This window comes from Dipteris shenzhenensis, chromosome 24 (assembly GCF_047967505.1).
Source record: "Dipteris shenzhenensis isolate YYH24624 ecotype China chromosome 24, Dip_SZ_1.0, whole genome shotgun sequence".
In the NCBI taxonomy this organism is placed as follows: Eukaryota; Viridiplantae; Streptophyta; class Polypodiopsida; order Gleicheniales; family Dipteridaceae; genus Dipteris; species Dipteris shenzhenensis.
The window spans coordinates 51030527-51318884 of record NC_141619.1 but is presented as its reverse complement, the minus strand read 5'-3'; the positions used below and the strand labels follow the sequence as shown (position 1 = coordinate 51318884).

Here is a 288358-nt window from a genome sequence, read left to right as displayed (position 1 = left end):
TACACATCTAAGAAGCCCAAAATGCACTCCATCAATAATCATTCTTCATATGACGATGGATATAGCTCTGAAACCAAAATACCTTTCAAAGGAAAATAGCAATGTTTCAAAGGAGGAGCTCACAATTGGGTCTGCACCATGGAAGGTAATCTGGATAATCCTATAGCACAAGCTCTTGTACATATATACATGCTCGATTAGTATTTCCTTAACACCCTATTGTTCTGAAATCTTTAACTCTATCCTTCCAAAAGTACAAAAATATATTTTGAATTTACCTGGCATTTTGCCCAGTTTAGTGTTGAACATCAACACTAAGCATCCTTTTTTAAAAAGCTTGAATTTAATATTTCTATTGATCCAGGCTGCTCTTCTTCTCTAGATAATGTCAGCTGTATGGGAGCTAGCCAATCTATCTTCATCCAATTGTAAAAGTTGCTCCAACCTAGCATTAATGGAGTCTTCTTGTGAAAGTTTGTTGTCAATTGCTACTCTGAGACTACCTACAACAAACTCCATGGGTACCACTGCTTCACAACCATACACCAGCCTAAAAGGTGTTAACCCTGTGGCCACCTTGTGTGCTATGACCATGGTTTTTTTCTCCTCATTGGTTGTATCAACACCTAGCTACCTTTCAATGCCAGTAACCATCTGCATTACCTCTACAAATGATATGTAGGCTATAGGTCAACAAGAAACAACTGTCACCTCGATGTTAAGGTCTTCTACTTTATGAGTTACAAACCGTTTCGCATTGGGATGCCCTAGGTAACTTACCGCCATGGATGATTTGTGAAAAAGCACTGAACTGTAAATGATTCGTGAAAGAGAACTAACTTGCAAATGGGTGAGAAGAAATTGAGAGAACTAGCTTAGGGGAGAAACTCCTCGGTTCATGAAAGAGCTTTGAACATGCTAATAGGTATAATGCAAGGGAAAACTAGTTTAGGAGAGAAAGCAAAAAAACAGTTTAGAAAAGCAAGAACATTTGAACCCTTGATTCGTGAAAGAGAATTGAACATGCCAATGGTTGAAAATCAAGCGAAAAAAAGGAAACCTCATTTGAGTCCTTGATCTCTTTTAAAGATGACATTGTTAGGTTTAGGATCTTGTAAGATCATTTCATTTACTATTTACAATTGTATATCCATAAACTATTGTTTGTTTGTGTAATTATGTTGGCCCTCTTGTGATTGGTGGAGAGGGATTTTTCATTTTGGCCAAAAGGCCCCAGAATAATAAGTTTTCTTTTTCCTAATGAACAAGGACAAGTGTTGCATCCCATTCAAGCTCCATTGGAGCATGCAAGCTGACAAGGTTAGAGGTGCTCTACGAAGGTCTATACTCACAGTTTGTTGCCAAGTGGCCCCCTTCTATTCTCACACACTTTCTTTTTTTAAGAAAACTCTCTCTCTCTCTCTCTCTCTCTCTCTCTCTCTCTCGCATAGACACATAGAATTTGCAAATGTCTTTGTATTTGCAAGCGGTTGCATCATCCATTCATCTTGACAATCTTTTGCATCTCGCAGAACCTAAGGCAGTGCTTGTACTCGCTTGTTGAGGATCGTGTTCAGAGCAAGTGTGTGGTCTATGAGAACTATTGTGCTTTTACTTACTTGCGTTTGACTGTGCAATGCTTCGGTGAGCGGGGATGGCACCCTCTGTTGCAAATGTCGAGGCGTTGGACGGGAATGACTTCCAAATATGGAAGTGGATAATGCAGATGCACCTAAAGGAGAGTGGGCTCTGGGAGGTTACAATAGGCGAGGTCAAGTTGCCACAGATGGTCATGCAAATGAAAAGACGACAATGAAACAAGAACGATTTGAGTGAAGAAGGTCGCAAGATACTTGAGAAAGATGGCAAGGCTAGGTCGAACATTTACAGACCTGATCTTGCAAATATGCCACTCAAATGTGGAGGAAGCTGAATGCTATGTTTGAGCAAAGACAACGAAAAATGCAGTTAGATACTGTCACGATGCGTTAAGAAAAACCAGCAATCAAACATTTAGACCATGCTCGTTCAGTTATTAATGAATCAACAGCCATAGGAGCTCCGTTGAAAGCAACAGCTTGGCGCCTGAATATGAGACGCTGGTTGTGACGCTTTGGGAAGGTGAATAAACACAGGGGTAGTCACGCTTGATGATGTGATAGCGAGAGTGCTTGAAGAACTCAGGAAGGAAAAACAGAGAGCCGATAATGATTTGTTCTATTACTCGGGTGGGAGCAAAATCAAGAAATTAAGTCTAGAATGTAGGAAGACAGACATGAGTATAGTAAGATGCTATGAATGTGGCAAACTTCAACATATAGCACTAGATTGCAATAAGTGAAGAAAATCAACAGATACTAAGGGTAAAGATAACGGGATGACAGCAGATGATGCCTGTAATGTAGATGCCAACTTCAACTCTACAAGGTGGTTTCTGAACCCCAGCAACACATCATGTCGCCTCATTTTGATCAACAGATAAGATATGTGCCATTTGATCAACCCAGAACTCTCAAGATAAGTGATTCAGATATTCAATTCAGCATAGGCACTGGTCATGTTCACATAGCCGTTGAACAAAGTCAACACGTGACTCTGCAACATGTAATGTATGTGCCAGGTATGAAATGCAGTTTGAGATGCAAATGGTGAACTCATAGTTGACCCCAGACAGAATTTGTACGAGCTAATTACCGAATATCAAACAGCTCCCATCTATGTGGAAGGAGTGAATCAAAGAAAACAGGTTGGTGAATTATGGCATAGAAGGCTAGGTCACACGTACCTGAAAAAGATAATAGGATTTGCAGAGGCATGGACTTGCTACGGCATACTGGAGAAATATATACTCATCATCAAACATGCGAGTTTGGGGAATCAATTTCGCCATCCAGTCAAGACAGTCACTTATCAGGTGAAAAGATACGCTACCCTCCGACAGGGGAGTACTGTTCTAGTGCTTTCATTGAATTCTGTCAGGCTGGAGGGATTCAGAAACAAATTACAAATGCACACACCCCACAAAGAAGACAGTAGCAGAAATGGATTTACAAGGTAAAAGATGGAACACAATGCGCACTAAAGCTCAATTGGTGGCATGTGGATTCAATCAGAGAGAAGGTATAGTTATATTGATACTTTTGCTCCAGTTGCCAGACTTACATCAGTTTGGATTATGTTAGCATTGGCAGTAGCTAAAAGGTGGCACATACATCACATGGATGTTAGATTAACTTTCTTATATGGTGAGCTGAATGAGAATGTGTACTTGGAGCAGCCCATACCATTGGATCCATTAACATGGCCAAGAGCATCTAGTTTGCAAACTGCATAAAGCAATGTATGGACTGAAACAATCATCACAAATGTGGTACAAAAAGATTGATGAGTTCTTTCTTCAACGAGGGTTAGTTCAGAGTTCTGCTGATCCAAGTGTTTATTTTGGAAGTGATCATGGGATACTGTTAGTAATCGCTCTCTATTTTGCTGGCATGTCAAGATAGCAATCAATTACTATGTGCAAACAAACCATTCATCAACACATTTCAAGACGAAGGATTTGGATTTAGTGAACATCTTCTCGGTATAAAAGTTCGATATGCATCAAGTTCAGTTCTATTCAGGAGATATACCTTAGACGGTTGCTGCCAAAGTGGGAGTGATATATATCGACTGCAATCCCCCCACTACTCCCATGAGAAGTCTGCCTAGCCTCTTGCGCATATTCCTGCTGCTGTGTTAATTTTGGCCTCTCTACAATTGTTCTGCTGATCCAAGTGTTTATTTTGGAAGTGATCATGGGATACTGTTAGTAATCGCTCTCTATGCTGATGACATTTTGCTGGCATGTTAAGATAGCAATCAATTACTATGTGCAAACAAACCATTCATCAAAACATTTCAAGACAAAGGATTTGGATTTAGTGAACATCTTCTCGGTATAAAAGTTTGTTATGCATCAAGTTCAGTTTTATTCAGGAGATATACCTTAGACGGTTGCTGCCAAAGTGGGAGTGATATGTATCAACTGCAATGCCCCCACTACTCCCATGGGAAGTCTGCCTAGCCTCTTGCGCATATTCCTGCTGCTGTGTTAATTTCGGCCTCTCTACAATTGTTTTTCTCTACAGACATTGACCATACCACCCAAGGACTTTCTCATTCAATCTTAAAGAGAAACTCCTCATACACACACTCCATTGTCCATGTCGCTCTCAAGCCTCGTCGGTGTGGCCAACATCCCTTACTCAAGAGTGTTTATCACAACAGAGTGGGCTTTGCTTGTCGCTTCCGATGAGATGCAGGATCTTCCTGATTCTATTTAGAGCCCCCTCTGATCAGTGTAGCAGCCCATTCTTCTCAATTGGAGATGAGCTCCCATAGACCTTGTTCTCGTAGTACAGCTCCTTTTTATGACCCAATTCCTCTCCTTTGAATTTATAGGGCACAATTCACAGCTAGGCTCTCTGCACAGGAAGCAATCCCTCAAACAATATCATGCAATTAACCAGAGAGTCCTTTCACGTGAAGATTGGTTGCACACCTATTTATTGAACCCAGCTTAAGTATATCTCCACTTGCAACCCTCTAGATGCAGGCTTAATCTTCAAATGACAGACCTCTTAGCATACAAGACATGAAAGTTTGCGGAGTCCTTTGCATTATCAGGAAGAACCAAGGGAGAGTACAGGATCTAACCCTATCGCTGACCTAGAATCTCGTCCTCAATCCAACCAGCATCATAGCACAAGCGCCTCGATCCTCCCAACCACCCCCAGGCATGTGGGCTACAGATCGACTCATCCATAGACCCGTATCTAACCCAAGTGTCCCATACCACCTGAGCTCGTCTAGAGGACCTTCGATACACCACCTATGATATACCATGTAGATGGCCAGAGTCCCGGCCTGGGTCCAAGCCCCATCCATCAGTTGAGGAGCACTCAACTGATCTACACAATAGCACTAGCCCTCCCTCTATATAGAAGGAAACCCGCTATAGATAGCACAATGCTATGAATAGCTCCCTCCATATAAAGCGAGCACTATATATGAATCAATCTCTATATATAGCAATCTCGGCTAAAAATAGCCATCCAGCCCTATGCTATCCAGTAACCTACTATCCAACCCTAGGTACACCATGCACATGACATATGATACCAAATGACACGACCCCGCAGGATCTAACCCTATCGCTGACCTAGAATCTCATCCTCAATCCAAACCAAAATCATAACGCAAGCGCCTCGATCCGCCCAACCACCCCCGAGCATGTGGGCTACAGCTCGACTCATCCATAGGCCCATATCTAACCTAGGTCTCCCATACCACCTGAGCCCATCCAAAGGATACACCACCTATGATCTACCATGTAGATGGCCAGAGTCCTGGCCTAGGTCCAAGCCCCAACCATCAGTTGAGGAGCGCTGAATTGATCTACACAATAGCACTGGCCCTCCCTCTATATAGGAGGGAACCCGCTATAGATAGCACAATGCTATGAATATCTCCCTCCATATATAGTGAGCACTATATATGAATCAATCTCTATATATAGCAATCTCGGCTAAAAATAGCCATCCAACCCTATGCTATCCCATAACCCACTTTCACCTGCTATCCAACCCTAGGTACACCATGCACATGACATACAACCACAACACATGGGTCATTACATGTGTCATTCTTTATAGACCCTTCGGCTGAGGGCTAGGCGAGGAAGTTCTCATCTAAGGTTGCGAGGAGGTTGTACGAAGACAGAACTAATCAGGAGGTTGAACGAAGACAGAACTAATCAAGCTTGTATTTGAGCATTGGCAGTCCTAATACAACTGTGATGTTCAAAAATCTGTTAGGATCCCACTCAGGAGCACCAGCAAAGAGGTCCTGCCTCAAAATATAAAGAGGGTGCATAACTTTGTTTTAGTGGCAGGGTAGGGCCCTACCACAGCCAGAGGCAAAAATGCACAGGCATGGCAGGTAGTGTACATACGGATGTCCCTTTTGGGGGATGGCCATATAATGTTATGGAAATTAGTTGCTGCCAACAGGTCAAAACCTGGGTTTGTGGTAGAACATTGGGACTGTATACACCTGCTTGGGTTCAAATCCTTAGCATCCATACATCAAAAGGACATGGGAGGAATGGGGACTTGGTTTTCATTCAAAGCTAGAATTTTCCGGTCGTTGTCTGGCAGGCTGGTTGGGTCCTATCACCTGTCCCCATCAGAACAAATCAAGTTTCCCACCCTAGGGATACCTTTGCCCAGATGTCCTTGGAATTGACTTCCTAGCATTGGAGCCATAACAGGTCCTAATGCACATATGAAAATTCCACATACAAACTGTATATCCAATCACTTGCCGACCTATTTCTTGTACCATTGGCTTCTTTACCCATTGCCGTCGCATGGAAAAGGCCTTCAAATTGAACTGTGTTACTCTTTTCACAACCTCACGCGAGTATTGTACTTACACACTTTGTATTCAGGGAGCCTCTTCCAAGGCCTCGCTGTGTGGCTCATAAGATGACCACAATGGCGATGGAAAGGTGAAGATCTTCATGAGAAACCATATTTCTTAATAAATTGGTCCCATACCATTGAGTAAAATTGTTCTGCAAATATACAATCACTTCCCAAAGGCTAGAAAGCATGTGGAAGTGACTACTCCTGGAAATGATCCATTGTGTAAAGGTTTAAGGGAGATTAGTCTAGCTCGAGCTGCTTTAATTGGAGACTCCATGACAGGTCTCACAAATTCACCCACATATCCAAAGAGTCTCCTCACAAAGCAAGGTGGTTGTTCACCATCTGCAATCAATACAGAAAGGGCTCACAAGTAGCACCAAAATGAAGGCTTGTATGAATGAAAAGATTGACGAGAGCTGCAAATGGTATATGTGCTGAAACCAAATCACAGAAGACAAAGGGTGGAAAAACACACAATATTCAATTAATACAGAAAGGGCTCACAAGTTGCACCCAAAGAAGGCTGCTATGAAAATTGGCAAGGGATGAGCTGCAAATGACAGGTATGGTAAAACCAGAGCAAAAAGGACACAAACACACAACTTAAACATGTCTTGGCCCTCACTGTACTCTTCACTGAGGAGCCAGCCAACAGTTGCCACATATCTAGAGATGTGTTTTGGAGTTGCTCATATACAAATACCTTATGCCAGGTTCCAGTCTCTACGAGGTTGTCTTTGTTTGACAAGCTGTACAATATTTCCAGGCTTTCTCAAATAAGCAAGAAGTCATGTAATGGACATCCACACGTGCAGATTGAAAAGCTTCGTCTTTGTTGACAAGCTGTACAAAATTTCCAGGCTATTTCCAAGCTTTCCCAAATAAACAATAAGTCTGGTATGGACATCTGTGCATGAATATTGAAATCTATCTCAAGCACACAAGCACATATACTGAAGGGATACAGCATAGCACATACAAAATATGCTTATAGGGGCAAGCATTGTTTCACAACAAACAAAGCATTTTGAAAATCCCTGCTATGCTTATAAAGAACAGGGAGATTACATAATCCTGAGCACAATGCTGCATAAAAGGCTGTTAGAGTGGACCTAATAACATATGCATCTTGTAACTTGTTAAGACTTTTGATATATAACTAAGGTCTAAGTTTTTTTTTTTTTTTTTGTTGACACCGAAACTCTGCATCACCATCAGTCATCAAGCTCAATAGCAGAGAGCTCCTGCGAGCTTCCCGCCCCCCCATCGCTATCGCTACCTCCACTCCCTAGCCCCCCCCCCCCGCCGCGACCACCCCCGCCCCCTGTCTCTCCGCCCTCGCCTCCCGCTCGCTCTCCCCCTCACCCGCCGCCTCGCTCACCCGCCTCCCATCCCCCCGCCTTGCTCGCCCGCCTCCCATCCCCCGCCCCCTGCCTCTCCGCCCTCGCCCCCCGCCCGCCCTCGCTCACCCGCCCCCCTCGCTCACCCCACCCGACCCCCTCGCTCTCCCGCCTTCCATCCCGCTCCCCCCGTCCCCCGCGCCTTCACCCGCCACTCCGCCCATTCCGCCATTCCGCCCCCCCTCGCCTCCATTCCGCTCCCCCCCGCTTCCTTTCTGCTCCACTCGCCCATTCCGCCCCCCCCCGCCTCCACTCCGCTCCCCCGCCCTCCGTTTCACCCCTCCGCCCCCGCCACACCAACCCCGCCCCCCCCGCCCTCCCGCGCCACCCGCCTGCCCTGTACCCTTCACCCCGCCTCGCCCCGACCCCCCTCCCGCTCACTCACTTCGCTTCGCCCGCCCTTCTGCTTCACTTCTCCACCCCGCCTCCACCCTCCGCCTCCGCCACCATCCCTTCCACACCCAGGCGCCACCCTCCCGCTTCGTCTCCCCTTTTGGGGTGGCAGCCTGTTCTTCATCGGAAGCTTGCAGTTAGTCTTGGCGGTATGGCGGCCCCCTGCTCGGATCCGGAGGCCCAGTCGGACCCTCCCTCTCCAGATGCCTACCGCGTTATCCTGACAGAGCAACAATCATCTCGTGTGCAGGAGGTTGCCACTGACTTTGCCCGTACCTCTGTTTACGGTAGAGTCATTGGACACTCTCCCTCCAGAGCAGCCATCAGGGACTGGCTCCAGTCCACTCTCCTGCTAGAGGATGGCCATATTGAGGAGGTGGCCCTTATGGGAAGGGGCATCTTCTGGCTCAAACTCTCCAATGAGAAAGCTGCGAGCAACCTGATTGCCGGTTCCCCCACATCGGTGGATGGAAAGATTATCATGATAGTCCCGTGGTACCATGGATTCAGCGCAGCAGATTTTGATGTTCGGTTCCGTATACCTCGCCACCCAGTGACACTAGTTTTTCCATGGCTTGCTGCTGAGCTGCGGCCGATTGTCAGGGACTTGGGCTCCCATTTTGGATGGGTAATGCACGACACTTTCGCCGATGCGGTGACCACGGCAGGAGCCCCCCGAGTCCGAGTGGCTGTGGCAGACCCTGCGACCCTCCCTGCAGTGATCGAGATTGTGACAGATGCCGACAGCATCACCCAGAGCATGATAGTCACCGGACAGCCAGGTCAGTGCCTGAGGTGCCACGGCTTTGGGCACTTGGCGGCTGCGTGCCCATGCTTCGCCAGCTCATCTCGACCCCCCCCGCCCCCGCCCCCCCCGGACAGTCACGTCAGGAGGAGCCGAGGCAGGCGGAGCCCGGTCCAGAGTTAGTGGGTGGTTGGACCGAGGTTAGAAGGAAAAGAGGAAAGAACAAGAAGATCTCGGATAAAGGCAAGGAGGCAGAGGTTACCCTTCCGGCAGCAGCACCCCAGAGACCTGACAGGCAGCCGCCCCAGGGACCTGGGAGAGCTTCTTCGTCGACGGCAGCCCGCCCTTCACAGCCTCAGATCCCCCTCTCTCCTGCTCCCCCGCCCCTTTCCACTCAGTCCCAGTCCCTTCCCCAGTTTCCCCTCCCTTCGCCCGACCCGCAGCCTCAGCCCCCGTCTCTTCCTCCTCAGTCTCCTCCTCCTCCCTCTCAGCCCCAGCTCCAGAGGCGTCCCCATCCCCCCCCTCCCTTCGCTCCCCTCGACTCCTCTACAGTGTTAGCTGCACCTTCGGCTTCCCAGCCGAGGGCAGCCCCCGCTCCGCCTCCTCCACTTGCTCCGCCAGTCGCCTCCGTGGAGCTCGAGTCGCCTACCCCTCAGCCTCCTCCCCCTCCCCCCCGCTGGCAGGACACCCGGAGTCTACACCACCACTGGAGCAGGCTTCCATGGCCGCTAGCCCCTCAGTGGCAGACTCTGATTGGTCTCAGCTTCAGGAGAGAGCGCTTCCTCGAGACTTTTACAGATCTGGCCCCTGGGACTACTTGGACGTGGCCGACCTTGGGACCTTCCCGGCTTATCTCGACATCAGCATCTTCCTGCTCCGCAAAGGGGCGGATGGGAAGATTGTCGCCTTGGCCCCTAGGGATGGCCCTAGCTTCGCCTTCACGTTCCTCAGCGATGGCATCGAGACCTGGACAGACGACTCGGTTTGGGAGGCGCTCAGAGAGCAGACACACGCCCAGGTCTGTTCCTGGATAGGCCCGTCCGGTGGGCAGCTTCTCGAGACTCAGTGGTCCGAGGGCGATGTGCGCCTGCGGTGGCGTTGCGCCGCCAAACGCTTCCGACTGATTGTGATCCTCAGACCTACCCTGTCATGGCCTCTCCCCCAGGATGTCAGAGCTTGGTCCCATCAGAAACTCCGAACCTTCTATGGGATGACCACTTCAGAGATCTCGAGCTGGCTCGAGAAAGCATTTGTTCATGGCACCAAAGGCCTCTCGCCTTTGTTGAAGGTGTTGAAGGACGAGCAGGACGATCCCGTCTCCCCCTCCAAACCTTCTCATAAGCGGCAGCGCCTCCATTCCGACATGTCTGATTCTTCATCAACTTCGACCGCGAGCAGACAGTTGTTCGCAGCTCCCCATCCCTCTCCATGAGCCTACACCTCGTATCCTGGAATGTGAACGGGTTTCACTCTTCCGGCACCCGTGGTCCCAGGAAGCTCATTTTGCGACAGGAACTTCAGCCTGCAGTGATTGGTCGTTTGGATGTACTTCTGCTCCAGGAGCACAAGCTCTCTGCGGCTCATTCCCGTAGCTGCGGGAAGGTTCTCCCTGGACGTTCCTACACTTACTGGGAGCCCTCGATCGGCGCACAGGGGAGGAGTGGGGGTGTCTGTACCTCCGTGTGCGAGCAGTTAGCCCAGGGAGTTTTCGGTCATGGCACGTTGATCCCAGGCCGAGCCCTTTGGGTAGGCCTGGATTTGGAGGGATCCAAAATTGGAATACTCAACATTTACGCTCCTACAGACCTCCGATGCAGAGCCACTTTCTGGAGGACACTTACAGGGATTCTTCTAGACATGGATTCCTGGATTGTTGGAGGTGACTTCAACAATCTGGAGACATTGGAGGACCAGCAGGGCAGAGGTCCGGAGTTCACAGGTATGGCTCAGGCAGAGCAGTCAGCTTGGGACTCCTTCATCTTCGCGACAGGAGGTAGGGACAGTTGGAGAGACCCGTCCTTCCGGCGTTGGCACGGGAGCCTGGACTTCTCTTGGGGCTTCCGCAGGGAAGGAGGCAGACTCCTGGAGAGGCTTGATAGATTCTATGTCAGTGATTGGGCCATCAGTAGAGGCGGTCAGGCGGGTATAGTTCCAGGGACGACACTTTCCGACCATGCGCCGGTACTCCTCTCATTAGATTCGGCAGCCCAGACCCTTCCCCCCCGGTCATGCAGGATTCCCGATTCCATTTTCTCGAGGGAGGACGTGCGTAGCAGTATTTGCAGTCTTTGGGACAGAGATTGGGGGGAGTGCACGGATTTGGTGGACTCAGTCGCGCAGGCTCTGCAGGAGTCCAGCCAGATCTGCCAGCTAGCAACCCTACAGGTTCGACAGGATTGGTGGAGTAGAGAGAGAGCTCTTCGGAGGGACCTCGCCTCCATTCAGCGACTCCAGCAGGCTTCCCCGGGCTCGGAGGAGCTTCGGATCCAGGCCCTTCGAGCCAGAGCCCTCCTGGAGGAGACACTCCAGCGCCGCTCAGAGTTTTCCTATCACGCCTCTCTCTCCTTCTGGGCCCGGAAGGGTGACCGGATGTGCAGGGAGTTTTTCAGGACGCATGGCCAGAGAGCTGCAGGTGATCAGCTTCGGAGTCTCAGGACAGCGGATGGTCACATCGTTACGGATCCGGGGGAGGTCCTGGGGTTGGCCACTGACTTCTACAGGACCCTCTTCCAGCAGGAGCCGCTTGCCCCTCGTGCTAGTCGTGCCCGTGAGGAGGTGTGGAGGCACATTCCATCCCTGGTCCAGCCTAGCATGCAGGCGATGTTGTTGGCGCCGTTTACCTCGGATGAGATGCTGGAGGCCTTGATGGCTATCGACATACAGAAATGCCCAGGAGAGGATGGGCTTCCCCGAGCATTCTTCACCTCCTTCTGGGACCAGATCCATCAGCCCCTCCTTGCAGCTCTGCAGGGGATTTTCAGCAGCGGTTTGATGCCAGAGAGCCTCTCTTCGGGACTGATTTGCCTCATCCCGAAGGGAGGAGATAGACAGGAGATCCGCCAGTGGCGTCCGATCACTCTCCTTACTACCGCCTACAAAATCCTCGCCAAGATGATCAGTGCCAGAGTTCGGCCTCTACTCCCAGACCTCATTCATGACACTCAGACAGGGTTTGTCCAGGATCGCAGTATCCTGGATAATGTCTTCACCTTTTCAGAGGCGGCGGAGTGGGCTCAGCACAGTGGATCACACCTTGCCATTCTACTTCTCGACTTTGAGAAGGCCTACGATCGCGTGGACTGGTCCTTTTTGGAGGGGACTCTGGAGCGGCTAGGTTTCCCGGCAGGTTGGATTCAGGGTATCTCAGCTTTGTACAGGACAGCGTCTAGCAGGGTCATCATTGGAGGCAGGATGGGTGAGCGCTTTAGCTTGGAGAGATCAGTGCGTCAGGGTTGCCCCCTTGCTCCTTACCTGTTTCTTTTCTTCGCCGAGGCCATGACTTACTACCTTCGGGCGAGGTCTACCGGGATCCGGGGGGTTCGCCTTCCACTTCGGGAGGACACGGAGCATCTGGACTCGGAGTACGCAGATGATACAGCCCTTTATGTCCAGGACGATGAGAGGATGCTAGAGAGGGTGCGGATGGCCCTGGAGGTCTTCTGCTCGGCCGCTGGTGCGAAAATCAACTGGAACAAGTCAGTTGGTTTTCTCACAGACCCTGGGGCGTGTTCTCAGTGGGGGCGATTTCTGGGTTTCAGATGGATTCCACGGGGACAGACAGCTAGATACCTTGGCTTCCAGGTTGGCCTAGACATCACGCCAGCTCAGCAGTTTCTCCCGGTGCTAGACTCCATCCGACGGAAGCTGGCTTTCTGGAGCACTGCTAAGCTGTCTCTTGCAGGTCGTGCCCTGGTAGTTAACCAGGTCCTAGCCACGGCTTGGTATGTGGCTTCCTGCTGGTGCTTCTCGAGATCCCGCGTGGCACAGCTCAGGAGGTTGGTTCGGAACTTCCTTTGGTCTGGGGAGGATGGTCTTAGAGATACCAGAGCCAAGGTTGCTTGGCAGACAGTCATTCTTCCGCAGGCTGAGGGTGGCCTGGGGGTTATCGATCCAGAGCTTCAGAGTCAGGCCTTGTTAGGCAAGCTTGTCATCCGCGGTTTGACCCCGGGGGGGCAGACGTGAAAGATGTTACTTCAGCAGGGAGTAGGCTCTTGTGTCCCGCGCCGATGTGGAGAGTGGCTACCGTCCCTCAGGTGGATCTTCACTTCTGCCCCGCTCACTCAGCCCCGTTCCCCACTCGTTCGTAGCCTCCTCATGGTTTGGAGGCGGCTCCGTCTCAGTCTCATTCAGTCCCAGCCCAACTGTCAGGAGGAGATCGATCGCCAGCCGCTCGTCTGGAATGGGCAGGTCAGAGACGCCGAGGGCCTTCAGTTGGGGGAGAGATCACATATCAGGTGGGACGGCTGGATGAGGGGGCCAACCCGGTCCCTTCGAGTTTGGAGGGATACGTACAGACATCTGGAGATGACTGATCTTGCAGACGCAGCTGGAGGTGCACGCGGAGTCCAGGCGAGACGCACGGAGATCGACGGAGCGATCCCAGCCGCTTGGTTGGCTCCACCTGAGCCTCAGGTCCTCATGCCTGGAGACACCCGCTGGCTGGGACAGTTCACCCCCCGTGGCATCCCACTGGTGGTCGCAGGACGTTTGGATGACTCCTCTATCGCCTTCTTCGCGGTTTCAGGGGATGGACGACTCAGGAGAGAGGATGCGCTCATCGACCCCCTACTCCCGTGGCAGAGGGTTAGGGTCGTAGGCCTTCTGGGGAAGGTCTGGCGTACCGACCCTAGTATCGAGCAGGACCAGTTGCAGCTTTGGCGTCTTTGGCTCTGGGAGGGGCGGGCCTTGTCAGAGCTTGAGTGGGACCCAGGAGAGTGGTGGTGGCCAGAGATTGTGACAGGACAGGGGCCGACTTCCTTCTTCGCTTACAGCACGACTCTGGGCAGGCGAGTTCTCGGGAGGATGCAGAGCCGCCCCCCCACCCAGCGACCTAGCTGGTACGCACAGGGTATTTCCAGGTTCTTTTTGCAGGCATTCTGGAAGGCCTTGTGGGAGAGCTGGCAGCCGCGGAAGATCTCATACTTCCTGTGGCTTCTTGCCCACAAAGGTCTTCCAGTGGGGAGCTGGTTGAGGCAGATAGGCCAGGACGGTTGCTGTCAGATTTGCCATGCGGATGAGGAGTCACCAAAACACTGCCTGTGGAGCTGCACGCGCACCCAGGAAGTGTGGAGGTGGACCTTCGGGCTTCTTACTCGCGCAGCACCAGAGCTAGGAGTGATCACTTGGGGCGCGTTCTGTTGGTGCAGCACCGCACCTGGTCTTCATCACTTGTTCGAGGCATGCCAGCAGGACCCCACTTTCCTTATCACATAGGGGACGTGGGGGCCGCTCGAGGGTATCCCACAGCACCTAGCAGAGGCTGATACAGGAGTTCGGGAGAGGCAGCCAGTCTGGGAGATTATCAGCAGCATTACAGGATGGCACATCTGGACCTCGCGCTGCGCGCAGATCCTCGGTGGCACCTCCTTATCGACTGCCCAGATCATGGCGGAGATTTGGAGTGAGATTATTCATACCCTCAGAGGCCAGTGGGACCAGATTCAGGGAGACTCCCGGGCTGGTCAGGAGAAGCGGAGACGCTTCCTCCAGGCTTGGGACACACAGAGCCTCTTCTTCGAGCAGACTACGCAGGGCCTTCGGTGGCACTACTCACCACCCCGATGGCTGTTCATTCACACTCAGCATATCCCTCCATGAGAGTCTGATTTATTATGCTACCTTTTAGGGCTGCGTCCGGTTTGTGAACGCAGCCCGTCAGCTATAAGCTGACCTCTTGTATTTTGTTCTCGAAGTAATATAATTAGCACTGTTTTTTCGGCAGGTCTAAGTTTTTGGTCTAACATATTAGATTATGCTTCATTTGGGTAATCAGAAAACTTATGGCCCAGAACTTTAGCTTGATTGATTTTTGTACACATTGTGAGCTTTTTCTTGCACTTTACAATACAAAAATGGCACTGCTCTCACAGGTATTTTGAACATGAGCAAAAATATGTCACTTCTGCAGAATATTTGATATGATACAACAGCCTATATAGGCCAATTATAGGATGGCATGACATCGGAAGAGACCACATCATCTTGTCACTTCATTCTTTTGAAAGAGTACCGATTTCATGAGTCTGGATGCAAATGCTTACGAGTTGATCCTCTGGCCCTATTTCATCTGCGTGGATGGAAGTGCTTTCCCCTTCAGCTTGAGTTACAGTCCCTGGATAACTTTGGGACACCACAAGCTTCTCAAAACTTGGAAACCCACAAATCCTGCTGTTCTGAACAAATGTCCCTTGATTCACCAGAGTTGGAAGAAAACAGCATGCAGGATTGACTCATAGAATACAGCCTTGTTCGAATAAAAAACTGTACAAGTGAATATCTAAAGCTATTCGTGCCCCTTAACCTTGCAGGCATTTCACAACTATAAAGTACAAATTTCAGCTCTTTATCCGCAAAAAACAGTCGTCGATTATCATCCTCCAGTGACTATACACCAACGGTAATGAGCTTCCAAATTAATAGATATATGGCAAGTCTTGAACCTCTGCAATATCGCATCTGTTCTCAGTTGAAATTAAAAAGAATGGGGGCTGAATGAACTCAGCTGGCTAAATTTTCTTTTTTAACTCGCACTTTATAGTGGATTCCCTATTAGTACAAAAGATTTCTGGTAGCATGATGCGCCATGTTTCCTCAGGGGTGTGACCACCTGTAAACAACAGATCCATTACACAGCAGTTAGGCAGACACTCGATAGACTTACAAATGCTTATTTATTTCATCTGGCAGCCTTGATAACAGATAACGACTTACAGTGAATATTTATATTCAAGGCATGACTTTGATGATGTATCCAATCCACAAAGCCAGGGCAAGGATCTTCTTCATCAGTGTTTGCTCCTTTCAAGCCCGGCGTTCTCAAAATGGACACAGACGAAGCAGCCATTTATGCTGAGCTGCAATATAGAGCAGGTCAAAACTGAATCTGTGTCATCTATGGCACATACCTTGGCAGAAGGATAAAGGTCATAGGCTTGATTCTCCAGATTCTGGCGATTGTAACTCCAGACATTTTGCAACCACCATGTAAAGCTGCTCTTCTTCAAAAGGCTTTGAAACATAGCCATTCATCCCACACCTCTGGCATTCATCAGGTGTAGCCTGAATGACATCAGCCGTCATGGCAAAAATCGGCACATGCCACTTTCCTACCGTATTTACGTTCTCTTTCCCACAGGCAGCCTGCCGAAATGCCAGCTCTTCAATCCTTCGTATTTGTCTCGTAGCCTCAAACCTGAAAAGTCAAAACAAAATCTATCAAGAATGTTTTATCAAATCCTTAAGCAACGTCTGGCAAAGAAGAAACCTTCATAGGCTTCTCAAGAGCTTTGTTTCTTCGCAATTCCTAGCAATAATAGTAAACATTCCTTCACACTTTCAAGCATAAGAAAGCATCACAAGAAGGAAGTTCTCAGTATAATTCTGCACATACCCATCCATTTCTGGCATTTGAATATCCATGAAGCAAGCATCAAACTTGTGAGGTGGCTGAAGCAATGCAATAGCAGCATTTCCACTATCACAACACTCAACACTGGCGCCATATTTCTTTAAGGCACCTGCAGCCACTCTGCGATTAACTTTATTGTCGTCAACAACTAAAATATGTTTTCCATGCAAAAGATTACGCAGGTTTGCAGGTTCTTCAGAAAGGCCTCTCCCCTGTGGTCCCTTGCTTCCCAAACCGAGAGCTTGCTGAAGGCAGGCAGCTATCATACTTGCCCGCAACGGTTTCATTATGACAGTGTCAACATAACCTAGGGCTTTCGCCTTCTCTGATTCTAGAGTTGTAATGGAAGTTGCAAGAAGAATCATCTTTGGTCCTTTCTTCAACTTCCATGCTAGGGTACCACCTAACTTTGGTCTTGCTTCGCAGAGAAGGGCTGGAAAAGTTAGACCTGTAGATATACCCCAGGCGTCTTTATCCACAAGGACCATGTCCAAAGTTCCAATTGCACTGCAATAAGGAAAGACCATATTAGTGCACAAAAACTACTTCTACTATCTAAAACATCAGAAGACCACTGAGAACAAAGCAGCAAACCTGCCATCTTCATCAATCATGCCTTCAGGTCCTCCTGAAAGCAATCGAGTGGCTGATCGGCAGTCATGAAGTATTTTAACTTGCACACCTAGTCTTTGTAAATGGTATCTGGTCACCTCTGATCGAACAGGCCTTCCATCGATCACAAGAGCTGTCATGCCTTTGAATCTCGTTGGGAGAGTATCACTGAGAGGTCTTCTTTTCGCATCTAGCAATTTTGTCGAGCCCCTTTTCAAGGTAAGAGTGCACGTAAAAGTGGTTCCAACATCTTCATCGCTCTCAAACCTCATCTCGCCATTCATTAGCTCAACAAGGCACCTACTAATACTCAGTCCAATTCCTGTTCCTCCATAGGTGCGAGAAGTAGAGCTGTCTGCTTGCATAAATGGCATGAAGATTCTCTGTTGTGCCTGTAAAGGAATACCCACTCCTGTATCCTCAACACTGACAAAAAGTTTTACAATATCCCCTACCTCAAAAGATTCTCTGTTTTCATTCATAATTGGCTTGCAGCTTTCACTGCCAAGAAGAAGTTTGAATGTCTCCCAACTGCTGCGCCCATCAGCAGCTGCAAAGCCACTTAGAGTATTACATGGGATCATCGTACAATTTTTTGGTCTGCCTTCTGTCGATTCTTTTGAAAATGCTTCAGAACTGGCTATCTCTACTGACTCAATATCCTCCCAGAGGTGTACACATACAAAAATGTGGCCCTTGTCGGTGAACTACAGGATAGTAAGGTAAATAGTATCAGCAACACATGTAAAGACAACCATCTGTAGTGAGGAAGAGCAACTGCTTTCCCAAATTTCAAGGGCGAGAGGGTGAGACTAATTACTTTCACCGAGTTTCCAACCAGGTTAGTGATAATCTGCCGAAACCGTCCAGGATCACCAATAAGGATGTGAGGTACTTTTTGCGAGACGAACACAGCAAGCTTCCCCACATGCAATAGAAGCAAGTACAGAAACTTTTTCATGTTAAAGTCACAGGAATAGAACACTGTATGATTGCACACTACGACACACTCAAGTAAAATGCAATTGAAATGGACACAGATAGTATACTGCAACCAAAACACCAAAACTAGAATGTTTTATCAGAAGGCCTTTACCTCAATGCCCTTATCACGCGTTTTCCCAGAAAAAAGTGACAAAACATCATCAAGGATGGCTCGTAGATCGAATGGCACTGCCTCCAGCTCGATGCGTCCAGATTCTATTTTAGCTTGATCAAGGACCTCGTTTATCAATGTAATCAAAGCTTTCCCACTAGCTTGAGCTGTTCGAGCAAAGTCTTGTTGTGTTGTGTCCAGTTCTGTGTCCATAAGCATTTGTAACATCCCTGTATTTTGGCTGAGTGGTATGAGGTGAGGAATAATTCTTATAGCATTTAAGATATTCACTGCACCACAAGTCTAGCATGATAGCAGGAATGCAAGAAATGCACATTGCCAAGAGGCACTCAAAATTTCCCTGTAGCTAGCAAAATTTCCCTGTAGCTAGTGGAAGAAAGATGTTATTCAAAGGGAAAAAATTCTAGAGTTATCAGCAGACTAAAGTTTTGCAACGTGCAGAGACATTGACCATGCCAGAAAAAGAAAACTCAACAAACCATAATATCTCAGAAATTGTATGTACGAAGTAAATGACAGTTAATGACCTACTCAAAAGACTACAAAGGCAAGTAGTATTACCCAGTACACCATTCATAGGAGTCCGAATTTCATGAGAGACTGTTGCCAAAAACTGAAACCCACATCAAGTCTATCAGCATCCCTTGAAGCTACTATAAAACTACAAGAAGGCAAGTAAGATGCCCCATACAGAAGGCCCATGTCAGGACTACTATGACAGAACGTAATTGCACTGTTGCACTGACAGTAATTTACAGGAGCATCAGAGAACAACAGAATTTCAAATCAGAAAGAACGAAATAATTAAGTTGGTCTCAACTGTCCAACCTGAGACTTTGCAATATCAGCTGCTTCTGCATGGACTTTGAGCTCCTCCATTTTCCGATAGTCTTCTTCTACCTTTTTCACATGAGTATGTGCATTGTAGACCATTGAACATATAAGTGCCACAAGTGCCAATACTCCACTTGCAAACCCAATAGCTAGTCTTGCAAGTGGCGGTTTTCGTGCCAACCTGTAACATCACATTGTATTGACAAGAAAGGCTGTAGTGGCACACTTGATTCTAACTAAGTCGTGTGCAGAAAAGATATAGATCTAAATATATTGATAGAATGCTGAGAAATTTTGCAAGGCATATCAGACACTAGCATAACTAATACCTGCATCTCATCTCATGTTTCCGGAAAGGGTCACCAAAATCCAAGGAACTAACATGAGATAAGCTAGTGTCAGAGAAATCATCCGGTCCATACATCGTTAGAGGCCGTGAAGAATTTGTGATGTCATAAACGTTCACAATGATGGCTTCCTTCTTTGCAAGTTGTTGTAACAGATTCTGAACGAGTGATTCTACATCAAAAGCCCCACCCAAGTATCTGCAATACCCAGACCAAAACAGATCACCCACCCAGTCAACACAAAAACAAAGCTTTAAATGTGTGCACGTATATCTTTCTTCACATTTCAGGTCTGAAATTTTTCAACAGGAAGTTCTCTTGGGGAATACATTAAGTTACAGGAACTTCAACAGGAGATCCTCCAAGCAAGGGGACCGTGTTAATGCCACAGTAAGATCATTTATATTTCTTAACTGTACTCCTCAGGTGATTAATTACATGAAGCACATGACAGTGGCCAAAAGTATATTGGAGCATTTGACGTGCGTGTATAACCGAATCTCTCCCATGAAGAGGGTCTCACTGGAGGTCCAAATGAGGTGGTTGGATCATCGATGCGGGAACACATTAAGTTACGAGAACTTCAACAAGAGATCCTCCAAGCAAGGAAGCAGATTTCATCAACGAACATGGCCATTACTCTAGTCTCCCATCATCCTATCAGTACGGGGCCTTCTATTCATCCTTGATCACCAGTGGAAGGGTGAATGGGTTGACCTGGGAGTAAATGGTCCCCATGGTGCTTGACCAGGAGCACTTTATCGATCATACCTACGACAGTCAACCTATGGCTTTGACAGCTGATCAACAAGGAAGAAAGCAATTGAAAGCTAAGGAACAAGAAGCTCTAAAGGCATCCCGAACGTGTAACCGATGTGGCCAAAAAGGTCATTATTGGCGTCAGTGTCCCCAAAGGAACGCAGAGGGGTCCAGTAACCAAGTGGCCAATAGTCTGACTACTGCGACCATGCTTACTCTAGCCTTTTAGTAGCACTTGGCAGGAGCTGCCAACAGGCTTTCTGGATACAGATGGAGCATTGCTTGCTTGTTTGTGGCAGCTGGGCCTGCCGATCAGGTATATTGAGCAAGGAGTCATTTCTCGAGGCAAGCTTTCGAGCAAGATCTCAAGCCTCGCAAAGTTATTCCCGCTGGCTCAGGTGACAGTTTATTGCCAGTTTCTATTATGTTTGGACGTTATGACTTGGCAGATCCAAAGGGGGTCTCCTACAGTTCTGTTGTAGCTATTGTCTGATGCTGCTGGAGATCCGGGGGTCAGTAGATTGCTAGTGCGGGACCCCAAACAATTGATTGATCCTTGTGAGCTGTTATATGCCCGTTGACATTGGAACACTGAAGTTCATCAATATGGCAACAGTCTACTAGTTTGGACTTGAGAGGGGGCTTCAGAGGGGACTATCTAGCTCTAAGATACATGCACCGGAGGCAGTATCAATTGGATTTTTGTTCCAAGATCCTCTGCTAGAGACATGTACCAATACTAGTAGTTGGATTGTTGTACCAATTGACCTAATGTACCAGTACTAGACCAGAGGAGTGTACCTAGCACCAGTGGCTTGGAAGCAACAGTACCTACCGAGGTGGCTAGAGCCACAAAGGGAACTTCTTCGACAGATACGAAGCTTGGCCTTGAAAGAAGCCAAGCGTTTTTCGTTTGAGTCCTTGGATGAATATGCTACAGCTATGTATTTAAAGTGTGGCGCAAAAAGTTGGATGACAAAGCCAACAACTGCATTTTTGTTTGACTACAATGAGCAGAGAAGGATATCGCTTGTATTATGTTGATACAAAGAAGATAATAATCAGCAGAGTTGTCCTTTTTCAAGAGAATGAATCATTCTTTCAAACCAACAATATGCCACAGCTATATGATGCAATAACAGCTCACCCAAGTCAGATGATGATGCAAACAAAAATGCAACGACAACTCTGAAGCACCATCATTTGCAACCATCTACTTCCATGAAGAGTACCAAAATAGTACTTGCAGGCTCTCAAGGATTCAGGTAACATAAATATGCCTGATGAAGGACAAATTGATGTAATGGGATCATACCTAGGGTCATAAGGTCTATGGTTGTGAGTGTGTAAACACATGGTGTGTGTAGGTGTGCCTGAGTTAGGTGTGACTGATGATGCCCTCATAAGTTTGAGGCAGTCAAGCACAATCATTGGAAGCAAGACGTGGAACGAGAAATGGATGCCATCAAATGCAATGACACCTGGATTTTGGTTGATTTACCACCTGGACAGAATGTCAGTGGATGCAAATGGGTCTACAAGAAGAAAATTAAGGCAGATGTCAATGTGGAAAATTCAAGGCTCAATTAGTAGCCAAGGTTCACTCACAAGAAGAGGGGTGGACTTCAATGAAACATTTGTACTTGCTGCTAAAGCCAGCACTGTGAGAACCTTAAAATTGGCATTTCTAAATGGTGACCCTGAGGAGGAGGTTTACATGGAGCAGCCAGCTGGTTATGCTATGAAAGGTCAAGAGACCACAATTTGTAAACTCAAAAAGTCATTGTATGGTCTCAAACAAGCTCCACAGTCTTGGTACACAAAGATTGATGCCTTTTTCAGAGACCAGCAACTCAAGAAAGTACAACTGATCTCAATCTTTATGTGTTTCACACTGAGAACAGCATTGTCATAGTGGTTTTGTATGTCGATGACATGATCTCAGTATTACTCGCAGTGATTGAGAAGATCAAGGCAGCACTAGGGAGAGAATGACAGACTTGGAGCAGCTTACATACTTTCTCGGCTTTCAGGTTTCGCCAACAGGCACTTGGCCTCTTTCTTGGGCAAACCAAATATGCAAGGAGCTACTGGAACGGTTCAACATGCAAGCTTGTAAACGAATTTCAACTCCTATAGAGAAAGGCACGAAATTGGACCCTATGCTTGATAAACCTAACATTGATGGTACATTGTACAGGACATTATTAGGCAAGCTTATCTACATGCTTACCACACTACCTATTTTGTCATATGCAGTCAGTACAATGAGTCAATTTATGGAAACCCCTAAGGCATTTCATTGGAAGCAGAGTTACGGGAAACGGGGAAACAGAAACGGGAAACGAAAACGGAAACCAAAACGTTTCGGGATTTTTGAGAGGGGGTGAAACAGGAAACGCCACATCATCAAGGGGGTTTAGAGTAATGCATACACACATTTAGAGTGCTCTACCTTCAAAAAAAGTACACAATAAGCTATAGCTCTACCTAGTACCATTAATATTGATTGTAACTTTGAACTTTGAAGATTCAAGTTTCATTGTTCAACCAATCACACAATGCAAATTTCAATTACGCAAGGTGGGGTAATTTATAAATCCTATAACAAGTTACAAAAATCATGATTCATGATATTTAAGAAACCAATCATGATTCATAAATGGTAATTCAGCTTTCAAAGCCCAAATGTCATAGTAACAAAAAGAAAGCTGAAACCCAAAAAAGGCTACATCGAGGATGATATAATCAAATAATAAGCTCGTCCTCATCCTGAGACTCAACCTCTGCCTCCTCCTCCTCATCGTCATTCTCCTCTACTAACAAATCATCATCATCAGGTGAGTGGGCATCATCTGGGCTATGAAATCCAATATATTTATCATGCGTATACTCGTGTCTCATCTTGTTAAGCAAACGCAAGTTTGCATTAACAAAGACAAGATCATTGGCCCGTTGCGTTCGCAGACGATTTCTCTTCTCAAACGCTCACAAGAAGAGGAAGTGCAAGCTTGGCTTAGAATGCGGATGGCAAGCTTTTGCAACTCGGGGGAATCAGCTCCATAATCCTCCCACCATGTAACAGCCCCAACTCGAAATCTGAAATTCCAAAACTCATAAATTTTGGATTTCTAATTTTGTATTAAATAACAAATTACAAGTTCCTAAAATCTGAAATTAAAATGAGTTAATATTACCTATCATGCTGTGCATCTGGCCATCCATACATGCCTTCCTTATTGCGATAATTGGCAAGCGGGTCTTTTATCCTCCGCCGTCCATCAGGAGTTGGCACCATCTTATGAAGAGTGAGGTTCCAACCACAAACAACCTCTGCATCACTCTGTTGTGCACTTGCCTTGTGTTGAAACTCCAGGTCCAACACAAAGGCAGATGCATGCATGGGAGAGTAATATTGATTCCATCTGCTCACAGCCAACTCTTCCAATTCTCTCAACCTTTGGGGATCCTTTTCTATTTCTTTGATATTCTCAATCATCCGATCCATCCCCTCATACACCTTACCAAGAAAAGGCATATCTCCATCAACTCGGTTAAGCAGCTTCACAATAGGCACACATAGATCAACAATGTGAGATGCATCAGCCCAAAATTCATCACTGCCTATGCACAAGTCGTAACAATAAATTCCAAGAGCCTGCCTAGAAGTGGGCCATGCATCCCACTCTGGGCTTGCCACAACTTGTTTCAATGTAGGTCTCATTTCAAGGAGCCTGCGAAGCATCAAAAAGTTATATGCAAATCTTGTCTCTGCATACTTCAAAGCTCCTTGTTGGCAAATTTACGATGCAAAGCAAGAGAAAAATTATGTCGTGTGATGAAGTTAACCACCTCTTTTCCATTGTCAATAACATTCTTGACCCAATCCAATTTGCCAATGTCTTTCAATAAATTATTCAAGCAATGTGCTACACAAGCACTCCTCTAGGTATGAGGATACTTTTGTTCCAATAATGCACCTACTGCCTTATTGGTATTTTCCCCATCTGAAACAAGTTGCAAAACATTAGACGGCCCCACATAGTCCACTGCATCTGCCCACATTTGCATCAATATAGGTGCTGTTTTTTGTTGCACTCCACAGTCTATAGAGTGTATGTAGAGTGCAGATCCCCTACAATATGCAAGGATACCCTCTAGTGAGTGACTTCGCCCATCACTCCATCCATCTCTAACCAAACTTACCCCATACTTTACCCATTTCTCTTTCACAGGTTCAATAGCTTGCTTAGCTACCACCACCTCATCCTCTAGAAGCTTGCCCCTCAAAGCATCAAATGTGGGAGGGGTATATGTGGATCCAAATGTTTTGATTTTTGACACCATCTCTTTGAAGTAGGGTGATCTAGCAACATTGAAGCTAATCCCATTGGAGTAAAAAAATCGGGCCACAGCTGCATCTACTCGTGCCTTCCTGTGCGAATGCCATGATGTGTAAAGACTGCCCTGCCTATGTGAAGTAGACCGAAATGTAGCAGGAATATCAACAGGAGCTCCATGTGCACTCGCAGAAGAAGAAGCCGTAGTAGCAGAGGGAAGAGGACTCCGAAATGCAGTGGCCTCCTGCGTGCTACATGAGCACCTGAAGAAGCTCCTACACCAGTGGAAGCCATTGTCTTTGCCCTTTTTGTAGTGGGCAATACTTCAACCTCTCTTTGCAACCTTTCTTTCTCTTGTGGTGAGATTACGGAGCATAGCCCAATCCCCCCATCCTTAATGCCAAGAAGATGACATTTGACCCTATCAGGGTTCCCTCCTCGCTCCAATCCACACCATCTGCATCTAAACTTGCGAGCTCCTCCTTTCTTGGAGTCATACTTGCCTACCAAATCAACTTGGCTCCACCAATAATCCCATTGGGTGAACTTCTTCTCTTGTTGAGGGACAACGCTTTGTGAAGCCATATCCATGAGCAAAAAGAGCACTTGTACAAGCTGCAATAGATCAAATTTCAAAGGAAAAAGCCAAGAATCAATGGTTGCAGCCAAAAAACAGCAAGATGTTTGTGGCAAGAGAAGCATAGAGAAAGAAAATGTGCTCACCAAAGCCGGGTGTCCAAAAGAGCAGCCACTCATAGGGCTGGGACTCCAGAGAGAACCAGGCGGGCCAAGAAATCGTGGGGGAGAGCAGTAGGCAAGCGAGCATAAAAACACGACGAGGCGTGCAGCGTTTTTTTAATGTTCTGTTCCTATTTTTAGGTCACGCCCGAAACGGCATCAAAAACGACGCGTTTTGGGTCTGAAATGGCATTTCAGATGCCGTTTTGGCGTTTTGGATCACCATTTCGAGCCGCATTTCACGTTTTGATGCCGTTTCGCGTTTTAGGGGGTTTGGCAAGAGAAAAACGCCGTTTCAGGTCTAAATAGCGCCGTTTTGGCGTTTCGGCGTAACTATGATTGGAAGGCGTCCAAGCAAATTTTACACTGTGAAACATACCCTCCACTGGGGTGCTTCCTTTGGACATGCAGATCAGTAGCCTTCAAGGCAGTTGTGCTAGCAATTGGGTAGGGAACATGATAAGAGAAGCACCACAGGATATGCCCTTTTCACTGGGCAATGGCACGATAAGTTGGATTGGTAAGAAGCAGCCACTGTTGCTTTATCTTCAACAGAAGCTGAATATATAGCTGCTACGCAAGGAGTGTAGCAAGGAGTGTATGAAGCAATACAGCTTTGGTGGCTACTTGCAGAGCTTGGCCTAGCACAAGCACTTCCCACTGAGATTGGTTGTGATAACCAATCATGCATTGCTTTGGCTAAAAATTCAATGGAACATCAGAGAACCAAGCTCAGATATCCCTCACTTGTGAGAAGGTGGAATCTAGTGAGGTCATGATGGTCTACTGTCTTACTGAAGACAACCATGCAGATATCTTTTTTGAGGCACCTACCAAGTGTCTTCATCTTGTGGTCTTATGATGACCTAATCTGAAGAGGAGGATTCATGCCGCTGCTACAGCATCTCAAGATTAAGTGTATTTTTTGTTTCTTTCTGGTCAAGACAACCATGTCAAAAAAGGGGGAATTGTAGGATGAAATCCTCATGGTTGTAATGACATGCAGGACCATGTAATGTATCATCCCGTATCGCACTAGGCATTAGTCATAATTTTATTATGTACTTAGTTAAGCACCTCAACCACATATGCTCTAAACGTTTGTGAGGTCTCCTAGATTTCAGGTGCCACGTCATCAACATTAGGTCAAGGGTTTCATACTTATGTTGTCCTTTCACACTTTTGTGTGCATTGTCGAATCTATTCCTTTGATCTTACTCCATTTCTTGCTTTCACAAACCCAAAGTGTTTCTTCTCTGCTCAATAGAAGGATCATTTACCCAAGAATACACACATACTTATGCATAGCTTGCACATTGTGAAGCAGCCTCTCAATCGACCCTCATTGCACAAGTTTTATTGAGTCCCATATCGATTGTCTGGCTGATTTTCACAAGAGCTGTTGGGACACTGTAGAAGGAACAGCACAGATCGCAGTGTAGATGCAAGCAATGCATTAGCCTTTCAATAAAAACTTTTTTGATTCCCTTAAGTATACTTTTAAAGTGGCTTCAAATGGGCTGGCAAGCCAGGAAAACACCAATCTGAAACTGTCAGAAATAGAAGAATTAGATGGATATTAATCATTTATTATTTACATGCTGGATAACTTCCTCAGAAGCAAACCAAGAAGGTCTTGCACGTTTGCATGCAAATTTTTGGGAGCATAGTTGCAGATGTCCTAAGAAGGCAGAAGACAGAACATGGTCAGCCCCAACCAATTCTGAGCCTTTGGCACTTGAGTTTTTCATCAGGAATGGATGCCAAACTACACACAAACGAGAACACAAGTCCACATAGGCTAAGGGCAGCATACTAAATTTTATTAGTGGGAGACATTTCTAAGCATCAAAGCACTCAGATATATTACATTTCAGGCCAGTCTGCCAAAACCAGCTGGTGTTGAAACAGAAAGGGATACCAAAACTCCCATGTGGAATCAAAAATGGGTGGGTGAAGAGAAGTAACGATAATAGTTCTCGGACTATTTCTTATTGAACTACTTATGATGAGACTGTCTAGATTAAAAATTTATGAGCCGAAATTAATGCGGAACTATTCAGAACCTGTCTTGTTACCTTGAAATTACAGAGGTATGAAGACAAGCACCACCTTAAAAGGGCTTGGTTCTATGAAATTTATCCCGTCTTGGAATTTTCTGGTTAGGACGTGCTTTTCAAGAAAACGGGGAAGAACAACGCACCCTGCTGCTGCTTCAATCCTCTCCTCAGTTGTTGCATCTGAAGGGACGTCCCTTTTGTATACAGCGAAAGTCAAAACGACTCCAAGATGGTTGGATTCCAAAAGTCTAAAAGGACTGGTCAGGACTCCCTTTCCAGATGCTCTAGCTCTTAGTATATTCTCACGGTCTTCCTGCAAGCAATTACCACAAGGTCTGAGGAAAATCACAGCTTCCCTACTAAGCAAAAGCATTATCAAGAACTATCAAGGAGCTGAAAAAGGAATCTTACTTCTCCAGACATCATGTCAAGAGAAACAAGATACCCTAAAGTCTCTTGTGAAAAGACAGTCGGAGCATATTCATCTTGTAGCGGACTTTGCTCTTTTGTATGCATGTTTTTAATTGTCCAGCCTTGCTTGCTCTCAAAGGCCACTCTTTCCGAGTGCAAGACCCTCTGTGCATATGCTACTCCAGTCATCAGGGGCCTTTCAAAGGCAGTTCGTGCAGTATATTCTGCAAAAGTGTCCTGCAGTAAAACCCATCGCGGAACACCATTACGTGAGACAGATACATGTCACAGCCCTTACAGACAACCCTACTTTATTAAGTCATATAAACGTATATTTGTATGTGCTGACACTGACTAGGAGTTCATTATTGGTCACAGTATCTGCAGCTCGAAAACTTTCGAGGAAAAATATAGAGTTCACAAGAAAAGGAAAAAGGAAGAGAACAGATAATTTAAAAGATCCAATGTTTAATCATGACAAGTTTCATGGCATTCCCTTAAAACTGCATAGAAGGTAGGATAAGTTATCTTTGCCATATTCAAGAAGGCTTAAAGATGAACAAAAAGCTTGCAATTTAATCATCTAAACGAGCATCAGCACTATCCAAATATGAGAAACCAATGGTGCAAGGGAGAATGGAACATAATAGAACACGTTGGCCAGCTCCAAATTACAAGTTTTGGTCTGGTTGATAACTTAAATGGAGCAAGCATGACCTTCATGATGCTGTGGGCATTCATTGCCCATATAATCAGTTCATTTACCTGGTCAAGAGCTGTTGGGTGCTTCCATAAATGGAAGGTGGAGACCAAGATTGCCAAGGCATGCACATGATTCATGCTCACAGCAAACTGCTGTTGCAGCATCCTTGCCCGCTCATCGCACATGTTGACGAGCATGTCCTCAAAATGCTTGTAGTGTTCCCTGCTGAACAAGTGATACACAATACATGCAACTATCAAACCTGCCACTGCAAGAAGCCACACTAGGGTCATCATATTCCACGTGTGCCAACATTTAGCTTTCTGAGGAGGTAGTGGTGCCGAACTTGTGAAGTTGACTGAACGTCCCCACCATTTTACTGCTAGTCTCCCAGGTCCTCCATAGTGGATAGGATTCCTTACAGTGCCATTGAGTTGGGTCGTTTTGGATTTCACTAACTTCCCATCCAAAGGGCGCTTCATACTTGTACACTTTGAAAGAAATTATCAAGTACAGAAATGGGCTGCTACATAGTCTTCAAATAGAAAACCACCCCCAGAAGCTCTATACGTTTTGAGACAAATTGATCTTCTTGAGAATCAGTAGAAACGTCGAGGAAGAAAAGCAATGCCAGCTGCCCCTGGTTTTGAGAAAGTGTAAATGAGGGCTTCCATTTTTATGAGCGGCTGCCCTCAAGGCTATCCGACATGGAAGACGGCCCACCTGCAAAAAATTCATCAGTAATGAACTGTTAAATGCAGCCAGAGATTTTGGACCAAAATCTGGTTCACCGGGACACCGGCAGGATCTTTTAACAAAAAATGCTGAGATTGCAGCCTCCGAAGACTGACAATATTTGATCTCTTAGTTACTGGTCTCAAGCGTGTAGTTATTTCGGTAATGATTGACTTTATTTCCGACCCCTGAAGGTTTTGAATGGCAGCAAGACGCAGAGCAAATATGCAATTGAAGCGGTAGGAGTTATAGACCGGCCTAAAAGGTCTCAGTTCCTCAGAGCTATATGTAGTTTAAGATGCGATTATAACTCTGCGATATTTTTACACGGTGGTGTCAAATGCAGGGTTCTTTCAAGTCAGGGAGAAAGACAAATGCCCACTTTTTGTAACTTGACTTGCATAATCGAAAGCCCAGGGTGGACTCATCGTAAAACTTGGTTTGGATGGTCAAATTTCTAGGTGCTTACAGCAAGACGAAAGGTTTCTCAAATCCGCAAGAAGTTCTTGAAGAAAAATGTCCGCGCGTGAAGAAAAACGACGGCTGATTGTTTACTAGCCGCCCATATCCAAACGTGCCAGACGTCTACCGTGACATCCGTGAATTTAAATCCCAGGGCGTCATTAACAACTACGTAAGCTTACAGACTTACAGCAATGCCGTGCGTATCGCCATGTTTAAATCAGGAGAGGTTCCGGATCGTGCCCTGACCAAGAGCTCTTTCGCATTTCATGTTCGGGGGCTACTTTACCGGAGAAGGGGAAGGCCCGTCAGCTACGCTCTGAAGGGACAGTCAATGCAGTGATTGCACAGGAAACTCAAAGAATTGACTCGGCATCCATTCCTCACTTTTGGAGCATGCAGCTCAAATGATCTGAAGCTCGCTAGAGAATAGAGCAAGCCACAGTCACTGAGAAGGTACGGCGTCGACTACGCACAATGAGCGTCATAGTTGTGAAAGGTCAATGAGCAAAGGGCAATGGAGGTCGCCCTTTTTATTCGAGACGAAGCTGAGCCGCTGTCGATGAAAGAAACCACGTAGCTTCAACGAAGATCCATGTCTGCGCGGGGATACCACAAGCCCATCCACTTTGAAGCCCGATAACACATCTCTGTCGACTTTGAAGCCCAAATGATGCGCAGCCTCAAGCTAAGGAGCCGGAAAAGCTACAGATTGTTGGTGGTGGCTTGCAGAACATGGTGGCGAGTCGCATTCACCACTAGTAGCTATCAGGTTGAGACAGGGACCCGTCAAGCAGCAAGAACTGAAATTGGGCTCCTCTCTTTCTCTCTGTATCTCTCTCTCTCTCTCTCTCTCTCTCTCTCCGGCTCAAGGGGGATACACGCGAAGCAAACCCATCTGAGGGACGTCAACGTTAAGGGGACAGGGGAGGTACACTCGCACTGAGGTGATGGTGTCAGGGGAAATGGGAATACACAGCAAGGGGGGAAGTGAAGGGAGTAACAACGGTTTGAAGGGAAATAATGAGTGGGAGCATGTGAGAGAGGGAGGGGGAGGAGGAGGAGGAGGAGGCCATAAGAATGGGATGTGCGGAATTGTGCAGGGAACAGGAAGCAAAACAGGGTGGGAAAACTGGCTGATGATATGAAGAAAGTGCCAAAAATGGGGCTCAGCAGAAGCGGTTGCGGACAGAATCTGTCTGAGTGACAGCAACAGAAGGGGCCTTTCATTGGGGACCCAGTCCAATGGTGAATGAGCATTGCCAATTTGGGCTGTGGTGTTTCTTCCATATATATTTGGTCTCACCTCTCATCTTCAATTTAGTTCTTTGCTTCTGATTAGGTTGTGATTATGATGATTCTTCTCAGAATGAGATGAGATGATGGTTCTTCTTGTTCCCAGCAACCAACCAAAAAAAGCAAACTTAGGTTGTGATGATGATTCTTCTTATTAGGATGAGATGATTCTTCTTCTTCTACTTCGTAGCAACCAACCACAAAAAAGCAAACTTGGTCGTTGCTGGTGTGGACCCTGTTTGTTGTGGTGCTGCTTTTTGTTGTTGTGAGAAATTCCATCTCGTCCGGCTGATTCGAGGGAATTCTGAAGGGGTTGGGCGTTTTCCCTCTTTGATTGGGAGCAATAAGGGCCAAGTGGCAGGAGAAGGGACGAGATGTGATGGGAGAGATGGGATGGGAGGGGATGGCATGGAATGGGTCCAATGCTCTTCAGTGGGGACCTGAAGGGAAAGCGCCCACTTTTGCGTCAGCGCACACTTGCCCCACAATCGTACACAGGCTTGCTGTAAGAGGTCGTATATGGTCGTATATGAAGCAGTGCAAGGCACGGGGAAAGATTCAAGAAGGAAGGTAGTAATAATAGTTTATTTCACCCATTATTATAGTTGCACGACTTAGTAGTAGTAGTCCTTGGAATAGGGGATGTTCTAATAGCCATTGTAAATTTGGAGGTTTGTCTTATCTGGTAAACTTTGCACATGGCACAGGTCAAAAGGACGGTCCAAATCTACCATTTGTAACATGGCAGTTGACTGTGTTATTGTCATGGAAACATGGTCACAATTGCCAACCTGAGCAGCAGTGAGCACCCACACTCATATACACACATGATACATCCATCAGTTCAAACCACTTCTCATTTTATGTCCGACCCAAATTCTGAGCACACATGATACATACTCCTTATTTTATGTTAAGCTCATGAGCTGACAACCCAAATTCTGAGCGCTCCCTCACACATCAGTTTATTAGGGTACTTGTTTGATGTTAAGCTAATGAGTTGACGAACCAACAACACACACACATGATACATCCATCAGTTTAGGCCGCCACTCTTTACTTATTACTTATTTTATGTTAAGCAGATGAGTTGACGACCCAAATTCGTTGTCGGCTCAGTCAACCTTCCTGCATCTTCTCACTGCGCAGGCAGCTTCCCCCCAAACAAGTTCGAACTTCGTCCAGGCCCCGCACACAGTCACAAAAGCCTCTCAGCAGCAGTAGCACTGTAGGCTGTAGCAGCTTGTTGTTGTCTAGCAAACATGCGTTACTACCAAAGATGGACCCGCAATCTAACTACTGTATCAAACTATTGCCATCGTTTCTGTGGCTGCCATTCTCACATGCTGCACTCACGAGTTTTTCCTAGGAAGCAGCGAGAACCCCAACCCCATACGCACGCCTGATCTCAAGTGACGACTGCGCACATGGTAGCGCATCAAGTTCAGGCATATCACAGCATATTGCCCACACGGGAAGGACACCATGAACCTTCCCAAACTAGCCTCCCTGCTCTTTTTTTGAGCTAGCCTCTCTCTGCTCTTTGAGCATCCAGCTAGCGCTCTGCCACCCTGCCATCACATTCGCACCTCGCACTGCCTAGTGACCGGCTACCAAAACATGCAGCTGTGAGCGCCGGCAGGCAAGGCGCGCTTTAGCACTGTTATAGCAGCACAAGCCCCTCCTTTGCGCAAATAAAATACACCCATCACAGTACAGTAAAGCCACAAACCACATTGCCAATTTGCCCAGGACTAGCCTTATCATAGCCCTCAGCCCCGGTGCGTGTACCAAGTCACCAAGCAACCGCTCGTGACTCCATCCTCGCAGCAGCCGTGAATCTTTCCTCGACTGCCGTTGATCTCTTGTCTCTATAAATTCTGTTTTGTGGCACGTCTTTTCTCGCTCCAATCCTCGCACAGGAAGCCATGCCTGGAAAAATGATATACCCACTTCCCATCATTTCTCCTTATTAAAGGAACTACGTCTGCCACACCCTACGAGAAGGCCTACTCATGTCGTTCGGCATCCCGTCCCCGCCTTCTAGCCTGATGAGAAACTTTTCGGGAAGATGACGAACACCTTTCTAAAAGATGCTCATTGCTAGCAATTCACTTGCATCCCCATCATCCTCTACCAGGCTACCACCTCCAAACCAGCCAGTTTGCGAATCCTCAGAGGAGTCAGGACTCTGAGCCACCATCCCTCTTCGACTAAAATCCACAGCCCACTCCAACGAAAGCAAAATGCAAGGCCGGGTGCCAAATAAATCACTGTCCAATCAGCTAGCAACTCATCACTGATCTGTACTCGCGAGACCTTTTCATTTGGGCAATTAATCCAGGGCTTAAAGCCGCATTCGCCCAACTGAAAATGGTCTGAAAGCAGGACGGTAATAGTGCAGCGCGAGTACCATCTTCATGATCACAGAGCACGTCTGTTTTCAATTCTCAATTTCTTTTTCAATTCTCAATTTCTCAAGTTGGCAATTTTCCCCACCTCAAGCGTGCATTATCGGCCTCCTTGATGCGAAAGCTCGTTAACACTTTATCATGAATGCATGATGTGATGAGCTTCATTAACTTTAAGCAGCCACCCTGCATTGTTTAGTTCGGGATTGTTTAAGCATATGCAAGTGTTTCATTTTATTTGGTTGCCTTGCCTTGTTGAAAGCACACACAACATCCTTTCCTAGTCTATGTGACCCTCATTACATATCCGCCTCCTTGATGCTAAAGATCGTTAACATTAACTCTCACTTTATCATGAATGCATGGTGTAATGACCTTCATTACCTTTAAGCAGCCACCCTTGTAAATAAATGTTACAATTGTGCCAACTCTCTCTCTCTCTCCCACCCCCAAAAAAAAAAAATTTGTATATAGTGTTATATTAAAAGAGACCACCCATAGTATTGTATATACTTATACATAAAAATTCTTTTGTATATATCGTTGTTTTAAAAAAAGGCCCCCATTGTACATGCTTTTTTATTTTTCCCGATAAAATGCCTACTGCATAGAAGGGTGGTCAGCGCTTGCAAACAAAAAAGGACCATGGCCTTTGAAGGGACAGGAAACTTGGCCCACGATGCAAGCAGCAAACTCTATAGACCCTACGCAAAAGGGAGGTTGACCTCAACCATATAGAGGGCATGCCTGACAAACGTGTCATCCCTATCTATCTCTACCATAATCTCGTAGCTTGAAGACCTTAACCACGGCTATAATAGCCGAAAGTATAAACCCTAATTGTATCTTATGGGGAAAGATATTCTTAAATACCCAGCAGCACATCGGCCCTTAGGTACAACCAACTAGCTACTAGCGAGCTACTAGCGTGGATGGCAAATTAGAGGTGTCACCCACAGTAGCAAAATTCTCCATTGGAACCCAATACTAAACCGAGCCATCAACCCTGACTAGCATACAGCCAACTCCAGGTTGTGCCAGACCTCACATACTACCAGGCATTTCCATAAAAGGTGCCTCACCTTTTATGGAAAGGTCTTCTATGGCCTTGCTACACAGGCATCCTAGATTCACTTGCACCCTCTTAGCTAGCTTCGTCTTCACTGGTAACCACTGATTAATAGTCTTCTAGAGGAACAATTTTGCCTTACCTACTGCACACCCCTTCCAGATCTCCTTCAGCCTTACCTCCACCATGCCATATGGCATCTCAATCTCTATTTCTTGTTCAAGGAGCTCACTACACCTTAGGCATCAACCAACGGTTTGTAAATCAGCTTGGCCGAGAGTTATCTCAAGGGAATCCTTCCTAGGGTCCATTGCACAACTATTCCCTCCCTCGATGATGCACAGTTGGACGGCCATCTGTCAGAAATCCTCTCCAAAACCTGCCTTTAGAAGATTTGTCTCCCTGTCCGTAAGGCGATGAACTCTTCTGCTAATCTCCAATCTGCACTCTTCATGAAAATTTTTTTTGTTTTATTTTAAAAGAGACCCCCATTGTTTTTACATTCATAATAATTATTTGCTAGATTATAGAGAGAGTTTCCATTTCCAAGAAGTGACTAGGGAAGCCACGTAGGTAATTACTTAGGATGTGACATCTTAGAAGGTCAAAGCAAGTTTATGGAAAAGGTGACTATGTACAAGAAGAACCATGCTCTTTTTTTCTAAGCTATGAAAGCACCTAACTTTGGGAAGGGAGAGGTTTCTCACATGTGGGGCCTATTATTTCGCTAGTCTTCTAAGACCAAGCAACTCTCCTAGCCCATACCTTTTCTTTCAAGGTCATTGTTGCTTCATGTTTCCACGATTATGTATGCTTCATGTTACCGAAATGCCTGTGCTATTCCTCATATTAAGCATTGAATTCTTATAATGTTAATCTCCTGAGTCACTATACTACACCATCATAAATCTAAAAGGTACATAGCAATTATCTTTCTCGAGCAAGATTTTCTTACATTACATTCCCTCCTGACACCCAACACGCTTCATAAAAACTAACCCAAGTTGACGACAAGTTCTAAAAAGGACGTGGTAAAAAGTGCCCTTTCTTGAAGTTCAAATGTAAGGACATCAAAAGCTGCATGCCCATTGAATTATGTGGTAAATAATGACACTTGAAACATGAAAACTATACTATTTTAACATGAAAAGAATTGCACCACATCACATCAAATACGACCTCTGAGACAATGGTATATATTCTACCATAATTTCGCACATTGATATCTTACAATTTAAGATGGCTATTTTTTAGCACTTTTAAATTTCAATTTTCCATGCATACATAATTTTGAGCATTAAAAATGTAGATATGTGGATAAAATCTTGGTATCATGTTTCTTTTCATTGTGAAAGGTATGTCAATAGCTAATTTATGCCTAATGGGAACCGCACAATATGTACTATAGCTCTTTTATAATGAAAATATGCATACGGCCTCAAAAACCACTCTCAAGGCCTTACTTGAACCACTAATATAAAGGTATCCCACATTCTCATTGACTTTATAGAAATTGCATAAACTATTCCAATCATTGCTTGCAATTTAAAGGTACTAACATCACACGTGAAATTCAATAATTAAGCTTTAATGTGCGCGAGCTATGTGTAGACCTACAATGTACAAGATCCACACACATAACAAATGCATTCTTCCCCGAACTAATAGGTGGACCAAAAGTTAGCTTCCTCTTTTAGTTGCACTCACTTCAAGAGTAATTTGCATTATTTTCAAAAGCAGTTGTAACATTGAATTTAACGAATGGTCTCCAACTATTCCGATGTGGATAGGGCATAACTAGTAATATATGTTCTATGTTAGAAATTGAGATCATACTTCTTTTGTTTAAGACCTATGTAAGACTAAAGAACAAGTTCTTCAAATGGGAAGAATAAAACTATTAGGTATCACATTTTATAAAGTGCATGTTTTCATTCTCTTTGTTCGCAGACTTTGGTGAAAAGTTGCTAATGATGATGTTTATGAATGATCTAGGATCAAGGGTGCAAGGGTGATTGAGTGGCTTGACATCCATGCCCAAATAGAATTCAGGTACATAAAATTATAGCACGTCATGTATATCAAGCTAGAGCTCTTGAAGCATTCTCTTCATGTACAGAATCTTAGGCAGTATTTTAGGTATCTTTATTATAAGTGTGATGAAAAAGCTCAATATTACTTCCACCCAATGTAGCTTAAACATGCTGGAGTAGATTACATAAACTTTTTCAAATATTGTCATCATTAAAAATATATAGAGATTTCATAAAATGATGGTGTTTCTAAGAGTAGGGGTGGAAGCATGATGAATTGGTCTTATTTGCTAACCTTTATGTGTAAAAAAAGGATCAAGCTAGAGCTCTTGAAGTGTTCTCTTCATATCGCGAATCTCAAAAATATTTGACGCATACCTTTCATGGATACATGTTTGCAAGGGGGCTCATTTTGGTGTTTGACAATAAACTTTCACTTCCACTCAATAAGTATTAAGGATCCCAAGTAGATTGGGCATTCTTTGTTTCGACCATCATCCTTAAATCTTACAAACATTTTAGGGAAGATGGCCTATTATCTCATAGTATCATCCATATTTCCATTGACATTCTGACTTCGTTAAATGACTTTTGAGTAGCATAGCTTGAAGGTAAGAGATTATATATAAAGTTTGAGATAAAGAAGATATAAAGATATAAAGCTTTGAGTAAATATCTTAGAAACAAGGAAGGTATAAAGGTCTGAGTAGCACAACTTAGAGACTTAGGAAGATATAAATTTCTATTCGTCATGTTATTTTAGCCTTATTGAACCTTGTCCATTGGAAGACCCTTGCTAATTTTACACGATATGTCTAATTTTCCTTTGGATTTTGAACATTGTCCCTTGTATAATGCCCTATTATTATTTATCTACCATGTTCTCCATTGAGAATAGAAGTAAAAGGTTGAACATATATGAAGTTCTTAACTTGTAAAGTGTCTACATATCAGCAAAGATAGAAAGCCCTCTCCATGATAGAATAGTTAAGAAGTATTAACATCTAGGGTTTCATCTTTAGCCATTTCCATCATGCCAAATAATTATATCTCTAATTCTATCGCTAGCTCACCTATATCATCAAGACCTGTACTATCCCTATATCATCAGGATCTGTACTAGCTAAAACCTCCTCTAATGGTGATGATGATGTTGTAGATGCATTAGAAGATGTGCTAGCTATGGTTCCCTTGAAGGATGATTAATCGTGATCCCCACCTTCTTTTCCAACATTTGATGCATAACCTAGTACCAATGGCATCTCTATATCAAATCTCTGTCTTTGGAAGTCTTTTTACTTTGGGACTTGGGCAGCAACTTGGACTACATGCACCATCTAGAACATGCATGTTGCAAATGAAAGGCCACCTATATTCAACAGTAAAATGGAATTCTTAATCAGGGTTCTTATAAACATATGAGAAATGTTGCAAATAGCTCATGAGCTTAAAATATATGTACGTGCATGTTCACATTGTTTAGGAACAAGAAAATATCACATTGCATTTTTCCAAATTTTGATATACACTCTAGCAAAAAAGCAAATATACCTTTCGTCAATATGTGCCCCCATTTGAAATAAATGAATCATTCATTCATAGTGTTTTTTTATTTAAAAAATGACAGAGCTGGATATATTAGAAAAGGGGTGGGTCAAGCTGCGAGCAAAATCAGACCCTTACAAAATTGGCCGAGACAAAAAGGGCAAATAGCCCTAGGCTTGTAACACCCCCAATTCAATGAGGCAGGTGCCCACTAGATCATCTTTATTGCTCACCAACACCTCCATGTCTCTTAGAGAAGCCACAATAACAAGTATTATATCTTCCTTCATTGAACCTGTCATCTTGCAATGAGACATGGCCACTGTATTTCTAAAGTGCCATATTGCAAGACCCACTCCAACAACACATATGGCCAATAGGCTGCTCACGTGGAGGGGAGCCCTTATTGGTCCTCCCCCCAGCAAACATAGCCTTCCATCTAGATCTGATAGAGAAAAGTGCCATAATTCCCAACTTTCTAATGGCCCCCAATACTCCAAACCACACACTCTGAGATATAGGACAAAAGCCCAGAACAAATGTCTGATGTCCTCCATGGCTATATTGCAAAGAGGACAGATTGGATTAACATCAACCCTCCTTTAAGAGTCTTCCTCAGCTGGTAAACATCCCATAAGCATTTTCCAAAGTAAGAACCTTGCTTCACCAATTTTGGATCCCGCTAGTATCCTTAATTCTATCAGGCCACCATTTATCTCTCCTCCTCAACCCCCATTTATTACTCAACCTAAGTGCTAGTGGCATCGTCTCACTCAACCCTTGATAAATGATCTTTCAAGAGATCTTCCTTAGGAATGTTTTACGAAATGAACATTGATTGATCAACTAGTTGTTTGAGAAAATTACATTAGAAGGCCAGCTTTCAGGAATTTGGCTAAAAACATTGACTAGCAAGGCGGCTTCAGTATTCTTCAATTTAAATATTATGCTCAATTCCTCCACGGACTTCCACTTAAGCCTCCATCGGACTCCATACATTAATCTATCTCCTTATATCTTTCCTATGAAGACCCCTTGCCCAAATAAGATCTAGCCAAGCAAGGGGTTGACCTCCATGCTGAATAGGTAGATCCTACCAGATACCCTCTCCTAAACTCCCATCCCCTCTAAGGCCACACTGCCCTTTCCAATTAACTTTCCCACAACATTCTTTCCAAGCTGATACTAAGCCTGCAATCAAGTCCAACCCTTTAATTTTGATAGGAGACCCTGAGAAAAGCTTGTCATCCAACAAACATCATTCCATCTGGACTGCTCCAAGAACCAAGGCATTATCTGTACTCACAGAATACTATACTAGAAAAGCTTAGGCATCCACTTACCAACCAAGGAAAGATTCTTCATGCCAATATCTGGCAAACCAAGACCACCTCTGCTTGTTGGAATCTTAAGGAGATTCCATGAAATATAGTGAAGCTTCCTTTTACCCTGCTCCTAAACCCATAGGAAAGACTTGAAAAGGTTTTCTATTTTTGCCCAATAACACCATATTAGGAAATTTGGTAATTTTCACATAGTTTGGGAAATCCCAATATGGTTAAGATTTGGTCAAATATTAACCCATTACTTGAAAGTAGAATCCATCGTAAACCTCATATTAGGGAATACTCCCAAGTCCCATGTTCAAATATGGGTTCACTTTTTGGCCACATTGTCAAATATTCATCGCTTACTTGAAAGTGGGACTTGGGAGATTCTCAAATTCTCCAATATAGCATTCAATTACTTTTTCTAAAACACCAAATGGAAGCCAAAAGTTTGTAGTAGTGGTGGCTGATAGTATATGCTTCAGAATTAAAAGTCATGCATTCCAACCCAAGGGAATCCCACTCAATATCTTTGGACCATTTAAACCTTTGATGTAGTGTTAGGCCAAAACCCAAAGGAGCACCTAAATACCTCATAATTTCACCTCTCTTCACCCAATGCAGGTCATACTGCTTAGCCCATCCCGGCAACTCATCCCAAGCCTTTTGAGAGCAAATGTATTTGCCCAACTGCAAATGGAACTCGAAGCAAGAAAAAAGGCATTCAATGACTCAAATAGGTGAGAAACACTGTCTTTATCTTCTAGAGAGATTGCCATCATATCATCAGCAACAAATAGTTGCATGCGAAGCTGATTACCCAAGGCTAGTTTTAGCCCTTGAATTCAACCTTGCTATATCCCTTTTTATCACAGTTACTAACGAAACCAATGACAATGGAAAATAATAGCGGGCTAGGGGGCAGCCTTGTCTCACTGACCTTTTTAGGTCATACTTCCCCACAATCCCGCTATTAAGGCATATGATTGCTAAAGCATTGATAAATAGCATAGACGCCATCTCAACAATCTCATTGCCAAACCCAAGACATTTCAACACCTCTAGAATGTAATCCCAATGAGCTCTATCATAAGCTTTGTCCAAATCAATACCAAATAATACACATATATGCCTCCAAGAGCAAGCAACACTAGTGCAGTAGAAATGTTTGTTATTCTGAAACATATCTGGGGATTTAGTGAACCCTGCCTATTCTCTGTCCATGATTCCATTATAAATGTGCTCAATTCTCATTGCTAATAATTTTTCTAGAATCTTATACGAAGTGTTTAGCATTGAAATCGGGCACCAATCCCCAACAACGAGCCTTGCTTGTGTTTTAGGGAAGAGTTTCAAAAGGCTGGAATTAACATCCTCAGAAAAACATTAGCCACATCAAGCACATTTTATTTCAACAAGTCCCAAAAATGCATATAGAACTCAGCCTATGAAGTCGTCCGAGCCAAGGGATTGTTCCTTTTCCATAGTTGATAATGGATCCCAGAACTCCTCAATGGAGAAGGGACGGGCCAATAGCATGTGCTGATCCTCAAAGACTCTTGGTTCTAAATTTGATACCATTAATTTCAGATTATCCCGTCAAGCCTCATCCCTGATGCCTTCTTGGCCAACAATTCTACTAAGCTCTGTCAAAAACATCTCTACAATATGCCAATATTTGATGACTAGATCACCATTATTGTCCTCCACTCTACCAACAGTTTCTCTCATATATTTCCTACCATTAAACTGGAAAAATAGTTTGGTGGGGCAATCCCCCATAGCTAGTCAAAGTTGTCTACTTTTCAACTGTGATATCTCAACGTCCTGCACTTCAAGTTGTTGCATGGCATTCTTTGTCTCCATCACTAGTGTAGCCACAAATGGTGTTCTTCTAATGTAGACCTCAATGATGTCCAAGATTACCCTTTAGTGCTTGTCTCTTATATCTATCAGTTATACTCCATCTCTTACCTTTGACAATATTGCCTTGATAGCAAAATCCCATTTTTTACATGGGTCATCAATTCCCACTATGGTTTTCATCTAGGTTTGAAGGACCATTTTGTAGAACCCCTTACTCTTTACGTACCAATTGTCGAATTTGAAATGGAAATCATAGGATCAAGATGATGTCCCAGGAGATCACCCTGTTGGTTTCCACTAGACAATTTCATCATAACGTGTATCGCTAAGCCATTATACCTCAAAAATGGTGGCTATTATTAAGGTTAGACAGGGGCCCAAGGCCATTGTAAGAGCCTTTTGATCCTAGAAGGACCAAAAGAGAACAAGAGAAAGAAGAAAATTAGTACCATTTAGAGGACTTAAGAAAATAAAAAATATGTGCACATTTCATGATATGATCAGACATCAATTTAAGGATGTAGATAAACAACATTCCAAATGATAGCTAAGGATATAAAGGTAGCTATGGTAATCTACAAGTAACATGCTATAGATGAAATGAAAAACAAAGTATGCTTGATACAAACTAATACTTTTTACCATGCTTATTCCATAGTCTCATGATTATAATTAATACAATTATTTTAATATGCTTCTCATAATCTAATAAGTAGATTGGAAACTTATTTACTTTCTTGACTATCTTTGAAGTTTGCATCCTCCAACCTGTACGTGACAAAGTTAGCCATGTCTCTACAATCAAATGTGGTCCTCTTTGAATATACAAAATATTAGCCATATGACCACAATGCACTATAATTTTTCTACTACGATGGAAAAGCATTGAAGCAATGAGGATACACATTATGGTGATGTTGGATATGGCCCTTAAGCAAATTAAAAGCAAGGGTAAAATTAGGAAGTAAAAACCTTACATGTTAATGAAATCCCCTTACAAACTCTCTCTCTCACTCAATTTCTCCTATTGCCTTAGGCATTGCAAAGAGATTCTTGTAGTGGATGGCATGACATGTCATTGTGAGGGAATCCTATGTCTTATCAAGATCTATTCCTTATTTTGGCATATTCATATATGTGAATTCACATTTGCATGTCATTGCCATCAAAGATTTTAAAAATTATTTACCTTATCCCTAAAAAACTCAATCATCTTTCTTATAATACCTTTTCCTTGACCAATGTCAACCACCACATAATCATCATCATTATTATGCCAAAGGGGTGGCATACCATGATGCATGCAAGGAACTATGTGATTTATACCAAGGACTCTTTCACCAGTCGATTATCTTTCATGATTTCCTTAGGCCTTGTCCTTTGGCTCACAAATCCCTTCAAATTTTTCATAATAGTTTTGAGGAACAACATCCACCGTTGACTATAAATATTCTTAAACTAGCTACCTCTCTTGTAAGTGTACAAATAGTTTTGCCTTAACTATCACAATGCTTGAGAGAAAATACTTCTCAAGCAATAACACAACTTTAATCAAATGAAGATCATGAACTGCATAGGAGCCATATAAGAAATGTCATGCATAGAACCCACAAATCAAGTTGCATCACATGAGCCATGATGGATAGGCCACACCTCAACAATGTAGCAATTGTTTTGGCAATAGTAAGACTTAGACTACCAGAGGCATTGGGTAGCATATACACACATTTTTAAGAGCAAAGTAGAGTAGAAGGCATGGAATCTACTGCAAATACTACAACAAAACTCATCCATGTAGCTGTTTAGAGTAGAGAAATGCAGAAGAATAACAAAGCATAGATGGACTCACAAAGTAGGCTAATTGGAGTAGTAGCAAGGCAGTGCACAAATTAAGTACCAAAGAATCCAACAAGGATGCTCTTGCAACAAAAAATACTCGGGGTGCACACATGAATGATCACAAGAGCAATCTAAAGTGTGCATGGATCCAACGGGTATGTTGTTGCAATAAAAAATACTCGAGGTGCACACATGAATACAGTGCAAGAGAAATCTAAAGGGTGCATTCGTGAGAAGATCATCGTGGATCACCAAGCATGGCATGTGGCAGATGCCAAAACTTGTATACACAAGGCAATGCAAGGATGGGGATGTATGTTGTGAGAGAAGTTGCAATGTTGCACATGGCAAGAGTTCATGGATACCACACATGACTGAAGATAATTGACTAATTTTCAATAGAGAAGGAGCTTCAATGCTACTGCAAAGCACAAGGTAGGCTACATGTGTCACGATGGGTGCCATAGAGTACTAGAGGTAGCAGGCAAAGCACACACATAGGTGCCATAGAGTACTAGAGATAGTATGCAAAGCACACACATAGGTGCCATAGAGTACTAGAGGTAGTAGGCGAAGCACACACATAGGTGCCATAGAGTCCTAGAGGTAGTAGGCGAAGCACACATAAGTTCCATAGAGTACTAGAGGTAGTAGGCAAAGCACACATAAGTGCAAGGGAAAATTGGACAAAAGCGTTTAAAGACACTACAAATAAAGGTGGTAGAACTGTAATAGAACACAGTCATACACTTGCATAGAAGTAAAGAAATGAAGCAAAGAAACAAAGCACAAGCAAAGGATGATTGGCAACACATAGAATGAGTACTAAAGGAGCTAGCAAAGATATAGTGATGAGAGAACTCTAACACCATAGCATGGTAGAGCAACAAGAGGTTAGAACTCAACAACGAGTAACAATGTAGCTAACCAAGCTAGTAGACATAGATAGGTCAAAAATCTAGGGAGAGGAAATGCAGCTAGCATAGCTAGGAGATAGGGCACAAAACTTGATGGCTATTGTTTGTGATTTTAATGGGAGACCAAGTGACTGACCTAGCAAATTGAAGGAGTGACTGACTTGATAAATTGATACAGAAGATGTGTAGAGAAAGAGGGGGTTGTTGCAAAAGCAAACTCAAGGCACAAATGAGAACATAGCACATGAGCAATATAAGAGGTGGACATGCAATAATATTGTGGTAGAGCACCAAGCATTGACATGGGACAAAAGGAAGAACCCATATATGGAAGGCGGCACAGGTATGGCAATGTGTGTCAAGATGATAGAAGTTGCAATGCAACATATGGCATACCTTACCCACAACATTCAAGGGTAGCTTACATATATCGTGTACACCATCCAAGACAATATGGGTTGAGGAGGGGTGTTGAAGTGGGTAATTGAGGAAGAAACCATGTGGTGGCATGAGGAGAAATGAGTCCCATATACTAGATCCATTCTGGGAGGCTGGGGTCTCCTATGAGGGGCTAGGTAGTGGGATTTGGATGCCACATGTGGCCATCGACATGTGTCATTCATTGACTCATTTCCCCCCCTCTATTCATGCATATCACAAATGAGTCTTGAGGCAAGGGTTGAGATCATTACTTAGTTTTCACTAGATAGCTAGCTGTGGCACAAAATGCTATGCGTCAATGATGGTGCATCAACAACTGTCCATTTCTCAAACACCTATTGAGGCATCCTTAATTTCTCCATGAATCCCGTCGCATGAAGCACAAGAGTATGACTAGGACCTATGGGGATGGTTGCTAGCAAAAGTAGGATGACATCATCTCTCCCATGTGTTTGAGATGATAACTAGTTTTTTATGTGTAACCTATTTGTGGAGTGGCCATCCTTACCTATACATTGAGAGGGAGAGATCTACCCCACCGAGCACCCCAATATCATCTAGCATACCCTAGAATCAAAAGACGGGTTTTTCTTACCTTAGGAATGGTAGCAATGATTGCTTAAAATTGTATTTGTAAGTATACTTACTACTTAGGTTTTTAATGGTTGTTGCATTTGGTTTAATGTTCTTTTTGCTTAATATTTATGCATGTCTTTCATGAAAAAGACTTGGTGATTATAAACATTTTGCCAATCGCTGTGGAGTGCAACAAAGTTTTTGGGGCATATTGCCCAAATCCTCTTTAACTCAAGAACAATGCTTTTAGGCATAAAGCCTAGCCTCTCTTTGGAAATCTTAAGTAAGAGGAAGTGCATCTCAACTAGTGCGTAGTTATACATGAGGCAAGTCTCCCACTCTTGCTTGACCTAGATTGTTTTAACTTACAAAATGTTGCTTTACATAAGGTGTTTTTTCAACTACACGTATCTATCTTGTTTGCTACCAATGTAGAGGGTGAGGGATGAGCTACAGGCAAGGGTAAGGGTGAGGGAGAGAGCTAAACTTAAATGGCCATCCCTCATCCTCCATACATATTGTAGTGTATTTCACAATTTCGTAATTTCCTTTTTTTTGCATGATTCTTGTAATATATCTCCTAAGATTGTTTTGTATTAATGGGTCCTTTACATCTCGCATTAAGCTTTCAGAGGTTTGTATACATTGTAGTACCCTAGCCAGGTGCATTGTAATTACTATGATATTAAACTAGAGTAGGGGTTCTTTTACAATACATCATCTTGTGGTATGCTTTCATAAGTTTGTATACCTTGTAGTGCCCTACTTAGGTGCACTATAATTTACCTTATGTTTTACTTTTGGTGGAATAGAATGGGGTACAAAAAGAGCCCCATTCTATTCCACAAATTCAATATCATTATACCAATATTAAAGTCACATATGTGTCGATTGTTGACATTATTACAGATAAACACACTAACATGAGTTTTTATAAAGAGAACTACATTTTATACTACTCCTTGAATGCACATTGTATGCTAGTTGTTTCTACTAGTGCACTCCCTAGGACAACACGGATGCACGCGCGTGTGCACACACACACACACACACTTGCCCAACTATGAATTTTTCTTTTATGTACCCCCCATGAAATCTCCCCTTTACAGTCTCTTTTTAACCACCCCACACACCAAGCACACTAATCCTCCTATACCTCCTCTAATCCTTCTCAACCCATACACTCATTCGCTTCTTACTCCACTTGTGACTTAATTTCTTTTTAATTATATAAGATTCCATATGGTTGTCTATATTCCTAGGTAAAGCAATAACAAGCTGAGGAAAATAGGCATTACCTATCTACCCAAACGTAACTATGATGTTCTAACACCTAGTTTGTTTGGATGGTGGTAGGTAAGTGGATCCTGACCTCGGAACCTGGACTACTTGAGGATTTAGCATTTTTTATTATTATTGTGTTTGTCAAACTCAATATTATTACAAATTCTTAATTTTGGTGGAAATTTTTGCAAACTCTAGTTGTTGCATTTTTCAACTTAGATGTCTCAAATATTTTTTCCTTATGTTTCCCTTTTTTTACTTTTTATACAGTTAATGGAATTAATTGTATGGCTCAATTATTGATGGGACTTTTTTATCTCAACACACACTTTGATTTTCCAACTAACCTTTGGTCCGGGCTAGTGCCATATAGTTAATTTACATCCATTGGATGATTCTTTAGCATGGATAATCCCTAGTCTTTTTGTGATCTGCCTTATTTTTTACTAACTTTTATATCTATTTTGTAGAAGTTCTTTACACATTTACTATTGGCATCATTTTTTCATTTTGACACTTATCATACAGATCCAGCCCAACGTAAGTTCCACATGGTGGGCTTACTCCCCACCATGTGCTCTTACCCTATGGGTTGGGGGTGGGCCACACACACACGCACACACACACACACACACAATAAGTTTGATTAGTAAATGTGTCTCACACACACAGACAATTAATTTTTTTTTTCTAAAAAGGGTGTGGACTACGCCCTTTAAACAATGTTTAAAATTTTCTCATCTGATGGAGTTTTTTCTCCTGGTCTATTTTTAATGATGTTTGTATCTAATGTATGCAAACTAACCGCCTTTTTTTTTGTAATCACACATTATATGTGGATTTGTTGCTCTAATTTAGAATTTCCCATTCAAGCAATTTAATTACATTTTATTTCTCTAACCTATTTTTCAACCTTGAACAAAAATATTTTTTTAATCTTAAATTGATCTAGTTGATTGTTCTTAGGTAAGGCGATAACAAGCCAAGGAATACATGCATTACCTGTCTACCCAAACTCAACTTTATTGTTCTAACAAATGGTTGGTTTGGATGGTGGCAGGTAAGTGGACCCTAACCTCGGAGCTTGGACTACCTAACGGATTCGACATTTTTGTACTAATTCTAGTCAGCAAACTCAATATAACAAAAAATTCTTTTGCCAGCTCGCCTAATTTCTTTTTTATAAAAGTTTTGGATTCATGGATGATTTTTTCAAGTTAGTTTCGTGAAGAAGCTAAACTTTTAGATTGGCTTTGAAAGTTTGTATGCTCTAATATAAATAAATGTTTAAAACATTCGCCAGGATTTGAAACTTTCATGAAAAAAAACTTAAAGTTTCGCCAGGATTTATATTTTTTCCTTCAGTTATTTATATCTTCCAACCAGTGCTTTTTTATCCAAATGATTGAATTAATTGTATGGTTCATTTATTGATGGGATTATTAAATCTCAACACACACACACACACACTTCCCCAACTATGAATTATTCTTTTATGTAACCCCCCCGTGTGATATCTCCCCTTTACACTCTCTTTTAACCACCCCACACACCAAGCACACTAATCCTCCCATACCTGCTCTTATCCCTTCTCAACCGTTGCACTCATTCAATTCTTACTCCACTTGTGACTTAATTTTCTTTTAATTATCTAAGATTCCATATGGTTGTCTATATTCCTAGGTAAAGCAATAACAAGCTGGGGAAAAGAGGCATTACCTGTCTACCCAAACATAATATGATGTTCTAGCACCTAATTTGTTTAGATGATGGCAGGTAAGTCCACTACCTACACTACTTAGTAGCCAACCACTCCCTACACTACGCTCAGGTTTGCTTCCACTGAGAGCACAACAAAACTAACCACCAAATCTAATCTGTTGAGAAGCCTCCCAAAGTCCCGGAGATAAAGTTTCACCACTGCTAAAATGGCTGTGGGTCTGAATCCGCGTTGGAGCCTCTGTCAAAAGACATTACATAATCTTGGGCATTGGGAGGTCCACAACGGGGGGGCCCTATTCGCATTCATTCTCCCTCCTATTAATTAATTAATCACTCATACTCCTTTCACTTAATTAACCTAAGAATTCCACCACATTATGAATCCTCGCTCTCCCATCTATAGCGGCTCTTAGCCCCTCCCCCTCCATTGTCCTCCCTTTCCCTCTCCTCTCATGCTGTCCTCCCTCTCCCTCTCCTCTCCCCTTCCTCCCTCTCCTCTCCCGCTCCCTCTCCCTCTCCCTCTCCTCTCCCCCTCCCTCCTCTTCCTCCTCACCCCCATCGCTGCAACAACCATTGCTAATGTAGATCATGGCCATTGGCGGAGGAGGAAACTCTGTCGAGAATATCTCAGATAGGTGCAGAAATTCAGATCACCGCAACAAAGAGCCCATTTGGATGTGTGTTTGGCGATTTGGATTCTGGAAGGTTGGATTTGCGGTGTGGGCTTGATGGCGGAGGTCAGATCTAAGCACCCAAACACAATCTATTTATAGATCCATCGGCTGGCTGCTAGAGAGTTTTGTCTCCATCTAGTAGCTTCTGGAGAGTTCTTTCGACCCATCGCGCCATATGTTAATTGCCCATAGCGCCTTAAAGCTAATTGTCCAATTGCCCCTGCGTGCCAAACAAATAATGGACGTGGAAGTTGGGGGCCCTAATTTGCAAGGGTGGAGATCGTGAGAAGGGCACTTGGGCTAATAGTCAGAGGCGGGCGGGGCCCGGCATAGGTATTTGTGTCGGAAGATTTATCCTTGAGCAGTGTGCGAGGCTGGCTGTGTGTGCGCCACGTGGGCGGGCCAAACTCGGTTATTATTTGTGGGGGACAATAAAGTCGGCGGCCCGCACATGGCCCCCCTGACTCGACTGCCAGCTCCGCCCTTACAACAGCTGGCCCACATGCCGTTTCATGCTTCCACGTCCTCATTCCCGTCGCACCCCTCCATAACCATGTCTTGTCTTTCGTTTTCCTAACACACCTTCCCCATGCCATTCCGTGCCATTCCGTGCCCAAGTACCCTTGTCTTGTCAACCCCTTCTCACCTACGGACCAGGTTCCCACTCCAAGCTTTTTCGCCTCTCAAGTTATGATCTTCATGGCTCCACGTCATCTATTCTAGTATTTTGTAACATCAAGTGTGAAACAAGCCTCAAAAACCACCATACAAAACGTACCATGAATGCATTTTGAGGGCTCATGAAAAAGGGAGGAGAGGATAGGGTTGAAAAGGGAGGGGCAATAAGGGGGACCCCACACATTAATTTCTAATGGGGGAGTGCATCCCCATGTCACATTTTACTTAAAAACCACCCTCTTAAATCCAACCTTAATCAACATGATCCCACAATACCTTAGTAAGGGCCGGGTTACTTCTTTGTCTTTCAACGCTTCCCACACTTTCACTGGGATAAAGCCAAATTTCTTCTCTGGAAATTGCTTTTTCAGTGGCTACTTGTCAGAGGGAAGCTTGCCAAGCGGATCCTAGTTAACCCCATGTGTACAATATACGGGAAGTTTGTTGAATTCGTGCGGTACCTTTTTTGGCTCTGTCTAGTAGTTTGGGAGGTGTGGCGAAAGGTGGAGGCAATAATCCACAAGCTGGTCTCATGTCTAAGTTTTGTATTGGTAAGCAATGGCGGATCCCATTGTTGGGAGATCTTTCTGGTTTACCATCGACTTTAGCCACCTGTTGGCCTCTTGTTAGAGCGGTGGTTTGTTTGGCAGTTTGGGTTGTGCGCAACCATTTGATCTTTGAGCAGAGTATCTCTTTGGTGAGCAGAAAGCCAACCATGTTGGCAGAACTTAAAGCTAACCTGAGAGACTTCAGTTGGTTAGTTTGGCCCAAGGATGATCTTATCAGTAGTAGTCTTTTAAAACTAGGGAGTTTTAGGTCTAGGGCCCCATGCCCACTATTGACCACCTTTTGTATTCTGGGCGTTTTGCTTATCTGAGACCTTGCCCCCCTTCGTAATATATTCGGCCTTTTATTTTTATTTTAAAAAAACAAAAGAAATGCTTCCCACACTTACATATTGTCATGCTAGCATCCATGGATAACGTTTAGAGAAAGCCTTGAAAGAAACACAAATTAAAGAAATTCTTCAAAGAAGCATCTAGAGACACTCTCTAAAGAAACATTTAAAGCCATTCTATGAAACTTCTGTACTTTCATGTTTGCTCCCATTGATAACCCTTGGAAAAAGATTGCAACGTTTAAGAAATTTCAACTCTTAGTGTTTTTCTATTATCAAGCTTGCCAATATACATTTTAAAAAAACCCACGAAAGCTTTAATAACCTAAAGTTAGCCTTAATCACTAACCATATTAGCACTAACCTAAAGCATTAACCATGTTCGACCTTAACCATACCATTGCACTTCGTCCATGGCTTTCCCCACTTAAAGAGATACTATGAAATTTGCATACTATCATCTTTGGACCAATCGATAGGCTCCTAAGAAATCCTTTAAAGAAACATTTAAAGACGTATTATGAAACTTGTGTACTTTCATGTATGCTCCTATTGATAGCTCTTGGAGGAAGACTTTAAAGCAACATTTATGAAACTTTGTCCTCATTATCACAAGCTTTCCACCATAGATTTAATAAAAACCCATAAAAGCTTTGGACAAGTTAACCTTCATCACTATAAAATAATCAACCATATTACCACTATCCAAAGAATTAACCATATATATCCTTAAGGGGCTATATCCCTCTAAACAAAGTCATTTGACATAACCCCTCACTCTCTTAGTTGGGCCAAATTACATTTCTTGGTCTTCCATGGATTCCCCACATAAAGACACGCTATGAAGCTTGCATGTCATATTTGCACAAACAATAACTTCTAGAGAGTTTCTAGAGAAACTTTTAAAGCCATACCATGTTTTGTTTCTTGAAAAAGAAACATCTCTATGAAAATCCGACCCATAGTGTCCTTGTTTGTTACCACGAACTTTAAAAAATATATATATAAAGCCACAAATTTTCCACCATACGTAAGCAAAAGAAGTCTTGTAAAGTGAATTTTCCCATTTAATACCCATTGCTACCATATTAAGAGGGAACCCAATCCTTTGGAGAGATCTTTGCGATTGGATGAATGGACAAAATGATCACCCCTAAGAAGGTGCCCTTTGAGGTACTAGAACCCCCCACTAAGGAGTCAAATCTTCTCAAGGTCTCGATCAATAAGCTAGGCCAGTACTTTGAAAGTGATGATACCAATGCTGTATTCCCTATCACCAATGAGGACAAGGATGCCACCGCATTCTTGGATGGAGGCGTGAGGGTGTGCACACTCACCAAACTATGCTAGGCCAAGTGGGGACAGTGCAAGATGAAAAGTACCAATCTTGTTGTCAAGCTAGCTGATGGAGCAATGGCCCAACCGGTAGGAGTGCTGAGAGAGATTAAAATCTAGACTTTCAAGCTCACCTATCATGTATGGTTTGTGGTTAAGGATTTCCATGACCAATGGGATGCTTACAATGTTATACTGGGAAGACCCTTCGTGTGCATGGCAGGATTGGAAAGACCCTTCGTGTGCATGGCAGTTTTGGTCCTCATATTGAATATATATCTGCAAGGATTAGCACATCATGAGGCTTGATCTTCAAAGTTAAAAAGTCCATCCCATTTCCGATAACCTATTTATAGTAGCCAAGTCTAATACTACTCAATGGACTATCTCCGTGAATATGTTCCAGGACTGTAATGAAAAGGATGAAGGAGAGGATCAGGATGAACATTTGTATGCTCTAATGCTAGAACCCGAGTTCTCTTGGAACTGAATGCACATCCTCGTGACCATAGACTCACTCGCTTGAGAAGAACACAGATGGCAGCTTATGGCTCTAAGGTGCTAGGGGCTATAGTAACCTTGAGCACGATTAAAATATTAAGGGCATCTAATGAAAGAACGGGAGTAAGGAAGGTTAAGATCAACCTCCACTGGTGAAAGTATGTCGGCACTATTATGGCACGCCACGAGTTTTCCTCCATTTTGGAAGCCAAGCTAGACAAGCTGAAGCCCCCATTAGGGTCTATGAAAGCAGAAGAGGTTCCTCCACAAAAGGCTAAGGCCTCACCCACCAGAAGCCCCACTCATGGATAAGGTCCTAAGGGTAAAAAGCAAAAAGACTCCTCTTAAGGAGAAGTAGCTTGATTGAAGGGGCTTGGAGTATGACAAAGAAGAAGAGGTCAAATTAGGGTATGCCACGTGTAAGGACCACTACCATGTATTAGAGAGAACCACATAAAAAGAAGCCTATTGCTTTCTTGATAGATTCTTTGGGTACAACCAGGTATCCATAGATCTAATGGATCAGCATAAAACGGCAATCACCATAGAATGGGGAGTCTATGCTTGCAGGATGATGCTTTTTGGGATCACTAATGCTCTTGCCACATTCCAAAGGTTGAAAATCATGGCCTTTAAGGAGTATTTGAGAGATTTCCTAAAGTATTCCTCTATGATCTATGAGTACATTTGGCATGGGATGACCACCTCAAATATGTCATATTAGTCTTTGAGAGGTATCACCTCTATAGGATTTCCCTCAGCCCTCTTAAATGCCACTTCTGGGTTAAACATGGGATGATCTTAGGGCATGTTGTATCAAAAAATGGAATTTCTATAGATTACAACATAATCAAGCTCATCTTAGAGCTACCAACCCCTAAAATGCAAAGGGTTTGCATAGCGATGCACTAGAAGCTAGATAACTACACATGGAAATACCAAAGGGAGACCATTCTTGTACTTCAAGACAAATGGGAGTATGTCGATGGGTCTACACCTAGACCATTGGATGATCCAGCCGAGTAGTAGCTCTACTCCATTTGTTGCCACATCACTAGTAGTAGGATCTATACTGGAATCTACAGCTAACACCAATAGTGATCACACCTATAGTAGTAGATCTTGCCATTGCCTACGAGCACATATATAATGGGACAAAAAAGACAAATATGCATATCATTTGATCAAGCAGAATGTGCAAGATGTCATGCTAGGATAGCTCAACACAGTGAAGACATCAAAAGAAGCATGGGATATACTCGCAACTCTTTATGAGTCCAAGAACACTTCCAGGATTCTCGCACTGAGAAACCAGATCAACCACAGTTTCGGCAACAACAATGAAATCGATCATGCTTACATACTTAGGATCAAGGATTACAACAATCAATTCGCATCAACAGAAGAGACTATGAATCTAGTAGAAATGGTTCAAGTCATCTTGAATGGACTGGGAGAGGGATACGAGAATCTAGTCCAGAGTAATTCCATCCAATGGCAAATTCCAACACTGGAAGAGATCCAATCAATTTTACTTGGTGAAGAACTCAAGATAAGAGCCATTCACGTATGCAAAGGTCATTCCAATGATCAAGTATTCACATCTTCATATAGAAGCAGAGGCAGAAATAGAGGCAAAGGTAGATCATTCGAGCAAAGTGGTCATCATGAGCAACAAAGTCAATATTAGCATCATCCTCAGCAAAGAGGAAATCATTCCAACTGAGGAAGATTCCAAGGATTGCATCCACCAACGTGTCAAACATTTAGTGCAGTGGCCGCATTCAGCTTGCGGTAGTCGACACAAATCCGTAATTTCTTATTCTTCTTTGGCACAATGACCATCGAGGAAATCCACTATGGATTCTCGATCGGTGCGATGAATCTCACTCACAGCAAGCACTCCGACTCTTCTCGCACTTGCTTGGCCACATGCGGATTCATATCGCTGTATCTTTGTTAGAGTCACATCTGGTTTGAGGTTGACTCGATGCTTGTAAAGTTTTGGATTTAGACCTTTCATATATGCATAATCCCATGCGACCACATCAAAAAAATCCCTCAAGAGGGCTATCAGTTCACTGCGGAATTTAATGATAAGGAATATGCTAATTTTGATTGGTTTAAATGCCCCATGCTCTCCTAGATATACCATATCTAGGGCATCTTCTTACACTCACATGACTCGGCTCATGCATTCCTCGAACTCTCTCTCCTGCTAAAGGAGATCCTGTAGATCCATATCCGCTGTTGCTTGCTGGGGCTCAGTCACCTCCTATGGAATTGTGCTGGTTGAACCCGATAGAAGACTTTGATGCATGTAACTTTCCGTAATGCCCTCCACATCGATGGTGAAGATTGGAACTAACTCCGGATTTGAAAGGCTTCCTCCTCCTCATCCTCCAATCCATCTGCCATGTTAACCGTCTCGACCAACACGGGTCGTACTGCATCCGCCAAGGTGCCCCCACTCCCATTGTTACCTGCACTTTCTTCTTCCCTCTCCACACTGAAATGATGTTCTGCTCCCAATTTTGCTTGACCTTTGCTTGTCGCAACCAAGGCCTGCCCAAGAGGATGCTATACTCTGGTGTTGCAGCTTCCATGTTGAGCACCATGAATGAGACCATGAACGAGATGCCCACCACCTCCAAAACAACGGCCCTTAAGATTCTGAGTGGTTGAACTCGACGTTGATTAGCCATGCGGACTAAAAATGGCCCTGGTTCCCAAGACATCCATCCCATTTCTTGGCAGGTTTTCAACGTGACAATGTTGACCCTCGAACCTCCATCTACTAGCACTTGAGAAAAAGTCCATCCTTGTGCCTTTGCGGATATCACCAAAATTCTCAAGTCTGTCAGAGGGATTGCCGATACTAGGAAGGAATCAGCTTGGCATAGATCCACCTCTTTTGGTTTGGACTCCGTGTGAAGAGAGTGCAACAATTGCTGGTGGAATCCCGAAACCAGGTTAAGTAATCTTCTAGATTGTTGCTCCAGAATGCATTCCAACCTTGGGTCCCTTTGCGACAGAGAATTTGCTTGCCTCTTGGCTTGGTTTGCTAACAATGGAGTTGCTTTGATTGCCTTCGGACCATTCCCTAGTAAGTGAAGTTTGAACATGGCTTGTGCCTCTGAATCAGGTTGGACAACCGGTTCCGCGAACTGTGCCTCACGTGCTCCAATGGTCATCGTTGTGGACTCTACCAATTGTATCAATGGTGGCTCGTGCATCACCAAGTCATGGTCTTGGCATCGTACATGCTCTTGGGCTAGCCAATTCAGTAGCTTGTCGTCTTTCCTTGTAGCTTGGTACCAACACGGGTGATTATGCTAATCTCTGGGCACACCAGCGGATCGTCATCAACAATGTGTACCATCGAAGTGCTGGGCATTTTCCCTGTCATCTTTTGCCACTCCGCATGTTGCCGATCCCATTCCTCAGCATCCAAGCATTTGTTCCACCAATGGCCTTTGCCCAAGCAAAACATACAGGTTTTTGATCGATTTTGCCATGACCTCCACCTCCGTGGCCCCCACCACCCCCGCCTTGTTGGAACAATTGTGGTGGTTGGAACGATTGTTGCTGCGGTTGAAACGATTGCTGTGGTTGCTCTTCTTGCACAAAAGATGCACCCACATCCTGCTGTTGACCAATCACTCCCTAGCTATGCCCATTATAGCAACATCCCACTGTGTTGTGTGTATTAGTCAAGCAAATCGTGCACCAATTCGCATTAAGCGCACACTTGACTGCAGAGTGACCAAGATTGCGGCAGTGAGTGCACCAGAAACCTTTCAAACCTTTAGGTATTGATCCTTCTCTGGAAGCCACTAGAGCGCCCTTGCCCCCTTTAGAGGCTCGCCGAGTCTTGGTCTCCGCTTCCGAGTCGGATTCCTCTGAACTAGTACCTTCAGAGGTTTCTTCAGAGTTAGTCATGTTCGAATCTTCATTGATATCATCCAACTTCTTAGATTTTGGCAATTTCTTCTTGATTTTACTTTTCATGAATTCGCGGTTCTTGGATGTCCTCCCATGCAGTGACTCCCCTGCTTGCACAGCTTGTGCCATGACCGCCGTGAGCATTGTCTATATCTGATCCACTGTGGCCAATGCCATCTGCAGATCCCGTGATAGCCTTGAAATGAAGTAGTTGTTGAGTACCTCCTGAGTAGGCCATTCCCCAGTTGGCACACGATGCATGAGTAAGTTGAATTTGGACACAATTTTCCACATCTTGATCTCCCTGATCCAAGCCTCGCAATCTATCTAGAGTTTGCAAAATCATATTTTCCTGATGAAACCAGCGTTTTAAGAATGCTTCGCGGACTCCATCATATGTGGTGAAGTAATCCATGGCATACTCTGCCAACCACCGTGTAGCCTTGCCTACTAAAATTAACTCAAAAACCACCTCCTGTCGGAGTGGTACCAAGGGTGGCGGATTGTTGATCTCATACACCTTCTCAAACTGCCAGACATGAGCATCCGGGTCATCCGACTTTCTCCTTGCAAACTTGGCATACTTGACTTGGCCAACCATCGCTGCGCCTCCAATTTTTGGTCCTCCTCCTCCTCCTCCAGAATGCATGGATCAGAGGGGTGTCAGCTCTCTACAGGTCAGCCCATAGCCAAGTTCTCATTGGTGGAGTTAGGGGAGACAGATTTTCAGATTACATGATCAGTCCATCAGGGATGGCCTTTAGCCACCTTTCTCTTTTTATTTGTGGCCGAAGCTATGAGCTACTACCTTAGAGATCAAGCTGACATTATAGGGCCGAGTCTTCCATTGAGGCAGGAGGATGACCTTTTGGATAGCGAGTTGGCAGATGATACGGCTATTTTTTTGGTTGCCACACCACATACACTCACCTCTTTCAGGATGGATTTGTTTGGCACTGCAGCAGGGGCTCATATTAATTGGAACAAGTCCAATGGCTTTTGGATTAGTTATGAGGACACTCCATACTGGGGGATTGACATAGATTTTGCTTGGATTCAGAGGGGTGTTTCCATCAGATACTTAGGATGCCAAGTTGGGTTGGGCATCTCTCCAACACATTAGTTTGCTCCCGTGCTGGAGAGCATCAGGAGGAAACTCATTTTTTGAAATTCTGCCAGACTTGACCTTGCATCCAGAGTAGTGGTTGTGAACTAGGTATTATTGGCTATTGCTTGGTTCGTTTGCTCTTGTTGGTGCAAATCTAGAGGTTGTATATCTAAGCTCATGAGACCTATCAAGAACTTTCTTTGGAGTGGGTTATATGGCACCTCAGATGTTTTAGCTAGGGTGGCTTGGGAGACCCTCATTCTCCCCATTGGGAAAGAAGGTCTCAATATTATTGATCCGAATTTGCAGTGTATGGCCCTGCTCTGCAAATTTGTAGTGAGAGAATTGATGACTAGAAAGAAGCCTTGGAAGGATTTTTTCCTACGTAGCATTCAATCTTGTACACCTTCTCACGGGGGAGATTGGATGGATAGCTCGAGATGGATTTTGCCTTCAGCCCATCTTAGATCTCCCTCTTCCCCTCTCATGGCTTCCATTCTGAAAGATTGGGGCAGCTTTGTTAAGCCAAGCAATCTCCAATTCTAGAGGACAGGATAATCAAAGGCCAAACTGGCGCAAAGGTCCGATCACTTACAGGTAAAAACACCACAGGTGAATCTCCGTCAGGACACAAATCAACAACCAAAACCCAGACAAAAATCAACAACCAAAGCCCTGTCAAAAACAGGCCCCTGAAGAGCCCAGGATCGGAGGCCACAAATGGCCCCATTCTAGCCGACCAAAACTGGACGACCAGACTGACCTGGTCGATCAATATCTGGCCGACCAGACTGACCAGGTCAATCAATCTGGGCCGACCAGCTGGTTGACCGACTGGCCCTTCCCTATTTAAAGGGGGGGGGGCCTAGGTGCTCCTCACCATCTTATGCTCCAGAGGTCCCTGCACACCCTGAGCTTCTACTGCCTCCTCTGCTGCCTCCACTTCTGCCTCCTGGCTGCCTCCTCTGCTGCCTCCACTTCTGCCTCCTGGCTACCTCCTCTGCTGCCTCCACTTCTGCCTCTTGGCTGCCTCCTCTTCTGCCTCTTTTTTCAGTTCTAGATCTGGCTTCTTCATGCACCAGATCTGTCTCTCCTTCTAGCTCCAAATCTGCCTCCTTCCTGCTCCAGATCTGTCACTCTTTCCAGCTCCAAATCTGCCCCCAACTTTTGCTCCAAATCTGCCCCCAACTTCTGCTCCAGATAATGTTCTTTTTATTCCAAATCTACAGCAACCTTGCATCAGTTTGCTATCTCAGATTTGGTTCAGTTCCAACTTGTGGAGCTAGTGCAGAAGTCCACTATAGTTGCCTTCCCTGGAGGATTGATGTTTGCTCCCTCCAGAGCTTCTCTCTCATATCTTCTCTTGTACTGAGTTCCGTTTGTGATATATATTTCTTCTTCAGGTATCATTAGTCTTCAGTATTGTTTTATTTGTCTCCAAGTACTTTCTTTATATGGTATCAGAGCCAGGTGTGCTAATCGACACCTGAGCCTTGATCTGGAAAGCTTGGAAGATAAATCATCACCTGAAGATGTCTTCTCCCTCTTCCCCGAAGCGATCTCAGCCTGAATCGACCTCTATTCAACCACCACCTTCGTCATATGTCGAGAGAGAGTCTGCAAGGATTGAAGGTGATGAATACCTCTCCAAACTCTTTAAAGAATTTGCTGAATTCCAGAAATGGAAGGAACTTGAAGCAGGTACCCGCACACCTCGTGCTTCTACTTCTCCATGTTTTTCTCCAATACGTCAACAAGGACCTCTATTCAACTCAGAAGAAGCTGAGCAACATCTCAAGTTCGGTGCCGACGAAGAACAAGTATACCCTGACGAAAGAGGACAGGCCGGCATGAGAACATTGGGTTATTCGACAGTGCCTATCCCACAAGAGTCAGTGCAAGGTATGTTGCCCTATTCCCTTGGTGCAACTCCATCTATTATGCAAGGCATAGGAACGAGTAATCACGAGGACACAGATCCTTTACATGATGGGTGGTAAGAATGCGCATTGTGAGATCACCAATGTGTAGCATCATAACTATGTGCAGACGCTACGGGAAACAGAGATAAAATGATATGTGCCACATCTACGGAAAAGGAATACAGACAATGCAAATAGAGACAGAACACTAAAGAACTCTGTATTCTAGAGCAAGAGCTCGTACAACAACTGTGTACAATACAATGTTACAATGCTAGTAATAGCATGTGTACAAGAACCGTCTGATGGTTAGGGAAGTGACCGTTGAAGACTCAACTGCTTGGAGAACTGAACTGCCAATCCTTGCAACTAACCTACCCTCGCACACCCCTCAGAGTCACTGCTGCTAACCCTCATGGTTATGCAATAACACCCCTCCTTATTCAAACTTTAGACTGTATAGAAATAGGTCATTGAAAGTTGAAAGATGGCTTTTTTCTTTGCAAATTCTTGCCTCAGAGATGGCAAAATGTTGTGCTAAGTGTGCAATCAAGGCTAGGAGAAGGATGAACTGGAACAACTAGAGCATAAAGCAAGGTTACAAGACAGTAACACCCAGCAACAACAACTGTTGAACAAAAGAAAGAAAATTAAAATCCAGGAACATATCAAAATTTAGAATGCTAAAATCTACTTCAGAGATTGGTGGGCTGGAAAAATGGATAGACCAACTAAATAAAATTTTATGAGGATTAGAAAAAAGAGAAACCATGAGAAAACCCCTCTTTTGCAAAAGGATGATGGATGTCTTGTCAAAACAGAGGAAGAAAATATGGAGATCATTGTTGGTCATTTCAAGGAACTACTCAGTACAGTAGACCCAATGATGAACACGTTATAGAGTATTTGTTGGGCCGACCTTTTGTCTTCCATGTTGATCATTTCACATTGTTGTATTTGGTAAAACAGCACAGGCTCACGGGCCGATTGGCATGATGGGTGTTGCTACTGTAGGAATATGATTTTGGTGTATTTCATCGACCGGGCTCGCAGCATGCAGTAGCAGATTACTTATCTTGACTGGAGTCTGGAGAACTGCCAACAGGAGTAGAGGACAAGTTTTATGATGCGGAGCTGGCGGCGATTTTTTGGGCGGATCCTATCGAGGTGGAGGCCGAAGTCGTTTCGAAAGGCCCATGGTCATGGTATGATGAGATGCTCGATGGCACGTATCTTTTTATCTTTGTTTCCCGTAGTGTTTGCATGTAGTTATGATGCTACAAGGGGTCAGCTTTAAACTAAGAGTTGCATTTCCTACCATTCCCCATATCTAGCTAGGTAGAGATAGGTTTATGGTCTGGTAATGTGAGGGAGGAGAAGGTTCTTTTTTTTACTCCCAAAGTTTGATCTAGAAGAGATTTTGAAACATAAACTCTATCCAATCTTGCCTCTCTTCTAAGCTCCCCTATCTATCTATTGCATCAAGTAAATATGCCAGATGTATCAATGCCCAAAACTTGTAGGTTTTCCTTAAGGTCTTCCCAACTTTGCAACTCATGGCCTCTACGCATAGAGCCTGTTTTCAACCATCTATCCTTTGGACCCTCAACCATATTGAAGTCTCCTAATATCACACAATCATTGCCCATGTCCATCAGTGTACCCCAAGTGGCTCTTCTAGCCATAGTTCCAGTTGGAGCATAGATTGAAACCACAGGAAAAGTGATCCTTTTCAGTTTGCACTTGAGGGAAATCCATCTATGATTTACATCTTGCTGAAAATTGGACACACAGTCTTTATAGTGAGATAAGACTCCTATTGCAGTCCCCCCTCTACCCTCTTCATGAGAAGTAAAAAACCAGACTCTTCTACTATCAATACTTTTGAGTCTATTTAGCAAGACATCATTGATAACTTTGACTTCTTTCAGTGCAAGAAAAGTTGGGGAAAGAGAGGTCCCTCTCAACCAATTGGCTAATTCTTGACTCCTCAAAGGGTCAGTCAATCCACACACATTTAATGTGAGGAATGAAAAAGGGCTACTTACCATTCTTGTTCTTCCCCTTTTTTGCCTTGGGGGCAGGGGCTTTGGCAGGGGCACTCTGGCCTTGACCTGAGAAATTCTTCTCTTATTCTTGAACAGTGGCTTGAGGCTTCACTGGCACCACAATATTCTTTTCCTACTTTTGAACCAAAGGAAGTTCCTCCTCTGAGTCACCTAACTCAGAGTCGCTCATACTTGCATCTTGCTGGTTGACATCATCTTCAAATTCCTTTGACCATGCAAGCTTAACCTCATCCTCTTCCATTTTGGCTTCCTGGATCCATTGCTCAGTTTCTTGTTCTATCAATGCTTTGTAGGCATTGTTAGTAGCCAGAGGAAATGTGACTCTGTCCTCCCCTAAGTGTACCTTAGTGTTCTTCACACCTTCTGCCATCTTGCCTCATGCATTGCTGATTCCTTTTTTTGCAACTCCTTCCTGTGATTGAGGTTTTTGTTTGTCTTTTACAGTCCACCTGGGTTTGGAGGGTTGATTAGACTATTGTTGAGGATGTTCCTGAGGTGTCTTGGGTTTTTTTCTTTTCAAGGGATAACTTTTACTATATGGGTAGACAACCCACAAAGGAAACAAGAGTTAGAAAGATTCTTGTATACCAATGGATGTTCCATGAATATACTCCCATTCCTATTGACAATTACCAGGGTGTCAGGAAGGTCCTTAGCAACATCCAGTTTGACACACACTTGAGGATGCCCTCTACGATTGATAAATAGCTGTTTTTCTACATCAATAACCTACCCTAGACTCCTACAAAGATTTGAAGCTTGGTTGACAAGAGAAAATGGGAGATCAAGGAGTTCAACCCACACTGGCACAAAAGTAGATCTAGGTTTGTCTGGGTTAAAATCATGAGACCAAAATTCTAGATATAGAGGCTAGTGTCTAATGGTCCAAAGACCATGGTGTAAAGCTTTCCAAGCCATGTCTTCTATTTCAAATAAGAAGAAAAGTATCCTTTTCTTAGAAATCTTACACTGGTGACAACTAGACCTTTGCAGGAGAGGCACAAGAAAAGACATCGAAGGGAAACGCACCTTCGAGCATCATACTTAGGAACGAAAACCAGATGGGAATGGTGCCAAGCACCTTGGAGGAGCCAAAGAAAGAAAACCTATAGAGTAAAGGCAACAAGGGCACCTCCAAGGAGCCAAAGAAATAAAACCCAAAGGGGAATGCTGACAAGGGCATGTCTGAGGAACCAGAGCGAGGAAATACGGAGGGGCTCAGTGGGAAAGGAACCTTCAAGGGACAATTGTTGCAAGACTATACCAAAGGGACAAAAGGCAATGAAACGCTCGAGCAGAGGGAAGAGGAGGCTGCACACAAGGAACAAAGGGAAGAATCTACCAGGGGAACAGACAAGGAAAACACCAAGCAGCCTCAACCAAAGCTGGCTGAAGGCAAAGGTACATCAGAGACTAAGGCAATAGAGGACATGAAGGACTAGGCTCTATTACTACTCGATCTAGTGGGCCAAAATGAGTACAGGAGCATGGCTACACAAACTTGCTGCAGTTTTGAAGAAGATGCAGTTCAAGTCAAAATTTTGGTAGACACAAGCGATGTGGGAGTGCAAATTGAGCAGGTGTTGGACGCTGGTCGCATTTTGTGAAGGCATGATCTCCTTGAGGGAGTCCCAATTCCCAAATTTTTGCACTGAGTTTCAGGCCGGGAGGAGATACCTATTTGATATCAAGTTTGGCGGGTGGTAGATGGAAGAATTTGAGTTTACTCCCCCAAAATCCATGCACCAGGATGTACTCACGCCAATGCAGGCCACAATGTCAATCTATGACCAGGCTGTCAAAGATTTCAACCATTTTGTCAAACAACATGCTTTATGCTATCACAATATTTTTAAGGTAGAGCGCTAGCTAATTGTTGTTGATCAAATTTGACCAGTTACCCAAGCCTACAATGCCCGAGCTCCCTTTCCATTACTCTAAAATTTTGACGAAGCTTGAGAAACTCATTAGTAGCCACGTTACAAAATCAGTGGTGATGTGCAATAATGTATGTGACTTATGTAATGATCCACTTACTAAGTGGTAGGAGAGGCCCCGGTTGGGCGATATACTACAAATTTTAAGATGGCACTGGGCATTACCAAGCCGCATCAAAATCCCGTGGCCAAAGCATGGGCAGTTGATTGGTCCAACCCCCATCAACATTAGCTTGTTGTATCCATGGCCTCCTTGAGGCCAATAGAGTTTTGAAGCCGAGCACCCAACCTCACCCTGAGTCTCAACAGGTGAAGCTGGCCATTCCAATCAACCAAGTCTCCCCGTTCCACCACTTAGCTGAAGACGCCATCATTCAGGGCCTCCACATGGTTTCAATGCAAGTGGCACCACCACATTTTAGTAGTGGAGTGGTTCTTTCTAGTCTGTGTGTGAGGGCATAGTTAAGGGTAGCCAAGGTGAGATGTTAGCCCTCGAGTTAGCATGACACAATAGGGTACATACATTCACCAATTGCCAACCTACTCAAAAGGGCTGGAGTCTTGAACCAAGCACCGTTCTGTAGCACAAGTGTAGCACAAGTGCAAGAGATTGCGACAGTTCCACCAATCAATAGTAACAACATGACACACCAAGTGGTGCTACACTTAGAAGATGATTTTGCTTAGTTAGATGTGATGCAATTGTGACAAGGAGTAGAGAAGAGAACAGGAGAGCACTATGCTGAGTTCTCTTTGTTGCACTTGAGCTTGCTAGGATAGGAAGCTACTGAGTCCTCATTGCAAGCTGATGCGGCTTGGTTGTAAACAGATCGATACAAGTTGATTCTATTTGTCTATATACTTGTCTTTGATGGTGAATTGCACTCAGTATTCTCTTTAAGTGTGTGTAACTCGCTATTCTCTTGTTACCATATGGTTCTCCCCTGTAGACATCTAAACCCAAACTCTAAGTGTTAATGTTGTCATCTTTTCTATCACCCAAGCATGTTATACTTAGGATTGCAAGAGAGGAATCTTCACCAAACACTTCACCGGGTTGGGTTAACACTGTGCACCTTCTAAAAGATAGTCACAAGTGAGGGAACCAAGGCATCAACCGTTATCGTTACTAGTAATAATAGGGTGGTTACCCATGGTAATTGTCCTATTATTGGTGGTACTAGACCCTTTATTGTCATTGGTCCAATTTCTTACCAATTTTACCTTTCGTACTTATGTCTTTATGGTGATGGTGCTATTTATAGTGGTAGTAATCTTTCATTTACCAATAGTAGATTTATCATCTATCAGGTGGCATTGTTCAAATTACAAGTGGTAGATTTTTAGTTTCTCATTTTTTAATACGAGGAAGTTTCTTCTACACAATGATAATGTTGTTCATGGACATAAATCATGCGGATTGCATATGGTTATGTAAATATGTAATCCTTGCTCATGACCATCTCCTCAGCCTATGAAGAACCCTGTCATCACATCTTGTCTATGGTAGCAGTGTCTCATGGTGCATGCCATGAGACTTGAGTCACATGAATAGCTTGTACATGAAGCCTTGTGACACATCTTTGAACCAGATAGTCAATGACATTGATTGTGTCTATGTATCCAAGGTTAGAGGCCAATAATATCTCCCCCAAGTCTCATAGTATCACCAAGACAAGTTGTTCCCTCTCCACCTCATATCACAAAGTATATAGTGCCCCAAGTCTCTATAGTATGAGTAGCTCTAATCCCACATGCTATCTCAATCTAAAATCTATAGGATGAGGTCTTCAACTAGTCCATCAGGATCCATACTACATGAGAAGTTGAGCTTTTAGATGAAGCCCTCCTTGGTTAGATGAGGGAATGCTTCTAATAGAAGTCCATCTTGTGATTGCAAGTGGCTATAAGGGAGATATTTATGTCCAATGCATGTATATCTACCTTAGATCATACTAGATGATTTGATGAATCTCTTGTTGTGTCAATTACAAGATCGAGACATCAAGTTGACTATTGATGAGCTACCGATATAGCAGTAGATGATCAACGTGCATGCCTTGTAGGCAAAATGATTCAGAGACTTCTAGATACTAGCAATGCTCGTCGAATGGTTCGCTAGATTATCCAGTATATTATGCCAGTTGTTGCTTGTTGACACCTATTGAGTCGATGCATTGAAGGCCAAGTTACATGAGGCCTTTGACATGAAGGATTTGGGATCTAAAGGTCATATTCTTGGTATGCGCATCACACATGACCAAAGTAGGAAACTTCTTTGGCTTTCATAGAAGGACAAAAGCGTTGCAACATTTCAATATGGAGGGGGGGAAGGCAGTAAGTACTCCATTGCCTCCATATGTGAAATTGAGTCAAGTAAATAGTCCCAAATCAGATGAGGATAGGGCCACGATGGCCAAGGTTTCTTATGCATCAGTGATTGGGAGTCTTATGTATGGTATGATAGCTACTAGACCACATAGTGTTAGCTGGTATATGGCTAATCTAGGAAAGAGGCATTGGGAGGCAATTAAGTGCATCATGAGGTACATGAAGGGTACCAAGGAGAGGTGCATCTAATTTGGCAAAGGAGAGATGTGTGTACTTGGCTACACTTTCCTTCATATCAGACCTATCTAACATACTTCACCCTTGTAGAACATTCATGCAGGGCCCCACTGGCTTCATACCTAGTGCAACTCATTGACTCTTTTTCATGTTTTGACTTCTTCTCTTCCTCTACTACTCAACAATCATAGCACTCTGATAGTAGGGTCCTTCATTGCCTTACCTCATCACATATCACTACCTCTTTTATCTTCTAGTGCCATCTATAAATTGGGCATTCTGAACACGATGGTGATAGGCAAGTATAAGCCACTCCCTACTTTGCCCAACCCTAATAAGGCTTCTACATGGAGTTTTTGGACATCAAACTTTGCAAAATGTCATGGGGAATTTAGCTCTTCCCTTAGGCCATGCCACGTAGCATCATAACTTGTTGTCTCTCAAAAATAGTTACAAAAAGTTACGATGCTATTTTTTAGTGGACTATTTTTGAGAGACAACAAGTTACGATGCTATCTGGCATGGCCTAAGGGAAGAGCTGAATTCCCCATGACATTTTGCAAAGTTTGATGTCCAAAAACTCCATTTAGAAGCCTTATTAATATCATCACCTATCGGGAATAGAATTAGATAGCTTGGCTAGACTAAAGACACTATCGTGGAGGGGTCTCTCATCATCTATACAATTGCAGTAAAGGGAGACTAACATTGCTACTATGTAGAAGTCTCCAAATGGTTTTGCTTGCAAGGCATGCACACTGATCATCTACTACTATATCTATAGCTCATTACTAGTCATCTTGATGTCTCCATCTTGCAATTGACATAGCAAGAGATTCATCAAATCATCTAGTATGATCTATGGTAGATATACATGGACTGGACATGAATATCTCCCTTATAGCCACTTGCAATCACAAGATGGACTTCTATCAGAAGCATTTCCTTCTTCTAAGCAAGGATGGCTTCATCCATTCATTGAGGTACCTAAAAGCTCAACTTCTCATGTAGTATGGATCATGATGGACTAGTTGAAGACCTCATCCTATAGATTTTATATTGAGATAGCATGTGGGATTGGAGCTACTCACACTATAGAGACTTGAGGCACTATACACTTTGTGATACATTAGGTGGAGAGGGAAGATCTTGTCTTGGTGATACTATGAGACTTCGGGGAGGTATCGTTGGCCTTTAAACTTGGATACATAGACTCAATCAATGTCATTAACTATTTGGTCCAAAGATGTATCACATTCTTCATATACAAGCCGGTCACCTGATTCAAGTCTCATGGCATGCACCATGAGACACTGCTATGAGAGACAACATTTGATTCTTCATAGATGAGGAGATGGTCATGAGCAAGGATTACATATTTACATAATCACATGCAATCTGCATGATACATGTCCATGAACAACATTGTCATTGCAAGAGAAACTTCCCCATAAACTGACAATGGTGGAGAGTCTCTCTCTCCTAACTTTCAGCATTTTGTTGATACATGTGGGATCAAGAGGGAACTCACACCCCTCATACTCTAGAGCAAAATCAAGTTGCAAAACAGATGAACCGCACCATTCAGGAAAGGTTGCAATGTATTCTTTCTAATGCAAGTCTTTCTAGTGGTTTTTGGGCTAAGGCAATGACGACTGTAGTGCATGTAGATAAACTAGTAAGAGTTTGGATGGTGGTGTTCCTAAAGAGGCATGGAGTGTCAAGAAGCCCTCTTGCTTTCATTTTCATATATTTGGGTATGAGATATATGAACATGTGCCCAAAGAGCTTCAGAAGAAGCTAGATCTTAAGTCTAGGAAATGCATCTTTTTGGGTTATGGTGAAAGTGGAGAGAGGGGCTATCATCTCTGGGATTCCAAAGCAAAGAAGATCATGCGAAGCCATGATGTGGTCTTCAATGAGAAGAAGATGCATAAGACACCCATGAGGGATGTGGAAATGAGGAGAATCACTTTCCAGGATGTGAATCCACCCCACATATGTTTATAGACAACAAGTTGTCCATGCACCGAATGTGCAGGAAATGGTGCCACCAGATACTCCCACAAGTACACAATCAAGGGCAAATGATGGATCATCTATTGATGGAAATAATGAGCCCAATGAGGCTGATATACAGGCAGGACAGCAAGCTGAAATGCCCTTGAGAAGATCAACTAGAGTGTCTAGACCGCCTGAGAGATTTGTTCCAGCGGCGGCAGACTTTGTGATGCTTATTGATTGCGGGGAGCCTTCTTGCTATAGAGAGGCCATGATGTGTAAGGATCAGTGCAAGTGGGAGTATGCTATGCGCAATAAGAGATGAGTTCACTCATAAAGAATAAGACTTGGGACTTGGTTTCTTTGCCACATGAAAAGAATGCATTGCCATGTAAATGGGTCTACAAGATGAAGGTCACAGGTGATGATGTGTCTAAGTACAAGGCTCGTTTGGTTGCTAAAGGTTCAAGCAAGAGAAGGGTGTGGAATTTGATGAGATCTTCTCTTCAGGTCTGAAGATGACCACACTTAGATGCGTACTTGGACTTGTGGCAGCAGAGGATATGGAGCCTATGCAGATGGATGTCAAGACAACTTTCTTGCATGGGGATTTGCATGAGGAAATTTAAATGGTACAGCTAGAAGGATTTGAAGAAAAAGGCAAAGAAAATTTGGTTTGCAAGCTAAAAAATAGTCTCTATCGCCTTAAGCAACAAGCGCCTAGAGAATGGTATCATAAGTTTGATGCTTTTATTTGTCCAAGGGTTTCCGTAGAAGTGAGATTGATCACTGCTTCTACACTAAAAGGGCTAAGTATAATAGCCTGATACTCTTGCAACTTTATGTGGATGATATGCTATTAGCTTGAAAGAAGTTGGATGCATTGAAGGCCAAGTTACATGAGGCCTTTGATATGAAGGATTTGGGACCTCCAGGTCATATTCTTGGTATGCGCATCACACCTGACCAGATTAGGAAAATCCTTTGGCTTTCATATAAGGACTATGTTACAAAAGCATTGCAACATTTCAATATGGAGGGGTGGAAGGCAATAAGTACTCCATTGCCTCCATATGTAAAATTGAATTAGGTAGATAGTCCCAAATCAAATGAGGAGAGAGCCATGATGGCCAAGGCTCCTTATGCATCAGTGGTTGGGAGTCTTATGTATGCTATGATAGCTACTAGACCGGATATTACATTTGCAGTGGGAGGTCTTAGCCGGTATATGACCAATCCAGGAAAGAGGCATTGGGAGGCAGGTAAGTGCATCATCAGGTACATGAAGTGTACGAAGGTGGGGTGCATCTACTTTGGTAGAGGAGACATGCATGTACTTGGGTACATAAATTCAGACTATGCAATAGCAGGAGATCCACTTCTGGTTATGTGCTCACCTTTGCAGGTGGTGTAGTGTCATGGATGTCTTACACACAGAAGTGTGTTGCTTTGGGCATTTTGAACACGATGATGATAGGCAAGTATAAGCCACTCCCTACTTTGCCCAACCCTTTAGTAATCGCTTGCTTCATTTGCTCTTCAATCACAAGGTTCATTTATTTGCTTTGCCCTTTGATCAAAGTGCTCTACTTTGATCCTAATAGTAGCTGAATCCACAAACATTAGTGTTGGGGTTCAACACTTGCATAATCACTTGCATGTTCATCCTTGTAGTATACTCACTAATGTGTATCTCAAGAGTTGACCCATACACCTTGATCATCTGCAGCCCCCCATGATGATGTAATAGTTTGCATCCATGGCATCTTGTACTCTATGAATGGGTATGATGGTGTTGATGGTACACAAAATTAGGAAGCCTATACAAAAGAAAAAAAAAAAGAATAGCTAGGATAGTATTAGTATTAGGTTAGGATTTTCGCTTGGACACCTTCCTAATCCTTAGCCTTCCCATGTTTTAATTGCTTGATGGCCTCGTTTAGGCAAACTGTGGTTAGAGTGTGGAAGTGATGGGATGGGTTATGTCTTTAAAGTCATGAATGGGTTGGTTAGGAGTGTTGTATAATGTATTTGCATTGGCTTTCCAAAGACTATGGTCTAGGAGCTCTCTCTCTCTCTCTCTCTCTCTCTCTCTCTCTCTCTCTCTCTCTCTCTCTCTCTCTCTCTCTTCTCTCTATCTCTCTCTCTCTTAGATGTGCCTATGGGATCTCCTACTTTGTATGATGGCACTCAGGATCCAAGAATTGGGGAAGCATGTATATAAGGCTTCATTGAATAGCTTGGCTAGGACTGGTGCAAGTACTTCCCAACCATAGGAGTTACGCTTAGAGGCCTTCATGATCCTTGGCCTTCTCCATTTGTAGTTCCTTGATGGCCTCTCTCAAGTGAGTTGTGTTGAATTGTGTGGAAGTAATGCGATGGGACATGCCTTCCAAGTTGGCTAGGAATGTCATAAAGTGTATCTACATAGGCTTTCTAAAGACTAGGTCCAAGGATCTCTCTCTCTCTCTCTCTCTCTCTCTCTCTCATGAGCTCTCTCTCTCTCTCTCTCACGAGACTAATCCACTTCCATGACTAGGTTTGCATTGGGCTCTATCTGATGGAGATGCACCGAAATAGAGAGACGCTATTACGAGAGATTAGAGAGCAGCGTGACTGATAAATTACATGGTGCAGCGGAACAGAAACTGAACAAAGAATAGAGAATACACAACAAACTGGAGACGAATAAAATTTTCTTTCAATACTGATGTAGTACAGATGATGGTTCCATCCACTCGTGCGCTCCCATAGTGGAGCTTAGATGGCGATCTAGATAGATACTAGGTGAAGAGCTACTAGTTGGAAGATCTGATCTAGTACAATGGACTGGGAAGGTCGCCTCTTTATAGCTATGAGGATGTCAACCTAGTTGGTGGAGCGGACCAGTCAACCTAGTTGGTGGAGCCGACTAGTCATCCATGGAATATTCCCTATATCGTCGCCTCGGGGGCTCTCGCCCCCGAACCCCCACCAAGGGGGGCCACTAGCCCCCCTAGGACCCCCCAATTGGGGGCCAACTGGTCCCCAGGCCCCAACAAGAGTAAGGGGCTCCCACACAATCAAGACAATGTGCCTCGTTGTGCTACCAGCTTACCTACCCTACCTAGCCCATAGGCTAGACTCACATAAATCACCTTTCTACCATGAACGGTCTCATTATAGACCTCATCTGACATGCAAGTTAGGATCCATCCAGTGTCCCGAGCTCACATATGGCTTCTCCTCATATGGGGGCCTTACAACTTGAGCACCTTGGACCACTGGTGGTTATAGGAGGGTGGGGCATTGAGCATATCTAACACCCCCCCTAATGTCAACCCGTAGGTGAACTACCTTCTCGACCCAATGCCGAGTCTCTGAAGATGACCCCGAAGCTGATCCTTCCCAAGTGCCTTGGTGAAGATATCTGCTCCATTTTGCTCTGTTGGATAGTAGACCAATTCCACTATCCCGTCCTCGATCAAATCACACACATAGTGATACTGAATCTCTATATGTTTTGTGCGTGCATGAAACACTGGATTTTTAGCAATGGCCATGCAACTTTGATTATCGCACCTCAGCATAGTTGCCTCATCCTCTTGCACTCCCATGTGCCATAAGATCCTCCTCAGCCACACTGCTTCACAAGCAGCAAAACATGCTATCTTGTACTCAGCCTCGGTAGAAGACAATGCCACTGTTGGCTGTTTCTTACTGATCCAAGAGAAGATACCTGAACCTAAAGAGAAACAATATCCAGAAACTGATTTCCTAGAATCAACATCTCCAGCCCAATCTGAGTCACAATAACTAGCTAAGGAAGTGCCTGTACCATAAGTGATGCCATAATCAAGAGTGCCCTTCACATACCTGAGCACTTGCATCCCTGCATTCCAATGATTCTCCCGGGGCTTTTTGGAGAACCTGCTCAAAACACCAACAGCAAAACTGATGTTCGGTCTGGTGTTGCACAGATAGATGAGACTACCGACTAACTTCTTATACCTCTCGATGTCTGCTGGTGGTGAGGCATCCTCCATAGACAACCTCACATTTACCTCCATAGGTGTAGCTATCTCCTTGCACTTGGACATACCAAATGCCTTCAAGATCTCCCTTGCATATTTCTGTTGAGAGATGAAAATCTTGCATGGCTCTTGCCAGACTTCAATCCCCAAACAGTAGTGCATCAAGCCTAAGTTTGTCATCTCAAACTCTGTGCTCAATGCCTTTCTAGTATGCTGGATCATGTCTTCATAGTCACCTGTAATAAGGAGATCATCTACATATAGAACAATAATAGCAGATTTTCCACCTTTCATGTACACATACAAGTTAGCATCTAAGGCACATCTTTTGAAGTTTAATTTATGAAAGAATTTGTCTATAGATTGGTACCATGCTCTTGGGGCCTGTTTCAGCCCCGTACAGAGCCTTCTTCAGCTTACATACCTTGTTCTCAGAATGGGTGGCCTCAAACCCAGGTGGCTGAGCCACGTACACCTCCTCCTTGAGGTCACCATTCAAGAATGTTGATTTAACATCCATTTGATAAACTAGCCACTTTTTATGAGCAGCCACCGATAGTACTATGCGAATAGTGGTCATTCTGGCAGTCGGAGTGAAAGATTCATGAAAATAAAACCCTTCAACTTGCGAAAATCCTTGTGCAACCAATCTGGCTTTGTACTTTTCCAAAGTCCCATCGGCCTTGTACTTTACCTTCCAAACCCACTTGGTGCCAATAACCTTTTTGTTAGGTGGTCAATCTACCAGCTCCCAAGTTTCATTCTTCATGATAATGTCATATTCTACTTGCATAGCATTTTTCCAATCTCAGTCTGCAAGTGCTTCCTCCAAACTCATAGGCTCCTTTACTTCTGTAATAATCAAGGCCATATTGACTATGTGAGCAGAAGCCCTCCTTTGCTCCTTGATTCTCTGAGACCCGCCTTGGTCCCCATTTGCATGCTGCTCAATAGACATAGACATCTAGTTATCATGGTTGTAGAGTTGCCTTACCCATCGCAGTAATGGCTTTTCCAATGGTGTAACAATAGGTTGGTGACTTATACCTTCATCATCTGATATTTCCTCCTCCTTTATAGCTCTTGGGATAGGTCCATAGTGAATTACCTCTTCGCTTGATGATAAAGTGGAAGAGCTCTTCTCTGCCTCCACTGCATGTGGCTGCTCCCTAAACACCACATCGTGGCTCGATATGATATTCTTTGCCTCTCGATCATACAACTTATAGGCTTTCTTCTCATCACAATAGTCTAAGAAGATACATTTGGTGCTTCTTGGTTGTAGCTTGTTTCTCTCTTTGTCTAGTACATGCACATAGCATTCACACCCAAATGTTCTGAAGTGGGAGACAGATGGCTTCTTACCACTGTAAGCCTCATGTGGTGTTTTACCTTTGAGTGCCTTTGTATAGCTGCGATTAAGGATGTAAACCGTAGTATTGACAGCCTCAGCCCAAAAGTGGTTTGGCAGTCCAACACCTTTCAACATACACCTCCCCATCTCCACGGTGGTCTGCATTCGGCGTTCAACAACCAAATTTTGCTGAGGCATATGTGGTGTCATCATTTGTCACTTGATCCCTTTGCTCTTGCAAAAATCTCCAAACTCTGTAGAAACAAACTCACCACCACCATCCGATCTGATTTTCTTCACTTTTCTCCCTGTTTCATTTTCAACAAGCTATAGCCATTCTTTCAATTTACCAAAAGCTTGAGCCTTTTTGCGAAGAAAGTACACCCACATCTTCCTACTATAGTCGTCGACAATCAATAAAAAATAGGAAGATCCCCCCAAGGCCTGTGTAGGCATCTTACCGCACAAGTCAACATGCATCAACTCTAGAGGAGCGTTTGCTCCATTCTTGTTTTCTTGTGGGAATGCCTTTCTCTGTTGCTTGCCCATCATGCACGCTTCACACGGTTCTTTGATTTCTGTGACTGCAGGTAAGTGAGCAACCATACCTTGCTTTTGCATCTCCTTCAGCATTGCAAATCCGATGTGGCCGAATCTTTCGTGCCAAAGTCTGCTTGTGCCCACTTCAGTGGCGGTGGCTGTAAGAGCACTTAGCTCATACAGGTTGTTCTTGCTTACTCCTGTGCTAACAAGATTGCCTGCACCATCCAAAATTTTGCTCCTGTCTTCTTGAACCTCACCTCATGGTTAAGGTTAGTTATGGAAGCAACTGATAGTAAATTTCTCTTGATTTGTGGAACATACAGCACATTAGATAGTTTCTTAACATCTTCATTTACAGAAACAAATGAAACTGTACTTGTATCCTCAATAGGGCATTTTGCATTATTTCCAACCGTCACAGTGATGCATTTCTGTAGATGTTGCATGGAATAATATAGACCCTTCTTGTAGGTCATGTGACAGGAGGCACCACTATCCAACACCCATGAATCAGTGGTTGACACTTCTTGAACTGAGGAACACTCTTCCTCAATGGCCAAAAATAGATCCAACTCTGCTTCCGCTGTGTTAGCTGTCTCTTTCCCCTTATCTGTCTTCTTCAGGGTACCATTCTTTTCATCTGCTTTCTTGGCCCAGCAATCTGCAATCACATGGCCCTTCTTCTTGCAGTAGAAGCATTCTCCCTGAAACTTCTTCTTGTCGCCCTTCTTCTTTTTGTCACCATTAGTAGAGGACTCACCTTTGGTGGAGGAACCACCTTTGCCTTTCGCAGTGGCAAAGAAAGCATCCCCATTGCCGCTTCCATCTCGAGCTTTAAGCCTCAATTCATCCTCCATAAGTAAAGCACATAACTCCTCAAGTGGCAATGGTTGGGGTCTCACCTGAGTGTTAAGCGATGTTACCAACCCACCAAACCTTGGTGGACATATCCGAAGACACTGCCAATCTAGCTCTTCGCTAGTCTTTTGTATCCTAGCACCAGCCATCTGGTCACGCAGATTTTTGATTTGGGTTATGAACGCCTCCGCTATCTCTCCTTCATTAAACTTCTTAGGTGCGAGTTGATTCTCCAGGTTCTAAATCCTTGTCTGATTTCGCGTCTCATACAGACTCTTCAATATGTTCCAGGCCACAATTTCCTTAGATGTATGTTGAATCAAGGTCAAAACACTATCAGTAGTACTTGTAACCAGGGCACACAGAGCATCTACATTCCTGCATTTTCGAGCTCGTAGAAGGTCAGCATTAGGAGGTATTGTACTCCCCGGATTTGCTAGGTCGGGGGTTCCTTGTGGTTATGGGTCAGTCCCCAATACTGTGTCCAGATGCTCATATGAATCCAGAATAGCAGTAATTTCAAACTTCCACAGAGTGTAGTTCGTACCATCTAGCTTCCCATCAGTAAAGGCTAGTGGGCGAATCCTCAACGCCTGGATTGTTGGTGTAGCTGGTGCAGCTGTAGCTGCTGAACTCGAACCGCTTCCTATTACCATCACTCCGTATGCTGTTGAAGCCCTCGCCTCTCTTCTATTCTTCGATCCTTAGAGCCGCTTGGGCTCTGATACCATGTTAAATTACACGGCGCAGCGGAACAGAAACTGAACAAATAATAGAGAATGCACAGCAAACTGGAGACGAATAAAATTTTCTTTCAATATTGATGTAGTACAAATGATGGCTCCGTCCATCCGTGCACTCCCACAGTGGAGCTTAGATGGCAATCTAAACAAATACTAGGTGAAGAGCTACTAGTTGGAAGATCTGATCTGGTACAATGGACTGGGAAGGTCGCCTCTTTATAGTAGCTATGAGGGCGGTAGTCGGATCAACGTAGTCGGTGGAACCGACCAGTCAACCTAGTCGATGAAGCCGACCAGCTAGTCGATGGAACCGAATAGTCATTCATGGAATATTCAGGGAATATTCCCTATATCGTCGCCTCGGGGGCTCTCACCCCCGAACCCCCACCAAGGGGGCTAGCTGGCCCTAGCAAGAGTAAGGGGCTCCCACACAATCAAGATGATGTGCCTTGTTGTGCTACCAACTTACATACCCTACCTAGCCATAGGCTACTCACATAGGTTACCTTTCTACCATCAACGGTCTCATTGATAGACCTCATCTGACATGCAAGTCAGGATCCATCCAGTGTCCCAAGCTCACACATGGCTTCTCCTCATATGGGGGCCTTACAACTTGAGCTCCTTGGACTACTAGTGGTTACCAGGAGGGTGGGGCATTGAGCATATCTAACAGTGACTACACCACATGATATAAAAGTTGATTGAGCATAGTGACGTGTTATAGACTTCTATACATTTGAGTCAATATTTGTGTCATGTGGCCCTAAAGATGTTCATGTCCTACCAATCAATATCTGACAATGTAACCAATAATGTTTGAAAAACAAAAACGCACAGGTCTATCACACCAATAGTCACTTTTGTTACCATTCGTGCATCAAAATTGATTAGAAGTAAAGAAGTGCAAATTGTTCCCCCAAGGGCTATCACATGGTATAATGGAATGTAGAAGAATAGTATAATGGAATGTAGAGGAATGGTATAATGGAATAAAGAGGAATATAAAGCCTTTTCCTAAGGGTTAACCAATGGTATAATGGGAAAGAACATGAAAGCACATAAAATTTGTGGAATGGCTTTAAATTTTGCTCTAAAACCTTCCTCTGAGGTGTCAATTGGTGCAATGGGAGAAAACATGAGAGTAAAAAAATCATAAGAAGGCGAAGGTCAAACTAAAAATTAATTTATAGGGCTTAATTGAGGTTGAATATGGTTAATGGTTTGGGTGTGTGCTAAATGTTTTCCTTAGTGAGTAGTTAATGTTTAAGCTAAAGTTAGGGTGCTTCAAGCTTTGCATCTACTCTTGCATTTTGTAATTAATGCCCCTTCCACCTTAATTGCTCTCTTCCCCCTTTGTGTGTCTCCTCTCCTCTCCTCCCTTTCTCATACCTCTCTTGCCCAAAAATCCATCCATGCTAGCATAATACTTAGCTCAAGTAGGAGATATAACTATTTTGCAAGCTCTCTAAGAAAACATACATTGGGCTAATGGTATGGCCTCAATTATGTTACAAGGAGACATTATTGTAATGTACAACATGGAGATGCATGATTTTGACATGACTTTAATGTTTTTGGCTATAAGTTGAGATGGGTGCCCAAAAAGGGTCTGATGGAAACCCAAAAGGATTCTTATGGAAGAGAGCAGAAGAACAACCCATGTGGGATCGTGTAAGGGGTTAACATGACAAGGGTACAAAGCTATTGGTGTGTGGACATGGAATGAATAAGTAGGTTTGTTGAAATGTTTGAATCATATGACTAGGACAATGGTGAGTACATGAAAGACAAGACTAGGTGAAATGACAACGATGACATGACAAGGCAAAGTGTGTACTAAACAGTTGATGCATGGTTGAGGCTAAGTGAGAGAGAGAGAGACACACACACACACACACACACACACACATACAAAAGAAGGTGACCCCGATCCCAGTGATATACTACAAATTTTAAGATGACACTCGGCATCATTGAGCCACATGAAGATCTCATGTTGAAGCATGGGTAGTTGATTGGTTGACCAACCTTGAGTGGCCCCCCATCGACACCAGCTCATTGTATCCATGGCCTACCCGAGTACAACAAAATTTTACAGCCGAGCACCCAACCTCTCCTTAAGTCTCAACAAATGAAGCTGGCCCTTCAAATGATGCAAGTCTCCCTGTTCCACTACTTTGCCAAATATGCCATCATTCATGGCATTTGCGTGGTTTGAACCGAAGTGACACCACCATGTTCGAGCAATGGGCTCCTTCCTGCTAGACTGAGAGGACATGGTTAAGGGTAGCCAAGGAGAGATGTTAGGTCTAACACAACACGGTACATACAGTTACTGAGTGCCAACCTACTTGAAGGCGGAGGAGTTCTGAACAAGGCACCACTTTGCAGCACAAGTGCAAGAGATTGTGGCAATTCCACCAGTCAATAGTAATGACTGACAGGACATGACTCACCAAGAAATGCTACACTTAGAAGTCGATTCTGCTTAGTTAGATGTGATGCAATTGCAGAGAAGAGAACAAGAGAGGTGTGCTGAGTTCTCTTCGTCGAACCTGGAGCTTGCTAGGATAGGAAGCTAGTCAGTATTCATTGGAAGTAGACGTGGCTTGGTTGTAAACAGATCGATACAAGTTGATTCTATTTGTCTATATAGTTGTCTTTGATGATGAATTGCACTCAGTATTCTCTTTAAGTATGTGTAACTCGGTATTCTCCTATTACCATATGGTTCTCCTATAGACATCTAACGCCAAACTCTAAATGTTAATGTTGTCATCATTTTTAACACCCAAGCACAGGTCTATCACACCAATAGTCACTTTTGTTACCATACATGCATCAAAATTGGTTAGAAGTAAAGAAGTGTAAATTGTTCCCTCAAGGGCTATCACATGGTATAATGGAATGTAGAAGAATAGTATAATGGAATGTAGAGTAATGGTATAATGGAATAAAGAGGAATGTAAAGCCTTTTTCTAAAGGCTATCCAATGGTATAATGGGAGAGAACATGGAGATGCATGATTTTGACATGACTTAAATGTTTTTGGCTATAAGCTAAGATGGGTGCCCAAAAAGGGTCAGATGGAAACCCAAAAGGCTTCATGTGGAAGAGGCCTAAACAACAACCCAAGTGGGATCATGTAAGGGGTTAACATGACAAGGGTACAAAGTTGTTAGTGTGTGGACATGGAATGAATAAGAAGGTTTGTTGAAATGTGTGAATGATATGACTAGGACAATGGTGAGTACATGAAAGACAAGACTAGGTGAAATGACAATGATGACATGACAAGGCAAAGTGTGTACTAGACAATTGGTGCATGGTTGAGGTTGAGAGAGAGAGAGAGAGAGAGAGAGAGAGAGAGAGAGAGAGAGAAAGTTTTACTAGTAAATTATGCCACTCATTGCCTTACAAAAAAGTAGACTAAAGTTATCTTACCAACCCATATTTGACAACTTATGCAATACTTTACAACGAGGAACAATGCAACGTATTTGATGACATAATGTTGCATCAAAGATTTCACCCATTGGATAAAATATATTACCAGTTGTGGCTCTCCAATACCATAAAAGGATATGCTGTCCTCTTATATGGCTCATCAAAAACAACATCTTTGCTCATTGTAAACTTACGAGAAGAAGGGTTATAGCATCTATACCCTTTCTGCTGTAGAGGTCCGTACAGGCTCTGTGGATCTCGTCTGTACAATTTCTGAGCACCTGCGATCACAGATATCTCGTACAACCATAATTTATCGTATAGCCGTACGTTGCCACCATCCATACTTGACCGTACACCTTTTAGGTACCTGACCGTATAGTCCCTACAGTATGGTTTGCAAGGTACGGGTGTCACGCCTTCTTGCAAGTACATTTTGCAGGGATAGCCATTGTTTGGCAAATTTTTTGGAAAGAACATTTGGGGCATTTTGTTTCTTGCAGACATTGCAATCAGTTTGCAAAATCTGCTCCAAAATTTGGGGCTTTTTGGTTTTGCTTGCAATCTTGTAGAAAAAATTTGGGGCTTGTGTAAACAATTGTAAAATTTGGGGTTTTTGGACGATTTGCCCTCTTTCAGTGGTTGTCTCAGATACTTCACCCCTTGTGCACATGAAGGAGCGGATGCTACAGCCAATTTGTGGAAGAAGATTATGCTTTTTTGTCTTGCATTTCAGATTTTCAAGTGGTTGGTTCGAGATACTACAACCACTCTTGAGGATGATTCTTATGCTTTTCTGACTTGCAGCTATGACCCTTCGAAGGATGCATGCACTTTCAGTGTCAATGAGATACTGAACACGTGGTATTTTGATAGTGGCGCATCCAAGCACATCACTTCCAAGAAGAGTCTTTTTGCATCTCTGCATGCATCACCTGCTAGAAAGAGGGTGACTTATGCAAACAATTCTTCTTATTCAGTATGTGGAATGGGTGACATTATACTTACCTCCATGGATGGCATAGATTTCAAAAATTTTTATATTCTTTATGTGCCTGGTATCAAGAAGAATTTACTTTCAGTGTCCTCACTCAATCGAGGAGGGTTTCATGTCATCTTTGAAGATGCCAAGTGTGCAGTTCGAGACAAAGAAAATGATTATGCTTTGATGTTGTCTGGAACTTTGTATCGGGGTCTTTTTCAGCTTGATGTTTATGAGAAAAAATAGGAGGAGGAGGAGGGAGGGAGGGAGGTGGAGAGAGAAGAGGGAGGGGAAGGGAGAGGGAGGGTGGAGGGAGGGAGGGAGGGAGATTCAAATTTCAAACATTGCCCCCCTCCCCTCATTGATGGGGGGAGAGGTGGGCTCAACTATGGGCTTAACCCACCTAGGTTGGCTGGTTAGGCCTCCTTGGGACCCTCCAAGCCCCTTGCATTAGCCCACTAGGCATTCCCTAATCCATTCCTTATGAGGCCCTTTTGAGACCCCAATTCTCCCCTAATGTAAACTGACATCTACTACTTGATATCTACTTGAGTTACATGGAGTGTTGGACATTTCTAGAGTGAGTGCCAAATGGGAAGAACTCCTCTTGTCCCCTTTTCCCATTAAGACTTGTGGAGAAGTGGTTTATATAAATGCTACTAGAATGGCACGACTAGGCTTATCAGGGTGGACGACTCTCTGGGTTCAAAGATATTGAATAAACAAGTGGCCATTTGTAAACCATGTTGCTACAATACACATTAGCCCTCGGTTACCCCGCCACCTAAACAATAGAGGGATTTGCAATTGGTCTGTCTATGGGATCGTGGGAGAAGCATTTGGATAAGTTTGTATGAATGCTCTTCTCATTTTCATTTGTCCACGAGAACAAATATTTTTGCATTGGCCAACTAGCTTGGCACTCTCTTAGGAGCAAGATTTACGTGGTTGGTTGAATCAAAATGGTTAGGGCCTTCGCAACTTCCCCATAACTAGTTTACCCAATCTCCCTTGACTGTACAAGTTACATGGAAGTATCATGTCCCTCTTACTTCACGTGACATATGGGAAATGTGTTTGCACCAGAGTGTGGAATATTATGCCTTCCAACTTGCTTAACTTCATAATGTGGAGACGGTTGCTTTGCAAGCTCTAAGCAAAAGACTAGTTGTGCAAATGGAAACACATCTCTCATGTCTACCCTCTCTAAAACTTCATATTTGAGAGTCACTTCCATCTCTTTTGGAGTTGTGTGATCACCACATCTGTATGGAAGCACATCCAAAATTGGCTAGCTAGAGCCCAGTTTACTATACCATAAGAGCTAGAGTAATTCATTTATTGGGGGAGTTCAAAAATTCTGTTGTTTCAAAGCATAGAAAATTGCCGCAAGACTCTTCGACAGAATGCTAGTTGAAATATTAGAATTACTAGGGCTTTTTAAGAGGTAGAGGAGTAGGATTCTAGGTGGCTTTAAGGCATTAAAAGCCTTAAAATAAGCTAAATAAGCTATATCTTTTTCTTTTTCTTTTTACAAGTTAACGCAATCTTCCTTTTTCATCGCATTTATAAAAAAAAAAGAAAGCTCTAGAAGAAAGAAATTTTTTTAAAAACGAAAGCTCTGGAAAAAGAGCATGAATTAATTTCTTCTTAATATGAATACATTTTAAAGAAATGTTTGTAGCAAAATGTTCATCCGAAAGTTCATGATGTATAGGGGCCTTTCAAGGAAAGTTCTTCCCTTTGCCTATTCCCCTATGCATCCTTATCTTATTGAGAAAAGATCTCCCCCATCCCATTCCATAGTAACTTTCTTTCAAGTAAGTTCTCCCCCACCCATTCCTCTGTATGTGCCCAATTCCCTAGACATCCTTCTTTGGTGACATTCTTTCATTTGACCCCTCCCCTACACCTCTTTCTCTCGCTAAAAGTCAGTTTTGTCATCACCTTGGTTCTTTACTGAGGAATATATACTTTTCAAGATGCTCTAGTGCCATTTACAAAGAACTTTTTGACCAAAATTTTTGAACTCAATTCATTCCCCCACATGGTGGGCCAAAGGAAGGCTTAGTAAAAATTTTATTTTTATTTTTAAACTATCGATGCAAGGTCAAACTCTAACCTAACATATTCTAATTTTGGAAATGTCCCAATAAGATAGCTCAGATTAAAACCGATCCAACCTTGGCACTTTACATAAGAAAGGGATAGATGAAGAACAAGATAGAAGAGGGATGTGGAGCACTATAAAAAAGAAACAACAACCATGCAACTAGGCCTATCTGAGTTGAAGAAATACCTAGTACGATAAAGAGTTCATTTGTTGGCTATCAATCTAGCCATTAAGGGAAATGATGAGCCCAATGAGGCTAATATATAGGCAGGACAACAAGCTGAAATTCCCTTGAGAAGATCAACTAGAGTGTCTAGACCACCTGAGATTTGTTCCAAGGCAGACAATGTGATGCTTATTGATTGCAGGGAGCCTTCTTGCTATAGAGAGGCTATGATGTGTGAGGATCAATGCAAGTGGGAGTATGCTATGCAATCAAGGATGAGTTCACTCATGAAGAATAAGACTTGGGACTTGGTTTCTTTGCCACATGGAAAGAAAGCATCGCCATGTAAATGGGTCTGTAAGATGAAGGTCACAAGTGTTGATGTGCCTAAGTAAAAGGCCCATTTGGTTTTGCTAAAGGGTTCAAGCAAGAGAAGGGTGTGGACTTTGATGAGATCTTCTCTTTGGTTGTGAAGATGACCACACTTAGATGCGTACTTGGACTTGTGTCGGTACAAGATATGGAGCCTATGCAGATGGATGTCAAGGCAGCTTTCTTGCATGGGGATTTGCATGAGGAAATTTACATGGTACAACCGAAAGGCTTTAAAGAAAAGGGAAAAGAACATTTGGTTTGCAAGCTATAAAATAGTCTCTTTGGCCTTAAGTAAGCACCTAGAGAATGGTATCAGAAGTTTGATGCTTTCATTCAGTCCCATGGTTTCAGAAGAATTGAGATTGATCACTGCCCCTACACTAAAATTGAGTCCTAAGGTTTCAGAAGAATTGAGATTGATCACTGCCTCTACACTAAAAGAGCTAAGGATAATACCTGATACTCCTAGGACTTTATGTGGATGATATGCTATTGGGCTAGCAATAACACTTTTAGGAGAGAATGCCCGAATGAGGATCCACTTGATCCTTCACCTTCCAACTTTTCTAGTATGGGAGAGACTTTGGTAATTTGGATGGATCGTATCCGTGCCCTTGTTGGTCTTGATCCACTGCTCAAACCTCTCTTAGCAACTATTGTGCCCTAGCGAGGCATCATTTTTCAACGATGGGGTCTAGATATTCACCCTGACCCTTAGGGGTTGGGTTTTTCTTGTAATTGGGCACCTCCCTTGTATTGTCCCTACCTCGAGGCAGTTGGTTGGTTGGATTTTGAATCGACGAGGCATGTTTTGAAGATGATGAAGTGGATATGATAGCTGTGTCCTCATCGAACCTACTCTCAATGATTACTCTATTTGATCCTCTTCCTACCTTAACCACATGAGTATGGTTCATATCCTTGGGCTAGGCTATAACCGTTTGTTCCTCTTGGCCTACTTTAGAATTCCTTGATCAGAGCTTTGGCTTGGGCCCTAGTTATTACATTTAGGGACACCAAAGAAACTTGGCCCCTTTTGATTGTCATAAAATCAATGCTGGTCTTATAGTCAGTGGCCATTCTAGGGGTCTTATGCATTGGGAAATCTTTGTAAAGATGGTCCACCCCATAGTTAATGCACAACAACACACCCATATTGGTCATAGTTGTTGCGAATAGGGGTTGATCATCTTTATAAGGTTACTCCCTTAGGTAGTGAGGTCCGTGGCATTTAAAACAAGCCACTAGTGGATTGGCTAGCACCTTCTAAGCACACTCACTGGATCGGTGGGGGCCTTGACATGTATAACATTGCATAGGTGGTTTGCGATTCAAGGTATTCATATCCCTGGCCTTTTGAGAGGTAGGAACCGTTTGACACATTGGGATATACTATTTGTCTTGCATGATCTAATGACTTATGTAGCCAGACTGGTACGGGGGACTGTCATATCCCAATGAGTCACTTGCCAAAAGGGCGTGGTCTAATTCCTTCCACTTACTGGGTGGCTTCTCAATTACCACCTAATTCATAGGAGTAATTCCGGGTGATGGGGTTTGAGGACCCAAGATTGATGGAGGCAATGGGAGGTTTTGAGCCCTATGCTTTCCTTAATTGGTAGGAGTGGCTCCTAGAATGGCCAACTATCCCTACATGAATAGATTCAGTGGTGTGAGCAAGGTCAATGACATCTTTTGTTGGTACATTGACTGGGGAATAACCTTTGAGTAGCAACATTGGGAGGTCTCATGGTTTCCCCATCAAACACAATGGGCACAATAGAGTGCCATCCTAGCCCTAAGGTGGGGGCACTCATTGGTGGGATTGTTGCCCATGCAGAAGCCACACCATACATTGTATTATCTTACAAATAATTGAGGATTGCTTTGACCTTCTCTCATCTATCCCCTATTGGCTTGTTGGCTTAATTGATGCAAAAGGTTGAAGGGCCAACTCCTCCACATTTGCACCCTTGGCGAGCTAAATCGTCTCGTTTGCTTCACTTGCACTTGCGGTTTTACTAGTTTGGGACACATCAGATGAAGCCACTTGTGTCTTATCTACCTGGGCCTTATCTTTCATCTTATCCCATAGGCGTATAGTCATCTTGCTACATAGCTCAAAGGATGTGGGGTTCATGGCAAAGAGATGGTCATGGAGCTTGAAGTCCCCCAGCATTGCAAAAGATGTGCATTGCTCATCTTTTTCTATGGCTCACACCGTGAATTTAGGTGCTTAATCTGGGCAATGTAATCACACAGGGACTTTAGTAGCTGCACGGATGATGGCCCAGGCAAAGGCAAAGGCACACCGTGAATTTAGGTGCTTAATCTGGGCAATGTAATCACACAGGGACTTTAGTAGCTGCATGGATGATGGCCCAGGCAAAGGCACACTCAAGTTGGGTATAGATCTATAGGGTGCAGCTGTGGGTTAAGGAGTCCCTTCTTCTAGGCCACCTTTCCCAATCTGGGTACAAACGGGGGTGAGGAGCCATCGTTCGTGGTAGGGTGCTCCCCCTAAAGTCCATTGGTGCACTTGTTGGAGCCATATGATTGGCATTGGAGAGCTAGCTGATATCCTTCTTGGCTCGAAAGTACCACTGAAGGATGGCTCTCCCTCATAAAATTGCACTTGTGGTCCCATGGGATTTATTGATGCGGTGGGAATAGGAATACTCTATGTGCTTCCTAGTATGGATGATGTTAGAGAGACCTATGGATCCTTGAGAACTTTGGTTTGCCTTGTGAATAGATTTACCATGTTGGGGTTGGACCGGCCAAACCTCTCCATAATGTTGGAGGTCGATTCCCTGAACCAAGCTCAAGGTATCAGCATGTGCAAGATCGTGCACTGAAGAATGGTCTAGAGAAATCAGGTAATTGCAACACAGGAGCTTGTGTGAGAGCTTCTTTCAAAGCTGTAAAAGATTTATCTTGACACTCAGTCCATAAGAAATGCTTAGCTTTTCTAAGAAGGTCTATCAATGGATGTGCAATGTATGTGAAATTCTTGACAAACTTTCTATAAAAGCTACACAATCCCAAGAATGATCTTAATTTATGTATATCTTGGGGTTTAGGCCATGTGACTATGCACTCAATCTTCTTTGGATCTACTCGAATCCCATCAACGGATATAATGTGACCCAAATACTCTATATGATCTTGATAGAAACTGCTTTTTTTAGGATTTATGTACAATTGATTTTCTTTCAAGAGTGAAAAGACTAGCTTTAGATGTTCCTTATGCTCCTCAATGTCTTTGCTAAACACTAGAATATCATCGAAAAATACTACCACACAATCTTGGTGTTTAAGAAAGATTCAGTTCATCATTCTACTAAAAGTAGCTGGAGCATTAGTTAGCCCAAAAGGCATAACTAGGAACTCATAATATCCCATTTGAGTTCTAAAGGCAGTCTTGTATATATTCTCTTCTACCATACGAACTTGATGATAGCTGAATTTGAGATCTATCTTACTGAAGACCTTGGCCCCTTTCAATTTGTCCAAAAGATCATCAATCCTAGGGATTGGATATTTGTTCATCATTGTGATTTTGTTTAGTGCACGATAGTCTATGCACATTCGATAGGTTTCATTTTTCTTTTTGACTAATAAGACGTGCTCCATAAGGAGAACTGCTGGCTCTTATCAATCCTCTCTCTATTAGTTCCTCCACTTGCTTTTGAATTTCATTTTGTTCTAGCTGATTGACTCTATAAGGAGCTTTGCAAGGTGGAGTATTGCCCTGTAGGATTTCTATCCTAAGATCTTCAGGTCGAGAACATGGTAGTCTAGGCGGTAAATCCTCTAAGAAATAATCAGGAAGCTGAGAAAGAAAATTTTGGTGGGTAGGCTTACTGTTTGGCTAAATAGCCGTTACCGTATTCACCAAAATCAGATATGTCTTCTCACATTTCCTAATTGCTCTTTTGGCTTGTGTGTGGTTAAGTAAAGGACTGATCTCAAGTTTCATTGAGCTTTTCAGACATATTTCTTTGGATATTTGTTCATCATTGTGATTTTGTTTAGTGCACGATAGTCTATGCACATTCGATAGGTTTCATTTTTCTTTTTGACTAATAAGACGTGCTCCATAAGGAGAACTGCTGGGTCTTATCAATCCTCTCTCTATTAGTTCCTCCACTTGCTTTTGAATTTCATTTTGTTCTAGCTGATTGACTCTATAAGGAGCTTTGCAAGGTGGAGTATTGCCCTGTAGGATTTCTATCCTAAGATCTTCAGGTCGAGAACATGGTAGTCTAGGCGGTAAATCCTCTAAGAAATAATCAGGAAGCTGAGAAAGAAAATTTTGGTGGGTAGGCTTACTGTTTGGCTAAATAGCCGTTACCGTATTCACCAAAATCAGATATGTCTTCTCACATTTCCTAATTGCTCTTTTGGCTTGTGTGTGGTTAAGTAAAGGACTAATCTCAAGTTTCATTGAGCTTTTCAGACATATTTCATTGACTTCTCTAGTGCAATTGTACTTTGTTTTGCTAAAAGTAGCTTTGACCTTATAGTTAGATGGGAAAGACTCTAGGTTTAGCTTTGCTAAGGCTCTTTCTAAAATGAAATCATGTGTACTACCATCGTCATGCAGAATAACAACCTCTTTGCCATTAATAAAACCTTTCATCTTTAGAAGAGCATGACAATTATACTTACCTCCCTCTTGCTTGGCTGCTTCGTCGTCAATCATGTGCACTTTCACTGTCAGGGTCTTCTTTCTTTCGGGACACTCAGTGGCTATGTGTCCCACCTTGTTGCACTTGAAACACCTTATGTCTTTCTTTGGAAAATTTTCACCGTTCGGCTTTGAAGAAGAATCTATCTTCTATGGAACAAAACCATTTTTAGATTTAAAGAAGGGCTTTTTATCAAATCTCTTTCTCTTATGGAAGGGTACATGCCGTTCCAAATCTTCTCGGGGGGGTCGCTTGTCATATGTAACCCTATCACGTGAGTTCAACAGATGGGTTTTTATTAATTCAATTACTTACAGAATTATATATACATAAGTAATTTAATACCCAAAGGTTAATATACAGAAGGGCATTTTATATTAAAAATTATCTAGAAGCTTGCAACATGTGACATGGATATTTGCGTAGAGTGGCTTATGTCATGGGACATTTTGAAATGCTAGTACTGGCATTTTCCTTTTGAAATGAGTAAGTGCTCCTCTTGCATTTTCTTGAATTCTAGAGAATTCTAAAAATCTTTTCTCTCTTTATTGCTCTTTTTGGCCTTTGCATTAGGATGAGATAAGGATACTATGCTTTCTTGAATTCTAGAGAATTATACCACAAGGCAAGGGGAGGCACAAGGTGTTGCTAGGAGGACTAGGAGAGAGTGGGGCAAAGGAGGCCAAAGGGCATCCACCATGGTTATATGCCTATGAAAGGGAAAAATAATTTTCACAAATATTTAGTGTGCGTGGAAACTATGTATTCCACCCATTATAAGCTATGGATCTTATGGGTTGGAATCTATATTTGCTAAATGCCTACCGCATCTCCATCCTCTTCCCTCTATTGTCTCTACACCAATGATAATGCGACTCTTGTGTTCAGAATCTATTTGGCATCATCGGTCACGAAGTTTCATTTCTTTGGCTAGGCCCTAGCATCCATTGCAGTGTTCCCCAAAAACTTGCAAAGCCTTACAATGAAACTGCAAAGTTTTAGGTTTCACCTGACTTTTTTCTATTTGCAGGTTCATGGAAATTGTTCTTGTAAGTGTTTCATAGGTATTACACTTGGAAGATTAAAAATGCAAATTTTATGGCTTTTCATTCATAAAACATGCCTGTTTTTTAGTCGACTAGAATATAAATGGAGGTTTTTAAAGTGTGCATGTTTTCATATATAAAAACGTAAAATTTATATAGCTTTAGATATATGGGTTTTAGTTGAATGAATTATGGTTTGTGGAGGAGGATCAAGATAACCTCATCTCCCTTCTAACCTATAAAGCATTGCCACGTTTGGCTTAGTCTCCTCTTCTTTCATTAGTGTATAATTTGCCTCAATTCAGAAGCTCCTCCTCCCTCTTTTGCTTCCCTGCTCAACCCCCCCTCTCTCCCGACCCCTCTCTCTCTCTTGTGTTTTGTAGCTCCTACAACCTCCCCTTCACAGTCTCTACTCTCATCCAGCATTACTAGGTGCCGAGCACTACTACACGGACTGCGCCCAAGTCAGGGCAGTTGCCTACGCATGAGGCTCAGGACTTGCAGCAATCACTGGCAGGAGCCCGTGGAGGTCGTCGATGGAGTTTGATTGCTGCAAAGATCTACACAAGGTATAGGTTGGCATTGCAACCCGTTGGCTATGTTTGTGTTTTGTCATCGACTGGGTGTCGTGAAGGAGCGTCGCTCGATTCCCGTTGTGTTTTGTCCATCGACGCTAGTCCCCGTTGGCTGTCCTGTGAAGCTCCATCTCAACGTCAACACCTCCTCGACATGCATCTGCGACAATGGCAAGGGCTCCAGGCTGGATTGCGAAATCGTCGATGCATCTGGTCACAATTTGCAAAAAAATTTGAGCTTTCGTCAATTCAATAATCAGTGCGCGAGCTGATTTCAGGGGACCAGGAGTGGTGGTGCTTATCTTATCCTAGGTGATTACGTTGTACACGCTATGGCAAATGGTAGAGATGCACAAAATGGTGCCTGGGAAGCGTTTCGATCGATACCACGAGCTAGGAGAGTATGCATTCGGTCGAGAGCTCGGCTTGTGGATCGTCGTCCCCTAGCAATTGCTGGTCGAAGTTGGAGTAGACATTGTTTACATGGTCATCGGCGGAACATGCCTTCGCAACTTCCATACCTTGGTTTGCAGCAGCTGCCAGAGCTTGGGATTGTCTGTCTGGATCGTCATTTTCGGCTCCTCTCAACTTCTCCTCTCGCAGCTTCCCAATCTCAACTCCGTAGCCGGAGTGTCGGTGGCTGTAGCCGTGATGTCTCTTAGGTTCGCGCTCTCTGTCTGTCCTCAATAGCTCAGATTCGTCTGTTCTTGTGTGCACAGTAGCTGAGTGTCGGATGTTTGATGAGCACACTAGCTGAGATTCGGATGTTTGATGAGCGCACTGATGCAATTGGAAGAACTCCTCATCTCTGCCGTTTGGGTTTTCGTGTAGCTACTCGACAATTGCTTGGATAGCATCGGCACACCGAGGACGTTCGAGCTCTATTTCCATCGAGCTCTTAGACAAAACGGAGCATTGAGATTGCTTTCCTCAAATTTAGATTAATGTATGTTTATAGACTCTTTATAGAAAAGTAATAAGAGAATATCCAAAGAGTTGATATGTAAACATTCTTGTGTACATTTTCCTTATTAGATTGGTTTCATGAAATATCTTCCTTAGTGTGTCATGGGCAAAAAACCATTGGTCCATAGAGGTATGCTATGTTGTACATTGTGCATATTAGAATCAATGGACATAATGACTCTATTAGAATCAATGTATCTAATGACTCTAAGGTTAGTGGTTACCTCTTTTTGCTTTTTATTACAAGTTTATATGTTGAAAGTTGCCACATGGCAGATCACCCACCCACGTCAATGTGGTAGTCTTGCTACCACATAAGCATTGGCCATGGAGGCATCCTTATCCATGTTATTAGCAAGCTGCCAAGAAATCTAATAAAACATGTATTTGCTATACTTTAGCTTTGTAATGCTGTTTTTGCATTATTGGATATACAGGTACTACAAATTCTTCCAACTACTTTCTTCTGGTTTCTCTAAAAGGGGGTTTCTTATGTGTTGTCTTTCGTTTGTGCAGTGACGGTTGCTTTGGGGTAGCTCCTTCTTTCTCGTAAAGCTTCAGCCAGAGTTTTAGTCAGGTGCCAGGCAAGTTTTTTGTACTTATTATGATGTTTTTTTCCTTAGTATCAGGTCTGTTGTTTTCTTAGGCCATCTTTGCTTCCTTTTTACCTCATATGATTGCAACCTGATTGCTGCATTTGTTTTTTTTTGAGAGCTTGAATCTATTATTTGACCTGCATGAACTTTATGCTAAATAGTAAATGTAGAATTATTGATTCAACTTTCAACTGCTTGTTGTTTGACCCGAATTTTGCAAGCATCTAAGTAGTCATTGCACTGCAATATTTTACAGATTTACGCCCAACCATGACTCAAAGACAAACAACTCTTTTTGCTTTTCCTGGAATGACCAGATTGATCCCTCCTATTAATTGTCCCTTGGATTTGTGCAGGTCACCAAGGAGACTCTCTTTTCCCTTTGTGCCTGGTTAGCAATCCAAAATCGAAACTATAATTGAAATAAAGGTATAATAGCTTTTCTTTCTCTGCTTAATAACCCATCTGTTGGCAAATTTTCGATAAGTCGATAAGCTTTTTTTGGGGGGGGGGTTTCTTCTTCACGTATGTTCGATGTAGTGTCGTCTTTTCATATAGTATGTCAATGTCATAACTTCTTTATTCTTGATATTACATGACTATTAGATATCGACGTGGTGTCGTATATAGCCTTTCGACATAATACGTCGATCATCTGATTTGTAATGTAATATTTGAGTCAATTACTTGGGCCATGCATTTGCATGGTGCTTATCTTTCCGCATTGGATCGTATTACTCGATTATATGTGCGGTTAAGTAAGTAAGTCTGCATTTTGACATTTGGTTGTAATATTCAACCTTTGATGTCGTTACAAGGACTCCTTCTCATTGTTTTGAAACTAGCTCGACACTTGGTCGTATCATTCGACTGTATGTGTCGTCTCTCAACCTTAGAAGAGTAATAGAATTCAACACTTTGTCGTTTATTTGACTTTTGGTGTTGTTTCTTAGATATATAATTTATAAAATAAGTAGGCTTTAACACTAGGTTGTTTATTCGGCTTTCAGTGTTGTCGTAGCTTATTTTATAAAACAAATGTTTAAACTTTGACACATGGTCATTTATTTGGCTTTCAGTGTCGTTGTAGGTTATCAGTGTTGTATGATAGTTTCGGCTTCAATACTTGGTCGTTTATTTGACTTTTGATGTTGTTGTCCTCTTTGGAAATATTTTGTGTAGAATATAGGGGACCATTGCATAAATGCTAGTGTGTAGAGGTTGTAAACTTTCCAATAAATATACATCTGAGATTCATGCTCATACATCTAAGGTAACAATGCTAGAGCCAATGATATTTGTGTCTTTGATTAATGCCTATCCATGGGGTCTTTGAAAGCTAGTTATGTATAAGGATTCTAAGTTGAATCTTATCTTTAATCAATTGTAGGTCATCAACCATTGGATATTATTTGAAATACTCTCCAATGTTGATTATCTAGTGTCTAACACACACTTCTCCACACACTCAAATGGTAGGCCCATGCAAGCATGATGCAAATTTCATAAGAATGGAGTTCGTTGTGTTCTTTATTGTAATTAACTTTGTGTTCATTGATTATTTAAAATATGAATATATTTTAGATTCTCTCTCAATACTTGGTTTTTTCATGCATGTTTTGCCAGAAATCCTTTTGTGAAAAGATGCAAGCAGAGCAAAGGAAAAATTGGCTCAAAGTCATTAGGCGGCATCTTTGTATAGGGATAAGTAAGATGAGCAAGGAGCAAATAACAGACATAACTAGCAATGCAATACGGATAGAGTGTTTCTACAATGAGGTCATAGCCAACACAATGGGAGAGACGTTGCCCAAGAGTGAAATGAATGAAGGTGGAGTACGTCACATGATCAATAGCATCATAGGAAATATGAAGAAATGTGCAGAAGACTTGCGAGATGACGTGCCTCCTAATATTGACATGGAAAAATTAGGTTTTTGGGATTTGAAGTGGAAAGAGGAGAAGGGTAGAAGTAAGAGGGCAAAAGACATAGATTCACATTTCACTATTTCGAAGAGAGTGCGATATGAGCAATCAAAACATTCATGTGATCCAACTTCTGAGGCATGGTTAGCTATTGACGGTAGTCGCGGGGATGCTTCTCACAAAGCACATTCATTTAGGAATGGTGATTGTTCAATTGTGTTAGGTATCCCCCATGAGGCTATAGAGGAGGGTGAGAATCTTGGTGGTGCTGGCTCATTTGGAGTATGCTTTAAAGTCACTTTTAATGGCATCTCTTTCTTTCCTCGAAGTATTACTTATGCGGCAAAGCGCTACAAAGGGAACATGTCTCACACCTTAAAGTCATTTGACAAAGAATATGGAATGCAAATCTTACATCCAGGTATTGTCAGATGCATAGGATTTACTAGAAGCTTGCCTTGGATCAACATTTTTCCATACTTCAATGGAGGGAGTATTGGAGACATGATGATGCAGCTACCCTTTGAGAAAGGGACTTTCAGAAAGCAAGTGTTATGCTTGAAAGGCAATGGAGTCACTAGGAGAGAACCAGATCCAGTACTAAGTGATGTACAGCTTACGAGATTAAAGGCATTTGTGGAAGCTACCCCAGACATCATACACGCATTGGTTGATGCATTAGCAGCTGTACACCAAGAAGGCATTATACATTGTGATCTACACCCTTTCAATGTCATGCTAGATTTTACCAAGAATCATAGTCCACGGGTTGGCATCATTGATTGGGGATTGCTGCTTCGATACAGTGAATCAAGAGAAGCTGTTAATTTTGTGAAGCGTACTCCAGATATGGATGATATGACTTATAAGATCAAGAAGAGTACAGCAATAAGACAAAATCGACTCCGGCCTTGGCAAACTCCAGAAATAATCGACCCTGAGAACACCAATGCTTACAGTAAAGAATCAGATGTGTTTGCCATGGGATACATGATTAAAGAGGTTATTAATTTTTATAAGGAGTGTAAGGAATACTACTTCAAAGAGGATTACACAAAACAGTCAGCATGGAGTGGCAAGTTGCGGCAGATTTATTTCAATGCAACTAACTATATGTTTGTGGAAAAACAAAATAGAATGACACTGGCTGAGATGAATAATCGACTAGCAAGATTTAACACTCAACCCCATGCATATTTGCGGCCTGCAGTTGAGATGATGCCTCAGTTTTATTAATCCGATTTTATTATAAAGCTACTCTTGGACAATTATGTTTATAAACTATAATGTTACTCTTTCAATGCATTTTGAATACTAGTATATGCATCTATACTATTTGAATTCAATAAAGTACTATAATCTATATATTTTTTAAATTCTCAAATTTTTATCTTCGTGCTGTAACTTCTTGCATTTTGAATACTAGTATATGTGTTTATAGTATTTGAATTCAATAAAGTGTAAAGTGTCTTAGAATGTATTTTTATTTTTTTTCAAAATTTTATATTTTTGTATTAGAATTGTGTATTAATTTGGGAAGAGTTTGTGTTTATTATGGTTAAACTCAAACCCATGAGTCATGCATACAAATTTTTATTATAATGATTAAATTTAAACTCACCAGTTATGCACAAATTGGCAATCTAAATTTTGCAGGTCATGCACACACAGGTGAAGGGGGGTTATAATTAAGGTTCTCATTTTATTTTGAAGTACATCGGTCTCCTATCATGGCATCTTTTTTCAAGATTCAAGTGATTGACTATGATAATAAGGAGAAATTAGGTGTTGTTAGGGTGACAAGAGACACAGGTCATCCCACATTCTCTCATGTTCGTGAACAAATTGAAGGTGATGAGCTTCTATTGGAACCCTTTGAGTTTGTTGAGGACGAATATATAATAACCAAACCGCAAGAGGAACGATGGACAATCAATGATCAACTCTTAGTGCACATCAAGAGAAGTCTATGCCGCATAGAGGAAACTCCTTATCCATGTAAAAGACATTGCACTCAACTAGCTGATGGCATAAATCTTGATGCCCAAGTGCACATGTCTTCAAAGCTTTCTAGTAGATTACTAAGCCCAACTATTCTTGAATGTTGGCAACGTGAATCTGATAGAGTTAGATCAAAGCTAAAGGAAATGGTAGTGTCAAGGGATGATAAGTTTGAGTTGCATTCTGAGGACTTCAATGGGTTGCCCCATGTGCGAATTTGGTGTCATGAGTGTAATGAACTTTATGGTAAAGGATTGATAGAAGGCAAGCATGCAGCATACAATTGCTTCTCTAACTTCATGAGATTTCACATATTGGAAAGTAAAAAGCATGAGCTCAAGTATATGGTTGCTCGAGGACTACGAAAAGAAGATATGCCCAAAGTAGTGCATCAACCGACAAAGGATGACAAAAGAGAGATAGAAGATGCGATAGAGAAGATGAAATCTTTTATGTCCACAAATGAAGGTATTATTTGTTCCTTTATTCCTCAATCAGTATTTGCCATCTTCTTACATTAAGTCTCTTACTCATCTCCTATCGTTTCAATAGGTTGGGATTTTGAGGTTGTTGAAGCTACAATACATGATTTTAAGGAAAAAGCTTGGTGAAGGTGCGATGCAAATATGATGATGCATGGTTGCGTTTATGTCCTCCAAGATCAGATTTGTACACGGTTCTCAATGAACACACAAAGTCAAACTCTCATATCAAGTCGCTCATGAGAAAAGATGAAAATCCAAAGGTAGCACTCACTGGCTTGTGAGGGCGTCCTCGAAAGGATAAGGAGCATGATCCAAAGCAAAGATCTCTTAGCAACTTTTTGGTTTCAACAAAAACTAGAAGCCCAAGTACGAGTGCTTTCTCTGTTGATTCAAGTTTTAATAGAGAAAATGAATCTTCTTTTGTAAATTTTGACTTGCTATGTTGGGCCTTTGGAGCCATGAGGTCAAAGTAGGTAACAAGTATGTCAAGGTAAAGCCTTTCTTAGATGATCAATGTGGTGGGAAGTATTGGTTTATAGAGCGTCATGTTAAGGCGACATTAAATAATAGATGTACTGATATTCATGTGGATGGATGCTTTCGTCACATAAGTTGCATACGCATTTCACAAGATGGGCAACCATTTAAAGACTTTACATGCCACCATTGCAAGGGGATAGTTAAACTTGCTGACTTTAGAATGAGATTGTATAGAGAAGAGAAGGTTGAGAATAAGAGAGGAGATAGGGGTACCGGTTGTGGAAGAAGGCTAGATTATCTTACAAAGAGTGAGCTTAGAAATGCAACTCTTTTTGCTAAAAGACGAGTAAGAGACCTTTCTAAGCAACTATGGTGGGCAAAGTCTCAGGTTTCCATTCTTTCAGTAAGAGTCCGCACTTTAAGAGAAGCTAGCATAGAGTCTCTCAATCGAAAGGATGTAAAACGATTTTGCAACAACATAATCGAAGCCCATAGATTGGAAAAGTTTGGTGGTAAAGTTGCCTTATGGGACTTTCTACAAGATGTTGCCACAAACATAATCAAGTCAAGTGCTGGACAAAGATATAGTGAGAACACAAAGGCAATATTTGAGGTTGCAAGGATGTGGGGAGGTCCAAGGTTACATGACTTCTTGAGTTCCAACCTCAATGGACCTTCTTTATCAACGACAAAGCGAGGGCAAAGACTTGCTACTCAGTTTGTACCTGGTATACATGGATATCTTTTTGATGCAATCATTGAAATTTATGAAAAAGAAAAAGAAAAGCATGGAATCATGTCAAGGATTCCCTTCATCATAGTGGAAGATGAAACTGCAATAAAGAAGCGGATAAGGTAACCTCCTTTTTCTCTAAATTATTTTCATAATCTAAATCTTGTTTTTGAATGCAAGAGGATTGCATATGATCTTACAGACTTGTGCTTATTATTGCTTGTAGGTGGAATCCAAAGGATGACATGCTTGTGGGTTTTGATGGATATAAAGTAGATGATCATGAGTGCATGACCACATGCATGATCAAAGTGGGAGAAGGACAAAAAGGATATGATCAGATTATTGATGCATTTCAAAATTGTGTCATTGGTGGACGTGCAAGAGTTTTTCTTGCCAATCCATTGCATGATGCACTCCCACGCTTGGTTCTTGCACTTCATTGCACTTGCGGCCGATTTGATGCAAGTTTTGTCTGCAAGCAATGGGATGCTATTTTAAACTTATGGAATGAGAAGCTAAAGACCACGGTTGGTCCAATTATTGGACATGCATCTGATGGTGATAGTCGATGAAGAACATTGATGATCTCCGATTATCTAGATAAAAGAGGTAGTAGATTTGGGATAAAATGGGATGGATGGCCTCTCTCAGCAAAAGTTTTAGAAAATCAAGTTTTTGGGCTGCATGATCAAGATTTTGTACATAATGGAAAAAAGTTAGTTAATGTTCTTGACAAGCCTAAGCATCAATTGGCTATTGGCAATGTTTGGATCACCTTAAATCATGTCATTATTGTGTATGATGCTTTTTCTATCGACAAGCATATGCTAAGGGAGGGAGACATTAGGCGAGATGACCGCCAAAATTGGGCTGGAGCTCAAAGAATATGCAGTAGACAAGTGCAATGGTGCTTGGGAGAATTGGCAAACAATGGAATTCATAGAAAAGAGAGGAGCATGCTAGGAACACAAGCTTATCTTGAAATTGCTGGGGACTACATCGAAATCTTCTTATCTCCACATTTGAATCTTGTGGATCGAGTCTATCTTGCGGGCAAAGTCTCTTTTTTCTTTCAAATTTGGAGGTCTTGCATTGTTCATCATGCCAACTATACGTTGAATAGAAACTTCATAACTAAGGAAGCTTTCTTAGATGTGCAACTCTCATGCCATTTTGTGGTCCTACTGATCAAGTACTTTAGAGAATTTTGTCCAGGCCTAAGGTGTCCTTTACATCTTACAGGTTCAGATGCAGTTGAAATCTTCTTCAGTACGATTGGAAGCATGGTGGGACAAGAACGCGCTTATGACTTGATGGATATGCTACATAGTGCAGGTAGTATGAATAGGCTTGCACACTTTGAATGCAAAGAGGATAGTCCTCTATTTACAAGGGCACATAAGAAGGAAGAACATGTATGGAGAGAATTGAATCTCAAAGAGAACATGCGAGAAGCTAATCTAGGGGACTATGAGTGTGTGTCAACTGATGATAAAATCATCGAAGCATTGAAGAAGGGACTAAAAAGTGCTCAAGAAAGGTGTGAAAGTTTGCATATGAAGCCAAAGGGTGAGAATCTGATTCTGAAGAAGAAGACCAATGTCAAGCAGATCATGTGTCAGAAATAGATGATAATGACAACGATGCCTCCATAAGTGAAATCAGACAGGTGGTGGATTCTCTCCTAGATGAACAAGAAGCAGTGAGCTCAGTTGTTACCATTGATGGTAAAACTCTCTTCAAGTCCACATTGGTAAGCCAACTTAATGGAAATCCCACACTCTCCAAAGATAGACTCACAAGGGTTCGCCAAGGAGTATACTACTCTAAGGAAGATATACCTCTTGCTACATCAAATGAGAACCTACAACAAGATGTTGTATGAATGTAGCCTCTATGGTTTTAATACCATGGCTTCATGGTTTGATATGACTTAGTGGATGTTTGTATTTGGCAAGAAATAAATATTATATATCGTCATTGAATGCTTTGTAAAATTGGCTAATCTATCATCCCTTCTCTTAGCTAAAACACCCATACATATGGTTTTGTAAAAAATTGAAAGATATAAAGCATTTATAAAAGCTCCCAATCTTTCATGTAGTATTTTTATAAAGGTTGTTTCTTGAGCTCTTTACGTGTTTCAAGTGGCTTTGCACAATTCTTTGCTCTTGGTGTACGGCACACATGATTTGTCTTGTTTGATATTTGTTCCTCTTAATTTTTGCACATATGTCTTTATTCTTTGTTTCTCTTGCCTTATGGCATCATCAGGACACAAACCCATCTTAAACTTATGCATTGCCCATTATTGTAGTCGGTACCTCAATTTTTTGTGTAGATTCAAATAATGCAGGTGATGTAGAGATCTTGCAGTTTAAATATCTCATCCTACCTAAAGGGACTCCAAAAGTAGTAGTGTATGACTCACATAAGGACTTTTAAAATTCCTCTAGGAAAATAAATATACTTACAGAAGGGGATTTATAAAATTTCCCAAAATTTACAGAGGGGATACCAAGAAATACTACAAATAGGTTACATAGGGATTTAGAAAAGAACCCTTGCACGCACGTGATATAGACATATTATAGACATATTACACTAAGTGACCCCCCCGAGCAAATCTTTCCCTTCTTTTGGGATCCCATTCTTCCTCTCACAATTCATTGCAAGAGAAATTGTAGAGTTCAGTGAGCGAGGATGAAACATGTTAATCTCGGCTCTCAACTTAGATTTTAGACTTGCCACATACTTCTTGCATTGATCTCGCTCATTAACTTTCTCTAAGGACTCTAATTGGATCAACGTTTGCCAAAATCTATCAATATATGTGGAGATCGTTTCCTTATCAAACTACCTGAAAGTATCCCACTGTTGTCTAGCTTTTTCTTTGAAATGTGAGGGAAGAAAATCTCTCTTGATGAGCTTTTGAAAAGACTTCCAAGATTTTGGTCGCCTTTTACTATGCTTACTCATGTTCCACCAAAGTGCAACACTCTCTATTAAATGATTTGCAACACATTTAATCTTGTCTTTTTTAGAGAATTTCTCCCTTGAAAAATAATAATCTAACTGACTGATCCAAGACAAGACAGTGCATGCTTCTTTCTTTCCATCGAAATTTTGAAATGAGAAAGCTTTTCTACTTATCTTACTCTTTTTTCTCGAATTTTGTGCTCTCAGTGTGGCTTTGACTATCCTGATAATAGGATCATCGTCGGATGACTTATCGTGATGAATGCCTCTTTCTTTTTTTACCATTGACTTTCTTTTCCAATCTCTCCCTATGCTCACGCTCATTGGCCAACTGTGCTTGAAGTGCATCTAGTTGCTCTTGGAGCGTGGGTGACTGTGGCTAATGCACCATGATAATTGCGATAAATACAAATAAAGCGAAGCGGAGATAAATAAGGATACTAAGTGTATGAAAATTTAAACGAATGAAAGAAAAATGTGACTCAAGTGTATGGTAAGAAATGGATGGCGGAAGATACTAAGTGTATGAAATATAAAGCAAAAGAAATCACTTATCTCGCTCTTTGATCGAAGGTAGAAAGGACTAGAGTGGGAGATATGTGACCAATGATGTCGCTCGTAGTCATCTTTGCGTTCAATTGATCTCCAATTAATTGCTTGGTGATTTGTGGTTCCAATTGCCTTCTTGATTCAAGCTTTCTCAGATTTTGCTTTGGTCTTCACCTTGACCTTATTTAGAGCCTTGTAGCTTGTTGCATTCTCCTCTTCATCTTTCTTTTTTTCTTTTTATAAAAAAATAAAAATAAAATAAAAAGGCCTTTGAACCTTTGATGCAAGGTTAGGGAAAAAAATAACGATGTGGATGGTGGCGCGACACGATGGAATCTGCCAAATGCCTCTTATTTGCAATAATTGAGGCCCAAGGACCGGAGGCTAAGATGGAAAACTTCGAGAGAGGTGGCAACGATCGCACTCATTTCGTTGGATCTTGCTCTCTAGACTTGGATTGCTGCTACTTGTGGGACTATGTAAGTCTACGCGTGGGCGAAGGAATGTGGGACTGCCTTTGACTGTAGGCCTGCACGCTGCAGACGGGTGCACAAACAAAGAAGAGAATCTTGAGTCCCAAGGTTGCCAAAAGACAATTGCTGCATAGATTATGGAGGGCTGGATGCGATGGGTAGAGTTCTTTGGCGCCCGAGGTAAAGAGGAGGGTCATTCATGGCCCTTGTTGTAGTATTCAAAAGACTACTGGGGTCCTGGCGGTAGATGAGCCTATGCGCATCAAAGTCAGATGAATAGGAGCTTAGGCAGCCGAGGGGAATTGATATTTATCACAAGTGTAGCCTGTGCATAGCTTGGTGCAGACTTGTAGCGTATTCGCCCAAGACTTAGTGAGCCTTTAGTTTTTTTAAAAAAAATTTAAGGGATCTTTAGAGTCCCTTAGAGCCATAGAGCTTTGAATATGGCATAGCCAAGGGGGTTCCATAACACATGCGTGGGTACATCCCTCGATAGAAGCTTTTCGTCCCCATGAGCTTTGATTCTGCACATGAGTCAGGTAGTCCTCTTGAATCCTCCACACTCAATAGGATCGCTCTTCCTTTCAATTTCCACACAAGGGATATTCTCTGTTCTTTCTCCACAAGAGCGTCACCAAAGCTCTGATACACTGAAACCAAAAGGTAATTCTTTTCACACAAATTCACCACTTAATGAATTGGAGAAGAAGAACAAAATCACACTACAAAAATGATAGCTGGGTACAATCTCCCTCCCAGATGAGTGGCTCACGCTTCCTCATCTAGAGTATTTATGATATTTCATAAAAGCACCAAGGAGCCAAAATTATCCCCCTCTTCCAAAATGAGGGATTTGCTTTACATAGCCATCTTAGGGCCCAAAAATGAATTATGTCCACTACAAAATATATTGCTCAAAACTTGCAATAATAAAGCAAATACAAAATTGGCCCATGGCCATATATGATGCGCTATGCGACACCTCGATTGGTACCCTCGCACTAACTCCAATCCTCGCTATGAGTTCCATCACTTGTACTCAAGCTGCCAATTACATTAGTTATTAAAAATCGATCGAACGTATCACCGAATCAACCGATCCCAACATAACCGCGCTCAAAGCACAATAATCAAGCACAACACCAATAACACTAGCAACATCAGTATTAACATGGAATCACCCACAATACCGACCATCTAGCATGGCAAAACACAAGCTAGTCAGGCGTCCCCAACTAACCACACAAAGTATCCACTAGGACCCCCATTGCATCCAGTGTGCTCCTATGGAGTAGTTTGCCATAGTCACACTTGACTAAAATAATAATATCCAGAGCAAGATATATCAAAAATATAATTTTTGTAACACTCCTGACCCATCTACCCTATGTTTGAAGATTCCACATGCTCTCTGGAAGTGAGAAACCTCTTTTCTATCAAGGAATTTCTCTTTGGCTTTGAAAGAGATATTTCCAATACCAAAGCCTCCTCGTTCTTGCGACCTTCTACCACACTCTCTGGCTCTCGCACCATCTCCCTCCCTATTGCCTCTTAGATGGACCCCTTGGATATCTAGCCCAATCCTAAACCTAAGCAATCTACTCAGCAATCCACCTGTTGTCCCACAAGGAAATGCCGCATCATAGATGTGGAGATAGTAGAAAACTACACAGACCATGGAGTACAAGTCATGAACTTATCGCCCCTTGGTGCTGACTAGCTACATAAAATTGAAGGGGTCATGGAAACAATGATTTTCACTTGTACTACCACAACACCACCAGCTATCAAGCCCTCAATGCCCCAAGGTGACTTTGTATATTTAGGCCATGGGCCTATAGCCAGTGATGGACCACCTCCCATGTTACCTCAACCCCAAGATGGTAGTACAAGTTGTCAAGACATTCCAACGGCACCACAAAGACAACATTTTGAGAACAAATAGAGAGCGTTGTGTAGCATTATCAGTTCACAATGAATACAGTGGGCCTAGCATTAAATCTCGTTGTCCTTGGCATTTTCTATGTACTGCTGCACTAGATGGATGGTTAACTACAACATAAAGAAGTGCAAGGGGGTGTGCGTATTGAGACTATCTAGAACTTCTTGATCACCAAGGCAGCCCGATTGGTGAACCTCCTTGCACAAACTACATATACGGAGCACCACAATGTCATCTTGCCAAACTTATTGGCTCGATTAATAATGCTCGAGCTTACCAACTGGGCAAAATAAATTTATGATGAGTTGTCTAAAGGAGAGGTCCACTCACATCCATAGGTGTTACGGGAGGCCTAAAGCCACTAATGTGAGAAGTTTGACATGGGTGATGTGTGGACGTATGACACTACACTACACTACACTACATGATGCATGGACCTATGACACAACACTAAATTGTGCAAGGATTGCATGTGGTGACATAGGAGGTGCTATGGAGTGTTGTGAATCAGAACAGTAAGAACAAACTCTGAAAGGAGATAAGAAAAAACAATAGATAATGGAGAAAATAGTAGACAAAGAGCACAATGTGAGCAAGGTATGTAACATAGAATGGAAGGGGATCCTCATACACCAATATCTCTAAAGAAGAGATCACTCATCCAAAGGTAGCAATACAACAAGTGAGCTTGTAGCTCTAGCCTCTTCTGCTCTCGCTCTCAATCCTTGTACAATGCTAAATGAATCTTGTCCCCCTCATCTTCTCTCTTCACCCTTGCCCTCCCTGGCAAGAAATCCCCTTCCCCCCCTCCTATTGGTTGTCCCCTCATCCTTAGCCACCCTAGTGCTCAATCTCTTCATGTATTCTGCAATAATGCCCTATTGAGTTGGTGCATCATAACTACTCTATGTGACTACATGACATGAAGACCATTACCGCATGCTTGGGTGGTAGGTGACCATGCCCTCTTCATGTGACTATGCCTCCATGTGACTATGTCATCTTGGTGACCATGTCCTCTTCATGTGACTGTGACCATGTCACCTCCATTTGATTGTGTCATCCTTATGACCATGTCATTTCCATGTGAATGTGGCATCCTTGTGGCCATGTCATTGCCTGACAACCAAGTGATCGTGTCTGTCACTCCATTAGATAGTTGGTCTTGGATGATCTCTATATAATAGTTTCCCCCACCACCATCATTCACCATCCTGATGAATAGGACATGATGATAAATGTATAGTTGATGCTCCCAAGATGCCTCCCAAGTTGCCACATGTTGTGTAGTAATAGAGGGTGAATAGTCTGATCCCCCATGATCAGAGCTAGAGTTACTAGATGCACTATGAGAAGCACCTACATGACAGTCCTGCTCCACATCTACAATCATTGTAATGCAGGGGCCTAGTGTAGCAGATAAATCATTTACAACAGATGGACCAAGGGCTAATGGAGAAGACAAAACCTTGGTCCTTTGGGGATGCTGGGTCAAGGTGGAAGGGAATTGATGGAGCTATCATCATGGGTCGCCTTTTGGGTGTTATTGGAGAGGGACATGAAGGGGATCCCTGTGAAGTCATTTTTGCATAGAAGGGAGTGAATAGCTTGTCTTTTGTGTAGCCTAGTGATGACTCCAAGTGTTGAAGGGATCTCAGAGGAATACCAATGAAGACTTCACTCCCAAACAACTCCTTGTGTGAGTTTGCAAGCACGAGCCTATCAAATTGTGTCACGCAAGTGCCTACCAGATTGTGTCAATGTGATTCCACAAGAATGAAGAAGGGTAAAGGAGAGATAAGGGGGGAAGGGAAGAGAGGGGGAGGGATTGTGGAAGGGAAGGAGAGAGTGAAGGGGGAAAGTAGCAATCACAAGGCAACATATAATGGAAAAGCAAGAAGCCTCACTCACAAAAAGATAGAGAGAGCTTGTATTCCCAAAAGTTGCATGTAAACAATGAAGACCAAAGTCAAAATTTTGTCCTTTTATACACTCCACCTTTTGAAGGGAGGGCCAGCACTATGTTCTCTTTTACCTCTTCTCATTCTCTTTTACAAGCGCTTGGGCCCATATGGCTCCACAACAGATAACATTTTGCCTATCTCACATCCACTCCTCCTTCTCGAGGAATGGTGGGTAAGCAAGTTGGACATGCCAACCAAGGAAACCTTCAAGCTCATAACAAGAAAGAGAGTTAATGAGGAAGTCCCTCTCTTAAAGAGATCTGACAACATTTTAGTTGACAACAAAGAAGAGAACATTAAGCTCATTCAGTGCCACTTTCAATCTCTATCGTCCTTTACCATAGTACTAGATGAGGATGTTCAAAGGGCTAGAGAACTCTGTCAGGTTGTGAGAGAGAATACTATGTAGAGATTTGATGATGTCTTTATTCACAGACCTTATTCCCTTGAAGAACTTAAAGACGTTGTCACTATCATGGCCGATGGGAAGAGCTCGAGGGATGATGGATTGCTAATTGAATTTTACAAGGCATTTTTGGGAGGTGATAAGACCCTATCTTCTTCTTCTATGGCAAGGAAGTGTCAAGGACAGAGCCTCGCCTAGCCATGTTAATGGAGGTGTTATCAAACTTATCCCCAAAGAAGAGCCTAAAGATGAACTAAGTAATTGGAGGATCCTTACTATGATGAACTATAGCTATTAATTTTTTGCCAAAGCTCTAGCGCTAAGAATTCAAAAGAAGATGGCTTTGATATCTCTATGAATCAAAGGTGGGACTAGTTTATGAGCAAATATTGTAGGCAGGAGGATGGTTCTTAATCATTTCATTTACCCTATATCAATTGTCTACCTATTCTGATGGCCTCCCTCTAAAATAGTGTTGGAGAAATTTATCAAGATTTGTAGGTCTTTCCTCTTGGGGAGGAACACTAGAATCTCTAAGGCTAGATGGAACTTTTGCATCAAATCTAAGAATGAAGGGGAGTTAGGGGTGGTTGACATAGCCCTTGCTGCCAAGTAATTATGTGCAACTATGTAATCAAGGCCATAATGAACCTTAATTGTCATTGGGCACAATTTCTTGTTAGGAATATGAAGCTGGTCAGACCTCTTAGAGCATGCAAGTGGAAGGATTTCCCACCCTTGGTACCCTGTGCAATCTTGAGCCTTGCTAAACTAAGGGGAACCCCCTTTTGGTAGTCCATCTGGAAGGCCTTTGAAGAAATAAAGTCCCATATTCTTTTCTATAGAATGGGAGATTTCATGGCAATTGATTCTATTTGGGCATCTAAGATTTTCAAAGTGATCACCTGAATGATGAGGATTTTCTTTTTGGCCAGCACCATGTTCAAGAAAGGGCTCCAAAGCCTAGGGACAATTATGGAATAGAGAGTAGTTTAGATGGAAAACTTGGCCAGAAATTAGAAGAGAGTTTGCTTTAAACAACCAAAGTCAGTAGCACGAAGCAACAGGCTAGGTTTGTGGCGAGGTGACACTCAGTGGAAGGGAGGAAGTTCTTTGATATATTGCAGGGAATTCAGCGAGGTGGGAAGTTCTCCTTTTTTCCCACTCCTTCTTCTAACATTGACTTTTCAAAACCCTTAATGTAAGGTGGAACTTCTAGGATAGAAGGGATGAATGGAAGGAATAAAAGATACCTGAGAAGATGTTTTGTTTGACTTGGATCACATGAACAAAGAAGTGTGGACTAATTCAAGAGGATTTAACATAGAGGGATAGGATGGAAGATGCATGAGATGTTTGGGATCAACTAAAGACATTTTCCACTGAGTTCATTGCATGTACTCATGCAAGAAAATTCTAGAAGGTTATTTAGTTATGGCAATAGGGGAACCAATAAATTGGAAAACTATTCTGCTAGGAGATGCCTTTAGGACTAAACAAGAGAAATGGATTCAAATCAGAGTACATGCATGATGGTTCATCTGGATTGCTAGAAATAACTACGAATTCAATGATGTTGTTATGAAGATTGATGCTATCTTCATGTCTTGGTGGGACAGGGAAAAAGATTTCTTAGTGGACTGATTGATGCTTACAATAAGGAGCTCACCACGCTTAGTGAGTGAACACATTAGCAGGTGCAATTTGGATGCCACCCAAGCCAGAGGCCACACCCAAGTATTACAATAGAGGTGTTTCTTCTTTTGCTAAACAATTATAGTTCCAAAAATTTGTGCAGATCAATTGACCAGTCAATTGGCTCTTCAAGCATTGTGACAATCCACTGTGACTGAAATTTACAAGCTATTAGCTCAACTATTTTTTATGGGGTTAAGGCAAAAAGGTCAACTAGTATTGAGTTACAATCCTTGTACTTGATGGCAATGGAACCCATATGGGAGCAAATTCTAGAAGACTACCCCCAATAACTCTCCATGTGTACCGATAATTCAATGGATCAATTGGAGTCAATCCCACAAGAACCTGACATGAAAAACAATCCACTTGCTTACATGCCTATGTTCTCAAGGAGAGGTAACCCTAAAGAATTCATTGCTTTATTCAAAAAAATGGTTAGGAGGCACCTCAAGGCACGATGAAGACTATTTAAACATGTTCCCACAAGCTCTCATCAAAGAACCATATGATTGGTACCTCAAATTGAATGTGGAGATACAAAGTTCATGGCCCATGCTACAACAACATTGTATGCTGTAATTTATAGTCATTATGATGGAGAAATGTTGGACCTCCAACAAAATGCATCAACAACAAATTTGGGCAACCATGAAAAATTAGATAACGGAATTTAGAAAGTGACATTGCTGAGGGTAGTTCAAAAGAATCAGGACACTGTGAAAATTTATTTTTTCAAGCTAAAAAATAGTATTATTGAGAGAAATTTGTCACTAACAAAGCACCAGATATTCCAAAGTTTTATCAAGGGCTTGGATGAAGAAATTAAAGCAGAATTGGAACACTATAATTGCACAACTATAACACCGGTATATGATGCCACTATGATGATTGAAGAATCAATTGAGAAGGATGGAAAATGATTGAAGCATCAAGAAAGGTAATGTGAATGTGCAATATACTGATGACTCAAAACCAACACTCACAAAAGTAGATTGCCCAAGGGGGGAAGAAATCCAAAACATTGCAACAAAAGGTTGTGACGCATGCCTCTCACATGATGCAAGCCCAACGTGTGGCATTCAAGAACATCTTGATCACCAAGGCTCTTCAAGTGCAGCACTAAATATTGTTTCCAACCATGGAACAAGATTACATATTGGCCATGCATCAGAGGATTCCCCAAAGACGACTACAAAGGTACAATAGTAGGATCCACTCTCTTATCAAAAACCTTGAAGACCTATTCTTGACACATCTAAGAGGGAATAGGCCCACCACAATATCTACAACAACTCAAGACTGTTTTCCAAGAGCATGTTCAACTAATGCACAAATTCAAAAATACTTGGGCAACAATAGTTTGACAACTACAACAAGAGTAGGATCAAAAGAAAAAAATTACTTCATGCCGTGCAAAGCAAAACAATGAGCGACATGACTTAAAAGAGGAGCTCAATAAACTCAAACAAGTGCTAGCAATCAACACTGACTTGGATCACATATCTACACACTTTGATAGAATTCAAATGGGTGAGTCAACAATATGAAGACAACACAAAGACTCTCTAGTCAGTATTTATTCATCAATAAAGATCAAGGAAGACTCCAAAGCCAATCACTCAATCAAATGGCTACCCAAAAAAATGTGAACATGGAACCATCATCAAAAAAGGCACTAGTTTTTCAACAACAATGAGTAATCCTATGATCATATGCAATCAAAACAACCAAGGAAAAAATCAATTTGGATACAGAAGAAACATGTGCACCACTTTGTACCCAATAGACATGGATTCCCAAAATATAAATCAAGAAAGTGGGGAATTCTCCTATACCAAACAACACTTGAAACTATTGATAGACCATGCAATGTGCTAAAAGGGGTATGGGTACCTTGATGACAATGTGCAGAGCCTACAAAGAGTGAGTCTTTATCCACAAAAATGGGACACACGCCAAGCATAGAGGCATCATTTACAAATGTTCATCAATGTGAAGATCTTCCACCCATCCTAGCCACAAATGGAATGCTTTCAACACATGAAAAGATTCAAAGCCAAGAGATTGAAAGTAGAGAAGATATAGACCTACATGCATCATCAAAAATAGACAAATTAGCAAAGGCATGCATCATTGAAGGATGGAACACTGTCAACTCCCTATACTAGTCCAGCTTTCCAACATGCCTATAACCTCGAGTAGAAGACTAGAAATGCTTCAACAAAATCCAAAAACCAACATGACAAAATTTTCTCCAAGAAACATGTTCCCAATGATGATTTTGGACTTTGAAAGACAAATAAAGGAGTGGCATTCTGGTCCGAACTTTCTGGTTGCTCAAAATAGCTCTCCATGAAATTGGTCCCTTTCTAGAAGCTCTTGAGCCACCCAGAGCTACCTCTGAAACCAAGCTCTCTTAAGTTCCATTGAGGTCTAGATCTTGAGCCCTTATAAGCCTTCCTGTTTCCTATTTAGCAACATGCCAATATCCTTCTTAGAGATTCCTCCTTAATACCTACATTTGTTAGTATGTCAATATTGGTAGAGCTCGAGACACTAATGTATTTACAAGACATGCAGATGGTATCAAATGTTTCTAGCTTGAGAATTTTCTATCTATATGTTTGGAAGTCTTCCACCCTCTAATTGTACAAACATTGCAACCACAACATGCATTCAAAATAAGCAAGAGAAAACATACCTTGGTGCATTGTTTCTCTTTCTTTTGGAGCAAGTCACAATACCTTACCAACTCGCCTATTAGAATAGCCTCCTTTTGGATATCTGAGCAGTCAATGTGTTCCACTGTTGCATATTCCATCACATCTATTTGTCTTCTGAGCATTATCTAAGCAACATGTGTCATCCATCACTTCAAAAAAGACTCCAGATCCATAGAGAGAAAACATACCTTGGTAGAGACACAATATGCCTAAGCCCTGCCTAAGCTTTGTATGTAGCTACATTAGAGTTTGAGGACCCATGCTCCTCCTTAATGTCAATGAGATCAAGTGCAAGCAAATCAAACTCAAAAATGCGTTTTTAAAACTTTTATCAAGTGTGATCATGATTCTTTGGATTGCTTAGCTTTTGTGATGATTTTCATGCCTTAATGGGAATAGTTTTCACGAGTGGTTTTTTCAATTGAGCTCAAAGTGAATGTTGGAATCTATCAATTTGCTTAACAGCAATGAATTTATCCTCTCTTGTCTTGCATGATAGGCATGGCATCTTAATAAAAGACTAGTTATTTTGTAGGGGAAACCAGGATGGACTTGTTAGTAATATAGTCGAGATAATGTAACTTGAGATCATCAAGAGGTTACTTGATATTTTACGTAGCAACTCAAGATCCTGAATATTTGAGATAATGAAAGGTATGTCACATTTTCTATCCCAAAAGATAGGTATGTCCCATAATTGTAATATATATGCTTTTGCATCCCCGTTGCTTTGAGCTTAAAGGAATCCACTTCCAAAACCCTAATGTTTTTGAGTAAAAGTTGGGTCTCTATGTTTGCATGATATACAAGTTCAAATGATGATAATATAAATCTCTTTTTGCACTGCACCCCACCATCGCCTATCACCCCCTTCCTCACCCCTCATCCATTTCTCCCCTCTTGCATCTACCTGTCTCTTTAATTCTCTCTCTATCCTCTCTCTCTCTTCCTCTCACCGCATGCTCTCACCCCCCTAACCCACTAGCCAATATGCTTTCCTCCCCTCCGTTGCTGTTGTTGCATCGTTGACTGCTCTTAGTAGAGGCACCAATTGCCCTTCGGTGGCACTGCGGGCATTTAGTATCATTGATCGTCATTGGACACCATGGGTAGGCCGCCCTTAGGTGTCGTAGGCCAAGCGGCATGCACCCTTGGGTGGTACACATCATCAAGAACCGTTGACCAGGAGGCATGTGTCCTCGGGCATTATGTACCATGGTTGTTGTGCATCATCAATGGGCGAGGCACCACCACACACCCTTAGGCATCGTACCAGTGCATCGTTGCCACAATTGATGCCCTCTCGTGCTACGTGTGGCCAATGATCAACCACCAGACACTCTAGTGGGTCACTAGAAATCTACTGCCACCGCTGCCTCTACTCAAAGTTGCCGCGATCATATCGTCTCCCATCACCTCTCCTCACCATTGCCCCCTTGATTTTAACAGGCCCACCCAACCTGGGGCACTATGCAGCAAGAGAGAGAGAGAGAGAGAGAGAGAGAGAGAGAGAGAGAGAAGGGCAAGAGCTATCGTAGAAACTAACCCTTAGGTTCATCAAATTAACCATAGTACATTAGGTTAGGTTAGTGTTTTTTTAAGGGGGGGAAAAAGAGCCCCTTATTCAAAAATTGACCATTTTTGTCCTTAATTTAAGGCCTTTTTTCTTAGTCATTTGAAGCCCAATTTGAATCTTGTCAAATCCCACCTTTCACATAATGGAAGATCATCTTGTGAAAAAGTTTTAGAATACATTTCCCTTCATTTTGAACATTCTTTCCAAGACCAATCATTGCACCAAATTTTGGCTCATTTTGAACCAAAAATCACTGCAACTTCAACAACACGAACCAAAATTGATTACAGTCTTTAACACAACAGGTTTAGCTATTCAAAGGCAACATTTTTTAAACAATTTTGAAGATAATTGGGCAAATTCTCAATGTATTACTCAAAACAACAATGCTTCATCATCAAAATAACATTGTTCACCAACATCATCAATTGAAGAGTTTCAACATGAAGACCCAATGAGTTCATGACATCTTACTTAGTGTGTACCATAAGCTCCACTTCAAGCTCAAGTCAATGCTTGGTGGCACTAAAAAATAGTTCACAAAATTTTTGCAGATCAATTGACCACTCAATTGGCTCTTCAAGCATTGTGACAATCCACTGTGAATGAAATTCAGAAGCTATCAGCACAAAGGTTAACTAGTATTGACTTACAATCCTTGGACTTCATTACTCTCCAACAAGACAAAGCCTCAATAAGTGCAAAAGCTCACAATGGAACCCATACCTTGAGTTCCCCAGCAATGGAGCCAAATATGTGTTGTCCTTCAGTGACTCGACGTGACTTAGGGGCTCTATGTTAGATACTCCTCTTTCAACCAAATCCTCATGAGAAATTTGAGAATCAAGGACCTAACACTTTTGTCACCGAGTGCCTCTACCAGATTGTGACAATGTCATTCCATAAGAGAGAAAGAGGAGGAAGAGAGGAAGGGAAGAGAAGCGGGTAGAGGGAGTATGGAAGAGAGGGTGAGAGTCTCGGGAGAGTGAAAGCGGGTGAGTGGAAATCACAAGGCAACACACAATGGAGAAGCAAGAAGAATCAATTCAACAACAATAATGGAGAGAATGAGAGAGCTTGTATGTTCCAAAAGGTTGCAATAAATAATGAAGACTAAAGTCAACAATTTGCTTATATACAGTCCAACTTTTGAATGGAGGGCAAACCCTCTCTCTCTCTCTCTCTCTCTCTCTCTCTCTCTCTCTCGTAAGCTCTTCAACTCCCTTCTACTAGTATCTCCCGTGCCGAGACGTGGCACTCATGGGTTAACAAATAGGCTTGAATTAACTAATGAAAAGTGATAAACACCAAGAATGTGAAACACCCCAATGACTTCAAGCTTTGAGTGTGTTCTGATCTACAAAAATAGTAATACCACTATCAAATTGGGGTAGTATATGTCAACAAATATTTGGTAGAGAAAAAAACTCACTTTTGTATTCATCTTGGAATTGAACTATTTGAATACATTCAAGTGTTGAAAAAGATCACAATGGATTCCATATGGGATCTTCTTCTAGTTGATTACCCACATTGTACAAACATATAATAGTTAGATTCCATAACTTTATGCCTACGCATGAGACATGCAGAAGTATATCATCAGCAAGGTATAGCAGCAACTAGATGCCATTCAACATCATATTTACAAATCCAATCTATATGCACAAACATTCATGCTAATAATTTTAGGCAAAGGATATCCTAATTAACTTATTCCTTTATTTGAGTGAAAATATCTAGCAAGAACATAAATGTTAGAGTAGGACTACTTGAATCTATTTACTTAACCTCTAATAAGGGAGCTAGCCAATTGGTAAGTTTGCATGGGTGGGGAGACTCAAAGATGCCAGGCGCCTACTTCCAGATTACTATGTGATGCATTTCATCTCATATGGAAAATCAATTAATCAGAATACATCATCGACAAGCTCTCATAGCCATGATTTTCAAACCAAGGTCAAACCCAAGGGAGGAAGGGTTTACACTACCTAGAAAAATAGGGACATTATGCTCAAATAGTTTAAACAGTTGTAGACACTATCAAGGCAAAAAACTTGATATTGAGAGATCAAGGATTGGTCTAATAGTTTGAAAATTCAAGATCAACCAGTATAGTAGGCATGGTAGACAAAAAAGGATCTCTATAATGTTACCATGAAAGTAAAAGAGGAAATCAACAAGGATAGTACAAAGATTTTTTTAGTATCTAAACATGGTATCTCCAAAGAGACAACAAATAGAAGACCCACCATGAAGGTAAGTGCAAGATTTAGATAATATTTGTCAACCTAAAACAATGCTCCGAATCAATGAATCAAATTTAATGGATTAAGAATCAAAGTGAAAAATAAGTTTTCCCTCTCATGATAAATCTGTGGCAATCAATAAACCAAATAGCAAATAGAAGAAAAAGAAGAAATAAGTTAAGAAGAATTTAGACACTGTTCAAACCACAAATGGGTAGAGGGTTATCTCTAGCATTAAAATAGTAATCTATTCTATGCCTTGAATAAGATGAAATATGACTTGGTTTTGGTTGAGCTTTTATAGTTGAGCCTTGGTAGTGCATGCACTACCTAATTACATACATGCCCTAATTCTTAAGATGTATATTAGTATCCCTTACCAAACGGATAAGCAAATGAAAAGTACTAATTCTTGCTACTATGAGGGAGTTAGTTGGCCACAAAAGGGGTAGTAGGTTGGTAGCGTAAGGCTTGCATCCATGCCAACATGAGCCATATATGTGAAAGAGGCAACACATGATTGGCTTGCAATTGGTAGTGAGACTTTTATGAAAGGCCTATTAAAGCCTCTAGACCTTATACAAAGACTAAAAATACTATTGACCTTGGAGTCAAGACACTTAGATCTCATACACAAACAAGGGCATGGTGTTCTAGATATCATATCCTGTCATCAAAGACTATTGTGTCCCTATTACACTTTTGACATTTAGAAAATAGTTGCAATTATCTTCACATCTTTTGTCAATTCTAGTAGTTTTGTTTTCTCTTTATACAATTGAGAGATAACTTAAATATTATGAAATGATCTTACTTGAGTAATTTTTTTGGCACATGTAAAGAATGCAAGCCTGTGGATAACAAAAAGAGAGATTTTGAGCATCTAGGACACTTAAAATTGGAGATCTTTCAAAGACCCATCTGAAGTAGAGGTGTCTCTCTTTAGGGAGCAAATGTAGCTAGCCAACAAATAAATTTCTTTGATTAGACACAAAACTCTTATGAGATTTCAATAATCATTTGCATTCTCAATGGTTTTATTCATAACTCTAATTCTCATTCTCTCCAACTTGTGACCTTTCACGACTTTGCACGCATTTAACTTTATGACAAACACAAGCTCGTCCCTACAATTTGAAAATTGTAAAAACTAAGACATTCAAGAATGACCTTTAAAAAATTTTAGCTCAAGAAAATAAATAAATTTTTACTTTTCCAATCTTGCATATCATAAAATTGCATCATTGTAGCTTGGAACTTACATACTAGCTTATGTATATCCACCAACAAAACATTATTAAACTCTATGTACTCAAATTTACTTGATCTTTACTTTGTCTTGTTCGTATCATCATGTGGACTCATCTCTCTCTTTTGTGAAGCAATCACCTTAGTGGCTTTTGCATTTTCATATTGTGTCCTTTTACCTTGTTTGTTCTTTCCAACACCATGGTATCTTATATGTGCAAGAATCATCCTAACAAATCTTGGATGCCTGGATTGATTTTCTTCCCTTGAAATCTAATGTATTATGGTCTCAGTAACAATGGGCTCCTGTTTGGAAAAACATTATAAACATCTAAGAACCCTTGTATACTAATGCCAAAAACATCACATATGTGAACAACTTATAGATCGGCCATGTTTCTTAAACAAGATGCAACTTTTGCAGTATTTAATGTTGTAATGCACACACTTTTTCTTTTCTTCCAAAAATGAGGGTTATATTATAATATGAAAAGTTTATATATATCTGTGTGTTATCAGCTGAAGAACTCTCTCTGATAGGCATCATAGACACTAAAACAGCAAGGAAACGTGGCTGTGCACATGTATACATCAGGAAGGTGGCTGAACATGAATTGATCCAAAGAGGCTTCATCAGAAGATAAACATCTAGGTTAGTTCTTCTTTGACTTCAATGGGATCTGACGGAGAGGCAATGCACACTATTTTGGGATCCCTAATAATGGAAATGAGCTATGCCTCCTCATAGCATAAAGTTTATCACATGCACCTCTTTCAACAACCTCATCCATAAAAGTCCTACAAAAAGTGTGATGATGAGCTAAGAAAGAAACAAGAGTATCTTTGTGAGGATTGTATGAAGTGCTTTACAACTACACAAAAAATAAAAAATAAAGCCTACTATTACATAAAGATGCAATGATTAGTGAGGTTCTCTCTCCTTATCTGTCCCTCCACTCTCTTCATCGCTCCATTCCAATTGCAAATATTGCGATCATTCCCCCATCTCTTGCAATCCTCCTCTTCCACATTCTCTCCCTCCAATCCAAACTTAGACCCTATTTCTTGTTGGGAATCTCCTTCTATAACCACTTCCTCCTATAGAATATGACTCGAGGACCTTTGCCACATAAAAACATAGCCACTACCGTGAGCTAACGTAACATTTGAATGTGACACAAACATTGGAATCTATTAGAAAGAGAATAAAGTGACAACATTTTGGTGACATTAGCAAGGCGGTTCATGCATGAAGTGAGAGCAAATCATGCATAGGCATGCATGAGGAAGAAGATCTAGAGATGTTCAAGGAATTATTTCTCCAAGGCTAGGAGTGATTAGCTTAGATAAGGCCTTTGTGTACAGTCATTTTGTCAACAAAACAAAATAAGGAGCTAGATCTGCACGTTGCCAAAAAAAAGGAGCTAGATCTGCATGAACCAAAGTTGATTACAGTCTTTACCAATAGGTTTAGCCATTCAAAGGCAACATTTTTCAAAAAATTTTAAGATAACTGGTAAAATTCTCAGTGTATTACTCAAAACAACAATGCTTCATCATCAAAATGGCATTGTTCACCAACATCATCAATTGAAGAGTTTCAACATGAAGACCCAATGAGGTCATGACATCTTCCTCAGTGCGTACGATAAGCTCACTTCAAGTTCAAGTCAATGCTTGGTGGCACTAAAAAATAGTTCACAAAATTTTTGCAAATCAATTAACCACTCAATTGGCTCTTCAAGGATTGTGACAATCCATTGTGAATGAAATTGACAAGCTATTAGCTCAGCTGTCCTTTATGGAGTCAAGGCACAAAGGTCAACCAGTATTGAGTTACAATCCTTGTACTTCATTACTCTCCAACAAGAAAAAGCCTTGATAAGTGTAAAAGCACGCAATGGAACCCATATGTGATCAGATTCCAGAAGACTACCCCCAATACCTCGACATGTGTATTGATAATACAATGGATCAATTAGAGTTCATCCCACAAGAATTTGACATGCAAAATGATCCACTTGCTTACATGCCTATGTTCTCAAGCAGGGGTAACCCCAAAGAATTCATTGCTTTATTTGAGAAAAATGGTAAGGAGGCACCTTAAGGCACAAAGAAGATTATTTAAATGTGTTCCCACAAGCTCTCATCAGAGAACCATATGATTGGCACCTTAAATTGAATGTGGAGATACAAAGCTCATGGCATTCTAAGACAACATTTTATGTTATAATTTATAATCATTGATGTAGCGATGTTGGATCTCCATCAGAATGCATCAACCACAAATTTGGGCAATCATGAAAGATCAGATAATGGTTTTTAGAAAGTGGCATTACCAAGGGTAGTTCAAAAGAATTAGACTACTGTGAAAGACAAATTATTTCTTCAAGCAAAAAAACACTATCATCTCAAGAGAAATTTGTCACTAACAAAGCACCAGTTATTTAAAAGCATTGTCAAGGGATTGCATGAAGAAATTAAAGCACAATTGGATCACTATAAGTGGACAACTATAACACAGGTATATGATGCCACTATGATGATTGAAGAATCAATTGAGCAGGATCAAGAAATGATTGAAGAAATATTAGAAAGACAGGTTTCCAAATCAAATAATGACACAAGTGAAGTGTTGTCTCTATGCCAACATGGACTTAGGTAGTACAGAATGTGTGTGTAGAGTAGCGGCTTGCATAAGGCTAGGAATAATCTCTCTTAGGAATTCTCAACATGCAAGTACTACTTGCAACTCCTACATGCAACTTCTACATGCAAGTTCTACATGTAGAGAGAGAATTTCTTACAATTCCTACATGCAGAGAGAGAAACTCTCCAACTTGTATAAATACCCCATAATGGAATGAAGCCCGGACTCTTTGGGGCATTGTGTTGAGTTATACTTTGGTATTCCAAGCAATTGTCTTAAGTATCCATGCTTCCTTGCACTCCACATCCAAAAGCATGTCCTGACCTTGCAACTTCTCCTCCCCTCTCCTCCAATCTTGCAACCTATCCTCTCCCTCTCCTCCTCCTCCTCCCTCCTCCTCCTCCCTCTTCCTCCCTTCTTCTCTCTCTGCTTTCCCCCATGTTTATACGATCTCGTCGATTCGATCTAGCTGCTCTCTGTATGTCGAACACCATTTTCTAGACTCCCATCCTATAGTCCACCTCTTTCATCGACCCCTCAGCACCTTGTCGTGCTTAGGTGCTCCTTTTGCCGACTCTGTACCACCTCCTTTGGCCTCTTATGGCCTCCAAATGGGCCCATGGATGGGCATCACGGCTAGCCATGTGTAAGCATCTTTCAACCCCATAGCTCTTCTGGCCTCTAAATGGGCTCATGGATGGGCCTCGTTCAACCCCATAGCTCGTTTGGCCTCTAAATGAGCCCATGGATAGTCCTCTTTAAACCTCATATCCCTTCTAGCCCATGGCTGGGCATCTTTCAACCCCATAGCACCTCTGGCCTTTAAATGGGCCCATGGCTAGCCATGGATGGGCATCTTTCAACTCCCATGTAGAAAATAAGTAGAACATTGGTACAGTCATTGTTCTAAGTCACAAACACTCCCAGATTTGACATACCCCAACACCAATAGGTCCATCGAGTGTCTCACTCTAAAACTAGGAACAAACTAGACATTCCAAGCTCTAAGTATTGTGGTCCAAACTTTGTGGTTGCTCAAAATAGTTCTCCATGAAACTGGTCCCTTTCTAGAAGCTCTCAAGCCACTACCTCCAAAACCAAGCTCTCTCAAGTTCCATTGAGGTCTAGATCTTGAGCCCTTGTAAGCCTTCTTGTTTCCTATTTAGCAACATGCCAATATCCTTCTTGGAGGATCCTCCTTGGTACCCTTGGTAGAGCTCGAGACGCTGAATGTATTTACAAGACACGCAAATGGTACCAAATGTCTCTGGCTTGAGCATTCCCTATCTATATGTTTGGAAGCCTTCCACCCTCCAATGGGACAAACATGGAGGCTAGACTTATGTTAGACCACATGCCTATTTCTCTCTCATGTGATTTTGGATTTGGCCAAAAGTGCTCCTCCTGGTTCAAAGCATACCCAAACCTATTTGATTTAATGAGTGTTCAATGCAGAGTCAAAACATTTTGGGTCGAGGCTTTTTTTCAACATAGACCCCAGCTTTAGTTTTGTGGGCCAAGGTAGTAGATTCTAGAAAATATTCAGACTATGCTTAAAAAGGAAAGGAAAGATGGGGGGGAAATCAGGGCTCAGAGGATGGATAGAATTCAAGACACTGTAAAGTCACTAAAGGAGCTTGCTAGACAAGGGGACAGCCTTTCACAAGCACTACTGTTAAAAACAAAAAAAGACCTTAGAAGACATGAGCAAATAATTTTAAATGACACTAGGGTGTATTTTAGGGAATGGTGGGTAAGCAAGTTGGACACGCCAACCAAGGAAACCTTCAAGCTCATAACAAGAAAGAGAGTTAATGAGGAAGTCCCTCTCTTAAAGAGATCTGACAACATTTTAGTTGACAACAAAGAAGAGAACATTAAGCTCATTCAGTGCCACTTTCAATCTCTATCGTCCTTTACCATAGTACTAGATGAGGATGTTCAGAGGGCTAGAGAACTCTGTCAGGTTGTGAGAGAGAATACTATGTAGAGATTTGATGATGTCTTTATTCACAGACCTTATTCCCTTGAAGAACTTAAAGACGTTGTCACTATCATGGCTGATGGGAAGAGCTCGAGGGATGATGTATTGCCAATTGAATTTTACAAGGCATTTTTGGGAGGTGATAAGACGCTATCTTCTTCTTCTATGGCAAGGAAGTGTCAAGGAAGGAGCCTTGCCTAGCCATGTTAATGGAGGTGTTATCAAACTTATCCCCAAAGAAGAGCCTAAAGATGAATTAAGTAATTGGAGGATCCTTACTATGATGAACTATAGCTATTAATTTTTTGCCAAAGCTCTAGCGCTCAAAATTCAAAAGAAGATGGCTTTGATATCTCTATGAATCAAAGGTGGGACTAGTTTATGAGCAAATATTGTAGGCAGGAGGATGGTTCTTAATCATTTCATTTACCCTATATCAATTGTCTACCTATTCTGATGGCCTCCCTCTAAAATAGTGTTGGACAAATTTATCAAGATTTGCAGGTCTTTCCTCTTGGGGAGGAACACTAGAATCTCTAAGGTTAGATGGACCTTTTGCATCAAACCTAAGAACGAAGGGGAGTTAGGGGTGGTTGACATAGCCCTTGCTGCCAAGTAATTATGTGCAACTGTGTAATCAAGGCCATAATGAACCTTGATTGTGATTGGGGACAACTTCTCCTCAGGAATATGAAGCTGGTCAGACCTCTTAGAGCATGCAAGTGGAAGGATTTCCCACCCTTGCTACCCTGTGCAATCTTGAGCCTTGCTAAACTAAGGGGAACCCGCTTTTGGTAGTCCATCTGGAAGGCCTTTGAAGAAATAAAGTCCCATATTCTTTTCTATAGAAAGGGAGATTTCATGGCAATTGATTCTATTTGGGCATCTAAGATTTTCAAAGTGATCACTTGAATGATGAGTATTTTGTTTTTGGCCAGCACCGTGTTCAAGAAAGGACTCCAAAGCCTGGGCACAATTATGGAATAGAGAGTAGTTTAGATGGAAAACTTGGCTAGAAATTAGAAGATAGTCTGCTTTAAACAACCAAAGTCAGTAGCACGAAGCAGCAGGCTAGGTTTGTGGCGAGGTGACACTCAGTGGAAGGGAGGAAGTTTTTGGATATATTGCAGGGAATTCAGTGGGGTGGGAAGTTCTCCTTTTTTTCCACTCCTTCTTCTAACATTGACTTTTCAAAACCCTTAATGTAAGGTGGAACTTCTAGGATAGAAGGGATGAATGGAGGGAATAAAAGATGCCTAAGAAGATGTTTTGTTTGACTTGGATCACATGAACAAAGAAGTGTGGACTAATTCAAGAGGATTTAACATAGGGGGACGGGATGGAAGATGCATGAGATGTTTGGGATCAACTAAAGACATTTTCCACCGAGTTCATTTTATGTACTCATGCAAGAAAATTCTAGAAGGTTATTTAGTTATGGCAACAGGGGAAGCAAGAAATTGGAAAGCTATTCTGCTAGGAGATGCCTTTAGGACTAAACAAGAGAAATGGATTCAAATCAGAGTACATGCACGATGGTTCATCTGGATTGCTAGAAATAACTACGAATTCAATGATGTTGTTATGAAGACTGATGCTATCTTCATGTCTTGGTGGGATAGGGAAAAAGATTTCTTGGTGGACTGATTGATGCTTACAATAAGGAGCTCACCATGCTTAGTGAGTGAACACATTAGCAGGTGCAATTTGGATGCCACCCAAGCCACGCCACCCAAGAATTACAATAGAGGTGTTTCTTCTTTTGCTAAACAATAGTTCCAAAAATTTGTGCAGATCAATTGACCACTCAATTGGCTCTTCAAGTATTGTGACAATCCACTGTGATTGAAATTTACAAGCTATTAGCTCAACTATTTTTTATGGGGTTAAGGCAAAAAGGTCAACTAGTATTGAGTTACAATCCTTGTACTTGATTACTCTCCAATTAGATAAAGCGTCAATAAGTGCAAAAGCTGGCAATGGAACCCATATGGGAGCCGATTCTAGAAGACTACCCCCAATACCTCGGCATGTGTACCGATAATTCAATGGATCAATTGGAGTCAATCCCACAAGAACTTGACATGCAAAATGATCCACTTGCTTACATGCCTATGTTCTCAAGGAGGGTTAACCCTAAAGAATTCATTGCTTTATTCAGAAAAATGGTTAGGAGGCACCTCAAGGCACGATGAAGATTATTTAATCATGTTCCCACAAGCTCTCATCAAAGAACCATATGATTGGTACCTCAAATTGAATGTGGAGATACAAAGTTCATGACACATGCTACGACAACATGCTTTGTATGTAGATTAGAGTTTGAGGACCCATGCTCTTCCTTAATGTCAATGAGATCAAGTGCAAGTAAATCAAACTCAAAAATGTGTTTTTAAAACTTTTATCAAGTATGATCATGCTTCTTTGGATTGCTTAGCTTTTGTGTGGATTTCCATGCCTTAATGGGAATAGTTGTCACGAGTGGTTTTTTCAATTGAGATCAAAGTGAATGTTGGAATCTATAAATTTACTTAACAATGAATTTATGCTCTCTTGTCTTGCATGACAGGCATGGCATCTTAATAAAAACTAGTTATTTTGTAGGGGAAACTAGGATGGACTTGTTAGTAATATAGTCGAGATAATGTAACTTGAGATCATCAAGAGGTTACTTGATATTTTACGTAGCAACTCAAGATCCTGAATATTTGAGATGATGAAAGGTATGTCACATTTTCTATCCCAAAAGATAGGTATGTCCCATAATTGTAATATATATGCTTTTGCATCCCCATTGCTTTGAGCTTGAAGGACTCCACTTCCAAAACCCTAATGTTTTTGAGTAAAAGTTGGGTCTCTATGTTTGCATGGTATACATTTGCAATTGCAAAGTAGTATATGTGGAGTTTGTTGGGCAAACCATGTGCCTTCAAGTTTGTGTAGCTGGATCTCCAATTATTTGAATCTCTTTTCTTGTGTTTCCCATCCTCCCCTTAGCAAATCTTGCCTCCCTCTTCATGTTTTGGACTTGGCATGCAATGGTGGGCATGTAGTACAAGTTATTTTCCTTTTAGAATCTTGAAATCATTATGAATCAAGCTCAAAGTTAAGCGTTTGAGCTCCCTTTTATTGGTTTCTTATAGGTGAAATGTCCTTGCATGCATTTGATTTGCATGTATGTGCATATGTGGTGGTTTTACATGGTCATGGATCACACAAATGTATTTGGATTAATTGATTCAATGTCGATGAACTCAAGCTTATCCACAATAGTTTGAGTACTTTGGTTTAAGGAAAACTCTCTACTTTTCTCTGATTGGATGGAGGGTTTTGTCATGATATTCTTGTATGATGAGGACAATTTAAGGAGAGATAAAGTCTAGTGGAAATTGGGATTATCGGCTTATTCATAGGTCGTTTTGCCTCCTTTCAATAGTAAAAATCCATTTGTAGGCAATTAAGAGAGTTATGTGAGTTGTGTTGGAGAGGTTTTTGTATTCAATATCTTGTCCAAAATCCTACATGCATGGATCTTGATACGTTGTAAGCCCTCTTGGACAAACATGCATTGTAGATGTGAGGTAGCCATGAGAGGACACTCAAGGAAAGTGCCAAATACAATGAAGCTCTAGCAGTAGTCCTATAGGTGTCTCTCACCATTTATGACCATCTACCCATGCTCAAATTCAATCCTAATCAGCAGATAGAGGCCCAAACAACAAATCGACTCGTTTAATGAGCCATATCTCTTAAAGGGTAGTATGTGTTTATATTTGAAGAAATGATTGATATTGCCTTCTTAAAAATTGAGAAAAAAATTTATGATGTCTAAGAATCTTAGTATGGCAAAGTACCACTACAATACATGACTCCTTGATTTTGGTCAACTTTTCCCATGTCCATTACCACAATCGATTTGGTACTTGTCCCTTCTATGCAAAACTTGCAAAATTTTCAAAGTGGAAAATTTTACTTTAGGGGCACTTCCTAAAAGTAATGATAGAATAGAGGGATGAATGAAGTATGGCATTGGAGATGGCTATGGTGATGTTGATGGCAGCCTTAAGAGAGTAGATCACCTTCGCTACACACCCTCCACCTATATTCAAGCTCTCAGATCCAAGTGCAAAATGCAATTTTAAGCAAACACTTTTGAAGATGGTGGTGAGCACAAAACAGAGTCCATCAACATCACATGCTATCTCCCGAAACTTAGCACCTAGGATAGGGTGCTGATGGGAGAGGTGTGCTTCCCTATTTATGAAGACTAAGCTTTGGGTTATGACTTAGTGTTTCCTAGTGTTTTAACTCCTCGTGTTAACTTCTCGTGTTTTAACTTCTATTGCCTTTAAAGAAGACGCTCTCCCCTCTTAGAGAAATGGTGGACTCAAGATTGCCAAGGATCGAGGTGTGAGAGGGGGGCACACTCACCCTTTGTATGCATTTGTGGCTCACAAACATCATGGGTGTTTCTTATCCCTATCTGTTCTTCTTATTACTCTGCCTATGTAGATGAGTCCATGGCCGAGGGAGTACTACACAAAGTAGATGCCAACAGCTCCCACCCTTGACACTGAGGTGGTAGACTAAATCTCTCAATGACATGCAGATGGAAATCTTGCCGTAGATGCCCCTGACCCAAGTAAGATTCTAGCCCTTGATGCAAGTAAAAGCAGTACCAAAAGAACTGGGTCCGCAAGATATTGTAGTGACAATGGTGGCAATGAAGCCGTACCTATTGAACAAAACAATATGCCTGGAGATAGAAGAAATTCTTAAAAGACACAAGGCAACGAAGATGTACCCTCCACCAACACGCAAGGAAAGAATGGTCCAAAGGGAAAGGCTAATCAAGGAGCAAAAGGAAACGAATGAGTTATGACTGAAAGGACACGAGCTAGTTCAGGTGAGGGTGACCAGGTACGAGCATCATGGCTTTCCTAGATGACAAGCTTCTCCCTAGTGTCCGACCTTGAAATGATGTATGAAGTTCAAATGATGATAATATAAATCTCTTTTTGCACTCCACCCCACCATCCCCTATCACCCCCTTCCTCACCCCTCATCCATTTCTCCCCTCTTGCATCCTCACCTCCCCCTACCTCTCTCTTTAATTCTCTCTCTAAAACCCCCCTTCCTCTCACCGCACACTCTCACCCCCCTAACCCACTAGCCAATATACTTTCCTCCCCTCTGTTGCTATTTTTGCATCATTGATTGCTCTTAGCAGAGGCACCAATTGCCCTTCGGTGGCACTGCAGGCATTTAGTATCATTGATCGTCATTTGGCACCATGGGTAGGCCACCCTTAGGTGTCGTAGGCCAAGTGGCATGCACCCTTGGGTGGTACACATCATCAAGAACCGTTGACCAGGAGGCATGTGTCCTCGGGCATTATGTACCATGGTTGTTGTGCGTCATCAATGGGCGAGGCACCACCACACACCCTTAGGCATCGTACCAATGCATCGTTGCCACAATTGATGCCCTCTCACGCTACGTGCGGCCAGCCATCAGCCACCACTGTCTCTACTCAAAGTCACCACAATCATATCATCTCCCATCACCTCTCCTCACCATTGCCCCCTTGATTTTAACAGGCCTACCCAACCTGGGGCACTATGCAGCAGGAGAGAGAGAGAGAGAGAGAGAGAGAGAGAGAGAGAGAGAGAGAAAAGGGCGAGAGCTATCATAGAAACTAACCCTTAAGTTCATCAAATTAACCATAGTACATCAGGTTAGGTTAGTGTTCTTTTAAGGGGGGGAAAAAGAGCCCCTTATTCAAAAATTGACCATTTTTGTCCTTAATTTAAGGCCTTTTGTCTTAGTCATTTGAAGCCCAATTTGAATCCTATCAAAGCCCACCTTTCACATAATGGAAGATCATCTTGTGAAAAAGTTTTAGAATACATTTTCCTTCATTTTGGACATTCTTTCCAAGATCAATCATTGCACCAAATTTTGGCTCATTTTGAACCAAAAATCACCGCAACTTCAACAACACGAACCAAAATTGATTACAGTCTTTAACACAACAGGTTTAGCTATTCAAAGGCAACATTTTTTCGACAATTTTGAAGATAATTGGGCAAATTCTCAGTGTGTTACTCAAAATAGCGATGCTTCATCATCATGGCATTGTTCACCAACATCATCAATTGAAGAGTTTCAACATGAAGACCCAATGAGGTCATGACATCTTACTTGGTGCATACCATAAGCTCACTTTAAGTTCAAGTCAATGCTTGGTCACACTAAAAAATAGTTCACAAAATTTTTGCAGATCAATTGACCACTCAATTGGCTCTTCAAGCATTGTGACAATCCATTATGAATGAAATTCAGAAGCTATCAGCTTAGCTGTCATTTATGGGGTCAAGGCACAAAGGTTAACTAGTATTGAGTTACAATCCTTGTACTTCATTGCTCTCCAACAAGACAAAGCCTCGATAAGTGCAAAAGCTCACAATGGAACCCATACCTTGAGTTCCCCAGCAATGAAGCCAAATATGTGTTGTCCTTCAATGACTCGACATGACGTAGCGGCTCTATGTTAGATACTCCCCAACCAAATCCTCATGAGAAATTTGAGAATCAAGGACCTAATACTTTTGTCACCGAGTGCTTCTACCAGATTGTGAGGAAGGGAAGAGAAGCGGGTAGAGGGAGTATGGAAGAGAGGGTGAGAGTCTCGGGAGAGTGAAAGCGGGTGAGTGGCAATCACAAGGCAACACACAATGGAGAAGCAAGACGAATCAATTCAACAACAATAATGGAGAGAATGAGAGAGCTTGTATGTCCAAAAGGTTGCAATAAATAATGAAGACCAAAGTCAACAATTTGCTTATATACAATCCAACTTTTGAATGGAGGGCAAACCCTGTCTCTCTCTCTCTCTCTCTCTCTTTCTCTCTCTCTCTCTGTCTTGTAAGCTCTTCAACTCCCTTCTACTAGTATCTCCCGTGCTGAGATGTGGCACTCATGGGTTAACAAATAGGCTTGAATTAACTAATGAAAAGTGATAGACACCAAGAATGTGAAACACCCCAATGACTTCAAGCTTTGAGTGTGTTCTGATCTACAAAAATAGTGATACCACTATCAAATTGGGGTAGTATATGTCAACAAATACTTGGTAGAGAAAAAAACTCACTTTTGTATTCATCTTGGAATTGAACAATTTGAATATATTCAAGTGTTGGAAAAGATCACAATGGATTCCATATGGGATCTTCTTCTAGTCGATTACCCACATTGTACAAACATATAATAGTTGGATTCCATAACTTTATGCCTACGCATGAGACATGCAGAAGTATATCATCAGCAAGGTATAGCAGCAACTAGATGCCATTCAACATCATATTTACAAATCCAATCTATATGCACGAACATTCATGCTAATATTTTTAGGCAAAGGATATCCTAATTAACTTATTCCTTTATTTGAGTGAAAATATTTAGCAAGAACATAAATGTTGGAGTAGAACTACTTGAATCTATTTACTTAAGCTCTAATAAGGGAGCTAGCCGATTGGTAAGTTTGCATGGGTGGGGAGACTCAAAGATGCCAGGTCCCTACTTCCAGATTACTATGTGATGCATTTCATCTCATATGGAAAATCAATTAATCAGAATACATCATCGACAAGCTCTGATAGCCATGATTTTCAAACCAAGGTCAAACCCAAGGGAGGAAGGGTTGACACTACCTAGAAAAATAGGGACATTATGCTCAAATAGTTTAAAGAGTTGTAGACACTATCAAGGTAAAAAATTTGACATTGAAAGATCAAGGATTGGTCCAATAGTTTGAAAATTCAAGATCAACCAGTATAGTAGGCATGGTAGACAAAAAAGGACCTTTGTAATGTTGCCATGAAAGTAAAAGAGGAAATCAACAAGGATAGTACAAAGATTTTTTTAGTATCTGAACGTGGTATCTCCAAAGAGACAACAAATAGAAGACCCACCATGAAGGTAAGTGCAATATTTGTCAACCTAAAACACGTTGAGATATCGAGCTCCACTCGCGATATGCCAGGGTGACCGTTGTGCATTTATGTCACCGACTTGTTAGCTGCAAACGCGATTGGTACACTGCCCACAGATGACAACTATCGTTATCTACTCTAGTTTGTGGCTCAGTTAGTATGCCACCTTAGTTAGTTGAGTTTGGTTTGAGACCCACATATAGGGTTCTTCTATTTCTTTGTACAAGTGTTCTTTTGGCTTTCACAACTAAGAAGAGGAAAACTGTTTTCAGCCTCCACCTTTGTGTGTATTCCCCCATTGTGCATGTGAGAAAGCCGCAAGTGAGTCTCTTCCCTCTCTCCCACTATCTTCACATGGTGTCAGAGCCTTGTTCGTGGTAAGGAGCTCAAGAAAGCAAACCAAGTTCGTAGTGTCTTGGTAAGAGGACCAGTGTTGCTTTCCTATTTCGAGTTTGGGAGCAAATCTCTACAGGTAGCACAGCCAGAAGTGCAAGAGTGCACTGTCTCAAATTGAGACACCCTTCGCGGTGTGGCGAGAGGGTAGTATATGCTGCGGACAAGGGCAAAACCCTTGCTAACTTTATTTTTGTGATTCGAGGCGATTTCGGGGACAGAAATGAGCATTTATTTATGGTGCAACATATGACCAATTTTGTGACAAGTGCAAAAGAACGAAATGATGTGTGGTATGTTGACTCAGGTATGTCAAACCACATGACAGGTCATGCAGAATGGATGTAGGATATGCAAGGAAAATGGATAAACTAGGATTTGTGGAGACTGGTGATGATACTGCACATCCTATTGTGTAGATTGGTAAAATCCCTTTGTCTATGCAGGATGGGAAAAAGAAATACCTGTCTGATGTATTTCATGTCCCAAACATCACCAAGAACCTGGTTTCTATTGAACAAATGGTTGAGCAAGGCTTGCAGGTCAGATTTAATCCTCATGGATGCTTTGTTGAGGATATGAAAAATAACAGTCGCTTGATAGCAAAAGGAAAGAAGAAGGGTAGGATGTTTACATTGGATGCGGACATGCCTGAATTGAGTGCATCAATGTTTGCATACTTCGCCATGGACAGGCAGATTGAGATCAGGAGAATCTCCTCAAAGCAATGCAGATAGTGGTACGCAGGTATCATGAAAAGGAAAAGAGAAGGTAGATCAGCCCATGTTTAATGTGAATGCAGGTTACTCTTATGTGGATGGTGAATCCAGTGGCTCAGAACAGAGCATTGATGATGAGTTGGGTATTTCTTCTGTTGTTACACCTCGAGTAAGGAAGACCAGGGATGTTTTGAGAGCACCTGGAAGTGAGCCTGTTTTGAGCAAGTCTACCAGAGCTAGGTATCCTATGGATAGGCTGAAATATGATGGATTTATAGCCATTCACTATGCCTATATGGTCAAAGTGATATAGAACCAGAACCCACTTCTTTTGAGCAAGCCATGGGAAATGAAAAATGGGAGAAAGCCAGAAATGGATGCCTTGGAAGCCAATGCTACATGGGAATTGGTGCCTTTGCCTAAAAACAAGAATGCAATTGGCTGTAAGTGGGTTTATAAGATCAAGCACAATGCAGATGGTTCTGTGAATAGACACAAGGCAAGATTAGTTGTCAAGGGGTATGCACAGACATACAGCATTGATTATGAAGAAACATTCAGTCCGGTTGCAAGGATGGCAACTGTAAGAGCAGTCATTGCTATGGTTGCATCAAAGGGATGGTCTTTACACCAGATGGATGTAAAGAATGCCTTCTTGCATGGTGATTTGCAAGAAGAGGTCTTTATGGAGCAGCCAGCAGGTTATGTTCATGCTATTCATCCTGAGTTTGTTTGCAGGAGGTTAAAGAAAGCCTTGTATGGCTTGAAGCAAGCACCTAGAGCATGGTATGACAAGATAGGACAGTATCTTGTCACTATTGGCTTTTAGATTTCCAAGGCAGATTTCTCACTCTATGTGAGAAAAACAGAGAAAGGGATTATGCTGCTTGTCATTTATGTTGATGATTTGATCATCACAGGTGATAGTGATGAAGATATCCTTCATGTGAAAATGCTATTGAAGCAGAAGTTTGAGATGAAGGATTTGGGAGAGCTGCGTTATTTCTTGGGCATTGAGGTGATTAGATCACCAAGTGGGATACAGCTCTTGCAGAGGCAGTATGGATTGGACATGCTGTCCAAATATGGGATGACATGCTGTAAGCCTATTTCAGTTCCTTTGGAGCAGAATGTGAAGGTGAGCACAGATGCAGGTGAGCTTCTGGAAGACCCTACTATGTACAGACGCATAGTAGGAAGTTTGATTTATATGACTATTACCAGGCCAGATTTAAGCTATGCTGTTGGATTGGTAAGTCAGTTTATGCAGGCTCCAAGGAAACCGCATTTGGATGCGGCTAGACGCATACTCAGGTATGTGAAGTCCACATTGCAGTATGGACTATTTTATGAGGCTGGGGTTTAGATACAGTTGCATGGTTACATTGATGCTGATTGGGCTGGTAGTATTTCTGATAGACGATCTACTAGTGGATATGTGTTCTCTTTTGGGAGTGCTGCAGTCACTTGGAGCAGCAAGAAACAGTCTACAGTTGCCTTGTCGAGCACAGAGGCTGAGTACAGGGGTGCAGCAATGGTTGCATGCGAGGTAGCTTGGTTGCATAAGCTACTCTATGATATGCATCAGCCTACAGATGGGCCAGTTGTCATTTATTGTGACAACATGAGTAGTATAAACTTGGCAAATAACCCAGTCTATCATGCTAGAACAAAGCACATTGAGGTGCATTATCACTATGTGCGGGAGAAGGTTTTACTAGGTCTTATTGATCTAGTTTATGTCAGCACAGAGGATTAGGTAGCTAACATATTCACGAAAGCATTGGGTGCAGAGAAGCTGCGCAAGTTCAGAGACCTGCTTGGTGTGCAGGAATTGGGATTGAGCTCGAGGGGGAGTGTTGAGATATCGAGCTCCACTCGCGATATGCCAGGGTGACCGTTGTGCATTTATGTCACCGACTTGTTAGCTGCAGACGTGGTTGGTACACCGCCCACGAATAATAGCTGGATGATAGCTATCCTTATCTACTCTAGTTTGTGGCTCAGTTAGTATGCCACCTTAGTTAGTTGAGTTTGGTTTGAGACCCACATATAGGGTTCTTCTATTTCTTTGTACAAGTGTTCTTTTGGCTTTCACAACTAAGAAGGGGAAAATTGTTTTCAGCCTCCACCTTTGTGTGTATTCCCCCATTGTACATGTGAGAAAGCCGCAAGTGAGTCTCCTTCCCTCTCTCCCACTATCTTCACAAAACAATGCTCCAAATCAATGAATCAAATTTAATGGATTAAGAATCAAAGTGAAAAATAAGTTTTCCCTCTCATGATAATTCTATGGCAATCAATAAACCAAATAGCAAATAGAAGAAAAAGGAGAAATAAGTTAAGAAGAATTTTTAGCCACTGTTCAAACCACAAATGGGTAGAGGGTTATCTCTAGCATTAAAATAATAATCTATTCTACACCTTGAATGAGATGAAATATGACTTGGTTTTGGTTGAGCTTTTATAGTTGAGCCTTGGTAGTGCATGCATTACCTAATTATATACATGCCCTATTTCTTAAGATGTATATAAGTATCCATTACCAAACGGATAAGCAAATGAAAAGTACTAATACTTGCTACTATGAGGGAGTTAGTTGGCCACAAAAGAGGTAGTAGGTTGGTAGCATAAGGCTTGCATCCACGCCAACATGAGCCATATATGTGAAAGAGGCAACACATGATTGGCTTGCAATTGGTAGTGAGACTTTTAAGAAAGGCCTATCAAAGCCTCTCAACCTTATACAAAGACTAAAAATACTATTGACCTTGGAGTCAAGACACTTAGATCTCATACACAAACAAGGGCATGGTGTTCTAGATATCATATCCTATCATCAAAGACTATCATGTCCCTATGACACTTTTGACATTTAAAAAATAGTTGCAATTATATTCACATCTTTTGTCAATTTTAGTAGGTTTCTTTTCTCTTTATACAATTGAGAGATAACTTAAATATTATGAAATGATCTTACTTGAGTAATTTTTTTGGCACATGTAAAGAATGCAAGCCTGTGGATAACAAAAAGAGAGATTTTGAGCATCTAGGACACTTAAAATTGGAGATCTTTCAAAGACCCACCTGAAGTAGAGGTGTCTCTCTTTAGGGAGCAAATGTAGCCAGCCAATGGTGCTGTTAGTTGAAGCGGGAAACGCTAGTTGCTTTGATTAGACACAAAACTCTTATGAGATTTCAATAATCATTTGCATTCTCAATGGTTTTATTCATAACTCTAATTCTCATTCTCTCCAACTTGTGACCTTTCACGACTTTCACGCATCTAACTTTATGACAAACACAATCGTCCCTACAATTTGAAAATTGTAAAAACTAAGACATTCAAGAATGACCTTTAAAAAATTTTAGCTCAAGAAAATAAATAAAATTTTACTTTTCCAATCTTGCATATCATAAAATTGCATCATTGTAGCGTGGACCTTACATACTAGCTTATGTATATCCAACAAAACATTATTAAACTCTATGTACTCAAATTTACTTGATCTTTACTTTCTCTTGTTCGTATCATCATGTCAATTCATCTCTCTCTTTTGTGAAGCAATCACCTTAGTGGCTTTTGCACTTTTCGTATTGTGTCCTTTTACCTTGTTTGTTCTTTCCAACACCATGGTATCTTATATGTGCAAGAATCATCCTAACAAATCTTGGATGCTTGGATTGATTTTCTTCCCTTGAAATCTAATGTATTATGGTCTCAGTAAAAATGGGCTCGTGTTTGGAAAAACATTATAAACATCTAAGAACCCTTGTATAGTAATGCCAAAAACATCACATATGTGAACAACTTATAGATCGGCCATGTTTCTTAAACAAGATGCAAGTTTTGCAGTATTGAATGTTGTAATGCACACACTTTTTTTTTCCCAAAAATGAGGGTTATATTATAATATGAAAAGTTTATATATATCTGTGTTATCAGTTGAAGAACTCTCTCTGATAGGCATCATAGACACTAAAACAACAAGGAAACGTGGGTGCACACATGTATACATCAGGAAGGTGGCTGAACATGAATTGATCCAAAGAGGCTTCATCAGAAGATAAACATCTAGGCCGGTTCTTCTTTGACTTCAATGGGATCTGACAGAGAGGCAACGCACACTATTTTGGGATCCCTAGTAATGGAAATGGGCTATGCCTTCTCATAGCATAAAGTTTATCACATGCACCTCTTTCAACAACCTCTCCATAAAAGTCCTACAAAAAGTGTGATGATGAGCTAAGAAAGAAACAAGAGTATCTTTGTGAGGATTGTATGAAGTGCTTTACAACTACAAGAAACAAAAGTACATAGTTTGGAAGATACAAAGTGTGTCCCTTGCACCCTCACTCCACTACCAATTGCCAAGCACTCCATTGATTTTATAGCCTTCTTCCTATGCTTGTAACCTCTATTTTGTCCAATTGCATAGTTAATGCAATGAGTTGTTGTTAGAGGGATAGAGTTTCTTGCAACAGATATGCCTTATCATTACATAATCTTGTAATGACCTCCTCTATCCTTTTGTTAGCATTAGACATTTATATATCTCAACTTGACAATTTGTGATGTGTGGTATCAAGGGTACAAAACACGCTATTTGTTAGCCTTTCGTGCATGTTATGCAAAGCATCTCTATGTTATTTGTCCTTGTCTTAGCTTTTCACACATATTATACACAATATCCTTAAGTTTTTCATATTCTTCTTGCATCATTGAAGCTGCAAAATGGGTTTGTGTATCATTGAGACTAATGCGTGGCGTGGGGGCTGTAGGTAGGGCGGGGGGTAGTAGGGAAGGGGGGTGTGGCTGGAGAGCAGGCGGGGGTGGCTGAGGGGTAGAGGGAGTAGCTGAGGGGTCGCGAGGGGGTGGAGGTCCAGTTCCAGCTCCACTTTCAGCTCTACTTCCACCCACAACCTCTATTGTTACAGCTATTGGCTCTAATATACCCCTACCCATGACATCGATTGCCCCATCCTCCCCTAGGGTAGAGGGGTTGTCAGTGACACCATCTCTTCCATCTCTCCCTTCTTCTCCCACTACTTTGGAGGGGTCGTACACTGTTCCACACTACTCGACCTTTCTCTCCCCTCTGCCTCTCAGTCAACCCACACTCCCTCACCTTGCTGGGATCGCCTCATCATCCCCATACTGCACCCATCTTACTCCTGCATTAAAACCTGCACCGAACTTGGGTCAATCAAAGAAAATGGGAAAAGGTGGCAAGGATACAGATAAAGCCGGTTTCCAAATGTTGAATGGAGTGGTATTTGGCTAGAGAGTTTTGGAGAAGGGGGATCATCTTGGTGAGTATTTTTCTAGACATGTGGCCCTTCCAAGTGGGAAAGGAAGACACAATTTTTGGGGGATATTTGGGACCATCAAAGCCTATGGGGTGCACTTCTTAGGGGGTTATGGGACTGAGGCAATTCTTATGAGAAACTCTTTGAGTCCAAATCCCACCTAATACCTTTAAATAACATTGAATTCCTACTAATAAAGCATACAAATATCTCTTTAAAGCTAAATTGTGCGACTTTTTTTGGGGGTCCATGTCATGATCAGATGTGCAAGGCCTTAAACAATGTTGCATCATTTTTTTGGGGACCAATATCTCAATTGTATTAGTGAAAATGATTACATCCTTGGAAGCTATACTTTCAATGAGCAATTGCTTAAAGGAACAAAGTGCGCCTTCAAGTTAGCCACAAAATACCAAAGAAAAACTTGAAGATGCAAAGAAAGCTAAAGAAAACCTACAAAAAATAAAAAATAAAGCCTACTATTACATAAAGATGCAATGATTAGTGAGGGGCTCTCTCCTTATGTGTCCCTCTACTCTGTTCATTGCTCCACTCCAATTGCAAATATTGCGATCATTCCCTCATCTCTTGCAATCCTCCTCTTCCACATTCTCTCCCTCCAATCCAAACTTAGACCCTATTTCTTGTTGGGAATCTCCTTCTATAAGCACTTCCTCCTATAGAATATGACTTGAGGACCTTTGCCACATAAAAACATAGCCACTACCCTGAGCTAACGCAACAATTGAATGTGACACAAACGTTGGAATATATTTGAAAGAGAATAAAGTGACAACATTTTGGTGACATTAGCAAGGCAGTTCATGCATGAAGTGAGAGAAAATCATGCATAGGCATGCATGAGGAAGAAGATCTAAAGATGTTCAAGGAATTATTTCTCCAAGGCTAGGAGTGATTAGCTTAGATAAGGCCTTTGTGTATAGTCATTTTGTCAACAAAACAAAAAAGGGAGCTAGATCTGCACGTTGCCAAAAAATAAAAAACTAGAGCTAGCACAACAGCTAGAGTTTTACTTTTCAAAGGCAGTCAAAACCTATGCTAGAGTGTTTCTCTAACCACTCCAAAAATGAAGGGACAAGTACCATATCGATGGTGGTAATGGACATGGGAAAAGTTGACCAAAACGGAGTCATGTATTGTAGTGGTACTTTGCCATACTAAGACTTCATGTATAGATCAAAAGTTATTAAGTTGCCAACTTAACACTAGATAGATGTATTGGTGCTCAGTTCTCTTAAGGACCAGAATGTTGGACTATACAAGTGGTTTAGAATGGATCTGATTGTTCATGTATGACATGGAGCAAGAGCTAGAGATACTTGTAAGTTTTTAGACAAGATTATGAAGACGTACTGTACTTGTTTTCGACATGGGAGTTGGAAGATGTCCATCAACATGGCTAGATGTGAGCTTAGAGTTGAGATCCCAGATGGGACTAATGCTAAGTAGGTACTTGGCCGAATATAATGTTTTTGGAAGTGTTGTCCTCTAGCTCTGGTTTAGATGCAAGCACTCTACCAAACTTCAAGTGCATGTGGTGATCACCCTCACATGTTGCTACAGTCAATTTCAATCAACTATGTGAATTTGCCCCTAAAGCAATGAGTCACTACGTTAGCCTTAAAGCAATGACTTGGAAGTCAAAGCTCTATTCAAAGACATTGTGTTGTCTTATAAAGCAGTAGGAGACTTAAAGCAGTGACTCAAATAAAGCAGCAATGACTCTTAACCCAACTGCATATATATAGCAACCAATCATATAACACAATGGGTCAAATATAGTAGTGGTTGAGTAATGCAATGGGTTGGTAGTCGTTGCTTTAACCTTGCTGTTGTGGGTTAACTTTTGATCTATTAGTAGTCAATTCATTTAATGACCCATTGCACGTAGTAGGTGAGCTGTTAATGGTAGCTGATGTCATAATTTAATGCAACAGGTCGAAGCATTCCTAACGTAGTGACAACTAAAGATCTTGCTATGTTAATTTTAAAGCAGTGCACAAACATGTAGTTTTGTTGATTAGCTTTTGGGGATTTTCTTGATTTCTATAGTATTTTTGTTCAAGATTTGTGGGGTGTGGGAGCTACTATACTACCTAATCTACCTACTCAATGCAAACAACAACAACAAACAACAAATTTTAAGATGCAAATGAAGATCTTTCAAAATGTGACTGTCTACTCCTTTCAAACCACTTAGAGTTTTTGATTGGATTTGACCTCAAAAGATGCTTAACAATCGCCTCAACTACACATTCCTATTATTTAACAACCAAAAACCACACTAAACAAGCTCCATTCACTAAAAAATGCTTTCCAAATTGGAAAAACAACACTCTTCCTAGACAGGTTCTACATATCCAAGGGTTGAGCTATGAGGCTATCAGTTGTGAATGCAAGTCTTTTCTCTCTATATCATTTTTTGGCCAGGCCCCTATCATGCTCATAATGGACAATGGTGTGTGTAGAAGGAGAAGATATTGGTTCAAAGTGAGCCCCTCTTTCTTTCAATTCCCTTTATATAAGTTAAAATGAGGAAAATGTGGAACTCGCCTTTTGGGGACATCTCTGGGTGAGAGCAATTTGGAGAAGCCAAAATCTCTTGAAGGCTATCAGAAAAAAAGTTGTAAGTGCTTTAGCACTTGATAACTTAGATGAGGAGCTACTCAAATTCAAGAAAGCCAAGTAAGTTTTAAGAAAAGACAAGATATAGAAATGCAACAGCAAAGGATATACTATAGGGATTGGTGGCCTAGCAAAAGTGATAGGCCAAACATATATATTTTTAGAATCACGAGGAAGAATGCAAGCAAGGAGGCCATCCCAAAGTTCAATTGGGAGGATAGGACATCCATCACTAACCAATAAATATTAATAGAAGTATACTCCCATTTTTAGAAAGTATTTGTGGAACATGAAGTCCATTTAAGGAGTATATTAAGAGCAAGAGAGCAATGCAATAAAGCTTGGATGGAAATGTTTTTCATTCAATAGACAAATCAAAAAACTCAAAGACAAGATGGCTTACAATGGAAATTTTCAAGTTTTGGGAACAATTGGTGGAAAAGGGACACATTGACCCTAGAGTCAACATGGGCATGAACAAGATCATGCTGAAAGGGGGGTCAAAGGAGGAACTTAGCAATTGGAGACCTTTAACTATGCTCAACACTGGCTACAAGATAAGTGCAAAGGCACTCTCCCACAAGTTGTGGACTAATATGAGGGTATGGATAAGGGAGGAGCAAAAAGGTTTCATAAAGGGTAGACGCATCCTAAAAGGCATGTTAACATTCATGGAATTAGTAGATGAGGAAAGGTAGGACAATTGCTTACTTGAGATTTGATTTTGATGAAGCATTGATGGAATGGACTTGGTGTTCATAAAGTAAGCTATGCAAAACATGGGATTTGGGCAAAACTTTCAATGCTATGTAGACACTCTACTCTGACAATCAAAAGCCAAAATAGAGGTCAATGTCTGCTAAGATAGTCCATTACACGAGGTTTCTCTCTTTCCCCACTATTGTTTGCTATCGTAAATGGTGCCTTGGGGTGGCGCACTCAGAAAAGGAAGGGCAAAGAAAACTAGCAGGGACTCACCTAGGGAATGGTAGACAAATCATATGTTTGTAGTTTGTAGATGGTATTAATTTACTCCTTGCAATGATGAAGGCTCAATCTCGGCTATGCTATTGCGCCTCGATACCTTTTGCAATGCTTTTGGATCTAAGATCTATCGTCATAAGACAAGTTTTTATGGAACCAAGAGCAAACCTCCAAAATGCCTAACTCAACAAAATTTTGTAGGAGGGCTTGCCATTCTACATTTTAGGAATACCTATGGGGTACCGCTACACTTTAAATAATAAGTGGGAATGGGTTCTACAAAGGACAGAGGAAAGCTTAAACAATTGCAAGTTCTCCAACCATCATTACCTAGAAGAAAGCTTGTACTCAACCATTTTGTATACCACTCCTTGATATACTTCTTTCCTACTAGCATCCATCTAAGTCAAATTTAGAAAATTGAGCTCTTTATTGAGAACCTTTGTATAGGGAGGAGAAATTGGGCAAAGGAAGATGTCAAAGGTTAGATGGGACTTTTGTATAAGGACCATGGAGAAGGGAGGTGGTAATGTGGCAAAAGCAACAAACCACTTCATGGTTAAGTGGTTAATCCATGCATTGCAAAAAAGAATACACAGACGGGTCTTTTTTTATCAGAGGGAACATAGCTCATGTCAAGCCCACTAGGTATAAAAACTATAAAAATTATTCCTAAGTAGTAGGCCTCTTGAGTTGAAAATCATATTCATTCAAAGGATCAAATCTATAGAAACATATGTGAAGTTCTTGGGAGAAGATTTACATCAAAAAAGTGATTCTTTGAAAATACAAGGACATGTAATGCTCACTCACTCAAAGATGAAGACATCAAAGGGACTCTAAGGCTCAACAAAAAAGGGGTTAGGACATGGGGAGACATTTGGAATAGAAAGGAAAGGCCTGAAAATCAAATGTTGTTGGCCTCTTGTTAATGGGACAAATTGAGTCTAAGTAACAAGACACTAGTCACTTGGGTGCTACCACCAAAGGGCCAAACGGTGCAATGGGCAAGCATAGCCCATGCCAATTATCACTAGTACCTTGAGGAGTTTTGGGCCAAGTTCAAAAGTGGTCCTCCAACACTATCTACTTTAGAACCTTAGAAATATTAAAGTTTGAAGGTTGAGTTAGGATGGGTTCTTCTTGGGGTGTAGCTCTTAGTTGAGTAGTCTAGACTATGATGAGCCATGTGCTCTCAATGATAGTCATGTCTCAAGACGAGGCATGTGACTATGGACCTGCACCAACACCTTGTTGCCCGGGATAGAATGACGTCTGTCTCCTACACACATCTCGTTTCCCATAGAGCACCTACACACAACAAACATTGGGTAATAGGGCCATTGGTTAACCAAGGGGTGAGGTGAAAAGATCATCAGCATTTGGCAATCTTGCTAGGGAAGTAAGTGCTATAAGAACGAGTGGAGAATTGAGTGGATTGAACGTAGAATTCTTGGAATCGAGTGCACAATCATTGTAGATAACGACAAGCAATGAACTACACCAATTGTTTTATCTATAATATTTTAACAAAATATAAATATGAGTGTCCAAGGACAATTTGAGGACTTTGATGACATGTTGAACAACCGGTGCATGGACAAAAGCTTGTTCCCAGGTAGGCCGCAGAGTCATCCAAGCCTTGACCAATGTTTGACACATAGGCACCAAAGGCACATAGCCAAGTGAGAGGAACACATGCATTGATGAGAAAGGAGTTGGCAAAATCCGACTTTGGAAGTTGGAATGGCATCAAAACTAGGGATACTTGGTCCACTGCTAGCAGAGGCCCTAACAATGGAGATCTTAAGGATGGAGAAGGCTTGGCCATGCACATGACAAGACAATATTTGACTATTGTGCTGACACTAAGAGCAAACTAGTCAAAAGGATCTTAATAGAGGAGAGTCCTCGAGGTGATGGCATGAAGATTCCTAGCATTCATCCACAAAAAGCTAGAATTTTGAGTTTTCCAATGATTCGATCCATGAGTCAAGCCACGTGCACAAACATTGATTTGAAAGGCATGCATCAAGTCTAGAGGCCCGGCGAGTCTCCAAAACAAAACCAAGACAAAGTAGACCTACCCATGCAATAGGGTGGAGTAGGAATTGCACATGGACAAAATGTGCCAATCGGGCTAGGTGCAATGACAAGACTATCTAAAAGGTGTGTCCGAGTCATGGATATACTGGGGTCCGAGCAACTTCCCATTACTACTCAGGGAAACGGTGTATTGATAGTTGTTGACATGGAATGAATGTCATTTATCCCAGTGCTTTCTCCTTTTTCAACATTCACTCTTGTCCACATTTATTTCCCCCACTGTCCATCGTTTATGTAAGCTTTTATGGTTCAATTACTTAGGTTTATGGATTTTAAACTTGATGCTATCTAGTCCCTTGGTCTTCCTCCTATTTTTTGACTTAAATATTGATGTTCTCTACTACGTGGGTTTTTGGGCTTGTCTTATGTGGGAAATCTTGAATGAACTGACCCCCCGTGCCAGAGATGAAATAGGAGTGCTTATAGAATACTTTTTCAATCATCTGCCTCCCCCCTCCCTTTTCATCCTCTAAAGGTCAGTGCACTAGGTAGATTGATTGCTAGGTCTATTGAAAAAAATCTTCTATCCTTGGCCTAGAGATTGACCTATGAGGGTGCAAAGCATATCCACTAAAATTTAGAAATAAGGGATTTCTTAATACCCCTTGAATGCACATCATAAGCTAGGGTTTCTTAAGAGGGCGACCCCCCACAACCACATGGTCCTTAAGGGAAAAAGGCCAAAGAAATGTTATGAAAATCTATCAAGAATTGGGGCTTTGGATGGTAGGGGCAACATGCTTTCTCGAACATAAATACAATAAACCCATTCCTCGTAAATCTAACATTTGTTACATAAAAAATGTACTACGCACCCACCCTTCAAGGAAAAAAGTTGATGGTTGAGGCCTATGGATATGTCCTTCCACAACATTGGAGCTAGCTAGACTGAAGTTTCATTCAGTAAACCTATGTGCACTCTCCCTTGCAGATACTCTCTAATCGGGCCATAGACTTTTCCATCCTCTTCGCCAGTATCCCTTCTTCCTTTCCCTCTTCTTGGTTCATGGGAGAAGCATCCCCAATCGGTTATGTTGCACCTCTTTTGGGTGTGTTGGCCCTTTCAAGATCAACTTCCAGAGTGGATTGTTGTGAGCTACGAAGATTTATACATGTTAGGCATAGTTGCTTCCCATCTAGGGCCCTCTTTTATCGAGGCAAATTGTTGGATCCTCCATAAAGTCCTACCCTTACTTGTGCTATGCTTGCCCATGCACTTTGTCTTTCTTTCAACCCGTTAGAGTTTCTCTCAACTTGGAAAGGGAGTAGGTTCTAATCCCTCCACTGGGCAAAACCTTCGATAAAGTGACCTTCTTATAGTTGCATGGGAACTTCCAATATTTGTTCGTTCATTCCAACAAAGTGAGAGAGGAGTAGAGTCCCATCCCCCAAAATATCTCCCATCACCTGCTCCACATGTCCCATCACCTTCTCCACACATCCCACCGCTCACCTTGCCCCTTCCTCCATTTTAGCACATTCTTAAAGAAAGGAATGCATAGAATAGACATGTCAGATATAGTATCATTGGAATTTGGATTTTATACTGACTTAACTCAATGCATGGAGTTTATTCTTTAACTAGTGTGAAAACATGTGACAAACCCATGGAAACAAATTGGTGCTCACAAGCTTAAGTTAGCTGCTCTTGAATTATATATTGTAACAATATGCATTCTGAAACCATTGATCCAAAATGTATTTCCTTTCAATCATCTTGTACTGTGCCCACCATATGACGTTTATTGCTTCATCTTATTGGTAACTTGAACAATTTTCAATTCAAATTGTCACCTTTGATCGAAGAAAATCGCATCCCTGTACTTTGTCTTATTTGCAGAGCAAATAAAGCTAGCAACTATGCCTAATTTGTAACCATATTTGGAATATAAACTACCCTTTATATATGCTCTTGCTATCTAGATCTCAGATCTAAAATTGGCAAACATTTCTCTTGCCACATGGTGAGTTGTTTCTCTATTGCAAAGCTTGTGGCTGCTCATTGGATATTTTAGTCCCTCTTTGTTCTCATTGTGCTCAACTAAGGATTGCAAATTCCTCCTCTTGTCAACAACCTTTAATGTTGCTCAGATGACCATATTTTCAATCCTATAGATTTTATGTGTTTTGCATGGGTGATAAAAACTTTGATATTGTGAAGCAAGCAAATGCCTATTCTACTCTTTGAATAGTGCCACATGATATTCTAGTTCCTTGGATGACTTGTAAGAACTACCATCAACATAATTGGTCACATGCTACCTTCGCCTATTCCTCTCACCCCCCCCTTTAGAATTCCATCCTCATTTGTAGCATTGTCCATATCCATCACCACCTGCAACATGTGTGACAATACCACTACCTTTCCCTGTTGGTTTTAGTTGTGGTGAATGGTTTTCTATAGTTCTTGAATTCTTACTTCTCTTTGCATTTAGATGTGCTTTTCGACTTTTGGGCATTCTGATGTTCCATGTTGCATAATTTCTCCACAATTGATCCAATAGTTCACTCTAGAGGTTAACCTGGTGTCCACTTCATCAAAACAATGCCATGTTTCAAAATGTTCAAAGATTTCTACAATGTTGATGTGGGAGATTCTTAGTTAAACCGCCTTTCATTAATATATAGCGTTTTCTTCTCCTTAATCCATATTACATTGGAAACCTTGAGTTTTAGGCAAATTAGTTATTGCTAATGTTGGATTATTAGCAAGATTTTAAAAAGTTGGTTTTGCAAATGAGCCTATTATTTCATTGGGAAAAAAAGAGAGAGTATGCTTGGAAATTTGACATAAATGACCTCATCACCTTGTACACTTGGATTGGTGGAGAGAGGTTTATGCCATTCTCCTTGAGTGATTTGTAAGCTTTGCTTGATTTCTAGGGGGAGGGTGCTAGATGGAAGGGGGGGGGTGGCATTGGCACTTTTGCAAGGATGGGAGTGTGGCTTTGATTGAGAGGAGTACCTAAAGTGGCTGTGATTTTGCAAAAAGGGACCTTGGAAGCGGGCTGCGAGGTGAAGATGTGGGATGTGGGCCCTTCATTTGGTTGGGCCCCGTGTGGCAAAAGGGCAAAGGAGGGGGGAAAAACTCGAGAGTGTCATGAAATTCGAATGTAAGAAGTGTTCTTTAAGAGAGGGAAAATGGACGAGTGGTGGGGCTGCCTAGTAATGATGCTGCTTTGAGTTCACCTGCATGGTAGGAGCCTGATGAGGGTCATAGTAAAATGGCTGGAATTTGGAAAGATGGTGGAGGAGGATCTTTGAAGATGAAAAGGCTGTTAAGTTTGACCGAGAGAAAATGCTACTTCTCAAGGTCACCCATTATTATTTGGAGGGAAATAATGGAAGAAGATGCTTTCTTGCAAACTCCATGGTGAGAATAAGAGTGGATGCTCGGATGAAGTAAAGCTTACTAAGAAATTAGAATCATCTGGGCTGATTGAGAGTAGCTTACTAACAATCATCCGAGGAATAGAGAGAAGGGAGGAGATAAGGGGCCAGACGCCAGAAGCCTCCCAAAAAAAAATAAGTGTAGCAGACAGTTGTGGTCCTCATAAATGCAAAGCAGATGAGGGAGGGGACAAATTTGGATGCAGAGGAGGCTGAAATCTGATTGCTGCCGGCTACATAGGCTTATTAGGAAGCTAGAAGCTAGTTGCTGCAACGATATGTGATCCATGATCTATGATCCATCATCCATCATCCATGATCCGTCAGCACCAGGAGCAGGAGCAGGCTGTAGTAGCAGTATCAGCTTAAGCTTCTTGACCTGCTGGGCTTCCCTCCCTGCCACAGTATATGGTCTCAAACTCTCCTCCATCCCCTATTCCCCTTCTTCTTCTTCTTCTTCTTATGGTCTCAGACTCTCTCTTCCTTCCCCTTCTTCTTCCTCCCATCAGATAGCTTATCAGTCCCCTTTCTTCTTCTTCTTCTTCTCCATCATACAGCTTATCATTCCTCTCTCTCGATCTCATCCACATTAGCTTCGCTTGCTCCGTCCCTATTTGCAGTAGCTCCCACAAGCCTCCGTCGAATGGCATGCCTTTGAATATTTGCCTGCCCTTTTACTCTCCTTCATTCACCTCCTCTTAGCCCCCCCTCTCGTGAACTTCCCACCCCTTTGGATTGCCCTTCATCCATCTGCTTAGCTTTCCTCTGGGCGGTCAGAGAAGTTGAATGACCCATATCATCATATATCAAAAGCACTCGGCAAGTCTCCCCCCCCGGCGCTTTCTGGACTGTGCCCAATTTTCTCGCTTAGTTGTCGCTTCGTTCCTCCGCCCACGCCAGCGACCTCTCTTAATCTTTGGGTACACGAAAATTGACTGTGTTCACGTTCATCGGGCCTAACGACAGCTGAAATCTTTTGTGGTTCTGAGATTAAGCGATTCCACCTTAGCATGGGGCTGCATCACAGGACAGGTCGAAATTCTCTCCCATCCTAAAATCTTGTTCAGAAGAGAGGAAGACAGATGGGGGACGCTACAATGAAGAATTCGTGGGGTTGGGAAATGCCACCCTACGATCCGCGGAAATCTTTTGACACAGGCAGATCCTTCGACGCAAGAGATGATGAACAGGAAGAATTTGCTACAGTGTTAAACAAAGTTGGCTCAACCACGAGTCCGACGGCGATCTCCAGAAGACTCTCTCTTCCAAATATGGGACCTCCTCCTCAGCCCAATTACGCGACGCAGAAACTGGTTGCGGCAACGCTCTCAAGTAAAGTGATGAAGCTGCACGAACAAGTCTCGGTAAGTGACCACTTTGTGTGATTTCAAACATGTACCTTTTTCCACACGCTACAACTTTGAACCTGTTCCTGAAACTGCGCTCTCGATACTCGAACTTAGTCCTTGCGTAGGGGACCTTGATCCCAGAGGCAAAGCATTATTGACATCTGTTACAGGTCTGTCGTGCAAGAGCCAAGTTTTAAACATTTGTTTTACAAGCGATTGAGCCCAGCCTTCCCCTTCTCGATGAGTTTTACAAGCGATTGAGCACAGCCTTCCCCTTCTTGATGAGTTTCTGACCTTCTGGCACGTGCTTTGGGACATCTGATCAAAATGTCATCTTGTACAAGATGGGAAAGCCGATGTGCGTTCATCTCGAGGGGTTGAACGGGGTTTACAGACAAACTCATAAAAGAAGTCCAAAATTTTCGCCCTTTTGTAAAGCTATATTGGAAGGGCACATGATTGAACATGTGAAACTCAATCGAAGGGTGACTTCTTTGCTCCAAAGGGTGAATCACACTCAAAAGGCCTCAAAAGGTTCAAACTTAGGCCCTTAGGACCTAGTGTCCGCTTCGAGCAGCAAATGATTACAATGAACGGACCACTCTGGTTCAGAGTAGAACACACAAGGGTTATTCGGAAATTTTGCAAAGAATTCATTTGGCTGAGTGTACAATCTCTGATATTATACAAACTGTTATGTGTCTTTCGCAAGTGGAACAAGTTACTCTATGGAGATTGATGCTATGGACACGGGGGAAAACTTTCTGGGTTTTTGACTCTCAGCATCATTGCATCAATTTTGTCTTAGACATTTGCCTAATCTGTTTCGTTACTTATCATATATAAGGATGAAGTTTGTTTGCCTACTTGTCATACGGCGCCAAGCACTAAAAGTGGGTCGTAATTTTTGATTGGCATAGGATCTTGTGTCTCTTGTTTTTCAAAAGGTGAGTAAAGATTATGAACGGTGTAAGTGGAGACTTTGGTGGAGGTTTGCAAAAGGTCCTTTTGTTTTGGAAGCATCTTAGAGACCAAGTTTTTTGAGCCTTGAACCGTGACACATTCACTGTCTAGGACACCCAGAGCATGGACATATTGGTTCTTGAATGGATCTTTTCGTTCTGATGTTTTTCCCACATGTGATCAGTTCTGGCTACTCTCTGGTTGTCGTATGGCATATTGCCTTCGATGCTATGTGCTTGGTCAGCCCAGTGAGGGGGGCCTGAACTTGGTCCTAGGCTGGTGGGGGATGCAGTGGTCAGTAGTCTTGCCCAACTGTGGCAGCTCCACTGGTCCTCTTGTGTTAGAGTTGAAGGGTCTTCTGAACACCAACCCTGTGCAGCGGAATGGTCTCAAACTTTCAGTGATCTTTCACGCAAGATAGGTGCCCACATGCCGAATTCTCACTCAGAAAATAGTGCAGAAAAGGTGGAGGAGAACTTGGGATTTATTTATGCACAAATGTGGGAAAATCTGCTCAAAAAGCGCAAAACACATCCAGCATAAGGGTGCTGGGTAAAACTGCAACCGAGGTAGATTGCTCGTGCTGAGATCTACAGAGAGACATCTGCCCTGGCGCTGCAGTGCCTTGGAGGGCTTCAGTGGCTGGCTGGAGTGTGCAAAATACCTACCTTCATATTGGGGGAGGGGGAGGGGGGTGGGACTAGAGTCCCCACAAAATTGACTGACCCAGTCTGCAGACACGCCGACTTTGTTTGCAAACTAACCGTTCCTGTAGCTGCAGACCTATTACTGCCTACAGTGGCTGTCCTACTGCCAGACCTATAAATAGGCCCTGTCAGTACCCTTCCAGGCCTCTTTCCATGCTGCTCTGTCACCTCGTTCTGAAGGACTCCCAAGTTCTCCAGTATCCCTACTGGCAATGGCTACAACAATCCATGTGTCTTCTCCCGGTCAAACTTGACCTTCTGGCAGATGATGCATGTTTTGACAAAGACATCCACATCTCATCTCAAAGCTGGCCAATAGAAAAAGTGCTCCATTGCCTTCACCGTGGCATCAATGCCTCTATGCACTACATACGGTGGAGCATGACTTTCGATCATAACTTACCTCAGCTGCTTTGTAACACAAAGGCGACCATGCACCATAAGAAAGCCATCCCTGAGAGTATAATGGTCATGCCTGGAGAACATGGGAGTCCAGGAGGTGACAGTGATCCTGTGCAACCACTGCAAAGAATCCATATTTCATGCTTGTACAAAGCATATCAAGATCTAGTACTTCATTCGAGAGCAGCCTGGAAAGAGGCCTGGAAGGGCACTGAGGGCCTATTTATAGGTCTGGCAGTAGGACAGCCACTGTAGGCAGTAATGGCTCCGATGGATACTGGAGAACTTGGGAGTCCTTCAGAACGAGGTGACAGTGATCATGTCCAACAACTGCAAAGAACTCATATTTTATGCTTGTACAAAGCATATCAAGATCCAGTAACTTCATTCGAGAGCAGCATGGAAAGAGGCCAGGAAGGGCAGACAGGGCCTATTTATAGATCTGGCAGTAGGACAGCCACTGTAGGCAGTAATGGCTAAATAGCACATTCATGAGTCAAATCAAGTATGTTTGACAGTCTCCTAAAGAAGTTTCATATGGCAGAATACAAGATTACAGCCACTCCCATGGAATAGAGTTTGAAACTTACTAAAGACTCAGGAAAGCCTATAGTCAATGACAGGTACTCTAGGCAACTCATTGGATCTCTTATATATCTCACTATCACTTCACTAGATATTTGTCATGCAGTAAGCTCACTAGCACAGTTTATGGCAAATCCAAAACAGACTCACTGGAATGCAGTCAAAAGATTCTTGAGATACATTAGAAGTACAAGATAGTTTGGGATAGAATACAGAGGAAGTCATCCATGGTTGCATGGATACTGTGATAATGATTATGTCGGAGATCATGAGACCAAGAGATCGACATAGGGATATGCATTTCTCCTTGGTCAAGGTGATAGACCGTGGGAGAGCATTGCCGTGCAGAGTGCAAGGCTTATCGCCGACAGCTCCGATTTGAAACCAGATATCACCTCCCGAACACACCATACACGGTCGCAAGTATCGACGTCTCGTAGGTCGGAAGAAGCATGCATTTCTTTGTCGAAATGAGGAGCTGCTGAACATCTTGTACAGCAACAACTCTAAGGATTTTTGGCGGAGTTTCCTTGAGCGTAGGTCTCCATCACCTCTCACTGACACGAGAGTCTGGCACACGTATGCACACCATCTTTATGATGTCCCACACCAGCCCACTCCAGATCTCACACACACCTCGCCCCACCACTTGCACGTTGTTCACCAGAGGGGGAGTCAAGGACGCGACATTGAAACTGCACAATGGCCGAGCTAAGGATCATGAGGGGCTATGCACTGAGTTTATCGCATATGGGATCGACACGTTAGCCCCGATCCTAGCAAAGCTATTCAATGACGCTGTTTGCCTTGGCTTCCCCCGCACTTGGACACTCAACACCATCACCCCCATCCACAAGGTAGGGGATCTTATGGACCCGAGTAACTACAGGACTATCGTGATTGGACATTTGAAGTCCAAGATCTATGCAGCCGTATTGGATGCATCGGTCAGCCTGTTCGTAGAGATGAGAGGGGTCAGAGTAGAGGGTCAGGCCGGTTTCAGGCGAGACCATGGGACTATGGATCATATACTCACACTTAGGAGTGTCATTGAGGAGGCCAGATCACGGAAGGAGAGGGTATATTGCTGCTTTGTGGATTTCCGCAAAGCCTTTGACACAGTACCTCGAGCTCATCTCATCACATGTCTACAGACACTAGGATTTGATCAGGAGATCATCTGGTCAATCATGGCACTTTATGAGAGAGTCTCATGCCGAGTTCGGGCTGGACAGACGAGATCTTGAGTACCATAGGGGTCAAACAGGGTTGTCCCTTATCACCAACCCTGTTTGGCCTCTACATCGATGAGCTTGAGACTTTCATGGGGGCGTTCGAAGGGACCGGTTGCTCACTTGCTGGGATCATCAGGATTCTTCTTTATGTAGATGATGTGGCACTCTTGTCGTCCACACCTGAGAGGCTCCAGCGATACCTTGGCAAGATTCTTCTTTTTGTTTATCCCATGATTTGGAGGTCAATCTTGGCAAGATGAAGGTCATGATCTTTAACACCTCTGGAGCAAACATGCAACGGAAGCAGTTCACTTTCGGTGGGTCACTAGTTGAGATCGTATCCTCATACACTTACTTGGGGGTCATCTTCTCCAGCCCGATCTTCACGATGAGACCAGCGATGCAGGCGAGATTGAGTAGGGGATACGTCTCACTAGCTCGGCTAGAGAGAATGCTTCCACTCCCACTTCTAGGACCCTTGGACCAAGGCTCTTCTCTTCGACTCCTTGGTCCGACCAGCCGGTATGTATGGCAGCCCTTGTTGGGGACGTGACATAGAGTGGACATGGGTGGAGCGCCTGTAGATCCTCATGCTCTCATGGATGATCCGGGGGAAACCATTTGTACCACATCACATCATTCAGGCCGAGTTTGGTGCTTCTCCACTCTAGGTAGATGTAGCCTTTCAGACCATCACATATCTACACCGGGTTAGATCATATGGGGATTGCACATCAAGGAGACAGAGGTTGCCATGATTGGCTCTCGATTCCTCCATGAGGTTGGCAGTAGAGGGAGATAAGCAATGCTGGTATGCACGGACTCACAGATGGTTTGTGAGACTAGGGTTTCACATCGATAGGATACCTCCTTTTCAGTACAGTTTAGATGCCCCTCCGGTACTCCCACCCACCATCCCGATCGGGCCACACACCAACCAGGTCATTCGAGAGGATCTCTTGTAGCTACACACCTTTAGGACCTGGTTGGAGCCGAGAGAGCTTTCAGTGAAGTTGAGTTTCTACAAAGATTACTGTCTTCGTATTTCGGAGGAGGGATTCATCACACCACCGGGTTACATTGAGCTTCATATGCCTCACTCACTACGGATCTCCATCGGACAGTTTCGGGTGTCATCACACCGCCTTTGCATAGAGAGCGGTAGAGAAGAGGGGATCCCTAGGGAGCATTTCTTATGCATATTGTGCGACTGTCAGGAGGTTGAGTCGGAGGAGCATTTTATTTTCAGGTGCCCAGTGTACTACGAGATCTGAGGTCGCTACCACTGTCTCTTCAGAGACGGCTCCGGGCTCCTTTCTAGATTCCTCGCCTACCCAGATCAGAGATGCTTCTCAGAGCAGGATCACAGAGTTCTTCCCATCGAGTGACATTGATCGTCTGGTCTCTAGCTGCAGATGTGACAGAGACCCCGACCCAACGATTGCAGCACGACACATGAGACATTGAGGGGACACAGATCACTGTAGGGGACCTCCCATCATTGTTTAGACCCAGGGATACGTCCCACGGGAGTCACGGTGGCTTTGGTCTTGCGTCGAGCCTCATCTAGGAGACCGAGACGCACGGCACCCCTTGACGGGCACCAGTGTCCCATCACCGGCTATGCACCAACCAGGGCGACATGACATATGGAGGATTCCACTCCGCTCCAGACTTTTTCTTTTCATTGTTACATCCAGATGTATTTGATTATGTATGATCAAACTTAGGATTCAGCACGGGTGATGATACTCGTTTCAATAGCTCCACCCTTACTGTGATTTGTGTCAGGTTTTCTTTCAGTCTCATAGACCCATCGGTCTTCCGAAGACTCTAATAAAATTCCTTTCTTTCTTTCTTTCTTCCTCTTACATGCACTTTCTCTTGTTACTTGTGCAATTTCATCGCCTCTTTATAATCTGCTAGTATCTGTGGAAAATCTGTAAAGAACTCTTCTTCCATCCATTGTGCATCACTAGCTGGCTGGTTTTTAAACTTCAGTAAATACATATATCTCTTCTTTCCACAAGTACTCTTCTCTTTATGGTACACGATCTGTTCCGGAGTAAGAACTTCAGTCCCATCTTCAAGTTCAGGTTCTTCTTGATGCTGAGTATCCAAAAACGCAGAAGTATCGCCATGGTATCTCTTCAAATTGCTCACATGAAAGATATTCTTCATACGCCAGTGGGTTGGTAATTTCAGCTTATATGCTTTGGATCCTTCTTTTGGATATAAAGCTGCTGAAATCTGAAATGGACCATAAAACTTCGGTGCTAACTTGACATGTTTTGTACTTCCTCTCATTGACTTGATTCTTCTTTTATCAATCTTCAGTAAAACCCAATCATCCTCCTTGTAATAAACTTCTTTTTTTTTTTAATTGGCTGCCTTGGATTGTTGAACCTGGGCCTTCTTAATGTGTTCTTTTACCTGCTCAATCACCTGTGACATATCCTCAGCAAACTGGTCAGTAGCAAAAATTCGCTCCCCTAAGTGTGTTATTGGAGTGGGTAAACATTGCCCATAGATGATTTCAAATGGGGCTTTCTTGGTGGAAGTATGTACAGTGTTATTATAAGCAAACTCTAACGTGGGTAAGAACTCTGGCCACCTTCTAGGTTGGTCATGGACATGAGCTGGAAGTAAAGTAATTATGGTTTGATTGGCATTCTCACTTTGTCCATCTCCTTGAGGATGGAAGGCTGTAGTAAATTTCAGTTTGGTTCCGATATTCTCTGATAGGGCTGTCCAAAAGTTGATAATGAAACGGCCATCATTATCGGATACAATAGATTTTGCTAAACCATGTAACCTAAAGATTTTCCTAATGAATAACTTTGCTGTTTCAGGAGCAGACAACTCCTTTTTACAGGGAATAAAATGAGCTTGTTTACTCAGCCTATCTATAACAGTGAAAATCTGCTCAAACTGACCAACCTTGGGGAAACTTGACACAAAATCCATTGTAATGTGTTCCCACCTTTCCAAGGGAATAGGCAAAGGCTACAAAAGACCAGCAGTCTTACTTGTGTCAGATTTAATGTGCTGACATATGTCACATTGTTGAACAAAGGTCGAAACTTCTTTGTGAAGTTTAGGCCAATGGAAGTATCTCTCAATATTGTCAATGGTCCCTCTATAATGCCTCTATGTCCAGAATATGGACTCGCATGTAACTCACTCATGACTAGATACCGAAATGTTTTGAGTACACATATGGCAAGTCCCAAAAATAAGTATCCATCCACGATGGAATAAGCCTCTAAACCTCCGACCTCATTACGTTGAATCTTCCCATAAATGTTAGTGAAGTCCTCATCTGAAGGATAAGCTTCAACCATTACTCCTAATGATTTCTCCTTAATCACAAAAATGTGATTAACTTGGGGCCGTCTACTCAAAGCATCAGCTGCTAAATTCTCCTTTCTTGGCTGATATTCAATATTTGGTTGCCCAAAGGATTGAATATATTCAGCCCATTTGATTTGCCTTGAAGAAACAATGGGTTGAGAAAACAAGTGCTTGATACTTTGATGGTCAGTCTTAATCTTGAAAGCAGAACCATATAAATAATGCTTCCATGACTTTAAAGCATGAATGACTGCCAGTAACTCCTTATACGTGATATATTTCAATTCAGCCCCTTGAAGTTTTCTACTCTCATAAGCAATGGGATGCCCTGCTTGAATCAACACTGCCCCAATCGAGGTACCACTCGCATCCGTACATACAACGAAGAACTCTTGTCCATGTCCAGAAGTGTTAACACTAGTGCAGTGACCAATGTTCTCTTAAGCTCCTCAAAAGCTACTTGGTGAACCTCTCCCCACTCATACAAGGAATGCTTCTTCAACAAATCTGTCGGGATTGTGAATGAGAGGAATCTGGAGGAGGAGGAAGGAAGAGAAGGGGCTGAAGAGGCAACGGTAGAATCTTTGTCCTCCATCCTTGCTGTAATAAAGAATAGTAAACTGGATTTACAGCCGTGAACTTGACCACGCAGCAGCAAACCTGAGTGTCGATTGAAGTCGCCTTCTAGCAAAGGTACTCTGATCTAGAGCTGTGAACCTAGCTCTGATACCATGTTGGAAATAGAGGATAGAATCACTCACACCTCACTTCCTATCTAGCTCATACAACACTCAGAAAAAAACTGATAGAGAGACATGACAAAAACTCAGATATATTCCTCCGCAAAAGTGGGTAAACAAAAGCTCAAGGATGAGCGTGTACAAATAGCCCAAAATGCTGTCAATGATGCTGAGCCTATTCCTCTCCTTGTGCGCTTGCCTGTGTGCAAGGCAGTCTGTGCAGATGATGAGGAATGAAGGGGGGAATGGGGGCTTTTTATAGGAGGGGCTAGGCCCCCTCAAACTGGCCGACTAGGGAGTCGGCTCCCTGCCCAATGCACCGACCTGACAGTCCACCAACCGACCAGACTACAGAATGACAAAACAGGCTAATTTCATACCCACTAAGACCCGGTATTCAGCATCACAAGTTGCTTGGGAATTTATTGAGCATGTTTTGAAGCATCATGGCTTCCCTCCGGAAATTGTCAATGACAGAGATGCAAAGTTTATCACTTTTGGCAAGAGTTATTCACAGCGATGGGTACTCTCCTCACACCTAGCACTGCTTACCACCGAGAGACGGATGGACAGTAAGAGAGGGTGAACAAATGGGTGGAGGAATACTTGAGGCACTTTTGTCATGATACACAGAAGTCCTAGGATAAGTGGCTGGCTTTGGCTGAATTTTGCTACAACAATACCAAACATCTTTCCATTGGCATGAGTCCTTTTGAAGCAATGTATGGATGCAAGGTTGGGGACTTTGAAAGAATGGATGCCCTTCTGCAATTGGCTAAGAAGAATATGCAGGATGCCTTAGCCAAGCAGAAGAAGTATGTGGATGAACACATGAGGTATTTGTCTTTTGAAGAAGGGGATTATGTGCATTTACGCCTCCATAAGAATCGTTATGCCTTGCTGAAAGGTAACACCAATACGAAGCTTGCTCACAAGTATTAAGGTCCCTACAAGATCATCCGCAAAGCTGGAGAGGTGGCATATGAGTTGGAGCTACCCAGTACCTCCAAGATTCACATTGTTTTCCTTGTGTCCTTGCTGAAGCTGCATGTAGGACAACATGTCCAAGTTCTTCCTAAGCTACCACCTATGGATGAGGAGGGTCACATCCTCTATGCCCTGGAGCGCATCGTGGGTTTCAGAGACCATGTGCCCAGAAACAAGATCTACGTAGAGTATCTTATCAAATGGCAAGGTCTCCCTGAGGATGAAAATTCATGATAGCCAGAGAGCATTGTCTACCGCTATCTCCTTCCGGGCTGATTAGTAGTTGCTGTTTGCTGCACCGTTTGGACAGCCAGGATGTAAAATTTTGTGGGCAAAATTCTATGGGAAAGGATGGCTGTAATGAAGGGGGAAAATGGGCCGTTTAGAGGGATTTTAAGTGGGACATGTGGAGGGACTACCGCTGCACTATGTCCACCATGCATCTTGGAGAACAAATGTGATGCATCGAAAGCAGCCTGAGACTTTTTTTGCCATGTTTGGATCGCCAGAAGAGTTCCATAAAGACAGACATGAAAGATGTAAGATCTGCCTTAGTGAACATGATCAATGGCAAGTAAAATTGAATATATGCCACAAGGATGGACTGCACTATTCGAAGACGAACGTGCAAAGGCCAGGTTGCTAGTTTCCAATACTCAAGCTTTTTCCGAAGCTTAGTCAAAACCCAATCAGTTTGTTGTCGGCGAGTGAGTTCCCACCCCAAAGGGTAACCAAGATGACGAACAAACTGAGTGGGTGGAATGATATCCCCGGGCCATAATAGACTATGCTAGTCTTTGGAATGCAAAGGGAGCAGCTTAGACTTCTGAAAATTAACATGAAGACCAGCTGCCAAACCATAAATAGAGAGGGCCTGCATCAAGGCACCAAGATCATGGGGCGTATTCTTCGGGGTAAAGAAAGAATCATCAGCATAAGCTTGAGCAACCATGCTGCGATTAGCATCCAATTCCAAGCCATGAAGTGATCCTGTAGCCACAAGATGATTAATATATTGCAGCATAGGATGAGTAGCAATTGCATACAGTAAAGCACTGAGAGGGCATCCCTAGCGGATCGAACAACGAAGAGTCCACTCATTAGAGATATCCTCAGAGATAATGCAAGCCACATTGCTATCTCTGTAAAGCCAGTAAATAACCTGCTGCATTTTTTGTCCAAACCCTAAAGCTCGCATAGTTTGCGAGATGAAATCCCATTGAACTCTGTCAAAGGCTTTTGCAATATCTACCTGCAAGAGTAGAACATCCTGCTGCGTGTATTTGGCATATTCAATCCCAATATAAGCATTGGCAATGTTATCTGTGATATGGCGACGTGGAACAAAGCCATATTGGGAGGGATGCAACCCATCATGCAAATAACCTTTAATCCGATCAACCACCATTTTGGCAATGATCTTGTAAATGACTGGCATGAGCGTGATTGGCCTCCAATCACCCAGTGAATCACATAGTTGCTTTTTTGGAATTAGCTTGAGAAGACCCTTTTTCCATGACAAAGACATTTGCTGATTTTGCCATGCTGTATTTACCATTTGCAGTAAGGTGAATTTAAGAAGATCCCAGAATGCAAGAAAAAAATTCAACAGTGAGACCATCCCATCCTGGAGATTTCCATCTCCCACAGGATCTCAGTGCATTAGACAATTCCCTTTCAGTGAAGGGATGTTCAAGTTCCAAAGCTTGAGCATCAGACAGAATTGGATGAATATGCTGCAAAAGAAGCTGACGTGCAAACACGACCCGAGGAGAGAGTATCAGATGCCCAAAATGAGTGGAGAAGTGCTACACACATAAATCAGCAAGCTCTGAACGAGATGTTGACCAAGAACCATCAGGCATTTGGATCCGACAGATATTGACAATGTCATGTGCACGGATTGGTATCCGACGTGTATTGGGTACACGAGACTAGCTTAGGTAGCCTGGGGAGGCTTAGAGCTAGGCAGGCTTGATTCTCGGGTTGAGTGGCAAGGGTACGAACTAGTTAGGGGTCTTCGCTATTTTTGGCGCTTGGGGCCTGAGTTTATATAAGGGGCCCAAAGGTTCAGTTCTCAGGGAGTCGATGGGAGCAAGTTTCGTTTCCAAGTGCTAGGTCTGATCCTGGATTGAGTCGCGGACGCGCGCCTGCATCATAGCGTAGCCCAAGGCCCAGTAGCAGATCCCAAGCTTCACAGCGCCACTTGATGGTATGGGACACCAGGCTGGTTAGGATCTGGTTGGGAGTTCGTGCCAGTAGCTCAGCTCGTGGCTCAGAGGGGACATCTCTTGATTCGGGATCACATCTCGTAGATGTCATGGTTGGGTGGTGAGCAGCCTGCTCAGTTTCCTCACGTTGGTGTGTTCTTGTGTTTGCTTGCAGATCAGAGATTTCAGGAGTGCTGGGGACGTGTCAGTTGGTATCAGAGCCAACTCTTGAGGTAGGAACTTGTGTTGTGAAAATTTTGGACGATTCTTTCTCTAGGCATGCCCTAATTTCGAAATTCGTGTTCAAACCTTGCAAGTGTCTGCTGGTTCATCGCTTAAGGGAAGTGGTATTAGATTGGGATAGAAGGAAGGAGAGAGAGAGAGTGCAGGGTGATTTCGTTGCAAGAAGTGACAGGTTGAGAGAGAGGGAGAGAGGTGTAGTTAGGAGGAAGTAGTGGGGTCGAGGTAGAGGCGTTAGAAGGGAGTTAGGAGAGAGCGTTGAGTTGGGGCGAACCTTAGGGGATCCCGCATGTCGACTGGCTGCTCAGGGGTTGTGATGGTAGGTAGAAGGGGAGCGTAGGAAGGTGCGCAACAGGATAGGGCTAGATCGCAATCTAGGCCAGTTGCTTTTCGGGGGGGCTTGGGGGCTAAAAAAAAAGCGCTACCCCTTCGTTTTTGGAGGGTGAGCTTTTGGAAAAGCAGGGCTTTACTAAAAGCCTGCTCTCCCACTATTAGTACGGCCAAATTGCCTTCTTCCATAGCTTGTAGATTGCGCAGAATTCCAGCCCCTCTACACCTTCACGCTCGGGAGCTAGAACACTTGTACGGCTTGCTACAGCACTTCGTACGGACAGCCAGGAGGGGAGTCCCAGGTTCAAGAATCTGAGCTGAATTGTCAGCTCAGCTCAGCCAGCTTACCTTCTTCATCGACCAGCTTTTCCTTCTTCCATCGCCTCCTTCTTGGCTAGCTTTCACTTCGTTTCTACTTCCTAGCTCCGAGTCCACCTGCTTGTTTCTCTTCTCTAGCCTATCTTCTTTTCAGATTAGATTTCAGTCATGGCTGATTCTGTAGACCCTGAGCTTGCGATGGGAGACCCGGATATGAACTACCATGCGGAGGATGACCAGGGTCTCTACGATGATCTGATTACGAAGAAAACCTTCAGTGAATTCACCACTGCTCTTAATGGAAAGTTTGAGCAGGTTAACACGAATCAGACGGGGTTGACACAACAACTCCAAGGGATTTAGACTACACTCACACTTTTGACTAGCACTGTTCAGGCGCTCACGCATGTGGATGCCATGGCTTCAGTGTTAGGTCCGAACATCACTCCAGATCCTTTTCGCGGAGATCAGAAGTCTCGTACCAAGGAGGTTGTTGACACTTGGTTGCATAAGTGGCAAGTATACTTCCAGTTTCACCCTTATCCAGATGACAAGAAAATACAGCTTGCAGCCGGGTTTATGTCAGGAAAGGCTTTATTGTGGTGGAAGGAACTCCAACCCAAGCCTGCAACATGGATAGAATTCGAAGGGATCTTCAGGAAAGAGTTTCTGAAGGAGGAGGAAGATTATGATATCGTAGGCAAGCTCAAAGCCCTCGATATGTCCAAGCGGAATTTGACTTTTGAGGTTTATCTTCAGAGGTTTCGGGATTTGCAGACCAAAGCTACAAAGATGGATCTAGTGACCTCTTTGTGGATGGTTTGCCTGAGTTGTACAAGTTACAGATCAGGAACAACAAGTGTGCCACGTTGCAAGAGGTCATGAATTACGCGCGTATTTATGATGATACCATGGCCAACGCAAAGGGAACCACAGTTGCCGACACGAGTGGGAAGAACAAGAGGAAGTTCTTTCAGTCTACCACTGGTACCGGGGAGTCGAAGTCTATAGACAACGCCTCCAAGAAACATTTGACTCAGGCGAAGAATGGTCGTGCTCGTTTCCTCGTACCTTGAAGCTAAAGAAAGAGGGGTGTTGCTTCATCTGCGAGGAGCGGGGCCACAGTAAGAATGATTGTCCTAAGCCCAAGAACCAGAAGCAGGCGTCGGGATTGAAGCTCCACGTGGGTCCGGGTACCAAAGCTAAGGGAGCTAATCAAGTTTCGATGATTCATTACCTGCTCACTTTCTTGTAATTGCACTTTTAATATTTCGTTATTTGGTTCCCATGATCTTTTCCGAGTTTGTGGAGAAGTTAGGGACCAAAGAGTTCACATTCTCTTTGACCCGGGCAGCTCTCACAACTTTGTTAATTACAAACTTGTGCAGAAGATGGGGCTGTCCACGATTCCTAGCGATCACACCTATGAGGTGCAGCTTCCAGCTGGGAAGCAGTTTTGGGATCGCAAGATTGAACCGCTTTCTATCCGGATTCAAGAATACACAGCGGCTCTTACGTGCTATGTCATGCACTTGGAGCATGTGGACTTGTTAATCGGGATAGAGTGGTTTAAAACCCATGATATTCGGATTGGATGGAAGGAACATACTCTTTCTTTTTTGGATAAGGACACCCAATTTTGTAATCAGTGTGATAATATTCCCTCTTCTCAGGGACCTATTGTATCTGCGATGCAGCTTCGGAATATATTAAGCACTTCTCATTATGATGTCTATCAGTGTGTTTTGATTCCGCTTTCTTCATTTGTTGTCTCTGTTAATAACAAGAATGATTTAAGTGTGTTTGAACACCGTGAATTGAGAACGTTGTTAGATGATTTCATGGATGTATTTCCTGCTCAACTGTCGGAAGGTTTACCCCTAGAACGGGCAGTAGACCATCGCATAGACTTAGTACCTGGGGCTCAACCTATTAGTGTTCCACCTTATAGGATGAGCTAGCTTAAGGAGGATGAGTTAGCTTCACAGATACAGGATTATTTGAATATGGGCTATATTCCCCAAGTAAATAACCTTAGGGAGCACCTGTCCTCTTAAGAAAGAAGAAAGATTCTACATGGAGAATGTGTATAGATTATAAACGATTGAATAAAGTGACAATGAAGAATTGATACCCTCTACCTCGTTCCGATGATCTAATAGAATGTTTGGCCATAGCGAAGTATTTCACTAAGATTGATTTGCGTACGGGTTATCACCAAATCCGTATCTATGCTAAACACATAGATAGAACCGCATTCCGAACTAGGTATGGCGACTACGAGTTTCTCGTATTATCTTTTGGTTTGACCAATGCTCTTGCCACCTTCCAGCAAATGATGAACGATTTGTTCCGAGATTTTCTGGGCAAATTCGTTGTAGAGTTCTTAGATGACATCTTGATATATAGCCGAATGCTAGAGGATCACATAGGACACCTTTGGATTGTCTTAGTTATTTTAAGACAGCATAAGCTCTATGCCAAGATGAGTAAATGTGACTTCTTTATGAAGGAGATCATTTACTTAGGACACAAGATTTCTTCTGAAGGTATTAGCATTGACCTGGATCGTATTCATAAGATTTTAGAATGGCCTATCCTTCATCGTGTGAAACAACTTCGTTCTTTCCTAGGATTTACGGTATTTCTATGGAAGTCTGTGCGTGATTATTCACACATCACGGCACCCCTGACAAACATATTGAAAGGTCGTGGACGCAGGTCTACCCAGCCGATCTCTTGGAATGATGCATTGAACAAGGCTTTGAAACCTTGAAGTTTTTTATCAAGGAAGCACCCGTTCTAACATTACCCGATCCTACCCGGCCTTATGTTTTAGAGGCCGATGCGAGTAATTTTGCGATTGGGGCAGCTTTATTGCAAGAGGGCAGACCTGTAGCTTTTGAGAGTAAGAAGCTGGATGATACCCAATATCGTTGGCCCACACTAGAAAAAGAACTCTATGCAGTAGTGTATGTCCTGAAGGTTTTGAGACACTACTTGTATGGTTCGAAGTTTCTTTTATTGACCGATCATTAGTCAATCAAGTATGTGTGTGATGGGTCTGAATTGAGGGGACGGAAAGCTAGATGGGCAGAATTAATGCAAGATTTTGATTTTGAAATACGTTATCGCAAGGCTTCATTGAATAGTGTGGCGGATGCCTTAAGTCGAGTCAAGTTTGTAAATGCTATGTCATTTATGGAAATATCCTCAGACCTATTTCAATCCTTGAGAGGGCTTTACGCAACTGATAGTCATTTTAGTTCTTATTGGCAGAAAGTCCAGGATGGGAGCTCCATGGTTGACCAAGCCTCAGGGATTGTGCCACCTACGGTATAGGCGGTGGGAGGTCAGTGGATAATTGGAAACAGCTTGCTGTTCCGGAATTGAAAGATTTGTGTCTCAGATGTTCTGGAACTTTGATCCAAGATTCTTTGGGAGTGTCATGATGCTCCTAGTGTTGGACATCCGGGTATACATCGGACTCTGTCTCTTGTGAAGCATAGTTTTTATTGGCCTAAAATGCGTGCATGTATTGAAAACTATGTGGTAGGTTGTCGGGTTTGTCAGGTTACTAAGGCAGGACGCCTTAGAAGCGCGGGTTTATTACAGCCATTGCAAATTCCAAGTAATAAATGGGAAAGTATTTCCATGGATTTTATTACTGGTTTGCCACAAATGCGCAAGGGTCATGACTCCATTTGGGTCATAGTCGACCGTCTGAAAAAATGGCTAGATTCTTACCTACTAGAACAACTATTTCAGCTGTTCAGCTGGCTCACGAGTTTGTGGACCACTTGTTTAAGCTGTATGGTTTGCCCTCTGACATAGTCAGTGACAGGGACTCAAAGTTTACAAGTACCTTTTGGACACTTGTTTTTGAGAAGTTAGAAGCTACTCTAAGTATGAGTTCCTCAGATTATGCACAATCCGATGGCAGTACAGAGAAGGTCAACCAATTGGTTGAAGATATGCTTCGGGCATATGTTTCTAAGAGACAGTCTTCATGGGAAGATTATCTACCTATGATATAATTTGCTTATAACAGTGCAAAGCATTCGAGTACTGGTTACAGTCCTTTTATGCTTATGTACGGGTTTCAACCTAAGTCACCAGTTATGGTTGGGTTAAAGGGAATCCAAAATGATGTTGCAAAGACCTTCTCGCTAGACATGCAGGAAATGTTGCAGTTTGCCAAAGAGTCTATTAGAAGTAACCAAGATCGGCAGGATAGATTTTAGAATTCGCACAAGAAGATGGACTATATCATTTGGATTCTTTCTATCTTAAATGGTGCTGGTATTGCGATAATTCTTTCTATTTTAAATGGTGTGTTGCCCTATCAGCTAGATTTAGATTTAGATGCTTGTTTGGGAGAGACTAAAATGAAATCGTTTAGACTTTACAAGCAGTTGTAGCTTGAATGAAGAGATTTGGACTACTTTTTTGATTAGCTTTCTCCTTTAGTGCTAGCCTTCGTCATGGCTGAGTTTTCCCTTCACCTCCAGAGTGTTGACAGAAACTCAGTACGAAGACTTTGTATAAATGGATGCTCAAGTATGTGTGGGTGTGTGGATTTGTATGTGTGAGAGCGTACTTTTATACTATGGTCTACACCCACTGTTGGGCGTTGATGATGTCAGTGGCAATGCATAGTAGCTAGTCCTTGCTATGCGTGATGGAGTTTATGGTTTTCAATCTTATGAGTGATTATAGTGAGATTGAAATTGCACTATGTTGTGTTTTTAGAGGATGAGTTTGGGAATGTTCTTGGATTCATCTAGGTAAATGCTTCTGCTGTATTAGCAGACATGCAAATTTCACCTTGTGAAGTTTTCGTCCAAGTTGCGGCTTGCTGGTATTGCGATAATTCTATCTTAAATGGTGCGTTGCCCTATCAGCTAGATCTAGATTTAGATGCTCGTTTGGGAGAGAGTAAAATGAAATCATTTAGACTTCACAAGCAGTTGTAGCTTGATTGAAGAGATTTGGACTACTTTTTGATTAGCGTTCTCCTTTAGTGCTAGCCTTCGTCATGGCTGAGTTTGCCCTTCACCTCCAGAGTGCCGACAAAAATTCAGTACGAAGACTTTGTATAAATGGATGCTCAAGTATGTGTGGGTGTGTGGATTTGTATGTGTGAGAGCATACTTTTATACTATGGTCTACACCCACTGTTGGGTGCTGATGACGTAAGTGGGGATGTCATAGTAGCTAGTCCTTGCTATGCGTGATGGAGTTTATGGTTTTCAATCTTATGAGTGACTATCGTGAGATTGAAACTGCACTATGTTGTGTTTTTAGAGGATGAGTTTGGGAATGTTCTTGGATTCATCTAGGTATATATCATTTGGAGCTTCGAGAAGTGGGGTTTGTTTTAATCTTAGAATATGTGTAGTGTCCCCCCCTTCCCCCCCTGGGGCCAAAACAAAAAACCAAACCAAGGTCGCAATGCAACACTCTTACTTGTTGTTTTGGGTTTTTTCAGGAAATGCCCTGCTTTTCATTACTTAGATGGATTGTTGTGAGTTATTGTGGGCTTCATGTGATCTTGTAGAAGTAGAAGTACAATGCAATGCTAAGCCCTTTTCCCTTGCGGCGGTCTAGCTAGTTTGGGGGATCCAGTATATGTCTATCAATTCAAAGAAAGCTTTCTGTGCTTACAACAAAAAGAATCTGTATGTGCTTGTTGCAGATGTCACAAGAGGAAGTGTTAGAGTTAAGGCAAGAAGCAAGCGATCTGCAAGAGTATTCAAATGCAAAAATTGCTCGAGTCACTCGATATCTTGGTGTGTTGGCTGACAAAGCTCGCAAGCTAGGTGTGCTTCAACCTACCAAACTTTAATGCTGTTGCACCTCTTTTCTTTTGTTTGATTAAGGGAAGCTATATTGTGCTTACTTTTTCTTGTTCTTTCGTATCACCAACGTAGTCAAAATCACTAATTTTGAACTACAACTAAGGAGAAAGTGAGTGAGGTTTCTATGAAAATAAAGTTAAACTGAACTGTGTTATTTCGCAAGTTTGTAAAGGACAAGACAGACATTTATAAGAAGGTAAGAAACGGGGCACAGTTTTGGAAAATTTATAAACATCAAGTGTACAGGGCACAATTTTGGAAAATTTAGAGCTCTTTAATGACATTTTTGAAGTCAAATGATTTAGTGAGACTGCATTTTATTTATCTCTAACAATTTTCAGGAATATATAGAGGCACACTCCCAAGGGACAAAAATTGAATTGTTGATCTTTAAATGCGAATTACTATTTCCAGAGCTTAGGCTGGAGTTAGTCTTTTTGATTGCAGCTGTGTCTAGAGAGGTGTGCATGACAGCTGCCTCTTGCTCACCATACTTCATCAGGATTGTTTTTTTGAAACGTTTCAAAACAACGCTTGGGATCCTGGACCGGGAAGAGACTGCTTAGAGCTGTGTGCAGATCTTCCGACCCTTTCTTGACATGGCTGTTTCTGAGAGAAGTGGGTTGTTGCCTTGATTCCCAGTCCCATGCTCAGGAAAGTAACTTTCACAGTCTGCGATTCCCAATTTTTGGGACTGTGTAGCTTATTTGTAGCAGGAAGAGACACTGAGATTTTGCAAAACTTGCTAGAGTCAAGAGCTGCTCCTTCAACGACGGATTGAAGACCGGCTGCACCAGGGCATCCTTGAGCAGTGTTTCTGGTGACTCTGCTTTAGTTGCACACTTCACAAGCAATAGAGGCTTAAATTACACGTCAAACCTTTGTCACAATGACAATGGAAAAGAATAAGAGACAATCAAACTCACTATACTTGTCAAAAGCATGTGAACTAGGGTGAGTTTCACATAGTTGCACATGCTGATAGGTGTAAATGGCAGAAAAGTCATTCAAAGTAGTCATGAATGGAGAGATTGTTTGGTTTTATTATTGGTGGAGAACAATCATAGTCTATGGGCCCTACAGTGATCGTAGGTGAGATTTAAATTGAGGGACTTCAAAGACAACTATGGAACCTAAATTGGGGCCTTTTATAGAAGGGGTGCATAAAGATGCATGCTAAACTTTTGGGCCTTGCTATGTGACCAGGCCACATGTTACAGCATGTTGCAATCCGTGGTACATGTGCCACATCATCAGGATTGTGCTGAATTTTGCACGTCATAAAAAGATTTTGGACTAGAGACTTCCAGCAAGTTGATGTTTAGAACAGCATGAGAGAACAGAAAAAACCCATTCAATTATGCGAAATAGAACAGTTAATTGCATGAAATAATATGCACAAGAGATTGAGGACATAACTCATAGCTTGGGCCTTTCAGCCTTGGAGATATATCATATGTATATGCTAGTCGTAAAAAATTATAACAGGCATATTCTTCTTTTGTTGACCCACTAATGGTCATCTAGGAGGGACATGACGCCTGGTTTATGGCATCTCTAGTAATGCCAGTTTGGTGGTTACCTTTTTGTAAGGCCAAGTAATGGCTTCATCTACCAATCAGCCCATCTGGGCTTGCGGTTGGCCAGTAGGCTTATTACTTGTTACGCTCTAGCCGAGGTAGCATGACCTTGGAAGAATCAGTCGACATTTCCCTTAAAGGATCTATCTCTGTAATATATGTGTTTGCGCTTCATGTAAATGATCGGGAGGGATTTAATGTCAAGGTCCTAGGTGAGGGCTGATAGCACCAGACTAGATAGATCTAAGACCAAGGGCCTAGTGCTAAGATTGTGCCTAGGGGCAAGGAATTTAATGCATCCCAAGAGAGGGGTGAAATGTTGCATTAGGAAGGCCCTATATGGATGACATGTGGCATCTAGATCTATCTAGGGAATTGGGGCTTGCTGTGGCTAGAGAGAGAAGAGAAGATAATGATTCATGTGGATTTTGTAACGTAGATATCTATCTGCTAGTTAGCCTTAGCGAGATATGGCTGGGAGGAAATAAATGGTGCTACTCCCGTGATCGAAGTAGAGGACAAACAGAGTGAGTTTGTGATATTACTTGTGCTGAGTCTCCAGATATCAGTGTGGGTTGTCATGGTAGTCTCCTACATAGAGAAATACATCAGACTGTTGTATCATAACCATTTAAGCGTAATAAATGACTTTCTTTGATGGTATATGTTTGGCAAGTTTATTCACTTTCTTTGCTAGCACAGCTGTGTGATTGCCTTTCTCCTACGTAATGGCATGCAGTGTGTGTTATTTATTAAAAGTTCACAATTAGTTGTTCTGATTGGTTTTTACAGATCAGGTTGTTCTAGAAGGTGAAGCTCGCTTATCCTCGCTGAGGAAGGAGAGGAAAAAACTTTCTAATGTTCTCCTAGGTGTAAAAGGTACTGTCTTCTGCTTATTTGTGCTAAAGCTTTTGCACGTTTCCTTTTATGCCCTCTCGTTCATTGTTAACTGTGCCAAATCTCTTGCATGTTCCTTTTATCCCCTCTCATCGATTGCAAAAGTTGGTGGGATATTTGAAGAGAGTGAAATGGAACTGACTTGAGCAGTTTTACACAGGCAACATTAGAGTATACTGTCGTGTGCGCCCTCAATTTGAACATGAAGGTCCCATGGCAACGGAATTTCCGGATGACTTTCTGATACGAATAAACACCTCATTGATGGGGGTTGATGTAGGGGGCACACCCAAGAAAGAATTTGAATTTGATCGTGTGTATGGTCCTCATGTGGGTCAAGGTAATGTGGATTCTTTTTACTTCAGACTCTTTCCTGTGATCGTTATTTAAAATTTAAAGGCCTTCAAATTTGAGTTGTGTATGCTTTGGAAGTATATATTTTTCTGGATTGCTCTAGTCTTTGACTATCAGGACAGAGAAAATATCAAGTGATATTGTCTTGAATCATGTTAGGATATGTTCACTAGGACTGCTAGCTTTTATGGCCAGTTTATTGCAAGTTAAAGTGTTTACTTGCTATTGTATAGGCTATATGGTTTCTGGCTTATCGTTCTGTATTTCCTCTTCTGAGGTAGGTAAATACCATGTAAACAGCTTTCATCTCTGCACATGGGAAACTTTGTGCAATATCTGGAATGAAAAATTGCTCTTTCCACTGGCTTATTTGTCGAGTGCTGAAATGATGGGCATGATTCCTAGGTGCTTCCGCCTAATATTTCCTTGAAGCCAGCTAACTTTGATCTTTCTCTTCTCTGGTCTGCTGCAAAGGTGCAATTTAAAAAATGGAACATGGGATTTAAAGATACCATGTCATTAAGCACAGTTTTGAGGTTATTCAAAATGGATTAAACACGAAACTTTGTACAAGTGTGGAGCTATGCTCAAACTATGCTCATATTTTGCATTATCAACACGCAGGAGATTAGGGGGCGATCCTCATTGAAGATCTGGGCCTGTTAGTCTGGGCAGCTTTTTATGTGGATTGAACTTTGTTGACAACAATTCTTAGTCTGGGCTGCTTGTATTTTTAAGGTCGTTTTTACCTTTCTGTACACATAATCGAGCAGGACTGCAGGGCAGATTCAAGAGACCTATTTGCAATTCATGACGGGAACATTGTATTTGTTTTTTTGTTTGTTAGGTTTTATGTGAGCTTCTTAAAGTCGTTTGAGTAAAGTTGATACAAATGTGGCCATGTTCCTTGTGCAATTTATGATGGATTTATTTTCTATTTGAGTAAAGTTGATACAAATGTGGCCATGTTATACGTCTTTAGATATTCAATTACAAGATGTATAACACTTCTATTTGTCTCAGGGGACCTTTTCCAAGATGTTCAACCTTTCGTGCAATCCGCCTTGGATGGTTCAAATGTATGCATTTTCGCTTATGGTCAGACTGGATCTGGGAAAACTTACACAATGGTCTCTCTCTCTCTCTCTCTGGTATTACGTGAACAATAATGCTTCAAATGTCCAGCATTACTCTTAGATGTCCATTTTTGTTCGAGGATGACAGATTTATTGCCCACACTGCCATCATGAAAGCCCATGTGACGATTCTTTAATATAGCAATGTTACAGAGCTTTATGTTAGAGCTGCATCATGTCATCTCATTCATAGGTTTTCAGCTATATATGAATGGTGTTGTGGCTCTAGTGTTGAAAATCAGATTTAGGTTGCATTCTATTTTGTGTTTGGAGACTCTTTCGGACTTGAGCAAATCTAAATTAATTCCTGTTTATTCTATACATGGTTTATGGTTTATGGTTTGAAGCCTTCTAGTAGACTCTTTAGAAGCTAAGACCAGTCATTTTCTTCTCTTCAGTTGTGGTTCTGTGTTGTAGTTTATGGTTTGAAGCCTTCTGATGGACTCTTGAGAAGCTAAGACCACAGTCATTTTGTCTCTCTTTAGTTGTGGTTCTATGTATTGTAAATGTTTTCTGATCTTTATAGTTGTCAAAAAGCTCTTTGATAGAACCTATTGGGTCTCATCGTGATCTTAGCAACCCTTTTCATTTCATGCCATGCGCCACACCCCCTCCAACTCCCCCCCGCCCCCCCCCCCTTCCCTCCCTTTCCGCACACAAAAAAGGAAAAACTCCCCCCCCCCTCCCGCACGTGTCTCGGTCCCTCCCCTCCTTTTTTCTTCCCTTTCTTTTTTCGGGATTGGATTTTGTTTTTAGGTTTCATAGCTGTAGTAAGCAAAATGTTTGTTTGAATGTACTGCCACGGTTCTAGCTGTCCTGTAGATCTTGATGGGTCCCTGAGGCATCATTCATTTTGCGTTCTCTCCCTCCCTCATCTACGTCTCACCTAGCAAGTTTAAAATTATTGTTCTTGTCCTCATCTTTGTCTCTCCTAGCTCAAGTCTTAAAATGCTTGATTTCCTTACTGTGATATTTGGCAGGAAGGACCAAGCAACGATCGAGGTGTTTTTTTCAGAGCATTCGAGGAGCTTTTTGACTTGTCCAATGCTGACATGACATCCACTTCACGATTTTCATTTTCTGTGACAATGTTTGACCTCTATAATGAGCAGGTCAGTGGCATTTTCACTTCTGATGGGATGACTGTGTGAAATGTCTGGTTATATCCTCTTTGTGTCACATCTAATATATTAAGCTGGAGCAAAATGGATATTCTGGTACTATGGCCTACACTCATTGTTGGATGCTGATGACATTGATGGGGATGTCATAGTAGCTAGTCCTTGCTATGCATGATCGAGTTTATGGTCCCCAATCTTGTCTAAATGTTGTGTTTTTAGAGGTGGAGTTGGGGCATGTTCTTGGATTCATCAAAATATTTGGTTCTGGCCATATTAGCCATCCTCCAAATTTTACCTTGTAAAGTTTTCTTCCATGTTGCAGCCTATTGATATGTGATAAATTCTTTCTATCTTAAGTGGTGGATTGCCCTATCAACTATCTTTTCCTATTGATATTGTTATAAATTCTTTCTATCTCCCAAAAGGGCTTGGTCTTATAGGCAAGGGACAGCAGCCTGGTCGGCCAAAACTGGCCAGCTAGTCGGTTGTGCTGGCCCAAGGTATGTTGGTTCCTAGCCCCATATAAGGGGTCTTTAGCCCTCCTTTTCACTCACTCGGCGGTCCTTAGTTCAGGACTCATCTCCCAGCCTCCAGCAACGCTTCCAGCCAACATATGTGCGAGGTTTGGGTGTCCTATTCCCGCAGCATAGTTCCACCTCCTGCATGTCGTAGTTAGGTAAGTGGTCTCAGCACAATTTTGTATGCCGATTTGGCAACCATGTATAAGTAAAGCAGTGTACTATAGTTAGGTAGATCTCTTGTGTCTCTCATGCTTGAGTTCTCTTGTATGTTCATCTATGTTTTCCGCTCAGCTAGTCTCGAGAAGGGAGATCATGAAGGACCCAATGGTTGGCGGTGTTGTGATCGTAAAGATTAGAGATAGAGCATTGGCGGCTATGTGTGTGTGGTCCAGCGTGGATGTGCCTATTTGCCTCATGGATGAAGGTGGCTAAGCATCTCTGATTTGGATAGGAAAGGGTAGTCCAAAGCTATCTCTAAAGAGACAATAGTAGGGGCCTTGGATGTCATAGTACACTGGGCACTTGAAGATGAAATCCTCCTCTGACTCAATCTCTTGTAGATCACACAAGGTACAAATCCACCTCTCCTTGGGTACTCCCTCAACTCGCTCATTCTTAATGTGGACTTGATGTGATGAAACCTGAAACTGCCCAATAGAGATCTTCAATGAATGGGGGAGATGAGTTTGAGTATAGTCTGGAGGATCAATAAAGCTCTCATTGGAAATACGCAAGCAGTGATCTCTGTAGAAGCTAAGCTTCACTGGGAGCTCACTCGGTGCCTTTCAGGTCATGAATGTGTGTAGATGTAGAAGGTCCTTGCGTATGACCTGGTTGACCTCATGATATCCGAGCGGTAGAAATGGCGCATCGATGCTATATTGGAAGGGAGGTAATTTGTCAATGTGGAGGCCCAATCTGTCAAACCACTTGCATGTGTGTGCAAACGTTAATACTATGGTCTACATCCATTGATGGGCATAGATGATAGTAGCGAGTCTCTACTACGCGTGATGGAGTTGTGGTTTTCAACCTTGGGATTGTCATGAAATTGAAACAGCACTATCTGGTGTATGTTTAATGGATGAGTTTGTAGGTAAATAAGTCAGACATTTTAATCACTCGGTTGTTTGTGGACGGCCCTTGGTGTCTTTATACATTGTGTTCTATTTGATGTGATGTATGAATAGAGAGATTTCTCCTTGCCCTTTGCCATGCATGAGTGAAAGGAGGACGAAAGAGTTGGAGGAGTGAAAGAGTGAAGGTTCCACCCTTGATTCACATCTCACTTCTAGAGATCACGGCACGGCAGACTCGCACTTGGGTGGACCCTCACATGACTGTAGACCAGTGGAGTGATGGTAGCGCTTGTCAGATGATGAGCTACCATTTGGAGATTACAGAGGAGGTGAGATGGGCCCATACAGACTGATCAGGCTGAGCACCAACATTGCTCTATTACTGATTTCCTTCCTTGATGGTGCCAGCCCTTTCTTATTGACGTGTGAGATCGGATCATCTCTTCTATGCTCGACAACTTGGTGGAGTTGGTTCCATGAACAGCATATCCCATCACTTGGATGGTGAGCTGATCGAACAGCATATTTGAGAGGGATCTACCTCCCTTTTGTCCTTTGCATCTCCCGCAACAACAATATGGTGTATCTGTTTATTTATTTTCTCATCTCAGACATAGCCTTGGGTGTGGGTGCCCCCTTTAGTGGCCCCACCCCTCAGCTTTTATTGTATCTCGTTTTTCTAAGTCTCAATTTATAAGCTTAAGTTGCTGAAGCAAAGGCCTCATATGGCCTTCTGGCAATCACAAGTAATTGGTTCTTCACATTAGCCCATAGGGCCTGAGATGTTTCTATCAATTGTAGCTTCAGGTCGACCATCTCCATAGAAGACATGAAAATACCATCTACTTCTTCAACCATCTCTTTGAATGGCTGTTCTGCTCCTTTAATTCTCTCTTTGAGCAACGTATTTTTGATCTGCTGGGTCCGTGTTTTCTGCTGAAAGTCTCTCGAAGAACTCGTTCTTCATTTCATCTAACCACTTTGTAATTGTTGGTAGACATTCCTTTTGAATCTTCACTTGAGCATGTAGCTTGGACACATGATGCGTAGACGAAAATAATGAACTAGAGTAGAAAGCACATGCACCTTTGCACTAGGGTGCATTGTGGCACACTAAGCTCATCATCAAGTGCTTCATCTACAACAGTAGATCCCTATTCAGGTGATTTTATCGTATGCCTTTGCACCATTTTTTGCCCTAGTCCAGGACCAGTTAGGCTGTAGGCATGAGCTACATAGGTCCATTCCCAGCCCTCAAGTTTGGTCCAAGTTAGGTCCAGGGTTAGGTTAGTAGGCAGTCCATTAGGCCAGCTGGGCTGACCAAACTAGGCTGGGCTGGCCTAGTTGGCTTGTCAGTTGGCCAGTTTGACCAGTTGGTTGAACTCCTATAAAATGGGCGTTAGCCCCCCATTCCATTCATTCAGTTCCTGGATGCCGTTCCAGCCTGCTGCCACGCAATTCCAGCCCTGCTCCTCGCGGTGAATCAGCTCCATATCCTTGCTAATCAGGGGCAGACATCGGTACAGCAGTGGCACATTTTTGAAGAGCAGCAAGTGGAGGCCATTGCCAGCTCAGTTTCACAGCCATGCACAATCAGTCATTTAGGGCATTTTTGCCAGCATTTATACATCATAAATAGAGCATGCATACAATAATTAGGAAGATCTCCTTTGTCCTTCATGATTGAGTTCTCTGGCACACCTTCATGTACACACATTCAATTTGCTTCCGCATAGTGCAGTAGTCAGTCTCGCATGCCTAGTTGGATTTCCGAGCATGGCATGGCAGTAAGTCCATGCATTTACATGGCATCTCAGAATTATCTTTTAGCTCCTTGGCACCTCCAGAAATTTGTCACCTTGCGTGCTTCTATGGCGCTCCAATGGGCTTCTCAGATCTCACTCTATTAGACCTCCTTGCTGCTTTGCAATGCAACCTATGGTGAGGTACTGATATAGTCCTGCTGCTCCTGTCTGCAGCCATTGTGTGAGACACAAGGCACACTGATTGCTGGCCTCCCTGTTGGCCTGCAATTGCGAGGCACCTTGTGCATGCTCTCTGCAATGTACTGTTTGTCACTCTGGAAGGTGATGTGCAGACTGGATTGTCTGGATACTATGCAAGGCCTCCAATAGGGCCCCCTTTATAGGCCATTATGCCGTGTGGCTGGCCTAGCCTATGGATTTCCTGCTGCTAGTTGGCTAGGTACAGCCCCCGAACCAGTCTCCCTCGTGCACTCCTCATTTGCGGGCTCAAAGGTGGGAGGTGACCACAATAATCCCAATAGAGGCACTGTCCATGATTATGGGGATGACTGCAGAATTTAGTCCTTTCATACATTCGATTGGCGGAGACTTCAAGTGAGGCATAGAAGATCTTAAATGGATCTGTATGAGCCAATGATGTGGTGCATATAGTAACCCTCCAGAATCCTGTTCTTGATGATGTTAGGAGAGGGAGAATTTATCGATGACTATTGGGTCAAGGTGAATATCAACCCAAAAGGTGATAGCAATCAGCTTGCCATGTTCTTCCTTAGTGGCTTCCACATAGCCTCAATGGGTTGGTGATTGTCGTGAGAAGTGGAGAAAGGTTGAGGCCTCTCATGTTTGAGGAGGTCTGTCCTTTGTTGCTGTAAGAATCTGTAAGACCATTTGGTCAAGGTGAATATCAAGGATCAACTTGTGGCTACCAATCAGCTTGCCATAATCTTCCTTAGCAAGCTTTCACATAGCTTCAATGGGCTGGTGATTGTCTTGAGAGTGGAGAATGGTTGAGGCCTCTCATGTTGGAGGAAGTCTGTCCTTTGTTGTTGTAAGAAGAAGCGTTGAAGTTGCAGGACACAGATGTTGAAGAGAGGGTATTTACTACTTCTACAGGGAGGGTCAAAGGAAAAACAGTGAATATAAGTAAAACAGGAGGGATTCTTCAGGGACGGCAACTCTTCTTACAATGACAGTAAGAAAAAGAGAAAATGCTATTTCTGTGATTAGCGTGGATATCTTGTGCGGAATTGCAGCAACAATGGGAAAAGGAGGGGAAGTCTAGAGTACGGTTGTGAGGAGATTTCGGAGTTGAGTTGGAAGAAAATTGGGTGAAGTAGAGCAATCTCCTTGTTGCTCGCCTATTAGTGCAAACCCCCCCCCCCCCTACCATCCCTCCCTTGCTGCTTACATGACTCCACCTTTCCTTCCTGTCCCTCCTCCACGAGCTTGTGCCCCCTTCACTTTCCTCTTCCCGCCTTCCTTGCGATCTCTTTCGCCTCCCTTGCCTACAACTTGCCCTCGTGCTTCTCCCCCCCACCCCCCTCTTTTTACTTCACACCCTTTGTCACTTTGGGTGCCTCAGACTCTGTTTCTGGTTTTTTTGCATCTGGATGCTTTGTCTCCTTTTCTTGCGTGATAGCAAGTCTCTGTCTCTTGGGAGCTTCTGGTGTAGTTGCTTGTGGCTTTGACTCTTGGAACACCACACCACCAGCTTCTTCGTTTCTGGGTCGTATAAGTGATATGCCTTTGATGAATCTTCATTGTACCCAATGAAGATACACCTCGTGCTCTTGGGATCCAATTTAGTCCTTTCTACTTTGTTAACACGTGCATATGCATTAGAACCGAAAACCCTCAATTGAGGAATTAGAGGCATCTTACTAGAAGACACTTCATACGGACTCTTCCCTTCCACTGCTTTGGTATTCAACATGTGGATAGCTGTGTGAACTGGCTCACCCAAAAAGGTATGTGAAGCTTCCTCCTTAGCATACATAAGAAAAGAAAAGATACACAAAGGTATTAAGTGTTGAAGATGCTTGGTCTTGGATAGATTTTCTTTTAGATAATCTTTACATCACAATAGGTGATTCTTTGTTTCAACAAATTATAGGAATCCCTATGGGCACTAATTGTGCTGTCTTTTTAGCAAACTTTAATCTTTTCATTTATGAATTTGAGTTTATGCAACTTCTTTTTTCTATCAATACTTCTTATCATTTTACATAAGCTTGGCCAAGTTAGGTGTTTTATAGATGATTTATTTGTACGAGATGTTCATGACTTTCCTGACTTTATGTACAAAGACACTTGTGCTTTTGGAGAAGGAATCTATCCTCGTGACTCTTGTGAACTGAACTGTACTTCAAGAGGAGATTCTTGTGTTTTCTTAGATCTTAGACTTTCTCAATCTACCATAGGATTAGAGGTTGATATATATGATAAACGTGAACAACCTGAATATAGTGATTTACACATTATAAAAATACCTCACATTGACTCAAACATTTCTTGTTTGGCAAAAGATGGAGTCATTTCTTCCCAATTCCATAGATTCTCCCGCCTTTCTACAACTAAGGAGTCTTTTTATCACTCATTGTAGTAATTGGAACACTTTACTAATACACAAGAGGTATAATCCAAGAAAAAGTACGCACAATCTTAGATATGAAATCTTTTATGTATGGTGTATCGGCCTTAGGCATGTTAGAATGATTAAACATAAGCTAAAACAAAAAGCGGGCAGCTGAATAGCCTGTTTTTTTTTTAGTTTCAAAAGAGAGCTTGTTGAGTATGCATGTGCTTTCTAAGTTTCATCATCATCATAAAAAACAGCAGGACATCAGGATGGATGAGGCTGTGGAAGTGGAGGCATGAGGTCAGCAATAGAGCCCTGTCGCCCCCCCAAGGGTGCGGTTCTAGTACGTCTCTTGGTTGTAGCTCTGTGTCTGACAAGGGCCACTGTGACCTCGGTCGGTCGTGCTCCGATCCTAAACAAGGAGGGGATGTTCCCAAGTATGATCTGTGAGTCAACCCTCTGTTTGAGATGTCGGGTCACAGTCATGTCGAGGCCTCGCCTCGTGGGGGTCTATGTGATCTGGTTGAAAGAACTCTGTGATAGAGCTCTGAGAGGTATCAGTCGAGGAATAAGTCTGCTCTTGTCTCTGTGCTCGGTGTATTCTATCGCAGTGTCTGAGCACCTCATGAATGAAACCAGCCAACATCGTTGGTTTGGGTAGGAGAGGAAACAGGCCAAAACTCCATAACTATCTTTGAAGAGGCAGTAGAAACGCCCTCGGATCTCATAGTAGACAGGACACCTGAAGATGAAATGCTTCTGTGTCTCAACCTCTTGCATGTCACATAGTGTGCATATGCGCCTCTCCTTGGGTAACCGCTCTGCTCTGCCGCTATCAATACGAGGTCTGTGTGAAGAGACTCGGAACTGCCCAAGAGAGATTCTCAGCGAGTGGGGTAGGTGAATATGTGTGATCTTGGTGGATCAATGTTACCCTCGGCTGTGATATGTAAGTGATCTCTGTAGAGACTCAGCTTCACTAGAAGATCACTCGGGCCCAACCAAGTCCGGAATGTGTTTAGCTGTAGTAGATCCTCATGGATAACTTGGTTGACCTAGTGTGATAGGAGGGGAGAAAAAAGAGCATCCATGATGTATTGGAAAGGAGGCAGTCTGTCCATGTGGAGCCCTAGTCCTGCAAACCATCTCTCTGTGCATGTATACCAGCACCTTTGGTCATGCATACCAGCACCTCTGGTCCCCCCTGCTGCAAGTGCCATAGAAGAGGATAGTGCTAGCCATGGTATCCTGCTACGTCCGGATGTGTAATCCCCATACTCCCTGATGCAGTACAAATACGTAATGACCTGAAATGCAGCATCTAGCTGTAATGGGGGTGACTTAAACTTCGTCTGAATGATCTGGTGAGGGACGGATGGCTTACCACGGATCATCCGTGATAACATGAGAACCTGTAGTCGCTCCACCTTGGCCCACTCTGTATCCGACAAGTTTGGCCCCCAGCATGGACTGCCATACATCCTTGCTGGGCGAACCAAGGAGTCAAAAAGCAACCCTTTGGTCCGTGGATTTTGAAAGTGAGAGCGGAAGCACTGTCTCTCTAGCCTAGCCAATGAAGCATATCCTCTGCTCAGGCGTGCACGCATCACGGGTCTCATGGTGAAGATGGGTCCGAAAAAGACGACCCCAAGATAAGTGTATGATGAAACTATCTCAACAGGGGACCCATCAAATTTGAAATGCTCATCGCGCATGACAGTTCGAGATGTATTGAAGATCATAACCTTCGTTTTACCCAAGTTGACCTTCAAATCATGAGACTCGCAAAAGGACTGTAGTGCGTCAAGGTGTCTTTGGAGACCCTTTGTTGAGGAGGACAAGAGAGCCATGTCATTTGTGTAGAGTAATATCCAGATCAGCGTGCTCGCGTGGGAGCAACCTACCCCACCCTGTGCTTGCATCACTGTCTCGAGCTCGTCGATGTAGAGGCCAAACAAGTTAGGTTATAATGGGCACCCTTGTTTGACCCCGATAGTACTCATGATCTCGTCTATCCATCCAGATCCTATTTGGACTCTGCCTGAAACTCGCTCATAAAGTGCCATGACAACCCAAATGATCTCCTGGTCGTAACCCAAATCTTGTAGGCGTCGTATGAGGCGGGCTCTCGGAACAGTGTCAAATGCCTAGCGGAAATCCACCAAGCAACAGTAAACCCTCTGCTTCCGTGCCCTCGCCTCCTCGATGATACATTTGAGCATGAGAATATGGTCCATGGTTCCATGATCCCGCTTGAAACCGGCTTGTCCCGCTGCTCTGAGTCCTCGACACTGCGCAAATCTGATGACCTCAGAATCAAGTACTGATGCATAAGTCTTGGACATGACATGTCCAATCATAATAGTCCTGTAGTTCTCCGGGTTCATAGGATCCCTTGCCTTGTGGATGGGTGAGATAGTGCTGATGGTCTAGGTGTGTGGAAACTCCAAGAAAACAGCTTCATTAAATAGCTTGGCTAAGATTGAGGCTAGGAGGTTAATTCCATATTCAATGAACTCAGTGCATAGTCTCTCGTGATCCTTCGCTCGGCCATTATGAAGTTTCATTACGGCATCCTTTACCCCCCTCCCTTGTGAAGAGGGTGCAGGACGTGGGGCGTGGCATATGTGATAGGTTAGGGGTTGGTTGATTTGGGATATCATAGAGCGTGCGTGCATAATCAGACCACACCTGAGTCTCAGTGAGTGGTGCGGGGGGACTGTCTCTTTAGAAATCTTCACCAGAAGTCCTTAGAGTTAATACTGAACAGAATATTCAGTAGCTCCTCCTCGTTCTGACTCACAAAGTCAAGTTTCTTCCTGCGTACCAGACGATGGTACTCGCGTAGCGTCTTTGGTTCGTCCAGAAGGTTGTTTTTTGTTTCGAATTTGAGCTGACGGCATAAAGCCTTACACTCATCATCGTACCAGCTATTACAGGGTATGGTCCCAAGTGGTGGTGGGCGGGTGGAGTGGGTCGTGTGGGAGAAGGCGTGAAGAGCAGCCTTGAAGGTGAAGGAAAGAGGGAGAGGGTGAGAGAGAGGAGAGACACTCAAGATGCGGGTGTGAAGTGATGAGCCACACCACAAACTCATAGGTTTTATTAGGATTAGGTTTTTTTCCCCCTATGACTGTCTTATGACAGTCATAGATGTCATATCTTTAATAAAGGGGTGGCAATGTGCCTTTACCCCAACAACCTCCCACCTAAAGGCCAATATGCCTTAAGGGGAGAAAAGAATAAAAATTACAGCAATATACAGTTACTGTATACAAGACCATAAAATAAGAGTGGTCTCATCCTAATCCCATGATGTGGCGGCAATGTGCAAACTGCTCTGTAGGCAAGCTCTTAGTGAGCAAATCTGCAGGATTATCATCAGTATGCACTTTCACAAGCTCAAGTCGCTTGTCTTCCAGTACCTCCCTGATGAAATGATATTTCACATCTATGTGCTTGGTCTTTTGATGAAAGACTGGATTCTTTGCTAACATGATAGCACTCTGACTATCACAATGCAAGACTGGCATATCTCCTGTAATGCCCAAATCTCCCACCAGCCGAGTAAGCCATATTGCTTCCTTGCAAGCCTCAGTGGCTGCAACATATTCAGCTTCAGTGGTTGACAGTGCAACGCATTTCTGCAACCGAGACACCCATGATATAGCACCTCCTGCAAATGTGAAAATATAACCGGTAGTAGATTTTCGGTTATCTGCATTCCCTGCATAGTCTGAATCTGTAAAACCATGCACCAATGCATCCTGCCTACCATAGTATATGCACAAGTCTTTGGTACCCTTGAGATACCTCAAGACACCTTTCACTGCTTCCCAGTGCCGCTTGCCTGGATTTGCCATATACCTGCTGATGACGCCCACCGCAAAAGCAATATCCGGACGAGTGGCAACCATGGCATACATCAAAGAACCAACTGCAGATGCATACGGAACCTTGGCCATTTCAGCCTTATCATCATCTGATCTGGGGTTGTCCTTACTGCTGAGTTTTAAATGTGGAGGCAACGGGGTACTAATAGACTTCCCTCCCTCCATTTTAAACCTCTGCAGTACTTTGTCAATGTACTCCTTTTGTGACAGAAACAAAAGTCCCTTGGACCTGTCACGAGTAATCCGCATGCCAAGAATATGGTTTGCATCACCCAAGTCTTTCATATCAAAAGACTTGTGCAGTTGTTTCTTCAAAGCACTAATCTCCTGCTGAGATTTGCTGGCAATCAGCATGTCATCCACATATAGAATGAGTAGCATCAAACTGCCATCCTTTGCCCGTTTGGTGTACAAGCAATGATCGGTCTCACACCTATGATACCCTTGGGACTGCATGAAGGCATCAAACTTCTTGTACCATTCTTTTGGTGCCTGCTTGAGTCCATACAAGCTCCTTTTGAGCTTACACACAAGCTGCTCTTTCCCTTTAACAGCATATCCCTCTGGCTGACTCATGTAGATCTCATTTTGGAGATCTCCGTGAAGAAAAGCAGTCTTCACATCCATCTGACATAAATCCATGTCCTCATGAGCAACAAGAGCTAACACTGTTCTCAAAGTAGTCATCTTGACGACAGGGGAAAAGATCTCATCAAAGTCAATGCCCTTCTCCTGCTTAAATCCCTTGGCAACCAATCTGGCCTTATACCTCGGTAAAGCATTTGAATCCACTTTGACTTTGTAAACCCACTTGCATGGCAAAACCTTTCTGCCTGCAGGTAGCTGCACCAAGTCCCATGTATCATTTTGAAGTAAGGAGTCCATTTCTGACTGCATGGCTTTCTCCCACTTCCTTTTCTCTGTTCTTCCCATAGCTTCCTTGAAGCTGGAAGGCTCACCACAATCTGTCAGCATGATAAAATCAGCCACATTATTGGCTCCTGGAACAAACCTGGCAGGAGGCCGTTGTACACGGGTGCTCCTCCTAACAAAATGTTCCGGATTAGGCTGCTGTCCAGCCTGTTCGTCATGCATGACGGGTGGCTGTACCACCATATCTGGCTGTTCTACAGCCCCATCTGCTGGCATATCCAGTGGTGCATCATTGGCAAAATTATCTGGCTGATTTCCAGCCTGTATACCCTCTTGAACAGGGTTATCTGCAGCAGCCTGCTGCTGCATATAAATGGGCATTCTTTGCTGTCCAACATCATCATAAATAACCCTCCTGTATTCCACAGGTTGCACGGGTTCCTTGTGTACACTATCCTCTTTAAAGATGACATCATTGCTGCGCATAATCTTCCGTTTAACGGGATCCCATAACCTGTACCCCATTTCACCTTTGTCACCATAACCCATGAAGATGCATCTGAGAGACTTTGGCTCCAGTTTGGTGCGCAGTTCTTTGCGTACATGAGCAAAGCACTCGCAGCCAAACACACGTAAGTGTTTATATGAGGGTGGCTTGCCAGACCACACCTCCTCTGGCACTTTCAACTCCAAAGCCTTGTTTGGCGACCTGTTAATAATGTGAACTGCTATTTGCACGGCTTCTGCCCAAAAGCCATGGGGCAATGCAGCATAAGACAACATACATCGAACCTTCTCCTGAATAGTTCGATTCATCCGCTCACTTACACCATTTTGAGATGCATTATGAGGGGCTGTGAGTTCCTGTTTGATGCCCTTAGCTTCGCAAAACTGCACAAAAGCATGTGACACATACTCACCCCCATTATCGGATCTGAGGCATTTCAGCCTGCGACCTGTCCGATTCTCAACCTGAGCGACAAACTTCTTGAAAGCATCTAAGGCATCGCTTTGATGCTTCAAGAAATAGACCCACACTTTACGTGTGGCATCATCAATAAAAGTAATAAAATACTTTGCACCCCCTAGTGATAACTGTGGCATCTCACACAAATCAGTGTGCACTAGATCAAGCGGTGCTCTATTCTGGGGAGTTCTCCTCTTATGAGGAGTCACAGAATGCTTGCCAAATATGCAATGATCACAAGTAGGCAAATCTGAAAAAGAAAGAGACGGCAGATAACCCAAATGTGATAGTTCTTGCATTCCTTTAACGGACATGTGTCCCAACCGGCTATGCCACAATGAAATCTTTGGCAGCTCGGTTATGGCAACAACATGATTACCTACACTGGAAACATAAAGAGGGTACAAGGTATCACTCTTATAACCCTCAGCCACTACAACCTGGCCATCAGTAATCACCCATTTGGAATCCCCAAATGTGGTGTGGTAACCACTGTCATCCAACAAGCCAGTGCTAATCAGATTTTTCTTGATTTGCGGCACATGGCGAACACCATCAAGCATAAATGACCGTCCATCAGGGAATACTATCTGTATACTGCCAATCCCTGCAATCTGACATGCATAGTTGTTCCCAAGGTGAACAACTCCATGAGTACCTGTGTAAGAAGTAAACCACTCCTTATGAGGAGTAACATGAAAAGAAGCACCTGAATCCAAGAGCCAGGTGTGCATGTCATGGCCATCAATAACCAATGTGTGTGCAATTACAGCAGAAGAACATAATACCTCATGTCTGTCACTGTCACTGTCCTCTGCTGCAACATTCACTGCATCCAAGTCATCTACCTTGGCCTTGCCTTTGCCTTTGCTTCCACTGCCTGCATCCTTTGCTTCAGCCTTCTTGGCTTTCTGATCCCGTATAAACTTGAAGCACTTAGACTTTACATGTCCCTTCTTGCCACAATAAAAGCATTCAATATCCTTTTTACCACGGGACTGACTGCGGGATTTGGACTTACTAGCAGATCTCCCCTTTTGCTGAGTCCTGCCTCTTTCCTGTACCTGCAAAGCATTTGAAGACTTGCTGCCCGCATTATTTTTCCTGCTCATCTCCTCCATGAGGAGAGAGCTCTCTATATCAGCATATATAAGAGTGACATTCGAATTAGACAAGGTGGTCTTGAAAGTGTCCCAACTCTCAGGAAGGGTACACAACAAGAAAGTAGCCTTGAACTCCTCATCAAGGTTCAACCCCTGTGCAATCAGCTGTGTAAAGATGGCATTGAACTCACTCAAGTGTGAGGTCATACCTGTACCTTCCTTCATGCGAAGATCAACCAGCTTCTTCAACCAATACACCTTACTGGCTGAACTCTTTTGGGCATACAACTCTGCTAGCCTCTGCCATATACCATAAGAGGTCTTTTCAGCCTGAACATTGTACACAAGAGAATCACTGAGAGTAAGCATGATAGCAGCCCTCGCGGACAGATCTAGCTCCTCTCATCATCTGACATCCCAGATGGCTTGACACCCTTCACCCTTATGGGCTTAGAAATCTTCTTAAGCAGAAGTACATTCAAACACTGTTCTGCCCATAATGCATAATTGTGTGCCCCTTCCAACTTCTTTATGTTCAGAATTGATGATTCACTTCCCCCTGATGCCATATCAGATAAGGAAAGTACCTGACTCCCTGTAAGTCAAAAAAGACTGAATAAAATTCTGATTTCTCAGAAAAACCTGCTCTATCAAGAGCCAGAAGCACTCACAATAGTGCTGTTTTTTACTGTCAAAAGAATCTGCAGCAAAACAGTAAATTTCCCTCCAGTTACTGTACCTTCTGACACACTGTACCATGCTCAAATAGGCATAAAACAGTAATTTCAGAATGCTGCAGCTGTTCCACAAGTGCTTTAACAGTGCATCATCAGCTGACAAAGCACAAAACACTGCTGTCCTGATCACTTCTCCCACCTCAGATGAGGTATTGCACTGATTTTATATGCATAAACCACTTGTCATACACTGTTTTGTTCACTGAAAAAAGAAGCTCCAGACTCTTCAGCCTGTCACAAACCTGCAACAGAAAATGGGACAAATCCCAAGCAATCACCCTTCTGCCAAGGGGATAAAAGGCATCTGAAGGTCTCTGACAGTAACCCAAGTGCTCTCAAGCAAAATCTGGGCAAAAGGCCCTTGATTTGACACGTGTACCAAGTGAAGAACACCTCAACACTGAGGTAGCATACAAAATGTAGCGCTCTCCTGGCACTTTCACCTGACAATGCAATGCATAAACAGCCCTGTGTACACAATAACAACACAGATCCCAACGTACAGACACTGAAGAGAAAATCTTTTGAGCACTGTCAACGATGGACAGTTAGGGACCGAGTAAACTCGATGCGCCCTGGCCAAGCGTGGCTCAACTGAGATTTTCAAAAGGTGTTGTACACAAAATGTGACTTGCAAGAAATGTCACTGAGTACACTGCGGAAACAAGACTAATGTGGGCTCCCTAGCTCCACACTGCCTCAAGGCATACACTGCATAAGCTTCCAGGCAAAAGCCCTTTGAAAATGTCACCCAAAAGCTGAGATTTGCACTCAGCAAAAGCATAAAAGCCCTTTGCAAAATCAAGGCATTACCTTCCCGAAACAAGATAACTGTGCAATCAACCACACACTGTGGTACTAGTCACCTCAAGCACGAGGGACACGAAGGTACTTGCTGTACTTTCAAAACACAGTTTTGAGAACTGAAAAAGATCCTGAATGAAGAGCAGAGTGCTCTCTCCTTTCCTCTTCCCAAAAAAAATGTACCTGTTGTACTTTTTGTACCTTTGTACTAGTGCAGGGTACCAAAGTACCTGCTGTACGTGTGCAGGGTACAGATCCAAGAAGAGAAAAAAAGAAATTTTCGAAATGCAAATCTCTGATGAAGCTCCCTGACGCAGAAGTTCCTAACGCAGCCCTTGCCTCAGTCCGTACGGAGATCCGTACGGTACGGTCGACTGCTGTCCGTACAGTTGTACGGACGACCGTACGTCCGTACACGATTGTACGGAAATGGCGTGATCACCAGCTGCTGCCTGCGCGCAGCGCCCACGCATGCGCTGCCTGTTTGCCCGCGCTGCTTGCGCGTACGTGCGCGCCGCCTGGCCCTGCTCGCAGCTGTAGCAGCTAGCAGCTGCTGTTGCTGTTCGGCGCCGCCTTGCCCTGCTCGCAGATCCGCTGCAGCCTGCGCTATTGCCCGCGATACACCCTCGCCGCCCTGCGTTGCTGTCCCGTGCTGCAGCCCTAGCTGCTTGCGCAATGCCAAAAGGGCACAAGTCCCGAGGGGGTAGAGGGAGAGGTAGACGAGCCCTTGTCCTTGCGTTGAAGTCCCCAACTAGGAGGACTTCCGTGCGGCTAGAGAAGTCAACAATGGATTGATAAAGAGTAGCGAATGGGGATGTCTCATCCTCCCCTCGAGTATCTCTGGCAAATCGGGAGGTCTTGGGGGGAAAGTAGCAAACTGCAATAAACAAATCTCGGCTATCCATGTGTCGAGTCTGGATCCAGAGAAACCTGGAGTGTGGATCTCTCTGCTCCATTGAGATGGCCCCCAAAAGTGTGGATCTGTAAAGGACTGCGACTCCTCCTGACCCTCGTACCCCTCCTATATCCCTCGTCTCATCTTTGTAGGTAGATTCCCATGTATACCCGCTGACTACTGGTAGTGGGTGCTCTGGACTCTGATGTGTCTCTGTGTAAAAGACTATGTCGTGACCTGTATAAGATTCGAGAAGTTCCCTGGTTCTGACCATAAGGTACCATTACAGTTCCAGATGGTACATGATAGGGTCTCAGATGTCTAGGTCTCATAGACCCCGCCTCTCTATGCGGTAAGAGAGGTGGGTGTCCGACGGGGGCTTGTAAGGAGTCGTCCATCTCGTACTATTGCCCACTTCCCCTCCTTGCGGGCCTGATCCTGCGGCTGCAACAGAAATCGCCTCTCCTCAGTCTGTAGTGGAGTGAGGTCCTCATCTATGGAGTTCGTTGGTTGGTCTCGTAAGACTGACCTACGACGTAAAGCCGAAAGTCGTGCCTGGGCATCATGGAACCGTATGATAAGGGACTGCTCTCGGTTGGGGTCCTTTCCAACCCGCCATGCTCTCTCAATCTTGTGCTCAGTCGCCCCTAGGGTAGTGGTCACAAAGGCTTGCACATCTGCGATCGGTGTAGCCTCAGTGCAGGGAATCCCACGTACTCTGATGTTGAGAGCCTTGTTGGCTCTTTGCTGCTGCTCCAAGAGGGTAGCCGAAACGGTTACCCTTGCAGGTTCCCGTTTGGCTAGGTTGACCCATCTGGACGTCTCCTTGATGGCAGATTGCATGCTTGCAATTTGTGCCTCTACAATTGGGGTGCTCCCTGGGACTGTACGTATGGCAATGACCTCCTGTTGGAGTTGTGAGATCTCTTGTCTGAGCTCCTGAATAAGATCAGCCTGCACTCGGATTGCCTGAGATTGCTCCTGTATGAGACGTGCCTACTCCTGGGTGAAGCGTGTCTGCTCTTGTGCAAAGCTTGACATCTCCCTCTCGCGCTCTCGGATGCTTTGGACTTCCATCAGCAAGTACTCCCAAGCCTCTGATGGGTCAGCTCGTCCGTGCTCTAACGACAACTGAAAGGACTGTGGCCTGAAAGTGTGAGGATGAGATTGGAGGTTGGGTGATGACTCGGTGAGATGGGTGAGGGTAAGCAGGGAGGGAGTAGCTGCTGGCGAGGCTAGACGGGGAGGGAGAGAGCTGCAGGAGGATGGGCTGCTGGAGCTGCAAGCGGATGGGCTGAGGTGGAGCAGAAGCGGGGGAGAGAAGAAGGAGGCGGGTGGAGCTGCAGGCGTGGGGGGGGGGAGCAGCAAGCGGAGCTGCAGGCGGGGGGAAGCAGCGGGAGTGGAGGGGAAGCGGGGGGAGGAGGAGGGAGCTGCAGGCTGAGTTTTATTCCTCTTTTTTGGAAGATTTGGTTTCTTGTTTTGCTTGTTTATTTTTGCTTAGTCACCTCTTTCTTCTTCCTTTCTTGTTTTCTTTCTCTTTCGTTTATTTGAGGTATTTTAGTAAGCACTAGGTTTGCCTAAGAGACTCCGCGGGTCTTTAGAAACCCAATATAGCTGCTTATGCTTGGGCACATAAGTGTTTCTTTGCTTGCTAAGTATGTCTTTCTTTTGTTTTTCAAAAATTTTGTTACCTCTTTTTTCTTCTCTTTCACTTTCTCTTTAATTTCTATGTAGATTTTTGGAATTTAGAACAACAGAAATTCTAAATTTTTACGATTGGATATATTCTAGTCTTACAAAGGTATATATACATAAGCCCATTGTTTGGGTTTTTGTTTCAGCCACCCCGTTCTGTTGGGATGTGTGTGTGCTGCAGTCAGTTGTCTTCTGATCCCTTGCTTTTTGCAGGTGTGACAAGCCTTTGTGGTAAACTCTTCCCCTGGGTCGGTTCTGAAGGTCTTGATCTTCTTCTCTGACCTTTTCTCGACTCGGGCCTTCCACTCTTGGAACTTGGTCAAGGCTTGAGAACTCTTAGAAATATGATAAATCCACATCATCCTGCTGAAATCAGCAATAAAGTTCAGATAATACATGGTTCCTACCAACTCAAGTGGAACATTGGTTCGTTGTGTGGCCTCCTTTGTGAAAGCCTCCCGGTATTGCTTGCCCTCCATGCGAGCTTGGCAGACATCAGAACTGTTTGCAATATGTGGAAGTCAGTCTTGCTCTTTTCATTCATGAGAGAGTTCCATAGCTCACATCTATGAACCTTTTGGTGCCATAACTGGGAATTGCCTCTATCTACTTCAGCCATCAAGGTCCTCATCTTGTAGAGACGATGCTCCTCTGTTCCTCTTGCCAGTACTTTTCCAGTTTCCTAATGCCAATATTACAATTAATCACATACCTAGGCTAGTTACTAATAAAATGTACAAAATAACAAGACCATCAATGCCTCGATTCTAACCATATTGTGATTGCCATTGATCATAACAGCCAGTACCATATCATGTAGGGTGCACCTCTTTCTTGAATCTTGCAAAAGAGCATCATGACTTGTATCGTCTCGAAACTCGTCCATTCATCCTCTCTAAGGTTGGTTGTTCGCATATAGGTTAGCTGCTTGGACTAGAGAGTAAAAAAGAAGGGGCTTTGTATTGACATGGTGGAAGTGTGCTTGGGAACCCCTATCACTGCCATCTTTCTAGTGATGTGTGTCTCTAGTCAAGCACGCGTGTGCCGTTGGTTTGATTGTGAACTAGGGTCATGTAAAATGCATCCCAAGTACACATAAGATCTGACTATCTCACCTGGCTTCCTTGCAAGGGTGGACAACTCTGAATGGAGCTGAGCTTCATTGGTATTGAAGATCATAACCTTGGTTTTAGCCAAGTTGACCTTCATATCCCAACTGAACAAATCACCTTTAGGGCTGCCAAATGCATTTATAATTGCTCAGCTGTGTCTGAGATCGGCACAATATCAACAGCATAAAGCGAGATAGGGATGAGAGTGTGTGATAGTGTCGATCTCTGTCCACCAAAAGTGCCCACGAAAGAGGCCAGCTTATCAATGTGTAGTCCAAACTGGGTGGGGATAGGAGACAATTTTGTTTCATTCTGTTTCATTCTGATGGTGCTGCTCACCTCCTCAAGGACTTGTACTAGCATCCTGAGAAGGCTAACTATGAAACAAACAAGAAAGTCAATACCTCCAATCCCCCCAAAGAGGAGTGCATAGAGCACCTTCAAAGTTATTAAAATCATACTCCTTTCTGCACATCACATACCTGGTCAAAACATGAGCAAAACTTTGTCACATAAATGTATGACTGAAAGTCTTAATGTGTAGGGTTGAAGTCCCTGATAAGTGCCTATTTGCCCTCTGTCTTAAGACTTCAGTGAGTTTTGCAGCTTTCTTATGTGGTTTGGAGTGAGCTCCTTGCTATCCAAATCTGCATGTCCTTGGGTTTTCTTGTTTGTCTGAGAATCCTTATCTTTGCTGCTTTATTAAGAGAGGAATTTGCACATGTGATCCCTTTTGATTAACTCCTCTTACATCCTTGGAATGCCACTCAATAGTTGGTATATCAGGATGTATCCAGCTGATCTGCACCCATGTGCATTTCTCTATGTTTGTCAAGGATCATTGAATGTAGAGTTGCTGCTTTGATTGTGTAAGATGTGGCATGTCTGTGCCTACAGAGTATAATTGCTGTCAGCCTGCAGTCCTAGTAGCTGGGGGGAATAAGAAAGTCCCAAGCCACAAGAGAGGATGTCGTAGGCTGATCTCAAGTGAGTTTTGAAGTGGTGAAAGTGTTGTGTAGGGTTTTAGCAGTTTTAAGCATAGCTAGAGAGCACACCACAAATGACTAATTGTACACTAGATTTAGTTGAAAATAAAGAATACATACAAACCCCTTCAGAGTTAAGGTTAGGATTTCCAACCCTTTACTCTTTTTAGCACTCTTTTGTGTTAGTAGTTACTAGAGGCTCAGCTGCACCAGCTGAACCCATGGAAACACTGCAGAAACACCCTCAATGGTGCGAAGTGCTGAAAGAAAGGCACGGATTATATCCTGCTTAGATGTTAACTGTCAAAATAGTTTATTGCCATAAGCTATTTATTTTAGAGGCTCCTTCACAATGACAGATATACTGTCTTTAATGAGATATTATATTCATATTCCAGCTGTTTAAGGATTTCTCTAATTGCTGACGACATAAGTGTTCCTTTACCTGCTAAGTATGTCTTCCTTTTGTTTTTCAAAAAAGTTTTTGTTCTTCTCTTTCGTTTTCTCTTTTATTTTGTCTAGGTTTTGGACTTTAGAACAACACAAAATTCTGAATTTGTATGGTTGAATATATTCTAGTCTTGCAAAGTTATATTTCTCTAATTGCCGACTGTAGTAAGAGAAGACATTAGGATTTTAAAAGCTTCTTAGTTTGTGTGCAGGTACGCGATCTGCTGCTCAATTCTATACGAGCTTCTGGGCCTGTACAAATGAGTTTCGGGGGAAAATCTGTTGAGCTTTTACAAGAAAGAGTGGATAACCCAACAGACTTTGCGAGGGTGTATAAGCTGGGTGTACAGAACCGGGCGAAGGATGCCGTTAAGGCTGATCATGTGAACCGAGCTCATCTGTATGTTTGAATTGTGACAACACAGCTCGCTATTGTTGTCATTTTTAAAGCATTATTCTGACAATGAAAAAAGCTCAACAAAGGGCTGAATCTGGTTTTAGAAGTGTTTGCAAATGATTAGGTGAATTGCTGTTTGTTTCCATTCTTTTGATAGTATGGTGGTTAGAAGTGTAATACAAAAGGGACAAGATGAGGCTGTAATTTTCTCCTCACATGTACAAGAAGGTTCTTTTTGCTGCACAGGATCTTAACAATTCACATTCATTACACGAATAACTTTACGGGGGAGAGTCAGTATAGTAAGCTTTCAATGGTGGACATGGTTGGAAGTGAGAGACTCTCAAAAGAAGAGGCAACTGGTGATCGACTTACAGAGTTACTCCACGTAAACAAATCTTTTTCTGCGTAAGCTATTCAGAGCCCTTGTTTTTTCGCACCATGCATATGATTGCCAAGAAATTTTGGTCTCATTTGGCCTTTTCTCTTTTGTCCTATAGTTTCAATGTATCCCTTGTAAAATATAGGTTTCCCCCCATGAAATTAGTTCAGAATGCATGTGTTGTAAAGACAGAAACAATGTTTAGTAGGTGTATTGTCTAGGGGCTCTTGCAAAGCTCGTTTTGGTGTGTAGTAATGGGTTAAGAAATAGAATTCCATGGCCAAATAATGTGATGGTCATGCAGCTAATAATTGGTGTTGTGTTGCGATTTTCAGATCAAAGCTGTTGATATAATGACAGAAATTGTTATTATAATTGGGCCTAGCTTCTATTTGAAGTAAGCACGGGTCCAACTTGATATGAGTGGAAGGAAATTGTTATTATAATTGGGCCTAGCTTCTATTTGAAGTAAGCACGGGTCCAACTTGATCTCCGCGATATTGGAGCTATTTGTGATCCTGGTGGAAGGATTTGAATGTCAGTTGCCTGTTGGAATTATCGCCATAATTCATGGCAGTGACCAATGTATGACTAATAAGTGGGTTAGGGGCACTTTTCCCTTGTTAGAGCCTAACCGTAGTTAGGATATCCAACTAGTAGTTAGTGGTTGGGTTAGTTAGGGTTTTGTCAATATGACAAAACCCCTAGCTTTGTGTGTTTTTATTCATCTCTTGCAATACAACTTACGTAGCTCTCTTTCCTTTTCTCACCTGCTTGCTCACATTCCGTACAGCTCAGCCCTTTTAGTACTCTGGGGACCTTGGGTGTGTTCACAAGTACACATTTGCACTCAAAGTGCATCTTCAGCTTGCAGTTGATATTTTGGGTTTACTCATTTGCACACATTTGCAGATTTGGGGCTTTTGCAGGAGAATTGCAATTTTGGTCAGGGTTTGGGGCTTTTGGGAAATTTGCCCTCTTTTGATTGCAATTTCCGTGTAGAAATTGGGGCTTTTGTGATTGGGCTGCAATTTCTCAGTGTACGAGGTGTTTGGATACTTTGTAGGCAATTTCAGACTTAGATTGAGTGACATTGTAGACATATTCCATTATTTGGAGTGTCATTTTGGAAGTTTTTGGCATTTGCAGGATATTTGGGTGCATTTTGAGCCATTGATAGGCTGAGACAGCAAGCTGTCTTTTGGTTTTGGACACCCATTTTCCTATATTTGGGGCTTTTGGATTTTTTGCAGGTAATTTGCAGAGAGATCTAGCCGAGATTTAAGCGAATTTATGCTTGTGGGCTGTTGCATTTTGAGCCATGGATGGCTGTTTTTTTTCCAGAAGTGGGTAGTTTGCATCATTCTCCCAGTAGGGATTTGTGTTTTGCACCTTTATTCCCAGAAAGGGATTTTTTTGGTTGGTATTTGCTACAATTTCTTTGGTAGTTATGGCCCAGAACAATCCCAATGAAGTGTTTTGAGTCCTCACACAGGAGGATAAGTTGGATGGTACCAACTATTCCTTATGGAGTTTTATGGTTCGTAATATTCTTATTGGCAAACACTTATGGGACCATGTCAATGGGGGTGAGCCTCGGCCAAGAGAATGTTCTTGCACCTGCCACTCCTCAACAAGGTGGAGGAAGGGGTAGAGGACAAGCTCAAGGTGCAGGACAAGTGGTGCTTGGTGCAGCAGCTGCTGCAGCAGTGGCTCCTCCACAGAATGAGAAAAGGTGGGATTCACGTGATGCACTAGCACTTTCAGCAATCTCCCTTTCTGTAAAAAGGTTTATCATTCTTCACATTCGGTCATGCAAGACCTCAATGGCAGCTTGGGATATTTTGGAGAGTATGTTTTCAGCCCGCAATGATGCTAGAGTCTCATTCCTAAAAAGAGTTGACTCATACTCATATGGATGAGGGTGACTCTATGTGTGAGCACCTCACTAAACTTCAGGATTTGAGAGAGCAATTGTTGAATATTGATGAGATCATTCTAGATTGAGAGATGGTCACTATCACTTTGAATTCTCTTCCTGAGTCTTATCTTGGTTTTCACACCTCATTGAATTTGTCATTGAGAGGGGGTGGCAACTCTCTCACTTTTCATGAAGTGATAGGACTTTTGTTGCAGGAAGAACAAACCAGAAAGAACATGGCTTCATGAGCTGGTGAACATGCAATGCTTTCGAAATTCAAGCCCAAAGGGAAGGGGCAGCATAAGCAACATGTAAATCAGCCTTCACATCAGCATAAACCTGATTCTGGACAGTCTTCTCACAAGGCTAAGAATGATGGAGAGAAGCCCAAGAGAAAGGGTGTTTGTCATTATTGCAAGAAGCCGGGTCACTACATCGGGGAATGCAAGAAAAGAATTACCAAGGAAAAGAAAAAGGATTCTGGTATGGCTATCACAGATTCAACTTCTCATGCACATGATGGTTGTGATGCTTCAGCCAACTTGGTGGAAGAAGAGTATTCCTTTTTGACTTGCTGCGACACTTTGTTGCTAAGGTGGAGAATGAAACAGGCCTCATGGTTCAGATTCTACGCACACATAGAGGGGGGGAGTATATGTCTCATGAATTTGAGGCTTATTTGAAAGAGAAGGGCATTACACATCATGTTACTGAGGCTTGAGCGGAAAAATCGAACTCTTATGGAGATGGATAGATGCATGATTACGAGCAAAAAGTTGCCTCACCGGTTTTGGCTTGATGGTCTCATGCGTGCGAACTATGTTTCGAATTGGGCTCCGACTAAGGCTTTGAGAACAAAAACTCCTTATGAAGTTTGGCATGGCAGAAAGCCTTCAGTGGATCATTTTCGTGTCTTTGGATGTGTTGCCTATGCCCTTGTAGATGAAGAAGAGCCAGACTCTTTTGAGGAGGCTCAGGATAATGTGCATTGGATGAATGCCATGAAGGATGAGTTGCAGTCCATTGATAAGAATCAGACTTGGAATCTTGTGGATTTGCCACCAGGGAAGAATGCCATAGGTACCAAATGGGTTTTCAAGGTAAAGCGATAACCAGATGGGTCTATTGATAGGTACAAGGCAAGGCTGGTTGCAAACTATTGCAGTTGCCCAGAGTCCTGCATTTCATGCTTGCATGAAGCACATTGAGGTTCATTATCATTATGTCAGAGAGAAGTTGCATGCAGGGGAGATCAGGATGATCTATGTCTCCACACATGCAAAAATCTTCACCAAAGCACTTCCACGTGAGAAGTTTGAGGCATTCCGCAATGCTCTCGACTTATCTCCTTTTGGTGATTAATCTTTTCCTCGCACATCATCACATTGGCATTGCAGGGGGGTGTTAAAATTATCGCCATATAATTCATGGCAGTGACCAATGTATGACTAATAAGTGGGTTAGGGTTACTTTTCTCTCGTTAGAGGTTTTTGCTCCTAACCGCAGTTAGGATATCCAAGTAGTAGTCAGTGGTTGGGTTAGTTAAGGTTTTGTCAATATGGCGAAATCCCTAGCTTTGTGTTATATTTATCTCTTGCAATACAACTTACGTAGCTCGCTCTCTCTCTCTCGCTGCAGATTGAAATAGGAGGATGGAAAGATATGCCAAAAGAGAGCAGAATATGCCAATTATGTGATCAGGGAATGGCAGAAACTGAAGAACACATGGTAATGATATGCCCTTACTATACTCACATCTGGAAAGCATTTAGCTCTCTTCTCGAGGGACATAACAGACTGGCTGATATGCTACATAGTGGGTCACCCCCAGCTTTAGGAACGTTTGTCTATAAGCTTTTCAAGCACAGGAACTCACCTAAGACATAAAGGTAGTTTCTCTTAATACCCTCCCCTCCAAGGGAGGAGTCTTTGTGTACGAGGATTTTGTATTGCTCAGGTCCCATAGGTCGATTTTTGGTCTTCAGAGGACGATAATATATTCTTCTTCTTCTTCTTCTTATTTCGGAGAAGGGATTCATCACACCATCGGGGTACACTGAGCTTCATATGCCTCACTCACTACGGATCTCCATCGGAGAGTTTCGGGTATCATCACACCGCCTCCGCATAGAGAGCGGCAGAGTAGAGGGAATCCTTAGGGAGCATCGCATATGTTGTTGGAAAACTGAAAGGAAAGCATGGAGTGAACACAAACTGAGAATTCTTGCTTATGGAATGAAGAAAGGTGAGGTCCTTAAGTAGGCACCTCTTACATGATCATTGACATCACTGATGACCTCTGAGCTCCACAATCATCTCCTCAATCTGCTCCTAGATTCTCTCAATCATCCTATGTGGCTTCTACCACCACCTAACAGTGCTTATGGGTACCTAACTGTGCCTCTAGCACACACACATAGAAACCAAGGTGTGCCTGGGGCATACACCTTGAGATATCCCATCATACCCCCCCTCAAGGGAATGCCTCATGCTATGTCAAGGATACATCTAGTCTCATAGTTTCTCATGCCATCTCATGGTGGTCAAGGATAAATCTATGGCTAGGTTCTCATGCTAGCAAGGGGTTCCCAAGGGAGTGAAGTAAACAAAAGGGATACAAAAGACCTTCCAATGGTTATCTCCCCTGCATGTACATGCACACAATGTTTGCAGGAGGTACCATGGAGCAAAAACACATACACATGGCCTACATCATATGGTGACCAGAGGTGTTTACAAAACACACAATAGTTTATTTCATTCATTTTGGAGGACTATCCAGGTTGAGTACCTTGACTCAACATAAAAAAGGGAGATCTAGAGCATATATGGAGATGATTCAAAAAGCATAATCTTCATAGGATGCCTCATCTTGTGGAGGCACATCAACTGAAAGTAGATTGGCAGTTTCTGACTTTGAAGTTGCTTTCTTTTTGGCTCTACAAAACTTTTCATGGTGCTTGTTTTTGCCACAGTGTTTGCATGGATTGATCTTGAAGCAGTCTTTTGAGAGGTGATTAGTCTTCCCACAATGTTTGCAAGGTGAAAACTTGCCCTTCTGGACTTTTATGGCATAGGCTGTGTCATTGCCTCTCCGAAGTTCCATGTGCCTTTCTTCTTCTTGAAGAGCAGAAATAAGACCTTCAAGATTAGGATTAGGAAGATTTTTCAAAGTGGTAACAACATGATCATAATCTTCAGGCATACTCTTGAGCAACACTGCCATTGCATCATCTGTAGTGATAGGAGAGTTGATAGAAGCAAGTTGAGTCATGAGACCCCGCATGTATTTGACATGGGTAGCCAAAGGAGTGCCACTAACCATCTTCAATTCAAAGAAAGCAATCTTAAGTGACAATTTTGAGATGTGAGAGCTAGCACCAAAAATAATGTCAAGCTTCTGCCAAGCTTCTTAAGGAGACTCCAAATCAGAGATGTGATGAATATAGTCATCTCCTAAGGCAAGAGCAATGATGCCATAGGCTTTCTCCTCTCTAGCAGGATCTCTTGCCGGGCGTGTCGGAGCTGAGGATTCTCCAGCATTGGAGGCTGTTGAAGAAGAAGTTGAAGCCGGTTTGACAAGCCCCCAGAGGTTTTCCCTCATCAATGCAAACTTAACCTTCATCTGCCATGTGTGAAAGCCCTTACCATTGAACTTATCCATACTCAAGATGGTAGCCATGAGAGGGTCTAACCCAAGAATTGGGCAGTGTCTTCTCTCTTACAAGGCTAGAAAAACAACTGAAAAGCTTCAAAGTATAAGAATTTAATGTAGCAAAGACTTGTGACCAAATTTCATACTACAAATCAATGATGCTTTCACTTGCATGCTTCACAGAGGTGGCTAAATGAAAGCTTCCCAAGCAAATCCAGGTGTAGCAACTTAAAGCAAAGCTGTAGCCACAGTTGTACTGATGCTATTTAACACTTTAAAACATTAGAAATGCTAAAGTAGCATCCAATGTAGCATCACACTCACAACCTTGTCAAAACTGTCCAAGACAGAGGCCTGAACTTGGAGGGCTTGTATCTCACTCTCCAAAGCAAAGAAAAAGGGGCTTTCTGAAGCAAAAGAAAGCTCACATATAGGCGAATTTCTGGTGCAGAGGTTAGATAGAATTTCGCGCGATGTTGCTGGCTTGAGCGTCGTCAAAATCGACTGGTTTTTGCTTGTTTTCTCCTTGAATATGCAGCCATTGCTGCTCAGATTTCAACACAAGATAGCCCAAGGTATGGAGAAGCTTCCCCTGAAAGGAATTAGAGAAGGGTGGAGCAGACACAGAGAAAACGCAGAACAGAGATTCGACGATTTTTGTGGAATGGCGACCAGCAGCGACGTTGATTCTTCAATTCCTTGCAGGTGAAGGTTGCCCATTCGAGGGGTATCTCTAGCAGGAAGGGCTTGGAGAATGGCGGAGAAACGAGGGAGAACAAGCTCTAGCAAGATTTGGGAAGAAAGGGAAGAAATGGTGAAGATGAAGAAGAAGAAGATGGAGAAGAAGAAGATGATGTGGCACAAATGGGCTCAAGGAGGATCAAAGGGCTCTGATACCATGTTGGAAAATTGAAAGGAAAGCATGGAGTGAACACAAACTGAGAATTCTTGCTTGTGTAATGAAGAAAGGTGAGGTCCTTAAGTAGGCACCTCTTACATGATCATTGACATCACTGATGACCTCTAAGCTCCACAATCATCTCCTCAATCTGCTCCTAGATTCTCTCAATCATCCTATTGGCTTCTACCACCACCTAACAGTGCTTATGGGCACCTAACTGTGCCTCTAGCACACACACACAGAAACCAAGGTGTGCCTGGGGCATACACCTTGAGATATCCCATCATATGTATATTGTGCGATTGTCAGGAGGTTGAGTCAGAGGAGCATTTTATTTTCAGGTGCCCAGTGTACTACAAGATTCGAGGTCGCTACCACTGTCTCTTCAGAGACGGCTCCGGGCTCCTTTCAAGATTTCTCGCCTACCCAAATCAGAGATGCCTCGCGGCCTTCATTCGCGAGGGGGTCTGACACAGAGAGTGCTTGCTCAGGGACGGGGCTTGGCCACACCATTAGACACCTCTTAGAGCGGGATCACAGAGTTCTTTCCATCGAGTGACATTGATCGTCGAGTCTCTAGCTGCAAATGTGACGGAGACCCCGACCCGCGATTTCAGCTTCCACTTCAGCACTAGTTTCAGCTACAGCCTCTACATCCCCAACTACAGCTACAACAAATATCAGTGACATACTCATACCCATGACGTCGGTTGCTTCCTTTCCTTCATCTCTTGTTACAGCGCCCTCACCGCTTATGACACCTACTTCAGAGGTGTCATACACTGCTCCGCATTACGCCTCAAGCTTTCTCTCCCCTCTTCCTCTCAGTCAGCCCATGCTCCCACATTCCATTGGGACTCCCTCATCCATTCCACTGTCATCCCCGTACCTCACCCAGTCACTGTCCATCTTGTAGACTCATCCCCATACTTTCATGTCACAGCCATTTCAGTCTCACCTTGGACGTGGGTGGGCTGACACATCATAGGCCTGGAAGACCTTGCTCATGGAGGTAGACAGTATCCGTGAGTGCTAGATGGAGTTGACATGCTTCGCACATGAGCAGGTCTCCTTCAACCAGGAGCAGAGCCGCATCATACATAAACAAGCTCGTGCCATTCGGGAGTAGGCTAGTTTCATTCAGAGACTCAGACACAATATCTGGCAGCTTTGGGAGGAGGTCACAACCATACACACATTCCTAGGGAGTACCCAGGTTGTCGAGACCATAGTTACGTTGAAACGCCGAAACGGCGCAACAAAGACCCGAAATGCCGTTTCGGCCGTGCCAGACCCCCCGAAACACGAAACGCAGTTTGAAATGGCGATCAAAAACGCTGAAACGGCATTTGAAACGCTGTTTCAGACCTGAAACGCACTGTCTCGGGTGCCGTTTCGGGCGTGACCTAAAAAGAGGGCAAAACTAGAAAAAAACGCCGCCCGCGCCATCGCGTGTTTTCGCCCTTATGCCTGCTGCTCTCCCCCCCGATTTCTTGCCCACTTGGTTCTCTCCCGAGTCCCGAGTCCCAGTCCTATGAGTGGCTGCTCTTTTGGACACCCGACTTTGGTCACTGGTGAGCACATTTCCTTTCTCTATGCTTCTCTTGCCTCAAACATCTTGCTGTTTTTTGGCTGCAACCATCGATTCTTGGCTTTTCCCTTTGAAATTTGATCTATTGCAGCTTGTACAAGTGCTCCTTTTGCTCATGGATATGGCTTCACAAAGCGATGTCCCTCCCTCAGCAAGAGAAGGAGTTCACCCAATCGGATTATTGGTGGAGCCAAGTTGATTTGGTAGGCAAGTATGACTCCAAGAAAGGAGGAGCTCGCAAGTTTAGATGCAGATGGTGTGGATTGGAGCGAGGAGGGAACCCTGATAGGGTCAAATGTCATCTTCTTGGCATTAAGGATGGGGGGATCGGGCTATGTTCCATAATCTCACCACAAGAGAAAGAAAGGTTGCAAAGAGAGGTTGAAGTATTGCCCACTACAAAAAGGGCAAAGACAATGGCTTCCACTGGTGTAGGAGCTTCTTCAGGTGCTCATGCAGCACGTGTTCAATAGGCCACTGCATTTCGGAGTCCTCTTCCCTCTGCTACTACGGCTTCTTCTTCTGCGAGTGCACATGGAGCTCCTGCTAATATTCATGCTACATCTCGGTCTACTTCACATAGGCAGGGTAGTCTTTACACATCATGGCATCCGCAAAGGAAGGCACAAGTAGATGCAGCTGTGGCCCGATTTTTTTACTCCAATGGGATTAGCTTCAATGTTGCTAGATCACCCTACTTCAAAGAGATGGTGTCAGAAATCAAAACATTTGGATCCACATATACCCCTTCCACATTTGATGCTTTGAGGGGCAAGCTACTAGAGGATGAGGTGGTGGCAGTTAAGCAAGCTATTGAACCTGTGAAAGAGAAATGGGTAAAGTATGGGGTAAGTTTGGTTGCAGATGGATGGAGTGATGTGCGAAGTCACTCACTAGAGGGCATCCTTGCATATTGTAGGGGATCTGCACTCTACATACACTCCATAGAGTGTGGAGTGCAACAAAAAACAGCACCTGTATTGATGCAAATGTGGGCAGATGCAGTGGAATATGTGGGGCCGTCTAATGTTTTGCAACTTGTTTCAGATGGGGAAAATACCAATAAGGCAGCAGGTGCATTATTGGAGCAAAAGTATCCTCATATCCAGTGGAGTGCTTGTGTAGCACATTGCTTGAATAATTTATCGAAAGACATTGGCAAATTGGATTGGGTCAAGAATGTTAGTGACAGTGGAAAAGAGGTGGTTAACTTCATCACACGACATAATTTTTCTCTTGCTTTGTACCGTAAATTTTCCAACAAGGAGCTTTTGAAGTATGCAGAGACAAGGTTTGCATACAACTTTTTGATGCTTCCCAGGCTCCTTGAAATGAGACCTGCACTGAAACAAGTTGTGGTAAGCCCAGAGTGGGATGCATGGCCCACTTCTAGGTAGGCTCTTGGAATTTATTGTTATGACTTGTGCATAGGCAGTGATGAATTTTGGGCTGATGCATCTCACATTGTTGATCTATGTGTGCCTATTGTGATGCTGCTTAACCGAGTTGATGGAGATATGCCTTTTCTTGGTAAGGTGCATGAGGGGATGGATCGGATGATTGAGAATATTAGAGAAATAGAAAAGGATCCCCAAAGGTTGAGAGAATTGGAAGAGTTGGCTGTGAGTAGATGGAATTAATATTACTCTCCCATGCATGCAGTTGCCTTTGTGTTGGACCCGGAGTTTCAACACAAGGCAAGTGCACAACAGAGTGATGCAGAGGTTGTTCGTGGTTGGAACCTCACTCTTCAAAAGATGGTGCCAACTCTTGATGGACGGCGGAGGATAAAAGACCAGCTTGCCAATTATCGCAATAAGGAAGGCATGTATGGATGGCCAGATGCACAGCATGATAGGTAATATTAACTCATTTTAATTTTCAGATTTTAGGAACTTGTAATTTGTTATTTAATACAAAATTAGAAATCTGAAATTTATGAGTTTTGGAATTTCAGATTTCGAGTTGGGGCTGTTACATGGTGGGAGGATTATGGAGCTGATTCCCCGAGCTGCAAAAGCTTGCCTTCCGCATTCTAAGCCAAGCTTGCACCTCCTCTTCTTGTGAGCGTTTGTGGAGTAGCTTTGCCCATATCCACACAAAGAAGAGAAATCGTCTGCGAACGCAACGGGCCAATGATCTTGTCTTTGTTAATGCAAAGCTGCGTTTGCTTAACAAGATGAGACACGAGTATACGCATGACAAATATATTGTATTTCAGAGCCCAGATGATGCCCACTCACCTGATGATGATGATTTGTTAGTAGAGGAGAATGATGATGAGGAGGAGGAGGAGGCAGAGGTTGAGTCTTAGGATGAGCTTATTATTTGATCATATATGATATGATCCTCAATGTAGCCTTTTTTGGGTTTCAGTTTTCTTTTTGTTACTATGACATTTGGGCTTTGAAAGCTGAATTACAATTTATGAATCATGATTGGTCTCTTAAATATCATGAATCATGAATCATTTTTCCAGTTTGTAACTTGTTATAGGATTTATAAATTACCCCACCTTGCGTAATTGAAATTTGCATTGTGTGATTGGTAACTGGCTGAACAATGAAACTTAAATCTCCAAGGTTCAAAGTTACAATCAATATTAATGGTACTAGGTAGAGCTATAGCTTATTGTGCACTTTTTTTGAAGGTAGAGCATTGTAAACGTGTGTATGCATTACTCTAAACCCCCTTGATGACGTGGCGTTTCCCCGTTTCACCCCCTCTCAAAAATCCCGAAACGTTTTCGTTTCCCGTAACTTCGGTTGAGACACAGATTGCGAGCATGCAGCGTGTTATTGAGGAGACATCCAGATGGGTTGATGTGGCGAAATGGAAACCGGCAAGGGTAACCATTTCCGCTACCCTCATGGGGCAGCATCGGAGAGCCAGCAAGGCTCTCAACATCAGAGTATGTGGGTCCCACGCACTGAGGCTACATCAATGGCAGATGTGACTGCTTTCGTGAACGCTACTCCGGGTGTGGCTGAGCACAGGATTGAGAGGGCGTGGCGGGTGGGGAGAGACCCCAACCGAGAGCAATCCCTAATCATATGGTTACGACTTTCAGCTTTACGACGCAGGTCAGTTCTTCGAGACCAGCCAATTATCTTCATGGGTGAGGACCTCACCCCTCTACATGTTGAGGAGAGACGCTCTTTGTTGCAATAGTGGGATTAGGCCCAGAGGAGGGGAAGTGGACATTGGTACGAGAGGGACGTCTTCTTATCGGCCCCTGTAGAGCACCAGCTGCCTCCCCTACATAGGGAAGCGGGGTCTATGAGACTGAAATATCCGAGATCCTATCTTGCACCATTTGGAACTGTAATGGTACTTTATGGTCAGAACCAGGGAACTTCTCAGAGTCCTATACAAGTCTCGACATAGTCTTTTACACAGAGATACATCAAAGTCGAGAGCGTCCACTACGTCTTTTACACAGAGATACATCAGAGTCGAGAGCGTCCACTACGTCTTTTACACAGAGATACATCAGAGTCCAGAGCGCCCACTACAAGTAGTCATCGGGTATACATGGGAGTTTGCCTACAGAGATGAGGCGAGGGATATAGGGGGAGTTCGAGGGTCAGTTGGAGTTGCAGTCCTTTATAGATTCACACTTTTGGGAATCATTTTAGTAGAGCAGAGAGATGCACATTCCAAGTCTGGATTTGGCACATGGACGGCCGGGGTTTGTTTGTTGCAGTTTGCTACTTTCTCCCTGAGACCTCCCACTTTGCTAGAGATATTTGTGGTGAGCATGAGACATCTCCATTTGTTGCTCTTTATCAGTCCATTGTTGACTTTTCTAGCCGCGGAGAAGTCCTCCTAGTTGGGGACATCAACGCGAGGACATGCGTCTGCCAGGTACCACTCCTCGACTTTAGGATGATTCCACTCTACTACCAGACATTGACCTTGAGGATGCAGGTATGCTATGGAGGTTCCAGCGTTGTTGATTACATCATGGGATCCCATGCCTTCACATCCCGCATTATTGATTTTACCGTAGCACCTCTCCCTCCAGGGGCTGATCATACCTATCTTTCCTTTAGCATTTCCACTTCTCGTAGCACATCAAAGGTTTTCTACATGATGGTCTAATATGTCTTCATACCTTGTCGAGAAATCATAGATAATATTGCTAATGGTTATATTGGGATAGAATATGCAAAGTACACAAAGCAAGATGTTCTTCTACTGCAAATAGATATTGCTAAAGCGTTTGAGACTGCTCAATGGGTTTTTCTCTCTCAAACCATGCAATGTTTGGGATTTGGGGATAAAATTCAGCATGTTATTTATTGGCTGTACTTTGAGAGTAAAGCTGCATGCATCTTGTGTGGTGACATTCGGATAAGTGGACTTTGCATCGATCAGTGAGACATGGATGCCCGCTGAATGCACTGCTCCATGCCATTAGCTGATGCTTCGGTATATGGATTATCTTGTGATAATAATGCATTGCATGGTCTAGAGATATATGTGTTAGAAAATGAAATCCCTACAAAGGGTATCCCGCAGCTGAAGATTGATAGATGGGCCTAGGAATCACACAGGAAAGTATTTTACTATGGAATCAAAGGTCCAAGAACCAACTTGCAAGGACAATAGAACTCCGCTCCTGCGAATGCTCCCAGTCCCTCCCGCTCCCGTCTACCTCCCTCGCGCCGCGCGGCCCCCTCCCCCTCCTCCGCCTCTCGCCGCGCTGTCGTCGTGCCACCCTCCCTCCTTCTCTGCCTCCTCCTCGCGCTGCGCTGCCACACCCCCGCCTTCCTTCGTCTTCCTCCCTCTTCCCCACCTTTGTGCCGCGCTGCCCCCCCCCCCCCCCCTTCCCCTCCTTGCTCTCCTCCTTCCTTCCCCGCCTCTGCCTCGTGCCGCGCTGCCACACCCCCGCCTCTCCTCCTTCCCCTTCCCCGCCTTCGCGCCGCGCTGCCACCCCCTCCCTCCTCCTTTCCTTCCCCTCCCTTGCCATTCTCTCTCCCCACTGTCGTCTCTCCTCCCCTCGCTTCCTCTTGCGCCTCCATCCCTCCTCCTTTCTTTCCCCTCGTCCGCCTCCATTGCTCCCTCCCTCGCCTTTGCCATTTCTTTTCCCCCACCTTTTGCAGCTTTTGCAGTTTGTCAGTGCGGTATGGCAGCCGTAAGCCCGGAACCGATGGCCCAGACGGACCCCCCCTTCCTTCAGCCTACCGCATAACACTGATAGAGCATCAGGTCTCCTTGGTGAAGCAGGTTGCCAATGACTTTTCCCAGACTTCCGTTTATGGACAAATGAAAATGTTTGGGAGACGATTCGTGATCAGTCCGAGGAGCATGTACAGGACTGGACTGGTAGCAGAGCAGCGGAGCTTCTTCAGCAACAGTGGAAGGAGGGTGACGTTCGTATGAGATGGCGCCACAACGCCAAACGGTTCTGCCTTTTGGTTATCATTCGACCGTCTCTGGAGTGGATCTATGTGGAAGGGCTCCGCCCTTGGAGGACCTCAGAGGTAGTGGGCTTCTACAGTATTTTCATGGCGGAGGCTTCGAGTTGGTTAGAGAGAGCTTACCGGGCCTTTCCCCTCTGCTGAAGGTTTTAGAGGATGGGTCCGATGATCCAGCCTCACCTTCGAAACCTTCACAGAAGCGCCTTCGTCTGCACACCGGACATCCTTCGACCACCTCGACATCGACTGCAAGCAGATAGCTGTTTGTGGCCCATCTCTCCTCTTCATGAGTATACGCATTATCTCTTGGAACGTCAACGGGTTCCACTCATCAGGAACCCGCGGCCCCAGGAAGATGGTGCTCAGACAGGAGCTCCAGCCAGCTTTGGTGGGAAGGGTAGATGTGCTCCTACTACAGGAACACAAGCTTTCGGCTTCTCAGACCAGTAAGTGTGGGAAGGTCCTCACAGGGCGCTCCCACACCTACTGGGAACCTTCGATTGGCGAGCAGGGGAGGAGCGGAGGTGTCTGTATCCCATCGACGCTTCTCTAGTTCAGCATGTGTGTGGTTTTGGCACCTTGATTCCAGGACGATCGCTTTGGGTGGGCTTGAATATTGAGGGATCCCGCATCGGCATCCTCAATATCTATGGCCCGACCGACCTTAGACGGAGAGCCGCTTTCTGGAGCTTTCTGACAGACTTATTGCCAGAGATGGATTCTTGGATTGTAGGAGGGGATTTCAATAACCTTGAGGCTCTAGAGGATCAGCAGGGACGGGGCCCAGAGTTCCTCGGTATAGCTCAGGCGGAGCAGGCGGAATGGGACTCTTTCTTGTTCGCTGTAGGTCGGGACAGTTGGAGAGAGTCTTCCTTTTGCAGATGGACAGGCAGCTTGGAATTCTCTTGGGGTTACAGGAGGGAGGGAGGCAGACTTTTGGAGCGGTTGGACCGTTTCTATGTCAGTGATTGGGCGATAGGCAGATCAGTGATCGGGCGATAGGTAGAGGTGGAGAGTCAGGGGTGGTTCCAGGGACGACCCTCTCTGACCATGCCCCAGTCATCCTAGTCCTGGACTCAGCCTCTCATTCCTTACCTCCCCGCTCGTGTCGGATCCCAGACTCCATCTACTCCAGAGCAGCGGTTCGCAGCAGGATAGTGGACTTGTGGGAGCAGGATTGGGACCCCATGGGGGATATAACAGCTCAGGTAGCTCAGGTTATTGCCGAGTCTAGCCTCATATGTCAGCAGGAGGCGACTCTGGTCAGGCAGCAGTGGTGGGCGAAGAAGAGGGGCCTCAGACGAGACCTTGCCTCGATACAACGGATGCAGCAGTCCTCCCCAGGCTCCGAGGAGCTCAGACGACAGGAGGTTAGAGCCCGAGCCATGTTAGAGGAGATCACCCAGAGACGCTAAGAGTTCTCGTTCCACGCTTCCAAGTCCTTTTGGGCTAGGAAAGGCGACAGGATGTGCAGAGAGTTCTTCAGGACTCATGGCCAGAGGTCAGCAGGGAAACAGCTCCGATCTCTTAGGGCGCAGGATGGTAGTGCCAGGACAGATCCAGACGAGGTCAGGGACTTGGCAACAGATTTCTATAGATCCCTGTTCCAGCAGGAGCCCCCAGACCCTCGTGCCCGTCGTTACAGGGAGGAGGTGTGGAGGGATACGCGGACGCTCGTGCAGCCTAGCATGAGTGAGGCCCTTCTCACCCCGTTCACCGTGTCAGAGATGCAGGATGTTGTGAGTGATATTGATGGGCAGAAATGCCCAGGTGAGGATGGGCTCTCTAGGTCTTTCTTCACCACCTTTTGGAAGCAGATCCACCAGCCCCTGCTCGCAGCCTTCCAGCATATCTTTTCCAGTGGACAGATGCCAGAGAGCCTTGCGACAGGCTTGATTTGCCTCATCCCCAAAGGGGGGGACCGCCAGGAGATCAGACAATGGCGCCCTATCACCCTCCTTGCGACTGCCTATAAAATCCTCGCCAAGATGATCAGTAGCCGCATCCAACCCCTGCTACATGACTTGATCCACGACACCCAGACTGGTTTTGTCCAGGATCGCAGCATTTTGGACATCTTCACGTTCTCAGAGGCGACGGAGTGGGCCTAGCATAGTGGCCAACACCTAGCCATACTCCTCCTTGACTTTGAGAAGGCGTATGACAGGGTAGATTGGTCCTTCTTGGAGGGCACACTTTCTTGGTTTGGTTTCCTAGCGAGTGGATTAGAGGTATTGCTAGCCTCTACAGATCGGCCTCCAGCCGGGTTATCATCAGTGGCAGGATGGGGGAGAGATTCACCCTCGAGCGCTCGGTACGTCAGGGGTGTCCGCTTGTGCCCTACCTCTTCCTCTTTTTTGCGGAGGCCATGACTCACTTCCTACGAGCCCGTACCACTGGTCTTCGAGGGATGCGCCTCCCTATCGGGGACGATGCAGAACTTCTGGGCTCCGAGTATGCAGACGACACGGCCCTGTATGTGCAGCATGATATTGAGTCACTGCAGCGAGTGAGACTGTCTCTAGAGGTTTTCTGCCTAGCCGCTGGGGCGAAAATCAACTGGCATAAGTCAGTTGGTTTTCTTACGGATCCGGGAGCCAACTCACAGTGGGGTATTTTCCTGCGGTTTCGCTGGATCCCTAGAGGACAGACAACACGTTACCATGGATTCCAGGTAGGGCTGGATACCACGCCGGCTCAGCAGTTCCTACCGGTCCTAGCTTCCATACGACGGAAGCTAGCCTTCTCGAGCACTGCTCGGCTATCTCTGGCAGGCAGGGCCCTTGTGGTCAATCAGGTCTTTCTAGCCACCGCTTGGTATGTGGCATCCTGCTGGTGCTTCTCGAGATCGTGCGTAGCCCAACTGAGGAGACTGGTGCAGAACTTTTTGTGGTCTGGCTCAGACGGTTTCGGCACCACCAGAGCCCGGGCCGCCTGGCAGACGGTCATTCTCCCCCAGACAGAGGGCGGTCTTGGCATCATAGATCCAGAACTTTAGAGTCAGGCATTACTTGGCAAGTTAGTCATCCGCGGTCTGACCCAGGAGGGCAGACGTGGAAGCTCTTGCTTCAGCATGGTCTCAGCGCATGTGTCTCCCAGAGAGGGGGTGATTGGCAGCCTTATATCTGGTGGATTTTCACTTCAGCCCCGCTCCCCCTTCCTCCGCAGCCTCTTCTTGGTTTGGAGGAAGCTGCGGCACAGCCTCTCCCAAGTTCCCCCCAGCTGTCGAGAGGAGGTAGACAGACAGCCCCTGATTTGGAGCAACCAGGTGACAGATGATACAGGTCGCCAGCTTGGAGAGAGATCCCATATCCCATGGGCGCTCTGGGCGCGTGGGTCTGCGCGGTCGCTCTGGGTTTGGAGGGACGTCTATAGCCAGTTGGGCCCAGACGAGCTGGCAGCAGCAGTAGGTACGGCACGCGAGCGGAGGTTGATGCTGCCATTCCTGCAGGTTGGAGGATTCCCAGGAACACCAGATAGCTCCTCCCAGGAGATGAGAGGTGGCTAGGGCAGTTCACACCCCGCAGCATTCCTTTGGTGGTTGCTGGCCTTTTCTCGGACTCCTCGATTCATTTCTTCTCCGTCGCTGATGGTAGCCGTCTCCAGAGCAGAGAGGCTGTGATCGACCCCCAGCTTCCCTGGGAGCGCCTTCGCATCATAGGGCTGCAAGGGAAAGCGTGGCATATGGACCCCTTGGTTGTGCAGGACCAGGATTGGAGACTCTGGATTTGGGAGGGACGCTCCTTGACAGAGATGGAGTGGGACACAGGGGAGTGGCGCTGGCCACCATTGGAGACCTCAGAGAACCCTACCCCCTTCTTCTCATATAGCGCGCGCACCGGTAGGCGTGCTCTTGGGGCTCTCTAGCGCAGGTTACCTACCCAGGCACATAGCTGGTATGGCCAAGGGATATCTCTGGTCTTTCTTCGTACATTTTGGAAGACTCTTTGGGCAAGCTGGCAGCCGAGGAAGATCTCTTACTTTCTTTGGATGGTGGTACATAAGGGGCTACCAGTGGGGAGATGGTTGAGGCAGATGGGGCAGGAGGGGCACTGCCAGATGTGTTTTTAGGAGGTGGAATCCCTGAAGCACTGCCTTTGGACTTGTTCGCATGCTCAGACAATGTGGAAGGGAGTCATGGGGATCTTAGCGAGGGCTGCACCTGAGTCACCTGGGGAGCCGTTTGTTGGTGCAGCACCGAGGTGGGACACCACTTGGCTTACGAGTTCTCTCGGCAGGATCCAGTTTTCTTCATGACGCAGGTCACCTGGGCACACATGGAAAGCTTCCCCTGGCATCTGACAGAGATAGATGCAGGAGCGATGACTCGGCACCCAGTTTGGGAGATCATAGGGAGTATTGTAGGCTGGCATATCTGGACTTCCAGATGCGTGTAGACCCTAGGAGATCATGCTTCTTTTGCTACCCACACCCTAGCAGACATCTGGAGCACGATCATTCACATGCTCAAGGGTCAGTGGGATCAGATTCAGGGGGACTCTCGGGCAGGGAAGGAGAAGAGATGGCGCTTCCTTCGCGACTGGGACCATCAAGAGCTTTTCTTCCAGCACTCTGCTCAGAGTCTTCAGTGGCATTACTCGCCCCCACCGTGGTTGTTTGTCCACACTCAGATGATTATGCCTTGAGAGGCTTCTAATTATTTTGTTACCACGAGCTGTATCCGTTTTGTGATTATAGCTCGCTGGCCTTTAGGTCTTCTTGTACTCTCGTTTTCAAGCAATATAACTAGCACTACTTTTTGCAAAAAAAAAAAAAAAACTATGGAATCAAGCTTCATCAACATGTGTGTACTTCACAACCATTCATGTGTGTTTAGGCCAGCAAATAGACTATGCATCAAGACAAATATAAGCAACACCTATATAGTTCCGTCTGTCCACAAATTGGATACAATACAATACCAAAATGTTCTCTTACTAGATCTCTGAGCCCGCGTGCTCCACTAAGCTTATGTAGACTCTTTGCTCAAAGGATCCCTTCCACCTTGCTGTCCGGAAAACTAGCCTAGGTGGGCTGCCACTCTAGCTTAGTCTGCAGCTTCTTCAGGGTCACCTTCACCTCTTGAGTATAGGCCCAAGGATGCCCCTTCTGCTGCTCCGATCTGCTGTGGATTGGCTGATCCAAGTGAATATCAAGGAGGCCTACATGGTCCCCCTTGTATAGGGCTCAAGGCCCAGCCAAAAGGATTCACCCCGTAGGCCTTACTGGCAAACCTAGGGGTCGGCCCCTCTTTCGTGCATATATGACCCTGGTTGATTGGCTTGGACCAGCCCATATGGTCTACCCTCCGGAGGACTCCTCATATGGGGGTTCACAGGTGGGGAGGGGACCGATCCTATTAATATCTTTTCCATCAGTAGTTAGATAGTATGGCTTGGGCTTGCATTTTTGTCTCTTTCTCGAATGCTTCAGCCTTAGTACCCAAATTGGAGCTCTCTTATCGCCTTATGGATTGGCCGCTACATCACCAGGACTCCAGCACTAGCCCTCTATTGTTGGCTAATGTATCAATGGCTAATTTGTATAAGGCCTTGATGCCTCCACCTTGGATTTTAAATAGAGGAAATCACATTTGGTTTATGTTTTGTAATTCCAAGTGGTGGCACGAAAGATTGGTACAGCTTTGGAGCTGTAGATTGCCTCTTCGTCAACTTGTGTTTCTATGGTGGGTATTGCTTGGAGTAATACCATTTGGTCAACTCCTAGCACGTAGACGTATTGCTTCAGCAGTTTGTCACAGATGCTTGGCCTCAAGGGAGTCCTTGATTCATCTCTTTTGGCATTGCCCTATCACTCGTGACTTTTGTTTCTACTACAACAGCGTCTCCGAGCTAGATTTCCTACTGCTTGCTTTGGCAAGTTCTTCAAGCTATTTGGGATTTACCCGCAGAGACATGATTTTGATCTTTTCTTCATTTGGATTAGATAGTGGGGACCCTGGGCTCTGTGGAAGATCGAAATCATAGAGTCTTTGGAGATTCCACTTCCTCCAAGTGTCACTTTTTCTGGATGGCATTCAGGCAAACTTTTTATGATTGCCTCTATGTTCGTGAGATAGATTACTTTGTCTACTGGTGTTATAGTGAAATCTTCTGATGTTTGTAATTGCACGTTCCTTCTTTGGGAACTGCTTCTTCTAATATAGAAATACATGGATTTCACCCCCAAAAAAATGTGCGTATGCTACATGCATGTGTGTGTGTGTGTGTACATGTGACAAGATCTATGGCGAGCTTCTGCAGAGCCTGATGGAGTTTATGTTTTGCCTAACTATACTAGCGTTGACTTTCGGGCATTTCTAAATGTACCTAGGCATGGATTGAATTGACATAGTTGCTGATGTAGAAGAGTTTGAATAGGTTCTATAAAGTTCTGAAAGTGTTTGGGCTTTTGAGTGTTGTATATTCTACAAGGAGACCAAGAGGTCATAGTTGAACAAGTCCAAGGGCTCAAGCTCATAGTTACCAAGGAACACTATTCCCCGTTTCTAATTGTCTGGAAGGCCGTTCTCACTTTATAAGGTAATCTGGAATGCCCGGAATGTTTATCGGGCCTGGAACTCCAAGGAACATCGTTCCGGCGTTCCCGGATCGTGTTACCTAGGGTTCCAACACACAAACAACCCATAGAAACTGAAATGTACATTGATGAAGATGTTTGCAATGTGCATAATGCCATAGAGGTAATCTTAGAATTGTAAAAAGTGAGTTTGTTTTTATATTCTGATATATTTCCATGTGATTTGATGATGTGTCATATGACATGGCGTTCCCGTTCCGCCTGCCGTGTTCCCCCATCTCGAAATGTTCATTCAGCATTGGACATTCCCAGAGTGGTTGTAACTATTCTCAGGTTGTCAAAATAGATGAGGGGGAAAGGGATGGATTGATTTTGGCCCTTGGTGCTCCTGCTCATTTATAGTTGTTGAATTGGAATATCTTAATGTATACGTACATAAATTGCAGGTTGCGGAGCCAAGGCATGCTATCTTCTATTGTTGACTGATATATGAGCTGTTTTATCTTCAAAATAGTCTGGTAGTGAGCTATTTTACATCTACCCATAAGTGCAAATGATATATTACGATTTTAATTATGGAACCCCTTGAATTTTTTTTCGCTGGTGTGTTGTAATTGAACTGTTCTGTCCTACGATCTTGTCCGAGGATGTTGAATCATGGAATTAATGACTGTCTCAAGCTGAAACATTGACAAGTTTGCAAATGTGAATCATCATATGCTATGACAGGCTTGGGGATGTGATTTCCGCTTTAACGGCAAAAAAGGACTATGTACCGTATGGAAATTCAAAGCTTACTCAAATTCTTGCCGACTCTTTAGGTATTTCAATTTATCTTTGCATTAACCGCCCAGCAGACACATTTTATAGGCTATTGCTGCTTCATTGGATCCCAGGAATGCTTACGAATAGATTTTTTGTTTCCTTTTCTTTGGGAGGGTGTTATTCTTTGAACGGAAAGATGTTTGTAGTTTGATCTTGATGAACCGTTAGGATGGCACCTTCATCCTTGCATCGTTGGGAAGAAACGGAAGAAAGCCTCGTCTCTAATATTGCATCCTATCTGAAGAAGAAAGAAGCAAATGGCATAAAAACTAGGCAGCTTTTTATGATGGTGTCATAAACTGCAGGTGGAGATGCGAAAACCTTGTTAGTTGTCAATCTCAGCCCTTGCCAAGCTGATGTTCAGGAGACACTTGCATCACTTAATTTTGCTGCTAGAGCTCGGAACGTGGAACTGAGCCTTGGCAATCGTGACACCATTAAAAAGTGGCGGGACATGGTAGGTTTATTAGAAAGGCCTAATCCGGCCCTATTTTCATAGCTGCTTATTGTTCCAAAACCATACCTTGTCACTAGAAGTTATCTGAAAATAATATCAAACAAGGCACAGAGAGTATGCCACTAGAAGTTATCTGAAAGGCACAGAGAGTATGTTACTAAAAACTTTGTGATGCTCCCAAGGCCAATGAGGCTCGTAAAGAGGTTTATGAAAAGGAGAAAGAAGTCTCAGAAATGGAGCAGCAATTAGTGGGACTGAAGAAGTCTTTGAAGGATGCGGATGATCAATGCCTGCTCTTGTTCAATGAAGTTCAAAAAGCATGGAAGGTGGCTTTTACTCTTCAGGCTGACCACAAGGTAAAATTTTTAATGTGTAAATGTCAGATGCATGAAAACTCGTTTGCTACAGCATCATTTTTGCTGCTATTGATCATGGCTATTTTATTTTGGTACACATAGACACAAAGTACAGCTCTGGCTGAAAAGCAGAAGGTTGAAAGAGAGCAGAACATGCAATTAAAGACTCACATTGCACAGCTTACAAAAACAGATCAGGAGCAAAAAGCCCAGCTGCAAGAATGCCTCACCAAGATTCAGCTTCTTGAGGTTGGGTTACTGAATCCAAAGTATGCTTGTTAACCATTGTTATGCCTTTAGACGATTGCCGTGCTGGTAATGAGTAATGTAAATGTCAAGTAGAGAAGCCATGCACTTGAAAAGCGTTGCTGTCTAGCAAGGGAGTTCAGCTTTAGAGTCACAAACTACTGACTTGCATGGTATTTTTTCAAAGCATTAATTGAAGTTCTATCCCGCCTAAATTTCTGGTTCATCAACTGAATTATTCTCTTTCAAAGGCACACCATCCATACATGCACTTTGGACATGATATAAACTTCTGTGTGCATTTTGAAACGGCTGATACTTTCCTGTTTATTTCTTTTTCAATCTTCTGAAGGAAGAATAGGGACATACTCTCATTTTATTGACATACTCTGGTGTCAAGAGCAGACCAAAGTTCAGGACCTGAATCACCAGCTTGCTGAGACTCGTGCTCAAGCCCTTGCTAAAGAGGGGGAGGCATTGGTAAAGGTCAACTCGATGCAACTACAGAAAGTCGATGATGCTGACCTGTCGAAGGATCGAGTGGAAACTGAAATGACTAAAAAGCTGGAGGAAGAGCTGTCCAAGCGAGACGAACTCATAGAAGTATGTGCACAGAATTTGAGCTTATCTACTTGAAAAAGGCTCAAACTAGAGACACACAGAATTGAAAGTCATATTTTTAAGCTTGTTACATTGCAGAGTTTTATTTCAAATGACCAATAAGGGCTTAGTTTTGCTGTCTTTTGCCATTTATTGCTTGACGTCTTATGTGCAAGTGGTTGTTGGACAGCGCTTGCATGAGGAGAATGAGAAACTATTTGAACGGCTCACAGACAGAAGTGTTTCCACAGGTTCTCCAAGGGTGGTAAGGCCCATATATCAATCTAGAGTTGTGCTTGAAAGTTGAAGGCATCTTAGTTTATGTGACAATGCAGCTACAGGAAAAGCAGTGGGTGCTCAATGCACAGTTGTGTCCATGATTACTGATATCTTGCTTTCGGATCACAGCACAAGACCTGCCCGACTCCTCTTTGCTTTTTCCAAGAAAAAGGGGATAAGAAATGAAAACAAAGAAAGAAAGAAAGAAAGGAAATAAATAGGGATGGCTGTCTTCCTTTAAATTATAATGCTAAGTATTGGAGCTTGCTCATGGAATTTACAGAGAAGTATCTTGGCTTTGTAGGATCCTATTCATCAATTTATCTTGGCCATTGCATAAAATCACGTGTGTCAATTTTGAACTCTGATTATAGTGTGCACTTTTAATATTTGGAAGCCCATGCCATTGTACTAGCTCATATCTCATAATTCATATAGCATGATATTGACATTAAAGTTTAAACATGAGGAACAATTCCTTCATGGCATTGTTTGATTATATTTGCTAGCTGTCATGCATAAGAGCAATGAGTCCAATAATTTTTGGCTGCTCTACTAGATTTGCAAAGAAGTAATTATTTATAACGTTCATGTATATACATGCATTCTCTGACGTTCCTGTGTGCCCTCCATAAGGCATCTTCATGTATTTACACAGCTGCAATTAGATTGACCAGCTTGTAGCCTCCTTGCTTTCTTGCTGCACCTCTTTCAATCAAGACGAAGCGCCACTACCCATTTGTAGATGCCCTCTCTTTTGTTGCACAGTCCCCCACTCCCAACTGATATAAACAGTCAAATTTAAGAAATCTGCCAAATTTGAGACATTGTAATAACTAATATCACTAGTGAGCTAAGTGGAAGAATGAGACTATGATGATAACAGAGAATAAGAGTTAGCATTGGATCAGAAAAAATAAGAATCTGTATTGAATCCGAATGTCTGAAGTGTGTTATTCATGCAAGGAGGCCTCTCTTGTGAAGAGAGTGAAGAGCTACACTTGAAAAGGTGTGTGCCTCAAAGTTTATCTGCATGAAGAGATGTTTACACATTGTCAAGGGTGCAACTTTTGTTGAGAGAGTACATGACAATACTATAAGGAGAAGTGTCCTCCTCACGAAAACATGTGCCTCTTTGGATGAGTGTCAGCTTGTAAGTTGTGAGGGTTTTGCCTCACTAGAAGTGTCTTGTTGAAAGGGCCTACCATTTCACTAGTGGCCATCTATCCAATTTGCAACCAGCCATAGGTTTAAGGTTGAGATGGAAAATGGGCAGTATATAGGGATGGACAAGCCTTGATCCGTGATTTCAAATCTAAACCCAAAGACTCTCAGTCTTAAACTGATGTTGCTCAAGCCGTTTTCTTTTTCTAAGATAAAATTAGTAGCTAGTTATGCATCTAAATAAACTGGGGATGAGCTGATATACTCCCCCAAAGACTCTCAGTCTCTAACTGATGTTGATGATTTTGGTGTGTATTTTTTAGTCCCATAGACCCGCGAGGTCTCCTGTGGACGTTAATATATCTTCTTCTTCTTGTTCTCTGCTACCTTCCTGCACCTAGGTGACCCTTTTTTGGCATTCTAGGAGCTCCTTTTCTGCTGTACAACATTTGCCGGAGCATTTTCTGGCTGAGCTGCTGCTTTTTTTGGACTTCAGCTGCTTTGGATCCCTTGCTATACAGGCGTCTGCTGCCCGCCTCAGATTCAGATGTTGCCGCCTCATTTAGAGGTGTTTCTCCTGTTGGTGGACTATCCTCTGGACGAGAATTGCCACTTTAAAAGCTCCTACTAGGCATGGATGCCATCTTTCAGAGAAGCTTTTTGACATTGCTCTTGACAAGCACGAGGTGTTTTTCTGGTTGCCTCAGTTTTGAGCTTTTGCCTCTGTTGTGAGGTCGATTCCAGCTCTGTTTTTACTGTTTTAATCAGGTTGCCGCAGCTCAGTACTGTTTTCTGGGTTTGGAGCAGTCGCCTTGCTGATTTCTATTTGTTACAGTAAGATGTAAACTCATCTCAGCCTTTGCGTGAGCTCCCTAAAGATTGCAGCTGTTATCTTGCAGTTTGGAGCCTTCTAGAAGGAGCTGTGCAGTCACCATTCCTTGCAGGGGACTTTTGCTTGAGTCTGGGTATCTGTGCACATGCATCTGAAGTCTGCATTTTATTGCATTGGCTGCACAGGCTGTGCAAGTTTTTCTGCAAAGAATTGGGCACGCTTTACCCTATTTTTGGCACATTTCCCTTTTGCAAATTGGGGCTTTTACTCCCTCTGTTTTTTGCATTTGGCCCTTGTGACTTGGGGTTTATTTGCAGGTTATTTTAGATGCAGCATTGTGCAGGCAGCTCGTGTTGGTATTCAGAAATTGTGCAGAGTGTTGCTCTTTGAGCCTGGAACTGAGAGGTCTTTTCTTTGGGGATTTCTGCATCTGTGCCTTAGCTGACCTCTATGGCACTTGCTTCTGAAGATAAGGTTATTGGCACCAACTACCCCATGTCGTCATACATGATGCGTCATATGTTGGTGGCCAAGAATTTATCAAATATCATTCCAGGTTTTGCGGTAAGACCTCTCTTGCAGGCACCTGCCACTACGGGTGGTATTAATATTGTTGACTCTTCATCTTCTGTCACCACTGCTCCATTGCCTCCAACCCAGGAACAATCCAGATGGGAAGGGAGAAATACTCAGGCTCATGCTTGAATGCTGTCAATTAAAAGGATTATAATCCCTCACATCAGGTCTTGCAGGACTGCAAAGATGCTTGGGATAAGTTAGCCTCTATGTATCAGATACACAATGAAGCCATAGCTACCAAGCAATTGGACAGTTCCGAGAACATTGGATGCCAGAAAAGGAGAATGTTTCGGGAAGGGGCAACGTGGAAATGGGAATGGGAATGCCACGTCTTAGGACACATGTCATAGGACTTGTCATCATATGACATAAAACTATACTAGAACATGAAAGAAACTAACTTTTCACAGCTTTGAACTTTCCATTTCAGCTCTAGAACTTTAAAATTCACACTTTTGGGACATTTCATAATCTATGCTTCCATTATGTGGATAACTAAATGCTTCCCTAATATATGAGAAGACAATTTCCAATATACCTAATATACCACGAGAAATTTTAGAGAACTTTTTTTTTTTGGGGGAATTGAAAACATTCTGGGACGTTCTAGAAACGTGGCTTTGTCTGGAACGACGTTCCCAAAGTTCCAGAATGGGGAAATCAAGTTCCTTGGTAACTGTGAATAAAGCAAAGGTTGCATATTTGTGTAAGCAGTTGGATGAGGGAGAAAGCATGGATGCATATTTGACCAAGGTGAAGGACTTTAAAGAGGAATTGGCCAACATTGATAGTTGTGCTAGATAGTTGGATTGTGTCCACGATAGTTAGTGAACTTTTTGACTCTTGTCAAGGGTTTGCAACCATCGTGGGGTTGCTGGCCATGTGCAATCCCAACCTTTATAGTTGTGATCTGTTGATCACTTGATTTTTGCAGGAAGAGCAAAGCTGTGCTAATTGAGACGTCTCTATCTTTGGTGATTAGGCATTTGCTACCCAACATGAGGGTTTTGCAAAGACAACAAAGTCATGTGGGAAACCCAAGCATAATCGTGGTAACACTAGGGATGATAACAAGGATGTAGACCAAAAAAGAAGAGATTCAACTATTGTAGAAAACCAAGTCATGATATTTCTGAATGCCTATGGTGAATTGATTTAGAGGAGGAGAAGCAATCTAGCCTTGCAGTTACTGATGCTTCAGATGAATCACCAAATGTTGCTCATCATGATTGTGATTAATTGATATTTTGATAGCGGCGCTTCTAAGCAAATAACTTCTTGCAAGAAGTTGTTTCTTTCTTTGCATGATGCACCGAAGGGGGGGACTGTGACTTTTGCCAATAATACAACTTACGTCGTGAAAGGCATGGGCCAAGTTGAGCTTACTACAGCAGCTGGTGATCCTCAGGATGTTTGGTATCATCTAGGAATAAAAATGAATCTCATATCCATTTCAGCCATTGCTACATCCAGATATAGGGTTATCTTTGATGGTTGCTGCTGTGTTGTCGATGATTGCAGAAATGGCACCAACCATTATCATCATTGGATAATTGTCTGACTTGATGCAGATGACAGAGAGACAGACATAGAACACTTGAAGTAGAGGATTTTGTGGTTGCAGACACTCATTTGTGCTTTGGGCATCTGAATTATTGCAGTATGGTTCCACATTATATGGTTGCCATCTCCCAAAGATGCATGCATTGTTAAAACATGTTTGTGAGGGAGGCCTAGTTGGGAAATTGCATCGGTTTTCCTTCCCTAAAGATGGAAGTGCTTGTTGCATTTAGCTCACAATGATGTGCGTGGTCCAATGCGGACAACACCTATGAGCTGGTATACATACTTTGTTTCTTTTGACTTCACCCGGCATACTTGGGTTTATCCATTGAAAATCCAAGTCAGATGTCTTTGCTTGCTTCAAGTGATTCCTTTTTATGGTTAAGAATGTAAAGCGGACAGAAGCTTCTCACACTCCACACTGACAGGAGGAGGGAGTATATGTCCCAAGAGTGCTAATTTTTTAGCATCTGGTGGTATCATCAGAGGTGGTTCCCGAGGTGGATGGAATTTGAGAGATACACACCACAACAAAATGGTGTTGCGGAATGCAAGAATAGAACCTTGATGGAGATGGCATGGTATTTGATGAAGGGTTAGTCTTTGCCCAACAAAATTCTTTTTGGATGCCATTATGTGTACCTGCTCTGTCTAGAATAGGTCACCCACTAGGGCATCGAAGATTATTACTTCTTGTGAGGCTTGGACAGGTCGTAAGCTGGTCATCTCACATGTGAGAGTGTGTGGATGCCTTGCATATGTACATGTTCCATCTCAGTTCTGACATAAGCTTGAGGACATGGCACTTAAATGCATCTTTATTACAACTCAGAAAGCAAAGGCTATCGGTTATACGAGCAAGTCTTGGAAGGTTATCATTAGTGGAGATGTTGTCTTCGCTGAAAACTTTGTTATGTTGTTGTTGGATTGTCAACCATTGTTGCTTTTGATATCTTTGATACGTTGCTGTCCTTGTTCAAGTCTACATTGGACTTAGACGACCTTGTGGAAATCCATTGTCGAAGCCAATTCTTGGCTTCAAATTTATCTAATCCCATCAGTCACGAGAACCCATCTGCCAAGGCAAGGCAAAGGCATTTCCCACAGTTTGTGTCCACTGCAAAGGTGTCCAGGCATTCCACAAGGCATCTCGCTTGCTCCAAAGGGTTTGGTAGTCCCACAAGACAATGTCCAGTCTCTCAGGGCGACATTGCAACAACACATATATCAAACTGCACATGTAACCTCAAAGTAGGAAGAAATCCACACACTGCCCCTCTGGCACCAATCTAGGCACACCCTCTGTAATTGGGTGCCTGTCCACAGTGTAAATGGACAAGGGTGGAAACTTTGAACAACAAAAAGCAAAAACAAGCTTCAAAAATGACAAATGGAGACCAAATGAGGGTTAGAACGACCGTACCTGCTATCATTGGAAGAGTGGCGAGCTCTACCCTCACGCCTATCCTCTGTCTAGGAACCCAGCAAGGCATAGTGACCCTCGATCGTTGCTTTTTGGGCTGTGTGAGTTTTTCGGTTATCCAAATCTTAGTACCTCTCAGCTTGTATGATTGGCGTAGGAGCTTTAGCCGTAGATCCCTTGAGCTAACTATGAGTACAGCATGTCCTTTGGAACTATGGGTATTAGTCATGGAATCCTCGTCATCATCTCCCACCCATTCAATGCTAGGAGTGGCTGCTTTGATGTTTGCTAAAGTCTCAATGTATGAGTCCTCAGCCTTGAACCAATTTTCCGGAAGCCCCCCAATCCTAATCTTCGATGCATTTCTCGTTTGGCTTCGTATTCCTTGATTTCTACTTGAATATCAGCCTTGCTTGCCTTTATGTCTACCTCTACAGTCACTTCTTTTTTAAAGTTTTGTACCTCAGCTTGTACAAGATCATTCACTGTAGAAAGTAATCAAGGGGTAGGAGGGGAAGCCTTGTATATCTGCATTGCCTCATAAGTCACATCATGTTTACCTGATCCTTTGAGAGCCTGTACTCGAGCTGGAAGATCTATTGCAAGGTAGAGTCATCCAACAAATGGAATCAAGTGTAAAGCTATCCAAAAAGCTTCAAATTTGGGTCATGGAAGTGCCTTGGTGAGGATATCTCCCAAATTGCCTTGTGTTAGAACCTCACACAAAGTGACCTGGACTCCTGAGAGAGAGAGACATTGCGCAGAGCAACAGGTACCCCAAGAGGTCCAATCTCGTTCCTAGACAGGGCTATAGTCCAACCTTCGACTGCGGAAGATCTCATACTTCTTATGGTTGACCGCTCACGGGGCTCCACCCATAAGCTCTTGGATGGGCGATGCCATATTGGAGACAATCCCGCATTACCTTTGGAGCTGCGTGAGCGCCCAAAGGATCTAGCTAGGATCCCTTTGGATTGTGGCCCAGATGCAGAGTATCCACAAAGATTTCACCTGAAACATGGCTGCATGGCTAACGGAGAAAGGTCATGCCAGCCACATCGACGAGGTCTCTCCAACTGTCAAGATACACAGACAGAGCATCTATTGGGTCGAGCTACATGAGAGGACCCTCCCACTTGACAGCGTCCTCTTCTAGCTCTTGAGGATGGTGTGTGGGAGACAGTGGCCAGCATCGCAGAATGAAATATTTGGGTTGCACACTGCAGCCTAGTGATGGGAGAGCATCGTGTTCCACCTAAGGCCTCTCTAGTTGCTATTTCCGATTGGGAGCGCAAGGCAGCAGATTCCAAAGCGACCACCGAACAGCAGGAGCGTTTCTGCAAGGCATGGCTTGTAAGAGTTTATACATTTTTATGCCACAAGGGATTCGCTAGTTGTATAGTTCCCAGCACCCCCTCCCCCCCTCCCTCCGGTTGTTAGCCCCTATCCCTAAGAAACCCTAGGTAGTGAGCCAGGTTCTTGGGAAGCAGGTTGGCCTTCTCTTCGCCAAGCTTGGCGGTTTTTAGTTGGTTGGCGCCTTTGGGATAGCCGACTTGTATGTTTATTTTTCCAAGCATTATAGAAAGTTCCTCGTTTCTGGGGGAAAAAATATATCAACCATCCAACGGCCTGCTGATAGAGTGGTATCATCCAAGGATAAGTGTAAACTAGACTCCATGGTTGTAGAAACTTGCTTGCAGTCCTCAAATGGAAAACTATGTAGGAGCTGTCCCATGTATTTGGACTGACTAATCGTAGAACCCCCCTTAACATGAGCAAACTAAATGCCAAGATAATTGTAAAGCTGGCCCAAATCTGTCATTGTGAATGACCGCTGCAAATCAGCCTTAAAGGGTGCAATATGTTGGGTAGAAGGTCTAGTCAAAAGCATATCATCAGCATATAAAATAAAAATTAGCAAGTCAGTATTACGCTTCGGACATAAACAGTGCTAACTGTAGGCTGCTCTGACAACCAAGGCTGAAAAGATGAATATCAATCTTGGCATGCAATGCCCGGGGTGCCGACTTCAAACCATAAAGTGCTTTGCGCAATCGGCATACCTTATTCAGACCTTTGATTTCAAAACCAGGAGCCTGAGAGACATACACCTAGTGTGTCATTGGTAAGGGATTAGAGGCTTTAATGAGCCGTTGGTCGAGGCATTTACTGTTGTACGGAGTGCTTTCTCACATCCCAAGGCTCTTGGGCTGTTGTACGACCCATTTACACGCTCCCTTACGCTCATTGTTGACTGTTGGATCACAATCCCTTGCCCATTATCATTTTCCACTCTCTATCCCCTGCCCGTGATCCTCCTGCTCTCTCTCTGGTTCCAAAACATTCTCTCTCTTCCTCTCTGCACCATTTGGAACTGTAATGATACCTTATGGTCTGAACCAAGAAACTTCTCGGAATCCTATACAGGTCGCAACATAGTCTTTTACATAGAGACACATCAAAGTCTAGAGCACCCACGACCAGTAGTAGTCAGCGGGTACACATGGGAGTCTGCTTACAGAGATGAGACTAGGGACAAAGAGGGAGTACGAGGATCAGGAGGAGTAGCAGTTCTCTACAAATCCACCCTTTTAGGGACCATTTCAGTAGAGCAGAGAGATACACATTCTAGGTTTCTTTGGAGCCGGATCCGACACATGGACATCCGGGATCTGTTTGTTGCAGTATGCTACTTCCCTCCCAAGATGTTAAACCCTTATTGTCAACTATTCCTTCCCTAGCGCAGTCACGGGCGATGGCAAGTTATTAATCCACCCAGCCAAACTCTCAAGGAAGGATTCGTCAAATTCCGTAATTCATCTTGATTATCCCTCATCCTTATCCTTGAGACCCCAATCTCCCTAGATAGTTCCTGGCCACATGTCACATTTTAGGCCCTTACTTAGATGCATCCTTTTTCACCCCTCTCTTGGAGTTCCCTTTTAAAACAATTGCCCCTTGGCAATTTACATATTAGATGCACCTAGGCCCTAGCCCTATTAGAACTATCTAGTCAATGCCATTACGCCCTCACCTTGGACCTTGGCAGTTACTTCTCTTGACCATTTAATTACGCACATTAATTATTACAAAAGTTGGCCATCTAAGAGAAAATGCCCACCGATCTATCCGAGGTCATGCTATCTCGGCTAGAGCATAACACAAGACCTCCCACTTTCCTACAGATATTCGAGATGAGGCTGAGACATCTCCATATGCAGTCCTCAATCAGTCCATTGTTGACTTCTCGAGCCGCGGAGAAGTCCTCCTAGTTGAGGACTTCAACGCGATGGCACGCGCCCACCAAGTACGACTCCTTGACTTCAAGAATGATTTTATTCTACTGCCACACATTGACCTTGAGAATGCAGGTATGCTACAGGTTTTGGCTGACGGACGAGGTCCGGTCACATCTTATGGGTAGGTCCTATTAGACCTCGGCAAGATGCATGATCTCATTATTTATAATGGTCTTGACAGATGGCCCACCTCAGGTGGTCTCATTAGCTTTCCACATGGGGGAGGTTCTAGCGTTGTTGATTACATCATGGGATCCCCTGCCTTCACATCTCACTGATTTTACTGTAGCACCTCTTTCTCCAAGGCTGATCATACCAACCTATTCTTTAGCATTTCCACTCCCCATCGCACAGCACCTTCCACCCCACTGACTTCTTACTCCACCTATCATGAAACGCTTCGACCGCCACAACCACTCACCTATTTACTCTGGTTGTCTGTACATACTTCTCACTTATATTGACTTTATACCCCTATTAGAAGACCGTGCTGTCCTAATCACCCGCTCACTACACGAGGCTTCCCTTCATGCTTTCCCTACACCACTCACTCCACCTGCCTACCACCTCTTGGGACCGTACCCTGTAATAGTTGGTACAAGGATGAATGTAAGGCTTTACGCTGTCAGCTCAGATTCGAAACCAAAAACAGTCTTCCGAGCGAACCAAAGACGCTACGCGAGTATTGTCGACTCGTACGTAGAAAGAAACTAGATTTCGTTCGCTGGAACAAAGAGAAACTACTGAACTTTTTATTTAGCCCGAACAATTACAGGACCATTATGATTGGACAAGTCATGTCCAAGATTTATGCATCAGTGCTTGACTCCGAGGTCAATCGATTTGCGGAGTGTCGAGGACTTAGAGCAGCAGGACAAGCTGGATTCCAGCGTGATCATGGAACCATAGATCACATTCTCACGCCTAGGTATATCATCGAGGAGGCGAGGGCACAAAAGCAGATGGTTAACTGTTGCTTTGTGGATTTCCGCAAGGCATTTGACACAGTTCCGAGGGCTCGCCTCCTACGGCGCCTACAGGATTTGCGTTTTGACCAGGAGATCATTTGGGCTGTCATGGCACTTAACAAGAGAGTCTCAAGCAAATTCCGGGCAAGATCTAGGTGGACAGACGAGATCATGAGCTCCTGTTGTCAGTTTCCATAGCTTCCAAGCCACTAAATGACTCCGGATCTTCATCTTCTAGATCGGGTAGTTGGTCCCGTCCAGTTTCCCAAACTCTCCAAAGTTAGGGATAGTGAATGAGAGAAAACTGGGGGAGGAGGAAGGGAGGGGCTGAAGAGGTTGTAGCGATTGACATCTCTGCTGTTAAACCACTCAGCAAAGTCAAGCAAACTCTATTTTCAGTAGACCAGAACTTTGAACGCACTTGACTGAACCTGAGTCACCCTCCTTCTCGCAAGGGTACTGCTGCATTTTTGGGATTTTGCATTGGTGTGGATGCTCGTTTAGTAGCTCCACCCTCACAACTCGTTTGTACCAATATTTTCACAGTCTCATCGACCCATCGGTTTTCCAAAGACTTTGATAAACTTTCTTTCTTTCTCTCCTAGCTGCCCATTCCTTACGCTGCCCTCCAGAGCTGAACTCTTCTACATTTGCGGAACTAGCCATGGTCAGGGCTGCTAGGAAGGAAGGAAAATCGGCAGTATATCATGAGGGTATAGCCCTCATCAAGGAGTTTAAATCAAAACCAAAAGACTTAGTCTTAAACTGATGTATGGCCGATTATATCTCTTTTATTTCAGTCTACAATGTAGGTAATCTAAATAACTTGGAGTTGCTTTTTGCACTCCTCGGGAGCTGCCTTGTCCCTCCCTAATTAGATGTAGTAGTTTGGAGGTTTCTTTGTTGTCCCATAGATCTATGGTCTCCCGTGGACATTAAGAACTTTCTTTCTTTCTTTCTTTCTTTCTCCTTGCTCCTTGTCTCTTTCACAAATCTCTCTCTCTCTCTCTCTCTCTCTCTCTCTCTCTCTCTCTCTTTCTCTCACATAGCAAATCACTAAAGGGAACGCAGATATGTTGGAATGGAAGAATGTGGTTAAGAAAGGTGCAGCAGCCCCCAAGAAAGAGATCATTTCTGGGGCCTTGGAGGAAGAAAAGAGGAGCAGCAGCTGTGGTAAGGGAGAGAAGGAGTACACCGACACACAAGCAGGATAAACACAAGAGTGTGGGGATAAAACATATGTGTGTACCTCCCCTAGCACACAGTCAACCTTTTATATGTAAGGATAAGGTTACAACACTAAGTACACCGTACTTAGTGTACTTAACAAATAAAAGTACTAACTGTACTTAAGTGTACTAACTGTACTTGGGTCACACAGTCAACCTTTTATATGAAAGGATAAGGTTACAACACTAAGTACACCGTACTTAGTGTACTTAACAAATAAAAGTACTAATTGTACTTAAGTGTACTAACTGTACTTGGGTGGCCATAGTGCCTTTACCCCAACAACCTCCCACTTAAAGGCAATATGCCCTCAAGTAAAAATAAATGAGGCTCAACCTATACCCATCAACTGTCGGCAATGTGCAAACCGCTCTGCAGGCAAGCCTTTTGTCAACAGATGTGCTGGATTATCATCTGTGTGAATCTTGACAAGCTGAATCAGCTTATCATCTATTACCTCCCTGATGAAGTGATACTTCACATCAATGTGCTTTGTCTTTGCATGAAAGACAGGATTGTGTGCCAACTGAATAGCACTCTGACTGTCACAATGCAACAATGGAATATCACCTGTAATGCCCAAGTCTTCCACTAGCCGAGATAACCATAAGGCCTCCTTGCATGCCTCTGTGGCTGCAATATATTCAGCTTCCGTGGTAGACAAGGTTATGCACTGCTGCATCCTTGACATCCATGACACTGCACCTCCAGTGAATGTATAAACATAACCGGTAGTAGACTTTCGGTTATCTGGATGACCAGCAAAATCTGAATCCACATAACCATGCACCTTTGCATCTCGCTTGCCAAAGCATATGCACAACTCCTGTGTGCCCTTTAGGTATCTTATGATACCTTTCACTGCATTCCAATGCTTCTTGCCTTGCCATATATCTGCTAACCACTCCCACTGCAAACGCAATATCAGGTCTGGTAGCAACCATGGCATACATGAGACTGCCACAAGCTGAAGCATACGGAATCTTGGCCATTTCAGCCCTATCAGCATCTGAGTGTGGGCTGTCCATTGCACTGAGTTTCGCATATGGAGGCAATGGAGAACTAAGGGTCTTCCCCCCCTCCATATGAAATTTGTGCAATACTTTGCCAATATATTCGGTCTGAGACAAATACAACAAACGCTGTCCCCTGTCTCTCTGTATCCGCATTCCCAATATGTGATTTGCATCACCAAGGTCCTTCATATCAAAGGCCTCATGCAATCTTTTCTTAAGGTCATCAAGCTCCTTACGAGCTTTACTAGCAATAAGCATGTCATCCACATATAAAATGAGAATGATTAAGCTGCCATTTGCAGCCCTTTTGGTATATAAGCAGTGATCATCATCACTTCTCCTGAAACCTTGGGACTTCATGAAGGTATCAAATTTCTTATACCATTCCCTTGGTGCCTGTTTCAGTCCGTAAAGGCTCTTTTTAAGCTTGCATACAAGTGACTCCTTGCCCTTGACTGCAAATCCTTCTGGCTGCTGCATGTAGATCTCCTCATGAAGATCACCGTGAAGAAAGGCTGTCTTCACATCCATTTGGCATAATTCCAAATTCTCACATGCAACCAAAGCAAGTACAATCCTGAGTGTGGTCATCTTAACCACTGGAGAAAAGATCTCATCAAAATCAACACCATACTCCTGCTTAAAGCCCTTGGCAACCAACCTGGCTTTATACCTTGGCTTAGCTCCAAGTGTGACTTTCAATCTATACACCCACTTGCATGGCAGTACTTTCATGCCCTTAGGCAACTGCACCAATTTCCAAGTACCATTTTTATGGAGACTGTCCATTTCAGACTTCATGGCTAGTTCCCATAGCCTTTTATCATGCATTTGCACGGCTTCCTTGTAACAGGAAGGTTCTCCACAGTCTGTAAGCATAATCAAATCTGCTCCTGGAACAAATCTGTCTGGCGGTTTCATTTGTCGAGTGGACCTTCGGACCCATTGGTCTTGCTGTCCATCTTTTTCCACATTGGGTAGTTAGCAGCACCCTGCAACTTTTTAATATTGAGAAGAGAAGATTCCAAGGATGAAGCCATTACAATCAGCAAGAAATATAACCCACACTTGGGTGCATGACTCCCTGCAAACCAAGTGCACACAGGCACTTGTACTGTGCTCAAAAATTAAATTCCTGCAACGGAAAAAACAGGACCTGCACCTGCAAATATTTCTCCCACTTAATCAGAGAATTCTGACTGTTTACTGCTTGCTGCAGATTCAGAACAGCAGAACTGTATGCATCAATAAATGCTCTGTTGTACAATCCAGCAGTACCCTGATTTTCAACAGCATCTGCCCTGCTATTACAGTAAAAACCGCAGTAGTTTGTGCACTCTGTACTTCAGTAAATTGACTGTTTTCAGTCCAGTAGTTGACACAAAACAGTACCTGACTGTAATTTTTAGTACAGGAGAGAGAGTGGGATACGGGGTTTGGGGGGCATGGTTGTCCTTTTCAGAGCACACCTGAGACCCCTCATATCTATGATCCGGAGAGAGGAGCACGCACGACGTATGGGGGTGCGAGTTCAGCTACCAGATACACGTTCGATTTTCATTACAGTGAGCTACTTTCCCCTAGACACATCATCATAAGTCACCATTGATGGGCACAACCCATATGAGACTATTCATGATGACATCACAAACATAGTTGCCAGAAATGGCCATTTCTTGCCAGGAAACGGAAACGGAAACGGCGTTTCTTGAAGAAACGCCGTTTTGTAAAACTTGTTTTTGACCTAGACCCCCAAAATCGCGATTTCATCGCGTGGCTCCTTTTTTTGCCGCCTCCTGCCCATTGCACTCCTTCTGTGCATCCTTGCTGCTCTCTCCACCTTCTCTAAGCTCTCTCCATCCCTCCATCCTTTGCTCTTGGACTCTCCATCCCGTTTTCCTTGGACCTCCATCCTTCTCTCTCCATCCTCTTCATCCTTCTCTCCATCTTCTCCATCCTGCAAGCTGCAGCTTGGCAGCCTGCTCTCCATCCCTCCATCCTTCTTCTCTCCATTCTCTCTTATCTGTAACCTCTCCATCCTCCTCTCCATCCTCCTTCACTTCTACCTCTGATCCTCCAGGCTCCTTCCACCTCTCCATCCTTTCTCACTTGTGACCTCTCCATCCTCCTCAATGCCGAGAGATGCTTATTGGGTCCATGTCTCCCTCTTGATGTTGATGATTCTTCTTCAAACAGTGACACAGATGCCTGAGGCTCATCTGAGGAGGCAGAGGATGACGATGACGAGGAGTCAGTGGATGATGCAGATGATCAGTAGTGATGTACCTTGGTCCTTGTCACTTGACTACGACTGTACAGACTACAGTGCTAGCCTACTCCCAGTCATGACACTTCAGATGTATCATGCAGGCAGCGTGCAGGCTGCAGCATGATGCATCTTGATTTCTAGGCTATGTTATTTCTTTTTTTATGATAGTAGATACAGTACTTACTATTGAGTATACTTTAGACCTTGGTGCCAGGTGGCAGCTGCTTTTTTTAATATGATCCATGGGTGCTTTTATTTTGAGTCTTGCATGACTCATGAGTCATGATCATGGAATTTATGGATCATGAATCATGATCATCTATGGAGTCTGGACATTGGATGCTTTCAAGTTTCAAGTTTCAAGTTTCAACTTGTGTGCTAAGTTTAAAGTACTTCAAACTTCTAAATTTCAGATTCTTGTAATGTCAAACTTGTTAGTCATGATACATGTTGATTTCAGATTATTGAAGCATCATTCAAGAATTTAGAATCATAGAGGCATGAATGATGCATTGATGCTTGAAGCTTCAAGTATAGATAATTGTATTATGTATGATTTGCACTCTATTGATAATTATATTATGTATAAAAAATAAAATTTTATACATAAATTGTATTATATTGCCGTTTCTTCCGTTTTCGTTTTGGTGGGGGTCGAAAATTCCATTCCTTCCGTTTCTTCCGTTTCCGTTTCGGCTGGCAACTACGATCACAGAGCTCTCTAGACATGGGGACACAGTCCTCCTTGGTGACTTCAATGCATGTATTGGAAACAGACAGGTTGGTTTGCTAGATTTCGAAGACGATTCCCTCATTGTATCGGAGATAGATGCAAGAGAGCTAGGGATTGTGAGGTAGTCGGTCATAGTTACGAGAGAACGGCGTTCCGACATCTAGAACACCATTCCAGGAAGCAAGCCGGAACCGGAACAGTCCCAAAATGTTCTTTTTTTTGCACTCTTTGAAAGTCTCAAATGGGTATTATAGAGCTGTAAAATGTTAGTTTTCTTCATTTTCTAGCATAATTTTATCTCATATGATGACGTGTTGTGTATGTCGTGGCGTTCCGGTTCCTGTTCCGCCATTCCTCCTTCGCAGATTGTTCCATTTGCGACACTCGAATTTCCGGAACGTTCCCGTTCCCTGGTAACTATGAAGTTTGCAGATGTAGATGCACCAGTGACAGCATATGGGAGACACCTGCTCGAGGTGGGGACTATCCATGACTTGATCATATAAAATGGTCTCCGAAGATGGCCATCATTTGGGGGTTTCATTTCTTTTCTACATGGTGGAGGGAGAAGCACACTAGACTACTTGTTGGGCCCACTAGCCTTCGCCTCACTGATACACGAGTTTACTGTACCTCCTCCTCCACTCGGTGCCGACCACTCATACCTTGCTTTTTGTATCTCGACTGCCATGCCAGCCATGAGGAGGGCCCCTCCGCCACCCACTCGCATTCAGATCCATTTTGACCGCGCTCTTGACCCGGTGTATGTGAGCCACTTGGCCTCATAGCTTCTAGTCATAGATGTATAGCTCCTAGGGAATCATTGATCAATCTCTTTTGGCATTACTGTATCACTCGTGACTTTCTGTTTCTATTTACAGCGATTTCTCCGAGGCAGATTCCCTACTGCTTCTTGGCAAGCTCTTTTGAATATGTGGCATTTATCCACCGAGGCATGAGTTTCATCTTTTGTTTACTTGGGTGCGATATTGGGGCCTTTGGACTCTGGGGAAGGAATCATAGAGATTTTGGAGACTCCAATTTTTCCAAGTTTCACTATTTCCAAATGTCACTTAGAAAATCTTTTCTTGATTGTCTCAGTGCACGTCAGATAGATTCCCTTGTCTACTTGTCTTATATTGAAATCTTCTGGTGTTTGTAATGGCATGTTCCCGCTTTGGGAACTGCTTCTTGTAATATTAGCAAATATGGATTTCACACAAAAAAAAAAGGTGTGTGTATTCTTCTATTCTTGAAACAGTAAAGGAAGATGATCTAGACACGATTCTTGGTCTGTGAGGTACTCACATGAGATACTTGTTGTTCAGACGATACTGTCATGGAAGATTGACAAAAACCATAGGAATGTGGCTATTTTGCTAAAACAAGGCCATTAATATCACCCCTGGGGTCACCCCATGCACCTATTTGGAGGATGTTGGTGTCCCAATCAATGTGCCCACACATCTGCGACCTTGCCTATATGAAACTGCGTTTAGTAATGGGGAATCACTCAGAAACTTCAAAATATGTAGGAACAAGGCAAGCTGTAAAGAGCCATTGAGTACATAGTTTCAATTTTGGTAAGATTATAACGGTGGCATGAAAATAACGGTGTTTTCGATTTTTCTTTTACTGTCAACTGGAGTCTAATGGGATTGAATATTGGGCTATGTTGACCTGAACAGGTGCAGAGAATGGAGTCAAGAGGGCTTGACAACTTTCAGTTAGATGTGCCTAATAAGTAGGGCTTGCATTTTCTTTTTTTTGGTTCTTTTGTTTTCTGAATGAATCGCTTTCTTTGGAGTTGCTTTATCATCTTCTGTGCAGAACAAATTGGTAATGATCATTATGAACTGATGGGCTGAACCAAATGCAGGAATACACCATCCAAAATTCCTCTTTCTCCAGATAGAAGGCCATCAACTACTGTAAATTCAGATTCAACTTCTGATGCTCTTACAGTACAAGGAAAGATGGCCCTAGTGAAATTAAGTTCTGAAAAGATTAAAACAACTCCAGCGGGGGAGTACTTGACCAGTGCTTTAAATGATTTTAATCCCGACCAATCTGAAGGATCTGCAGCTGCGGATGGAGCAAATAAACTTCTCATGTTGGTGGGTGTTCATCCTTAGAACTGAGATCCTTAACCAGATCGTGTAAAAATGTCAATCTGTGTTTTCTGTTTGGGCACTGATACACTGTGCTGACTTAAATGGCTGTGCTGACATCTTTCGATTGGCAGGTTCTGGCTGCAGTGATAAAGGCTGGTGCTGCTCGGGAACACGAGATGTTAGCTGAAATTCGTGGTGCTGTTTTTGCATTTCTAAGGAAAATGGAACACAGAAGGGTGATGGATACAATGCTGGTGTCTAGAGTTAGGATTCTTTATATAAGGTCATTACTGTCACGAGCACCAGAGCTACAATCCATCAAGGTAGGGTTCAAGATACTTTTATCCAGTCCCTATTCTAAGAGTGATCGAGTTATTTCTTTGTCAACCTTGGTCAAATGTCCGGAATGTTTAAATATTTCTATATTCTCTTTTGGAACTTGGAATGCAATCTTCCAACATTATGATGATCTTTATTTAATGCCAAACTATACCTATAGTATTACACCTTACATGCAATTGCAGGAATGTCAAAATTTAATCATGGTAGTTGGGAAGACCACATTATGAGAAGAGTCCCATGACTTACCAAGGGGGTCATGACACTTTCTTACAGAGACCATTCTCCCACTTTAACTCAGCTACATGGTTACCACATCACTGAGCAAGAAGCTAGGTAATTGGGATGATAGAACCTTTATGGCCAAATATAAAAGACAAAATTAGAAACCCCGATTCAGTCCTAAACCAAAGATGAACTTTACTTCTTAGTGTCAATATGATAAGAAATATCATCATGATCTGAATGACAGGAAGAAGAAAGGACCTTGCTTTTAAAGTAAGATATGGATTATGTCAGATATGTAGAAGGCCTTAAAGTCAGATTTGGATTATGTCAAATTATAAAGACCTTCTTCCTCAAGTCCCTTGGCTATGATTTTGAAATCATCAATCGTCTCGAATGAGACATTCCCTTTCATCAAATTGCACCTCCTTGTTCTGCTCAGCAAGGGCACTAACACACAAAAGGTTTGTCTGCAGACCCAAACATGCAAAACGCTATGTATGTCCCATATATCTTTATTCACTATTCATATTGGTACATTACCAATACCCTTGATTTGATGAAGTATGGAGTCTGAGGTGTCCTAGTTTTACATGGTTACAATCGCTTTTCTCCAGCGAGAACCACTCCTTGTGCCGCGTGAATTGATTAGAGATTCTGGAGTCGATGATCCATGGATCATCAGACTTATTTGGTTTTGAAATAGCTAAGTATTTCTCAGACTTACTAGTCTGACGCATAGGATTAACAGTGTCTACTACATAGCATTAGCAATGTTCTTACCACTAGGGTTTAGTGTAAGAAATCCTAGATTTACTATATTTAGAAATGTGCTAAGGAACAGAAAAGAGACTGAGATAGCAGAGAACAAGGAATAATTGTATTGCTTGAATATCTGTAGGATGGATGTTGTGTCATCCATACAATTGGGCCTCTCTTATATAGAGAGTGAAGAGTCACACATGAAAAGGTGTGTACTCCAAAGGGTATGTGCATGAAGAGGTGTGTACCCCTTGTGAAGGGTGTGACCCTTAATGAGAGGGTACATTACAATAGAAATGTCTCTTCATTAGAATGTCTCTTGTGAAGGGTTATGCCTCATTAGGAAGTGTCCCGTCGAAAGGGCATACCCTTCCACAAGTGTCCATTCATCAAACCATCCATAAGTCTAGAAATAGAGAAAGGAATACGTCATAGATCGTGACATTTAGGTCTGCATTTAGCCATGTCAGTGGTTTTCTTCTGTCACTCGGAATCAAATTGGCCAAGCTTAGGAAAGGTTATGTGAATGGCTTGCCTCACTCTTCAACATGAAAAGATGATTCGCAAAGGATGTATCATGGGAAAGCAAAAGCAGTGAAAAGCTTTCGAAAAAGGGTTCTAGAAAAAAGATATCCTTTGAGATGATACATTCTGATCTGTCTGTTCCTCTAAATGTCAAATGAGTTGGAGGTTCTTGACACTCATAGAAGACTCTTGTTGGAAGACAGGCTTGTACTTGTTGAAGAAGAAGTCTGAGATGCTTAAGTACTTGAAGGATTCGTAGCCATGGTTAGAAACCAAACCTACAAGGGTATTAAGACTCTCACAAAGGAGGAGAATATAAGTTAGTAGAATGTATTGAATACTATAAAGAGGAGGGCATTGAAAGACACCGGAGTGTCGACAGAAACTTTGTATGAAGAGCTTTGTATAAATGGATGCTCAAGTGTGTGTATTTGTATGTGTGAGAGCACATGTTTATACTATAGTCTACACCCACTATTGGGCACTGATGACGTCAGTGAGGATGTCATAGTCAGCTAGTCCTTGCTATGCATGATGAAGTTTATGTTTTTTTTTTTTCAATGAAAAGACTTCTAATAAGTATGAAAGAAACCCGCCAAGCATAAGCTTGAAAGCAGAAGCACATCATGCAAGCATGAGAGAAAAAGCCTCAAAAGGAGCTAGAAAAAGCCAGGGTGGAGGCGATAGTGCCACCTCAGCCCTACAGTCATCTCTAAGAAGAAGGGGGAATCCCTCCATTCTTGAAGGAAAGGAGTCCTCCTAACACAGCCTAGGAAAACCCCTGCATGGTAGCCCAAATGGCCATCAGAGCGTGAGTCGTGTCTGTCCAAATCGTGCCCAATGTGTGAGCAGGGTGAACCTGAGATCCCTCCATAGACTCAGTGCATCTGGCTCTCCAAATGTGCCACGCTGAAATACTAGTCAGTCTCTCCCAGGAGGAATCTATGGAGGCATGCACCAATCTGAAAGGTAAGGCGGGAACAACGTATAGAGTGCATGACTCAACAATGTGCTGTTGGATCGAGAAAGCCCATGAAGAGTCATGTCAGGCCCTGAAAGAGTTAGCCAAGCAACTGAGCCCCAGGTCATGAAGAATGGAAAGGGTACGAAGGTGCTGAAAATTCTGGCAACCCCTTTCCAAACTATCCCCGCTTGCCTGCAATCCCATAAACAAATGCTGGATGGATTCCCTCCATGGATAGAAAGCCAATAGAAAAGAGTGATCTTTCTATTCCGGAGGGATTTCCAAAGCCTCTTTCAGAAAACCTTCTGCAAATCGTGAGAAATCTGAAAATTCTCCCAATGAGTAGTTGTCACGAGGACGTGAAATTATGGGACTTTTTATTTGCAACTCCCGTAAATTGCGCGTGACTACCTCGAGTCTCTGGGGCGGGACTTGGGAAATTAAGATTCCCTAGTGGGCCCTTGGGAATTGTGAATGTACACCCAAATACTAGGCAATTAATTCCTAGGGCCAAAGTGTGCAACAAGGGGGCCATAAGAGTGGTGCAATTAAAAATTGCTAATTTTAGCACAGGACTTCAAAAAGAGCACAGAGCCTTGTTTTTGGACTAAGAAGACCAAAATCAGTTCCAAAAGTAGCCAAATCATCAGTTGTGAGCTGCGAGAGCCTGCCAGGTGCTGCTAGAGCCAAATCGTCATCTGCCAAGAGCTTCCGGAGCTTGCTAGGGAAAATCGCCATCAGCCAGGGCCAGTTCCAGTGCATTCAACGCCTGCCAGAGGAAATCGCACCTGATCGAGGAGCTTGTTGTAGATTACGATTTCAGCTAGGGTGTCTCTTTGAGATTGCGATTTCATCTACAGGTCTTCCGGGCTGTGCCAGGTGATTGCGTCCAGTTCCAGGGCTGTTGTGTTTCTAGGCTGTCCAGGTTGCTACATAAGATTGCGATATTGCTTCCAGGCTGTCTAGGCTTTGTAGGGAAACTTGCAATTTGATTTTTGGAGCCTTCCGAGTGTTGCTGCTGATTTTGGTAACATTTCAGGCGTGGGTATTCTCTTCTAAGCTGCTTTTGGGACTGTGCCAGAGCAGAATCAGCTTTTCTCTGCAGGATCTAGGGTTTTCCAGCCCCGGTGACTTATCTTCTGTGGATACTGGGTAGAAAAAGGCTTGTTTTTGCCTGCTTTTTCGTTTGGGTTTCTTTCCTCGCGAAGAAAGATTGATTTATGCTGTCGGGCAATGGCCAGGGAGGCTATAGATTGAGGCAACCTGTTTGGGAGTGCTTTGTCGATTGATTGCACCAGAGTTTGGCTATTGAAGGCTTTGTCTTGCAATTGTTCAGCCGTGTCTGGCTGGTTGGGCACTTGGTTGTGCAATTGTAGGCGTGGCACAAACATTGGATGCTTTTGGGGTCTCTATTGCATGCTTTGGTTGGCTGAGGATACATGATTGTATGCCATTTCACCGTTTGGAGTTGAGCAGGGAATTATAGCATGGGCTCGACGAGGAGTCTGCGGGCGTTGGTTTGACTGTGGTGCAGACCTTTGTAATCAGCCATTTGGCTTCAAATGAATGTTAAATAAATACCGCAAGGGGCGCCAACGTTTGGGGTCAATCGGTGTCCTTGTTTCTGAGTAGGAGCACTCTAGCTCTCGTGTGATTTGATATGTGGTGCATGTTTATTTGTCAATTTACTGTGCATGCTGTAATTAAGTGGATCCTACCATCCATTACGTTGTTGAGGCTGGTTTCAGTGGTTCCATTGGTGGGATCCACCTAACTTCTTCAAGAGGGGAGCATGTGGTTGGCTTGGTGCAAGTCCATCAGACTAGGTGAAGAAGACATCATACTATTGAGTAATTATGTCTCATAGGGAGAGAGCTCTGAGTCTTACTGGAGAGGGAGAGGAAGAGGAAGAGCGGAGTCTGAGTCTTCTGATGATGATCAGGGTGCAAGAGAGGGGTCCCCGCATGTTGCTGAGCATCAGGATGATCGGACTGATGAGGAGGATGTGGAATTATTCAAGGCACAGATGCAGAGTTTTATGAGTGCTTTTACGCAGTTCACACAGGATCCTCGCTTCTAGAAGGTGATGAATTCTGATGTGCAGCCAAAGAAAAGGAAGCCTGCTGATGGGGATAGGGATGTTGAAGCTAACAAGAGACCACATGTCAGCTTTCAGGATCAGCCCTCTCAAAACCTTTATGGTCAACAGCAGCCTAATGCTATTCCGGGGCCATCTCAATGTAATAAGTGTCAGTCCATGGTTTCCGGACAGCAAGGAGTTATGGCAAACCCGGTGCAGCCATGTTATTTTGGTGGTGGTTCAGTGTTTCAGGCTATGGTCAGCCCACAAGCCCAATTTTTGGGTATGCCTGCTAGTCAAATAGTTGGATTTCAGCCTAGTTTACAGCCCATGGGACAGAATATGATGTTTGCAAATGTTGGAGCAGCCCCAAGGATGCAAACATGTATGCCTTATGCAGCAGCAGGTAACCTTGCATTGGGAAATATGCAAAATATGGGTGTTGGTATGAATAATACAGCTTTTCCCAATGCTAGTAGTGTGCGAGATAGAGTGAGTGCTGCTGTCCCTTTTGCCCAGGCACCTGTATATGATAATTTGGCACCTCAAGGGGATGAAGGACTTTAAAGAAGCTGGTGCAGCATTAAAATTTGAGACATTCAGGATAAACTTAAGGCCTTTACCTTTTTGCAGTAGTTTGATGCAGCCTACACAGGAGGAATTTCACAGAGTCATTTAAAATATGCTGGGCTGCAATTTTTCTAAAGGGGAATGCACTTTAGTGGTGGACCACTATGCTTATGTAAAACACCGCACCTAACACCTGGGTGGGATAATTGCTGTAATTTAGAGGAGTATAACAGCAAAGTTTGGGAGGCTTTGTTACCTGTTAGCTCCTATTGGATTGTTCCTTTCACTGAGCAGGTTGAAAAATATTGTTGCAGGCTGCTTAAGGAGTTGAGAGACTACTGCACAAAGACTAAAGTTTCCAATATGTCTTAGCTTATTGAGAATGCTAGCATGGCATATGCTTTGATGCAAGGGGGGACTTTTGGGTTCAAAGGTGGTCAGAAGCATGATACCGATCCGGTGAAGGATGAGAGGAATAATGGATCTTGCGGGGACAAGTCCGATAGAAAAGCTAATCGTCAAAAGGATGAATGTAATCGTTTGTCACCAGAAAAACTACGCGATTTATATGAAGCTGGCAAATGTTTTATTTTCAAAGAGGAGGGACATCGGTCTAGAGATGATGGTGTTTTCCTTGCTACTTTTGGATGCTCTTTTGTCATAAGGTTTCAACAAAATGAGATTGCTATTTTTATCATGAGGTTTCGACAAAAATAAGAATGCTATTTTTGCCATGAGGTTTCAGTAAAATATGCATGTTATTCTTGTCATGAGGATTCGACAAGATGGGAATGCTCTTTTTGTAATGTGGTTTCGACAAAAAGAGAATGGATTTCCCTAGACCTTTGTTCCGGATGTGCAATCCTTGGAAGTGGTCTATGTCGTGCATCGTTGGCCGTGATGTACGTGTTGTACTAGTCACATTGGATGTACTAGTCGCTTGGTTTGCAGTGCTATACGTGTTTGTTATTTGCAGCTCTACAAATCGTATATGCAATGTTGGTGATCTGTTGGCGGCATGGTTGGCTGTCCACTGAGATTTGGATTTGATATCTCATGTACTTTGGATGCTCATGATGTACCACTAGTGTGGGTCTGAAGAGATGGCCACAGATGGGAAAAGCATGCATGAACTATCCCTGGGAAGTACAGTCTGAGTATCTATGTGCTTGCATTAAGTGTTTACATATGCTCATGATGTACCATTGGCAGTGGGCCCTTAGGGATGGCCATACATGAGGTGGATCGGACATCGTGGGGAGCATATTGTTTGTGAGTGCATGTATGTGGAATGTTTGCTTGTCTTTTGCCTAACAAACATTGTAATGTTTCCACTTGGTTTGCTTTTGCAGGTAATTTATGGCTATGGCAGACACTTGTCTTCTTTCAAGAGGGGGGTCTGTCACAAGGACGTGAAATTATGGGACTTTTGATTTGCGACTCCCGTAATTTGCACGTGACCTCTGGTGCGCGAGGGTCCGGCCATGGGGCGGGACTTGGGGAATTAAAATTCCCTAGTGGGCCCTTGGGAATTGTGAATGTGCGGCCAGTTACTAGATAATTAATTCCTAGGGCCAAAATGCAATTAAAAATTACTAATTTTAGCACAGGACTCCAAAAAGAGTACAGAGTCTTTTTTTTGGACTAAGAAGACCAAAATTAGTTCCAGAAGTAGCCAGATCATCAATTGTGAGCTGCCAGAGCTTGCTAGGTGTTGCCAGAGTCCAATTGTCATCTGCCAGGAGCTTCCAGAGCCTGCCAGGGAAAATCGCCATCAGCCAGGGCACTTGCAGTTTGGCTGTTGAAGGCTTTGTCTGCAGTTGTTCAGCCGTGTTTGGCTGGTTGGGCACTTGGTTGTGCAATTGTAGGCGTGGGACAGACAGTGGATGCTTTTGGGGTCTCTATTGCATGCTTTGGTTGGTTGAGGATACATGATAGCCTAGTGATTGGATGCCATTTCACCGTTAGGAGTTGAGCAGGGAATTACAATGTGGGCTGGATGGGGAGTCTGTGGGCGTTGGTTTGCCTGTGGTGCAGCTTCCCAGAGACCTTTGCAATCAGCCGTTTGGCTTCAAATGAATGTTAAATAAATACCGCAAGGGGCGACAATGTTTGGGGCCAATCAGTGTCCTTGTTTTTGAGTAGGAGTGCCCTAGTTCCCCTGTGCTTTGATGTGTGGTGCATGTTTATTTGTCAATTTACTGTGTATGCTGTAATTAAGTGGATCCTACCTGTTACGCTCTAGCTGACGTGGCATGACCTCGAAAGAATCAGTCGACATTTCCCTTAAGGATCTACGTTTGTAATATATTTGTTTGCACTTCATGTAAATGATCGGGAGGGAATCAATGTCAAGGTCCTAGGTGAGGGCTGATAGCACCAGACTAGGTGAATCTAAGGCTAAGGGCCTAATGCAAGCAATGTGCCTAGGGGCAAAGGAAATTAAAGTATCCCAAGAGAGGGGTGAAAAGATGCATTAGGAAAGGCCCTATGATGATGACATGTGGCATCTAGATCCATCTAGGGAGATGGGGCTTGTTGGAGTTAGTGAGAGAAAGAGAATGGACCTTCACGTGATTTTTCTGATTTTCGATTTCTCTGAGAGCTCTCACGCTCTAGCAAGGATTTGGCTGGGAGGATACTCTTTGGTACTACTCCCGTGATCTGCAGTAGTTAGGAGGAAGTGCATTACATTTGGTATCAGAGCTAAGGCTAGGTAAGAGAGGGGATCTGTGTGATCTAATGGAACGTGAAGCGCAGTGGTTGACTGCGGGTTCGTGGGTTGTGAAGAAACTACGAACAGAATATTGTTTTGCTGAATTGAAGAGGAGTCCGAATCAGATACGGTAGCGAGCAGGTCATGGAAGCGAGAGCTAGTCCATCGTCACGAGATGGTGCATTAGAGAAAAAGGAATTCTCTGTGTTGCTTATGTGCAAGGGGCAAATTTTTGCAGCGTGACTGGACAGAGAGATTCGTGATAGGCGAGCTAGGGAAGCAGTTCTTCTTCATCAGCAGATTTCGGTGACGGTTGATCGAAGACTACGAGCAGTGTGAGTCGAGCGGTGTGACGATCGACCGATCAGAGTGTGACGGGTCTACGTAAAATACCTGCTAGAACACTGTATTGTGACCATCTCGTTGATGATCGGGACAGCGTGAAGCCAGTTCGAGGTAAAAGATTATTGACAGCAGGCAGATAATTCGAAGGACGTAACTGTATAGCGATTCAAATGTACCTGCATGCAGCTGACGAGGTCACCATCAGAGTTGCGCGATAAAATTTTTTGGTGTTGCTACCCGTGATCTACGACCATCTACTGGTTCAATAGTAGCAGGAAGATCGTATACAGAGGGGACCGTGACGAATTAGCAGATATTGCGAGTGTTGATATCCGGCGTCGTGATCTGGCACAGTATCAAATCGGGTGGCAGGAGCGAACAGACCAGGGGGCTTTCGACATTATTTGCTCCTATTTTCGTCATTCGTTTTTTTTTCTAAACTTAGCTTGTGTGGAGTATTCAGCTTGCATGAAAAGGGATAGCCAGCCCGTGTGTAGGCTTGTGGTTCAAAGCATGGTGAGATTATGCTTGTTATATGCCTCTGTGCTTGAGTCAGAATGGATTGCAGGAACTTCCCTAGCACAGGGAAAAGTCAAATTTTGGATTATGCCTGGTTAGTGTAGTTGTCGGGATTGCAAGTATTCCCTAGTATAGGGAATTGTGTCAGAATTTTGTCAATTTGTAATTACAGGTTCTAGCGGTGTTTTAAAAAACAAAAAAAAAAAACCATCCGTTGACCTGAATGGAACCAGAAGAAGGAGCTTCCAGGATGGACCGTGTAGAGTCAGGAGTTCGGCCGACCCAGCAGGTGTCGCGCCCAGTAGTTCACACCTTATCTGGCAGGATTGCATTACTTGAGGATGCCTTGCAGCAATTATTAGCACAACAGTTACATGCAAATGCAGGGCAGTCTGAACTTAGAAGAGTGATACACAATATGTTTGCCAGACCTTCTCGAGATGAGAAAGGAAAGGCTCCAATGGAACCGGAGTCTAGTGTCCATACGGTCGAGCCTAGGAAGGCTAAAGTATCTAATATTGCCAATTATATGCCGGAAAAGTATTCTGGTCGGATGAATGACCGTAGTTCTGATGTCATTGAGACGTTGGTTACACAAATGGGACGAGGCGTTCGCCATTTGTGAAATCAGAAATGATATCAAGAAAATCCGCAAGGCCACCTACATGTTTAGTGAGGCTGCGGATCGGTGGTGGATTAAACAACAGAAAGATGGTATTGCATCCACTACCTAGGTGGGGTTTAAAGAGAATTTAGGAAACACTTCTTACCTCCTGACGAAGCATCTCGAGCTTGGGATCAGTATAGAAACCTTCTTCAGAGAAATTTGTCAGTGGCAGAATACACTGATAAGTTTCGAGAGAGCGTAATAAAGGTTGATGAACCCCTACCTCAATCAATCCAAGTGAAAGATTTCATATTTGGATTTAATCATAAAATGGAAGTTCGGGCTAAGTATGCGAACACGTTGGATGATGCAATAGCCATAGCCCTGAACTATGAAGATGCCAAGGGCAGCAGTCGAAGTGGGTTTGCGCAGGTCGGAACCCAATATGGGTACCAGAAGAAATTTGGGTTTAAGAAGAAGTGGATCAGTAAAGGGAGTGGTTCTCAGCCGAGTGGTCAAGCCAAGCAGGTGAAACCAGCTGAAACTCCTAAATCAAGTACCACCATTGGAGTGAAGAGGAAAGTAACACTAATGGCAGCCCGGGCTTGGTCAAAGTCTCTTTTAAACCCAGAGCAAAGAGAAAAAGCGAGGAGAGAAGGCTTGTGTTTTGGTTGCCTTCAGCCTCATCAGTGGAAGGATTGTGTACGAAATAAGGATCGTCGGATGGCTGAGATGGTAGTCTCAGAATGCGACGTGGAAATGGAGGGAAGTCCCAGAGCGGAACAGATGCAGATTCAGCTAGCGGGATCTTCTCAGAGGTCAGTACCTTGTTTGTTATGTGTGTCTGTTGCTAAGCTAGTAACGAGTGCACCTGATAACATCCTATCTAAGCCCGCAGCAACGGGGTATACAACCTTTAATGATACGGAGTTAATTAAGATGAAAGGGCAAGTGGCCAATCATGATGTCATTGTGTTGTTTGACTCGGCGTCAACTCACAATGTAATTAACTCCAAGCTCGTGAAGAGGCTGAAGTTAAAGACTAGATGTGACTATGTGTATACAGTCAGGATGGCAGATGGAAGTTCAACTGAAGTATGGGACCAAAGGGTTACCCAGTTGGAGCTTCGTATTCAGGACTATGCTGAGAAGCTTGATTTTGAAATGACTAAACTTGCTTATGTAGATATAGCCCTGGGTATGGCGTGGCATTCTAGGAAGAATCCAGCCATTGATTGAAAAAAACACGTATATCAATTCAAGATGAATGATGTACTGTATGTCTTACGAGGTGAGAAAGATGTAGCTTAGGGACCGTTGGTTTCCATGATGGAAATCCGAAAAGCTCAAGAAGAGTTTTTATTCCTTTGTACAGCATCGGTAGAGCCGGTTGATGATTCTTCGGCTAGGACTGATGTTGCACAAAGTGGTGAGATGGCCAAGCTGGCTGATCTTACAGCAGAGGAGTTCTCTGACCGTTTTAGGGATGAGCTACCTTATGGGTTACCTCCAGAGCGGAATGTACAACATAAGATCGAACTAATCCCAAGGGCAAAACCTGTAAATAGACCTCCCTATCGAATGAGTTTTACCGAAGAAGCGGAGGTGCGAAGGCAACTGGAAGAATATCTCAAGTTGGGGCAGATTCATCCAAGTTTCTCACCTTTTGCTTCGCCAGTGATATTTAAGAAGAAAAAGGATGATACGTTTCGCCTCTGTATAGATTACAGAGCATTTAGTAATATCACTGTTAAGCATAGGTATCCGATGGCTCGGATTGATGATTTGCTAGATGCATTACATGGAGCCGTGATTTTCAGCAAGATAGATCTTAAGTGTGGCTACCATCAGATCCGGGAGCCGAGGATGTGCATAAAATCGCTTTCAGAAGCAGGTTTGGTCATTATGAGTTTTTGGTAATGCCCTTCGGACTTACCAATGCTCCAGCTACATTCGTCATGCTTATGTACGATTCACTGTGTCCGTATATCGGAAAGTTTGTAGTACATTTTATTGACGATATTCTAGTGTTCAGTAAAAGTATTACTGAGCATCGTGAACACTTAAGAATAGTGTTCAATACTTTGAGGAAAGCCAGTCTTTATGTAAATAAAAAGAAAACTATATTGTGTATGGTTAGACTTGAATATTTAGGATTCATAATTACTCCAGAAGGGATAGAAATGGATCCAAAGAAAGTGGCTGCGATACTAACTTGGCCAATCCCTCAGAGTCTGACTGCTTTGCGATCGTTCTTGGGATTTGTCCAATTTTATAGAAGGCATATCAAAGGATATTCCGAAATAGTATCGCCATTGACTGATCTGACCTCAAATAAAGTACCTTTTATATGGGAACGGAATCAACAAGAAAGTTTTAACACCATAAAACAAGATGTGGTCACAGGACCAGTGTTAAAAATAGTTGATTCCCAGAAACCGTGGTTCCTGGAAACCGATGCAAGTGGCATTGCGGTAGGAGCAGTTCTCCTTCAAGAGGGAAGGCCAGTAGCCTTTGAAAGCAAGAAGCTTTCTCCCTCTCAACGAAATTGGAGTTGTATGCTGTTATCCATGCTTTGAAAACATGGAGGCATTATTTGTATGGTTTAGAGTTTTATGTGGATGTGCGCGGGTGTTAGAATTATTGCTATAATTTAGCAGTGACCAATGTAATGTAATAAGTAGGTTAGGGACACTTTTCCCTCACTTAGAGGTTTTTCCCCCTAACCACAGTTAGTTCACTAACTATGGTTAGTGAAGGATAAGGTTTTGTCACTTAGACAAAACCTATCACTACTCTCATCTAATTGCAACTACGTTTTCAGCTCTCTGTCTCTCCTGCTTCTTGTTCTCACCTTTGCTCTCTCTCCCATTCTCACATTTGGTATCAGAGCAGGTTGACCCTGCTCTTTGCTTCCTGCTTCCAGCTCCAGCTCGCAAGCTCCATCTGTTCACCTTCCGTTCATATCGATCGTACAATTTGTACGGACTGATACCATACAGTCCGTACTGTACCTGCGACGCCCGTACTAGCACCTCCTGCATCATCGCTATACAGCCTCTACGTGCATACCCGTTCCGTACAGACCTGTGCCGTACTGCAGTTCCTACGTAGTATTTGTCCGTACGTTCGCCGTACATTCCGTACAGCTCGAAACAGTTCGTGGAGCACCATCCGTACCAGCGCTCCGTATGCCGTATCGTCGTACCTGCTCTGCTCGTCCTCCGTACCTTGTACGGATTTCGTACGCTGTCGTACAACTCTATACACTAGCTCCGTACTGGTTGGCCGTACAGTCCGTACAGCTCTTGCAGCCTCTTCCGTACCGCACATCGTCGCCAGCCGTACATCGTCCGTACCACACGTGTGGCACCGTACATATCGTACAACCTGCAGCAGATATCTCATCCGTACAGTACGGTCATCTGTACTTCTGTCGTGCAGTCACCATACAAGCAGGGCCTCCTTGCTTCGTGCATCAGTCGTTTTCATTGCAGGGCCTTCTTCAGCAGAGGATTCTTTGCAAGGGCCACTTTGCAGGTGTAGTTTGCACTTTGCATTTTGTGGATTGGACAAGTATTGCAGGCAGATTGGAAATTTATCAAGGTTTTGGGGCTTTTGTAAAAATTTTGGCACACATTGCAAGCAAATTGCAAAGATTGGCCAAGAAATTGGGGCTTTTGGAGGAGATTAACTATTTGGGTGAAATTTGGCTCAATTTCAACTCCAAATTTGGGGCTTTTGTTCAAAAATTGCAGATTTGGGGCTTTTAGTAAATTTGCCCCTTTTTGGTTGCAATTTCAAGCCACAAATTGAGGCTTTTGTGTTGGGAGAGCAATTTGACAGGTTTCAGTTCACACTGCCTTTCGGTGAGTGCTTTGAAGCGCTTTTGGCAGGTTTTGGGAGAGATTGGATGCTCTGGCAGATTTTTTGACAGAGACATTACAGAGATTTGAGTTGCATTTTTAGCCAGTGTTTGGTTGTGTTTTTTTGGGATTTGTGCACTCCATTCCCAGCAAGGGAATTCAGATTTGCATTTGCTGTATTTTCTTTCTCAGACATGGCCCAGCAAAATCAGAATGATTTCGGTTTCAGTGGTCTCTCACAAGAGGATAAGTTGGATGGTACCAACTACTCCCTCTGGAGTTTTATGGTACGCAATATTCTGATTTCTCGTAATTTATGGGACTATGTAAGTGGGGATGAGTTCCGGCCAGCAAATGTGGCACCTAATACCCCTCCCCAACAAGGAGGAGGCAAAGGTCGTGCACAGGGTACAGTTGCAGCACAAGTTATTGGTGCAGTTATACCTACCACTCCAGAGCAGAAGAGATGGGATTCATGTGATGCTTTAGCTTTGTTGTGTATTTCTCTTTCAGTGAAAAGATTCATCATTCCGCATATCCGGTCGTGTAAGACCTCAAAGGCAGCATGGGATATTTTGGAGAGCATGTATGCAGCTCGGAATGATGCCAGGGTGTTTTTTTTGAAAAGAGAATTGTCTCATACACATATGGAAGAGGGTGACTCCATGTCAGTGCACCTCACAAAGCTACAGGACTTACGAGAGCAGTTGCTGAACATTGATGAGATCATTCCTGATTCAGAGATGATTACCACTACTCTGAATTCTCTTTTTGAGTCTTATCTCAGTTTTCACACGTCGCTGAATTTGTCTTTGAGGGGGGGTGCAAATCCTCTCACTTTTCACGAGTTGATAGGACTTCTGCTGCAGGAAGAGCAAACCAGGAAAAACATGGCTTCACGAGCAGGTGAATATGCCGTGCTCTCAAAATTCAAGCCTAAAGTAAAGGGACAGGCAAAGACTTCAGCAAATCAGCCTTCCAGTGGTTCAGGACAGCCTTCTCAAAAGGCTAAGGGTGACGTAGGTAAGCCCAAGAAGAAGGGAATATGTCATTACTGCAAAAAGCCAGGTCACTACATTGGAGAATACAAGAAAAGGCTTGCAAAAGAAAAGAAAAACAGTTCTGGTATGGCTGTCTCAGATTCAGCTCCTCATGCATCTGACAATGAGCAAGCTACAACCAACTTTGTGGAGCACGACTATGCCTTCTTGTCTTGCATTTCAGACTCTCAGTTGGCTGCTCGGGATAGTACAGCCAATTGTAACGATGACACTTATGCTTTTCTGACTTGCAGTTATGATTCTTCCAAGGATGCATCAGCTTTCAGTGTCAATGAGACACATAATACATAGTATTTTGACAACGGTGCCTCAAAGCATATCACTTCCAGGAAGTGTCTCTTCACATCTCTGCATCCACCACCTGTTGGTAAAAAGGTCACATGTGCCAACAACTCCTATTCAGTCCGTGGTACAGGAGAAGTTGAACTTACAGCCATTGATGGCTCAACATTCAGAATTTTTGATGTCTTGTATGTGCCTGGTATCACAAAAAATCTACTTTCAGTGTCCACTCTTAACAGAGCTGGATTTCAGGTCATTTTTGAAGATGACAAGTGTGCAGTCCATGATAGAGAGCATGACCATGCCTTGAGATTGTCTGGCACTTTGTTGCGTGGTCTTTTTCAGCTTGACATGTATGAGAAAAGACCAACACATGCTCTTGCAGTTTCCACTCCTACTGTTGCTATGCAGAATGCGGAGTTATGGCATGCGAGATATGGACACATGCATTATGGCAGCTTGATGACGCTTCAAAAACATGCCATGGTTGATGCATTGCCTCCTCTTGAAACACCTCCTCCACATGTTTGTGAAGGGTGCATTCTTGGTAAAATGCATAGATCTCCTTTTAAGAAGGATGGATCAGTTAAAGCTGTTCGAAAATTACAGCTTATACATAGTGATGTCTGTGCCATGTGGTCCCATGAGGACTCCATCATTGGGTGGTCATCTTTACTTTGTCACTTTTATAGATGACTACTCCAACTACACTTGGGTTTATGGGCTGAAACAAAAATCAGAAGTGTTGTTGGATTTCAAACACTTTTTAGCCATGGTTGAGAATGAATCCGGACTCAAGATATAGACATTACGCACGGATAGAGGAGGGGAGTACTTATCTGCAGATTTTGATGCTTTTTTGAAAGACAAGGGCATTGTACATCAGCTTACAGTGAGGCTAACTCCTCAGCGAAATGGGAAAGCTGAGAGAAAAAATCGTACTCTTATGGAGATGGATAGATGTATGCTGAAAAGCAAAAAATTGCCTGACAAATTTTGGTTTGAAGGTCTCATGTGTGCCAATTATGTTTTAAATCGGGCACCCACAAAAGCTTTGAAGACCAAGACTCCCTATGAAGTTTGGCAAGGGAGAAAGCCTTCTGTGGATCATTCCCGTGTCTTTGGATGCCTTGCATATGCTCATGTGCCTGTTGAGTTCCGGCATAAATTGTCTGATAAGGCAATCAAATGCATTTTTGTTGGGTACAGTGCAGAGAGCAAGGGCTACCGTCTCTACAATCCTGTCACACGCAAGATCATTGTCAGTAGAGATGTAATATTTTCAGAAAATTCAGCTCACACTTAAGCTGAATCTGATGTGCCTTCTTCTTCCGGTGATGTCTTTGAGGGGTTACTACCCATTGCCTTGGGTTCCCGTGCTGATATATTTGATGAAAATCAGAATTTTCAGATACCTCCACATGCTCCAATTCAGCCACAGGATGCCACACCACCTCCACAAGCCGTGGAAGAGGTTGTTCAGCAAGAAATTGCAGATATACATGCAGCAAAAACAGTCCCAAATTGGCTGTTACAGACTCTCAGGGAGAGTAAAATTGATGCTCCATTACCTGGCAGAACTCAAAGTGCAGTAAGGCATGGGGGAGGTGCTCTTTTAGTTGATCAGCTTATGCAGGTACTCTTCTTGATGAAGAGGAACCGGAGACATTTGAAGAGGCACAGGATAATGTGCATTGGATGAATGCCATGCATGATGAGTTGCAGTCCATTAAGAAAAATTAGACATGGGAAGTTGTCGATTTGCCGCCAGGTAAACATGCCATAGGTACACGGTGGGTTTTCAAAGTTAAAACAAAGCCAGATGGCACCATTGATAGGTACAAGGCAAGGCTGGTCGCAAAAGGATATGCTCAGAAAAAGGGCATAGACTATGAGGAGACTTTTGCTCCTACATCCAGAATGACAACCATCCGGTTAGTTATTGCAATGGCTGCAAATTTTCAGTGGAATGTTCATCAGTTGGACATAAAAACAGCCTTCCTTAATGGAGACTTGTTGGAAGAGGTTTATGTCAAACAACCTCCAGGCTTTGAAATTTCAGGAAATGCACTTCAGGTATGCAAGCTAAATAAAGCTTTGTATGGGATGAAACAGGCCCCACGTGCATGGTATGCAAAGATTCATGCCTTTCTGACCAGCAAGGGGCTGCACAACAGTCCAACTGAAAGCACCCTCTACATCAAGAAGGATGGGGGGGATATTTTAGTCATCGTTCTTTATGTAGATGACTTACTGCTCACAGGGTCAAATGAAGATAATATTGCAGATTTTAAAGCTGAATTGCAGACCACTTTTGACATGTCAGATTTGGGGCTGCTACACTTTTATTTGGGGATCCAGTTCACTCAAGAGCAAAGTGGCATCGGTATGTCTCAATCCAAGTATGTGCAAAAACTCTTGGACAGATTCAACATGCAGGATCGTAAGCCCATAGCTACTCCCATGGAGCCGGGGCTGAAGCTTACAAGGCATGAAGTAGGTGAATCATTTGATGTCGCACTGTACAGTTAGGCTGTTGGATGCCTCATTTATCTCTGCAATACACGACCTGATATTCAATTTGCGGTTTCTTAGGTGAGCAGATATATGCACAGCCCAAAGACTATGCGTTGGTAGGCTGTAAAACGCATCTTCCGCTATTTGCAAGGTACCAAGTCTTTTGGCTTGATGTTTCCCAGGGGCGTGACTTGCAGATGCATGCCTACAGTGACTCAGATTGGGTTGGAGATTATGACACTAGGCAGTCCACAAGTGGATATTGTTTCTTTTTGGGTAAAGCTTGTATTTCTTGGTTGAGCAAGAAACAATCGATAGTGGCTACCTCTTCATGTGAAGCTGAGTACAGGGCAGCTTTCACAGCGACAGTTGAATGTGTTTGGCTGCGTCGTTTATTTGCTGATCTTCATCTTTCATTGGAGGGTCCTTCTCTAATTCTCACTGATAGTCAGAGTGCTATTGCAGTGGCAAAGAATCTTGTGTTTCATGCTCGCACGAAGCACATTGAGGTTCACTATCACTACATCAGAGAGAAGTTGCATGCAGGAGAGATCAGCATGATCTATGTGTCAACACATCACAATGTTGCAGACATTTTCACCAAAGCACTTCCACGTGAAAAGTTTGAGGCATTTCGCAGTGCCCTAAACTTATCTCCTTTTGGTGATTGATCATTTCCTTGTACATGACATTGGCGCTGCAGGGGGTGTTAGAATTATTGCTATAATTTAGCAGTGACCAATCTAATGTAATAAGTAGGTTAGGGCCACTTTTCCCTCACTTAGAGGTTTTTCCCCCTAACCACAGTTAGTTCAATAACTATGGTTAGTGAAGGATAAGGTTTTGTTACTCCATTCAGTTGTATTACTCTCATCTAATTGCAACTACGTTTTCAGCTCTCTCTCTCTCTCCTACTTCTTGTTCTCACCTTTGCTCTCTCTCCCATTCTCACAGCGGGGAGGGCAGGTCAGGGGGGCAAGGGAGGCGGAAGGGTAGAGCGGAGGGGTAGAGGAGGCGGGAGGGACATAGCGGGGGTAGGGGAGGCGGGAGGGAGGGCTGAGAGGGGGGTAGGGAGAAAGAAAGAAAGAAAGAAATTTTATTAGAGTCTTCAGAAGACCGATGGGTCTATGAGACTGAAAGAAAACCTGATACAAATCACAGTAAGGGTGGAGCTACTGACACGAGCATCATCACCCATTCTGAATCCTAAGTCTGATCATACATAATCAAATACATCTAGATGTAACAATGAAAAGAAAAGGATTGGAGCAGGCCGAGAAGGGAGGGAAGGAGGAGGGGCGGGGGAGAGAGAGGGGCTTAGAGGGGAGAGAGAGGGGCTGAGAGAGAGGAGGGGGCAGGGTGAATGCTAAGGGAGGCAGCAGGGAGGAGCTAGCGGGAGGAGCATCGTGACTAAGTTTATGGTTTTCAACCTAACTGGTTAATAAATTAGTTAGAGCTATAGTGATGATCACAAGGCCTACATGGTTTGGAATCACAAGAAGAATTGAGCAATTTTTGATGGAGGAGGAACTGGTTATAGTTCACAACAAGAATTGAGCAATTGGTAGAAATAGAGATCGAACCACTTGTTGAAGAATCTTCATTAGACACTGGTGAGGTTGAACCTGAGTTGAGGATCGTAATGAGATGTTTTTTGAAGCCATGAAAGAAGATCATGTTATTGATGAACTCGTAAGTTAGGAAGGGCTCAAATCATCTATGTGTGTCCGAAGAGCACTTGATGATAGGCTCAATGTGAAGCTTGCATTAATGACCACAATAAAAGATGTAGTCGAGCTTGAGCAATATGAGGGTGCCAAGGATAATCCAAAGTTGCAGGAATCGGTAAAAGAGTATGATAATATCATTCAAAATAAAACCAGGGAGCTACTAGATTCACCAACATGAAATACTACCATCGTTAACAAGTGGGTCTACCGGATCAAGATAAAGAGGAGTATGATAATGTCATTCAAAATAAAACGTGGGAGTTAGTAGATATACCACTGGGAAAGATTTCCATCGGTAACAAGTGGGTCTATCGGATTAAGGTAAAGAGTGATGGGAGTCTGGAAAAGTATAAAGCTAGGCTGGTTGCAAAGTGCAAGGCCCATGAAAAAGACATTGACTATGATGAGGCCATTGCGCTAGTATCCAATTATAATACTATTAGGTTGATAGTAGCCATTGCCACTCATTATGGTTGTGCTCTTTATCAGATCGATGTTAAAGCTGCTTTTCTAAATGGTGATGTGACGGATGATGTCTATATGGACCAGCCATGTGGGTTTGAGGTTAAAGGCAAGGAAAAAAAGGTTTGCAACTTTGTATGGTTCGGAACAAGAACCTCATGCTTGGTATTCATAAATTGATGAGCATTTCTATGAAAATGGCGAGCTCATTAGATTATAATTTACTAACAAAGCATGATAACAAAGGCAATATGGTTCTCATAATTGTCTCCTATATTGATAACATTGTCATCACTGGTAATAATGAGGGGCTAATGAAATCGGCCAAAAATGATCTGATCAAAGCGTTTGATATGAAACACCTTGGCTCTATGCTTTACAATTTGGGAATTAAGGTTTGGAGAGACCAGGATAAAACGTTCATATCTCAAACCAAGTATGCTAATGGAATTCTCAACCAGGTGAGATGGAAGGTTATACCAATAAGTCCAGGTGAGGAATTGTGTCACAAGGACATGAATTTATGGGACTTTTGATTTGCGACTCCCGTAATTTACGTGTGATTGCCTTGAGCCTCTGGGGCACGAGAGTCTGGCCACGTGCTCGAGACTTGGGGAATTCAAATTCCTAGTGGGCCCTTGAAAATTGTGAATGTGCGTTGAGTTACTTGGCAATTAATTCTTAGGATCAAAGTGTGCAACAGGGGGCCAAAAGAGTGGTGCAATTAAAATTTGCTATTTTGGGCATAAGACTCTTAAACCAGCACAAGACACCTGTTTGGCATGTAGGAGGCCAAAAACCAAGCAAAAAAGGCGAAATTTGCTTGGGGGGCTGTTTTCCGGCCCACAGAAGAATAGAATGAGGCAAGTCACATGCTGGGAAAGTGCTCTAGGGCTATTCTATCACATCGCCTTGCTGATTTTTGACTACTAGGGTAGTCTGTGGGCTGTTGGTGGGCTGCCAGAAGCTCAAAAGAGCCTCTAGATCAGTTTGTTTTTGCTGCTTCCAAGGTGCAGAAAGGCTGCTGTAGGTGTTGTGGCTGTTTTGGAGCTGAGCAGGAGCTTCTACAAAGATTTCCACCTGTTTTTGGTTGCTTTTGGGCTGTTGCTACTAGTTTTGAAGTTTTCCAAGCTGGGACGACCTCTTCTAAGTTGCTTTTGGGGCTGTGCCAGGGGAGAACCAACTATTCTTTGCAGGATCTAGGGTTTCCCAGCCCAGGTGATCTGATTTCTGTGGATTTTGAGCAGAGGAAGGCTAGCGTTTGCCGTTCCTGGACTGGTTGCTGATTTTGCGCTTGAGATTGATTCCTTGCCGAGAAGGGTTGGTTTTTGGTATTCGGTAGTGGCCAAGGGGCTATAGATAAGGGCGACTTGTTTGGAAGTGGTTGGTGGATTCTTTGTAAGTGCTTGGTGGATTGATTGCACTAGAGTTTGGCTGCTTGGGGCTTTTTTGCAGTTGTTCAGCCGTGTTTGACTGGTTGGGCTTTCAGGAGACCTTGTAATCAGCCGCTTGGCTTTATATAAATATTAAAGAAATATCGCAAGGGGTGCTAGCGTTTGTTCCCATCGGTGTCCTTGTTTCACAGTAGGAGTGCTGTAGCTCTCTGTGATTAAGTTTGTGGTGATTGATTGTTTGGTTAATTACTGTGTATGCTGCTTCATGGGTGCACAAAGGCTGCTGTAGGTGTTGTGGCTGTTTTGGAGCTGAGCAGGAGTTTCTACAAAGATTTCCACCTGTTTTTGGTTGCTTTTGTTCTGTTGCTACTAGTTTTGAAGCTTTCCAAGCTTGGACGACCTCTTCTAAGTTGCTTTTGGGGCTGTGCCAGGGCAGAACCAACTATTCTTTGCAGGATCTAGGGTTTCCCAGCCCAGGTGATCTGATTTCTGTGGATTTTGAGCAGAGGAAGGCTAGCGTTTGCCGTTCCTGGATTGGTTGCTGGTTGGTTATTGCGCTTGAGATTGATTCCTTGCCAAGAAGGGTTGGTTTTTGGTATTCGGCAGTGGCCAAGGGGCTACAGATAAGGGCGACTTGTTTGGAGGTGCTTGGTGGATTGTTTGGAAGTGCTTGGTGGATTGATTGCACCAGAGTTTGGCTGTTTGGGGCTTTTCTGCAGTTGTTCAGCCATGTTTGACTGGTTGGGCTTTTAGGAAACCTTGTAATTAGCTGCTTGGCTTTCTATAAATATTAAAGAAATACCGCAAGGGGTGCTAGCGTTTGGGGCCAATCCGTGTCCTTGTTTCACAGTAGGAGTGCTGTAGCTCCCTATGATTAAGTTTGTGGTGATTGATTGTTTGGTTAATTATTGTGTATGCTATAGTTTAGGTGGATCCCACCACCCCTTTAATCTGTGAAGGCTGGTTTCAAATTGTCTAAAGATCAACATAGTCTTGGTGTAGATGGCACCTTATTTAGGCAGCATGTAGGTAGCCTGATATATTTTACTAGTGCCAGAATGGACATAGCCTATCGAATCAGTCGAATATATGGCTGATCCGAATGCAGCCAAGAGAATTCTATGGTATGTCAAGGGAACCTTGATTTATGGGATTGAGTACAAAAGAATCATTTGGTTTTGGTTTGCATACACGTGGGAATGGAGTCACTATGCTTGTCCTTATATGCAATGTTTCTCTTTAGTTATGAATTGCCCACACATGATGACCTTTGTCCCATAGCTCCTGTTGGATCTCCAGCGGACATTAATAATATCATATTGTATCATATCATATCTTGTGGCCTTGCCACATGTTACACAGACATGCACTTACCGTCTGACTCACTCTAGGGCAGCCAATCAGATGCAAGAGTTGCATCTATTGTTTGAGGCATTTTAATTGGGCACATGGTGTGTTAGTGTGCTGCATAGGATGGGGCTGAAACCCTGGGCTTCTGTGAGAAGCCACTTGGAAGCTTCTCCCTCCTCACCTCCTTCGACTCCACGCTTCCTCAGCTGGGGTTTGCATTGTGTGCTGGCATGTGAGTTGCTGCATTTCCAGTTGTATGCTTTCATTCTAGCTAGGATTGGCTCTATGCTCTCATTCTAGCCAGGATTGGCATTTCAGTTTGCAGCATCGTCAATTGCATTGTGTGTGGCGCATCTATTCCAACCTGTGCAATGTTGAGGGCATTGCAGTCTAGCAGGCCTCCCTGTTTCTGTTTTCTTTCAGGTGCTCCCCTACATTTATCTTCTTCTTTAAGAAGGTTCCTGTTCTCAGCGCAATAGTGGCCATAAAAGTCTTTCATACCGGTCCATTTTTAATCTGTTAGACATCTTTGCTACCCATATAGATCTGTTAATATTTTGTCTTCATGTGATGTTGTATTCCATGGAGTTTGTTGAAGAGAGATGGAGGTTACATTTGCTGTTGAAAACTTTGCAATCTTCAAGTTAACTGCATCCAGAGTATCATTCAGAGTCCCAACAAATGCTCCATATCCTGCAAGATAGTGAATCAGCATTGTCTTCATCTGTTCATAAGAAATTCTTCTTGGTTTGCGAAGGGGGCGCATTGGTCCTGCTTTATCGTAAACCGTGAATTGTGTCGCGGTCTGAGAGTTATAGGTATTAGTACATGCAATCCTACCATTATTTTCTGTCTCGCATTGCTATCACTTGCAAAGACTTCCCTCTTCTAGCAGCTATCCAAAAACAAATAGGGCAGAATCGTTAAAGAGAGTAATTACCAGTGTTTTCCCCTTTCTGTTGTCCTGGCAATCCTAAGAGCTCAGCTGTTTTGGTGCATACTATTTGTGAATTAATACCTGCTTCTTATTGTTTACTGTACATGGCTGAACTTTGAGCAGGTACCCCCTGTAGAACGGTTCTTAGAAAAAGCTGGCTCAGGTAGAACAAGCCGCAGTAGAGGCTCAAGGGGAGGCAGCCCTGCAAGGTCACCGATCCATCATGAATCAAATGTAAGAAGAGAGCTTATTGACGAACATATTCAAGGTTTTAAGGTCTACATCAAAGAAGAGAAGAAGTCAAAGCTTTCCTCTATTGTGTTGAAGCTTCGTGGGATTGATCAGGTGAGTCATCTTTGTAGTGCGGCTAATTGGAACGTTTGTTGATAGAGACTGCTAATAATGTTATTGCAGGCTACTCGTTAGTAATCTATATTCTTTTCTATTTATATCTTTGTTTTTCAAGAAGTCAGAAGTTGCAAAAGTGGTTCTTCTAGTCCTAAAGGGAGTAACGTGTTTAAATATTCGCATGCTATCATAAATATCAGGAGACCTGGAGACAACATGTTACTGGTGGGAAGCTTCGTGAAACCACTGAAGAAGCTCGCAACTTTGCCATTGGTAACAAAGCACTAGCAGCACTTTTTGTGCATACTCCTGCAGGTGAACTGCAACGCCAAATCCGAAGCTGGCTTGCTGAAAGCTTCGACTTTCTCTCTCTTGCTGGTGGTGATGCTGTCAGTGGCACAGCTGGACAGTTGGAGTTACTATCAACTGCCATTATGGATGGCTGGATGGCTGGACTTGGAGTGCCTCAGCGACCTAGTACTGATGCTTTGGGACAGCTTCTGTCCGATTACACAAAACGAGTGTATACCTCTCAGTTACACCACCTGAAGGTAAGGGTTGGAATTAATGATCTGAACACAGTTGAGTGCGCCGTCAATATTAACTTATGTTGCTTATGTGTCTGTGGTGGTAACTAAATATTTAACTAGCCAAGTGGGCAAGTACTTTCTGTTTTCGTGTTTTAAATTGTTTGAGGCACACATTCGTCTTTGCTGTCAATGACCTTTAACTACAAAGAGCACAGCATATGGGAGCTTGTTGTTTTATGTGCACCTCTCTCTCTCTCTCTCTCTCTCCATGTGCATGCATGCGCTACCAACCTTAACTTCCGTTGCTTATGTGTCTGTGTTGGTGGTAACAAAATTTGTAACTAGTCAAGTGGGCAACTACTTTCTGTTTTCGTCTTTTAAATTGTTAGAGGCACACATTCGTCTTTGCTGTCAATTACCTTTAACTACAAAGAGCACAGCATGTGGAGCTTGTTGTTTTATGTTGCACGTCTCTCTCTCTCTCTGTCTCTCCACATGCGTGCATGGACATGGGTGTGAACACACAATCTTGTGCTTGGTGTGATAAAAAGGATGCAGCTGATAGCTACCATAGTGAGTCTACGGATCGTGTTTGTTCAAATTTGTATGGCAGGATGTTGCTGCTACGCTGGCAACAGAAGAGGCTGATGACCTAGGGCAAGTTTCAAAGTTGCGGTCTGCCTTGGAATCTGTGGAACATAAACGCAGGAAGGTAAGCCATATGCTTTCTTTCTTTTATTCCACATTCTCGAAACACAAGAAAGTTTGAGAGAATTGATTAATTCTGAAGACACCCTGTTTTAACTGGTGGGTAATTGGGATGAACCCAAATAGTTTCTTTGCATCAAAAAGTTTAGAGCATGAACAATGTTTGCAGCATGGAAAAACTGAGGGATAGTGTGACACAATGCAAAGTTTATGAAATATTTATTGCTTAAACCCCCACTGTTTAGTGGGTCCTTGATGTATTACAATTATGATGAGGTTAATACCATTTGTTAGGATGCTATTGAGATTATCACGGTGCTATGATATTATCACAACAGTATTTTCTTCATATATTAGAACTCAATTAAATTTGAAATATTTAGATAGAGTCCTTGTATTTTGCTAGGAGAAGGGCAAACAAATCACAACCATTGATCTTTGTCGTCATCCAACGAAATATGAAAATACTGTGAATGGCACCACTAGGAGTGTTTGGCCAGTTACATGCAAAACTAATTTTGAATTCTCCTGTGTGGATATTCACAGCAGATATCTGCTTCTTGCATTTTAATTTTGGAACGGGGATTTGTTTTCAGCATTGCTGTGGACAGCTTTTTTTTGGGGGGGGGGGTATTACAAAAAGGGGGAATTCTAACTAGTATGGACAGCATTGTTGTTATTACAAAAGTATTTTTAACCAGTCTGCCTTCCACCTGAATTTAATGATAACATTAGAATCCTGTGAAATGTGCATTCGTCCCACATATGTTCAAGCTCGAGCCTCTATAAGGACTAAAATTCCAATGATGATGCGATGCAGCATTAGGTCCAATTGCCCCCTTTAAAAGGTGGCTCTTGCTTCTCATTTAGAGTATTTTTAGTCCTTCATTGAAAATAAAAAAGAGCCATCAATATAGTACATCTAAAAGCATTCCTTGTCCACAATTGGTGGGATTGTTCAACAAAGCTCTACAAGCTCAAAATATGTCAAGGCTTTTATATGCCTTTATCAATCCTATTGCCCATGAATTAGAATTATTTTGACACCTCAAATCTGCATCCTTATACTCTTTACAAATATCAACACATGGCCATTCCACTCGATCGTAGAATCAATCGATAAAATCTTCATCATCTCCATTCTTCGGTATCAAACTCATCACTTGTACTCTAGTCGCCAATTGTATTAGTAACAATCAATCAATGAATCATCATGCCAATTCTATGGATCACTTGGCAATTACAATCAGCAAGAAAATGATCATGGGAAATAATTTCCATAACACTTTCACATTTCGTGACTGGAAAGCTGGCATGCTTTTTACAAAAATGAGGTACAGGCAGCAGAGCATTCTGATCTGGCTCAAAGCAAGGTTTTCATAGGAGAATTTCAAGATGTTAAAAAACCTTTCCATAGTAGAGCCAGTACACATTTTTTAGAATCTTTTTTGGAAGTATCATTTGTGTATAGATAAACGCATATGTACGTTTGCACACATGTATATATTGTGTATTTGGATGTACTATAAATATACACACATATATGCATGCGTACATGTGTGGATGTGTACATCTATGCTAGGTGGACAATCCTTTAGTTGAAGGTATATACATGGATCTAAAGGGGACATTGACCTTGGCTAAAAGAAAGACAAGGGACTTGAAGCATTAACATAATTGAAAGCACTATAGAGAAAGCAGCTTGGTGGATTATTATGCACAATACACGTGTATCCACTTTTGTGCAATCTCTACTATTCTGGCAGCTACTTCCACCCCAAGACATCAGTATATACAGAGGTTGCTAGAGTGCAATAGCATCACCTTCCTCGTTATCCTATAGAAACATGGAAATGTTAGGGGTAGGCTTTGTTGTTGTAGAATTTGATGTGAGGGCATTGGTCATGCATGCAGAGATCTGAGTTTTATGATGATGTTGCTACCCGTAGACCCCACTGATGAAGGATATGTACGATTGAATGGCAATGTGGTCTTGGTATTTGCACAATCAATCTGACAAATGATTGGATCAGGGTAGTATGTATGCCACCCCTAGGGTGGACAAAGTATGGCTGACTACATCTTGGGGTCTTTTGCTTCTTCTAAGATTGAAGCTGTTATTCCGTGTCTTTGTCGAACCATGCCTGACCCTCCACATGCATACTGGCCCACTGAGCCTTCTCAGTGGTGTATCTGGAGTGCCACCCATAAAAGCAACACAACCATATTGAGAGAGCTTTCAAATTTCGTGAACTGCAGTAAAAGGAAATATGAAAACTTAATTTAGCAGGGCAAGTACCTTCGCTTGAAATAAATTGCATGGTTTTTTCCCTTCAACATGTGCATTGCATCTTCTGGTCTACCAAGAGGCACAATGAAAGCCAAGAGGGGATTGAATATGTGTGTCCTAGAGCTATGTGGATTCTAAGTAAAAAGACAGTGCATAAATAGAATGAGATGCTTACCCATGGTGGTTTCCTGGACAAGTGGTCACACCCCCTTCAATGGTTTCCCCAAATAATAAGGATGTCCTCTGGAGAAAAGATGAACCTGATGGACTTCGTACTTGTTTTTTTAATCAAGTGTTTGTGAGAGCAGCCACATTGAGAGTGATGCTTTATGTCATAGAGGATGATGCTTGTAAATTAAATGGCTGTTTTGTTTTTGTGAACATGATAAACTTCTTATTTTCATATATTGTGCTGCAGGTATTACAGCAGATGCGATCAGATGTTGCACTTCTTACAAAAGAAGAGGGTGGATCTCCCATTAGGAATCCATCAACTGCCAGCGAAGATGCACGGATAGCATCTCTCATGTCTCTTGAGGATATCATCAAGCACGCTGAGGTGATTACTGTTTATTTGCCAGGGAAATTCGGACAATTGTTGCAAATAAGTATCTCTTGATTGTCTTGGTCTCTAAAAGAATTCGTTGAAGCACTCTTTATAGCATAAGGGGGGAACCAATCTGAAGTGAATCCAACATGAAAATACATGCTTTTGCAGGAGATCAAGAGGGAAGCTCCCATTAAGGCAATTTTTGCAGCAAAAAAGCAGATGATGCTATCATCCTTGCTTGCTCTTTCAGAAAGGATGCCATCTCTTTTGTCTATTGACCATCCTTGCGCTCAAAAGCATATATTGGAGGCACGAAAAATTGTGGAGGTCTGTCATTGTTGCTGTCAAAATCTATTATTCTACTGTTTTTTTCAAGCATTGTGCCATCTATGTTTGGTATCTGCATTTTCTCTTCTCTTTGTACAAGCTTGTTTCATGTATCTACATTGAATTAGTCAAAAGCTGTAGACTTAGCTCTGGCAGAGTTTGCAATGTGTTGGAGTCTGCATAGACATGGAGCAAATATAACGCTAGTGGCACATACAGTTTATGCTGTTCACTCTGTAACTGAAACCTGTTATGTCTCAAAAGTACTGGGTGATAGTTGAGATGAGCAAGGACGAGTCTAACATGAGATAAATCATGAGGGTGATTCATTTCATGTCTTGTAAAATTCATGTAGAGGAAATTAATGTTTTTCTAGCTTTGTTTTATTTTATTTTTTTGCATTTCCTTCGTTCCTTGATATCTTTCTTGTCCCCATGTTAAGCTATTGAAGTGTCTTCAGGGGAGTTAGCATTTCTATGTGGTCGTACCCTCATGCATGCACAAACAAAAAAAGCAGATGATGAACTCATGCATGCACAAACAAAAAAAGCAGATGATGAACTCTTGCTTTGTAGTTTTGTTGAAAACATTGGACATTGTGCCTCGTTGATCAAGGAATTAGGTTTGTTGTAGATACAACGAAAGACTATTGGGAAATTAGGGAAGGGTACAAGTCTTGTCCATCTACGTGATCTAGCTGCAACATTGTATGTGTAAGATTTAGATTTTACGACGTGCAAGCTCTCTTTGTCAATATTATTTCTGTTGCTGGTGCATGTTTGTGGTGTGCATAGCTTGTGCATCCTTGTCTAGAGCAATAATGAGCACTCTGAGCTGAATTGGGCCATGTGCAAAAGCTTGATGTGATGCGCTTTTTTCAGATATATAGACACACACTTTTTTTCTTTTGGTGAACAAAAACACACATACACACACAGATATACATGTACCCTAGTCCGAGGGTAGAGAACTGATTGGTCAACCACGGGATGTTACTGGGCTTGCCGCGTTCCTGTCCATAGAGATAGAGATGCCCATTTTTTATTTTTTTGGGTAAAAGAAACTTTCCATTAAGAAAAATTTACATTAAAAAAACATCAAAAGCTAGAGCTGTCTGTTATAGGTAACACACGCACAGGTTTTTTTTTTTGGGGGGGTGGGGGAAAGCTCTGAATGCTTTATATTACAAGATAGCTATCTAGGAAAAAACTGACAAGCTGAAATAATACATCAAGCGAAAATGTCCAAATAGGACAAATATACATCTTGATCTATGCAGTGAGTTTGCAAACAATCGAAGAGCGATTGCTGCAAAGAACGATGTAAAAAAACAAAAGGAGAAAAGATTGGATCACCAAAGACTCTGTGATTTCTAGCTTTCCAGAGAGTCCAGAGTGCCCAGTAGCGAACCCAGGTAAAAAACAAATCAAAATCCAGCCGTTTAGGATAGATACCAAACAACCAGAAAAGCTTGCCAAAAGTAGCCTGTGGAAATCTCAATCTCAATCTGTGCCAAAGGATGCCCAAGAAATTATGTGTCTCAAAAGATATGATACACAGATTCCCTGGGAGTTAAACACCGATGACAGATGGTTAAAGCGATACGTCCGCATGATAAAAGCTGTCCAGACGGAACAAAACCCAACCGGACACACCATAAAAAGACTTGTTGGTGTAATGGGACCTTAGAGTGCCAAATCTGTTTCAATCTCTTTCTGTACCATTTGAGTGGACGGTACAATGCTCAAATTTGATTGGCCCTATCTGACACCCAAGGTGGCGATAACATAACTTTATATAAAGAAGAGACTGTTATATGAGATAGCTTCAAAGGACGAATGGATGAGTATAAAGGAAGAAGAGTCCAATCCTGAAGCCTGTCTTGAATTTCTAAAGGCGGTACTGGTTGAAATGGCTGAACCATTCTACACACACACACACACACACACACACACACACACATACAGACACTTTTTTTTTTAGTGAGAAGAAATATTTTATTGCTGTGAAATAATTACATTCATAGGTACTCTAAAAGCGGAGTAACTACTACTCAACCGAAAATCTCAGTATAAGCCATATATACATCATGATCAATCAAATGAGTCTAAAAGCAATCATAAAACGATTGCTGCAGAGATCATTTGAAAAAAACGAAAGATGGAAAAGTAGGATCACCAAAGACACTTTGATTTCTGTCCATCCATAGAGTCCAAAGTGCCCAGTAGCGCACCCAAACAAAAAATAAATCAAAACCTTGTCTAGCGGGATGAAAACCAAATAACCAGAAGAACCTGTCAAAAGTAACAGTAGGAAATCTCGCTCGAAGCCCCTGATGAATGAGAGCGAGGAAATCACAAGTATGTGGACAGTGCCAGAAAATGTGAGGCACAGATTTAGCAGAATGTAGACATTGGTGGCAAACAGCCGGGGCAATATGTCTATGCGCGAGTAACTGCCTAGATGGAAAAATACCAAGTAGGACTCATCAGAGGAAAAGCTGTTGCTGAAGAGGGACTTTATAATGCCAAAGGAGACGCAGCCGCTTTCTCCACCACTTTGATGGGCGATCCATATGCCAAATAGAATTGGTTCTGTTAGAAACCCAAGACGGATGTAACAACACTTTATACAGAGAAGGCACTGTGGTATGTGACAGCTTTAACGGATGGGTTGAAGAAGAGGAAGAATGGAGAGTCCAATACTCAAGCCTATCCTGAAGTTCCAAACGAGGTATCGGCAAGAAAGGTTGAAGCATTTCTGAAATTTTGTGCCATAAAGGACGATAATGAGCTCCCAAACGATACATGCTAGCAGCCGCGGAAAAAGATAAAAGAGTGCCATCATTCTGAAGTACATCCGCCACAGAAGCAATACCTTTGAAAGATATAAAATAAGAACGCCTGGGTTCTTGTATAGCCAAAAGTTAGTGACTACTAAGGTTTTGTCACTAGGACAAAACCTTATCTCTCACTCTTTGAGTAGTACTCTTTACACTCTTCTATTGCAACTCAGCTCTCAAGCTCTCTCTCTTGCTCTCTCTCTGTCTGCGCAATCTCTCACATTTGGTATTAGAGCAATTGATCCTGCTCCTTGCTTCTTCCCCGTTCATCTCCAGCCTACAGCCCACGCTCCTACTGCTATCTTTCTTCCTGCTCGAAGTTTGACCCGTACTCGCTACCTACCGTAACGTACCTGTCGTACTGTACCCTACTGTACTACCCATGCGTCGTCCGTACAAGTGAAGCAACCAACGATCGTACACCCGTACGGACTGACGGTCCGTACAGATCTGCAACACGCGTGGTCGTCATCCGTACAAGTGCCGTACAGTCCGTCGCCAAACTGTACGGTTCGTTGTATAGTTTCGTACCTGCGTGTACGGTTTGCTGCCACTAGCTATACGGTTCGCTGTCACCGTCTGTACCTGCGCGTACAAGCCGTACAGCAGGTCGTCGTCCCTGCTTTCATACAGGTCTTCATAAGTTTTTGCACCGTACAACTGTACTTGCTGATCCGTACTTTGTTCGTCCGTACAACTGTACCCGTTGATCTGTACTCCGTTGTACATCCGTACATTCTAATCAGTACTCTGTCGTACAGTCACCGTACCAGTAGATCTGGTGGTAGTTGTGCAGACATTTGCAGATCTCTGCAATCATTTGGGTATTTTCGAGTTCATTGTTGCTTGTGAAGCAAACATTGTAGGCAGATTCAGAGGTTTAGCCAAAAGTTTGGGGCTTTTTGTACTTCTGCCCCTTTCTGGTTGCAATTTCAAGCTCGAAATTTGGGGCTTTCAGTTTTGTAGTACAATTTCTTGAAGAAATTTGGGGATTTTGTAATTACACTGCAATTTCATAGTGAAATTTGGGGCTTTTGCAGACAGAGCGCAATTCTTGCAACATTTGGGGCTTTTGATCAATTTGCCCCTTTTCGGTTGCAATTTCAGGCCTATTTTGGGGCTTTTGTGTTGGGAGAGCAATTTCTGGAGTTTTCAGTTCATACTGCCTTTCTTGAAGTGTTTTGCAGCACTTTTGGCAAATTCTGGAGAGTTTTTGATGCTTGGACAGATTTCTGACAGTGCAAGTATAGAAATCTGAGTTGCATTTACAGCCAGTGCTTGGCTGTGTTTTTTGGGAGTTGTGCATTTCATTCCTAGTAAGGGAATTCAATTTTGTATCTGCTTAAATCTCTTTCTCAGATATGGCCTAGCAAAATCAGAATGACTTCCAGTTCGGTGGTCTTTCACAAGAAGACAAGTTGGATGGTACCAACTACTCCCTCTGGAGTTTTATGGTACGCAATATTCTGATTTCTCGCAATTTATGGGATTATGTGAATGGGGGTGAGATCCGACCAGTAGGTATGGCACCTAATACCCCTCCTCAGCAAGGAGGTGGAAGAGGTCGTGCACAGGGTGCAGCTGCAGAACAAGTTGTTGGTGCATATCCGGTCGTGTAAGACCTCGAAGGCAACGTGGGATATTTTAGAAAGCATGTATGTGAATGGGGGTGAGATCCGACCAGCAGGTATGGCACCTAATACCCCTCCTCAGCAAGGAGGTGGAAGAGGTCGTGCACAGGGTGCAGCTGCAGAACAAGTTGTTGGTGCAGCTATAGCCACTACTCCAGAGCAAAAGAGATGGGATTCACGGGATGCCTTAGCTTTGTCATGCATCTCTCTTTCAGTGAAAAGATTTATCATTCCGCATATCCGGTCGTGTAAGACCTCGAAGGCAGCGTGGGATATTTTAGAAAGCATGTATGCAGCCCGGAATGATGCAAGGGTATCTTTCTTGAAAAGAGAGTTAAGTAATACACATATGGAAGAGGGTGACTCCATGTCAGTCCACCTCACAAAGCTACAGGATCTCAGAGAGCAATTATTAAACATAGATGAGATTATTCCTGATTCAGAGATGATTACAACCACTCTGAATTCTCTTCCTGAGTCTTATCTCAGCTTTCATACCTCGCTGAACTTATCATTGAGGGGGGGTGCAAATCCTCTCAGTTTTCATGAGTTGATAGGACTTTTGCTTCAGGAAGAGTAGACTAGGAAAAACTTGGCTTCACATGCAGGTGAACAAGCTATGCTCTCAAAGTTTAAATAAAAAACAAAGGGACAGGCAAAGATATCAGTAAATCAGCCTTCCAGTGGGTCAGGACAGCCTTCACAAAAGGCTAAAAATGATGCAAGTAAGCCCAAGAAGAAGGGTTTTTGTCACTACTGCAAAAAGCCAGGTCATCACATTGCAGAATGCAGGAAAAGGCTTGCAAAAGAGAAGAAAAACAGCTCCGGTATGGCTGTTTCAGATTCAGCTCCTCATGCATCTGACAGTGGGGATGCTACAGCCAACTTTGTTGGACAGGATTATGCCTTTTTATCTTGCATTTCAGATTCTAGGCTGGCTGCTCCAGATGCTCGGGATAGTACAGCTACTTGTAATGATGATACATATGCATTTTTGACTTGCAGTTATGACTCTTCTACGGATGCATCTGCTCTCAGTGTCAATGAAACACTGAACACTTGGTATTTTGACAGCGGTGCATCCAAGCACATCACTTCTAGGAAGTGTCTTTTTACTTCCTTGCATCCACCTCCCGTTGGTAAGAAAGTCACTTGTGCCAATAACTCATCATATTCAGTATGTGGCACAGGAGATGTTGAGCTTACTACCATTGATGGCTCAATTTTCAGACTTTCAGATGTCTTATATGTGCTTGGTATAACCAAAAATCTTCTTTCAGTGTCCACTCTTAACAGAGCTGGATTTCAGGTCATCTTTGAGGATGACAAATGTGCTGTCCGAGACAGGGAAGATGATTATGCCTTAAGATTATCTGGTACTCTGCTGCGTGGGCTTTTTCAGCTTATCTTTTTGAGGAAAGAGCAGCCCATGCTCTTGTAGTTTCTACCCCTACTGCTGCCATGCAGAATGCAGAATTATGGCATGCCGGATATGGCCACATGCATTACAACAGCTTGATGACACTTCAGAAGCATTCCATGGTTGATGCATTACCACCTCTTGAGATACCTCCTCCACATGCTTGTGAAGGGTGCATTTTAGGCAAGATGCATAGATTCCCCTTCAAGAAGGATGGTTCAGTTAAAGCTGTCCGCAAATTACAGCTTATACATAGTGATGTCTGTGGTCCAATGAGGACTCCATCATTGGGTGGTCATCTGTACTTCGTTACTTTTATTGATGATTACTCCAATTTCACTTGGGTCTTTGGGCTGAAGCGCAAATCAGAAGTGTTCATGGTGTTTAAACACTTTTCAGCCATGGTTGAAATGAAACCGGACTCAAGATACAGACATTGCACACAGATAGAGGTGGGGAATACTTGTTTGCAGATTTTGATGCTTTTCTGAAAGGCAAGGGTATTGTGCATCAGCTCACAGTGAGGCTGACCCGTCAGCAAAATGGCAAAGCTGAGAGGAAAAATAGAACTCTGATGGAGATGGACAGATGTATGCTGAAAAGCAAACACATGCCTCACAAATTCTGGTTGAGGGTCTGATGTGTGCCAATTACATTTTGAATCGGGCTCCCACTAAGGCTTTAAAAACAAAAACTCCCTATGAGGTGTGGAATGGGAGAAAGCCTTCAGTGGATCAATCGAGTCTTTGGATGCCTTGCTTATGCTCATGTGCCAGTTGAATTTAGGCACAAGTTGTCAGATAAAGCCATTAAGTGCATATTTGTTGGGTATAGTGCAGAAAGCAAGGGGTGCCGTCTCTACAATCCTGCTACATGCAAGATCATTGTTAGTAGAGATGTGATATTTGCAGAAAATTCAGCTCACACTCAGGCTGAATTTCAAATGCCTTCTTCTTCAGAGGATGTCTTTGAGGGGTTGCTACCCATTGCCTTGGGTTCCCCTGCTGATATTTCTGATGCAAATCAGAATTTACAGCCACCTCTCGATGCTTTAGTTCCGCCACAGGATGTCTTGCCACCTCCACAGGCAGTGGAACAGGTGGTGCAGCAAGAAATTGCAGACATACATGTAGCAAAAACAGTCCCAAACTGGCTGTTACAGACTCTCAGGGAGAGTAAAATTGATGCCCCGTTACCTGGCAGGACTTGCAGTGCAGCAAGGCACATGGAAGGTGCTAATTCAGTGGAATCAGCATATGCAGGTACTCTTCTTGATGAAGAGGAGCCTGCCACATTCGAAGAGGCAAAGGACAATGTGCATTGGATGAATGCCATGCACGATGAGTTGCAGTCCATTGAAAAAAAGCAGACTTGGGATGTTGTAGACTTGCCACCAGGTAAACATGCCATTGGCACACGATGGGTTTTCAAGGTCAAACGGAAGCCAGATGGCTCCATTGACAGATACAAGGCAAGGCTGGTTGCTAAAGGCTATGCTCAGAAAAAGGGCATAGATTATGAGGAGACATTCGCTCCTACATCCTGGATGACCACCATCCGATCAGTTATTGCAATGGCTGCACATTTTGAGTGACATGTTCATTAGTTGGACATAAAAACAGCCTTCTTAAATGGAGACTTGCTGGAAGAGGTGTATGTCAAACAACCTCCAGGCTTTGAAATTACAGCAAATGCACTTCAAGTATGCAAGCTAAACAAAGCTTTATATGGGCTGAAACAGGCCCCTCGTGCATGGTATGCCAAGATTCATGCCTTTTTGACCAGCAAGGGGTTGCACAATAGTCGTACTGAGAGCACCCTCTACATCAAGATGGATGGGGGGGAAATTTTAGTCATCCTTCCTCATGTCGATGACTTACTGCTCACAGGGTCCAATGAAGACAAAATTGTAGATTTCAAAGCTGATTTGCAGACCAACTTTGACATGTCAGATTCGGGGCTGCTTCACTTTTATTTGGGGATCCAGTTCTCTCATGAGACACGTGGCACTGTTATGTCTCAGTCCAAGTATGTGCAGAAACTCTTGGACAGATTTAACATGCATGATTGTAAGCCCATAGCCACTCCCATGGAGCCGAGGCTGAAAGTCACAATGCATGATGCAGGAGAATTAGTTGATGCCACACTTTACAGTCAGGATGTTGGATGCCTCATATATCTCTGCAACACTAGACCTGATATTCAGTTTGCAGTATCTCAGGTGAGCAGGTACATGCACAGCCCAAAAACTATGCACTGGCAGGCAGTTAAGCGCATCTTCCGTTATTTGCAGGGCACGAAGTCTTTTGGCTTGCTATTTCCCAGGGGGGGTGACTTGCAGATGCATGCCTACAGTGATTTAGATTGGGCTGGTGATTATGACACTAGGCAGTCCACTAGTGGCAATTGTTTCTTTTTGGGTAAATCTTGCATTTCCTGGCTAAGCAAGAAACAATCTACAGTGGCTATCTCATCATGTGAAGCCGAGTACAGGGCAGCTTTCACAGCAACAGTTGAATGTGTTTGGCTGCGACGTCTATTTGCTGATCTTCATCTGTCTTTGGAGGGTCCTTCTCCAATTCTCACTGATAGTCAGAGTGTCATTGCAGTGGCAAAGAATCCAGCGTTTCATGCTCGCACGAAACACATTGAGGTTCACTATCACTACGTCAGAGAGAAGTTGCATGCAGGGGAGATCAGTATGATCTTTGTGTCCACACATGACAACGTTGCAGATATTTTCACCAAAGCACTACCACGTGAAAAGTTTGAGGCATTTCGCAGTGCCCTGAACTTATATCCATTTGGTGATCGATCAGCCTTGTACATGACATTGGCACTGCAGGGGGGTGTTAGAATTATAGATATAATTCAGTAGTGACCAATGTAATTTAATAAGCTAGTTAGGGGCACTTTTCCCTCCTTAAGAGGTTTTTCCCCCTAACCGCAGTTAGTTCACTAAGGATGGTTAGTGACTACTAAGGTTTTTTCACTAGGACAAAAACCTTATCTCTCACTCTTTGAGTAGTACTCCTTACACTCTTCTATTGCAACTCAACTCTCAAGCTTTCAGCGCCAAGCTCTCACTCTCTTACTCTCTCTCTCTCCGCAATCTCTCACACCCTCAAGGAATTTCCCAACAAAGAATCCCTGCCATTCCATTCCAAGTGGGATAAAATATGCTTCCAATCAAGAAGCAAATGAGAGACAAAAGGGCAGCCTCTGATCTTGCCTTAAATAGAGCCAAAGAGAAAATCCCACTGTGTAGGTTGCCAATGCCCAAAAGCAGAAGTATCAATATGCAACAAAAGAGAGTGGATCATGAAAGCCCAAGGCTGATCCCCTTGCATAAACTGCAACATCATTTTTTCCCTGTGAGCAAGTATATGCACTTGAATATTGAGTATGTTCAAACCCCCATGCATCTTTGGAGAACAGAGATGATGCATAGAGAGTAATTTGAGACTTTTCTTGCCATTTTTTGAACGCCAGAAAATCTCCATGATAGCAGACATAAAGGAAACCAGATCTGCCTTAGTAAACATAATGAGGGGCAGATAGAATTGTATGTATGCTATCAAAATGGATTGCGTTATTCGCAAACGAACATGTAATGGCCAAGTTGCAAGCTTCCAATATTCAAGTTTTTTCCTCAGCTTTGTGAGCACCCAATCAGTTTGTTGAGAACGAGTGAGCCCCGAACCTAGAGGATAGCCAAGATGTCGAATCAATTGAGAAGGTGGAACAATTTCCCCAGGCCACAAAAGACTATGCCAATTTCCCCAGGCCACAAAAGACTATGCCAGTCTTTAGCATGCAATGGCAGGATTTGGTTTGCAATTTCTTGTTTGATTGCAGTACATTTGGTCAGATTGCAGGACATTGAGTCAGATTATCATACATTGGGTCACATTTGCAAAAATTTCAGTAAAATTTGGGGCTTTTCTGCATTTGCCAACTTTTTGGCCTATTTGCCCTCATTAACTTTGGGGCTTTTGCCAGATTTGCTGTTTTTGCAGTGAACATTGCTTGTCACAGTCACATTTGGGTCAGATCTACATTTGCGCTATGACTTGGGTCTGAAATTTGCAGATATTTGTTGTCATTTTTGGACAGCCAGCTTTTTGCAGTGATAGCCTTGAGGCTTTTGGTTTTTCAAGTGTCTTTCAGGGTATCACATTTGCTATGGCTGGGAACAATCAAGATCTATTTGGCGTTCTTCGTGAGGATGATAAGTTGGATGGCACCAACTATCCGATGTGGTCTTATCTCATGAAACATATTCTTGTTGCAAAGCACTTGTGGAAATTGTTTTTGGGGTTGATCCGAGGCCAGCCAATGCTACTGTGGTTGCCTCTACTGTTTGTCCCTCTCCAGGGAGTACTCCTCCTGATGCCTCCTCTTCTAGCACTCTTGCTGATGCTCTTCCAACTTAGGAACAGTCAAGATGGGATGCAAGAGATGCAAATGCACATTCATGTATTGCTTTATCATGCAAGAGAATCATTATTCCACACATCCGGTCTTGCAGGACAGCAAAGGATGCTTGGGATAAATTGGCTTCTCTATATCAGATTCGCAATGAAGCACGTGTTGCATATTTGAGAAGGCAATTACAGGAAGTCAGCATGAATGAAGGTGACTCTATGGATGCATACCTGACAAAGGTCAAGGACCTCATGGAACAACTTGCCAACATTGATGAGGTGGTGCCAAATTCACAGTTTGTTAATACCACTTTGAATGGACTGCGAGATACATATCAAGGGTTTGCTACAACCCTTCGATTAGTGGCCATGGGTAATCTAGACCACTATTCTTTTGATCAGCTAGTTACTTTGCTTTTGCAGGAAGAGCAAAGTAGAGCTAACAGACAAGCCATTATTCTTGATCATGCATTTGCTTCACAGCAGACAGGAAGAGGCAAGGCTTCCAAGCCTATGGGCAAGCCAAAATCTGCGCATAGCAGCTGCAATTCCTCCCATGCATCCAAAAATACAGCAGATAAGTCAAAGAAGAAAAGATGCAACTATTGTCGCAAGCTTGGACATGACATTTCAGAATGCGGGAAGCACATTGCTTTAGAGAAAAAGAAAGGAGGTTTGACAGTTAATGCCCCTCATGCTATTGAATCCCATGAGCCAGAAGATGCTTCACATGCACATGCTCTTCAGGATGATTGGGCATGGGCTGTCCATTGCTCTGTCACATCTTGCAGACAGTTGTTTCATTCTTTAGCTGATGCACCTCGAGGGGGGACTGTCACATGTGCTAATTATGCTTCATATGCTGTAAAAGGAGTTGGAGATGTGCAGCTCACATCCATTTCAAGCCATCTTGTCACTCTGACAAATGTTCTTTTTGTGCTTGGACTTCAACTTGATTTCAATTTCAGCAATTGCTACTTCAGGTTTCAGAGTAATTTTTGATGGCTACAGATGTCTAGTTTATGATCTTTGTGATGATAATGCCATAGTTCTCACTGGCACTTTGCAAAAAGGGCTTTATCACCTTGATCATCATTGAGCTGCACTTTCTATTGAAGCATTGGCTATTTCAGATTCACAGCTTGTTGAAAGTCATCTTTGGCATGAGAGAATGGGCTATCTCAATTATAGAGCTCTTGCAAAGCTACATTCACAGCAAATGGCAAATGATGTACCTCAGACTCACACAGTTTCCAAACATGTGTCTGAGGGTTGTCTTTAAGGTAAGATGCATCGATTTCCTTTTCAAAAGAATTGTCCAAAACTCTCACAAAGGAAATTGCAGCTAGTACACAGTGATGTCTGTGGCCCAATGAGGACAAATGCCATTGAGGTCTACAAGTATTTCATGACTCTCATTGATGATTTCACAAGATATTGCTGGATATATCCTTTAAAAGCAAAATCTGAAGTTTTCTTATGCTTTCAAAGATGGCTGAATATGATTGAGAATGAATTAGGATGCAAGCTTGTCACCCTCAACACAGATAGGGGGGGAGAGTATATGTCAAAGGAGTTTGATGCATTTCTGTCGTCACGGGGCATTATTCACTCATACACTACTCCGTACACTCAGCAGAATCCTGTTTCTGAAAGGGAAAACAGGTCCACAATGGAGATGGCCAGATGCATGCTTAAGGCCAGGTCTTGGCCCAATAAATTTTGGCTTGATGCAGTTATGTGTGGCAACTATGTGCTGAATAGATCACCTACACGGGCATTGAAGACTATTACACCTTATGAAGCATGGAAAGGCAAAAAGCCTTCACTTTCACACAGGAGAGTTTTTGGGTCTCTTGCATATGTTCATGTACCATCTCAGCTGAGAAATAAGCTTGATGACAAGGCAATCAAATGCATATTTATTGGTTACAGCCCGGAGAGCAGAGGGTATCGGTTATATCAACCAAATACTGGGAAGATTATTGTCAGTAGAGATGTAATCTTTGCTGAACATTCAGCTTCTCCTCTTGTGGAATGCAAAGCAAAGCCAGATGTTGACATGTTTGATGCCTTTGAATCTTGGTTACCTCTGCCATAATCAACATGAGCCTCCTGCAGGTCCTCCACTAAGCAATAATCAGCCACAACCTCATGCTGATTTGCAGGTTTCTCTTCCGGCACAAAATGATCCCACTACTCATGATGCAGTCATTGAAGAAGGAGCTGTCAATAGACAGCAAAGGCAAGTTTCCAGATGGCTTTTTGATACATTGAGGGACAGCAAACAAGATCAGCCTTTTGCTGCCCGGACAAGATCAGGGAATAGACAGCATGGCCACTTTCTTGAGTTTGCACTCCTTGCTACAGCTTGCAATGAAGAGCCTCTGTGCCATAAAGATGCTTTTGACAGCAAAGAGTGGATGGATGCAATGAGAGCTGAGTTACAATCTATTGCCAAAAATGACACATGGGAATTAGTAGATCTCCCTCCCAGCAAGCATGCCATTGGAACGCGGTGGGTCTATTAATTAAAAAGGAAATCTGATGGCAGCATAGATCGATACAAAGCCTGTCTTGTTGCAAAAGGGTATGCCCAACAACAAGGCATTGACTTTGAGGAGACATTTGCTCCCACATCCAGGATTACTACCATTAGATGTGTCATTGCCATTGCAGCCCATCATCATTGGCAAGTGCACCAGCTTGACATCAAGACTGCTTTTCTGCATGGGGATCTGCAGGAAGAAGTCTATGTCACACAACCTGTTGGCTTTGAGGTTGTTAATTCTGAAAATAAGGTATCCCGGCTTAGAAAAGCCCTTTATGGTTTGAAGCAGGCACCCTGGGCATTGTATGCCAAAATTCATGCACAGTTACTATCTCTTGGTTTTCAGAATAGTGCCACAGAACCCACTCTTTATGTCCGTGGGAGTGGATCTGATTTTTTAGTGCTGATTTTATATGTGGATGATATGCTCATCACGGGCCCAGATACTCAGCAAATTGCAGCTTTCAAGGCTGATTTGCAGCAGATTTTTGACATGTCAGACATGGGACGGCTCCATTATTATTTGGGCATTTAGTTTGCTCATGTTGAGGGGGGTATCATGATGTCTCAGTCCAAGTATATTAGATAGCTCCTTGATCGTTTTCAGTTTGAGGATTGCAAGCTAATCTCTACTTCTCAGCTCATGATGGGATCCCACCATGTGATATCACTCTTTATCAACAGGCTGTTGGATGCCTTATTTATTTATGTCACATTAGACCTGACTTGCAGTATGCAGTATCTCAGCTCAGCAGATTCATGCACATGCCCAGTTCACAGCATTGGCAGGCAGTGAAGAGAGTCTTCAGATATCTCAGAGGCACTCAGGATTTAGCCCTCTTCTATGGTGATTAGGGTTCACTTACCATGCATGCTTACACGGATAGTGATTGGGCAGGATGTTCCGACACCAGAGTGTAACATACTGGCAATTGTTTTTTGCTTGGCAATTCATGTATCTCTTGGCTCAGCAAGAAGCAACCAATAGTTGCCACGTCTAGCTGTGAGGCTGAGTACAGGGCAGCTTTCACCGCTACAGTAGAGTGTGTTTGGCTTCGACAATTTTACTTACAGATCTTGGTATTTGCCAGACATCCTTCACTATTGTCTATACTGACAGCCAGAGTGCTTTGGCCATTGCACGTAACCTAGTGTTTCATCCGCGTACCAAGCATATTGAAGTTCACTATCATTATGTTGGGGAGCGGTTGTCAGCAGGAGACATAGAGTTGTCCTATCTTCCCACAAAGGACAAGATAGCAGATATGTTTACAAAGGCACTTCCTCGTCCCAAGTTCGAAGTCTTCCGACAGGCTTTACACTTGGTTCCCTTTGTTACATGATCTGACATCCCTTGTACATTCATAGGTGGCTATATCTTTTTGGATGAACATGTGCCACCATGACCAGAAAATACCAGGTATTTTGAGACGTTTCCAGAGTATTTCAGCCCATCCCATGGAGGGGGGTTTGTAGGCCATCTTCTGGTGGTTCTAGTGATGCCCTATAGGCCATGCTATGTGCCTTGTAGGCATAAATGTAGGTACTTGTAGTGTTAGTGCCTTTTAGGCCACATAGGACACTTAGTCCTATGTGAGATCTAGGTAACTTAGTCCTTGGTCTAGGTACAAGTACCTTGTACTCCTATTTTTCATGATCTAAGTTTGACGTGACGGCTGAACTATCGTGCGACTTCTTCCATGCCTGCACTCTCTCTCTTTTGCGACTGACCCTTCACATACGTTGACGTCATGGGAGAGAAGTAACAGACTGCAATGAAGAGAGGATGGGAGTCTGGCAGCTGGATCTGTATCCACATATGTTGGGCATGTTCCTCTTTCCGCGCCACCGATATAAGCGGTATCGGATGTGTCTTTAAGAGGGCAGCCAGCCCTCCTGAGCCTCGAACCCCGCTGTCTCTGCTCAGCTCCATCCGCGGGGCTGACTCCCATGTGTATCCTGTATCTGTGGGTAGCCCTCTCTCTGGGCTCTCATGTGTCTCTGTGTAGAAAATCATGTCACAGTCAGCGTAGGTCTCCAAGAACCCTCCTGGGTCAGACGAGAGAGTGCCATTACAGTTCCAAACTGCTAATTTCAGCAACTTCTGTGTGCCCAGCCCATCATTTCAGAACCGTCATTATTCCCCCTCTTCTTTATCCTCCACATCGTCTCTATCTGATCTTATTGTCCTCTCGCGTATGACCACTTTCCCATCTCTATGGACCGCCCATTTTCCTTCCTGTCTTGCTGCCATTACCTTCACCATACGCTCCCTATGATGTTCCAGCTGTAGTATGGTGAGATCATCGTCTAGGAAGGTCCTCGTGCCCTTCAGCGTAGCTCTCATGCTCATGAAAGTGGACATGTCTCCTTTAGTTCGGAACTTGATCACTAGCAGCCTTGTGGGGGCATCTGCTTTGCCTACCCTCCAAGCAGCCTCGCATGTGATATTGACTCCCATTTTGGTAAACAGAGATTTTGCATCATCCATAGGGATGTCACCCAATGGTAGGCCTCTAAGAAGTGCATTTAATGCCTTGCTGTCGTGCCTTTTATCCTCTTCAAGGGCATCTGAGATGATCTTTTTTTTAGGGGCTGCTGTGCTTTTCTTCACCACGTCCTTCCATTCTAACATTTTGGTTTCCCCCTTTCTGAAATGCAGTTTTAATTCAGGGTGCTTCCCTTGCATAGCGGTCTGCATAGCCACTATGTCTTTGTGGAGATTGGCATTCTCATTTTTCACCTCATCCATTGCATTGCATGTCCCCCCAGGAATCCCTTTCAATTCTTTGAGCTGCTGTATTTCCAACTCCATTGCTTGCATCTTATCTGTCAGGCATGTTTTCTCTATCTCCCATTCGTCTCTCTTAGATTTTTCTCTTCTCCATTCTTCCTAGAGTTTCCCGCTATGTTTCTTCACCTCGTTTAGCACTTTATCCACTACTGACTTTTCACTAAGTAGGGCCACATTAGTTTCTTCCAGTTCGTCTATTTTCTCAATAAGAGTAGTGCAGATTTTACTGAAACTAGCTAGAACATTTGCTGCTGTCTTATTAGTTGTGCCAGATGAATATGTCTGCATAGTGCTGTCCAAGGCCTGCTTTTCCCATTTGTCTTTGACACAACCTCGTGTCGGCATGATGATAGCTACAACTGTAATCCCTATTGAAAAAGCAAGCCGAGTTGAAAAACCCGTACCTTCATCAAAAAACAAGGTGGAAGGAGAGCAAGGGGGTAGGTGTGCATGAGGGGCTGCCACGTGGCTCCCTCATTAATGCTCTAACCCACAAAAACCAATGAAACATTGGTTTGCCCCTCACACTTAAATCTTAACCCTTCTAACCAATGGAACATTGGTTTCCTTGGGCCAAACTTTAAGACCCCTCCAAACCTTGCCTTTCCCCTAGCAAGTAGGCCTAGTGTGTGCACCTAGGGACTTCTGGGAAGTGTCGCTTCTCCCCCCCCGACCCCCCCACACACACACCCCCACCCGACTGAATCCCCTTTAAACAACGAAAATATGAGCGTATAGGCTCTTGCACTACCAATGGAGGGGCAAAAGTCTTTGACCAATGAATACTGTGTGCGCTGAGAGAGTTGAGTTGCCTTGCAAGGAATCTCTACTATGCCATTTCAAATGAGAGAGGATATGGTTCCAATCTAGTAACATACTAGAGACGAAAGGGCAACTCTTGATTCTTCCATCAATACAACCCAAAATAAAATCCCATTGTGTAGGCTGCCAATATCCAAAAGCAGGAGTGGTGAGCTGTAAAAGCAAATGGCGTATCATAGCAGTCCAAGGCTGAGAACCCTGAAAAAACTGCAGCATCATCTTCCCTTTGTGAGCAAGAATATGCACCTGAATAATAAGGATATTCAATCCCGTGTGCATTTTTGGCGATCAAAGATGTTGTAGTGAAAGTAATCTCAAACTCTTCTTGCCATGTTTTGAACGCCAACAAGTTTCCAAAACTGTAGACATAAACGAAGAAAGTTCAGCCTTGCTGAACATTATCAAAGGCAAATAAAACTAAATCTAGGCCACCAGAATCAATTGAACAATTCGTAGCTTGACATGTAGAGGCCATGTTGCCAGCTTCCAATATTCAAGATTTTTTTTCATCTTTGCTAAAATACAATCAGCTTGTTGGCGGCGAGTAATGGACCAACCCAAGGGATATCCCAAATGATGAACCATTTGATTGGTTGGAATAATTTCCCCAGGCCATAAGAGAGCATGCCACTCTTTAGAATGCAAAGGCAATAGCTTAGATTTATGGAAATTAACATGAAGACCGCGTGCCAACCCATATAAAGATAAGGCCTGGATCAAGCAAGATAGGTCCTGCTGAGTATTTTGAGGAGCAAAAAAGGAGTCATCTGCATAAGCTTGAGCGATCAAAGTACTGCTCCCTTGAATTTCCAAACCATGAAGCTCATCATATGCTACGATATGATGCATGTACTGAAGCATGGGATGAGTGGCTATGGCATATAAAAGTGCACTAAATGGACAGCCCTGCCAAACCGAAGAAGAGTCCACACTTCAGAAACATCGCCACACAGTATGGAGCATCTTTGCTATCACTGTAGAGCCAATAAATGATATGCTGCAATTTCGCCCCGAAGCCTAATGCATGCATAGTCTGCGAAATCAGATCTTACTGGACTGTGTCAAATGCTTTGGCAATGTCAACTTGCAGTAATAAAACATCCTGCTGAGTATGTCTGGCATATTATATTCCCACGTTGGTGGTTGCAATATTATGAATGATGTGCCTGTGACAAACAAAACCATGGAGGAGAACTAGAGGTGTGTCTATCGGACATCGAAGGAAACTACTAATGAACATAGGAAGAAAATTCATGTATCGAGAGTAGTTCTTGTCATGTTATGGTATGTGTTGTGCATCATAGTTCGCCATGCGTATCTAGAGCTCTATATTGGGGTCCTATCGTGAGTCCCAAAGTCTCTACATATCTGCGATCTATTGTTGGCATCCTTCACTTCTCTTTGTAGGGTATAGTCGTGGGCGGCATGATGTTGAGATCTGGTGACGATAATATCTCGAATGATGTGGGTGCTTAGGGGATCTGTGTTGAGTGTCTTGCTAACTCGATGTGTTTAGAAGTCAAGGTTGTGCTAATGGTGTCTCCTATCCACTTCCTTTCCTATGAAAGAGTCTTTGATCTCTTGTTGTTTGACTCCCATGTAGAGTGTTACAAGACTAGACCTGAGTCTGTGTGTCGAGTCCATGGGTAAATACCATGTACTGAAGAGTGCCGCACGTAATCAATGACTGTTTGCATGTCCATTCTCCATGGATGAAAAGGTAATGACATCTTTCCCGTCTCTACCTCGTTTTTAGCATAAAGACTACAGAGCCTTAGATTTGATTGTGTCTTGTGGTTGTCCTGTCTACATTTGGAATTTGTGGGATGGTGGCTCATGTTTTTCAACTCACATGGGAAAGGTGGGATTTGTAAGTACCTTGGTGCTTGTACGAAGCAGTTAGTTATTAATTGGAAGAATTGCTCTGTGTTAAAGCCTATGTTGGTCGCGTGCAATCAGTTTTGCTGAAGCCTCACAATTACAGAGGCTATTATCAAAAATGGAAATCCGGACTACAGTATTTGGAATGGGATGTGGGAGGGATACCCATATTTTATGGATGTATACTTGTCATAGGTTATTTCAGATGATCTAATGAATCTCCTACTATGTCAAATGCAAGGTGTCTAGTGAGTATCATGTGATGAGTGATCTATGGATGTATACTTTGGGATGGGATGTGGGAGGGATAACCATATTCTATGGATGCATACTTTTCATACGTTATTCAAATGATAGCCACCCTTCCAGTCGGCTGGTAGGTGAATTCCAGTAGGCTATCTAGTCGCCTGTTTTGGTAGGGCCTTGTGCCCTATATAAGGGGGGCGTTTGGGCTCCATGCTCATAACTTGGAGCAGCCCTCAGAAGAGCAGAAAGCAGCAGCAGGTAGCCATCCTTGGGCCTACATTCAGGAGGTGAAGGAGACCTACAATAGGCAGCAGACTTAGCTCAAGAGTGGCAAGGCTGGCTTCTCGACAGCAAGGTGGAAGGGATCTTTGGCTCAGTGGGTGGGTCATTTGGGCTCCATACTCATCACTTGGAGCAGCCCTCAGAAGAGCAGAAAGAAGCAGCAGGTAGCCATCCTTGGGCCTACATTCTGGAGGTGAAGGAGATCTACAATAGGCGGCAGACTTAGCTCAAGAGTGGCAAGGCTGGCTTCTGGACAGCAAGGTGGAAGGGATCTATGGCTCAGTGGAGCACGTGAGCTCAGAGATCTAGAGGTGCCAGGCATATAGTAGGAGGACATTTTAATAATGTATTGTGTTCAGTTTGTGGACAGACGGAAATATATAAGTGTTGCTTCTATATTTCTATTGGATGCAGTGTCTATTCTGGCTTGCACACACACATGAATGGTTATGAAGTACACACTGTATGAAGTTTGATTCGTAGTGAAACACTTCCGCGTGTAATTTCTAGGCTCATCTATCAGTCTTCCGCTGCAGGATACCCTCTGGTGGGATTTCATTTTCTAACAAAAAGGTCTGAAGCGCATCCGGATGTCATCGGAGACCCTCAGCTAAAGAGAATAGTATGACCACTTCTGCATAGAGGAGAACCCGAACCAAGGACCCAACTAGAGATGAGCTTACATTGTGTGGATGAAAGTCTCAAACTCATGATGTAGAGGCCAAACAGGCCGATTGTGCTCTTCACCTCCTTTGTCCATTCAATAGCTATCCAAACCCCAACTGAAACCGTCTCATAAATGGCCAGATAATCTCTTGACCTTAACGTAGATTGTGTAAGCGCCTGATGAGGCGGACATGTGCCACTGAAGCAAAATCCTTCCAAGCAACAATAAACTTTTTGTCCTTTTGCCTGCTGTGGCCTGTAAGGATAAGACCTTAGCTTGCTTGTCCTCTGCAAACTCACTAGTCCTCCTGTCCAGTACCCAGGCATAAATTGGGACATGACATGCCCAATCACGATTGTCGTGTAGTTTAGGCAAGGAACTAGGGGAAATGGGCAATATATAGAAATCACCTGTATCTGTGATGTTATCCAAAACCAAAGACCTATGAACAACCTTATCATAGTGCAATTTATTGTAAGTTTTTTAGCAACAAAAATATGAGAATCATCAAGCCGTTAGAGGATGCTCTCGGCCTCATGACAGTTATTATGTGATGTTGATGGGTTTCCCATCCTATAGATCCTTTTGGGTGTCCCATGGGCATTAATACTCCCTCCTTCCCCCCTCCCTCCATCTCTCTCTCTCTCTCTCTCTCTCTCTCTCTCTCTCTCTCTCACCCTAGCTCCAACCTTGGCAAATCTTTCTAATGTGGTTTGTACCGATTTTTCCCACACCTAGACCCGTAACACCATTGTCCCATGCTAAATACACAAGACGAGGGATACCATGAGCCCAAGCTGCCCTGATTTCCACAAGACAATTATCTCTGTCGTGCTGTAATGAAAAACAGGGTTTTGCATCTACCTCATAAGGCCTTACCTCCTCATTCCAACTCAATCCTTTCTTGAGTGAACTCTACCCACAATGAGCTTCTTCTTCTGACTTGTTTTGTACTTATCCGCTTGGCCATCCACTATTTTTATATTGTTGGCCCTTCTTATTGCTTTGTCAACCTGTTTTACGTTGTCACATTGTTAGTAACCAAGGCCCTGTGCCAGAAATGAATTTGGGAGATGGGTCTTGTAGTTAATCATTTGTCTTCTATTCTTGCTGTAAAAGAAGGATGCCTTGGCTTAAATCTTTGCCGATCATGTTGTCGTTCGGCCCAAGCCCCTCGTCGATTTTGAGGCCATGCTTTGGTTCTATTTCCCTCAAGCTGAACTTCCCGCTCCAGAAGCTGCGGTATTCAGTAATATCGGAGCAAGTTGAGCTCCTTACTACCCTGGTTACTAGGATCTGCAGTAGTTTACTATAGTTGGAGCAAGCTTAGCACTACGTTGAATTGCGAAGCTGGTTGTGTCTGCTGACTCCCTTGTGTAGAATTGATGCTTATCCCAGCGTGCCTTCAACAGTCTTCCACAAGCTCTTTCCTGTGAATAGCATCTTCATTATGAACTTCCATACAAGATAGTTCTGAGTGTGCCTCAATTTTTCTTCCACATGAAGCGTGCTATCTGAAGACATTCTTGCAAGCAAATGCTATCCCCAAATATGTGGGGTGAGCTGACTGTGAACTGGCAGCAGGCTTGATTAGGCCCTTGTCTGTGCGAAGTGAGTTGGACAAGCAGTTCCAAAATGAGGCAGACTTTGGAGCAGCAACAATCCCTCCTGCCAATGTTAAGTGTGAAGCTTGCTGTCTTTGGAGTGCTTTTAACACCTCTGAATATTATTCCTTGGGTGTTTTCTTACTGTAGATATGGTTAGATGTACTGACTTGTGCAACCCTGGTAAAGTGTTTAGGAAGCAAAGTAACTCTTTTTATTCTCTTGTTTTAAAGAACAAGAAGCCCTTGAGTAAGGTATAGGGAAACTGAGCTGTCAACAGTGTTCTAGCTACTGTAATTAGATAAATACATGCAAATGGCATTATTTTCCCACTTGAATGTTTGTGCAGTTGCTAGCCTGGCCTTCATTGTCTGAAGCTAGTAGCTTATGCTTTCAAAGAAATTTGAGCGCTCCGTAATGTATGTTTGTGATCGGAAGTTTATGCTCTGTAATGTGTGTTTGTAATGTTTGTGATCTGAAAGTAATCCTTCATGTATATAATGCCAGGCGACAGCTGAGCAGAGGGAAGGTCCTCATCACACACGGTCAAGAGCCTTGGGAGATGATATTCCTGGAGAATTATCTGCTATGTCTGGTGATTGGGGGGAAAGCACTGTTATAGGAGCAGACAATGATGTCATGCAATGGAGCGTGTTACAATTCAACAATGGATCTGCCAATCCATTTGTGATCAAATGTGGTGCAACAGCCGCCCTTGAGCTAGTTGTGAAAGCACAGGCAAAGATTCAGGATAAAAGTGGGAAGGAAATTGTCTCAATTGTGCCTCCACCCTCAACACTAGCAGGACTTTCCTTGGACGAAATTAAACAAGTGCTATTAAAACTTCCTGAAGCTTTTAGTCATTTAGCATTGGCAAGGACTGCAGATGGTACTCGAGCTCGATATGCACGTTTATACAAAACACTTGCTGTCAGGGTTCCTTCTCTCAAGAATTCCATCCCTGATATCGACAGGGAGCATTCCCGAGAATTGTCAACTCCCTCTTTATCTTTCAAAAGATGAGAGCATTGTCGAAAATTATCGGTGCATATGATTGTTTTATTAAGCCGTTCTATCTCAAGCAGGCTTGCAGGTGGATGATGTCATGCTCAGGAGTCAGCATCAGATTCTCTGGTGGTTTTTCGACTTTCATTGTATAGCCTCACTTTTGATTTCATCCAGTGGGAAGGGAGCGCTTGCATTCCATGGAAGTTTCAGGAGAAGACATGGACGTCAGCATCTAAAATATCTAGTCAACAGAGTGGTGGGATCTGATGTTAAACGACGAGTAAGTGGTGATGAAGGTTCCTTGTATTTCATCACTGTACCAAATCCTTTCGAAAGACTGGCCACACAGACTAGGTCTGCACCATGTTACATATTGTCAATGGATGTAAAATAAAGTAGGGCACTTGCAAGAAAAAGGGGAGACATTATTTGATTCATGCTGTGTTGCAGCATGAAAGTCTTAATTTTTACTGCTATATTCGTGTACTAGATGATTTGTTGCTGCTTCTCCTTTTTAAATTGTCAGTTTGCGTGAACAACTACTATTTATGAATTGGCTTGCAACAATGATGAAGGCTTAAGCAGCTATGGTTATAAATACAACATCTGAGTATGTAAAAGCTGCATGTCTTTGTCCTTGTCTTTTCATAGCTAGTGCTGTGATCAGGGGCACAGGCAACCCAAGAGAGGAAGGGCATGATTCTTGATATAGTTGACAGAAACGAGGGAGGGACAGGGAGAAGATGATTTCTGTTTATCGTCCATGGATATCAATAAAGCCAATCGAGAAGAGCGGAGCGGGGAAGTCTTCCCATATTCTTTCAGATGCTGTACTGATTTTACTTAACTCAGGGCTGTTTTATATTACATGTAAGTCGTAGCACTACCTCGAGTTTATGCTGTGGAAATTAATAATCTTGAAGTATGTTCTGGCTTGGAAATTGCAAGCTTTTTTGTCATGGATTTTAGATTTGCTTCAGAAATCACGACAGTTTCCCCTTAAACACCTCCTTAGGGGCTGAGATACCAAATGAGATGTAAATTGAAATGTTCTCACATCTTGAATGTTGGGAAAAAGCGGATCCATGCATCATTGACTATATGCTTAAATAAAAATGACTGTAAGAGTTTGATAAGGTTTGGCTGGTTGTTTCCATGACATCTCACTAAGAATACGTTGCATGTTTTAGTATTGGGATTGGTCCAAATCTTAGCTTTTTCAATGGCCAATACCCTTATGTTCAGTTTTTGTTGTTTGGAAATTATATATGGTGATGTGATTTGTTGATATTAACTCACGGATTTTCTCATGTACCTTACATAGAGCCCTAGCGACTTGGGGGGTCCATGCACGTCACTCCAGAGAACATTGGTAGGATCAAATTGACTTCGAGGGTCCATGCACATCACTCAAAAGAACATTGGGGAGGAAACTATCTTGCCTAGGCTAATTTGAATTTTGAATATCCTCAGTCCTTCAATGTAGTTGGTCATGTATATATATTTTATGGCATATATTAGCATGCTTCATGCTTTGGTAGGCTTGTGCACCTTGACAGAGAAGCCTCTGTCAAAGAAACTCTTGCCACCACCAGCAGCCACACAGGGAGGTGACTCCTATAATAGAAGGATATTAGAAGAGAGAAGGGGGAAACATTGTGGCATGCATAGTGGAATTTGAAGCACTAGAAGACGACTTTGGTCATGGAACGAGGTACCACCCCAACTTGCTTCCTATTGGTTCAAACGGTCACCGAAAGATGGGCGTCTCTCAGTGTGTAAGCAACATAAGTATGTAAACACCCGGCAAAGAAACCTTATGCAGTGTGTCAAAGATTCAAAGGGCCATGTTGCAAAATCCCAACGGACCATGCCATTTAAATCCAATGGTCTTTGTTTACTTCACAATCCAAAGGATCATAGGACGAGAATCTCCAACCGTATACAACATCCCCACACAACCCCATGGTGCACAATCGTTGGGAGAGCAAAGCCACTTGACGCTCAATCACAGGAAATCTTCATTGATTAGCAACCACAATAGGATAAAGGTGAAACAAATAACCAGACTCTACGGGAGGACCCAAAGCACCTGAGACAATCCACTTAATGGAGCTCGGGAGAGGAGGATACATAGCCTATCACTAATTTGAGGCTAGTTTCCATTCGTTGCAATTCTAGTCCAATTGTATGCTCATGTTTGTCTTTATGCTCAGAAAAAAAGAATTTAGAACCAAAGAAATCTCACACACAAACTAACTAAACTTAGATCATAGTCTTTCTAAAGTCTAGATAAGTGATTGAACTTAAATCTCGGTCTTTCAGAAGTTTTGATAAGTGGTCGAGTTCAGATCTCGGGCTCTCAAAAGTTTAGATAGACAACCCAAAACTTAACCAGGTGGTATAAACCCACCTCTAAGGGACGTAAATCCATCATCAGGGATTATAACCCACAAGCAATAGCTATACCCCTTAACATAGGAAGATTGACTAAGCTAAATTTGTCTAATCCATAATTTCATAGGAATTTCATCGAGGAATCCTCAATAAGTTCAAGAGAATGTGTCAAGGGAATGACGATGCTCACTGAATGGATACTATACTTTTTCACCACATTAATGGTTCAAATGAGCATATTGACATTAAAGATGCCCCAAATTGCATCAACATTTTTTCTATTTTTCTTTGAAGAGTCTAAACCTTTAATCAATGCCACCAATGTTGATACCCTTTGACTAGTGACGATGTCGTCACGACACCTCAATCAGAGAACTCCTTCAATTTCACCTATGCACATCAATAGTCAAATTCCCACTAAGTAGATGCTACAACCTCCATTGTGTTTACCCAGTACTGTCCATGCCTTACCCCCATTCTTCAATATCCATTGTCCAACTACAGTTGATAGGCCCAAGCCATGTATACCTGAGTTTTTCCAACCTCAAGCTTCTGTACTTCCACCTATTATTCAACCATTAGTTGTTGTAGCAACATCTGTTGGATCTATGGTTGCACCACAACCCATTCAATTTTTCTTCCCTTGTTTGATGGTTTAATAATCTAGGTTGGATACAATATGGCTTCATTCAGTCTTGGTTTGAAACTTGGAATAGCAATCCTCCTTTGCATGTCCTCTCATCCTACAATATGAACATTGCACTTTCAGGTATTCTTGCGTAGGGTGTGGTCCCTTTTGCTTGCTCTACATGTCACCCTACGTGGTTGTACCTACGATCGTCAATGATCTTCCTATTGGATCCATAGCTTTGCTACCGCAAGTTCATTTTGTAGATTGTTGTTAATCGATTGGTGGTACCATAGTCAAGGGTATAGCATGGATTCTAGAATGCAATGGGGAGGATAAATCTCGAGTGGCCTTAAAAGGAATAAACAAATTGATGCACATACTTCTTTAGTAAAGATCACAAATATTTATTAAGAGGTCAAAAAACCACATCAGTAGATTGAAGTAGTACGCTTGGAGGCCTGTTGTGCATGTAGTGACTTACACCATAGGAAAATCTATAATAATTTAGGACTGGAGGCAATTTTTAGAGAGAACATGATTTTCTTTAAAATAGGTAGCGAACTTGCCATGGAAGTAAAAATTGAGAAAATAGAGGATGACCATGAGGAGCCCCATAGAAGAACTCTTTACTTGGTCATGAGCATGTTGGAACCATTAGTCCAGATTATGAAATGGATTGTGGAGCTACAGCCTTCATTATGAACTAAAGACCAATGCTCTAGCTCTCCAAAACCTTGTGGATTGCTTGGTAGAGATTCTAGTTGAGCTGGGAATGAAGATTTAGGAGCCTATTGTTGCATAGCTTTTTAAGGTGGAAAGGGTCTCTTAATGCTATACCAAGATAAGGGAATACCTTTCTATTGGAACGTTCTCTCCTAACATGCCTAAGGTAGAAAAGAGAACATTTGGAACACATGCATGAAGTATTCATTGGTTTTAATGGGAAGCTATATTGCAAAAGGATGCAGAGGATTTACAGAATATGTGTTGAACTTGAGGATTTCCCACATAGAAGGAATAACCTAATTCATCACCTTGTAGAAAGGTGGAGTGTTGAGAAGGTCCTTCATGGGGGCTGACCATATTTGAAGGTTGTCAGATGTGGAGTCAAAGATATGAGGTATGCCAAAGGGCATCTAGATTGGATAATTGAAGAAGACCGAAGGAGAAATGGGTATATATTACATTAGTTCCATATCTTGCCATCAATTATTGTGGCCATGGATTATTCAGAGGCTAGAGCCATCAAAAGAGATGATGCTAAGACCATCCACAGGTTTTTCTTAGGGAAAATACTATGATAATTTGGTAGCCCTTTGGTAGCACAATAGAATTGGTATCAGATAGGAGGATGCATGTTATGAATGACCCAATTGAGCATATCACATGTTATTTGAACATTCAACATGACAAGACTATGTATAAACTTCGGCAAATGGTCAAGTGGAGAGTACAAAAAAGCAATTAGAAATAATTCTTAAGAAGGCAACATCCCATAAACATGATTGGCATGATAAGTTATCTGTAACTTATCATAGGCTATTTGAACATTCAACATGACAAGACTATGTATAAACTTCAGCAAATGGTCAAGTGGAGAGTACAAAAAAGCAATTAGAAATAATTCTCAAGAAGACAACATCCAATAAACATGATTGGCATAATAAGTTATCTGTAACAATATGGGCATACAACCCCACTTATCGATAAGCTATTGGTAACATGCCTTTTGCATTAGTATATGGACAACAATGTGTCTCTTGAGATTTTGATTGAAGCTAAGTGGGGGTGGATGCTGGTTGTTTGATGGGTAGTCTTCCAAGGCTATTTCCAATGTTTGATTGTATTTGGCACTAATCTTGAGGACTAGGTCAATGTTGTGACTCATATGTGAGGCATGTTATCCCAATGACCATATGCCTTGGATTTTGCATTCCACTTTAAGTACTTATGAATTGTCAATTGATTTGGAGGTGCTCCACGTTCTAGCGTGTGTATGCTTGCATCCCATATGTGTCAACATAGTTTTGCATTTGGTGTTATATGGTACTCTTTGAGATATTAAAAAAAAAAAACCATTTTTGAGCTTTGCTACAAGGTTTTGGTTCTAGTTTGCAAATAAGTCTTCCGTTATTTGTTCATTATGAATGGGATTCTTGTGATGCACAATCCTCCCCTAGTCTTTTTGTTTGGATACTTTTACCAAATTTTTGGTATGGGGTTGCTTGGCATTGGTATCCTTGTAAATTGATCTACTTCATTGCCACTTTCTCTCTTGGGTGACATGTGATTAGGATCATCCAGACCTTGAGATTGATCGAGATCATCATTCTAGTCTACTTGGGCTACGAGTGGCCTAATGACTATTTGATGTGGTAATGGGTGCAATGGAGAGGATGAGGTGATGTGTGAGAAGTATGGTTCATAGTTGGATAGGATCACAGAAGTTATGACTATTGAACGGGATGGAAATGGGATAGTTAAGGCTATTCCATGTTTTCTTCATATAGTTTCTCTTCTTTCTTTGCTAGTATGTTCATTTTCAAGATTGGAGAATGACTCCTATGGAGGAGGATTAATTCTGCAACCAGAGCATGGCTAAAGCAACAATGACTCAAAAGTAGCAACGAATGAAATTGTCAAGGCAACGTAACAAGCAACAATCAAATCAAGTGTAGTGACACAAGATGCAAACAAGTAGCATGACAGCAGAAGCGAGTCGGTGAACACAATGACAAAAATTCAATGCAAGCCAATAGAAATAATGACATAAAGATAAGCATCTATGGCGAGCAAAAAATAGTTGTTTTGATTCCAAGAAATCTAGTGGCCTGGTGGTTGGACAGACCATGGAATGGGCAAGTAGTACTGGTTGTTCCTTTAATTGTGGAGGTTGACGTATATTCATTGATTTCCAAGATGACCCTTGACTCCTTGAATCATCCTCCTAGACCTTGCTTCTCAGTAGCCCAAGCCTTAGCTCACTCGTTTGAATTGATTGTTATTAACAAAGAAGTAGCATGTTAATCGCATCGGTTGACACTGCCAGATTTCAGACCTTCCTATGTAATTTCAAGCATTAGGATTTTGTTAGAGCTTTCCTTGGAGCTAGATAGACCCAAGAGGATTGTAAAACGAAAATAAATAGATTAGCAATGTAGGGAAGCATAGGGTTCCCAAGGTGGAATGTAGAAAAGCTTCCATCTTACCCTTGCTTCTTTTAAAGGCCACACAACCCTCCCTACCTCCTCTTGCTCATTGTCTCCCTCTCCCCCTTCCTCCTCATATTTCCTTCCCCCTCCCCTCTCTTATTTTGTGGATTCATCATTGCAACAACCGCTTGCGTGACACTTGTGGACCGTTCATGCTTGCATTTCTCACACAAGGAATAGCTTGGAGTAGAGGACTTCACTGGCATTCCTCCAAGATAGCCGCCGGAGACCACTTTTTTGGCACCATTGTTGGGGAGTTTGAGGTATGCTTTTGCTTGCACGTGGTTCTCTTATTACATTCCCACTACCCAACACTGAGTATCTTAATGAAAATTTATCGATTTGGTGTATAGGAAAGGTGTGAGTTAAAAGACAAGAAGAGAGAGTGTAAGAGTGATTTGATGTGATTTTGATTTGTTTTTGGTGCTTGTTGTCAAATCATAGGAAATGGTAGTTTAAATGATTGCTAAGGCTTATATGCTATCAAATCCCAAGAAAAATCCTTCAAAATGATGATTGTGCGGATTTTCAAGGTCTTGGGAACGACAAGTTAGTCATCTTTTTGAAAAAACACTCCATTTTGCTTGTAAAGTGGTTGTTTCTTGTTCTTTTTTGGTTGCAATAGGTAGAATAGGTAGTGTACCAATCCCCTAGGCTAGGAAACACTTCGTAGAACTCATCAATGTCTTGAAAATCTCAAAAACTCAATTAACGAATTGTGTGAACCATAGAATATATGGTGGACTTTTAATTCAGCACGTGCTAAATTAGTTAAATCAGCACATGCTGAATTGTGCAAAACATAGAACGTAGTGTTAACTTTTGATTCAACACGCATTGAGCTAGTTGATTCAATGCGATGAATTAGCAGTGACGCAATTTGTGACACTTGCCCTTTGAGATAGTGACGTGACTGTAGGCGCATTTGATGTGCGATTCTGCTTCTAAAAAGTCAAATGCAAGGTTAGAGCAAATTGAGTAGCTTGGGTTAGCTCAATGCAAGATTAGCCCTATTTCACCACGCAAGGTTAGGTGTACTTTAGCATGCCAGGTTGCCTGTAAACGAGTGCGCTAGTTAGCTCACACATGGTTAAGACTAATTCAATGCCGCGTTGAATTAGTTGGCGGTACAAAACAGTCAAACAATGGATGTCGAGTCCATTTTGCCTACTCAGGTTCTCCCCATTGTAGCCCCAATTACGAAAGTTTTGCATCGAGTTTCGGGTTGCGAGGAGATGCCCATTCCGGATGTATCGGCAAATTAAAGAAATGCAATTGTTTGCTCCCACACATTCAATGCGCCAAGGTGTCCTCAAATTAGTGCAACCAATAGTCTTGATGTATGAACGAGCAATAAGGGTGTTTAATCATTTTGTTGAAGAGCACACTCAACGCCAACACAATATCTTCAAGACCAAGCGTAGGTTGATCGTCGCTAGAATTTGGCACAACTGCCGAAGCCGTGCATGCCCAAGCTACCTACATACTATGGTAATCTTTTACGGGAGCTGGAGAAGTATATAATTAGCCATGTAACATAAGCTAAGTCCATGTGATAATATATGCCATCTATGTAAGGACCTCGATATAAGTGGTAGGAGCGGGTTAGCCAGGCCTAGCTCTATACAACCAATTTTGCAATAATACTAGACAACAATGAGCCATCCGAAGACCCTAGACAATGGAATGGCTTACCAAACCCGAGCGGCCCCCCGTGGATCAATGAGATCTATCCTTACCACCCAAGGGGCACCGTTTTGAAGTTGCGCCATCACGCTCCCCTACGCAAGCTTCCACCACAAACGAGGCTGGTCCTTCTCAACGACAACCAGCTCATCCTCGACCTCCCCACAGTTCGATGGCATCGACATCGAGACGACCATGTGGCTTCAACCCTAGAGCCTTCATAGTGGGCGATTGGTTCTTACTAGTCCATGAGGACACGGCCAAGGGTAGCTGAGGCGAAATGTTAGCCCTTGGGTAGGCGACTAAGGGTGGTCACTGAGTGGCGACCATGGGTGGAAGCAGTGGTATCAATTGAGCACCAGCTTTGTAGAGCGGAGGCGTAGAAGATTGTGGTGACACCACTAATTAGTAGATGCAGGTTGGCGCAACGAGTGCATATCTATTTTGGAAGACAGTTTTATTAGGTAGCATGATCTGAAGAGGGCAAGGGTGCAGTGTTGAGTTCTCTTCATATGACCTAAGCTTACTTAGTATAGGGAGTGTTCATTGCAAGCCAGGCGGTTTGGTTGTAATCAAGATAGTTTGATGTTGATGTTTTTGTCCCACGGTAGTATATGGTCCGAATGGTAGCTGCACTAGAGGACGACCTGGCTATCGACCGGTTGACCATCTTCAAAAAGGCATTCCAGTCCGAGCTGAAGGCAGTGAAAAGGGGCCAGATGCACAACAACCTTGGCCCTCGCCTCTGCAAAAGTTGCATCACCGTATTACAAAACGAGGAGGTTTCTGTGACCCAACGTGCTTCCAATATCAGGTGGAGCAGGCCCATCAGCGGCTCAGAATGATGAGCACCTAGAAGGGGGTGAACAGGGACAGGCTGACATGGAAGCAACAAGAGCCGAGTAACAAAGGTACAGAGGAGCAAGAATGGGATGACAAGGGTGAGGAGGAGAAGGCACCAGAGCAGAATGGGAAGGGTGCCGGAGCATCACATAGGAAGAAAATCTAGATGGGAATGGCGCCAAGCACCTCAGAGGAGCTAGAGAAAGAAAACCTACAGGGGAAAGGCAACAAGGGCACCTCAGAGGAGCCAAAGAAAGAAAACCTAAAGGGGAACGATGACAAGGGCACGTTTGAGGAACCAGAGCAAGGAAACCCGGGGGAGATGAGCAGGAAGGGCATCTTCAAGGGACAGTTGGTGCAAGAAAATACCTAAGGAAGTAGAGGGAAGAGGAGGTTGCATGCACAAGGAACAAAGGGAAGAATTTAGCGAACAAGGAGAACACCGAGCAGCCCTCACAAAAGCCTGTTGAGTAGCAACTCGAGTATTAGACTGGTGGTACAAAAACTCAAGCCACCACCATTACTTTCCCTTTGTATCCCTCTCCTGTAGGAAGCCTACCTCGTGTAGAGCCATTTCCCCTTGATCCAATGCTAACTCAGAAGAATCATCAGGATTGGATTGCCAATGAGTCCGAGTGCTAAGTCTTAAGGGAGAATGTGGTGCATGTGGTATAGGCTCTTGACTTCTTAGCCAACCACTAGCTCCCTCCCCAGTAATTGGAACACAACCTTTTCCTATAGACATGGTACCGAGAGGAAATGACTCGGTTCTTCTAGGGGCAGATAGCTAGCTCCAAATGGGCCAAGGCAGACTTAACAACGGAATGCAAGAGTCTCCAAGAGGAATTGGACAGCAGGAAGCTACTCCAAATCCACTCCCAAGTGAGCCAAGTGCATACCAAGCTACAATCGAACTTAGGCAATCTCCAGTGTGAGGTCCATATGCTTAAAACGATTGTGGTCAAGTCTCGGGGTGAGCTCACGGGGCCATTGTAGGGCAAACATTCACTTGCAACATGCAGTGAAGATTGTGTAACAAAGGGTTGCGACCCAAAGCAATACCAGGCAGCCCAGGCCATAATCGAGATGCTGGAGAAGTAGAACACTAGCTATGTCAAGCTGCTATAGTCAACAAATATCTAAGGGAGGAGAATGCATGGCTCGAGAAGCAGTTGGAGCGGTATGCCAAACTCCAAACACTCATCTGTCTCCTCCAGGCTCTTGACGAACATCCCAACAAGCTGCCTCAAAGATAGCCACCAGAATAGGATGGTTTGGATGGTCAGGTTGGTGTGCGCGAGCTATCACATAGCCAAAAAACCAGGTGGGAACCTCGATACCAAAATTGGCTGAAGGCAAAGGTATGTGAGAGACTAAGGCAATAGAGGGGATAATGGCCTAGGCTCTATTATTGCTCAACCCAGCGGGCCGAGCATAGTACAGGAGCATGGCTACACAGACTTGCTGCAATTTCTAGATGATGCAGTTCAAGTCAAAATTTGGGTACACACAAGTGATGTGGGAGTGCAAACCGAGCAGGTGTTGGACATTGATCCCATTTTGCCAAGGCATGATCTTCTTGAAGCAGTCCCATTTCCCAAAGTTTTGCACCTAGTTTTGGGCCGAGAGGAGATACCTATTCGATATCAAGTCTGTGGCGGGTGACAGAGGGAGGAACTTGAGTTTACTGCTCCCCCACAATCCATGCAACAAGATGTACTCAGGCCAATGCATCCCGTAATATCAGTCTATGACCAGGCTATCAAAACTTTCAACCATTTTGTCGAAGAACGCATGGGACCATCTGCCCTATTGTAGGTGTTTTTTGGGCAATAGACCTCACAGAGGATGAGCAGAATGTTTTTGAGAGACAACAAGTTATGATGCTACCTTGCATGGCCTAAGGGAAGAGCTACATTCCCCATGACATTTTGCAAAGTTCTCTATGCAAAACCTCCATTTAGGTGCCTTATTAAGATCATCACCTATCGGCAATAGAATTAGATAGCTTGGCTAGACTAAAGAGACCGTTGTGGAGGGCTCTCTTATCATCTATACAATTGTAGTAAAGGGAGATGAGCATTGCTAGTATGTAGAAGTCTCCAAATGGTTTTGCTTTTGCAAGACATGCACATTGATCATTTGATGCTATATCGGTAGCTCATCAATAGTCAGCTTGATGTCTCCATCTTGCAATTGACACAACAAGATATTCATCAAATCATCTAGTATGATATATGGTAGATATACATTGTGCCAACAACGAACCAAATGATGAGTAATGCAATGGTAAGTCCTGAACAGATGAACAAAGGTAAGAATGGTAAGGATAATATGGACCCATCGAAGATCAAGTATTTTTGTTGTGGAGAAAAATATCTACGTTTTGACTATCCAATATGGGCTGAACACTTTAATTGGTGGAGACCTCTATCGCTAGTGTGCAGATGGAGTTCTTCACAGATGGTATATGCCACACGAGCAAGCAATTGTTTGGTAGGAAGCTCACTCGGGTCCTTCATGAAGACATTTCCAAGGGGAGTTAATTCCTAGAAAAGTCTTGCAGGCAGGCTTGTGGTGGGAAACCTTGTTCAAAAATCCTCAAGGCAAGTGTATGTACTGTGACTTATGTCAATGCACTGGATGACTATTGGTCAAACAATCTAGGCCATTACAACCTACTCATCCATGGGAAGGCTTTTAAATATTGGGTTTGGATTTTGTTGGTCCTTTCAAAGGTGCAAGGTTTACAAAAAATAAATACATCATTGTCACACTACTACTGACTACACTACTAAGTGGGTTGAAGCTAAAGTACTCCAAGATAACTCGGCTCAGAAGACTGCTAAGTTCATTTTTGAACATATCATCTATAGATATGGACTCCAATTATAGCTTGTTAGTGATTAAGGTACACATTTCCATAATGCTGTGGTATAGTTACTCAAGATTGAATTCAAAATCATGCATATAGTTTCTATGACTTACTATCCTTGTGGCAATGGTGATGCCGAG

General features: G+C 43.1%; 2 protein-coding genes and 1 pseudogene across 3 annotated transcripts; 2 read left to right on the top strand and 1 right to left on the bottom strand.

The window, feature by feature from the left end:
• Positions 1-15021: 15021 nt before the first annotated feature.
• LOC147886742 (putative histidine kinase 6) lies at positions 15022-30822 on the bottom strand. Its single transcript, XM_087395901.1, has 13 exons — positions 29947-30822; positions 28622-29282; positions 27857-28093; positions 27589-27758; positions 19531-19746; positions 19196-19382; positions 18929-18980; positions 18347-18576; positions 18071-18169; positions 17233-17957; positions 16621-17145; positions 15942-16422; positions 15022-15837 (listed from the first exon to the last, which is right to left on the bottom strand). The coding sequence occupies exons 2-12, from the start codon at positions 29039-29041 to the stop codon at positions 16155-16157; spliced, it is 3129 nt and encodes a 1042-aa protein (XP_087252027.1). The 5' UTR covers positions 29042-29282; positions 29947-30822; the 3' UTR covers positions 15022-15837; positions 15942-16154.
• A 111155-nt stretch (positions 30823-141977) lies between these two features.
• Positions 141978-277609, top strand: LOC147886740 (kinesin-like protein KIN-14B). 2 transcript variants are annotated; one of them, XM_087395616.1, is made up of 23 exons: positions 141978-143168; positions 160923-161046; positions 163458-163544; positions 163723-163902; positions 164940-165046; positions 166033-166164; positions 185842-186029; positions 186273-186434; positions 207172-207263; positions 207573-207724; positions 207907-208080; positions 208183-208329; positions 208732-208929; positions 209117-209188; positions 225970-226025; positions 226161-226398; positions 226527-226718; positions 249770-249991; positions 250195-250545; positions 251138-251236; positions 253941-254081; positions 254241-254399; positions 276074-277609. In XM_087395616.1, the coding sequence occupies exons 1-23, from the start codon at positions 142887-142889 to the stop codon at positions 276587-276589; spliced, it is 4071 nt and encodes a 1356-aa protein (XP_087251742.1). In that variant the 5' UTR covers positions 141978-142886; the 3' UTR covers positions 276590-277609. The 2 variants fall into 2 exon arrangements, with proteins under 2 accessions (XP_087251742.1, XP_087251741.1); XM_087395615.1 differs by having other exon boundaries at positions 141979-143168; positions 209117-209191; positions 276074-277606.
• LOC147886741 (uncharacterized) lies at positions 200617-201294 on the top strand (annotated as a pseudogene).
• Positions 277610-288358: the final 10749 nt, after the last annotated feature.

Bases quoted from the DNA above. Each gene is read 5' to 3' on its own strand.
- LOC147886742 (XM_087395901.1), bottom strand. From the start codon at position 29,041: ATGAAGCGCCCTTTGGATGGGAAGTTAGTGAAATCCAAAACGACCCAA. The intron at 18,577-18,928 runs GTAATACTACTT...GCCAAAATACAG, and splicing joins TCCTATGAATGGTGTACTGG to GGATGTTACAAATGCTTATG. The intron at 16,423-16,620 runs GTATGTGCAGAA...TTGACTTTTCAG, and splicing joins CAAATGCCAGAAATGGATGG to GTTTGAGGCTACGAGACAAA.
- LOC147886740 (XM_087395615.1), top strand. From the start codon at position 142,887: ATGGGGGACGCTACAATGAAGAATTCGTGGGGTTGGGAAATGCCACCC. The intron at 143,169-160,922 runs GTAAGTGACCAC...TGCTTGTTGCAG, and splicing joins AGCTGCACGAACAAGTCTCG to ATGTCACAAGAGGAAGTGTT. The intron at 208,081-208,182 runs GTAAAATTTTTA...TGGTACACATAG, and splicing joins CTCTTCAGGCTGACCACAAG to ACACAAAGTACAGCTCTGGC.